We start from the raw sequence: 288358 nt of genomic DNA on the forward strand, positions 1-288358 counted from the left end.
TTACATCCACTGGAGAAGGAAGACAAAAACAGCACCTCTGACAGTGCAGCACCCCCTCAGTACTTCACTGGAGTTCCTGTTTACACTATGCGTTCGAACCTCTGAAGTGGGACTTAAACCTACAGCCTTCAGGTTCAGAGGTGAGAGTACTACCAACTGAGTCTTGGCTGACTCTTACATGGACTCTGTTATCACATTTGTCCAGACCTGGCGATTTCTGCACAATCACCCACACAACAATAGATTACACTATTGTAATGAAGCATTAAAAAATAAATGCACTTAGATGGAATCAGACAGATCTTTATCCGTCGAGTTTTGCATTCAGTCCTCTGTTGTTTCCTGGGGGTTTTGTGAATCCTCAGCTTCCCAACTACAGGGATATTGCATCAAAGGGAGGAGTTTTAACCTCTAAAAACGGGTGGTTTTGTATCTGGTGGAGGTTAAAATGTTAAAAACTTGAATTCAGAAACAAGCCCATCTCCATCCTGCCTAGTTCCAGTTTTAACAGAGATGAACAGTGGGGCGGCGGGGCGGGGTGATGGGGCTGGGTGGGTGGTGGGGGTGGGGGGGGCGGGGGGTGGGGGGTGGGTGGCAGTGGTGTTGGTTGGGGGTCAACCAACCCACTCTAATGAAATGAATTGGCACTTTTATAAAGCATCTACAAGCCTCATGGTTATTCCCTACCAAGTCTCCAATTCCTCTTCCCTCCCAGGCTTCTGATCACCCTAGGCCTCTGATTTCCCACCACCAGGCCCCTGCCTCTGACCCCACCATGGAATCCAAGGATTGCTCCCCACCATCCCTCCCAACCCTGCACATTCCAGGATTGCAACTCCTGATTTTCCCCGCCCCATGGTTGGAAAAGCTTCCCTCCCGGGAGTATCTCCACCAGATGTCTCCCACTGGATCGAACCCTCAGATCAACCTCCACCCTCTAAAATTGCCTCCCCAACCTCAAGGGGTGCGGGCAAGTCCTGTTCCCTGCTTAACTGGAAGCCAAGCCTGTCAATCTGGCTAACTTCTAGCTAGAGAACTGATGTTATCACACGTAGACTGTGACGTTAAAATTCCACCGCTTACTCACCAGCTCTTACTTCTGGGTTCCCCGCACCTTATCAACCCTTCCACATCTGGCAGGTCAGGTAAGTTAAAATCCAGACCAATGTATCTGGGTTATTTGCCTTGAAGGTATTGACAATTGCTTGTGTTAGACTACAGAGTCCCATGCTGATTTCTTTTTGGCGAACATGCTGTGAACACTTAAACCATCTTAATGCTTCCTGTTGCTGAAGAAACCAACAGCAGTTTGATTTGCTGTATGTGTACACAGTGGAACAGGGTCAACATTAATTTAATCTTTCACAGTCATTTACAAAGACGTTTTAAGCATAGCCAAATGCCCGCAAGGATGCTAGTGTGGTGCAATCCTCTGAAGCACATAGAGTTCCAGAGGTACTATTGTTAAACATTCACACCATCTGTAATAATTGGTGAGTTTGCACTGCTGTAGAGATAACTCAGGTTTTCCTATGGAGGCATTTTTGTCCAGTGGACGGTCAGGGTGTAGCACTTAAAGCAACAGAGGGCAGGGGTACTGTAGGCCTGTAACAGATGGTGTTTAATCATTCATCCATTGGGGATTGAAAATCAAGTAGCCTTGTTATCTATCCTCTTTATACTGCAGCCAGATGCCCATGATATTTCTGCACATTCCTTTTAAGGCCAATGGATATCCTGTGGATGTATCTTATTGTAAGTCATAGGGTCTGCTGTTTTACTGGGACATGTGTCTTACACCACATAATGCGCAACGTATTATTATGCTGCTAAGGGACCTGACCTTTCAAGGTCAGTTGAAGGATTATGTTTCTTGGGGACCTCCTTAGATATTTACTGAGATATTACATAGATGTCTATGTGAGAGTTTTTTGTGGGGGGCCGATACTGAAGTGTGGTGAACATCAGTGAAACGCAAAACCTGGTGAGTGTAATTCAGATTCAGCCCTGAGACCTATCCCCCTATGTTCTTGGTAAGTGTGGTAATCTGAGGTGCAATCAGAGAATGTGAGCAGATTGACCATGTAATTGTATTACCCGTTTTCTGTGTAGCGTGGGCTACAATGTTAATGAGTAATTTAGAATAGGGTCTGGTTTGAGAAGCATACGTGTTAGTGCTCTGTTACTTGTGTTAATAAACAGCATGTGCTTCATCTGACATTGGTCTTTGCAACTGCAGTGTCTACCAACTCACTCACCAGTAGCTGGGTGTGCAACCGTGTTCACTGAGCAAAGTGACCCGATAGAAGGAACATAACTGGTGACGAGGGAAAACATGGCCAGTCGATGACACCTGAGAAAGCCATGGACATTCATCAGAAGTAAATCAGCCATACTGTGTAAGGCAATTATAAGCACAGCCTTCCTCATAGTCGTCGAAGTTATCTCGTTCCAGTATGCCATAGTTTGGCCGTATTGAACCGTTTGATCAGACCACCAATGACTGGTCACATTTTTTGCAAGCCTCCTGTTCTTCTTTTTGGCCAATAACTTCAGGGGAGAAGAAGAGGCGAGCGATCCTCTTATTGACATGTGGCAGTAAAACATACAGCCTAATTTGTAGTCTAATGGCATCCAACACCCCAGATTCCAAGAGCTTTGATGAGTTGGTAAATCTTGTGAAAAAACACTTTCAGCCGAAACCCTTGGTAACAATGCAGTGTTTTAAATTTAATTTGAGGTGTCATGCCCCTGGAGAGACAGTTGCTTGCTATGTAGCAGCCTTAAGACAACTGATAGAGCACTGTGAGTTTGGGACATTAATTAATAGCATGTTAAGAGACTGATTAGTATGTGGTATTAATGAAGATGCCAGTCAAAAAATATTGTTGTCAGAAACGAATTTAGACTTAAGCAAGGTGCTGGAATTGGCGCTCAGAATGGAGAGTATAGTCAGATTCAGAAGCAATCAAGAGAGCACAAAATGGCGTCATCCTTCGCCTCGGGAAGGAAACGCTGGTTAGAAATGGCACGAAAGCACTGAGCTCTGCGGAAAGGTGGGAAACAGCCACCATGAACAGACCAGCAAAAAGCAATGGTTTAACAGAGAAAACCCACAATAATAATGGCAGAAATGGAACCAGATAGCCTGCAAGAATGGCAATTTAAAGGAGTCAACTGTTTCTACTGCCATCATAATGGGCACATTATGTGACATTGTAAGACAGATTAAGACAAAACTTTAAGCAAAACGGTAGAAATTGTGAAATCCACATAATAGAGGAACCAGAAGAAACAGAGTCAGATGTTTACTCACTACACAACTTAAAAAATCAGTAAAACAGCTAATCTACATGACAGTAAAAGTCAACAGGAAACCCACCCGAATGGAGGTGGATACAGAGGCATCCACGACAGTTATAGCGGAACATACGTTCAAATATCTGACTGAAGGAGACTACTCATTAAATCTGGAAAATTCAAATGCTAGATTAAAGACATATACTGGTGAAGACATACCAGTAAGAGGTGTATACATGGTTCCAGTACAGAATAGAAATCAGTCTGTTAATCTACCCCTAATAGTGATAGCAGGCAGAGGATCGAGTCTCCTTGGAAAGAACTGGTTAAGAGAGATTAATCTTGAGAGACTACTGAGATCTCAATCAGAAGCAGGAAATGTTACTGTTTGGAAAAATGAGTATGCAAAGACTCAACAAAAGGAACTCATAGAGATGATGCTTCAGGACAGAGTTCGAGTTGAAGTCAGTAACCTCCAAAAAGAAAAAGAAAACCTGCTGAAGGACTTTCACATATTGCAAGATTCCCTCAGATCCCAATTTGTACCACTAAAAAGGTATGAAGAACAACAGGAAGAATTCCGCATATCTCTGGCCGAGATGAAGAATAAATTTGCCAAGAAAACACAACAATGCTTAATTCTGCAGGAAACAACTAACAAATATTAAAAAGAAATGGAAGAGCTGAAGAATCAGCCATGTGAAAGCCAAAAAGCTTTAAAAATAGACACCCCTGCGTTTTCAAAGGACTGCCAGATGAGGAAATGCTGGAAGACTCCACCACTGAGTTCACTCAAATTGAGCTCATACCTGAGCCTAGTCTGGCCAATAAGGAAGTTGAAGAGAAAGCAGAGATTAAAGTCAGCGCTGCCAAGAAGAAAACCCATCAAAAGAAGACACATAGGAAGAAAAAGCAGAATTACTAACAAGGCCCCAAATTTTTCTTTTATTTTTACACAACAGGAAACTGATCATACCATGTTGAATTTAGCCTTTTCCAACATCCTGATTTTGAGAACCTCCCTGACAGTTGACCTTCATATTGTTGAACCTGGAGGGGTGGGGCAGCAGAAGTGCATGCAATTGGTCTAAAAGAGGGTGAAAGCATTCCCCCTGGAGTCTGCACCACATGTTTGGAAGTTCCTGTAGGATCCGTTGAACCTGAGAGAGTCAAAGAGACACACTTAACAGGTTCCTACTGGAGAGTCTAGTGGACAGATGACTCCTGAGATGGAGGCCTTGGATAAACCATCTGAAGTCGTAGAATTGTGACGTTTGACACGTTTGAAGAAGCCTCCAGAGAGGATGAATTTGTAAATAACTTATTTATGTAAACAGTTGATATATTGTAAAGATTGTAAATTGTACTTTCGAGTAAACGGGGAGGGATGTGATAATCTGAGGTGCAATGCACCTTTAAGAGATTGTGAGCAGCTTGATCACGTGACTGTATTACCCAATTGCATTGTAGCGCAGAGCAGTTTGAGAAGCACACGTGTTAGTGCACAGTTACTTGTGTTAATAAACACATGTGCTTCATCTGACATTGGTCTCTCGAGCGTCTGCAGTATATTGTTTACCAGATCACTCACCAGTAGATAGGTGTGCAACCATGTTCACTGAGCAAAGCGACCCGATAGAAGGAACATAACAGCTTTCAAAGATATTGGCCAGGAAAAAATGGGTACCTGATCAACATTCCCATTTACAATCAGTTAGTTAGAGCTATTACACAACAGTTCTCTTCTACTCACCTTGCTTCCAAACAGTGCACATAAATGGTATGACATAAATGCAAGTTTTTTTGTTTATTACCGAAGACTTAGGAGCAGACTAGGGACCAATAAAGATGAAGAAATAAATCATCACTGGCCCACAGAACAGCAGCACTGCATTTCAAAAGTAATTCATGGGATGAAGCACTCTGAGACTTTCTGACACAATAATGCACTGTATAAAGTGTTATTAAAGACGACTAAGTTTAATGGGGGTGAGGGGCAGAAAGATGAGATTGACAGCTAAGAAACTGTGGAATAATTGGATCAGTCAATCAGATAGTAAAGAACCATAAATCATTTTGAATGAATTTCCATTTCTCCTCAAGCAAGATATGTACAGTGTTTTCATGCAAATACTTATTCAACAACCATGAGTAGCCCAGCAGTGTCAAATAAGGATCTAGGTGGTGGTGGAGGTCTCTTTCACTCATTCTGCTTGTGTTTAAAAGCAGTCACAATTGTAATCATTTTACTGAGAAAAGAATTGCATTTTTACAGTCAATAATGATCTGGTGACCTGCTGAGCTTGGCACATAATTTATGCGATAGAGCACTGCATGTGTTTCGTCTGCTTGAAGCCCAGGCTTTCGTACAATTTGCATAATCCCACACTTTGGTGTATGAGCTGACAGGAACAGTGGAGTATTGTTGGTTATGTTTATTTTCCTCATTAAACATTCATCTAATTTGTTGTCCAAGGTAGAGATACTGCAAGAACTAGTTGATTTTCAAGGGAGGCGCTGAGGGTGGCAACTGAAGCAGCCAGAAGACAATATAATTCCCGATGGCCAGATCCACACAGACTGTCCATACTACATTGGCTTGGTTAAAGTCAGCATTCTTAGCAGGTCTGACAGTGAGAAGAAAACCTACTTCTGTCGAGGAGTCAGACTACAATGCTTTGGATGCTGGTAATAAGGTCTAAACCTATTTCAAGAAGAGCTCTATGAATATTGTAATTTTTTTTTAAATACAGAAAAAAAGCAATTTGCATTCACATAGTTCCAAAGTGACAGGTTTAGTGAAGGATTTTTTTTCTCCCATTTGTAGAGTAGGCGGAGGGGATGAAACAAATCACTTTAGCATTTGAACTCTTTGGCACATGAATTGGTGCTATATCCACTGCTGCTTTGCTAAAATGCTGCTCACCTGCCAGACTATCTTGGCAGGTAAATGTTTCTGACACTACTGTCATTTTGGTGTCTTTGATGTGATTTATTTTTATCATTAGCTGTTTTTAGTGGCTTTGGTTGCAGCCCCGTTATTTAGTTGGTTGGTTGATGGAATCAGAATTTTTCCCAATTGGATTTGTAGGTGTTCAGAAAAGCCAATTTTCCAATAGTGACTTCTACAGCTCTTGTCCGTCGCTCACCAGAATGGCAAGAAATGCCAAGCAGGCCTGATGGAATTTCAATACTAATGCACCACTGGGGGTATTGCAAACCTGAAATATAAAATAAAATCTTGGAAAAACATGGTGGATGTCCACAAGTATCTTAAGATTGATCATCTTAGTTTAGCAATCATTCTAAAGGCCAGCATTGCCCCCACACTGTTTCAAGAATGCAACTAAATGGGAGAGACATAGTTACCTCTCCTGTCACCTGGCCTCCTGTGCCAAAATTCCTGGAAAGCTCAACAACATATAAAATTCTGGGTTTCCATTTCTGCTCTTGGATGCGAGGAACCTTCTCTGGTTCTTTGAATAGTATGTTAATTGGGTCTGAACCGTCCATGGTGGTGCTTGATTGGACTGCAGTCTGATTTCAAAGTAAAAGGGAGACAAAAGATGGCTTTTAATAGATAAGAATATTTTTTTAAAAAACTGGCATGGAAGAGCATGGGAAACTACTTTTTGGTCTGTTTTTAATTCTTAAAAAATATTGAGTTCGTGCATCTGAAACGTGAGCAGCATCATCTGAAACTGGTCCAAAATGGTTGCTGTATTACAAATAGTAAGCAAGCGTGTAAAACTGCACAATTCAGGATAAGAAACACACAACAACACAACCAGAGTAAAAAGTCAAGACTACTGATCATCTTTGGAGCTGAGGAAAGAGCAGGGGAATGAGCAAGAGAGCAATGGGTCACCGGATCATTGTGAAGTCACCGTGAGAAACAACACAGTATTTTGTGTTTAAAACAATTTCAAATGAAATGAAAAGTGGCAACAAATAACAGTGAAGTTTAAGTTGAGGAAGCTGCTAAATAAAACCTACATCTTTGACCAAGCTTTTGATCACCTTTGCTGATGCCTCTTTTGGTAGCTTGGCATCAAATTATGCCTGATATAGCTCCTCTAAGTGCTTTGGTATGTTTTCACTACGCTAAAGGTGCTATGTAAATGCAAGTTGTTGTTGTACTAAAATGACTTCTGTTTGGGAAAACATGTTCCTGATGTCTTGTCTTCTTGGAGAAAATAACGGCCCAGATCTTCCGTGAGGCAGCAGTCACCATCGGACTTCTGGCCTGCTTGAACTTTTTCCATGTCTCAACACTGCTCTGCATTTCTTGCTGGGGTTTCCATGCCCGGCTTTGTCAGAAATGTAGCGCACAGACTCACTTGGAGAGATCTGTTGCAGTGTTGTAGTGTCGGGGGCAGACAGGACACGCTCCCTTTTTAGGGCATTAGCTGCTAACTGCCAAGTTTAAATTTCTAGTGTGAATGTTATTGATTGGATGAATAGCTGAAGGAGTGATTGGGTAAGGTGATAGGGTGGGTAGGTTGTTGAGGTAAGTGGATAAGGTGGGTGAGCTAAGTGGGTAGGGTGGCAGGTGGATAGGATGGCAGGTGGGTGAGCTGCTAGTTGGGTAGGGTAGCACATGGGTGAGGTGGTAGGTGAGCGAATTGGTAGTTGCGTCAGGGGCTAGTCAAGTCGGGTCAGGAGATAATTGGTGGGGCTGGAGGGTAGCTTGTTGGTCAGGTGGTGTGGGGGGAGTGGATTGGGGGTTGGGTGTGAGTGATTGGGCTGTCAGTTCTGTCGTTGCCCAGATATTAGACTCACTTTCCCTTTCCTCAGTAACCATTTAGGTAAGGCCCATGGAACTGTTCGAAGCCTCCCAGTCTAGCTCTGAGTTGGAGACATTTGTGGAGAGTTTCAGGATGCAGGGAAATTTCTCATCAGAAGTTGAACCTTCCCAGGCATTTCCTGCGGAGGTCCATGAGTCAAGACTTCTATGGGGCCCCAACTTGCACCTGGGTCATACAGCCGCTCTCCGATGATCCAGACACCGAAAGATCTGGGCAAATCTTTCAGAATGATAATTATCCTGTCTGCTGTTTTTGCGCTGTTTGCATTTTTATGATTCTCACTTCAGTCCTCTTATTGTTTACTATTTATGGTTATGTTTAGCTTGGATAATTCTGCACATTACTAGGTCTCAAATAGTCTGTTCCCTGGTTGGTTCCAAAACATATTGTTCAAAGAAATTATCCTGAACACACTCTATGAACTCAACCTCCAGGCTAATTTGACTCGTCAAATCTAAATGAAGATTAAAATCTCCCACGATTATTGCAGTAACTTTCCCCCAATCCCCATTATTTATTTTTGTAATCTCTTTCTTACAGCGTAGCTACTGATAGGAGGCCTATAAACCACTCCTCAGCAGTGACTTCCTTCCTTTACTATTTCTTATGCCCAGCCAAACTGATTGCACATTTTAACCCTCCAAACCAAGATCATTTCTCACTGCTGTACTGATCTCATCCATTGTTAACAGAGTCACCAAACCTCCTTTTCCTTTCTTCCTGTCCTTCCAAAATGTCAAAAACCCGGTCTCTTCAGGCCTCAGCAGTGGTCACTTTGCAACCATGCCTCTGTAATGGATATCATATGATACTCATGTTTTTCTATTTGTGCTTTCAGTTCATCTATCTTGCAATGAATGCTGTGTGCATTCAGATAAAAGACCTTTCATTTGTCTTTTTCCCATTTTTCCCTGTTCTGACCTATTTTGTTGATGCAGTCTTATGTTTATATGTCCTGTCACACTTTGGCTATTATTATTCGCATTGCAACCTTCCGCTATTGTCTTGTCGTTTCTCTTTAACTTTCTAAATTTCCCCTCACGTGAACAGTTCTGCCCAATCAACCCCCACCAACTATTTAGTTTAAAGCTGCCCCAACAGTCCTAGTTATACTATTTGTCAGAACACTGGTCACAGTACAGTTTCCTACGCTAATTTGCTTGCGGCTCAGGTAGTAATCCAGAGATTATTATTTTTGTGGTTCTTTTTAATTTAGTCTCTAACTGCTTATACTCCCTTAGCAGAACCTGTTCCTTAGGCCTACCTATGTCATTGGTACCCATGTGGACCACGACAACTGCATCCTTCCCCTCCCACTCCAACTTCCTCTCCAACCCTGAGGAGATGTCCTTAACCCTAACACCAAGATTACACAGGCAACAGAGTCTTCAGGACTTGTGCTCTCAGCTGCAGAGAACAGTAAGTGTCCCCCAGTAATAGCATACCCTATTACAACTACATTCATTGTTATGGTGCCGTGCACCATGGAGCCATGGTCTGTGTGATCAACCTCCCTGCAGCACCTGCACCCAATCGCTCAAGTTGCAAAAAACCTCAAACCTGTTTGACAATTGCAAGGGCTGAGCCTCCTCCATTGCTACCTTCTGGATCCCCATACCTGCCTCATTCACCGTAACACTCTCCTGCCCCTGAGCATGGATCAAATCTGACGAGCCTAGCCTAAGTGGTGTGACTGCCTCCTGGAACAAAGTTTCTACTCAACTTCCCCCTCCCTGATGCATGGCTATGTCTGTAGCTCAGACTCCAGCTCATCAACTCTGAGACAAAGTTCCTCAAGCTGCAGACACTTATTGCAGATGTGGTTGCCGTGGACCACAAAGGTGTCCACCAGCCCTACATGCTACAGCTGCGACACCTCACCTGCCCTGCCAACATTATTGTGCTTAATTTAACTAATTAGGTTTCAAGTTTAAAAATATCACTCAACTGTTGTTTGTGGTTCGGCCAAGTAGTTTAACTAATTAAGCCATAAATTTAATACAGTTCTTTTATCTCCCCAGTACCAGTCTAAATTACTGCTCAACCTTTCATCATAGGACAAGCCTCTTATTCCAGAAATCATTTTGGTGAAACTTAGCTGCACCACCTGCAAGGCAAGTTCATGCTTCCTTAGATAAGGAGACCAAAATGGTAAAGAGTACTCCATGGGCTGAATTTTCAGCTTGGCAGGGGCGTCCGATTGGCGGGCCTGGGAGCAGCCAGGAAATAGGCCCCGACCATGATTGGCCCCCAAATGCCATTTCACATGGCTGGCCAATTAAGGCTCGCCCAGTGTGAAACGCGGCTTCCCAGTGGTTGGAAAGGGCCGGGTGGGGGCCTGTTGGTCGCCATTGGACCAGACGGCCAGTTTGAAAACAGTAAAGACAGCACCTTGAAGGCTGCTGGTTAAGAAGCATACAGTCTGCATTACGGAGACGTTACTTGTGGCCTCAGGAGCGGCTGGAGATGTTAGGCAGGAGGGCAGGTTGGGTGGGCACTTGGCCCCCCACTCTTTGGACGAGTGCCTTGCAGTCCTCCTGGAGGAGACGGCCAGCAGCAATTCCCTTGTACCAAGGGACGGAGGGAGGAGGCCACCACACCTGATGAAGAAACCCTGGGAGGAGGTGGCAGCCCAGGTCAGCAGCCAAGGCATTGTGCAGCGCACATGGGTGAAGTGCCTCAAGAGGTTCAATGACTTGCTGCACTCAGGAAAGGTGAGTTCCATGTTGACATGGATCAGCGTGGTGAAGTATTAAGGGCTGGCCTTCACTCCCCATGGAGCTCAGAGGTGTTAGCGTCTGAGTGCCAGCTGTCAATGACACTGGAGCTGGCCAAGGAGGTGAGCCTTGGCTACTTGGATTGATTGCATTGTGGCTCAGGAGCCACAACTCAGCTGTGCCCTGCAAGGTGTCCCTCAGATGGGGTCAGCCAGGCTGCAATGGCACTGCAGCGAGGTAGTGGGCTAATCAATGATCCTCTGTCCTTTCTCCTGATCTCTCCAATTGGAGAGGTCGTGGACAGGTGGAGGCCCACCCAACCTGCTGCTGCTCACCAGATTCGATCTTCTTCCGATCTCGCCCCTTCAGGCATCAACCTTGCTGGGGTGGCCAGTTTTCTTGGGCAGCAGCACAGCTTTGATGTTGGGCAGGACCCCACCCTGGGCTATGGTGACTCCTCCCAGCAGCTTGTTGAGCTCCTCATCGTTGTGGAGGGCGAGTCACATGTTGCGGGGTAAATGATGCCGGTTTTCTTGTTGTCCCGGGCTACTTTGCCAGCCAGCTCGAGGATCTGGGTCATCAGGTACTCGAGGATGGCAGCCAGGTAGACGGGTGCTCTGGCCCCAACACACTCGGCATCATAACCCTTGCACAGCAGCCGGTGGTTACTGCCGACGGGGAACTGGAGACTCGCTCTGGAGGACCAAGTCTTGGCCTTGGCGTGCCCTTTGCCTCTGGTTTACTGCGACCAGACATCTTTCAGGATTAGCTCTCGTTCTGACCAGCTTCGAGCAGGACATCCTGGAGCTGGAGAGCTGGCACGCTCCCTGTGCAACTGGATGTGGAGAGGCGAGGGTGTCAGGTGAAGGTAAGAGCACAGTGCATAGAGGTGAGAGTTCCAGATTGTGCAACCATTCCAGTGTAGCCTCTTAATTGATGGGAAGCCTCAAATCTGGAGTCTCCAGTTATTATTGGAAGACGATGGCACCGTGATGCAGATCTCCATTGTCTCACATTGCTGCCTGGCATGCACAGTGAAAATGTGATGACTTTAATTAATGACATGACCTCGTTCTCCCTTTAAGATTCGCCAGCATGCGCTCATTCTCAGGACTCAGAAGGGCCACCCATGATGCCAGAGACTGCCAGGCTGCATCTGCACCTGCTTCACACCCGCACTCTGAACCAGGCACCAGTGCAGATACCAGCACCTCAGTGGGGATTAGATCATTGGCTACATTGTCGGTGCACATTGGTGAGGGCACTTCACACTCACTTGAGGTGGAGATGGAGGCAGAGAGTGCCCAAGGTGCTGGCAGTCGGAGGACTGCTGGAGCCCTGGACGATACTGGGTTGAAGGCAGATGATGAGCCTCTGGAGTCATCCATTAGGCGGCAGATGCTGGATGTCCAGTAGGATGTGCAGGAGGATCTGGCGGAGATTCATGAGGGTATGCATGCCATGGTCTCTGTTGGGAAGGGGTCCATGTGAAGCATAAGCACTGTGTTGACCCTCATGGCTGAGCGCACTGCCTCTCCATTGAAAAAGTGGCGACTCTCATGGAGAGGCTGCTCCAGGGACAGAATGAGGGGTTACTGGGGTTGCACTCGGACTTGCAAGCCCTCATGCAGGCAATGGCTTCAGGTGGTCAGTGCCACTGTGGGAGATGGAAAAGGTACCTAGTATCCCAGCTAGTTGCCCGTCCATCTATGGTGAGCAGGGAGGCCTAGAGCGACCTCATGTTAGATGACCTGCCTGTCATCTCTGTGGGCTCTCAGGGCACTCCGGATGACGGCAGCAGCTCCTCCGTCCCTCTATGAGCCATCGTGGCATCTATTGATGCTGAGAAGACTGGGGAGATGCCAGCTGTGGCACTGGCTGCTCCCTCCCAGGCGGGGCCAGCGTAGGCTCCACTGGTCAGAGGACGACTGTCAAGATCATCAAGGCCAACAAGGCACCAGAGTCAGCAGGCTGTCTCAAATATCACTGCCAGCGAGGCGGGGGGTTGGGTGGCACCAAGACACAGCACTTGCAAACATAGGTTTAAGGCACAATGAGCACAAGATGGGCTATTCATGGGTGATCTTCTGCTCAGTTTGGTTTATATGTTTACTGGTGTGGACATCAACACCAGTAATGGTCGTGTCAATGTGATTTGAATGTGACAATAACATTAAATTTGCTTTTGTTGTGATGGGCCGAGTATGCTTCACCTTTTAATTTTGGTGCAGGGTATGCCAGTATGTAATGTTGGGCGTGAGTGGCTCTAAACGTTATCGCACAGGCACTGAGTGGAATTCCGGTTCATATGACAGAGCCATTTCGGACATTCTGGTTGGAGGCGACAGCCCTGGCATGAGGTGGGAGCGGTTATTTGGCAGCTTAGTTAAAGGGGGGTTGGATCAAGGCATCCCTGGTGTCCCTGCCTTCCTGGAGGTTACCGAGTTCTGCCTCCACACCCTCAGCGTTCTCCTCACCGTGCTCCTCTTCTGACTCACTACTGGATTCATCTTCTGTGACCTATGCAGCTGCCTCAAGATCCTCTTCCTCCAGTGGGTCCCCCCTTAACAGACCCAGATTGTGGAGAGTGCAGCATGCAATCACGATCAGTGATACTTGTGCTGGGGGTTATTATAATGCTCCTCTTGAACAATCCAGGCATTGGAAGTGTATTTTGTGAAGACCTATGGCCTTCTCCATCACTGCCCTTGTGAAGGCATGACTCCTATTATAATGCTGCTTTGCCTCTGTTCTTGGATGGCAGAGAGACATCATAAGCCATCTTTTCAATGGATAGCCCTTGTCACCCAGCAGTCATCAATCTAACTGAGCTGGAGCACTCAACAACCTTGGCACCTGAGAGTGTCTGAGGATGTAAGTGTCATGGGAACTGCCAGGGTGCCTTGCACAGACTTGCAGAAGATTCGCCTTGTGGTCACAAGCTATCAAGTGGAATCCCTTCCTGTTGACAAAAGCACCCGGCTCACCCGCTAGTGCCCTGATGGCCACATGATGGCAGTCGATTGCACTTTGGATGCGGAAGAACCCAGTAATCACTGCAAACCCTCTGGCTCGCTTAGCTTAGCTTGGCTGACTTCGTCCGTTCGGTAAAGAAAAAAGGCCAGTACTTGAACAGAACTTCTGTCACCAGCTTAACGCAATGGTGGACAGCTGATTAGGAGACTCCACACAGATCCCCTGCTGACCCCTGGAAAGAGCCGGAGGCATAGAAGTTGAGGGCCATTGTGATCTTCAGAGCTACTGGCATGGGGTGTCCACCCACACAATCAGAGCTGATCTCAGGCACAGTCATCTGGCAAATGGAGGTCACTGTCTCCCCAGGGAGGCAGAGCCGCCTTCGGCATTGCACCCCGGGTATGTTGATGTAACTACATTGCCGTCTGTAAACCCTCACAGCAGGATAGTGGTGTCTTCTACAGCCCCTTCCGCCTTGGACTACCTGCTGGCCTTGCACCCCTTGGCCCTGTGCTTCTCCTCCCACAGATCCCTCCCCTGGAAGCTGCATTGGGACACCTGACCTCCTCTCCCTTCTGCTCCTCTCTTTGTCCTCAGAGGAGATGCCACCAGCAGAGACCACAATCCCCATTACCAGGGTAAAAGAAGGCTGTCTGATACCTGGAAGGGTCCAGGCGGTTAAAGTCCTCCGGGGGTCCGGGGGTTTCATCAATGAGTCTCACATGCAGCCTGGAAATGCTAACGATGAAGCCCCAAACAGGGATGAAGCTGCCAAGTACCAATAAGCAACCATCAGCAAACTATCTCCAAAATTCCTCACTACTCAATGGCGATGCTGCAGACCCTTTTTATGCTGCTTTTGAATGAGGCTTTGCAAAATGTTGGCTGGTCTTCTGCCCATTTTGCCTATGCAATGAGCATGAAATTGCATGGGCAATGTGAAAACTTGGTGAATTGCTTTTTTAATGGCATTAACTGACCTTTTAATTGATGGTGGGCGCGGGTCCAACACCTGCACGCGCCTGCCAACCGAAATATCTCGCGAGTACAGGATGATGTCGAGACGCACGATGTCATCTTGCGCGATTTCACGCCTGCCCAATCAGCATAAAATTCAGCCCCATGTGTAGTCTCACCAAAGCCATGTGCAATTGTAGCAAGATTTCCTTACTTTTGTATTCCAGCCCCCATGCAGTGTCAGCCAGCATGACATATGCCTTCCTATTTGCTTGCTGTTCCTGCATGGTAACTTTCCTTTTCTCTTATACAAGGGCACCCAATTGTTTCTGAATATCAACATTTAAAATGTTATCACTGTTTAAAAAATCCTGCTTTTCTATTCTTCCTACCAAGGTGAATAATTCTACATTTCTTCATGTTATACCTCACCTGACAAGTTCTTGCCACTCATTTAGCCTGTTAATAACCCTGTGCAACCTCATTGTGTCCCCACAACTTACTGTCTCACCTAACTTTGTAATGGCAGCAAATTTGGATATGTTACTCTCCATACCTTCATCTTTGTTATTAATGTAGATTCTACATTGTTGAGGCCCCAACAATGAACCTTATGACACCCCATTTGTTACAGCCTGCCAGCTTGAAAATGCCCAGTTTACCCCCATACTATTTTCTGTCCATTTAACCAATCTTGAGCCCTTATCTTGTGCAATAATTCTTCTTGTGGCACTTTGTTCAATGCCTTTTGGAAATTCCAGTGCACTATATTTATCCGTTCCCCTTTACTCCACTGATATTTACATTCTCAAAAAACTCTAATAAACGAATGCTATTGATCATTTTTTTTTAAACTTCGACATTTATTTATTCACTAGTAATGAAAATACCACATTTAAGTCTGGTTGCTGCTGTGTTTTATTTACTGAAGTGGTTAAGGGTTGGGAATTGATTCTACAGGCTATATTGACTCGACAGACATTCAGTTATTAAGTTACTATTTAGATAAAATAGGCTGGAGCAACAAACAAGAAGATATTCATTTGCTTGTAATTTTACATGACAGAAATTGAAATTCAAGTAAAGGTAAATTTCACAGAACTTACTTTTCAACAGCAAATCCTTCTCAAGCAATAAATTAGTATCTTGAAACATTTGCTTTCAGCAGTGATGATCTGCAACAATTCTAAATTACAAAGTTAGCAACACCACATATACAATCGAAAGAATGGGCTTCACCTACTGTGGTATTATTCTTGGTCAGAATGGAAGTGAATAGGTAATTCCGCTATCAATCACCACTGGAGACCGCACTGTTGTAACTTACAGAATTAATTTTACTTACATGTTATATAATTATACCCCACTCTGTGTTTTGCTGGAAAATCAGTGTATATTTATTGGGAGAAGCAGCTGCAATTTTAGTGACAAGTTCAGTTTGTGATATTTCATAAAAACTTTCTAAGTAGACTCTGTAGACTGATGCAGTGCACTGGAAAAACGGCCTCTGTTTGTTGAGTAAATAGATTTTGAATCCTGCCACAAGTTGTACCCCCCACCCCACCTCCCCCCAACCCTCAATCCAACTCTGGCTGACACTGGGCAACTCAAAGTGTGATCCAGTGGTGGCACTGGACATTCTGCAGATCAGGCAGCATTTGTGGAGGGAGAAACAAAGTTAATGTTTCAGGTCAATGACCTCTCATAAAAACATAATCAAGTTAGTTTTAAGAAAGTACAGAGGCAAGGAAATGGAGGAAAAACAAAATGGAAAGTTTGTGATAAAGTAGAAGGTAGGAGAGATAAAAAAAAAGACTTACATTTATATAGTGCATTTCATGACCATGGACATCTCAAAGCACTTTCCAGCCAATGAAGCAATTTTGGAAGTGTAGCCATTCTTGTAATGTAAGAAGCACGGCAGCCAATTTGTGCACAGCAAACACCAACAAACAGCAGTGTGATAATGATGATACAAAAACAAAAATAGCTGGAAAAACTCAGTAAGTCTAACAGCATCTGCAGAGAGGAATACAATTAAACTTTCGAGTCCGTATGACTCTTCATCACAATTAAGGAAAAATACAAATGAGATGAAATATAAGCTGGTTGAAGGGGGTGGGGCAGGTAGAGCTGTATAGAGGGCCAGTGATAGGTAGAAGCAAAGAAGAGATTGCCAAACATGTCATAGACAAAAGGACAAAGGGGTGTTGACAGTGGTGATATTAGCTAAGGAATGTGCTAATGGTGACATTAAGGGTAGAAAGCAGGACGAGCAAGTGACAGGGAGCCCTAGTGGGGGTGGGGTGGGGGGGAAGGGATCAAAATAGGCTAAAAGGTGGAGATAAAGCAATGGATGGAAATAAATCCTCTATCCTCTATCCAGCTCCACCTGTCCCACCACCCCGCCCACCCCCCTTAACCAGTTTATATTTCACCTCATTTCAATTTTTCCTTAGTTCTGATGAAGAGTCATACGGACTCAAAACGTTAACTGTATTGCTGTCCACAGATGTTGTCAGACCTGCTGAGTTTTTCCATCTAATTTTGCTTTTGTTTCAGATTTCCAGCGTCTGCAGCATTTTGCTTTTATCTTACTGTTTTTTGTGATGTTGATTCATGAATAAATATTAGCCAGGACACCACGGATAATACCCCTGCTCTTCTTCAAAATAGTGTCATGTGATCTTTCACATCCACCTGAGGGGGCAAACAGAACTTCAATTTAATGTCACATTTGAAAGACAGCACCTCCAACAGTGCAGCATGCCCTTAGAATTGCATTGGATTGTCAGCCTTAGTTTTTATGCTCAAAAGTGGGGCCTGAACTCACAACTTTCTGGTTCAAGAGTGACAGTGCTACCTATAGAGCCATGGCTGACACAAATGATAAAGGAGCTGATGGTGCAAGGCAAAAAATGATGGAACTGGGACAAGCAAAGACTGAAAAGATGGGCCTAGTGAAAGGTGTAAGTGGCAATATCACAATCATTATCAACAGCTGTTGTACAAGAAAATGGGAGCAGTGGTTAAGATCAATATTGAGTCCAGAAAGCTGTAAAATGCCTAGTGGAAACATGAAGCCCTGTTCCTCTAGCTTGCGTTTAGCTTCATTGGAACAGTGTAGGACACCAAAGACAGAAAGGTCAGAATGGAAGCTTGGGAGTTGGGCCGGGAATTAAAATGATAGGCAATTGGAGGCTCAGGACCATGTTTGTGGACTGAATAGAGGTGTTCCGCAAAGAGATTACCCAATCTACGCTTGGTCTCCCCAGTGCAGAGGAGATCATGTCATAGGACAGGAGAGTTGAGGAAGGTTAGGGAATAGTCAAAGGTGGACCATGTGAAGGAAAGGGGTAAGTTTGATTGGAAGCAAAGTTGATTCAAATTTTCCAGTTTGGGGCAAGAGCAGGAAATTACACCCACATCATCAATATGTCAAATGACGAGGTGAAGGAGGGAACGTGATTGAACTGGAACGCCATGTTCTACATATCCCACAAAAAAACAGACATGTCCAGAACCCATATGAGTTCCCATAGCCACACCTTTCATTTGGAGGAAGTGAGTGGAGTCAAAGGATAAGTTGTTCTAACATGTGAACAAGCTGAACCAGGTGGAGGAGATAGTGTTAGATGGGGACAGATCAGACCTCCATTCAAGGCAGAAGTGGAGGGTTCTCAGGCTGTCAGGGTGGGGATGGGGGTGTAGTGGGATTGGACATCTATGGTGTCAAGAAAATTCACTGGTTCACTATTCCTGTCTGTCTCATGTTCACTTGATGTGACTGATTCTTAATACCCAGTAAAATGGCCCAGCAACCCACTTCAATAGCCATCAAGACCAATAGTAGCCATTTGGTTCTCAGACAGAAAGTTGTGCATTCAAGTCCCACTCCAGAACTAAAGCATGTTTTTCTCAAGTTGACATTCAAGTTCATGTTATGTTGTCAGAGGTGACATCTTTCAGTTGAGGTGTTATACCAAGTCCCCATCTGTTGGTTAAGATGAATGTAAAATATCCTCTTACATTACTTAAAGAAGAACTGGAAACTTTATGCATGTCCTATCTAACTTATTGGTCAGTCAACAACACCAAAAACCAATGCATATAATATAATCAGGTAAGTTTATTCGCAAATTATGCACAACAGAAGTATTTTGGACAATCACTTGGATAATCACACAGGTTAATTTTACCATTACTGATTAGATTAAATCTCTGCTTTGTTTTAATAATTTCTTGAACTAATTTAGCTAGAAGCAAATGATGTCTTTGTACACATATGCCAACAACCAATAGCACAGCTGAACAATTGGAAACATCACTTTTAAATTGTTCAAGTTGCTGAGAGACCTCAGCTTCACTCCACAGTTAATTACTCACGATAAATTCAGTCATTTTTTTTCAGCGTTGTTAGTTCAGGCTTATATTTCAATGGAAACTCTTTTTCTTCAATAGTTTCTCATTCATTTTTCAAAATTATTATTGTCAATTTTGTTTTATCTTTACATTATATTTTTAGACATAAATGCGCTTCATCATTTTCTTGTCATAGAAGTGATATGGAGGTGTGTATAAATGGATAGCATAATCAGGCTCTATTGACTTGCACTGAAAATCACAGCTCTTTACAAGTCGCTTCTTGAGTTGTTTATTCAGCTTTCCGGTTAGCAAACATCTCTTCTTACCAAATACGGCCTTATCCGATTGCAATCCTTCTTCTTATTTCTTTGTTGCACCTTCCATCTGCAGATATTATGCTTCCTAAATACTTACATTTTTGCACCTGTTCTAGTTCTCTTCCTTCTATGAATATTTGAATATTTAGTCACATGGCAGTACAGAACTTGAGTATAGTTGAAAAAAGCTACATGCTATCGAAGCTTTTCACCTTGCATTCATTAGGACAGATGCAAGAATGCCAAATTTCAAAGGGGTCAACAATTTGTGCTGCATGAGAAAGGGTGCTGGCTGGTTGGCAATTCGATTCTGATTGGTTGAGCCATTGCCGTGGCAAATGCACCAGGGAACTATTGACCCTCAAGCTTTTGATTAATTCAAAAAAGGTGCAATGCCTGGACATGTCCTTTCAGCACAGAGAGGACAGGTCCCTGTGTATGAAAATATGTAGCTTCTAGCAAGTGTAAGTGAGCTACATTGCGAGCTGACTTCTAATCTTAAATTATTTGTTTTCTCATGAAGTATAAATTGTGCTCCCTTTGAATTTTGGTATTTTTGTGTTTAGCCTGGTGAGTGCAAGAGGAAAAGCTTCAATAGCAAGTCTCTTTTATCAATAAAATGAATATTTCTTGGTGATTTTGAGATATGCATCACTTTGTTTTTGCCAATGTGCACTTTCATTCCAAAGTTCATTACTGTTTTTATAGTCTATCTATTAGTTAACAATGCTTCTTCTGTGCTTGCTACAAGTGCTTCATCAAGTGCAAACCTAACAACTCAAGAAGCAACTTGTACAGAGCTTGATTTGGTGTGTTTTGTCTGGATGTGTGACAGGGACCTTATGGAAGAGGAGACCAATTTGCTAAATCGCTTTGAAATATGGGTTTGGAGGAGAATGGGAAGGGTCAGCTGGCCGGAAAAAGTAACAAATGAAATGTTGCGGAGAGTGAATGAACAAAGACGTTTTCTGAACAAATTTGGAACAGAGTCTGGGTAGGGCATATCTTAAGGGGAAATGGTCTTGTGAGAGAAGTTATTGAGGGAAAGTTTCAAGGAAAAAGAGGAAGGAAAAGAATATCAATGCTGGATGGCTTGAAAATTGAAGGAAGTTACTGGCAACCAAAAAGACTGGCATAGGATCAAGAGACATGGAAAGACTACTATGAGCAAAGAAGCTGCCTTCAGACAGAGCGCACATGATGATGATGAACAATCACAGCCAAGTGTACATGATGCATTTGGTAGTGATTTTATTTTATTTCCTGGTTCATTCTGAACAGCTGGGAAATGGAAAAGGACCATTGAAGCAGGGATGAATCTTTTTATTCTTAGTCCCCTGTGATGAACATTCAATTGAAAAAGATACTTGGGTATCCATTATCAAAACCATTTTGAGTTTCATATCAACTGCAAGAATGTGGTCCAATTTACACTGCTGTGTATTTAATGTGCCCATTGCATATCAAAACCAAAGCTGTGCCAGTCAAGAGAGACATGATAAACCCAACAATACCCACCCCTGCTGCACCCACCCCAACCTATTCCAAGATTTCTTCAGCCGTGGCACAGGATGGTCAAAGTATAGTGAGGCATGCTATCTATTTGTCTGAATGTTAAAGATTTTTCATTACTTCCGCAACACAGAAACATGGCATTCAAATTAATTTCACTCCAAATCTCTTGCATTTGATTGGGAGAAAATACTTTCTCACTCTTTTGGGTTTGATTTAAAGCCAAGTTTCAGAAGTGAAAGGGCAATCTTCCAACCCATTGTGCATCACATTTTCCTACATTACCCATTCTGAATTCTGGCGAAGTTCTAGTTTGTAATTTTCTGCTGATTTTCTTATAGTGTTATTTTAAAAAAATTATTCACAGGATGTGGACTTCACCGGCTGGGCCCGCATTTGTTGCCCTACCCTAGTTGCCCTTGAGAAGGTGGTGGTGAGCTGCCTTCTTGAACCGCTGCAGTCCATGTGGTATAGATACACCCGTAATTCTGTCAGGGCTAAAAGGGTTAAATTATGAGGCTAGATTGCATAAGCTAGACTAGTATACTCTTGAAGAATAAACAATGTTTTTTTTATTTGTTCATGGGAAGTGGGCATTGCTGGCAAGGCAAGCATTTATTGCCATCATTAATTACCTTTGAGAAGGTGGTGGTGAGCTGCCTTCTTGAACTGTTGCAGACCTTGTGGTGTAGGTATACCCACTATACTGTTAGGAAGGGAGTTCCAGGACTTTGACCCAGCAACAGTGAAGGAACAGTGATATAGTTCCAAGTCAGAATGGTAAGTGACTTGGAGGGGAACTTGCACGTGGTGGTGTTACCATGCCTCTGCTGCCCTTATCCTTCTAGATGGTAGAGGCCAATGAGTTTGGAAGGTGCTGTCAAAGGAGCCTTAGTGAGTTGCTGCAGTGCATCTTATAGATGACACTGCTGCTACTGTGCATCGGTGTTAGAGGAAGTAAATTATTAAGCTGGTGAATGGAGTGCCATGAAGTGGGCTGCTTTGTCCTGGATGGGAGTCCAATTTCTTGAGTGTTGTTGGAGCTGCACTCATCCAGGCAAGTAGAGAGTATTCCATCACACCCTTGGCTTGTAGGTGGAGGACAGGCTTTGAGGAGTCAGGAAGTGAGGTATTCTCTGCAGAATTCCTCACCTCTGACCTACTCATGTAGCCACAGTATTTATATGGCTGGTCCAGTTTAGTTTCTGAACAATGAAAGCCCCCAGGGTGTTGATAGCGGGGGACTCAGCAAAGGTAATGCCACTGAATGTCAGGGGAAGATGGTTAGATTCTCTCTTGTTGGAGCTGGTCATTGCTTGGCACTTCTATGGCGTGAATCTGATTTGCCACTTATCAGCCCAAGCCTGAATATTGTCCAGGTCTTGCTGCATATGGACATGGGCTGTTTTAGTATCTGAGGATTTGTGAATGGTGCTGAACATTGTGTAATCAATCACAAACATCCCCATTTCTGCCCTTATTATGGAGGGAAGGTCATTGAGGAAACAGCTGAAGGCGGTTTGGCCTAGGACACTACCCTGAGGATCTCCTGCAGCGATGTCCCGGGACTGAGATGATTGACCTCCAACAACCGCAATCATCTTCCTTTGTGCTAAATATGACTCCAACCAGTGGTGATTCCCCCCACCCCCCGATTCCTGTTGACTTCAGTTTATCAAGGGCTCCTTAATGCCACACTCAGTCAAATGTTGCCTTGATGTCAAAGGCAGTCACTCTCACCTCACCTTTTAAGTTCAGTTCTTTTGTCCATATTTAGACCAAGGCTGTAATGAGGTCAGGAGCTGAGTGCCACTGGTGGAACCCAAGCTAAGCATCAGTGAATATATTATTGCTGAGTGAGTGCCACTTTATAGCACTGTAACTCTTTCGAGTACAAACACGTTTCCATCTGTTCCTATTCAGATGAAGTTACATTGTTTCATAGTTTGCCATGGTGAGATTTGAATTCTTGATCTTGGGGTTACAAGCCCAGTACCATAACCACTTGGCTATTTAGGCCAAGCCTTGATAGCACTGTAAACAACACTTTCCATCACTTTGCTAATAATCAAGAGTAGACTGATGGAGTGCTAATTGGCTAGGTTGGATTTGTCCTGCTTTTTGTATACAGGACATACCTGGGCAATTTTCCACATTGTTGGGTGTACACCAGTGTTATAGCTGTACTGGAACAGCTTAGCTAGGATGCGGCTAGTTCTGGAGCACAAATCTTCAGTGCTGTTGCCGGAATGTTGTCAGGGCCCATAGCTTTTGCAGTAATCAGTGCCTTCAGCTGTTTCTTGATATCATGAGGACCGAATCAAATTGGCTGAAGAATGTCATTTGTGATGCTGGAGACCTCTGGAGGAGGTCAAGATTGATCATTGATTCAGCACTTCTGGCTGAAGATTGCTGAAAATGCTTCAGCCTTATCTTTTGCACTGATGTGCTGGGCTCCCACCCCCATCATTGAGGGTGGGATATTTCTGGAGCTCCTGCTCCAATGGGCTTTTTAATTATCCATCACCATTCACGACTGGATGTGGCAGGACTGCAAAGCTTAAATCTGATTCATTGGTTCTGGGATCGCTTAGCTCTGTCTATCAATTACTGCTTATACTGTTTGGCATGCAATTAGTCCTGGGTTATAGCTTTACCAAGTTGACACCTCATTTTTAGGTATGCCTGGTGCTTCTCTTGGCATGCCCTCTTGCACTCTTCATTGAAAGAGTGTTAATACCCCCCTTGATGGTAATGGTAGAGTGGGGGATATGCCGGACCATGAGTTACAGATTGTGTTTGTATACAATTCTGCTGCTGCTGATGGCTCACAGCACCTCGTGAACGTCCAGCTTTTAGTTGCTGGATCTGTTTGAAATCTATCCAATTTAGCACGGTAGTAGTGCTGCATAACACAATTTAGGGTATCCTCAATGTGAAGAGCGGACTTTGCTTCCACAAGGACTGTGCAGTGGTCGCTCCTACTTACACGGTCGTGGATATGTGACAGGTAGTGATGAGAACAAGGTCAAGTAGGTTTTTCCCTCTTGTTGGTTCCCTCACCACCTGCTGCAGACTCAGTCTAGCAGCTATGTCATTTAGGGCTTGGCCAGCTTGGTCTGTAGTGGTGATGGATGTTGAAATCGCCCACCCAGAGCACATTCTGTGCCCTAGTCACCCTCAGTGCTTCTTCCAAGTGGCATTCAAAATGGAGCATTATTGATTCATCAGCTGCGGGGTAGGGGTGGTGGTGGTGGTGGTGGGGAGTGGTAGGTGGTAATTAGCAGGAGGTGTCCTTGCCCATATTTTCCTTGCCAATCTGAAGCCATGAGACTTCATAGGGTCGATGTTGAGGAATCCCAGGGCAACTCCCTCCTGACTGTATACCACTATGTTGCCATCTCTGTTGAGTCTGTCCTATTGGTGTAACAGGACATACTCAGGGATGATGATGGTGGTGTCTGGGTGAGTGTGACTATGTTGGGATGTTGCTTGACTAGTCTGTGGGGCAGCTTTACCACTTTTGATATAAACCCCCAGATGTTAGTAAAGACGAAATTACAAGGTCTACAGGGCTGGCTGTGCCATAGTTGTTTCTGGTGCCTAGGTTTATCCATCTGTTTCCTTTCCTTTTAGACTTTCTAGTGGTTTGATACAGCTGAATGTATTGTTAGGTGATTTCAGAGGGTATTTAAGAGTCAACCATATTGCTGAGAGTTTGGAGTCACATGTGGGCCAGACCAGGTAAAGACAGCAGATTTCTTTCCCTATAGGGCATTAGTGAATAACATGGGTTTTATGACACTGGTTTCATGGTCAACATTAGATCATTATTTAACTCCAGGTTTATTAATTGAATTTAAATCCCACCTTCTGCTGTGGTGGGATCTGAACCTGTGTTGCCAAAGCATTAGCTTGCACCTCTGGATTGCACCTCCCTGCTCGGTAGAAGAGTCATACGGACTTGAAGCATTAACTCTTTTTTTCTCCTCAGATACTGGTAGACCTGCTGAGTTTTTCCAGCATTTTCTATTTTTACCTCTGGATTACTAGCCCAGTAACATTATCACTACCACACTGCCTCCCCAATTGACATTGAATCTCAAAGGGAGAAGGTTTGATTTTCTCTTGTTGGAGATAGTCATTGCCTGCCACTTGTGTGGCACAAGTGTTACTTCTGCTTATCAGTCCAAGCCTGAGAATTGTCCATGTCTTGCCACAAATGGACCTGGACTGCTTCAGTATCTGAAGAGTTACAGATTGTGCTGAACATTGTGCAATCATCAGTGAACATGCCCACTTCTGACCTTATGATGGGTGGAATGCTATTGATGAAGGATGAAGCAGCTGAAATGGTTGGGCATTACACCTTGGTTGGGATTAACACCTAATTAAGTGTTGCAAATGATTAAAGGATGGAAAGAAACTATTTTGCCTGGTGGGTGGCCATTACCATGGAGTCAGCATTATCTCCTGTACAGTAGTTGGAACATGCAGGCACACCTATCGCTCTCCAGTTAGCTTCTGCTGCTGCATCTGGTTGTGTTCCATCTTCTTCTGTAGGAGAGAGGAAAGTGGGTATTGTACAAAGTAAGTGGATGATGTGGCAGTCATGGTAGAATAGCTGTTTGTGCAAGTTGTGAGAAACAGGCGTGAGGTTTGTAACAGTGCCTAAGTATGTGAGAGTGAAGCGAAGCAGATAAATGTCAGGTATGAGCCCTGATTGATAAAAAATGCTTGTGAACGATGGGGGTGTGGTCAACTGAACAATGGTTGAGGCTAGTGGTGCAATTGGTAGGATATGGCATTTAAAGATACATTCACTGCCTTGACCATCTGTGTGAGGTCATTGTTCTTCCTGCAGTGTATCCATGTACTTGGAACTACGATCCTGGCATTGCCCTCCTCCATTCTATCTTGTCACTGGCCTGTGAGCAGGCATCTGGAGGGCTACCAGCCCCTCTGAGGGTAGCGGGGTGATCTATTTTCCATTCCACATCTTCAAACAGGATTATTAAACAAGTGCAGCATCTGAAACCCTTGGTGCCTGCACTCCTCTCTAGTTGGCACACTCTGTCATTTCCAGCAACCACTCTTTAAGAGATGCAGGCTAGCTTTAAGTTGTGCTATGCAGTAACGACATTGGGCCCCTGCTGATGCATGCAGCCATTGAAAAGTGAATAGTGTGAAGAGTACTGGCTGCACATAGAAATCATTACCATGAGCAGGCAGCATATAATTGGCTCGCTGCTTGCATTACACTGAATGGGTGTTGGTTAATCGGGCATCTCAATCTCCATGCCTGTTTTTGGGTAATTAACCAATTGAACTCCCTATGTGTTTTAAGCTAACAACATTATAAGCTCTGTAATATCCAACTGGCATTTTCATTTATTATTCTATCTATGTCTACCCTTACAGTACATGTATTTGGCCCTAAAATTCACCCTCACTCATGTGTTCAGCATCATTGAAGGGAAAAGGCAGGATTTAACAGCAAGCACTATTAACTAGCTCTGCTATGTTAGCTGTTTTGTCCTTGTTCCATATTAAAATATTGTGAAAACATACCTACATTCTTGCAAAATCAACCTGATCACCCTCAATTTTTGCTGAAAAGTGCACATTTGCGAATCTTGGACAGAGGGCACAGTCAGCAACTTTGTGATATTTTCCGCAGGGGGATAGCCTATCAATAGTCACTGTCACAAGACATCTGGAAGACTTGGACACCTGCACCATTGTATCCAAGCAGGAATCAGTGACTTGAGGTGACGGGAAGTCAAAGATGTAGGAATAGATTTCGAAATAGGAACAGAGCCTGGGGCTCAGGTAGCAAAACACTATCACAATGCCAGTGAAATGTGAGAGAAAAACTCACAGGCTTCCATGCAAAAAAAAATTGCACATATCTCTGAAACTAAAAATAGCTGAATGCATTCAAAAAAAATTTCCTGGCAAGTCAAGTACTACTGCTACTTGTGACATGATATGTATCCCTTTCAAGGGGCTTTTTCCTTAAATTACAATCACTGATGTAGTTTCCTATTTTAGTCTCTAAAAAGGACTTATTGATATCTTGATTGGTGTGAGATGGTTACTACTGGTACATGACGAATGCAGCTTTCATTTCCTGCATTTAACAATGCTGTTTAGCTGTGACAGGACTTGATATTACTGTTGTTACATCACACTATGAACAAGGAATAAACATGGGCACAGAGTGTGGAAGCCACAAGCTCTAGGCCTGAATTGTGCCAAGTTGGCGGGCCCAGAAGCGGACGCAAAATGTACTTCCGCCTGTGATCGACCGCTGAACGCGTGCTGAGAAAGCCTCAGCGCTGTCAAAGGCCGTGGGTGGGAAGAGGCTGGGTGTTGACAAAAATGAGGGTGCAGCTTGGCGCTTCTAGCGAGCCCCCTGAAGGTAGACAGCTGCTGCGGAGCTGCCTCAGGGAGTTGCAGACCTGGACAGATTCAATGACGAAAAAAATGCGCCAAACTGTGTCTGTGCAGCACATTCAAGCACCTGACTGCAGAATTCAAAACACATCAGTGCACAGATAGCTTCTTTTATTATATTTCACCCTGGACATTTCATCCGGCCCTCAGTTGCATTCTCGTAAAAAACTGGCTGTCTGCCTACCTGTTTTGCCTGTGCAATGAGCGTGAAATTGCACGGGCAATGTAAAATCATAGACAATTGGGTTTTTAATGGCCTTAATTGGCCCTTTAATTGTCAATGGGCGTGGCTCTGACCCCTGCACATGCCCGCCAAGCTCAATATTGCGCACATGCATGATGACATCGGGACACACGCCCAACGTCATTCCACACAATTGACATAGGATTCTGACCCTAGTAAACTGGGTATCAGGAAGAAACATCCACAGTGGTTGCACAAAGGAAGCTCTTCGTGGTAGATTGAGACTAATCATTGCAGGCCCAAAAGGCCACTGCAGGAATTCCTCAGGGCAGTGGTAGGTTGGACTGTAAACAAGGGATGGAAAGCCTGAAGGTTAGGCAGCCCCTTGGTATTCCTGATCGCTGTGCCTAAGCACAGCACCAACAGGACTGAAAAAGCAGATCCTTTTTACTGAGGCATTATAAATTGTAGGAGCACAACAGTAAAAAATTAATTCAAAATATTTGAAATTGCCTCTGTGCAACCCTATCGCTGAAGTGGACTAGGAAACGTCGGAGTCCAGCACAAAAAACGTGCAAATTGACTACATTATTTTATCAGTCCCTTTGTGTTCTGTCTGGTTTTCCATTTTAATTCAGCAGTCTGATTTCAAATAATGTAGTTTGTTGGATATATAATATTTGACCACAATACCTGATCATTTATTCAGGATACTGTTGCCAGCTCCAGTGATCAGGTTATTTACTTTTACCCACAGTTAACTTCTAAAGATGTGAGTCAAAATGGCCAATTGATATCCTGCCACCTCTGTTCCCTTAAGAAAGATAGAGAGGGCTACGTGAAACACATCTGAGCATTGCTACGTTCTTTCTTGGTCCTTCCGAGACCCATTAAAAGTTTAAGGTTAATATGGCCCAACGTGCTGAATAAGAGAAAATAGTAACAATTTTTACAACAAGTATTTTGTCCAACAAAGCAAAGGGCTAATAAGACTGACCCTTATTTTCTGTATAATGGGTATCTTCAGGTCAATTGTTTCTAGATTTGTTGTTCTGACTCTACACTGTTATTTGAAAGTTCATGAGAAATGGTGGTGTTGAGAAATTATGTGCAAACGTGTTTCTCTATAAAATAGGGGCCTGGATGTTCTGCTCGGTTGCAATATTTGTTTTGTGCAATTTTGCCCAAAACTGGTGTATTCAGCACAAAAAGAATCATAAGATTTTAAGTGCAAATTTCATTCAATGCAACTTGAGTGTCCGTAACCTATTATGTGTCATGAAACTAACATTTTTTTCACAACATTTTTCTGGTTTATTGTGAAGTAGGTTAATGGATCTAAGTATAGTTGTGATTTAATTACATTTTATAGTCAAGCAGATGGCAAGCTTTAAATCATCAATGAGGCTAGGTGCTTGACACGCTAATGAATGCTGGCTTAGCATGTAAGGTGTGAAGGGAATTTGCATTTTTAGGTAAATGAAGGGATATTTAGATTTTAAAGGTTTACAACTAGCCAGACAAGCGAGGCTAAGGAATGTGTTTATTTTTCCCAAAGGTTACTGACAATATATAGTGGCAACATGAAAGTTTTTATATTATGAGGAAGATTCAGTGTCTCAGCCCAGGGCCTCTTTCCTGTGCTCTCTGCAGTCTTCAAACCACAGTAATGGTCCAATCTCGCACTCCCTGGAAACATTACTGATGCCTGCACCACGGCGATGCTGGTCATTGCTGCCAGAATGTAGTGGGCAGCTGCCACAGAGTTCTTTCATGCTGTGTGCTCTCAGCACCTTTAAGGTGGGGCTGGCCCCCATCACACCAGCATCCGTGACCAGTGATGCTGTGCACCAGCTTCTGAAGGGCTGAGGTGCTGAAGGCAGACACAGAACAGGTGCGTCTAAAATTTCATGGCTGTATCTCTGAGATCGCTCTGATAGTGGAGTGCAAGCAAGCTGCCCTTAGCCAGACAGGGGTCAGACATTCTCAGAGTCTGTGTGAGGATCCTCACTGCATGTTGTCATCATCCTTCTGCGATTGAGCGACTGTTAGGGCCTCCACTGCATCTCCATGACAGGAGCATTCTCACAGAGGGTATTGGCGCAACGATAAGTCAGACTGGAGTCAAACGTTCACAACTGCAATTTAAGGATCTACAAGGACATCTTACTGCATGTTGTCATCATCCTCCACAAATCTGACAGCTATGAGGGCCTCTCGAGTGTGCCTACCTCATCTAACCAGTGCGAGAGCCTCGTCCCCATCGTCATACCACCGAGGACCCCCCTCACCCTCATCAAATCATCAGAGGAGAATGCAGTTCCTCCATCTCCTCCTCTGCCAGCTCCTCTCCCCATTGCAGCATCAGGTTGTAAAGTGTGCAGCAGATGACGATGATGCGTGACACCCTCTGTGGACTGTATTGCAGAGCTCCACCAGACCTGTCCAGTCACCATCAGCATCCCAATGGTCTGCTCCACCAAGTTGCGAGCTGCTGCATGAGCCTCGTTATACCTTCGCTCTGCTGCAGTCTGAGGCCGCCGCACGGGTGTCATCAGCCATGGCCTCTGTGGGTAGCCCTTGTCCCCAAAAAGCCAACCCTACAGCCTCTGTGGACCCTGGAAGACTGCAGGGATCTTAGGATGTAGGCATTGTACACACTCCCTAGAAACCCGTGTGCATACCTGCAGGATGCATTTCTGATGATCGCATACCAGCTGCACATTCAGTGAGTGGAAGCCCTTGCGGTTGATGAAGGCCACCAATTGTAACGATAGCGACCTGAGTGCCACATGAGTGCAGTCAAATGCATCCTGCACCTGTGGGAATCCCAAGACCAGGGTAAAACCAATGGCCCTTACATCCTGGCTGTCCGAGTCCCAGGCAAAATGCACAAAGTTTTGTGCTATGGAGAAGATGGCATCCATGACCTCATGGATGCATTTGTGGTTGGCAGATTGTGAAATCCCACAGGGGTCAGTTGTGGAGCCCTAAAAGAAGCCACTGGCATAGAAATTGAGCGCCACGGTCACTTTCACAGCCACTGACAGTGGATGCTCTCCATGTTCCCTTGGTCCAAGTCCTGCAGTAAATGGCAGATGTGAGCCAGCAGGTCCCTAGACATGTGCAGTCGTCAGCGACACTGGTTCTCAGTCATCTGCATGAATGGCAGGCGGCATCTATAGACCCTGGATGTTGCCAGGCACCAAGCAACCATGGCTCACTGTCACTACTGAGCAGTGTGTGCAGGAGCCCCTGCTGCCCCTTCTTCATGAGGCTGCTGCTCCTGCCTTTGTGCGGCCAGGAGCCTCAGTTGCTTTCTCCTCCATCTTCTACGGTCTCTGTAGGCCATCAGGCATACAGCTAGGTCACCAAGATCCATGACCCTGATGTGGTCCTCCTGCAGCACGAAAATGAGAGAGACATGTTTATCATGGCTGTACTTAGCACATTCTCTGGTCCTATGTGACTGCTCCTTAATGCTTCCCGGAGAGTGCTGGTCACCCCTTGGCTGGTCAGAGATGAGTGCGCTGCATGGCTGCCCTGTCAATCTGCGAGATGGTTCAAGCCAGGATGCTGAGATTGCAAGGGTCTGTCAGCTCCTCCAGCAGTGACTGTTACATGGCCAGCGTTGGCGAGGAGATTGTACAACATGTGCAGTCCAACTGCTCTGCGGTGCAATAAAGTGGTGGCAGACTCGAAGTCTGTGCCGGGGGGTGTGCGGGGGTGGGTAAGGTGTGGAGCGCTTGGTGGCCCTTTGGTGCCTCCATGTTTCTTCCATGGGTGGGCAGGCTAGGAGCCCGACCCCAATCATATCACTGTGGCTGCACCTGATCTGTCTCAGTTGCTGAGGCATGGTCAGTTTATATAGGTGAACCTAATGCATGGCCACTTACCTCACTTACCCTGCCCCCGACCTGTGCACAGGATGCAACACCAGGGCAGCACTTGACACAGCCCCCCCACTGCTCACCTCAACAGTCACCTCTGAGGCTTGCCAGCACTTGCCCCTGGACACCCCCATCCCTCAGCAATGGCCTGCGGGGCCAGGCATCAGTTCCACCACCCCCCCAGCACTCCTGAGGCCTGTAAACAACGGGCAAGCTGTGGAGAACACTGCTACTCACTTACCTCAGTTCCCCCAAAGTGAAGGCTGCCAAGTGCACATTGCCTGCATGCTGTTGTGAAACACATCTGTGTGCTTTCCCGCCAACGTGGACGGACGGTACTGTGGGTTTCAAGAGCCTGGCGGGATGGCCTTTTAATTATATGCTAATGTATCACAATTAGCTCCCCACCAACTGATGGTGGGAAACGCGGCCCGGCATTGGCAGGCTGAGCAGAAGATTGCAACCTGCCTTCATGCCCTATTTCTCACCATATTTTCCGCGCACGCCAACTATTATGCCCGCCACCAGCGGGCTCAGAAAATTCCGCCCTGTGTTTAAAAATGTTTATTTTTTGCGATAAGCCCATTTTCAGCTGCATTAATAAAATTGCACCAGGTTATCACTCTTAAATAAATAAAATGATATTTTTAAAAAACCTACATTTTTATAAAGTGACATTTTAAAATGCCCCTCATTTGCACTGGTTCACGTTTACATTTGGTGATTTGCAAATAAGTTTGAGCAGTTAAGTCAAGAAAAAAAGACACCTGTCAAAACTAACATAATTTTGGCTTTATTGATGCCCAATGCAGAAAATCTATCCCAGGACACAACTGACCCGCATTGTTCTATATTTGTCCAGTTTTTTTCAAAATATGTTCAGAAAAATCTTCCTTTGAAGAAATAGTCTTGGTTGTTGCTGTCAGTTACTCCACAAGTGAAATGACAAGAGGATAAGTTGGTATCTTCGACTGTGAATGTGCAACAGAAAAAAACTGATCTTTTACCAGAAAAGGGGAGCAGATCTATCCTGTGGTGTCTTGGGTCTTGAATCAAACAGTTCCACTGTTTGGATTGAACTTGCGGACAACTTGTTAAAAGAGTTATTTATCCACAGCACAAAACCATGGTACAATGCAGGACCATATTTAACAGTGACGCAAGTGACCAGCCTGGTTTAAACTGGCCAATTATATCACAGTTGATTGAGAGAAAGGAACACAACTTTACGCTCAAATTCATGCATGGATATTTGCTTAGTGACTTAATTGCCAGTAAACATTCTAATAATTGATGGCACCGCGCACTCTTTCTCTGTTAAGTTTCTGGAAGTAAAGGGTGTAGCACAAAAAGCCAGCAGTTTAGAACTGTCCCTGATGAATTACTGACGGGGGGTCTATTTCTTGCACATGTTGCTGCAATGTGGGATTTGCCTCTCATCCTGCAGTTCTTGCACCGTGGCTCTGAAAGCTCACTACATTACACTACAGTTTGCTAATGTTACATCTGTTCTTTATCTACTCAAATTGGTCAGATTAAACTGTTATAAAGCTATTTAATGATTCTAAAGGTTAGCCTGTGACCAACACATTCAAGTAAGTCCATGTTACCTTGAAGAGCTAAGCAATAGAAGCTGATCTTGACTTTAGTTTGCATTTGACACTCCTTCAAATTCACCATGAACATTTATTTGTATTGATTCGATGTCCTGTTCAAGAGGAAGACATAACGACAGAGTCGATCAGAGGACTGCCGTTTCATATTCGCTGATCTTCTGTTCTTCGGATTGTGGCAGACCGGATGTATGACCCAAGATGTAGAAGTCCCAGTGCGCTGACTCTCTGGGAACTGTCCAGGAAGTTTGAACTTCCGATGGGCAATTCTCCCAGAGACCCCCTGCAAAAGTCCCTGACTCTGAGGTGGAGTCAGAGACCTTGGACAGTCACAATTTACTTGCCTGAACAGTTACCGAGGAAATATTAGACAGAAAAATCCTAATCTAACTCCTGGGTAACTTCAAATTGATCCCCAATCATTCACACTGATCCAGCCAGCCATCCCCCCTGACCCCCTGACTACACTCACTGATCCCCTGATTACCCATTGAATGCTTGTTCAATGTTCTGACCCAACCCGACTACTACTTCTCCTGACCATGCTAACCCCCGACCAACCAACTAGCCCCTCTGACCAGACCTGACTATTCCCCACCACCTCACTGCCACCCCAACCCAACCTGACTAGCCCCCAACCTAATTACCCCTCCTGGCCTGATCTGACTAACCAGCGACCCACCTACCCATCTGCCATCCACCTATCCATCTCACACACCAAGCAGTCTACCACCTGCCATCCTACCCACCTACAACCCTACATGTGTAGCACCCTACCCAACTTACCCATTCAACCTCCCTCAGATACCTGCAACCCTACCCACTTACCTCACCCACCTACCCACCCTACTACCCTGCCCATTCACTCATTCATCCTTTCACCCATTCACTGATATTTACGCTTGACCTTTAAACTTACTTTAGGGCAGCTAGCGCTGTAAAAAAGGGGAAGTGGCTTGTCTTACCCCTGAAGCTCCAGCGCTGTGGTGCAATTCTTCGTGGAACTGTATACTATGCATTTCTGGAGAAGCCGTGCTCAGAAGACTTAGCCAGAAATGTGGAGCAGAGTCTGAGGTCAGAAAAGAATGAGCAGAGCAGCAATCTGACGGTGATTGCTGTTTTGCGGAAGATCTGGGCTATTGTTGTTCAATTCCAGTTTACCCAAGAGTAAATGTCTCCTTTAACTGCTAGTTTCCAGAATTCTACAACAACAGTGACAAGTTTGATCATGAAATGCGGATCTACGTGAAATGGGAGGGCAAAACACCATAAATCATGGAATGGATTTTACCCCACATGGTAGAGCCAGTCAACATATTGACAAAATACTTGATATGATGGATTTTCCGGAGGTTCATCAAGGTAGATAAAAGTGCAGAAATGGAGAGGTTTAGGTTGACAATTCCAGGGGATGGGACTGAGATGGCGAGAAGTTCTGCTATTAATGGTGGGATAGAGTGAAGAGGTAGATAAGAAGTTATGACTAAAGGGTGCAGTGAGACATAAGGCTAGAGACGTTTGTCTGAATATGATTCCACAGTCATGCGTGAGCCTCAGATATCTAGTTCAAGGAGCTAGTTCTTCCTTGTGTGACACCCTGACAGCAAGGCCAGAATTTTTGTGGAGATGGAAAGCTCCGCACCTTCACCAAAATGGTACCGGAGCCCAAAATCCAGAATTCCTGGCCCCGTATCCAGCTCCCACTATTTACGCCAGGGGCAGGGGGTAAAGGGCGCAGTATATATTTTGTACATGTGTCGTTCATGGAGGAAACACACATATAAAAGTGCAGCCGCCTTCGCTCTGAGGCAACCTTCATTAGTGCAATTTCTGAAGCACAACTCCTGGAACTTACAATTTAGAGGTAAAGGTTTAAACCTACCTGAGTTATTTGGAGAGATCAGGTACCTTTTTGCAGAGGTCAAGCACCTTTTTGGAGAGGTCAGGTACCTTTTTGGAGAGGGCCGGTACTTTTTTGGAGGTCAGGCACCTTTGTGGAGAGGTCAGATATCTGTTTGGAAAGGTCACGTAGTTGTTTGCAGACCTTCAAAAATTTTCATGAATTGCCACAGAATGTCACCAAGGGAGTTGGAGGGTGGGGCTATGGCCTTTGAAGGTCAGCTATTTTTGGCCCTCCTGACTTGGACATTCAGGTGAGAGGAAGAAGATTGTGCCAGATAAGGAGAAGACTGTGCGTAGTGCCAAAGATGCTGTAAAATGGGGATGGCAGCTTTGCACATTCGTGCCATAGAGGCACATTAGCGGGAGCAATGTGCGACTAGAATGATGGGACAAAGCCAGGAGTTGGAGACAGCACACCAGGCAGCAGGAGAAGGAGAACACCCAGGATTTACCCTGAGGTTAGGGCCTGCCAACTGCAGAAATCATATCTGGATATGACAGAGAACCATTGTAGAAAAAAGCCTTGATTAACCTGGGAATTGATCACCGACATTTGTGTCATGGTGCAACAAGATCTGCCACCGCAGCCTGCTGATCCGCATGCCCTGCCAGTGGCACTCAAGGTCACTGTGGCTCGGAATTTTTATGCTGCCAGCTCTTTCCAGGGGTCAGCTGCAGACCCCAGTGGCATCTCATGGTCAGCCACATCAAGGTAGTCACAGATGCTCTCTCTTCTCAGTTGAGGGAGCAGATAAACTTCCTGATGGATGTGGCGTTGCAGACACACAAGGCCGACGGGGTTTGCCGAATTAGCAGGCTTCCTTCCGGTACAACTTTGCCCACTTCACCATCATAAGGTCGCCAAGTCATTAAGCGGACACCTTCATAAACAGGGCATTCTTCCACTCCCTGAATGTACAGGTGGCGTGTGACCACACCAAGGTGTTTCTGCACGTATGTGCATGGTATCCTGGAAACTGCCACGATTCCTAGACTTTTGAAATGATCATCCTCAACAAGAGAGAAAACCAACAGCATGTACTAAAAGTCAGTGCCCTCAAATTGGCCTAAACTATGACCATCATATCCCTTGGCCTCAGCATTGTGCACAAATGTGCCTTGAGAAGGTAAATAGATTTTTGATAGACAAGGGAGTCAAGGGGGCAAACATGGTGGGGCAGGCTCTAATGCTGAATGGCCAACTCCTGCTCCTAAGTCCTATGTTCCTGTAAGTCCCACACAACCTGGGCCATTCACATATCTGTTGGAGGCTGTTAATGAGCCGGAGAAAATACCACCCAGTGCCGATTCAAACCATGCCCACTATACCCAGAGTGCCAGTAGGAAGCATGACTTTACTTCCGCGAACTTCAGGTAAGATTGTATGTGCTAACAATACTGCAACGAATGCACATTGTGCTGGCTGATGTCATGCGTGTGTTGGATCAACTCCTTCTACTGCCTTCCACATTATCCATCCACCACCAGCATCCCGTTTCAGGAGTGTGCAATAGCTGCAACACTCAATATTGCCAAAACACCTTGGCTCCCTGTGACTGCACCACCTGGAAGACAAAGGCCTCAAATATAGTGAAGAAATCAAATAAGTGTGCTTCCCGGGAGCATGCATGGCATCTTGACATGCAGGAAATCTACTTAAGTGACAGTGTAACCATTATGTGTTGATGACTGCCCTCAATACAGCACTCATGTTTAAACTCTTTCAAGTACAAACCCATTTTCCATCTGTTTCAGATGAAGTTACATTGTTTCATAATTTGCCATTGTGAGATTTGAACTCTTGATCTTGGGGTTACAAACCCAGTACCATAACCACTTGGCTATTTAGGCCAAGCATAGCACTCATATTTAACTCTTTCGAGTACAAACCCGTTTCCATCTGTTTCAGATGAAGTTACATTGTTTCATAGTTAGCCATTGTGAGATTTGAACTCTTGCTAATCTTGTAATGAAAACCAAATCAACAAAATTGGGATAAATCAGGCACAGCCCCTAATTCAGGTCAGCTGTAAAACCAAGGACAAAAATTTAAAGGAACCTTACAAACTTTAAATCAAAATGTGATTAAAGGGGTCAACAAAACACCCCAGTCCCCGCGGTGCCCACCGAGCACAGAAGGCCTCGAGGGTGCCAGCAGACACCGCGTGCTCCCTCTCCAGGGACATCCGGCAGCGAACGTATTGAACTCTTGATCCTATTCAGATGAAATTACATTGTTTCATAGTTTGCCATTGTGAGATTTGAACTCTTGATCTTGGGGTTACAAACCCAGTACCATAACCACTTGGCTATTTAGGCCAAGCTTAAAAATTACATTGTTTCATAGTTTGCCATTGTGAGATTTGAACTCTTGATACTCTTTTTGAGTAAACCTGTTTCCATCTGTTTCAGATGAAGTTACATTGTTTCATAGTTTGCCATTGTGAGATTTGAACTCTTGATCTGGGGGTTACAAACCCAGTACCATAACCACTTGGCTATTTAGGCCAAGCTACCATTGTGAGATTTGAACTCTTGATACTCTTTTTGAGTAAACCTGTTTCCATCTGTTTCAGATGAAGTTATATTGTTTCATAGTTTGCCATTGTGAGATTTGAACTCTTGAGTCTTGGGGTTACAAACCCAGTACCATAACCACTTGGCTATTTAGGCCAAGCTAAACATATTTCCATCCGTCATTTTCAGATGAAGTTACATTGTTTCATAGTTTGCCATTGTGAGATTTGAAATCTTGATCTCAGGGTTACAAACCCAGTACCATAACCACTTGGCTATTTAGGCCAAGTATAGCACTCATGTTTAAAGTGCACCTGATAAACTGAATTGATCATTGAGTCTGATCATTGATCCTCTCTTAAAGACAATCATTGATTGACAAGCAATGCTGCAAGGAGTATCTCAATCCGCAACCCTTTGGTGTACTACTACCTTATCTGAAGGTCCAGAGAAGGAAACAGTCTTCCATCCTTGGACATGCATGGGCACACCCTTGCTCCTGATGGCATCAATGCAACATGGGCTTCAGCATGCAGTCTTCAGTGCTCCTGTAAAGAACCATCTTCATTCTGAAACATTCTCATTGAGTATATTAGCGTACCAAAGCAGATGGAAACATTTTTGGCAATAGTGATCTGTATTTACAATATTTTACTTAATTGTCATATTTACAGAATGATATGAAATTAAACTGCAGTGAAACCATCAATGATCGAGGTGACAAGACGCTTCACGCTCACGAGTAGTTGTACGCAGTGCCCTCCATGTTGCCTTGGAGAAGGCGAAGGCAGACTGCTCAGCTCTCAAGTTATATGGCATTGAGGAGCCTGGCAGCCAGCCTCATCATGCAGGTACTCAAGGGGACGTACTTCAGACTGCAGGGGCAGCAGTCGTCACTGGGACAAACAGAGTGCAACCGACCATCTGAATGAAGACTTGGAGTTTGGTGAGAGGGGAGTTTTAAGTTTTAATTTTATTCTTAAATGTTCCTCTTAAAATCTAATCTAGTCTGAAATTAGCAGTAACTGAAAAGTACTGTGTAAACTGTCTAAGTCCTTTCTTTCTTGCAGTTTACACAGGGTAAACTCACTATTAGCTGTAGAAGCAGAGTAGTTAATTAGCTAACTGGTTGAATCTGGTTAGTGTAACCCCAGTTTAGTTTACTATAAATTCAAGGTTCTTTAGTACAGTCGACTAACTGAGTGAAGACTTGGGGTTTGGTGACAGGAGAGTTGGGGGAAAGAGTTGTTCATTTCCTTTTTCTATCTTTCTCACCCCATAAAAATTGGTTCTTGATTTACTACACAGAAAGGAGCTGGCTGTTTGATGAGTATGTGGTATGTGGTTAAGTTCTATTCTAGCCCTAAGGTTTAAAATACTGCACAAATTGGTGGTAGAGTAAACAAAATATTTAAGAAAGCAACATAAATAAGTGATTAATATAACTAAGTAATTAATTAAAACACATTAAGGATGGCAGGACAGGTGATATGTCAATGCTGCAGCATGTGGGAGCTCTTGGATAACGTGATACAGGACAAAAACGCGTCTGCTTTAAGTGTGGCTTGAGGAGCTTTGGCTCAGAGTCATTGAGCTGGAGGCTGAGCTGCCAACTCTGCGACACATCAGGGAGGGGAAAAGCTACCTGGCTGCTTTCTACCAAGAGGCAGTCACACCACTTACGATAGGGTCTTCTGATTTGGTCAGTGGCCAGGAACAGGATCGTGTGACTGTGTGAGGCAGGTAAGGGACCCAGAGGGCAGGAATGCTGCAGTATGAGCCTCTGCAATTGTCCAACAGGTTTGATGTTCTCTCAGCTTGTCTGAGTGAGAGTGGAGGCTTCAGGGTGGATGAGCAAAATGACCATGGCACCGTGGTACAGGAAGCCATCCAAGTGGGGGGAGCAAAAAGAAATATAGTGGTAGTAGGGAACAGTATAGAAAGAAGGATTGACACTGTTCTCTATAGCAAAGAGCGAGAGTTCAGATGGCTTTGCCTGCCTGGTGCCAGGGTTTGGGACATCTGTTCAGGGCTGGAGAGGAACTTGCAGTCGGTGGAGGATGATCCAGTAGTCGTGGCCCATGTAAGTACCAATGACATAGTCAGGATGAGGAAGGAGGTTCTGCATAGGCGTATGACGAGCTAGGTGCCAAATTAAGCAGAACCTCAAAGGTAACAATGTCTGCATTATTACCTGATCCATGTGCAGTTTGGCATAGAACAAATAAGATTAGAGAAATTAATGCATAGCTCAAAGACTGGTGTGGGAGAAGTGGGTTTCGGTTTGTGGGGCCCTGGCACCAGTATTGGGGAAAGCGGTATCTGTACCATTTGGAAGGTCTATACCTGAACTATGCTGGGGCTGGTGTTCTCGCAAGCTGCCTAACTAGGGAAGTAGAGGGGTTTTAACCTGAATAGTGGGGACAAGGGATCAAATTTGGGAAGATGTGTTAAACCAAAGAGTAGACACAAGGCAAGAGAAACAGCTATTAATATGGGAAATGATAAACAGATGGTGACAAGAAGGGGGAGAGAGAGTTCAAATGAAAGAGTAAATCAGATAAGGCTAGACCCTACAAAAATAATAAAAGGACAAAACTAAAGGCTCTGTATCTAAACGCACATAGCATTCGAAACAAAACAGATGAACTGATAGCACAAATAGAAATAAGTAAGTATGATCTGATAGCCATTACAGAGACATGGCTACAGGATGACATAGATTGGGATCTGAATATTGAAGGGTATGTGACATTTAGGAAGGACAAAAAATTAGGAAAAGGTGGAGGGGTGGCTCTGTGTTGGATCCCAGTGCCCTTGTTTGTTGAGGTTAAAGGATCTAGGTTGCATGCTTGTTTCGGGGTGACCAAGTTGGTACCCAGACAGAGAAGATCAGTAGACCGTTCTTAGAAGAAAAACATTCTGTTTATTTACTAAAGAAACTCAGCAGCTACACTTGTGTGCTCACAACTCAAAACTCTGTCTTTCCTCTTCAGACTCTAACTCAAATCTACCCTACAGAGGTAGCCTGCGCTACTGTAATATTGGGAACCAAGATCATGTGATTTTACGTTACAACATTTGTCTTAAAGGTATATTACAATGAGATTACTACATTCTGTTAATTTATAATGGTATTAGCATCATTAGCATAGAGAGGGATGACCTAAGTTCAGGAAACCAGAATGTAGAAGCGGTTTGGGTTGAGATGAGGAATGATAAAAGCAGGAAGTCACTTGTGGGAGTGGTGAAAAGGCTCCCTAATTGTAACTACCCAGTAGGACAGAGTATAAAAAAAAGAATTACCTGGACAAACTCAGCAGGTCTGGCAGCATCAGCGGAGAAGAAAAGAGTTGATGTTTCGAGTCTTCATGACCCTTCAACAGCAGTTCTGTGGAAGGGTCATGGGGACTCGAAATGTCAACTCTTTTCTTCTCCGCTGATGCTGTCAGACCTGCTGAGTTTGTCCAGGTAATTCTGTTTTTGTTTTGGATTTCCAGCATCCGCAGTTTTTTGTTTTTATATTTTTATAAAAAAAAGATAACGGGAGCTTGCCAGAAAGGTACAGCAATAATCATAGGGAATTTTAATCTGGATATAGACTGAGAAAATCAGATAGACAAAGTTAGTGTAGATGAAGAGTTCATAGAATGTTTTTGGGATAGTTTTTCAGAACAGCACATTTTGAAGCCAACCAGAGAGCAGGCTACGCTAGACCTGGTATTGTACAACGAGATAGGATTAATTGATGACATCCTAGTGAAGACCCCTGGATAGCAGCGATCATAATATGATTGAATTTTACGTTCATTTTGAGGGAGAAATGGGTGCATCCAAGACTAGTATTTTAAACTTAAATAAAGGCAATTATGAGGGTATGAAAGCAGAACTAGCAAACGAGGATAAGGAATATGTCAATAGAAGCTCAGTGGCAGACATTCAAAGCACTATTTCAGAATATATACATTTCCATGAGAAAGAAAAATAGGGGTCATTGTTTAAAAATAAAGGGTTACTTATTTAAGACAGACAAGGGGAAATTTTTACTCTCAGGATTGTGAGTACTTGTAACTCTCTTCCTCAAAAGGCAGTGGAAGCAGAGTCTTTGAATACTTCTAAGGAAGAGCTAAATAGATTATTGATTAACAAGAGGCTGAAAGATTATCTGGGGTAGGCAAGAATATGGGGTTGAGGTTACAATCAGATCAGCCATGATGTTATTGAATGGCGGAGCAGGCTCGAGGGGCTGAGTGGCCTACAGATGCTCTGAATTCGTATGTTCGTGTAACACATAGCACAGATGAGGGCTCTGGCTGAGGGGCTGGGGAATTAGAAGAAGATGAGGGTGCCGAGGTGCTCTCAGAGCCTTCATGCTCCTCACTAACCTCCACAGCCCTAGGTTGGCCTTCAGGTGGGTGAACTGGGGCTGGCTGCTGGGGTGCAATCCAGCAACCGTTGTGCCACCAGTGCAAAAGTCCTGTAAAGGGAACACAGTTCCTCATATATTCCATGGATGTCAAAGCTCATACTCTGAGCGGACTGCTCCAGGCTACTGAGTGAGTTTTCTGCTCTTTGCAGGGAGTAATGCTACTTTTGCATCCACTCCGAGTGATGCTGCATATGTCTTTCCATGAGATTGGCCATTCTCTCATGCTTTGAGCTCATGCGGCTGAGCCCCTGAGACAAGATGGAGCTCATGACCACCATGGACTGCTGCACTCTTAGTGCACGAGCTTGCATTACCCTAGGGAACTCTGCCAGATGTCCACACACCTGTTGCTCATGCTCCAAATAGTATAAGGTCAATCCTGAGATGCTGCTCACTGGAGCATCGTGACTTTGCTCCCTCCTCCGAGGGAGACTGTGTACCTCCCCCTGCACTCTGGCGCAGTGCCCTTCACCATGTGTCACTGACTCTACAAATGTGCTACACCCTCCAATATGTCAGTCTCTACGTTGACGGAGAGTGAGCTAGTCTGATGTGAGCCTGTCTCCTCTGGCAGCTCTTCCCCCCCTCTCAATGCCCAAGGTGAGGTGTTCTGGGGGAAAACAAGTGACACTGGGACAAAAACAAAGATACCTGGAAAAACTCAGCAGGTCTGACAGCATTGTGCAGAGAGGAATACAGTTGACGTTTCGAGTCCGTATGACCCTTCATCACATTCCTAAGTGACACTGGGACTTGTGTGAGACAAAAAAGGTGGTAATGAGATGTAGCACTTTACAGTGTGAGATCATGTCCTGATACATACCATTGCCTTTAACTTCTAACCACAATTAGAGTGTTCTTATCATGCAACCCAACCTTTACACTCCCTCTCATACTAACATCCCTTGTGAACTCACAACATCACCTCCACATTACCATCATGTTCCAAAGTGCCTCTACCACCACCTTAGTACCTGCTATGGACAATTCTCCGTCTCCAACAACCCGTTGTACAGGCACCCTGGCTACCCCCATGTCTGTCTCCTTCACATTCCTGGTCGCCTGTAGCCTCGTAGCCCCTTTCCAGTCCGGGCTATCTCCCTGCCATAATGAGCTCTTTTGTCCTACAGATACAGAATTAAGAGTGATGTTAGCCTAATTTATAGTGCCACCAGGGACAAATAGCTATAAGAGAAGTATGTGCCAGGTCTCCCACCATAGGTGCAGCATTCAGGTGTGAACCATCACTTGGACCTCTGTGTGCTTGTGCCAAACAAATCACCTTTACGAGCCTCTTCCTATGTTGAATCCAAAATTGGCCCCCTACATGGTTCCCTACTCCGCTAATAGTGGAGGCTATCACTTGCGATGCCATCTTGGTCACTATGGGTGAGTTCTGCTGGCCACTATAATGCAATATGCTGCGCTGTCTCTGGACCACCTCAACCAGGACCTGGAAGTCCTGGTCACTGAGGTAGGGCACAGCCCCTCCTGTTTCATCCCTACTTTCCCGCCTTTTTGACATCTTGGCATGACAAATGGAGAAAGAAAAGGCACGGAAGGCTTCCAGCTTCAAATGGTCATAAAGATATATGCCTGCTTACATACACAAACCATCTTCTCTATCTTGTCAATGCCGAATGCTGGGGGGGGGTGGCGGTGGTGGGGTTGAGGAACTGGGGCTGGATGAATGCAGGATGGTCTGGCTTTTGTTCCTGTCACTCCCAGATGACATGCTGTGCTCAGAAACACAAACTGCCCAGCTGGCCTACTCCCTTTGAGTCACAATGATCTGCCAATATTGACAGTGTGCAGCTATGAGGGTCTTGGCCATGGCTCAATTGCATGGCTGCACCCAGACAGATGGGTGGGAAGAGGGTAGGTGGAAGGGCAAAGGATCGCGGCAAAATTGGTGCGCATCAGTCATCCCCGAGGCATTACAGCAACCTGAGTCAATACAGAATATTGTACGCAGCTGCTGGTCTCAAGTTGCTGCCATCTCAGTGGTTATGTTTTCTGAAGCTTTTCCAGCCTTAACTTGGCAGAGTGTGCTCCTTCACTACAAAGTGAATAGGGAGCAGCAATGACTATATTTTTTTGTGGAAAGCCTGTGATCGGCCATCGCTTCCATGTCAGCAACCAGTTGGACAATTAGTACAGTTAATACTTGAGGGAAGGCAATAGAGTATTGGTATTGGTGCTAGACCAGAAACCCAGGGAAATTTTCCAGGGACCTGGTTCAAATCCTGTCATGGCAGATGGTGGAATTTGAGTTCAATTTTTTAAAAATCCATCTGGTTCACTAATCCCCTTTTGGGGAGGAAATCTGCTGTCCTTACCTGGTCTGGCCTACATGTGACTCCAGGCCCACAGCAATGTGGTTGACTCTCAAATGCCCTCTGAACAAGGGCAATTTGAGATGGGCAATAAATGCTGGCTTAGCCATTGATGCCCACATCCAAAGAATAAAATAAACAGACAAACTAACCAATTGCATCCACTTACTGCTTCTCAGCAGGCACTTCTTACTGGCCCTCCTTTGAAACCCCAACTGAGCTGCATAACCTACGCTGAGCCTTCCTCTGCATAGGTACTGCTTTCAGGATCGGCAGGCCTGACTCCCGGCCCCCACCTGCTTCAGAGTGAAAATCTGGTGGTATGAAGCAGTTTCTCCCAAGTTGGGTTCAGGGAGTCGAAATTTCCCGACTCAGGAGTGAAAATCCAGGCCCAGGCATCAGCACTATTCAACAGTGGGAGGCATTGCAGCTAAACCAGGTTATGTCAACAGGCAGAACCAATCCATGTATTGTTAGCAGGAAACCCAGGCTGATTATTTCACCCCCTGGAGGGCTTGTTACTACCAGTAGGAAACCAAACAAACCTCTGCACAGACCACAACTTGAACCTGGAAGTTGCTTGAGCACAAGGACTCATCATATTTTGTAATATTCTGCTGTTCTTGAAAGAGATAAAGTGATGAACGTATCCACGCATGAAAGTCTTCAAGGTCTTCCTCAAAATGGCAGGAGTATAAAAGATTGATCATTAAATTCAAGGTAAACTCTCAGTTCTGCCTGAAGCATTTTAATACAGTCAAGGTCTTCCATCAAAGTCTCATTAAATCTCGAGTATCATGATTCTAATAGTCTTGGTTATTAACTCAACCATCAGGATTGGAGCATGATCTGAAAGCATCAATAGCCAATGTAAGAGATTTGTTTCCAGGAACAGAGAAAAAAGAAATTGGTGATAAATATCATCAGGCAAACACATATCATGTATCTCTCTCCTTTTAACAAACAAATCACCTGTTTGAAGTCTGGTCACTTTTTTTTGCATTTCTCAGGATATCACTAATTGCCCTTGAGCCACTTTCTTGAAATGTTGCGTCCATGTAGCATAGGTACACCCAAGTGCCTGTAGAGGTTTGATTCAACTGAGTGGCTTGCTAGGTCATTGGAGGGCAGTTATGAGTCAACCAAATTGTTGTTGGTCAGAAGTTACATCGCCTGGTAAGGATGGCAGATTTCTTTCCTGAAGGTCATTAGTGAACCAGATGGGTTTTTACAGCAATCCGATAGTTTCATGATCATTATTAATGAGACTAGCATTTTATTCCAGATTTATTTACTAATTGCATTTAAGTTCTACCTCGCTGGCCTGCTGGGATTTGAATTCACATTTTCAGAGTCAGTCCAGGTTTCTGGATTACTAGTCCAGTAACATCATGCATCTGATGTCACATTTTCCCTGCAAACCACTCAAACTATTCGATGTCTTAAATAGCAGACAACCAAGCTGTCACTGAAATGCTTCCTCCAGTTCCCACCATTTTAAATAAAGACAGTAGTGGGGAGCAGCCTCCTGGGGCATTAATTCCAGGGCAGAAACCAATGCTTGCTGCTGTAATTTGCAATCTTGACGGGAATCCAGCATCCTAGGATTGGGGCGTAAGTTTGCCCATGGGGTGGTCACTCCCTGTGTTATGGCACAGCCGATGGTAAGTACTGAGTTGTTCAAATCCCAGAGGGAAACCTGAAACAACTGCCACAACTATTTTTTCAATTTCTATGTATCGAGATGTGGGCATTGAATTCAGCAGTAATCAGACCACAGAGTCTAATGGGGGTTTACAAATCTAGATTAAACATTTATTCACAAGGAAATAATTTTCAAGCACATACATATGTCTACAAATTACTACTATAATAACTTCTAAATCCCCTAATTAATCTGACTCCTAGATACACCTCCGTTAAGGCAACAGTAAGACACATAGGGCAGAATTTTCTGCCTGTCGGGCGGGTGGGCCTGACCCAATCCCTGGTGGGTGGGGAGCCAATCGCCGCCAGCGAAGCGGGCCGCACCACCATTTTACGTGGGCCGGCCAATTAAGGCCCGCCCAGCGTGACGTCCACCAGGAAGCGCCATGCCCTGAAATCGAGAGTGCGCTCTTTAACGCATGCGCACGAAAGAGCGCGCATCTACCTGAGGTTAAGTGCAGTCTCAGGGAGATCGCCTGGACTTTTAAAAATATTAAAAATAGAAAAAAAAAATTCCCTTACATGTCCCCTCATGTGAGTTGGGACATGTTCATAATTTACAGAACAACTTTATTACAATTTTTAAAACCCTACATGAAACCTCATCCCGCCGGGTGGGTGAGGTTTCATGTTTTTTTTTATTTGCTGCTGGGGTTTCCGGCCAACCCGCCAACCTTGAGGTTGGACGGGCAGGTCCTGTAATTGTTTAAATGATCCTGTCAATGGCCTCAAGTGGCTGTTGACAGCTCGGCGGGCCCGCAGCTAATTTTGTTGCGCCCCCGCCTTCCTGAAAATTTAAATGGGGAGGGGTGACATCGGAGGTTCCGCCCAATTTCATCCCGTGTCATTTTATGCCCTGCCCTGGGGCCCTGCCCCAGCTCACCGACAGCAAAATTCTAATTTTAAAAGACCCAGGCAAAAAAAACATGATACTCTGAACAATGCAATTCAAAGTGAGTTTCCTTAACTTCAGTTCTTTGTAGACATCATGAAGCATAGAAGCTGAAGGCTTTTCACACTTGTTAGATTTTAGAATGCCTACCCTTACACACATCCTTTGCTCCTTTATGAGACCACACCTAGGGCAGAATTTTGCTCTTGATGGGCGGGTGGGCCCCACCGGCTCGGTGGCGAGCCGGCAGCTGATTGCCACTGCCGAAACAGGCCCCACTGCCATTTTGAGTGGGCGGGCCTTAATTGGCCACCTGATGGAAAGCGCTATGCTCTTCATGTGCCGGGGGTGGGGGGTGTGGGGAGGGATTCCCCAACTGTCAAGGTGTGCTCTTTCGCGCATGCATGCGAAAGAGCACATACCTCCCTGAGACTAAGTGCTGCTTCAGGGAGAGCACTGAAAGTGTTATAAACTTAAAAAACAGAAAAATAAAAAATTATTAACACGTCTCCCTCATTTGACAATGTCACACAAGATGGGACATGTTAGTAAATATCACATAATGTTTATTCAAGTTTTTTAAAACAGACATGAAACCTCATCCTGCCGGTGGATGGGGTTTCATGCTTTTTCAGAAGCCCGCTGGGGCTCCTGGCCTGCCCGCCAGCCTTAAGGTTAGAAGGGCAGGGCCTTTAATTGGCTTAATTATCCTGTCAGTGGCCTCAATTGGCCATTGACAGGTCGATGGGTGGACAGCTGATTTCGCTGTCTGCCCGCCTTCCTGAATATTTGTATGAGGCGGGATGACATAGGGGGTTCCTCCCAACGTCATCCCGCATCATTTTTATGTCGGCGAGTGGGCTCCGCCACAACTCACCTACGGAAAAATTCGGGCCCTAGAGTAATGAACAGTTTGGGGATAAGACAGTTTAAGTCAACAGCTTATTATCCTGAGTCACAAGGGGCTTTGGAAAGATGGCATCAAATTCCAAAAACTATGATGAGAGCGTATAGTCAGAATTATCCACAGAATTGAGATGGGGAATTCTATTCTTATTATTTGCTCTGAGGGACCCTCTTAATGCATTGGCTGGTTTCAGTCCTTTTGAACTAGTTTATGGTCATGAGGTAAGGGGACCACTGAAATTGATTTATGAGAAATTGGTGGGTCAAAATTCAGAAACCACACTGTTGGATTACATATCAAATCTCAGACAGAGATTAGACAGAGCATGTGATTTGTCTAGGGAACATTTAAAAGGTATCACAGCAAGTGATGAAAGTGAAGGTAGACAGGAAAGCTACAGCTTGCAGTTCCTTTAATACTCTGGGATGTAGGGAGATCTGTGTGCTGTTTCGTGCACGGCTGAGGGCATCCCCCCCCCCCCACCACAACCTGCACAGGGAACACATAGTGCTTCCTGGTGAATGTCATGCTGGGCGGGCCTTAATTGACCCGCCCATGTAAAATGGTGGCACCCACCCCCTCCCAACCGGGGGCGCCGATCAGAAGGCTGACCACCAGCATCCGCCCCCACAATTCCAACCCCCCCCCGCCCCCAACGGGGGGGGAAAATGTTCACCATGATTTAGTTTTAATACTGACTTAGTGTCAACTTGGCTCAGCAGCACTATTATCTCCTCAATCAGAAGGTTGTGGGCGTAAACGGGAATTTCCACTCCAGTCAGATATTGTTGGTGAGTTACATTGTCAGAGATGCTAACCTTAAGATGAAACATGAAACCGGAGGTGGATGTAAAGAGCCCCCAGTAACGACGTTTGAAATAAAATAGTGTCCCACGTATCCTGAATAACATTCTCCCTCAAGCAATGGAACCAAAAACAGATTACCTAGTCATTCATTCATTCCCTGTTTGTGGAATACTATTGTGTGTAAATTGGCTGCTGCATTAGTATGATTACACTTACAGTGATTGCATTAAATTTATCAGCTCTAATGCACTTCAGAAAGCTATATAAATGCAAATTCTTTCTTACCTTGAAGTAATTTCTTATAAATATAGAGAGCCCCTGCATTAACGAGAAATGGAAAAAAACACTAGTAGCACTTGGTTTGAACTACAATTAAATATAGATTTTTCTCCGGAGGCTGCATTTATACTGTTACTTTTTAGTCAGTGCAAATCACATAATGGTATAAATGGCAGTATAACTCAGAGAGTAGTCAGGACCTAGAGGTGGGAGACTTACTTCAGGTGACCACCATGACCTGATCTGTACTCTTAAAACATGCAGTATAAAATTCCAACTTGGAGGTTAGCTTTGTAAAGCTAATACAACCAGAAAAGAAAGGATGCTAATCGGTGTGTGTACGGCTAAAACCCTTCACGCTGATTGCAACAAAATTAATTTCAGATTTAGAATTACTCGTAAAATGTAGTTATCTCCCATTACTTACACAAACTTGCACAGTTAAGGAACCTCTAAGGAAACTGCAAGAAGCTGCTGTCCTTTAGTATGAAGATGTGTGTTCTGGCCCACTTAACTACTCCACCCCTACCCCCACCACCACCATTTTCTGCCTCAAGCAATGGAACCAAAGACAGATTATCTAGTCATTCATTCATCCGACTCCAAAGAATTTAGTAAAAATCTACGCTGAAACTCCAGCGCAGTACTGAGGGAATGCTGCACTGTCAGAGTTGCCTTTTTTTTTGATGAAACCTTAAACCTAGGACCTGGCTGCCCCCTCGGGTGAAAAGGAGAGTTCTCCCTGTTGTCCTGGCCAATATTTAGCGCTCAGCTCATTTCCTTTTTTTAAAAAAAAGATTGTTTGGTTATGCTCTCATTGCTGTTTGTGGGACTTGGCTGTGCACAAATTGGTGGCCTTGTTTCCTCCATTGCAACTGTGGCTACACCTCAAAAGTATTCCATTGGCTATAAAGTGCTTTATCAATGTTCTGAGGTTGTGAAAGGTGTTATTTAAACACAAGTTCTCTGTCTCTTTCTGCTTCATGGACAAACCTACATAATGAATGTTGTCGGGCAATTTGACCACAGAGGGCAACAAAGCACTGTCAGTTCCTGCACTCACCAGGTGTTCACCCATTAACAACCTCTGGTTATTGATCAGATAAAGGAAACCTGGCTGGCTTTTGCCTACTTAATGGTGGTGTGGTCGCCAATTTCCATTCGGGTTGAGATCAGCGAACTCTGCACACAACAGGGATGGAACCTGGGCATGGTCTGAGAGTGAGCACTGTACCAAGCTATGTGACCACATGCTGAACCATCGGGGGAACTCTATTTGTGCTGCTATTCCTAAAAACAATTTAAGGAAGCAGCTGATGGTCATGATCTGTAAAGTGCGGTCATTCTCAGTTGACTTATTTATGCTTTTTTCATCTTAGGAAACATTATTTTCAACTGTCTCCTCTGCATTCAAGACGGGTGATACTGGGCGTATAAGTTTATCATGGTGCTGGATTATGTTCTCAGAAGAAACTCAAAGTGGTTCACAATAGATAACACAGCTGGACTCAAGTAGTTTATGTAGGCAAATGCAGCAGTCAGTCTCTAACATAACGAGGCTTCACGATGACCAGTTAATTCATGTTTGTAACTGTTGGCTTGAAGGTCATTGGAATAGGCGAGTAGAAATGGAAAGCCCAGCTAGCGGTGAAGAAGGCCCAGAGAAAACTGAGGTGAATCCTGCACCTTCTCAGCCCTCTGTCTTCCTCAGCAGAAAGTGTGGCAGAGACTGCCATGCCAGAGTGGGGCTCCAGAGCCACATCAGCCGATGCTTAATGCAGAGGTGACCACCACAGTGTAAATCATTGTCTCTCAAAACAGAAGGGTGCCATTGAATGTTGCTATCAGCTGGAGTGCCTCAGATTTACATCAGAAATAATGGGGGAAGTGTTAGGACTGAGAGAGAACACAATTTATTAATTAATGTGCATATTTGAAAGGAAGCATTATCATTGGGTTTGCTTTATTTGAATTTAACATATTTCTCCCAGAAACATGATGGAGGCTTGATGAGATGCTGTGCCTTTTAAATTATTTTTAAAAATATACAAATTGCGTTGTGTCCCATTCTAAAAGGTTTGTTGAATTGATAAATTGTAATGATAATTTCCCCATTCAGCAGTCCATGCAAGCACTGTAAGGTGAACAAAATCACCTTGAAACAACAAATAATAATTCTTCTGACTAATCCTTCCCTGATTCCCATCTGGTGCTGCACTCATCAAATGATAATAAATCACATCAGACACCAATTGTAAAAAAACGCCTCTTTGAAGAACAATCAATTAATACTTCATCATTTAACGCAAAGCTTGGCACTGCAGCCACATCACAAAGTCTACAATTGGAGATTAGAAGATTCTCCAAGGAAATTCCACTTCAACATGTTTGCTTTACTTCTGTCGAGGAAATCTTCCTGAATTTTGACTTTGCTGTTCAACTGTGATACAGGTTCTGGTGAAGATGAGGGGCAATGGATTGCAGCTACCTTGGGGTAGAATTTTCATGGGATTTTGCTCCCAATCCCCTATCAGGAAGAGATCAGCAGAGAGCCTGGACAAGTGCGTTTGACCATTTAAATAATTTCTTCGGGATTGTCACCAAAATTGCAGTGGAAAATGAAGAGACCCCTCACAGGGATTCTACTCCAGGGAATTGAGTTTTTAGCTGGTCTGTTTAGCTGTCCATTCCTCAATCAGCCTATAACCCTGATTACTATAGGATCACCATGCCACGTGTCAAGTGGTGGCTGCCGGTACTTGATTGTCATTCTTAGCATTAGCTGGCATGAGATATATGGCTCTATTTTATTATCCATCTAAAGGGCAACAGATTCTCAAATCACAGATTCTCAAAATGTTCAGAAATGTCCTGCACTGGTTTGTGAGAGTTTAAATAGTAATTTTTCCTCAATTTATTTCTAGAGTGTTTAAAGCAGCATTAAGGGAAATTAGCTCCTATAGATTATTGGATTCTGTTAAAAAGGTTGGTATGTAACCAACAGTTTCTATTTATGGCATTTTGATAAATAGCAAGTCAAATCAGAAATATAACGTTAACTGGCATAGGTTCTTGATTTTCAGTTTCAATATTGCAGATAAAACCCAGCAGCAAATTCTTTACAAATACTCTTCACTGTTCATAAATGTTTTATAATGTGAATTCATTTTTATATCCATGACTCTTATGTGCTTTGCTTTGCCTGCTTCCATGCAAATTCAATTAGCTGCAAGTTTTTTTTCCTTAGGCTCTAAGTATTTGTTGATCAGCATGTTTACTGTGTCGAAGGTTAATGTGATCCTTTCAGCAGTCAATAAAAAAAGTCATGAAGTCTTTATTTGTTAGGATGCAGTACTGGCAAACAGTGCATTGTGAATGCCAGATTCATTCCTCAATATACAAAGAAAGATTTGCTTTTATATTGCACCTTTCATGACTTCAGGATGCCCAAAGCTCTTTAGAACCAATTAAGCACTTTTGAAATGTAGTTACTGTTTTAATGTAGGGAACACAACAGCCAATTTGTGCAAAACAAACAGCAATGAATCGGTTTTAGTGATATTGACTGAGGGATAAATTTTGGCTAGGATGTATGGGAGCTTGTAAGTCTACCTAAGAGGGCACCGCCAACAGTGCAGTACTCCCTCAGTGCTGCACTGAAGTGGCAGCCTAGACTTTGTGCTCATGTCTCTGGAGTGTGTTTGAATTCACAATCTCCTGTTGGAGAGGCAAGAGAGCTACCACTGAGCCACAAATATCACTTAAAGGGAAACTCAGAAACCTAGCAAAAACTCTACAGTACGCCTGCTGACCAAACTATCGTACGACTGCACGTTGACATCGGCACGCTCGGCCGTTGTCATCGCATATCATTTCATGCTCGGCCAGGTCAGGTGTGCACCCACCCACCGAGCTAAAAATCCTGCCATATGTAATCGGAGAAGGCCTCAAGTCTGCTCCGCCAATCAGTAAGGTCATGGCGAAACTCCACTTTCCCGTCCTTTCTTGCAGGTTTTCTGAATGAGACTGCAACCAATTAGGAAAGCTAATAGTATTTTATTATTTATTTATGAGGAAAGGTTGAGTGGACTAGGCTTGTATCGCGGGAGTTTAGAAGAGTAAGGTGACTTGATGGTAAGAGGGGGAAAAAGCATCCATGGCTAAGCAAGGAAGTTAAAGATAACTTAAAGGCAAAAACTAAGGCATACCAAATTGCAAAGGTCAGTGGCAGGCTGGAAGATTGGGAAACTTTTAATGATCAACAAAAGGTTACTAAAAAAAAATAAAAAGAGCAAAGGTAAATTATGAAAGAAAATTAGCGCAAAATATAAAAACTGATAGCGAAAACTTCTACATGTATATAAAAGAAATGAGAGTAGCTAAATTGAATATTGGTCCCTTGGAGAAGGAGACTGGGGAATTAATAGTGGGGAACGCAGAAATGGCAGAGATGCTTAATCAATATTTTGCCTCAGTTTTCACAGTGGAGGACACTAGTACCACACCAATGGTAACAGGTAGTGCAGAGGATATAGAGAAGGAGGAACAATCACCATCATTAGAGAAAAAGTACTGAGCAAACTATTAAGGGTGACAAGTCCCCAGGACCTGATGGCCTACATCCCTGGGTCTTAAAGGAAGTGGCCGCAGAGATAGTGGATGCATTGGCTATAATATTCCAAAATTCCCTAGATTCTGGAAAGGTTCCAGTGGATTGGAAAAATGCTAATATAACACCCTTATTCAAAAAGGAGGGGAGGCAGAAAGTAGGAAACTATAGATCAGTTAGTTTAACATCAGTCATTGGGAAATTGTTGGAATCCATTATTAAGGAAGTAGTAATGGGAAAGTCAAAATGCAATCCATCAGATTCAGCATGGTTTTATGAAGAGTAAATTGTGTTTGACTAATTTGCTAGTGTTCTTTGAAGATGTGACAAGCTAAGTGGATAATGGGGATCCTGTGGATGTAGTATATCTGGACTTCCAGAAGGCCTTTGATAAGATGCCGCACAAAAGATTAATACACAAGATAAGATCACACGGAGTTAGGGGGTAATATATTAGCTTGGATAGAGGATTGGCTAACCAACAGAAAGCAGAGATCCGGGATAAATGGGTCTTTTTCTGGATGGCAAGCTGTAACTAGTGGGGTGCCACAGGGTTCGGTCCTTAGGCCCCAACTATTTAGAATCTATATTAATGACTTGGATTCAGGGATAGAAGGTACTATAGCTATATTTGCAGATGACAGCAAAATAGGTGGGAAAGTAAGCTGCAATGAAGAAATAAGAAATTTACAAATTAATATGGACAGGTTAGGTGAATGGGCCAAAATTTGGCAGATTGAGTTTAATGTGGATAAGTGTGAGGTTATCCATTTTGGTCAGAAGAATAAAAAGGCTACTTATTATTTAAATGGGGAGAAACTTCAGAATGCTTCAGTGCAGAGGGATCTGGGCGTCCTCGTGCATGAATCGCTGAAAGCTAGTATGCAGGTACAGCAGGTAATAAGGAAGGCAAATGGAATTTTGTCATTTATTGCTAAAGGAATAGGGTATAAAAATAGGGAAGTGTTGTTGCAAGGCATTGGTGAGACCGCACCTGGAGTACTGTGTACAGTTTTAATCCCCTTACTTGAGGAAGGATGTAGTTGCATTGGAGGTGGTTCAGAGGAGGTTCACTAGATTGATTCCAGAGATGCAGGGCTTGTCTTATGAGGAGAGATTGAGCAGTTTAGGGCTATACTTGCTAGAGTTTAGAAGAATGAGAGGTGATCTAGTTGAGGTATATAAGATGCTAAAGGGGATAGACAAAGTAGGCGTGGAGCGGATGTTTCCCCTTCTGGGGCGTTCTAGAACGAGAGGCTAAGGAGTGGTAGATTTAAATCAGAGGTGAGGAGGAATTACTTTTCTCAAAGTTTCATGAATCTGTGGAATTCACTACCTCAGAGTGCAGTGGATGCCGGGATGCTGAATAAATTTAAGGAGGAGATAGACAGATTTTTAATTGGTAATAGGTTGAAAGGTTATGGGGAGAGGGTGGGAAATTGGAGTTGAGGCCAAAATGAGATCAGCCATGATCGTAATGAATGGTGGGGCAGGCTCGAAGGGTTGAATTGCCTACTCCTGCTCCTAGTTCTTATGTTCTTATGATTGAAATACATAAGATCCTCTATGTGGAGAGGATTGTGGGAGAATCCAGAATTAGGTCTCATTGTTTAAAAATAAGGCGTCACCCATTTAAAACAGATGAGGTGAATTCTTTTCACTCAGAGAGCCGTGGATCTACGCAACTCTCTTCCTGAAAAGGCAGTGGAAGCAGAGTCTTTGAATATTTTGAAGGCGGAGGTGGATAGATTATTGGTAAGCAAGGGGGTGATAGGTTATTGGGGGGTAGGCGGGATGCAGGTTTCAGCCTACTATCAGAAGAGCCATGACCTTATTAAATAGCAGAGCAGGCTCAAGGGGCTGAATGGTCTACACTTGCTCCTTCTTCGTATGGTGGTATGGTTACTTTTAGGAGCAGTTTCTTCCTGTATGTCCACGTCAACTGGCTTTCTGGATTGTGAAAGCTCCAATTTGTTTCATATTAGAACCTTGTAGCCAGAAATCAAAGCACACGTTCATCTTATCAGTTTGGTCACAGCGTGAAAGCTGAAGATGTAAACCAGCTGAAGATGACTCAGGCTGTGCCAAAAAAAAATGCTACAGCTTTTGGACATGTGTGTTGGACTGATCGTAGAGTTACTTTAAGTGGGGCCTGCAGCAATGAGAGCGAGTTAAAACTGCTGTATGCCAGAAACTTCATGAATAGTTTTTAAACAACTATTATAATAGTGTTATGCAAGGAAAGTAATAACAAGGCAGAAGCTATTGCATCGTAATGGCATTTTAAAAAAAACTTCTTGTCAGCTGACTTTTTTATAGATCTTAAAACATAATAAAATGATGCCATGCAACAAAGATAAATTAGACAGGCTTAGTGACACAATTGATTGCTCAAAGTAAATTACAGACAGTTAAAGTGAAATAAGGTCCATCATAGCCAGTTAAAAGTAAATTTAAAATCTGTATGCATCATAAATAATTTAAAACATATTTGGAATTCTACTGAAGATTCCATCAGTGTTTAAAAAATAACGCAAACCCCTGGAGGGACAGATGAGCGTGTAATTCACTCTTAGCCACCTTCTTAACTTATTTCAACTAATAAATATTCTGATACCAATAAGAAAGGTTAGGGACATAGAAATGTACCTGACAAGGATACAGGTTGTCAACCTTCAGTGTTGTCCTGGAGTCTCCAGGAATTAAATCCCCTTTAATCTCCTGGATACTGGTGCAAGCAAACCCAGGAGAAGAATAATAGTGTATTTAAAAACAAAAATTCGATCCTTTCATTTTCTTTGAGCAGTTAAGTTAATTGGAGATGAAGGAAGAAATGTTTTTTTGACTGGGTGTGATGCTTGGAGGTGGAAGGTCATGTGATAAAGCCTCTGGGAATATGTCCAACCGGAGTTGGCAACATTACAAGGAGTGACTATGACAGTCCCATGCCTTGCATTGCTCTATCAAATACACCTTGCAACATCTTCCCCTGCCAGCGGTTTCTCCTGTTCGCTGCTGATATATTTTTTTTGACTATCTGGCTCCATTGACCCTTCCTGAGACAGTCTGTCCATATGTTGACTGCCCTCCATCCAACATCACTCTGGTGAGCAGAAATTACATAACTCAAGATAATATTTGGAATTATTTTAAAGCAAAAGGCAAAGCTTTGGACATGAACTCCTTTCTCTTTATTAATAGGTAACTTCCCCAACCTCAGGGGCAGCCGTTTAATCGACTCAAAATGTATTCAATGGGCAGGATTTTCGGGTCATCGGGCAGGAGTGGTATGCGGGCCCAGGAGTGGTTGAGAAATGACCCGCTGCCCGCGATCGGCCCCTGACCGTGATTTCACACGGGCTGGCCAATTAACAGGCAGCCAGTGTGAAATGCAAGCTGAGAAACTCAGCGCAACTGGGGTTGGGGGGAATGGCGGGAAGAGGGTGAGCACTGGCATCAGTGCAGGCGCAGGGGAGCATGCAGCGAAAACTCCCTGAAGGCAGAGATCTGCACCGGAGCTGAAGAATTTTAAAAGCAAAAATAAAGATCATGGCTAGGATTTTCCTTTTGTTGGATGGGTGTGGCAGGTGGGCCCAGGAGTGGCCAAGAAACGGACCACTGCCCGCAATCGGGCCTCAACCGCAATTTCACGCTCGCTGGCCAGTTAAGACCCGCCCTGCGTGAACGTGGCTCCACGCAGGCCCGGGACGTGCCAAGGTGGGGCAGGGGCCTGTCGGCCCACCGGTCCAATGGCGATCCAGCGGCCGATTTAAAAGCGGCCCAGTCAACCCCTGGAAGGCTGCCGTAGAGGACGTTCCCTGAGCCAGCATTATGGACCAAGTGCAGCTGGACAAGGCAGGCTGGTGGGCAGATCGGATGGGCACTCAGTCCCCCTCTTCTCTAATGAGTGCCTTGCCGTCCTCCTGGAGGAGGTGGCTGCCAGGAGGGACACCATTGTCCCCAGGGGAGGGAGGAGGAGGCCACCGCACCTCACCAAGGGGGCATGGGAGGAGTTGACAGTGCTGGTCAGCAGCCATCACGTGGTGTGGTACCCCTGGGTGCAGTGCCAGAAGCACTTCAATGACCTGCTGTGCTCAGGAAGGGTGAGTACCGTGTTGGCATGGGTCAGTGTGCAGAAGTGTTAGGGTGGCAGCCCCTTCATGGACCTCAGGGGTGCGAGAATCTGAGTGTCAACTGTCAATGACACCGAAGCTGGCCAAGGAGGTGAGCAATGGCTGCTCAGGCTGACTGCCTTGCGGCTCGAGGGCCACGACTCGGCTGTGCCCTGCCAAGTGCTTGTCAGCTGGGGTTGGCCAGGCTGCAGTGGCGCTGCAGGTACAGAGTGGACTAATTAATGTTCCTCTGTTGTTTCAGGAGAAGACGGCCCACAACAAAATAGAAAAGTCACGGACTGACAGAGGCCCCTCTAGCCTCCTACTCCTTCCAGATAGGAACAAGACACCCTGGAGCTCGAGAGCCAGCATGCCCCAAATGCAACCGGGCATGGAGACGTGGGGGTGCCAGACGGAGGTAAGAATGCAGTGCACAGAGGAGAGAGGTTTGGCTTGTGCAACCATTCTAGTGTAGTCTTTTCATTGATATGAGCCTCGAAACTGGAATCCCCATGGATCATTGAAAGACGATGGCACCATGATGCAGATCTCTGTTGTCTCACCAGGGTGCTTGGCATGCACACTGACAGTGTGATGACTTTAACTAATGACATGTCCTTCTTCTCCCTTTTAGATTCGCAAGCAGGCCACCCCCTACCCCGGAGGACCACCGGGCTTCATTTGTACCTGGAGCACACCCGCTCTCTGAAGCAGGCACCAACACAGACACCAGCTCCTCGTTGGGCATTAGAACAGAGGATAGTATCTTGGTGCACATTGGTGAGGTCGCTTCATAATCATTTGAGGTGCAGGCAGAGAGTTCCCCAGGGTGCCTGCAGTCAGAGGACTGCTGGACACCAGGACGATGCTCAGTCAAAGGCTGATGATGAGCCTCTGGAGTTGTCCATTAGGCAGCAGATGCTGGATGTCCAGCGAAATGTGGGGAGGATCTGACAGAGACCATGAAGGTTTACGTGCCATGGTCTCCGTGATGGAGGAGTGCATGCAGATCGTGAGCAGAGCGTTGACCGTCATGGCCGAGCACACTGCTTCCTCCACTGAGAGACTGGTGACTCTCATAGAGAGGCAGCTCCAGGCATAGAATGAGGGGTTCCTTGGGTTGCACTCGGACCTGCAAGCCCTCACACAGGCAATTACCTCAGGTGGTCAGTGTCAGTGTGGGAGATCGATGAGGCACCCAGTATCCCAGCTAGGTGACTGTCCATCAGTGGTGTGCAGGGAGGTCCAGAGCAACATCAAGTTGGCACATGAGCTGCCTGTCATCTCTGCGGGCTCCTCTCAGGGCGCTCTGAATGAAAGCAGCAGCTCCTCCTCCCCTCCATCAGTGACCATGGCATCTGATGGGACTGCGGCAACTGGGGAGATGCCAGCTGTGGCACTGGCTGCTCCCTCCCAGACCTTTGTCGTCATGGCCTGAATATTCTTCATCTTTTTTATTTTATTAGGGCAGGATATGCCAGGATGTAATGCTGGGTATATGTGGTTCTGAACTTTATTGCACAGGTACTGAGTGTTCTTTGTGTTCAAATGAAAGGGCCCTTTCAGGTATCCAGGATGGAGGTGACAGCCCTGGCATGCGTTGGAAGCTGAGCTTTGGTAGCCTAACTGAAGGAGAATTGGATCAAGACGTCCCTGGTGTCCCTGCCTCCTTGCAGGTTACGGAGGTCTGGTTCCATGCCCTCAGCATCCTCCTCATCGTGCTTCTCTTCTGACTCACTACTGGACTCATCCTCTGTGGTCTGTGCAGCTGCGTCAAGATTTTCCCCCAGTCGGTCCCCCCTTGTCAGTGCCAGATTGTAGAGAGCGCAGTATGCAACCATGATAAGTGACACCTGTTCTGCGGGGTATTGTAGTGCTTCCCCTGAACAGTCCATGTAATAGAAATGGAAACTCATCTTCAGAAGATCTATGGTCCTCTCCACCACCGCCCTTGTGGAGACATGACTCGTATTGTAACACTTCACTGTCTTTTTTCTTGGGTGGTGGAGAGGTGTCATGAGTCATCTCTTCAACAGATAGCCCTTATCACCCAGCAGCCATCCATCCAGTCGGGCTGGAGCACTGAAGAGCCTCGGCACCTGGGAATGTCTGAGTATGTAAGTGTCATGGGTGCTGCCTGGTACCTTGCATAGACTTGCAGAATCTGAATCCTGTGGTCACACACCACATGCACGTTCATGGAATGGAATCCTTTCCTGCTGATGAAGGCATCTGGCTGACCCGCTGGCCACATGTGTGAAGTCAATTGCACCCTGGACACAGGACACAGCAATTGCAGCAAAGTCTCTGGCTCACTCAGCCTGGCTGGCCTCCTTTGTGCAGTAAAGACTGAAGGTCAGTGCCCACCTGAACAGAACTCCTATCACCAACTTGATGCAATTGTGGACAGTTGATTGGGAGACTCTACACAGATCCCTCACTGAGCCCAGGAAAGAGCCAGAAGAATAGAAGTTAAAGGCCACTGTGACCTTCAGAGCCACTGGCATGGAGTGTCCACCCACACACTCGGAGCTGATCTCAGGCCCAGTCATCTGGCAAATGGAGGTCACACACTCAGTTGAGAGGCGGAGCTTCCTTCAGCCTTGCATCTCAGACACATTGAGGTGTGCATCACCTGCCTGTAAACCCTGACAGCAGGATAATGGCGTCTTCTGTAGCCCCTTTCTCCTTGGACGACCTGCTGGCCCTGCACCCCTTGTGCAAGCACCTTTCCTCCCAAAGGTCCTTCCCCTGGAAGTTGCACAGGGACATATGGCCTCCTCTCCCTTCTGACATGTGGCCTCCTCTCCTCTCTTCCTGAAAGGACGTGCCTCCAGCAGAGACCATAATCCACATTACCAGGGTAAGCGAAGGCTGTCTGATACCTGGAAGGGTTCGCATTATCTGAATCCTCTGGGGACCTGGCAGACAGCAATGTCCTGAAATGAAGCCTGGAAATGCTAAGAAAGAAGCCCTGAACAGAGGTGAAGCTGCCAAGTACCAGTAAGCAACCAGCTGCAAACTATCTCCAAAACTCCTCACTACTCCCACTGGCAATGCTGCTGACTCTTTTTATCCCGCCCTTGGATGAGATTTGTGAAAATGTTGGCTGGCCACCTGCCCATTTTGCACGTGCAACGAGCAGAAAATCGCACAGCCAACGAAAAATCACAGTCAGTTGGACTGTTAAGGGCCTTAAGTGGTTGATTAATTCATGACGGGTGCCCTCTGGCACCTGCGTGGGCTTGCTGAGTGAAATATTGCGCGAGTGTGCGATAACATTTTATTTTACTCCCGTTCGGGTAGGGCGCTCGGCCGTCCGCAGGATGAAAAATTCTGCCCTATGAAATTCTGAAAAAAATGTCCCCACATAGGACTTACTTAACTGAACATATAGATAATTAAAATCCTGTCAAAACATTTTTTTTAATTAATTTCGGAAACCTCATCCTGCCCCGTAGATGAGGTTTCCTCAAAAGTTCAAAAGCCGTTTGGCCATAAGGTTGGACGGGCAGCGAAAACTCGTTCTTAATTAACACTTTAATGGCCTTAATAGGCCTCTTAGTTGTCAGCGGGTGCGCTACTGACTTTTGCATGCACCCGCTGACTGAAATATTGCGCAATGACGTTGGGAAGCTTGCTCGATATCGCCCGCTATTTTACACCTGATCAGGTCGGGCGCGCTCCTGCCCGCGGGACATAAAATTCTGCCCTATGATTTGCATCAGTGATGTTTCCTTGACTGGCAGGAGAATGAATGCTTTCAAACCAATTCTAAAAGTCAAAACTTTTAAGATAACTTGGACGTTTGAGATTTTAAAAATATACCTTTATGTGACTCTACAATTTTCAAATCTATGATTATTTTTAGAAAGTATACTGCGGTATTTATGTTTGAGTCAATTGTGGTATGGAACGACAGGACATTTAGCATCAAAATTTAGTCAAAGCAGTTAATACTAGTAGAGCAAAGAAATTACTTTAATTGGGATTTAGGTGGTTGAAGCTTCAAGTCAGGGTTGTGAAGGCCAAGAATATGAGATGATAAAGGTCAGGCAGTCAGCACAATTTGTGCAAATGTTATCAGTTCTAAATCCCTAAAGAATTGTGGTAGGTGCTGAAAGACAAACTGTCTTCAAAGGTTACACAAAATGCAGTGTTTTCCTTTCTTCATCCATCCTCAGCTTATTTTCAATGTTGTTAGTAACTGTGAGTTTATTTTTTTCTCGTGCTGTCATTTTGAAAGCTCTTTGCTGTTACCTCATCAAAATCTTTGCTCCTCTCTCCAGGAAATCAGATTGGTCCTTTTTGTTGCTTCCATTACTTTAGCCAGCTGAGCTTGTAAGCTTTCCTAAGGGTAAATTGTGTGAGACAGAAGATATATAATCTACAAGACTACATCTGTATACTAGTGTGCATTGCCGCTGGGTCAACAAGCTATAGGAGAAAACCTCTCGTATTTTTAGCAGAGTACCCTGTGATTTGACTGTAAGTTTTTAAAAATCACCTTATTCTCATAAGGGCGACTGATCCTTTCCCATAGTCTTTGTAACAATATTTATTGATCATTTTTTGATTCTCCTTTGCTTTAGCAAATGTCAATGTTTCATTAATTTGAGCCCGTAATTTAGATCTATTTCCTCGACAATGTATCTCTGATAATATGTAACTTAAGCAAGTGGTGTCCAGTTGGTAAAATTCTGAAAGTTCAAAGCCAGGGCTTAGCTGCTCAATGAGGCCAGATATAAAGGTGTTTCTGATTTGATTCATTCTTGGATTGCAGTGACCTCTAAAATATAAGGGCCTTGATTTGAATCACAGTCGGAACCCATGAAGTTTTATGGCATCAGATCAAATATGGGCAAGGAAACCTCCTGCTGATTACCACATACTGCACCCCACTTCCCTCAGCTGCTGAGTCAATACTCCTCCATGTTGAACATCACTTGGAGGAAGCACTGAGGGTGGCAAGGGCATAGAATGTAATCTGGGTGGGGGACTTGAAGGTCCATCATCAAGAGTGACTCGGTAGCACCACTACTGACCGAGCTGGCCGAGTCCTAAAGGGCATAGCTGCTAGACTGGCAGGTGTGATGGAACCTAAAAGAGGGAAAAACATACTTGACCTCATCCTCACTAATCTACCTGCTGTAGATGCAACTGTCCATGACAGTATCATTAGGAGTGACCACCGCACAGTCCTTGTGGCGACAAAGTCCTGTCTTCACACTGAGCATACCCTCCACCATGTTGAGCGGCATGATCCCTGTGCTAAGTGGGATAGGTTTTGAACAGATATAGCAACTCGAGACTGGGCATCCATGAAGCACTGAGGGCCATCAGCAGCAGCAGAACTGTACTCAACCACAATCTGTAACCTCATGGCCTGTCATACCCCCCACTCTACTATTACCACCAAGCCAAGGGATCAACCCTGGTTCAATGAAGAGTGCAGGAAGGCATGCCAGGAGCAGCACCAGGCATACCTAAAAATGAGATGTCAACCTGGTGAAACTACAGCACAGGACTACTTGCGCGCCAAACAGCATAAGCAGCATGAAATAGACAGAGCTAAGCAATTCCATAACCAATGGATCAGATCTAAGCTCTGCAGTCCTGCCACATCCAGTCATGAATGGTGGTAAACAATTAAATAACTTACTGGAGGAGGAGTCTCCACAAATATCCCCATCCTCAATGATGGGGGAGCCCAGCACGTCAGTGCAAAAGATAAGGCTGAAGCATTTACAATAGTCTTCAGCCAAAAGTGACGAGTGGATGCTCCATCTCGGCCTCTTCCGGAGGTCCCCAGCATCACACTTGCCAGTCTTCAGCCAATTCGATTCACTCCACATGATATCAAGAAATGGCTGAAGGCACTGGATACTGTAAAGGCTATGGGCCCTGACAATATTCTGGCAGTAGTACTGAAGATATGTGCTCTAGATCTTGCTGCACCCCTAGCCAAGTTGTTCCATTACAGCTACAACATTGGATCTACCCGGCAATATAGAAATTGCCCAGGTATGTCCAGTCCACAAAAATCAGGATGGCCAATTATCACCCCATCACTCTACTCTTGATCATCAGTAAAGTGAAGGAAGATGTTATCAACAGTATTATCAAGCGACACTTGCAAGAAGTAACCTGCTCACTGACACTCAGTTTGTGTTCCGCCAGGTTCACTCAGCTTCTGACCTCATTACACCCTTGGTTCAAACATGGGCAAAAGAGCTGAACTCCAGAGGTGAGGTGAGAATGACAGCTCTTGACAACATCAAAGAGCCCTAGCAAAACTGGGGTCAATGGAAATCAAGGGGAAAGCTCTCCGCTGGATTGGAGTTATACCTAGCAGAAAGGAAGTTGGCTGTGTTTTTGGAGGTTAGTCATCTCAGTTCCAGGACATCACTGCATGAGTTCTTCAGGGTAGTGTCCTCGGCCCAACTATCTTAAGCTGCTTTATCAATGATCTTCCATCATAAGGTGAGAAGTGAAGATGTCTGTTGATGATTACAAATTGCTCACCATTCACGACTTCTCAAATACTGAAACAGTCCATGTTCAAATGCAGCAAGACCTGGACAACATCCAGGCTTAAAATGACAAGTGGCAAGTAACATTTGTCCCACACAAGTGCCAGGCAATGACTATCTCCAGTAAGTATCTAACCATTGCCCCTTGACATTCAATAGCATTACCATCACAGGATCCCCCACTACCAACATCCTGGGGGTTACCATTGACCAGAAACTGAACTGGACTAGCCATATAAATACTGTGGCTACAAGAGCAGGTCATAGGCTAGGAATCCTTCAGTGAGTAACTCGCCTCCTGACTCCCCAAAGCCTGTTCACTATCTACAAGGCATAAGTCCATAGTGTGTGGACTACTCTCCATTTGTCTTGATGAATGTTTCTCCAACAACACTCAAGAAGCTTGACACCATCCAGGACAAAGCAACCCATTTGATTGGCACCCGATCCACAAATATTCAGTCCCTCCACCTCCGATGCATAGTAGCAGCTGTGTGTACCATTTGCAAGATGCATCGCAGGAACTCACCAAGACTCCTTAGACAGCACCTTCCAAAAGTACGACCGCATCCATCGAGAAGGACAAGGGCAGCAGATACATGTGAATGCCACCACCTGGAAGTTCCCCTCAAAACCACACACCATTCTGACTTGAAAATATATTTCTGTCTCTTCACTGTCGCTGGGTCAAAATCATGGAATTCCCTTCCTCTCAGCAGTATGGGTGAGACAGGAAACACAGAAATGGAGTAGCCCATTTAGCCCAGCGAGTCTGTTCCACCATTCAATGAGATTGTGGCTGATTTGCGACTTACCTCCATTAACCTTCCTTAGTACCTTTTGTTGTAATTTGCAGCATGCCATTGCTTGGAGGGAAGTGTGTCATGTGGTCCAGCCTCAGTTTCACTTCGGCCTGGAGCTGAACATAGACACATAGCTCTGAAGCACTGATGTCTTCAAGCTTTCTGTCCATGTATATTTGCTCACATGTGCTTAGAATGAATAAATTGACGCACATCATATTTACACAATCTCTTACGAGTGATTGGTGCCTTTATATAATCACAACACACACAAAACCTTTGGTTGACAAAAGTCTTTGAATCTCAGTTTTAAAATTAGCAATTGATTTTGCATTAATTGCTGTTTACAGAAGAGAGTTCTAAACTTCTACTACCCTTTGCATGTAGAAGTGTTTCCTAATTTCACTCCTGAATGGATTGGCTCTAGTTTTCAGGCTATATGCCTCAGTCCTGGACTCCCAATCAGCTGAAATAGTTTCTCTATGTCCACTCTATATGTTCCACTTAATATCACAAAAACTTCAATCAAATCACACCTTCACCTTCTAAATTACAGGGAAAGTTTGTGTAATCTCTTCACAAATCATAATGCTTGGAGTCTCAGTATAATTTTGGTAAACCTATGTTGCCCTCCCTTATTATAAGATATGGTGCCCAGAACTACTCGCAGTACTCCTGATGTAGTCTAACCAGCTCTAATCAGCTGACACATGATGTCTACCCCCTTGTATTCTTGTCCTCTAGATATAAAGGCCAGCATTCCATTAGCCTTTATGACTATTTTCTGTACCTGTTCATGATATTTTGATGATCGTTGCACTTGGACACGGACAAATTTCTTTGGACCTCCGCTGTTAAGCCATTTAGAAAATATTCCATTGGACTCTCAGTGATAGAAGTTACAGCAAAGTAGGACGCCACTGGGCCACTGTGCCTATAATGGTGGTGTCTCTTGTAGAACCCCATTCCTCCAAATCCTTTCCTATTTCTCGTTATTGCATTTCCTTTTAAATGATGGACTAGTCTATCTCAATAGCCACTTGGAATGAAACATCTCATGGTCTAATAGCCCTCAATGCAAAGCTTCCTTCTCCATTGGTTATTCTGGTGAAAATGCTTGGTCTTCATCTCATAGTTTCCGCTGCTGGGCAAATGGGGCACAATCTGCCACTGCAATGGCCTCTGGTTCCATTCAATTTACTGTCTGCTGCAACATTACTACCACTCACCATGTGGCTGCTGCTGTTCCTGGCTCTACATCTATGCCCACCCCTGCCTCTCTCTCCGTCTCACCTGAGCCCCAATCTTCCGACATCCCCAGTCCATAATCTCCCTTCCTCCTCCTGCCCAAGCACCAATCTTCTAGCCTTCGACTTCTACCTGGGCTCCAATTCCCTGGTCCCATTCACAAGTCTCCCTCTCTGCCCCAACTCCCCATTTCCCTACCTCACTCTTTCCTTCTGAGGCCCCATCCACTGCTCAGTATCAGATGAGATAGCTCATACGGAAAGTAAATGAACCAATGAAGAATCTTCCAATTGTTGTCCCCTTAATAGACCCAGCTTTCTTAAATATGATTAGAAGTGTATGCATTATTTAACCCTGTCATTCAAATGGGAGAAAAAATATCCTTCTGGAGGATTTTGCTTTTTGGACTTTTATTTAGGGTTGTACAACCTAAAATAATGTTGTCCCAACTTCCTCTATATAATCATTCACAGGCAGCCTGTGAAATGGGATGATTCTTCAAGACAGAATTATGGCCCGATAAGCCCACTAACAATCAAAATGGTTTCCTTGGTTTCCTTGGTCAGGTAGCTACAAAATCATTACAGAAGTAAGGGCCATTCAGCCCATTCTAGCCATCCCATTCAAAATAGTTCCTTTTCACAACATCCAACTGTTTCTTTGAGTAAGAGCATTTTGCTTCCACAACTTTACTCCACTTGCTGATCTTCTTTGTTTGTGGAGAATACAATTGAAATTAGTTTAAGATTATCTTATAAAATACGTGAGGTGAAATCTGGCATTGCTGTGCTCCTAGAATGAGCACTAGATAGGCGAATAAAAGAATGTTATTTCTGACTTCCATCTCATGAGGCCACACTCCATTCAAGCTTCTTCAAATATTCTGTGTAGAATAATACATATATCAAGAAATGATTACCAAGTAGAAATCTGGTTTGAGAAATATCATAAGCTGAGAGTGAACTGTGAACAGCTTTGACTGTCACTTATAGTCACTACAATGTATACGTTCATTACAGTGCTTTTGGTTGAATTCGTGCAGAGTTTCCTATTGTTTTGCTACTTTTTTCTTTAACTGGTAGCAGATTTTATACCTTTTATCAAGGCAAGGCACTCCATGTAGCAGAGATGTAATGATCTTAACCGAAGAATTAATGGGTTTTGACGTATTTATTGCAGATTTGACAGGTGGTAGCCATAAGTTGATTAGGACACAATAATATTGTCAGTCTCGATTATCATTTTAATTAGTAAATGGTTGGCATAATCACTATCAGCAGCTCTACTTTTACTCATTAATTAATCCCTTTTCAAAATGTTGAAGACAACAACGTGCTGCACACAATCCTCTTCTCTTCCATGCCTAATGGCGCACGACGCAAACCATTTCTTCCATTGCTTTACATCCAGCAGATGGTGCTCTGAGCTGTTTCCATAATAAAGACCTTTAGCCTAACTCACAGCTCTATATAAGGAGTACTGGCCAGATGGTGATGGACATCATAAATACAAGGCAGTTACTAATGAACCCAATAGGGAAATAAGTCAAGATTGCTTCACTCAGATTGGTTAGAATGCGGAATTTACTAACCCTGAAAGTAGTTAAGACAAATAACGAAAGGAAAACTAGACAAGTAAATGAGAGAAAAGGGAATAGAAATATATGCTGAAAGACTAAGGTCAGATAGATAGAATGGGAGGGGACTCAAGTGGACTAAAAACACCAGCACAGACTAATTTGGTTGAATGATCTGTTTCAGTGCTGCATGAATTTTCTGCTCTTCTTTGATACTGTGTTCAATATCAATCTAAGGGGCCTGACGATTTCTTAGTTTAACATCTCGTTTGCAAGGCAGCACATCCAACAATGCAGCACTCCCTCAGCACACGTAGGAGAATCAGCCTAGATTTTCTTTGTGCCTATGGGTGGCATTTTCCATGCCATTGGCGGAGGGTATCATGGCAGGTGTGAGCAAACAGTATGACGAGAAGGCCAAAAATCAGTTTCAAACCATAGTGAAGCTGATTCTCAATCATCTGCTCCACCTGTCAATGGCGGGCCACATTTCCCACTGCCGCACATCGGGAACTGCATTTTAATACATCTCAATATCATTCCGGCCTGCTCACCAGAATCATCCCCCCCATGCTGGTTCATCCGGGCACATTGGCATGATTGCGCACTGACATGATTCACAACAGCAATTAAAAGGTGTGCACCTGCCAAGCTGCATTTCGAAGGGAACTTGAGGGTGAGTGCACAGTAACGTTGCTATGTGTGTGTGTCTGTGTGTCTGTGCGCACATGCATGTGTGTGCGTATGTGTGCGTTAATTAAGCTGGGCAGGAGGTTGATAGGATGTTGATATTTGTCTGGGGGTTTAAACCATGAAAAGGATGGAGGTAATAAAAACAGAAAACACTGGAAAAGCTCAGCAGGTCTGACAGCATCAGTGGAGAGAGAAACAAAGTTAACGTTTCGAGTCTGTATGACCCTTCTTCTGAAGACTTGAAAATTTAACTCTGTTTCTCTCTCCACAGTTGCTGTCAGACCTGCTGAGTTTTTCCAGTATTTTTCATTTTTATTTCGGATTTCCAGCATCTGCAGTATTTTGCTTTAAACCAAAAGGATGAAGGTGTTAGTTTGAGGTACAAGTAAATAGCTCAGATGCGGTATTTGCATTTTTAGATAAGTTGAGAGTTTTCTTGAATATCAACGGAGAATCAGAGATAACAAGAAACATGTTTGCATTTTGCAGGAATTCCATAGGTAAACAGAAGTGGGTATGTTTTATTTTATTTTATTGACTGAAAGCAAAGACAAGCTAGAGTCATAAAAGATTTTATATTTGGAAGGATTTGAGTTTCAAAGAGGTGTGAGAATAATAGAACCGGAGATGAAAGTGGAGAAAAGATATTTTACAGTTACTGTGGAGAGCTTAGATTGAGATAGCTGGGAGCTGTTGGCTCTGGGCTGGGAGGAGGTGTAGTTTTAATCAACCATCCAGTCAAGCCAGAAAAGTCTTGGGCTGCAACAAATAGTTTTATTTCAAAGTGGATTCCACCACAGAGTGGAAGAGGGTAGAGGTCATGTGGTATGTCTTTAGTAAAGCTACAGCACTTTGTCTTGTGCAATGTTACTGGATTTCATACTTAAACGTCTATAGGGGAGTGTTGCCTGTAAGTTGTTTACTTGTGGGTTTGACCAGGTAGAGCTTTTTTGGGTAATGTTTTGTAAGACGAACCTTAATTGTGTAACTATAATCCTGTGTGCTTAAGCTTTCTTTTATTTTAGTGACTAAAACTTTCACTTTTAATTTTTAAAAATCCGTAAGTGTTACTGGACCTCTTACTGCTGAGATCGGTATGTCGTCTTCTCATTTTCAGAATACAAAAAAAGGGAATGGCCCATAAGCGAGGTTTCCCAATGGGATTTGGTTTGCACAGCGATTAACAGTGGTTGTGGTCATAACAAATCTTTACAGGTTCATTAAAATTCCTTGACTTGGTTGGTGTTTGTGAATCCAAGGGATACAAGTATGAGAAGATCGCTGAACTCAGGAGTTTTGTGTTGAGGGATTTGAAAATGGTTAGACTGCAAAATGGCTTTGGCAACTGCTACTACTTTTCTGGGAGTGGAAAATGTGACTGGGGTATTTGAAATCTCTGACTAAAACTCAGTTGGAAGAATTAGCAGAGAAACTGCAGGTAGAGATAAAAGCAGAATTTTGTAAGGCTGATATGCTTAAAGTATTTACCCAGCATTTAAATTTGGAGGAAGGGATACCTGAAACTAAAGTGTCAGAGCTGGAGGTAGTAAGACATCAGTTGCAAATGGAGCAGCTTGATATAGAAAGAGATATGGAAAGATAAAAGCTTGAATTGGAAGGAAGTGAAATGAAAAAAAAAATCAAGTTAGAAAGAAAAGAGAAGGAAAAATAAAAAGACAGGTGAAAAGAAATATAAATAAAAAAGCTTCAATGGGAAAAGGAAGAGTAGGAAAAGGAAAGATGACAAGAGGTAGAAATGCAAAAGATTGAACTTGAACTTCAGAGAGAGAAGTTAGCAACTGAGGAAAACTAGAGAGAAAGAGATAGAGGACTTCAGAGAAAGAAAGAAGCCAGACAGTATGAATTGTCTGAAGTGAATCTTAGAATGAAGGAAGAAAGGAGAGATAGTGATTCAGATGGTGATTTTGATTCCTTTGAAGAATTTGATTTAACTAAAATTCTTCACTTGGTGCCTAAAATAACAGAGGATGGATTTGAAAGGTATTTTACCTCATTTGAAAAGATAGCTATGAAATTGAATTGGCTAAAAGCTTCTTGTCTATTGTGTTAGAGTGGTTTTTTTTCAGATACAGCAGTGACTGTGTATGTAAGCTTATCAGAGGAGCAGTGTGCAGATTACGAGACAGTGAAGAAGGCAGTATTAACTGCTTATAAGATTGCCCCTGGAACAGTTGAAGTTTAGAACTTTAAGGAAAAGACCCCATCAGACATTTGTGGAGTTTGCAAGAGAAAAAGAAATTATCTGGGATCAGTGGCTCAGGGAATTAAAATTAGGTAAGATTTTTGAAAATGTAAGCAAGGCTATGATTATGGAAGAATATAGAAATAGCATTCCAGTAAACATTAAGACATATTTAGATGAAAGACAAAGCAAAAAGATCAGGGAAGCTGCTGTTTTAGCTGATATGTATGATATTTCACATAATAGTTAACTGTAGGAAAGGGGTCATATGGAAATCAGCAAGGAAGTTGGAGATTTAGAAAACCTAGTGTTGGTAAAAATGTTAGCAAGAACAATCAAACTGATAGATGCCAGTCTATTAAAGATGGAAAGGTGGAAAGTAGAGTTGAAGGGAGGAAATTGCAATGTTACCATGGTATTAAGGCCGGACAAACGAGATCAAGTTGTTAGGGGTTAAACAGGAAACCGATTGCTGTAATTTGAACTCAGAAAAGTTCTGGAAGTAAGAGTACTTTGGGCTGTGAGATCCAGAGGCAAGATAAACCAGCGGTTTTTGAACAGGTGGAGCAGCAAGAATCATTGGTAGCTAGAGAAGTAGAAATGTGTTCACAACTTACCCAAGGGAATTCTGAAGGGCAGGATGTTTAAAGACTTTATATGCAAAGGAAAAAGATATCCATGTGTACAAGGAAGAGCAGGAAAGGATGTCAAAGATTTTAAGAGCTACTGGGGCTAGACAGTCCTTAATGTTATGGGATAGTGTTATTTGTTGTCCAGAAGCAGGACATAATATTAATTAAGGGAATCCATGAAGAATTCAACCCTATTTCACTGTGTAAGATAAACTTAGAAAGTGATTTGAAAACAGGAGAGGTGATTGTTAAGGTAGTAAAGAAGTTACCCATACAGGGGTTCGGTTTATTCTAGGGAATGATATAGCTGGGTCACAGGTATTGACTATGCCTACTGTAGTAGAGCAGCTGTTGAGGCACACAATCAACAGAGGGTTTACAGAAGGAGCAGATTCCTCTTCTCAGGTGTCTTCGGGGATTAAGTCGAGGACATGGGTCGTGGACTCCATCAGTTTTCCCAGGTGTGTCTGTGAAAGCAAGGGGAGATAATTAGTGCATGACAGTGGCCTGTGAAACAGGACACGTCACTCACAGCATGGTTGTCTGCTGGATCCTCACTTGGTTGAGCACCACCGACCTCACCGTCAGCACAGGACTGGCCCAGGTCATCACCGGCCGGTTGGATAACTCTATTTTCAAAGTCTGTGAGGGCCTTGATTTCAGGCATTACTCCATTAGTCTGTGACCTCTCCCTTTTGCTGTGTGCTTGTCCTGCATGAAAAGAGATAGAGAGAGTGTAAGCCGGACGCCTGCCAGGCTAGACGATAAGGATGCCTGGCATGTGTGGGTGGTGAGTGGTCCCATGGACAGGATGAGGATAATGTAGGTGTGTGTGAGAGAAAATGAATGGTGATGTCCCTTGCAGTGGCAGTGAGTGAGATCCCTGTGAATGTGTGATAGGTTAGTTGAGAGTAATGAGAAGAGTGACTTGCCCTGGCGGAATGGAAGAGATTATTCATCCATTACAGCACTGGATGGTTGTCCTCTTTTGCATGGTGTTGGCACTGACCACCTTTGCCACTGCATCGCATGCTGGATTGGTGACTTTGTTTGCTGGCCTTCGCCCAGAGCGGGGGTGGAGGACATTGCGGCGGGCTTCCACTATGTCCAGTAGGTGCTCGAGGGAGCAGTCTCTAAATCTGGGGGCAGCATGTTTCCTCCTTTTGGCTGCCATCAGTTTGCAGCAGCTTTCTATCCCTTGAAGAGCACCAGAGGGAAACTTAGCTTACGGGCCATTCCCTTTTTGTATTCTGAAAAAGAGAAAAAGACATACCAATCTCAGCAGCAAGCAGTCCATTAACACTTTTGGGGTTTTAAAAATTAAAAGTAAAGGTTTTATTAACAAGAATAAAAGAAAACTTAGGCACACAAGACACCTCCATCCTATTCATGTTTTATCCTTCCGTAAAACCTGACTCCTATCAATCTCTTGTCCAGCTTAATTAAATCATACGCACACACACACCCAGCCTTCTTTACAGAATCACACAATAATTCCCAAAAACATTAAAAAAACAGCCATTCTCACATCTCCTTCCTTAGCAAAAAATGAACTATCATAATTCCAAAAAGATGGTTTAATTTTTCAACCCATTTCTTATTCCTTACTACACGTAACTATACAAACAAAACTATTCCACTATAGTATACATGCATTAACCATGAAAACATATACACAGGTCTTTTGTAAACAGAGTTCATTCCAGCCTATTCTCCATTTGCCAAAATCCAAGTCCTTCTGAAGTTTAAACTTTTGGCAACACATTTGCAATCAAATTTTCTTGTCCAGCCACATGTATAATTTGTAAATTGAATGGTTGCAATAATAAACCCCACCGAAACAGCCTTGCCTTTCTGTTATTAAACATTTCCAAGAAGTTCAAGGTATTGTGGTCAGTATATATATAACTGTCTCTGAAGAATTGTTAGCAACATACACTTCAAAATGCTGCAAAGCTAATTCCAAACTTAAAGTCTCTTTCTCTATCGTTGAATAATTCTTCTGGTGTACATTCAACCTCCGTGAGAAATATCCTACCGGCTTCTCAATTCCTAGTTCATCTGCTTTAAGCTATACGGCACCAACACTGGCATCGATAGCCAATATAAACTGCTTTGTATAATCAGATGTTGATAGAACATGTGTAGTTGTCGGTACAGCTTTCAAGCTGTCAAATACATTCTGACACTCCCTGTGTCCATTGGAATTTTCTATTTTTTTTAACAGTCCAGTTTGCGACAAATTTCTGATAAAATCTGCTCATACCTAGAAATCTCAAAATTTCCATTTTTCTTTAGGCACTGGGAATTCCACAATAACTTCTACTTTTGCATTTCATGGGGCCACTTGAATATATCTAACTGTGTGGCCTAAATTTGTAACTTACACTTTCGCAAATTCACTTTTAGCTAAATTTACAACCAAATTGGCTTCCTGCAGTCAATCAAATAGTTCCTTTAAATGTTGTAAATGTTCCTCCCACATTTGACTAAATACTATTAAGTCCTCAATAAACACAGCACAATTGTTCAGAGTCCCAATCACTTTGTTAGTCTCTGAAATGTTGTTGGTGCATTTTTCATACCAAGGTGCATTACTCTGCATTGATATAAACCATCTGGTGTCACAAAAGCTGATATCTCTTTTGCACTTTCCGAAAAGGGTACTTGCCAATATCCTCACAGCAAGTCATTTTTGTGCTAAATGTTGACTGTCCCACTTTCTTAATATAATTCTCCAATCATGGGGCAGAATTTTGCCTTTGGCAAGCAGGGGGCGGGGCCCACTTGCCTACGTGTAAAATGACTTGGGATGATGTCGGGTGGAACCCCCGACGTTATCCCGGCCTATTTAAATTTTCAGTAAGGCAGGCCCGCCGACCTGCCAGTGGCCAACTGAGGCCTTTGACAGGATCAATTATACAATTAAATGACCTGCCCGTCCAACCTTAAGGTTGGCGGACAGGCCAGAAGCCCCGGCGGCAAATAGATAAAACATGAAACCTCATCCACCGGTGGGATGAGGTTTCATGTACGATGTTAAAAAGTTTAATAAAGTTATAATGTAAATTATGAACATGTCCCATCTCATGTAACATTGTCATATGAGGGGGACTTGTTAGGGAATTTTTTTTCTATTTTTAATATTTTTAGAAGTGTCAGCGATCTCCCTGAGGCAGCACATAGCCTCAGGGAGATGTGCGCTGTTTCATGCGCATGCGCAAAAGAGCGCACTCTCGCTTTTGGGGAATCTCCCCCCCCCCCCCTGCCCGCACAGGAAGCGAATAGCACTTCCCACCGGACGTCACGTTGGGTGGGCCTTAATTGGCCCACCCACGTAAAATAGCGGTGGGGCCCGCTTCTCCGGCAGGGATCGGCTCTCCGCCCGCTGGAGATTGGGTCCGGCCTGCCCGCCCAACAGGCAGAAAATTCTGCCCATGGAAAAGTGTATGAATCCGTTTTGCAGCAGCAGCCTTTAGATATGGCGCCCAGTTTCCTGAAGGCCTGAGGTAATGGCAAGATGGGCAAATGAAAGGCCGCCCCTCCAGCGACCTGATGTGTTTCCTGGGGGTATGCATGATTAATGATGTGGGTTTGGGATGATATGGCGTAAAAAGCCACCATTGCGCCAGCAGCTATTTACCGCCCGCCACCATGCTTAGTGCAAATCTGGGATGATTCCGCCCTGTATCTTGGGGGTAAGATTTAAATCCACACTTTCTGACTCAGAAGTAAGAGTGTTAACACTAAATCCAGGCTGACTCTTTAGTTCCATTTTGGGTTGAATTTCGTATCATAGAGTTTCTGGAAATTGAGTTGAGATGGTCTGTAATCATGTTATACTGGAAACATTTATCTGACAAAAAGTGGGGAGGCATCAGTCATATTGGCCTGGTTTAGATTCAAACTCAGAAGAGCTGAAAAATCAGTGAGTCACCCAGCCTTATGTATTGCTATATTTACAGTAAATTATTTAAATGAAAATTGATTAGAATGTATACCAGCCACTAATTACATGAAATAGTTTGAAAGGGTTACTCCAGGGGTAGAGAACATATACTTGAATATATTCCTTCTAACATCAACAACAATAACTACTTGCATTTCTACAGCACATTTAATTCAGTAAAACACCTCAGGGTACTTCAAAGGAGAGTCACAGATCAAAATTTGACACTAATCTGTGTAAGAAGAGATGAGGGCAGATAACTAAAAGCTTCATTCTTTCACAGGGTGTGGGTGTTGCTGGCTAGGCCTGCATTTATTGCCCATCCCTAATTGCCCTTGAGAAGGTGGTGGTGAGCCGCATTCTTGAACCACTGCAGGCCATGTGGCGCAGACACACCAGTAGCGTTTTTCAGAAGGGAGTTTCAGGTTTTTGACGCAGAAACAGGAGTGATGATATAGTTCCAATTAGTCAGGATAGTGAGTGATTCGAAGGGGAACTTGCAGGTGGTGATGTTCACACCTATCTGCTGCCCTTGTCCTCGGTGGTAGAGTTGCAAGTTTGGAAGATGCTGTCAAAGGAGCCTTGGTGAGTTGCTGCAGTGTGTTTTGTACATGGTACAAACTGTTGCCACTATGCATCAGTGGTGGAGGGAGCGAATTTTTAAGGTGGTGGATGGGGTGCCAATCAGGTGTGTTGCTTTGTCCAGGATGGTGTCGAGCTTATTCAGTGTCGTTGGAGCTGCACTCATCCAGGCAAGCGGGTTGTATCCCATCACATTCCTGACCTGTGCCTTGTATATGTTGGACAGGTTTTGGGGAGTCAGGAGGTGACTTGCCCCAGAATTCCTAGCCTCTGACCTGCTCTTGTAGCCACAGTATTTATATGACTGACCAGAAACTGAACTGGACCAATGATGTCAAAAGTTTGGTTAAAGAGGTAAGCTTTAAGGAGAGTCTTAGAGAGGTGCAGAGATTTAATGAGCAAATTCCAGACTTTAGGGCCTTGGCAGCTGAAGGAGTGATTAAAATTGGAGATGTTCTATAGACTAGAATTAAAGGAGAACAAATATTGCATAGGGTTGTGGGGTTGTTGGAGATTACAAAGGTAGGGAGGGATGAGGCCATGGAAGCATTTGAGACAAGGATGAGAATTCTGAAATGGAGGCATTGCTTAACCGGGAGCCCTTGCCGGTCAGCAAGCACAGGTGATGGATGAACAGAACTTGGTGAGAGTTAGGACACAGGCAGCACAATTTTGGATGACTCAAGTTTATGGAGGGCGGAATGTGGGAGGCTGCCCAGGAGAGCATTGGAATTGTTAAGTTTGGAGGTAATAAGAGCATGGACACGTGTTTCAGGAAAAGATGAGCTGAGGTAGAGATGGATTAGTGGAATGTTATGAACGTGGGAATTGGGACTGTTAGTGATGGTGTGGATATGTGGTCGTTTGAGAGTCAAATACGGCACCGATTTTGTGAACAGTCGGGTTCAGATTCAGGCATTTGCTCGGGAGAGCGATGGAGTCATTAGCTAGGGAATGAGGTTTGTGGTGAGAATCAAGGAGAATGGCTTTGGTCTTCCCAATATTTAATTAGAGGACATCTCAGTACTGAATCAGTAGCCTGACAAGTTAGTAATGGTGGAGGGTTCATGAGTTCTGGAGGTTAAGTGGAGTTGGGGTGTCATCAGTGTGCATATAGAAACTGATGCTATGTTTTTGTATAATGTCGTCGAAGGGGGGCAGTATATTGATGAGAAATAAGAGCAATCAAGGACTGATCCTTGGAGACACTCAAGAGGTAAGTAGGCAGGAGCAGGAAGTGAAACCAGTGCAGGTGGTTCTTTGACCACAAATAGATAAGAATGGAACCAGGAGAGCATTGTCCTACCCAGCTAGTCGATGTTAGAAAGGAGCTGGAGGAGAACGCTGTGTATTAAAGGCTGCAGACAGGTTGAGAAGGTTGCAGAGGGGTAGCTTACCTTTGTCACAGTTAACTAGGATGTCATTTGCGACTTTGATTAGACCCATATTCTAAAAATTCATCACCAAGTAAATCCCAGCATACTTAATTATTTCTCAACTGTATGAATATATGGAGTGTTTAAATTTAAAAAAAATGATTGGAAGCCAGTCAAAAACTCTTGTCTTCTTTTATTTTTAAGCATTTTAAAATAGTCTTTGAAACTGTGCATTCCTGAACAAGTCTGTTCGTAAGAGATGCTTCATTGACTTCCAATGAGCTAAATTGCGACTTAAGGGTAGATATTCTGAGTCCACACACATCAGAAGATCCTGGGCAGCTCACCACAGTGGGTGAGGTACCACACTTGGAACTCTACCCTGTAAATTCTGCTTTAAACTGTGCTTTCAGCTGTTGCAGAGAGAAGTTCTAAATTCCCCAAGAGCTGCTGGGTGTCTAAGAATTGCAATTGATTTTTTTGTTTGATGCCTCAGAAACCTGACTGAACATCTAGCTCCTTCTAATCCTTACCGGCGAGTGCAAGATACTGGGTTTTTAAAAAAAAATCCTATTCTTTAAAATTGATATCCATCACTTGCTGAATGCCAAGCTTCCAGATTCTAATAATTTAAAGATGTCACATTTTGGCCCAAGTCTTCAGTGATCTGGAGACTGGACGTGTGACCAAAGATGCACATCTGGACACTTCAGATGCCCTGACGTGCTGACCTATGCACAGGTGCCTGGGGGGGGGGTTCCACCTCCTGATGGGCAAATCCCCTGCTCCCAAGGACCTCCCCGCGAATGTCTCCATCTCTGAGTTAGAGTCGGCAATTTCGGACCAATCGGTGGGACTTACCTGGGTTGTTACACAGGAAATGTTAGGCATGTTAAAACCCAGGGCGTAATTTTCCATGCCCTTTGGTGACAGGTGTGAGCAGACAATATGGCGAGAAGGCCAACAATCCCGCCGTCAGACATCAGGAACTTCATTGTAATATACCTGCATATCATTATTAGCCCAGCTTTCCAGAATCATCCCCCCTCCACAGTGGATCATCCAAGCGTGTTGGCATAATTGCACCCCAATGTGTTTCACAACTGTTCATAAGCGATGTGCACCTAGTAAGCTGCACTTGGTTTGGGACTTCAAATTTCTTTGCCTACCTTGCTTCGGGCAGCACTCGAGGTCATCAGTGCCAGGCTTCACAGACAGCACCACATCACTTTTAGGGGGGGTTTATGGACAGGCCCCAATCTAACAGACCAGCCATAAGGCAGGGGTGGCTTTTCAACAGCTGCAGGGCTATGGCTTGCTTGAGGAAGCAGGAGAAGCATCAGGCAGGGGAAGAGGCTACAGAGCAAGGGCTGTTCTGGGGAAGGAGGGTATTTCAGGGTGTGTGTGGGGACACAAGTTGAGCTGTGCAAGTGGCCTCAAGGTGACAGCTGAGGAGGCAGTGTCCAGAGGAGATGAGGCCAGATGGAGATGTGAGGGTGTGTGTGACAGAGAGTGGTGATGCCTCTTGAGCTGGAAGTCAGTGAGATGCCAGTGATTGTGTGATGGGCTTGAGAGTATGTGAGTTTAGAGTGATAAGATGGATGCCCTAACGCTGGTGGCATGGATGAAATCCTTCATCCTCTTTCTGCAACCTCTTCTGTGCAGCATTGCTACTGACCACCACTGCCATCGCCCACCACGCCGGAGTAGTGAGATTGCTGTCCCTCCTGTAGCCAGAGCCCAGGCACCCACCTACCCACTTGCCCACCTCACCCATCTACCCCCTACCCACTTACCCAACTACCCACACCGCCCACCTCACCTACCTATCCACCTCACCCACATACCCACATCATCTACCTACCCCCTACCCAAAACATCCATTTATCCACCTATCCCTACCCACTTTACCCACCTACGCATTGACTGACTCACCTATTCATCCACTCATCCAACATTCAAACTGGATATTTAAACTTACTACACAGCTGCTAGTCTTCCCTTGACCCCACTCCGCTCTAATGGAATTCCTTGATGGACACTGTGCTGTGCATTTCTGTGACAGCCGGGCTTGGAGGACCCCAGTAGAAATGTGCCACAGCATTGGGTTGGGGGAATTTTCATCGCAGCAGCAATCCCACTACTTTTGCTGCTCCTCGGATGACCCGGGCTACTATTATAGAATGCTACAGCACAGAGGGAGATCATTCAACCCATTATGCCTGTGTGGCTTTTGGAAAGAGCTTTCAAATTCTTCCCATTCCTTTCTTCTTTTCCCATAGTTCTGCATTTTTTTTCGATTTCAAGTATATGTATTCAATTGTCTTTGGAAGGTTACTATTGAATTTTCCTCCCAGGTAGTGAATTCCACCTCATAACGTCTCACTGCATAATTTGTTTTCCTCCCCTCCCCTCTGGTTCATTTACTCAGACAAGGGGGGTTTTCCATTGTAGTTAACTTATAGTTTTTAAAAAAATACTCTGGCAGTAAAACTCACCCTCTGAATCGCATCTTACCATCAAAAGCATTCCCGAGGTCTGAATAGAAGCATCCAAGAAATCAAAATGCGCATCGTGGAAAGGTCAAATTTGGCCGTGTATCAGTGAGCGTCTGTTCTGTCTTGTAATCCATTACTCAGCTGTTCAACATTAACCCAACATAAAATGTCTTTTGATAAAAGGCTTTAATCACAAAATGCATCTGGACACACTGTGTACCCTAGCGTGGCTTCACACTCTTGTAGCAATTTTATTTTCTGAGGACATACAGCGGCACAGTAATTGAGTCACTTGGTGTTCATTACAACAGAACACTTTTATGCAGGACTGCTTGACTTGCCAATATCGATCACATAATAGCACTGTGTTTTCTAAAAGGTAGGATCACACAGAAGACAGTTGCTAGCTGCCCCGCCAAAATATAGCAACAAGGTGGCAAAGTTGCATTAAAATAGTTCATGAGGAGATCGTGTATGAACTGCATTTTTCAATTGATCTGCTTCAAGTCGGTGGAAAGAATCAATGCCTTTTCATCAAATATTAGATGAAGAGAAGTGATCAGTCTGCAGAGCACCAACCCTCATAGAGCTGTTTACTGTATTACAATTAACTTTAAACATAAGCTGCACAAAATGGAAAAAAAATACTAGCATTAGTTCAACAATTGAAGGTTGTCCAATATGAAAGTAATCAGCAATGTTGATTCTGACAACATGTTTACTGTGGTGAAGGGTTCAAAATCCCAGGTTAAAATGCTGTTGAAAGTTTAAAACGTCTGGCAGAAGTGTTTCACCCATAGGGAACTTATGAAATAAGATATCAAAACAGTGTGCAATGTAAATGTGGTGAAGAGGCAATGGATTTTTCTGATTGAGGGAAGAGATTCAGAGACCTAGCAAAAGTTGGGTCGGGGTTGATTAGTGAGAAAGGGACCTAGTTGTTAGGTCTAATCTCTTTTTTACCTCTGAGAATTCTTACCTTCCTATCTAGTTCATGCACATCGCAAATGTATTGTAATTGTTTTGCTTATCATTTATACAGGAGACACACATGGCTGACCTGGCAAATGAACAGTGAGAGTTTACATGTATTGAGTTGAAATTAAGCTGCTACTCACTCATGCTACACTGTGTGTTTCTGTGTTGTACAGCACTATGCATGACTGAGAAACCGAGAGCATGAGAGAAAGAAAGAAATTGCATTTATATACCGCCTTTCACAATCTCAAAATGTCCCAAAGCACTTAACAGGCAACAAGGTACTTTTGAAGTGGTGGCACCATATATATTTAATTAAAATTTTACCTTTACAGAATGAGATTACAGATAAGTTGTAAAGGCATTGGTAATTGTACAGCAGAGCTCCCCAAAAATCAATATCTATTTGCTGGGTAACAAGAGATCATAAGGTACTGATAGTAATTAGAAAAGTTCACACACTACTTCACTCAATATTGATTTTCTCCCTCTGGACCTACCTTTACAAAGGCTTCATCTGGCTTTCTGGCCTATTTTTCAAAACTAAGCCTTGCTTTTGCAACTACAGCTTATTGTGTGATATCAATTAACAGTATAGTCCAAGGTGGCATAATTTTAAAATTAGAGCTAGGCCATTTAGGATTAGTGGAAAACTAGGATTCTCTTCATGAAAATGCTATAGATGCTGGTTCAACTAAAACCTCCCAGATTGAAATTGTTAGATTTTTGTTGAGTAGCGGTGTCAAGGCTATGAAGCAATGGCGGGTAAATAGAGTTTAGGTACTGATCAGCTTTGAAATCTGTTTGAATGGCAGAGCAAGTTTGAGGGACGACGTTGCTATGGACAGTACTATTCTTGCCACTAGGACTTGCAGTTTATTTAGTAACTCTGGATATTGAGGTATCCTTTTGCCTCTACTGAACAGCATGGATAAAGTTTATTTATCACTCACTAGAAAAAAGAAGGACTTACAATATAGTTTAAAAGATCAACTTAGAAAGGGATCTTAGAAAGATGATGGCAGAAAATGTTCTGGATTAAATTAGAAAGGGCTGTGGGGGATGAAGGTAGAAAGGATTCTGGTTGAATGGGAAAACGGTTCCCGATGAATCCAGTATATAGGAAGAATATTTAGTTGAGGATTTGATTGTGGTTCATTTAGGGGATAACTTCATTCCCTGCCCGAAAGCATGTTAGATTGATACGAAGCCTGGCTGAGTGGTGCTTAAGAAAGAGATTTCAACACATTATTGGGTGGGTCATTTTAAGTTGATTTCCAATTATCAGAATTTGTAATATCCCATTCCTTTTTTTAAAAAAAAACCTATTCTACATTGAACTTAATTCTCCCTCCTTATACTTTCTACATTGGAATAGTGACTACACTTCAAAATTTATTCATTAGCTGCAAGCCACATGGGGACATCCTGTGGTTCTGAAAAGCACTATATAAATGCCATTTATTTTCTTCTTTTTCTCTCTCCTCTATTTTTCAATTTTACTGTAAGATCAGAATTCAATATTCTTTGTCAAGAAGTCAACAGCTAAGAGTGAAGGGAAGAAGGCAGTTTATTTTTTCACAACCAGATGATTCGAGTACAGGAACAGGGATGTTTTGCTGCAATTGTACAGGGCCTTGGTGATACTACACCTGAAATATTGTGTGCAGTTTTGGTCTCCTTATCTGAGGAAGAATGTACTTGCTTTAGAGGGAGTGCAGTGAAGGTTTACCTGACTGATTCCTGGGATAGCGGGACTGACATATGTGGAGAGATTGAGTCAGTTAGGATTATATTTGCTGGAGTTCAGAAGAATTGAGGGGGATCTCGTAGAAACCTATATTCCTTTGTTGGTTAGTTCTTTTCTCAGAAACGGTCCTCTATCAATCCTTCCATTCTAATAATATTGTCATGCTAGATGCAGGTCCTGTCTCTGATGTTCTCTTGGGTGGGTATGTGTCCTACTCCTTGTGATGGATTGGTATCTGATTTCTAATTGTCCAGCAACGGATACATAGAAGACAAATTTGAGAAATCGTGTCTGCAGCCAGATAAGATGACCTCACATAATAATGCAAAGTCAGCCAACTTAAATATTTCTGTGTGCTCCCAGCATTCTAGGCTGGGAGCTTCACAAGGCCAGAATGTTGCGCCAGTAAAGGACAGTTGACTACCTGTGAATCATTGCCTTTTTAAAAAATATCATGACAATCTAGTTTTCCTTTCCGGAATTGGCCAATAGAAGACAGGAATGTGAGCGTACAATCACTCAGTGATACTATTAGGACAGAATCTCCCAGGGGAATGACATTCTCTTAAGCAACTATTGATAACCCGATCAGATTAAGGAGAGGGCTCCAGTATAAATAAAACATCTGGGCTGAATTAACCTTGCACGCTGATAGTGGGCAGGTCCCATGCAACCTTGGCACCTCCTGCCTGCATTTGAATGCAAAGAGTGTATTATATGTGGATAAGCTCCTGTACCTAATAATACGAGACCTGAGAGCATTTGTCATGACATTATCGGTCCTATTGAGCTTACCTAGAATTGAACTTTAAAGATTATAAAAGGCAGCCCTTGGAACACCAAAATAAACATATATTCGACAGTTAGCTGCCAGTGATCAAATATCAGATAACTCCCGCTAACTTTCTTATTGTGGCTCAAGATACAGGTGCAGTAATGGCAGCATCAGCCACTAGAACCTGGGACAATGACAAATTAATGGAAAAAAGTATATCAAAAAGTGTTGTGATTAAATCAGTTTTTTGTCTGGGTACTTTTATAAATTAGCACCTGTGGGAGTGACCCTTAGTTGACTGGCGAGTGTAACATTTAAGGCACAGAATCTACCAAGGGTTAATACATTTGATCCTGCCTGGGAAGAGGGACAGAACCCTGTTGGGAGTTATCACAGGTCACAGGTCATTTCAAGGGCCAGTGAACAGCAGTTAGGGAACATAGAGTAGGGAGCAGCTGAAGAAGAGAGTCAGCTCCATGCAGCTGAAGTGCTGCCATTAATTCCATGCTGCTAAGAGTTGGGGCTCAGGAAAGCCTAGAAGCAGTGTTGAGCAGCAGAGTGCCTATGTTTAGATGCTAGAGAGAGGAGATTGACCAACATAGCAAGGGCACAATCTTGGTAGGAGATCAGCTCAGCTGGAAAAGAAGGCTGGACCAGGGAGCAGAGGTGAGAGGAATCTGCAATAGTGTGCCTTTTGGGTTAAGATTGTATCCATGGAACTTGGGTAGAGTAGATCTGTTGTCAGCTGGGGATCAGACTAGCTCTTTGAAAAAGAGGAGCTAAAAATTCCTTGTGAGGAAGACAGAGTTTGATGAATTTTTGTGAATCAAAGTGAAGCCTGACATCTGGATGGATTTCTGAGAAATTCAGTGGACCTGTTTTGGTTGTGTCTACCATTTAATGTGCAGTGTTTGCTGTGTTCAAACACAGTTTACCTGTTAGTTCATTTTACCTCATGTTAATTCTGGATGTTAAAGTATAACTTAGATGGTATTGGCCATTTACTTTGTTAACTCATATATAGTAACATTTCTGCTCTTTGTTTAAAACAGTGGAATCTTGTGACTTTATTCTCTTAGTAAGTAACCGGGATTTCAAGTTTGTCTACTTTTAACAAAAAAAATTGTTCTCCAATTGGTTTGTAACTAAATTTGGGGGACTCGTCTGGGATCGTAACAGTATATTATAGACCTCTGTTCTCTCGTTGTTTTGGGGGAGTGGGTGCAGAATAGGAGGACAATTTTTTTGAGTTTGAGCTGTTGGCAGGGAGCTGTATCCATGGACCCTGGATAAACACAGATTACAGGCATGACATGCTGCCAACATGATTCTATCCTGTAAAATTAGTTTCCCTATGCCATAAGGCATTGTGTGACAAGCACAAATTCCAAACATCAGAACTTGCGATGATCGAGAGAAATTTGCAGACTAAGCTTGATTGTGAGCTTAGATTGAGATTCAGGAGATTTATTTTTGAAGTAGGTAATTTCATGTACAAATCTGAAGTCTCCAGCTACTTGAAGGTCCCTTATTTACCATGCACTGTGTTCTACATGGAAAACTTCCTTTTCTCCAGTGCTGTTACAGCATTGTACAGTGCTTTGAGACTGAGGGCAGATTGCAGATTTATATGCAAGATGCTTCTGTGATTTACTAAGGTCCCAAAACAATTTATATAGCATAATATTTTAATAACCTTTCAGTTTATTTGCCACATTGAATGCAGGGCATTTGTGCAAACTTAACGTATACTCAATTTGAATTTAAAAGGAATGCTTTGTTCTTGAGATGCTGCAAAGGGTTTGGCTTGAATGCAAAACAGTGAGAATTCAAAAATGAAAATAGAAAAGATAACCATCTAGGGATAGGTGGAGCTTTCCTGATCTTGTTTACTTTTTTTTTGTTTGTTACTGTGATTCGGCAGGGATATTTAAAAGTAATTTGCAAAATACCATGATCTATAGTTACAGGCAAATACATATTTAGGCTGTATTCTATCTTAAAAATGTTTATGTAATTATCTCCCAGTACATTTAAGAAGCCACATCAGTGTAAATTATGGATTAGCACTGCTCATTGTTTGAGCACTATGGATAGCATTTGATGTTTACAATGACACCCGTGGTGCTGCATACTTCTGCAGTGAGTGTTGCCGGATGACATAACAGTTCAGGGAGTTAGTATGTGTGCAGTGAACGGCCACTGGAAATATTTAGAGTAGTCAGATCATGGAGTCAATTGGTGTGTAATGCTGATTTGATGCCAGCACTGCCACCTTGGAGCTCTATCAACATCCCTCTCTAAACATCACACAGTCGAACCTGCATTCAACAGCAGGAAGAACTCCCACCAATGCTTTTTAAAGGAATCATCAACTACATGCTGATAAGTTGTTAACTTGATTTCTTATGGCTGTTGCTTCGATTCCATGATGCTTTCTTACAGTGATCAGGGAGCGGTGTTGCAGAAAGCACTTTTGCTGACTTCAAGGCTGCTGTTCGTGCACTCAGACATGGGTGCACTAATAAACGATCCCTTGAAATACGGCATGAATTGGAAATTGAACAGAGGTCGCGCAAAGCAGGACAAGCTGTTGCAAGACAGCGGAGGAGGAAGGGGAAGAGAAATAATGTGTCAGATATCATTACTTCAGCAAGGAGGTCCTCATTGAAATTTGCTGCCTGCTGCAGCCACGACTGCAACTTCAGAGCCACATTATCAGTGGCTATGAAAGTGACCGTGGTGATGAGGTTTTATGCAACTGCCTCCTTCAAAGCTGGAGTTGGAGGTATTTGGAGCATCATGCAGTTTGTGGCCCACTTTTGCATGAGGGAAGTTACTGATGCTTTCTATTCATTGAGAGCTAACTACATTTCATTCCAGAGACGAGCAGCTGAAGTGAGCAAGCCTTTTATTTTGAAGATTGCAGGCCTTCCCATGGTGCAGGGTGCCATTGACTGCACGCAAATTGTTTTGCAGGCACCATATATCGACTCTGCACTCTACTCCAACCACAAGTGATTCCACTCACTTAACATCCAGCTAATGTCTGACCGTACACACATAAACATGCAGGTCAATGCTCGGTGTCCTGGCAGCAGATGTGATGCCTTCATTTTGTGGCAGTCCACTGAGCCACCATGGCACACCAAAGGATGGTTGCTGGGTGAAAAGGGGTATCTGCTGACACTTGGCTGATGACTCTGATGGAGTACAGATTGATGGACTGTGGTGACACCCTGAAAGTTCCTTTGTGCAGGAAATCCACAGTCATGACGACCACAGTCTGAGTTTGAATGGTGGCAAGCTGAACTTGCATGACTTCAATCTGAGCTTCTACTGCACCATTCGGACTTCTGGTGGAAGCTGCTTGTGCTGCAGTGGAAGCTGAGACATCAATCATCAGATGCTGCATCTTGGTTGGGAGCGCAAGTGTGCTGATCATGAAGGTGAGACAGGATGTGAGAAAAAGAATTAGATGTGAGGATATTGTCATTGCCTCTGGTTTCAGCATCGCTGCTGGTGTCAGAAATGAGCATCGCAGTAACAGCCTGCACCATCCCCTCAGGGAGGTCAGGCTGTGCAGGTGGTGACTGTTCGCCTCTGGTTATAGCTCCTGCTGCCACCGGTCTTCTCGTTTGAGAGAAAAGGAATTGTGTCAGTGAGTGTCGTGCAATCTGTTTGTCTGATGTGACTGTAATGGTTGAATGGCTAGTAGTGTGTGCAAGATGTGTGTTGTGGGTTTGAGGGTTGCAGCAGTGCTAAATGTGTGAGGGGCTGGTGTAGCACATGAATGCCAGGCCTTAGTCCTGATTATTAGAGATTATAAGTAGGCGAGCGATGAGGGTGTGGGGAATTGAGCAATGTCTGAGTCTAATGGTGCAGTTGGTATGGCATTTGAAGATTCATTCATTGAACTTGATCCCTGGCTGGTTGAACCATTGAACCTCTTGCCAGTTTCTTGTGGCCTGATTTCTGGTTGTCTATTTCTACTGCTTTTGACCAGGTGTCTGGAGAGCTTCCTAGTTTACTGCTGATACAGGACAGCTTTCCTCCTACGACAAACTTACAGAACAATGTCTGAATACCTTGGAGCCCACAATCCCCCATTTTGTGCCATTCTTCGGTCTTTTCCAAGTCAGATTCAGCTGTCACAGAACAACCAGTGCCTAATTCAGCCAGAATACACCTCTGCTTTAATAGCTAGCCTTAAGTAGTGCAGGCCAGATGTCCTTTCCCACCCCTCCCCATCCACCCACTTAGGTGCCCAGCCAATCAACAGGTGAGCAGGCAAAGTCATTTGAAACAACTGTTATGAACCCTGTAGAGACCAATAAGTTTTTAAAAGAAAAGCATCTCCATAAAGCCAATGAAAAGAAAACCAATGGACAAGATTTCACTTATTAAAACTTTAAACACATCATCTCCCACATCATAACAGGGCTCTGGAAACACTCAGACAGCTACAGTGGGGTTTGTCCAATCCACAATCCTTTGCCCTTCCTGTCTCTATCTCTGTATTCTTTCCGACTGTATAACACACACAGTAACCTAATATTTGCTCTATTTTCAGAGACCTGCTTCAACATCAGGATCTGCTTGAAGACTGCCAAAGAGAAAACTGTTCCAATCAGAGAGAACCTTGCTTGTTTCCTCTTTGCACACATTGTGTGTGTGTTCTGAACTGCCAAACAGAAAGAAAGGCTGACATCCCTCTCCCAAAATTAGCTTTCTGTTTACCCTTTGCCTCTTTGCTGTTCATCCCCCTGGCAACCTCAGGTCACATGGGCATTCCTTAGAACCTAATTATGTCATACCAGGAAACCAGGTACCCCTTTTTCAGAATACTTCCTAGTTCACCCTGGTCTTAAAGCAGAAATTGCACAAAAAGAAAATATAGGTTTTCCAAAAACAGGCAGCATAAAGTTTGCCTGCTACCTGCATAGCTGTGAACAAGTGCCTGTACGTGGTTTTTAGGGCTATCGCATGTAGCACCCTAAACTTTGATTTTACTGATGATTTTGTTGTTCACCTAATTGCCTAAGCATAAACATTCAAGCACAATCATTTCTTTTGAAACCTGTGCAGGTTGCGTCTACCTTCTTTCTTTTTATTCAGATTTGGGGAAATTTCCTCCCTAAATAACAGATTCAGATTTTTGCTATTGTAGACGTTAATTTAATTGGAGGTCAGAATGGAACATTTTGCAGCTCAGTAGGTAGTGCCTCTGCCTCCGAGCCAGAAGCTCCGAGTTTAAGTCCCAGTACAGAACTTGTTAGCAACAGGAAAAGCATTCATGACGCGTTTCAAGCAGCTTGATAATCAGCCTGCTAATCCTTCTGATGCTTCTTCACAATTCCCCAATGGGGCAAAAAGTGTTTGTGAAGATACGAAACAACCAAACAATTACCTGAATTTGTTCTGTCTCATTTAAAAAAAAATGTGTACTGCATTAGGCCACTGCCTAGCCATTCATCTACATTCAGCCCTGAGATATAGGCTGAATTTTAAGTAGGTGCCAAGCCACACTTACCAATGGCAAAATGGCTCAGTGATTTATTGCAGGTACCCTCCTAACTAGTGGACTAGCCAGCGGGCTCCTGCTGCTGCTGCTGGCCCAATCAGAGAGCCAGCAGCTCTAAAACCTCAGTAATAAAAGGGAGAGATAGGCACTGGTGAGCCAGGCAGAAGAGCTGGAGTTCAGTAAATTAAAAATGACAATTTCAGGGAACTGTGGTTCGGAGGGGAAACTGCTCCTGTTGAGGGGGTGGGGGGGGGGGAGTGAATCACTGAGGTCGCAGGGACTGTCTTTGCTTCCCGTGGCCCCACCTTTGAGGCAAGGAGACCCAGTTTCAATGGCCCCCTTGGCTGCCACTGGAATGCTGCTCCCATGTAGTTGACAACCTCCCCATTCGCAGGGTGGGAAGGGGGGGACACCATGCCATAGGCAACACTTTAGACATCCCCCTAAAATAGCCCTTAACAGGGTCTTCAATACTGCCAATTAGCTGCCCTCCTCCTTGGAGCGGGCCATCCATTCACCTCGCAGGCCACCACTGGGAATCTTTCCCAGTGGGTGCGATTGCATCAGGGACCTACCCTGACCGGCTTGGCGCTATTTTACTAGATCCCCACGTCTCAGTCCTTTACCTGGGGTCCAGTAAAATTCTATCCTTCATTTCTAGATGCATGGCAATTTCCTCCCTCAAAGTGCTAGGATTTTTCCCATACCGCAAAAGGAAACCCAATCAAGATGTAATTATAACAGAAGCCTTAACGCAGTCATGTCTTTCAACAGCATCATATTTCAAACCATTTAACACAACCTGCTTGAGTGACACAGTCTTGACAGATGCTCATAACTGGACATACCCTCTTTGTATAATGTTCAATTGTTCTGTGATCAATTATGAAAGTCTGGTAACTGATCTACCGCTCACTGTGCTTGATTGGTTAAGCCTGAGTGTTGACTTAGAGGGGAAAGTAACCAGACACCACAAAAAAGCTACTAAAAGCTAGAGCTGGGACATTTTGTGATTGCAGACATTCTTTAGGGCAAATAAACCTGTTGCATACTTAAAAATTAGTGTCAACTCTGCATTGCTCTGAGGCAAATCAAATATACAAAATACACAACACTCCTTAGACTTTCAATTCTACTTTTCTGTTTTGATAAGGTGGCACGTGAGTGACACAATCTCAATATGAAGTAAGGCTTCTGTGCTGAAATATAACTGGCAAAGATCCATTCCCTCAAGCAGCCCTAGTGAGTGAGACCTGTAGGCTGACAGACTTGGTGTCAGTGGGCTATGTTTGCCACCTGATGTGTAGGTGTGAGTTTCTTTGATGATTCCACTGCAATACCTTTTTCCAAATTCCCTTGGGGCAGGAGCAACATTCATCACTGTCTTCCCCCAGGCTGATCAAGGGGTGAATTTTCCTGTTTTCATGTCTTCTCACAGATATGACAACTCAACTAAGGAGCTGAATGTTTATAATGCATGAGGTTGTGATTTACTTATTCACTAGAAGACAAAGGACACCATCATGATAGATCTTCAAAAGATATCAGACTATTTGTTTCCTTTATTAATTCACAGGATGTGAGCATCACTGGCAAGGCCAGCAGTTGTTGACCATCCATAATTGCCCTTGAAATCGAGTTGTTTGCTAGGCTATTTCAGGCAGTTAAGAGTCAACCACATTGCTGTGGGTCTGGAGTCACATGTCAGCCCAGAGCAGGTGAGGGTAGCAGATTTTCTTCCCTAAAAGGCATTAGTGAACCAGATGGGATTTTACAATAGTCACCATTACTGACACTAGCTTTATATTCCAGGTGTATAAATTGTGTTCAAGTTTAAATTCCACCAGCTGCAGTACTGGAATTTGAACTCATGTCCTGGAGCATGTAGTCTGGACCTTTGGATTACAAGTCCAGTGACAACACCACTACACTGCCATCTCCTCCCAATATCCAATGTTACCTAACAATTTAATTCTGGCAGTCTCTGTCCACAGTGATTCAGTCATCATTTGCCTTTTCAAACAGAATTCACCAACCTGTGGATGATGCTTCCAATCAACGGAAGCAGCATTTTTACTTCTATCCATTTTAGATCATGAAAAGATGAAAAACTATTTGGCTTTATTCACTGAGAAGACCACTGTGGTTATATGAGATAAATTCCCATTTATTACAGCCTAATCTATTTTATTCTGCTGAAACCATTGACTTGTTCAGCATCTCACTAAAAATGTCACCTAGATGCGAGCATCTCAGGGAAGCCGGGACGGTAACTATAAAATATGTATAGATCGTATATAGTGGCTTGACTTTAACTTCACCCAGAGAAGGATCCTTTAACAAGAGTAACAGTCATGGTATCATAGTGGCACAAAATATAAAAGTGCATCCTGAGGTGAGTTCAGAAAGGCAGTGGATGACATCTCGCTGAATGAGTCAGCTGCTATGACAGCATGCAAATTGTAGTCAGGAGCTATGGATAGTACTCGTCAAGGCTCTAATGTTCTTTCCTTCACATGGCTGATCAGGAGTTTCTCCCACTCTTACCACCTGCCATATATCAGAAGGATTTACAGGTTGTACTCAACCTGTTTGGCCACATTATGAATCAACCTTCCTTTGTCATAAAATCCTGGGGCGGAACTTGAATCCAGGGTTTCTGGCTCAAAGGCAGGGATGCTACCTGCTGTACCACAAGACCTCCTCAGTTCAAAAAAAAGGAACTAAGTCTCAATGTTGTCATTAAAAGGAGCCCATGCTAATGTTCCTTCGATCTGAAACACCCATGGACCTCAACCACATCCTTTTCTAATCTTGCAGCTCGAAGTGGCTGCAAACAGTGTGTATCTGCTGTTCTTTTTTTATTAAGGAAAGTGCCCTTTTATTTCTGCAATTTGAGCCTTGATTCAGCTCAGGCATCTGTTTTAAAGGCTTCCTCTGTGTAATTGGTTGATGAGCAACTTAAGTGAAATGCATTTAGGCAGCTTTCATCCATCTCCCAGTAAACAGCAGCCTACAGCAGAAAGCTGTTATCATAATTGGCTCTAATTGGCACAAAATAACATCAGAAGAATAAAATGAATGTGATTTTAAAGGTTATGCATGCTAGCTCACAGCAATTTAACATTTTGAAGGCGGTAACAGTGATTTTATTCATTGTTTATATAAAACACAAGAGGCTCATTTAAAAAAAAACAGAATTAAGCTACGCTAGCCTCTTGCAAGGTTTTTGTAAAATTGCGAACACTTGACTTTGCAGATATTATTTTGGAAATCAAAGTCAAGTCATAGTAAAATATTGTAACCAGGCCCCTTATCATTTTGTACTGTGAGAATGTGATTTTGGATTAGTTGAACTTCCATTTGGGATTTAGAGTCCCTGAAATTGAGATAATTTTCCACATTCTCAAGAAAAGTTGTCAGAGTAACCTTAATTAAGGGTGACAGTTCTTGGGACCAAGAATGTACACAAGCATATGCTTACGTATGGAAGTTCAGGAGTACAACCTGTAAGATCATTGAAATGATTAACTGTGTCCCCTCTGCTATAAAATGAACTCATATATTCTGCTTTACCCAAAGTGAGATGGGATCCATATCATCTTTTTTGTCAGTTGAGCTACAACATTTACTAACTGGTCTCAGTTGCAAAGGGTCAACTGTGCACAACCACATAAAGTGTTTGAGACAGGAAGCAGGTTTCGTATGATAGCTACCAGTCTTACATTATTCATCAGAATCAAGGGATAATAATGAATCATAAAGAGATACATTTAAAATGGTGGAAAGTGTGATGGAACACTTTCTTGTCTTAATAAGGACAAAGCATTTTAATCATCTGACCTTGGTCAAAATTTGAATTCCAGTTTGCTTGAAGCTCCTCCTTTCACTGCCACACTACCCTCCGTGCCAGTGAGTGTCTTGTGATGCAAGAAAAATATATACCTGTAATTTATGCACTTTGCAGGAAGGAAACTATTTCAGAACTTGAGCATACAATCTGGGCTGACCCACTAATGCTGTTGTGAGATGAAAGCTGGACTGCTAGAGGTACTGTCTTTTAGATCAGACTGCGGGTCTAATAGCCCCATCAGGTGGATATAACAAATCCCATGCTACTGATACAAAGAAGATTAGGAGAGTGCTCCTCATTGACCTGACCAATATTTATCCATCAACCAACACCACAAAACATAATCTGGTCATCTATGCCAGTCCAGTTATAAGAACTTGATGTGCACAAATTGGCTGGTGGGTTTTCTTACATTAAACAGTGTCTAAACTTCATAAGTACTTTATTGGTTGTGAAGCTAGATTGCAAAATACAAGTTAATTTTTTATTTGAGCATTAAGATTCTTTCGAAATTTCAGTAGATATAAAAATAATCTGGGGTAAAGACTGCAAATTTTGCAAATATTGCAATTGTGTGTGATGAATTCGCCATCGAGGAAATTCTCTGCCTTACTTTGGGAAGAGATGACAAAACCAGTACACATAACACTTTGCTGGAAGGAAGCCATTTCAGAACTTGAGCACACAGGTGTTGATAGCGTGCCATTTATATAGTTGTTTTGGAGCGTTTCTAAAGTATAACTGGGACGCTTGTGGTAAGAGTGCTGCACAGTTTTCTCTTTCTACAGGTTACTGCTGATAGCCAAATATCTAGTCTTTCATCGCAATATTGGCAATGTTTCTGCTAGTTCTTCAGTTAATGAACAAAGTAAACAACAACTTGGATATTTTTTTCAATTTGGTATAGTTTGAGACTAGCCCACATCTAGTACTGGTTTGGAAACATATAATGACTTCATGGAGCAGACAGGTTTCAACAAGAAGCAGACAAACTAATTACACTGAGCTTTTCAGTTGCTATGTGCTCGATCAAGACTCTCATCAGGAAGCCCCACCCCCCAGATTGCCCACATTTAAGGCTCATTGGTCGGTGCCTCCCAGAACATCACATGACTCCTGATAGACAGCAGGAGAGGCTATACCCTCAGCTACTACATTGCCTCCCCATTTAATTTTTTTTACAATTTATTTTTACAGGGGATCATTTGAATCGCCAACAAGATATACATATAGATAAAAGCAAAATACTACAGATGCTGGAAACCTGAAACAAAAGCAGAAATTCTGGAAAAACTCAGCAGGTCTGACAGCATCTGTGGAAAGAGAAACAGAGTTAACATTTCGAGTCAGGAGGTGCTCTCCTTATATAGCTAGAGTGGCGTAGCTCTACCACTTAAGGCTCCTCAACAGGATTGACAGGATCTGGAACTACAGCATGAGACACATCATTAGAAACTGGTAGTTCTGAGTTTGGAAACTCTACAGAGCCATCGGGCATGACTATTCTAGGTTGATCTGTCACCTCAGGAATTGATGGTTCAATGTTAATCACAGGTGAATAGTTGGTTGTTTGAATGTCTGTCTAGCACGAATGTGATCTATGTGATTATGGATGATTCTATCTTGTACTTGTACTTGGAAAGATAATGGATCAGTCTCTGAGACAATGGTTCTAGGAACACAGCAAGGTCCACTTCAAAAATTTCACTCAAATACCATGTCACCTACACTGGAATGTGCAAGTTTTGCTGTGTATATCATGATTCAATTTTTGATTATTCTGATTCCACTCTAACTTCCCCCCTAAATTTGGAAACACCAGGCTTAACTGTGTACATAGGTGGTGTTTCATCAATAATTCAGACAGTGTTGAACCTGTAGTCGAATGTGACATTTTACAATAACAGAGAAGAAAGCGGGAAAGTCGAAATTCTAGAGTACCTTCTGATAACCTTTTCATACCAGACTTGAAAGTTTGTACAGCTCTCTTGGCTAAACCATTCGATGAGGGATGGTAAGGGGCTGTTTTAATATGTCTGATTCCATTCAGATTCATGAATTTCTGAAACTCTGCACTGTAAAGGTGTACCGTTATCAGAAACAATGATTTCAGGTAGGCCATGTATACTAAAACAGTGATGCAGCTTCTCGATAGTTGCGCTTGATGTTGGCAATTTGACTTCCTATACATCCATCCATTTAGAATATGATTCTGCAATCAATAAAAACATGGTACCTAAGAATTGTTCTACATTTTCGGATATGTAGTCTAACCCAGGGTCAACCAGGGCACTCCCAGAGATGCAGGGGAGCTGAAACAGGCAACTTCTGTCGTTGCTGATAATGGAGACAGTGCTTGACCATGGTTTCAATGTCACTATCTATGCCTGGCCACCAGACATAGCTTTGCACAAGCATCTTTATCTTCAATATGCCTGGATACACACTATAAACCTCTGTCAAGGGTGATTCTTTATCTTGTGATGGGACAACAACTCTTGACCCCCACAACAAAAATCTATCTTGACAGCTTAATACTTAGTTCTGGTATAGAACAGTTTCAAATCTTCAGATAACAGGTGAATTTGACCATATTTGCAAAACAAAGTCTCTGATTTTCGACAATATTGGATCTCTGTTCATCCAATTTCTAATTTGCTTCACATACAGACGCAAAGAATCCAAGAAATTCAGTAATAGCACAACTTCTTCTGGAACAGGAGCTTGTAATGAGAGATGACTGAGTGCATCCACATTTTCAATGTGTAAGCCAGGACAGTAGGTAACAGTACACTCATATGTAGATAATACCAAGGCCCAATGTTGTATCTTTACTGAGGCTACTGGTGGAATGGCTTTATCTTCACAGAGTAAACCCATTAATGGTTTATGGTCTGACACAATGGTGAAACGTCATCCATGTAGGTACTGGTGGAATTTCTTCATTCCAAATATTACCGATACACCCTCCTTTTCTACCTGGAATAACCCTTCTCGGCTGTGGAGAGCTGATGTGCCTTTCTGATCCATTTTCCATTCTATATGATAACACGGCTCCTATACCAGAAGGAGACGCCTCACATGTTAATAACAACTCTTTCGATGAGTTGTAGTGTACCAATAAACACAACAAATGCAACAGTTTCTTCAGTTTCACAAAGGCTTCATCTTCTTGTGAATTCCACGATCGACGGTGATTCTTTTTTAATAACGAGTGTAATGGTGCCAACACAGTCGATAATTTAGACAAGAGGCGGCTATAGTAGTTGATCATACCCAGGAAGGACTTGAGTTTAGTTACATTGGATGGTGAGGGTGCATCTTTTATTGCCCCGAACTTTATCTTCTACCAGATGCAAACCCATGGCATCCAGCCTATGACCAGGTAAGTAACTTCTGGTGCTTGAAATGTACATCTTTCCTTCTTTGACTGTATGCTGGCTTCCATGAATCTTTTTAGCACCTCTTCCAGGTTGCCCAAGTGTTCGCTCTCAGTTGACTTTGTGATCAGAACATCATCTAGGTATACTACCACTCTAGGAAGTCCATGCAAAAGACTCTCCTTTGCTCTCTGAAAGATAGTGCATGCAGACGCTACTCCAAAGGATATGCGAGTTTACTGATAAAGACCCTTAATAGTCACAAATTATCTCGACACGCTATCCAGTTCTAATTGTTGGTAGGCGTGGCTCATATCCAATTTTGTATAGGACTTGCCTCCGTTAGATTTGCATATAAGTTGTCTATCTTGGGAATGGGATACTTGTCTAGTTTTGCTGCTTTATTTACGGTCAATTTATAGTCCCCACAAATCCGTATGGTCAGACTTATCCACTGATATGATGGCTCCGAAAATTGGACAGGTTAGATGATGCCCAGCTTTCCTAACTGGCACAGTTCTACTTCTTCAATGCATTAGGCACAGTTCTGGCCGTAAAGAAACATGGTGTCACCTGAGGATCCACATATATCTTGGCCTGCAAACCTTTTAACTTCCCTAATTCATCCTGAAATACCGTGTTATATTTCCTTAGCAGTTCATAACCTCCTGTTTTCAGGTGAAATATCTCAGAACAGTCAAGCTTGATCTTCTGTAAATAGTCTTGGCCTAAATGACTGGGTCCTTCTCCTTTCACTATTATCCTGGAAGCCCTGGACTGTCTTGTTGCCTATAAGACACTGGTCCTGCCCTTTACCTGAATAGATTCTCCAGTGTATGTATTTAATTTAGTAGTTGTCCGCTCCAGGTTTATTGGCTGTCTACCTTCATTAAGGTACTGAAAGTGTGCTTTCCCACCACTGTAGTTGAGGCACCCATATCTACCTCCATTATTAGTGGCATCTCATTAAATTGAATTGTGACAGTGATAGGTTCGTTTTTTACAATGGTTGCTGTACAGGGAATAAATGTTGGTGTCGGCAGCTTCAGGTTCTGCTGTATTCTTTAACTCAATCATTGATTGGCTGCTTTATGGATTGTTTCGATTTTGCCCTGCATTGCCTCACTACATGACCTTTCTTATGGCAGTAATGGCATTCTGCCTCCTTGAATTTACAGGTGTCCAGTCCGTGATCACCTCCACATCTGTAACAACTTAATCTTGGAGTAGCTGCTGAAGTGTTTCTACTAGGCCTTTTCATGTTCCTAACAGTGGACATTGCCTCTTGCTTTGATGCTGTGGGCCTGGTTTTCACTCCATGCTTGGCAGTAGGTTCCTATCCCACATGAAGAATGGCGTCATGTTGTATGTGTTGCAAAGCCTGCGAGTTTATTGCAGCACTTTCCATGGCGAGGGATACTTCTAGGATGTGCTTAAAGTTGATGTCGACCTCAGCGAATAAACAGCGGTGTACACATCGTCCTGAACTCCACAAATTAATCGGTCCTGCACTATCTCATTTAATGTGTCCCCAAAGTCGCAGTGTTTTCTCAACTGCTTTATGTTCACTACATAGCGATGGACTCTCCCAGGGCCCTAACACTGGAATTAAATTTAAAACGCTGCATTATTATGGATGGCTTCAGCTGGAAGTGCATTTTCACGAGGTCCACTAATTGGTTATAGGACTTAGAATTGGGCGCACTTGGAGCTGTTAGGTTGTGAATTAGATTGTATATCTTACTGCCACATACACTTAAAAGGGTTGCTTTCTGCTTTTCTTCTGCAGTAATTTCGTTCACCACGAAATAAAATCCGAGGCGCTCTACATACTGGCTCCAGTCTTCCATAGTCGCATCATAAGGATCGATTCTGCCAAAGAGTGGCATGACTGGTGAGTAGTCTTTTCTTTTTCTTAAGATTCTATGTACTCATGGTGATGTAACAAGGCGAGGTGCAGCGTCTGAGCTATTTTACAGTTGTCGCCAAGTGTAATGACTCTGCAGAGCAGACAGGTTTCAACAAGAAGCAGGTAACTTTATTACAGAGAGCTTTTCACATTCTACATGCTCGGTCAGGACTCTCACCAGGAAGCCCCACCCCCCGGATGGCCTGTGCTCATTGGTCGGAACCTTCTGGAACATCACATGACCCCTGATAGGCAGCAGGAGAAACTATACCTTTGATTACTGCAACACATTTGGTATTTTTCCGTAATTCCTTGACCTGAAAGACGCATAATCACAGGCACTGCAACAGCTGATGTCTACTTTAAACAGCCTGCTATATTATCTCCAACTCTAAGGTCATGAAATGTGCAACTTTCCTTTTTGGGAGTGAGTCGCCTTTTTAAATATCAATTTAAATGCCTGGGTTGTGACCAGAGATGAAGGATGAAAATGACACACACAAATGAAGCACATTTAATGCTGCACTTGCACAGATGGCAACTGTGGAGGCAAGATTGCTCTGATATGGTGGGCATGTTTTCCATTTCAGTTGGCATCCAGAAGGATGATCATGTCACTTGTACATCCTGAAGCGCAAGTTTCTACAGCTCACAGTTACAATAGATGTCATTAAAATGAACTTGTACAACACTAAAAACCATTTTATTTCATAACCTGTGGTAAAAGTGAAAGACAGGAGGAAAATTTCCCAGCACAAGGAGCTAAAATTGAAGATGATCTCAGCCTGCCATAATTGTGGAGATGTTTAGCATGTGTTATGACTGTCCATTGCAGATTCTTACCACAATTTGTAGAATACCGTTTAAGCATTCATTATAAATTAGGTCAGTGCTTTTCATTTCCTATACTCAAACTAAATGTGATGTGGAGGTTGAAACTTGATATTCAGTGACTTATGTCTCAAGAGCGGTGATGTCACGCAAATTGTTCATCCCACATACTCTAAATGGAAGAGCTAGCAACACACATTGAGCATCTTCGTGATTTTTAGTTACATTTCCTTTTCAAATATGCAGCAGCTGCTGCCATGAGAAAGGCATTGCTGAATTATTTTCAGGATTTGCTTGCAAATTGCCCTGATAGTGATTTTATTTTTCATGTGCTCCAGGAAGGCCATTTGCAAAGCAGTGCAACACTGAAACGTCCCGCCCTTACCATACAGTTCCTCAAAAATATATTTTAATCACATTGCGACATTATTGCTCATACGCTGGTGATAACTAGTGTACATCAGTACACTTTGCATGGATGTTTATTACAGGCAATAAGTGCCAAGATTTTATCCCTGTGACAGCAACCCAGTGGAGTATGTGTCTGTTAGTGTTGCAGAAATCATTATGATTATGAATTCTGCCTTCGATAATGAAGCTTAGATCTGCTTCTCCACCACACTGGAGCGAGTAGACACTTCAAATTACAGGACAGCTCATTGTTTACATTGTCGGACGTCTCTGCTAAGGAACCCTGTTTGCATTTGTGAATGTGGCATGGTTGTCCATAACAGAGCAAGTCCCACAAATGTGTATTGAAACAAAAATAAATCCAGGGAGCGTTTATATTTTATTGCCATTCCACCCCAACGTGTTAGGATTAAAAATGGCTTCTTTCTGTTTGCTGCATTTGACAATAAAATGGCACTGCTCAATAACATTCATTGTTGTTTGGAATTCAAAGGGGTGCAGGATTTATTAGGCTCAGTAAAAAGCCATGCATATTGTTTTCTGGTTAAAGTGAAGAACAGGCAATGTTGCTGTGTGACAATCAAGGCAGATGCTGAAATATAAACAGATATAAAAACAAAAAAACTGCGGATGCTGGAAATCCAAAACAAAAACAGAATTACCTGGAAAAACTCAGCAGGTCTGGCAGCATTGGTGGAGAAGAAAAGAGTTGACGTTTCGAGTCCTCATGACCCTTCGACAGAACTTGCGTTCGAGTCCAAGAAAGAGTTGAAATATAAGCTGGTTTAAGGTGTGTGTGTGGGGGGCGGAGAGATAGAGAGACAGAGAGGTGGAGGGGGGGGTGGGGGTGTGTGGTTGTAGGGACAAACAAGCAGTGATAGAAGCAGCTCATCAAAAGATGTCAACGACAATAGTACAATAGAACACATAGGTGTTAAAATTAAAGTTGGTGACATTATCTAAACGAATGTGCTAATTAAGAATGGATGGTAGGGCACTCAAGGTATAGCTCTAGTGGTTTTTTTTTATATATATAATGGAAATAGGTGGGAAAAGGAAAATCTTTATAATTTATTGGAAAAAAAAAGGGGAAGGGGGAAACAGAAAGGGGGTGGGGATGGGGGAGGGAGCTTACGACCTAAAGTTGTTGAATTCAATATTCAGTCCAGAAGGCTGTGAAGTCCCTAGTCGGAAGATGAGGTGTTGTTCCTCCAGTTTGCGTTGGGCTTCACTGGAACAATGTAGCAAGCCAAGGACAGACATGTGGGCAAGAGAGCAGGGTGGAGTGTTGAAATGGCAAGCGACAGGGAGGTTTGGGTCATTCTTGCGGACAGACCGCAGGTGTTCTGCAAAGCGGTCGCCCAGTTTACGTTTGGTCTCTCCAATGTAGAGGAGACCACATTGGGAGCAACGGATGCAGTAGACTAAGTTGGGGGAAATGCAAGTGAAATGCTGCTTCACTTGAAAGGAGTGTTTGGGTCCTTGGACGGTGAGGAGAGAGGAAGTGAAGGGGCAGGTATTGCATTTTTTGCGTGGGCATGGGGTGGTGCCATAGGAGGGGGTTGAGGAGTAGGGGGTGATGGAGGAGTGGACCAGGGTGTCCCGGAGGGAGCGATCCCTACAGAATGCCGATAAGGGGGGTGAAGGGAAGATGTGTTTGGTGGTGGCATCATGCTGGAGTTGGCGGAAATGGCGGAGGATGATCCTTTGAATGCGGAGGCTGGTGGGGTGATAAGTGAGGACAAGGGGGACCCTATCATGTTTCTGGGAGGGAGGAGAAGGCGTGAGGGCGGATGCGCGGGAGATGGGCCGGACACGGTTGAGGGCCCTGTCAACGACCGTGGGTGGAAAACCTCGGTTAAGGAAGAAGGAGGACATGTCAGAGGAACTGTTTTTGAATGTAGCATCATCGGAACAGATGCGACGGAGGCGAAGGAATTGAGAGAATGGGATGGAGTCCTTACAGGAAGCAGGGTGTGAGGAGCTGTAGTCGAGATAGCTGTGGGAGTCGGTGGGTTTGTAATGGATATTGGTGGACAGTCTATCACCAGAGATTGAGACAGAGAGGTCAAGGAAGGGAAGGGAAGTGTCAGAGATGGACCACGTGAAAATGATGGAGGGGTGGAGATTGGAGGCAAAATTAATAAATTTTTCCAAGTCCTGACGAGAGCATGAAGCGGCACCGAAGTAATCATCGATGTACCGGAGAAAGAGTTGTGGAAGGGGGCCGGAGTAGGACTGCAACAAGGAATGTTCCACATACCCCATAAAGAGACAGGCATAGCTGGGGCCCATGCGGGTACCCATAGCCACACCTTTTATTTGGAGGAAGTGAGAGGAGTTGAAGGAGAAATTGTTCAGTGTGAGAACAAGTTCAGCCAGACGGAGGAGAGTAGTGGTGGATGGGGATTGTTCGGGCCTCTGTTCGAGGAAAAAGCTAAGGGCCCTCAGACCATCCTGGTGGGGGATGGAGGTGTAGAGGGATTGGACATCCATGGTGAAGAGTAAGCGGTTGGGGCCAGGGAACTGGAAATTGTTGATGTGACGTAAGGTGTCAGAGGAATCACGGATGTAGGTGGGAAGGGACTGGACAAGGGGAGAGAGAAGGGAGTCAAGATAACGAGAAATGAGTTCTGTGGGGCAGGAGCAAGCTGAGACGATCGGTCTACCGGGGCAGTTCTGTTTGTGGATTTTGGGTAGGAGATAGAAGCGGGCCGTCCGAGGTTGGGCGACTATCAGGTTGGAAGCTGTGGGAGGGAGATTCCCAGAGGAGATGAGGTCAGTGACAGTCCTGGAGACAATGGCTTGATGTTCAGTGGTGGGGTCATGGTCCAGGGAGAGGTAGGAGGAAGTGTCTGCGAGTTGACGCTCAGCCTCCGCGAGGTAGAGGTCAATGCGCCAGACAACAACAGCACCACCCTTGTCAGCGGGTTTGATGACAATGTCAGGGTTGGACCTGAGAGAATGGAGTGCAGTAAGTTCAGAGAGAGACAGGTTAGAATGGGTGAGAGGAGCAGAGAAATTGAGACGACTAATGTCGCGCCGACGGTTCTCAATGAAAAGATCGAGAGAAGGTAAGAATCCAGAGGGAGGGGTCCAGGTGGAGGGAGAATATTGGAGATGGGTAAAAGGATCCGTTGAACTGGGAGAGGACTCCTGCCCAAAGAAGTGAGCCCGGAGACGAAGACGGCGGAAGAAGAGTTCAGTATCATGCCGAGCCCAAAATTCATTGAGGTGAGGGCGTAAGGGTATGAAACTAAGTCCTTTGCTGAGCACTGAACGTTCAGCATCGGAGAGGGGAAGGTCAGGGGGTATAGTGAATACACGGCTGGGGTTGGGATTGGAAGAAAGGGTGGGGACGGAGGAACAGGCAGGGGTGGGGGGTCCTAGATGGGTGTTGGTGTCGATGAGTTGTTGTAGCTTGCGTTCCTTAGCACTTGAGAGAAAGAGAAAAAGTTTCTTGTTGAGGCGTCGGATGAGCCGAAGGATAAAATGAAACTGGGGGCACGCGCAGCTTTGAAAAAGGGTACGGCGGTGCTGCTGGAGGGAGAGGTCGAGTGTGTTCATATGGCGGCGCATGGCACTGAGTGTGGATTTCAGAATGTGACGGGAACAGCAGTCCGAGAAACGTTTTATGTCCCGGAGATACCTGTAATCCTGGGTGGGTTCGAAACATGAGGGGTGGAATTTCAGTTGAAATCCACGTGGGGTAAGTCGGAGACGGAGACAGTCACTGAGAAAGGAGATATGGCTGTGAAAGCGGGTTTTAGTAAACACCTTGTCAAACACTAGGAGGGAAATGGAAAGCAAAGAAGGTGAGCAAGACAACAGAGAGATACGGAAATCTTGTCGCAGAGAGGAACAGAACTTCTTCAAGGAGGTAGGCATTTCTTGAAGAGCAGTGGCAGTCAATTAAACACAGAGATAAAAACAAAAAAACTGCGGATGCTGGAAATCCAAAACAAAAACAGAATTACCTGGAAAAACTCAGCAGGTCTGGCAGCATCGGTGGAGAAGAAAAGAGTTGACGTTTCGAGTCCTCATGACCCTTCGACAGAACTTGCGTTCGCATCCAAGAAAGAGTTGAAATATAAGCTGGTTTAAGGTGTGTGTGTGGGGGGCGGAGAGATAGAGAGACAAAGAGGTGGAGGGGGGGGGTGGGTGGGGGTGTGTGGTTGTAGGGACAAACAAGCAGTGATAGAAGCAGATCATCAAAAGATGTCAACGACAATAGTACAATAGAACACATAGGTGTTAAAATTAAAGTTGGTGACATTATCTAAACGAATGTGCTAATTAAGAATGGATGGTAGGGCACTCAAGGTATAGCTCTAGTGGGTTTTTTTTTTATATATATATAATGGAAACAGGTGGGAAAAGGAAAATCTTTATAATTTATTGAAAAAAAAAGGGGAAGGGGGAAACAGAAAGGGGGTGGGGATGGGGGAGGGAGCTTACGACCTAAAGTTGTTGAATTCAATATTCAGTCCAGAAGGCTGTAAAGTCCCTAGTCGGAAGATGAGGTGTTGTTCCTCCAGTTTGCGTTGGGCTTCACTGGAACAATGCAGCAAGCCAAGGACAGACGTGGGCAAGAGAGCAGGGTGGAGTGTTGAAATGGCAAGCGACAGGGAGGTTTGGGTCATTCTTGCGGACAGACCGCAGGTGTTCTGCAAAGCGGTCGCCCAGTTTACGTTTGGTCTCTCCAATGTAGAGGAGACCACATTGGGAGCAACGGATGCAGTAGACTAAGTTGGGGGAAATGCAAGTGAAATGCTGCTTCACTTGAAAGGAGTGTTTGGGTCCTTGGACGGTGAGGAGAGAGGAAGTGAAGGGGCAGGTATTGCATTTTTTGCGTGGGCATGGGGTGGTGCCATAGGAGGGGTTGAGGAGTAGGGGGTGATGGAGGAGTGGACCAGGGTGTCCCGGAGGGAGCGATCCCTACGGAATGCCGATAAGGGGGGTGAAGGGAAGATGTGTTTGGTGGTGGCATCATGCTGGAGTTGGCGGAAATGGCGGAGGATGATCCTTTGAATGCGGAGGCTGGTGGGGTGATAAGTGAGGACAAGGGGGACCCTATCATGTTTCTGGGAGGGAGGAGAAGGCGTGAGGGCGGATGCGCGGGAGATGGGCCGGACACGGTTGAGGGCCCTGTCAACGACCGTGGGTGGAAAACCTCGGTTAAGGAAGAAGGAGGACATGTCAGAGGAACTGTTTTTGAATGTAGCATCATCGGAACAGATGCGACGGAGGCGAAGGAATTGAGAGAATGGGATGGAGTCCTTACAGGAAGCAGGGTGTGAGGAGCTGTAGTCGAGATAGCTGTGGGAGTCGGTGGGTTTGTAATGGATATTGGTGGACAGTCTATCACCAGAGATTGAGACAGAGAGGTCAAGGAAGGGAAGGGAAGTGTCAGAGATGGACCACGTGAAAATGATGGAGGGGTGGAGATTGGAGGCAAAATTAATAAATTTTTCCAAGTCCTGACGAGAGCATGAAGCGGCACCAAAGTAATCATCGATGTACCGGAGAAAGAGTTGTGGAAGGGGGCCGGAGTAGGACTGCAACAAGGAATGTTCCACATACCCCATAAAGAGACAGGCATAGCTGGGGCCCATGCGGGTACCCATAGCCACACCTTTTATTTGGAGGAAGTGAGAGGAGTTGAAGGAGAAATTGTTCAGTGTGAGAACAAGTTCAGCCAGACGGAGGAGAGTAGTGGTGGATGGGGATTGTTCGGGCCTCTGTTCGAGGAAAAAGCTAAGGGCCCTCAGACCATCCTGGTGGGGGATGGAGGTGTAGAGGGATTGGACATCCATGGTGAAGAGTAAGCGGTTGGGGCCAGGGAACTGGAAATTGTTGATGTGACGTAAGGTGTCAGAGGAATCACGGATGTAGGTGGGAAGGGACTGGACAAGGGGAGAGAGAAGGGAGTCAAGATAACGAGAAATGAGTTCTGTGGGGCAGGAGCAAGCTGAGACGATCGGTCTACCGGGGCAGTTCTGTTTGTGGATTTTGGGTAGGAGATAGAAGCGGGCCGTCCGAGGTTGGGCGACTATCAGGTTGGAAGCTGTGGGAGGGAGATCCCAGAGGAGATGAGGTCAGTGACAGTCCTGGAGACAATGGCTTGATGTTCAGTGGTGGGGTCATGGTCCAGGGAGAGGTAGGAGGAAGTGTCTGCGAGTTGACGCTCAGCCTCCGCGAGGTAGAGGTCAATGCGCCAGACAACAACAGCACCACCCTTGTCAGCGGGTTTGATGACAATGTCAGGGTTGGACCTGAGAGAATGGAGTGCAGTAAGTTCAGAGAGAGACAGGTTAGAATGGGTGAGAGGAGCAGAGAAATTGAGACGACTAATGTCGCGCCGACGGTTCTCAATGAAAAGATCGAGAGAAGGTAAGAATCCAGAGGGAGGGGTCCAGGTGGAGGGAGAATATTGGAGATGGGTAAAAGGATCCGTTGAACTGGGAGAGGACTCCTGCCCAAAGAAGTGAGCCCGGAGACGAAGACGGCGGAAGAAGAGTTCAGTATCATGCCGAGCCCAAAATTCATTGAGGTGAGGGCGTAAGGGTATGAAACTAAGTCCTTTGCTGAGCACTGAACGTTCAGCATCGGAGAGGGGAAGGTCAGGGGGTATAGTGAATACACGGCTGGGGTTGGGATTGGAAGAAAGGGTGGGGACGGAGGAACAGGCAGGGGTGGGGGGTCCTAGATGGGTGTTGGTGTCGATGAGTTGTTGTAGCTTGCGTTCCTTAGCACTTGAGAGAAAGAGAAAAAGTTTCTTGTTGAGGCGTCGGATGAGCCGAAGGATAAAATGAAACTGGGGGCACGCGCAGCTTTGAAAAAGGGTACGGCGGTGCTGCTGGAGGGAGAGGTCGAGTGTGTTCATATGGCGGCGCATGGCACTGAGTGTGGATTTCAGAATGTGACGGGAACAGCAGTCCGAGAAACGTTTTATGTCCCGGAGATACCTGTAATCCTGGGTGGGTTCGAAACATGAGGGGTGGAATTTCAGTTGAAATCCACGTGGGGTAAGTCGGAGACGGAGACAGTCACTGAGAAAGGAGATATGGCTGTGAAAGCGGGTTTTAGTAAACACCTTGTCAAACACTAGGAGGGAAATGGAAAGCAAAGAAGGTGAGCAAGACAACAGAGAGATACGGAAATCTTGTCGCAGAGAGGAACAGAACTTCTTCAAGGAGGTAGGCATTTCTTGAAGAGCAGTGGCAGTCAATTAAACACAGAGATAAAAACAAAAAAACTGCGGATGCTGAAATATGACCATTTGGTATGGCTAGCAAAGAGATATGTGATCTTTTTCTCAGTATCACAAAATGATGGAGGCCATTAGCTTGTTATCGAGAGAAAAAGGGCTGGAGAAGTTCTAACTTATTTTTGTCCCATAGTATGGTGCAGAAATTATACATTTTTAATTAACCCCCATCTTAATGGCATCACAATGCAAATAACATAATGTAAATGTTTGCTTATTGATATGAATCTTTTGGGGCAGCATTATCCCTTAAATATTGACTTGAACAAGATCATTGTGCAATGATCAATTGTTTAAGTGTCCAGTGTTTGATTATGAATGTCGTTTTACTCTTCTATGTTCTGTGTACTGTTCGTCAAACCTGGGTGTGATTACAGAAAAACTGAAACTAAACTGGATAAGAAGCTGTAAGCATGAGAGCAGACATTTTAAAAGCACTGAAAAAACTCCTGTTGCTCAAGTCAGCATACAGTATCATCTCTGAATATCTCAGAGGCATAAAACAAAAAACATAACACAGATGAATATCACTTGCTACCTGTTTTGGTAGCTTGGGCTTCATGTTGGGGCTTGAGCTACCTGCCTTTGTCATACTTCTGTGTTTATTTGGAGTATATTTCTTGTACATGACTCTCTCTTGTGGAGATAAGCTCTTAAGTCAGACTTCTAGATAGATTTTGTATAGACATTGCTGTTCTTCCACCCTCTTGTAAAGGACCTTTTGACCTTGGATGAATTTCCACCATCTTTTGTGACAATGTGACACTGAAGGTTGTTGATAGCTTTACATATCCATGCCGTACAAGCACCAGCAGTCTGTCACTTGATGCTGAAATCAACACGTGCATTGCTGCAGCTGTTATGTCCAAGCTGAGTGAGACAGTGTGGAACAAAAGCAACCTGACTGAGAGCACAAAACTGCAAGTCTACCAAGTCTGCATCCTCAGTGCACTCCTTTATAGTAATGGCAGCTGGACAGTATATAATAGACAGAGAAAAGGCTGAACAGTTTCCACCTTCGCTGTCTCAGACCTATCCTCTGCATCTCTTGGCCAAACAAGGTCACCAATTTAGAAGTCCTGGAGAGTGCTAATTCCATCAGCATACATTTATTGCTAAGCCAATGACAGTCTGTTCTGGCTTGGCCACATTCATTGAATGGATGACAGCGTACACCCACACAACCCATGAGAGGTTCCTGGAAAAGATTCTAGGAAGCATTCATTGATGGCTCCTTCAGTTCCCCTTCAAAACACATTTCCTTCTTTGTGTTGTCAAGATAGAGTATTGGCCAGACGAAACAAAAACAGAAAATGCTGGAAAAACTCAGCAGGTCTAACAGCATCTGTGGAGGGAGAAACAGAGTTAACGTTTCAGGTGAATTGGAGCCCTCAAGAAAAGTAGAACTAGAGACCATGCATGAAATTTCCAATCTCAGCCATGACTTTCTGAGTGATTTGAGTGAAGAATCATCCTGATTGCTAGAGGTAAAAGAGGCAAAGGAGGTAAAAGAGGCAAAGGATTGGGTAAAGGCAAAGTAAAGTGGTACCACAAAGTGCTTTGTCATAATATCCATGGCATCACCAAACCAGCAATCCGCCCGCCGCCTGGTTGCTATTGCGGTGTCAAGCAGACCTCGGGTTTGATCTATGAGGAGACTCGCAGGGTGCTGAAGGTTACCTGGAGAATGTAATCAGGGATGCGGTCACCTACATTGAACACGCCAAGTGCAAGACGATCACTGCCATGGATGTGATGTACACTCTGAAATGGCAGGGCTATCCTTGCTATGGATTCAGTTGCTGAACAATTCGACCCTTCCAACCAAACACAGAGCAAAGGCATTTCTAAGAGCCACCCACCGCCTCACAGAGAGAGCAGTGACCTGGGAACGGGAGCTGGGATAAATTGTGATTGGGAATGTTAGTAACTATTTTGTTCCAGGCGAATGTGCTTCGAATGTCAAAATTTAATAATTAATTATTAATCCAATTGGCTGCTAACATAAAAGGGAATCATAAAATATTTTATAAGCATATAAATAGCGAAAGTGTGGTATAAGGAGGAGTAGGGCCAGTTAGGGACCAAAAAGACAATTTCCAATGGAGGCAGAGGACATGGCTGGGGTATTAAATTTGTAAACTTTGTACCTATCTTTGCTAAGGAAGCAGACACTACAGAGACCATGATGAAAGAAGAGGAAATTTAGGCACTGAAAGGGTTTAAAATTGTTAAGGAGGTGGTATTGGATAGGCTGTCCGTACTTAAATATGCATAAGGCACCAGGACCGGGTGAGATGCATCCAAAGATACTGAGGGAAGTGAGAGTGGAAATTGTAGTGTGGGTTCAGTCTGGGTCTTTACAGCATTTACCCAGGAGTTAGAAGAGGTTTTAATTTTTCTAACTTTTTCTGAGTAACTATTGGTATAACCCCGGCAGAACCAAAATTAACAGTTTAAACTGCATTTTTGGATGGTTCCCAGCGCAGTGCAATTGTCCAGAGGAAGTGTACAAATTCTTACCTGGGAGCTTTCCAGAGGGATTCCCCAGCACATCCTTGGAGTACCCTCCAAATCCAATGCTGGGGAGCACGGAAGTTTCAGGCCGTTGTTTCTGGCTGCCCCTTTTGTCTTTAATCTGATGACATGATCTTTGAAACTTAGAGTGTGAGTTAATGTTACTCTAAGGTAAATTAGCTTCAATATAATAAAAGCAAAAAACTGTGGATGCTGGAAATCGAAAACAAAAACAAAAATACCTGGAAAAACTCAGCAGGTCTGGCAGCATCTGTGGAATGGAGCACGGTTAATGTTTCGAGTCCGCAAGACTCTTCAACAAAACTAAGGATCACCCCTTTTCTATTTTTCCTTAGTTCTGTTGAAGAGTCATGCGGACTCGAAACGTTAACCATGCTCCCTTCCACAGATGCTGCCAGACCTGCTGAGTTTTTCCAGGTATTTTAATTAGCTTCAAGTTGTGCGTCAGTGTTCTCCCATGTTAGTATGTGTCTCACTTTGAATCTCTATTCATAAAATAAGAAACGTGGTTTCCCAATACAGGTCCAGAGCTTGCTTTGTATATCTAATTAAAGCTGACTCCAGAACATTTTGTAGAATTAATCAATATGTATCATAAGTGAGTGTAAAGTTCCAGCATACCAGTCCCAAGACCCCAGTTTCCAGCAGGGATAGGTGGACAAGTATCTGTTGTAGACAGTGAATGAGCTAGTTGGGAAGAGGCGGTGGTTGGCGTGTGGCTGGGAGTTATGACAAGCAGGGAAGGGGAGGCATCAGAGAATATTGAAACTTGTGACTTTGATTTTGAACTTGAAAAGGCCCATCAGTTTCTCACATTTAAAGTTTGAAAATGGGGATGGAGGATGTACTGCAAGTAGATCAGAGGAGGTAAGCCATGATCATATTGAATAGCTGTTTTTAAGGATGGTCATTTTCATGCCAGATCTGGTGATGAGGAGCCAGACTAGTCACACAGCAAATACATTGAAACGGGTAGTCGATGCATTTGAAGTTATAGAGATGACTATTGCATTGTGGATGCAATGGAAATGGGAGATGAACCAGGAGCTGATGAGAAGGGCATTGTTAAAAGGAGAGGTGAGACAATATGCAAAAGATCAGAGGGGTAGTCAGTGTTTCACTGAGTTCTAGGTCATAGGATAGGGAGGTGGGAATATGAGGAGGTCCTTAGGAGGGAGTTGAGAGATTTATATCCAGCGATGGAAAGTGAAAGTGGCGGTCTATGAGGTGGTCAGGCAAGTTTTGCAAGCAGTGGAGACTTTAGTGATTGTAAGGCCATTGGTTATAAAGAGGCTGAGGGATTGGCTACATTGTCAAAAAGGTGAGGCAAATGTTAAGCAAGGTGATAAGGGCAAGACAAGGGAAAACAAGTTCAAGTGGAGATTGAAGTTGCCCAGGATAAGAAGAAGGTCCAAACAGAAGAATAGAAAGATTTTGGTGTAGAAGGTACTTTGAATCAATGCTGAGAGTGATTAAGGATATTTTGAAGAAGGTGTGATAAAAGGTGCAATAGTTGAACGTCGAGTAATAATATTAAACAGGCATCCAGGTTTTTCGCACCTGACTATCACAACTCTGTTCCAGACCATCTGCAAGCAACACCACAGGAGGTCAGATAGATTTTCTTTCAAATCAAAAAAATGCTAGTAACACAAAGCAGGTCAGCAAGCATCTGAGAAAAATAAAAGATAGATCAACATTTCGCATGGGGACCTTTCGACAACACCTTCCATCAACCAAGTGTTAGAATTTCTCTTTAATTATAGAACTAGAGGAAAAACACATAATACAATGTTTGTCATGCACACAATTGCGCAAATTGTGGAAATGAAATAAAAACAGAAAATGGTGGATATACTCAGTAAGTCTGGCAGTATTGATGAAGAGAGAAACAGGCCAGTGACCCTTCGTCAGAACGAGAAATGATAATTTTATGAAATCAGTTGATGAAAAAAAATCAGAATGATATGACCAATGTGATAAGGTAAAACCCTTTCAATTCTTGTTTTTGGGTTACAGATATGCAGCCATGAAAGTTATGCAGTTATTTGTGTAGAGCGCATCTCGTAGTTAGTTCATGATGCAAAAAAAATCTTCATCTGGAGGACTGCACCTCACACCTGTCTTTGTAAATGATCGTTGTAAAGTGAAGAATTTCCATTCTTTAGGATTTTTTTTCTGTTTACATCAATCCAATTGGTCATTTTTTAATGTCTATGGTATAATTTCTACTGTGATATTTTTCTTTCATGTGTATGAAGATGAAAACCATTTTACTTCTGTGTGCTGGAGAACAAAGGATTGTCTTGAGAGCCCCATAGCCAGCAATGAATGCACAACACACTGGGGCTACATCCAGGCATCTGCTATATTGGAACCCCTCCAAGTACTGAATTATTTCTAAATCTTCAATAATATTTTAAAGCCTTATTAATGTTTATAATTACTTCCAGAAAACATATCAGATTTTAATTTGTTTCAATACTTGTCCAGTGCCATCATATCAGATGGTGCTGTCTATTGCACTGAGAAAAACTCACTGGCTGGGATTTTCTGGCCCCAACCCACCACTGGGATCTTCCTGTTCCACCAAAAGTCAGTGGGCTTTTGGCTGGCCACAGTAGGGCCGGAAAATCCTGGCCATTACGTGGATTCACAGCAGGCAGCCATTATTGCACTGAACATTATTTGCACCTCCCCAAAAGAGAGGCCAGCAGAGAGGGCAATATAACAAAATTCTTAAATTTGGGAATATAATACACTCCCTTCCTACTTGAAAGAAACAGCTTATACATTAAAATGTAAATTGATACATATATATAAATTCCCAGAATAAAAATGACTAAACCAACAGCAACAATACGTGAAAATTTATCAGGTTGGATTGCATAGTTGTTTTTACTGTAATCACAACTAAAGCACGCATGATGAATACTTCCAGAGCAATTTACATGTTAAAAAAAAGTTTTTCCTTAACACCAGTATGTGTTTAACAAAAAATATAATTTGATGAGAAATAATGGAAAGTACAACTGTTTTCTTCTTCTTTCCCACAAACTTTCAATTAATTTTCAGGCTTCCTTCTGTTTCTGTCTGGTATCTCCTTCCATTTCCATTGTCTGAATCTGCTCTCTCAACATCTCTGAATGTGTCAAATTTGAACTTTGACTTTGATTACCAACTCCATTTAATGGTTAGGACTGTGCCATTGATTGTTACCCCTGTGGATTCTGTATTTTTTTTTCTTTTATTCATTCATGAGATGTGGACATCACTGGCTAGGCCAGCATTTATTGCCCATCCCTAATTGCCCTTGAGAAGGTAGTAGAGAGCTGCCTCCTTGAACCGCTGATGTCCATGTGGTGTAGGTACACCCACAGTGCTGTCAGGGAGGGAGTTCCAGGATTTTGACCCAGTGACAGTGAAGTAACAGCGGCATATTTCCAAGCCAGATTTTGAGTGGCTTTGAGGGGAACTTCCAGGTGGTGCAGTTCCCATGTGCCTGCTGTCCTGGTCCTTCTAGATGGTAGTGGTCGTGAGTTTGGGAGGTGCTGTCTAAGGAGCTCTGGTGCAATTCTGCAGTGGATCTTGTAGATGGTACACACTGCTGCCATAGGGTATTGGTGGTGGAGTGAGTGGATGTTTGTGGAATGGGTGTCAATCAAGTGGACTGCTTTGTCTTGGATGGTATCAAGCTTCTTGAGTGTTGTTGGAGCTGCACTCATCCACCCAAGTGGAGAGTGTTCTATCACACTCCTGGCTTATGCCCTTTAGATGGTGGACAGGATTTGGGGAGTCAGGAGATGAGTTACTCGCCGCGGAATCCCAGCATCTGACCTGCTCTTGTAGCCACAGCATTTATATGGCTGATCCAGCTCAGTTTCAGGTCAATGGTAACACCCAGAATGTTGATAGTGGGGGATTCAGTGATGATCAATGCCGTTGAATGTCAATGGGCGATGGTTGGATTCTCTCTTGTTGGAGATGGTCATTGCCTGATACTCGTGTGGCGCGAATGTTACTTGCCAATTGTCAGCCTGGATATTGTTCAGGTCTTGCAGCATTTGGACATGGACTGCTTCAGTATCTGAGGAGTCGTGAATGGTACTGAACATTGTGCAACCATCAGTGAACATCCCCACTTCTGACCTTATGATGGAAGGAAGGTCTTTGATGAAGCAATGGAAGATGGTTGGGCCTAGGACACAACCCTCAGGAACTCCTGCAGTGATGTCTTGGGACCGAGATGATTGACTCCAAGGGAGAGTGTTCCCCCTGATTCTCATTGTCTCCAGTTCTGCTAGGTCTCCTTGATGCCATACTTGGTCAAATGCTGCCTTGATGTCAAGGTCAGTCACTCGCACCTCACCTCTGGAGTTCATCCCTTTTGTTCATGTTTGAACCGAGACTCTATTGAGGTCAAGAGCTGAGTAGCTCTAGAATGAGCATTAGTGAGAGGTTATTGCTAAGTAAGTACTGCTTGATAGCACTGTTGATGACCCCTTCCATCTGATGATCGAGAGTAGACTGATGGGGCGGTAATTGGATGGGTTAGATTGTCCTGTTTTTTTGTGCACAGCACAAACCTGGGAAATTTTCCACCTAGCTGGATAGATGCCAGTATTTTACCTGTACTGGAACAGTTTGGCTAGAGCTGTAGCATGTTCTAGAGCATAAATCTTCATTACTACTGCCAGAATATTGTCAGGGCCCATAGCCTTTGCAATATCCAGTACCTACAGCCATTTCTTGATATCACGAGGACTGACTTGAATTGACTGAAGACTGGCATCTGTTTTTCCTGGGACGTCCAGAGGAGGCCAAGATGGATCTTCCACTCGGCACTTCTGGCAGAAGATTGTTGCGAATGCTTCAGCCTTATCTTTTGCACTGATGTGCTGGACTTCCCCTATCATTGAGGGGATATTTGTTGAGCTGTTTGAATGTTGTTGGAGCTGCACTCATCCAGGCAAGTGGAGAGTAGTCCATCACACTCCCGACAAACTTTCAGTTTCTTTTTGACTTTCAGTTTGTTTCTGACTTTCAGTTTGGGCTGTTGGTGGAATTTGGACTATAGGAGGTTTCTCATGCTCTCCCTTTCTCAGGTTTCCTCTTTCAAGCAAATGACCAAATGACACTGATGGAGTCTCTCTCCAATCTTCACCCAGCCAACTTCAATCACCTGCTTCTCTTTATCACCATATTGCAAAAGCTATGGGCCTTTATCACCGTGACCTACTGACCAGCACTGAACTCTCTAAGCTCCATGCCTTGTGCACCATAACCCATCTTACTTTGCTATTGACGTCTGGCTTAAGCAAGCAAAACCTATTCCTAGGAATATGTTTAAACACTAGCTTGTAAGGTGAGCAACCTGCTGCAGACTGTAGGGTTATTCTATAATAGAACAGAAAATTCTCTAGCATGTGTCAAAGAGAAACATAGAAATTACTCCCTAGCTTATTATCTAACAAATATTTTTGCAAAGATGTTTCCTCAATCTCTACACTTCTTTCTGTAGCACAATTTGGTGCTGGATGATTTTTTAAAAATTCAATTTTGCATTATTTTGTGTACAGAAATTCATTTTAGGGACATTGCTCATTTGTTTAAAAATTACATATGACAACAATAAAATAAAGAAAATTACCCTATCACAGAGATCTAACTTTAACTAAAATATGCATGAAAAGAAACTATTGCAACGCTTTAAAATAATCAGTCAGTGAGTCGCACTCTGAGTGCATACCCTCTTCCATACATCAAACTCCTGTTAAAAGTTCTCAAACAGAAGGGCATAAACAAGTTCAGGAATTGGTTTGCCCTGCATCTGAGGAATTGTAGCCTTTATAATGTAAAGATTGCAACACAACCAGCAGTAGTACTGAAACAAGGGATGATTTTCATTGTTCATGACACTTTATTTTTGTCAAAATCTTTCTAGAACAGGCTTCATAAAGAAGGAGCAGCCCATACAATACCCTTCCAGCCTGGTTCATTAATCTCTGTACCATTAAAGAGTCTACTTTCCTAAGACAACAGTGCCAGGCTAGCAAAAAGGATAGCACTCTCAACTACAGCCATGTAGAAGAGTTTCATGGTTGGAGGATCAACTCGAAACGATTTTATTTTTCTGAGGTTGTATAACTGTGTATGTTCCGTGGCTACCATATCTGTGCACTGTCCCCTCCAATTCAACTTATCGTCCACTTTGACACCTAGATACTTGTTGTCAGTAACTATTTCAATGTCCACATCATGAATCTTTACAGGAACAATATCATCAGCTGGCTTTTTCCTAAAGTCTATAACTAGTTGTTTGGTCTTGTTTTTGTTGAGTTTAAGAGAATTGTTATCGCATCATTTTAAACTTCTCCACTACGTTCCTACTTCTCTATCTAGTTCATTATTCCTGATGAGACCCCCATGTACTGTATCATCAGCATACTTCAGGATCGTTATGTCGTCGTACTCTGATTGACAGTCAGTTGTATAGAGCCACTCCGAGTAAATCCTGGAAACTAACACCCATTGGGTCCTGGTGTGAAGGAATTTTCTGATCCAAAGTAGGAGAGTTGGGTTGACATCAAGGTTTTTCAATTTTTCAATTGGCTTGAATGTTTGCATGGTGTTAGAAGTTGAAGCGAAATCAACAATCTATTGCGAGCATCGTTTCCTAATCTATCAGTGTGCTGTTAAATCAGATGGACCAAGATCGGAACAGCATTATCCATTGACTTATGAGGTTGGGAGGCAAACGGCCACTGATCAATATGTGGAGGAACTAAAAGACACTTTGACACAATGCGCTCAAACACTTTGTGACTATGGATGTAGGAGCAACTGGTCTGTAATAATTCAGCTCAGCAGGATGCGACTACTTAGCAACTGGGATGATAATGGCTGATTTCCAACAGTAAGGAACATTATGCACGTCAAATGATTTTTGAAAGACGAGAGAGAAAGGAACTGCCAAATGATGAGCACACGCCTTAAGAATGTTTCTACTGATATGGTCTGGGCTGGATGCTTTCTGTGGATTTGGCCACTTGAATTGCTTCCCTACCTCTCATTGTTGACACTAACAGGAAATCCTTCTAGTTCATGAAGTGAAGACTGCAGAATCACATGCTCCTCAAATTGATCATATTCAAATCAGTTAAACAATTTGTTAAATTCCTTTGCAACATCACGAGGATTATCTACAGATCAAAAGGGGTCATTTCTTATTTTTCCAAACAGAAGCCTGACATTTTTTTGTCTGAAAAATGTTTTGCAACCTAACCAAACGTATGATTTGCATTTTGAATTTCCTTTTGCATTTTGATTTTTTATTTGTCAAGGATGTCTTGGTCCCTTATACAAAATGCAATTTGTTTTCCCTTCATGATTGCTTTCAATCTTAATCACTTTAGTTTGGACATGAAGGTATTACAGAAGATGATGTAATTTATGATATCTGTACTCCTATTTATGTCTTCATCTTCCATAAAAATATCCCAATTCATGTTATGAATGTAAATTTGCAGATTCCGAATGGACATATTATCCCAGACATTAACCATCTTCCTGCCAGGCTTTACTGTTTTCAGTTTTTGTCAATACTTAAGGAGGAGATGCACAACATTATGATCTGAATCTCCAATCCCTGGTTGAATCAAAGACTTGTAAGAGTCAAGAATAGAGCAAAAACATTGATCCACTGTCTTCTCTTCACAAGTTGGTTTATCAACGTACCTACTGGACCTATAGAATGTCCCTCAGGGCCAAGTCACAGTGACTGATATCACCAAGGGTGATTTTTGATGAATGTGGAGAAGGAACAGCCATTTCTTGGACTAGTTCATTAATAAATCCTGCCCATCCTCCACACTGGCACCCATATGCAAAAATAATGTGTAAGTAATTGAATTCACAGGACAGATAGAAGTGTCTAAAATCCGTGCATAGCAACTCAATGTTAGTGAAGCAGATACACTTCTTAACCTGAAAATGTTGGCACCAACGTTTATTTACAGACATACTTATATCCTCTTCTTAGGATTTATTTGCAGCAGTAGCGGATCTATCCTGGCGCAGTAGGTTTCAGTGAAACAGAGCACACTCGACTCTTTATGTTCTGACATGGTGTACTAGAGTATGATTGACTCCATTCTTACTCAGAAATATTTCAAACCCTTCTGACTTAAACGGTAGGCCATTATCTGATATCAGCACCTCTGGCAACCCATAAATTACAAACCACCTTCTCAAAAGTTCAATAGTTTTCGCACTTGTGCTATTGCAGAGCCAACATTTATCCACTTGCTATAGCTATTGACCAAAACAGTGCACTCTTCCTCTTCAACTTTAAAGCAATCTACATGTGCTCATTCCTACTGTTTTCATGAAAGGAACCTTGGTTGGATATTTCTCATTCTGAGACACACCATAACTTTTCACCAACTCTTCAATATTTCTATTTATCTTTGGATATCAAAAAAATAGCTTCTTGCTGCTGGTTTCTTATGGACTATATCTGTGTGCTTTTAATGAAGTTCCTCTAACAATCTCTCTCTGAACCTTGATAGAATAATGACTCTTAAACCCCATAGGAGACAGCTTTGAACCTATACCCAGTTCATTTCAACATGTGAAATCCTGTTGCAATTTTCATCATCACTCTCTTTAGGCCAGCCATTTATGATATATCATAAATCGCTGTGTATAAGTTGACCCAACATATAAGATGCCCCTATTTTTCCAGCCCCAATAATCATGTTTTTATTTGTACTCAGCATATAAGTTGGCTGTCCTTTTCAGCCATGACACTTGCATTTGTAAGCGGTCTTAATTTTTCACCCTACAATTGCATATTTTACTTACCGGTATCATAACTGTGCACAAGGAATCAAGCAGGTGACACAGGCTGTGTGAAAAAGCATAGGGTTCCATCCCAACATCTTTCTGTTGCATATTGCACTGAGAAGAATTCACCAGGCAGCCATTATTGAACAATTTAGTTACATCTCCCCAATAGAGAGGGCAGCAGAGAGGAAAATGTAACAAAATGCTCAGCACTTGCAATGTACAACAGTTGGCGCCCGCCATATGTTGTCCATTCATATTGGACCTATCTGTTTGGAAACGTAAACTCATATTTTTCCGCTGGATATGTTCCCTCTTTGTCCACTCCTCATTTGACCGCAACAGGGTTTTTACAAAAAGAATATGCTTGCCAATTCATTGAGTGTTTAACTGTTCACATGCTGTGACTATAACAGACACATTCAGACAGGTTTCCTTCTAAGTTTTTAAAAAGAAAAGAGAATAATATTTATTGTGCTTAACACCCGGTCTAAGTAAAATAATAAAAGCATTCTGAATTTCACTCGCACATGCACTCAAGGGATGGGACTTCACTGGCTCTCCTGCTGGCAGGATTTTCCTGTCCCGCCAAAGTCAATGAACATTTGAATGGTTCGCCGGCAGCGGGCAGGGCTAGGAATCCCGGCAGACTCAACCAGTTGTTTCAACCCAATAATTACATAAAGTAATTTTCAATATAAATAAGAACATAAGAAATGGGAGCAGGAGTAGGTAATTCGGCTCTTCAAGCCTGCCCACCATTCAATAAGATCATAGCTGACCTGCCCCAGGCCTCAACTCCTCTTTCATGCCAGCTCCTCATAGCCCTCAACTCCCCAATACCTCCTACCTCCTCTTTAAATACTTTCAGTGCTCTAGCCTCCACAACTCTCTGGGGTAGAGAATTCCAGACATTCACTACCCGCTGAGAGAAGAAATTACTTCACAACTCAGTTTTAAATGAGTTTCCCCTTATTCTGTAACTATGTCCCCTAGTTTGAGATTCCCCCACTAGTGAAAACATCTCAACATTTACCCTGTCAAGCCCCCTCAGAATCTTGTATCTTTCAATAAGATCACCCCTCATTCTTTTAAACTCTGATGAATAAAGGCCATTCTTGATAAGTCAACCCCTTCATCCCAGGAATCAGCCTAGTGAATCTCTTTTGAATTGCCTCCAATGCCAGTATATCCTTTCTTAAATATGGGGACCAAAACTGAACACAGTACTCCAGGTGCGTCCTCACCAACACCCTGTACAATTGTAACAAGACTTCCCTATTTTTAAACTCCAACCCACTAGCAATTTAGGCCTAAATTCCATTTGCCTTCTTAATTAATTGCTGCACCTTCATGCTAACTTTTTGTGTTTCATGCACAAGAACACCCAGATCTCTCTGTGCTGCACTTTTTTGGAGTCTCTCTCCATTTAAATAATAGTCTGCCTTTTGATTCTTCCTACCAAAGTGCATGACCTCTCACTTTCCTACATTAAACTTGATCTGCCAAGTTTTTGCGCACTCACTCAACATGTCCATATCCCCTCGAGGATGCCTTATGTCCTCATCACAACATGCCCTCCCACCTATTTTTATGTCATGCGAAAATTTGTATGGATTACAATCTGCCGCCTCCTCCAAGTCATTACTATAGAAAGTAAATAATTGAGGCCCTAGGAATGATCTTTGTGGCACTCCACTAGTTACGTCTTTCCAACCTGAAAAAGACCCATTAATACCATGAGACCATAAGACATAGGAGCAGAAATTAGGCCATTCGGCCCATCGAGTCTGCTCCGCCATTCAATCATGGTTCATAAGTTTCTCAACCCCATTCTCCCGCCTTTCCCCATAATCTTTGATCCCCTTAACAGTCAAGAACCTATCTATCTCGGTCTTAAATACACTCAAATGACCTGGCCTCCACAGCCCTCTGTGGCAATGAATTCCATAGATTCACCACTCTCTGGCTAAAGAAGTTTCTCCTCATCTCTATTCTAAAAGGCCTTCCCTTTACTCTGAGACTGTGCCCTCGGGTCCTAGTCTCTCCTACTAATGGAAACATCTTCCCCACGTCCACTCTATCCAGGCCTTTCAGTATTCTGTAAGTTTCAATCAGATCCCCCCTCATCCTTCTAAACTCCATCGAGTATTGACCCAGAGTCCTCAAACGTTCCTCAAATGTTAAGTCTTCCATTCCTGGGATCGTTCTCGTGAACCTCCTCTGGACCCTCTCCAGGGCCAGAACATCCTTCCTGAGATACAGGGCCCAAAATTGCTCACAATATTCTGATGTGGTCTGACCAGAGCCTTATAAAGCCTCAGCAGCACATCCCTGCTTTTATTTTCTAGTCCTCTCGAAATAAATGCCAATATTGCATTTGCCTTCCAAACTACCAACTCAACCTGCAAGTTAACCTTAAGAGAATCCTGGACTAGGACTCCCAAGTCCCTTTGCACTCCAGATTTCTGAATTCTCTCCCCATTTAGAAAATAGTCTATGCCTCTATTCTTCCGACCACTTTCCCACATTGTATTCCATCTGCCACTTCTTTGCCCATTCTCCTAAACTGTCCAAATCCTTCTGCAGCCTCCCCGCCTACTCAATACTACCTGTCCCTCCACCTATCTTTGTATCATCTGCAAACTTAGCCAGGATGCCCTCAGTTCCTTCATCTATATCATTAATATATAAAGTGAAAAGTTGTGGTCCCAAAACTGACCCCTGCAGAACTCCACTAGTCACCAGCCGCCATCCTGAGAAGGACCCCCTTATCCCCACTCTCCGTCTCCTGTCAGGTAGCCAATCTTCTATCCATGCTAGTATCTTGCCTCTAACACCATGGGCTCTTATCTTACTGAGCAGCCTCCTGTGCGGCACCTTGTCAAAGGCCTTCTGGAAGTCAAAGTAGATAACATCCATTGGCTCTCCTTCGTCTAACCTACTCGTTACCTCCTCAAAGAATTCTAACAGATTTGTCAGGCATGACCTCCCCTTGATGAAACCATGCTGACTTTGCCCTATTTCACCATGCACTTCCGAGTATTCTGAAATCTCATCCTTAATAATAATCTCTAAAATCTTATCAACGACCGAGGTCAGGCTAATCAGCCTGTAATTTCCCGTCTTTTGCTTCACTCCCTTCTTAGACCGGGGGGTTACATTAGCGATTTTCCAGTCCTCTGGGACCCTCCCTGACTCTAGTCATTCCTGAAAGATCACCACTAATGCCTCCACTATTTCTTCAGCTAGCTCCTTCAGAACTCTGGTGTGTAATCATTTGGTCCAGGTGATTTATCCACCTTCAGATCTGTCAGTTTTCCTAGCACCTTCTCCTTGGTAATGGCCACCATACTCACCTCTGCCCCACCGACTCTCTTGAACTTTGGGCATGTCACTCATGTCTTCCACCGTGAAGACTGATGCAAAGTACCTATTCAGTTCCTCCGCCATTTCTTTGTTCCCCACTACTACTTCTCCAGCGTCATTTTCCAGTGGCCCAATGTCCACTTTTTCCTCATTCTTACCCTTTATATATCTAAAAAAAACTCTTGCAATCTTCTTTTATATTACTGGCTAGTTTACCTTCATATTTAATCTTCTCCCTCCTTATTTCTTTTTTAGTTGTCCTCTGTTGGTCTTTGTAGGCTTCCCAATCCCCTGGTTTCCCACTGCTCTTCGCCGCATTGTATGTTTTCTCTTTAGCTTTTATGCTGTCCCTGACTTCCCTTGTTAGCCATGGTTGCCTCGTCCTCCCTTTAGTATGCTTCTTCTTCCTAGGGATGCAATTTTGCTGTATCTCCCAAATTACTCCCAGAAACTCCTGCCATTGCTGTTCCACTGTCTTTCCTGCTAGGCTCATCTTGCAGTCAATTCTGGCCTGCTCCTCCCTCATGCCTCTGTAGTTGCCTTTATTCAACTGTAATACCATTACATCTGATTTCAGCTTTTTCCTCTTAAATTGCAGGGTAAATTCTATCATATTATGGTCACTTCCTCCTAAGAGTTCCTTCACCTTAAGCTCCCTTATCAAATCTGCCTCATGACACATCACTAAATCTAGAATTGCCTGTTCCCTAGTGGGCTCCACCACAAGCTGCTCCAAAAAGCCATCTCGTAGACATTCCATAAATTCCTTTTCTTGGGATCCACTACCAACCTGGTTTTCCAGTCTACCTGCATATTGAAATCCCCCATGACACTGTAACCTTGCTTTTCTTACATGCCTTTTCTATCTCCTGGTGTATCTTGTGCCCCACATCCTGACTACTGTTCGGAGGCCTGTACGTAACTCCCATTATGGGTTTTTTTACCTTTGCGGTTCCTCAACTTTACCCACACAGATTCTACATCATCTGACCCTACGTCATTTCTTGCTATCGATTTAATTTCATTTCTTACTAACAAAGCAACCCCACCCCCTCTGCCAACCTGCCTATCTATATACATCCTATCCTTGGATATTTAGCTCCCAGTCCTGATCCCCTTGCAGCCATGTCACCGTGATGCCCACCACATCATACCTGCCAATTTCAATCTGCGCCACAAGCTCATTTACCTTATTTCGTATACTGCGTGCACTCAGATACAACACCTTCAGTCCTGTATTTCCCGATGCCTTTCTTATTGTCATTACTTTATCTGATGTGCTTGAAGTTAGATTCCTAGCCCTTTCCAAACACTCTGTCCTTTTTTGTGTTCTGGGGACTTTAATCACCTCCCCTGGGTTCTCTTTTCAGTTTTTTCATAATTTTCCATGAAGTTGAATCCAACCCCCCCACCCCCCTACACACTAACCTGCTGCTTTGTTTCCCATTAGTCACACTTCTTGGAGTTTTACCCTCCCCCGCACTTTCTAGTTTAAAGTCCTGTTGACCACCCTATTTACCCTTTTCGCTAGAACATTGGTCCCAGATTGGTTCAGGTGGAGACCGTTCCAACGGTACAGATCCCTCCTGTTCCAATACTGAAGCTAGGGCCCCACGAAATGGAACCCCTCTTTCCCGCACCGCTCCTTTAGCCACGTGTTTACTTCCCTTATTCTCGCATCCCTATGCCAATTTCCACGTGACTCGGGTAGTAATCCGGAGATTATAACCCTTGAGGACCAGTTCTTTAATTTAGTTCCTAGTTCCTGATAATCCCCAAACATGTCCTCTTTCCTAGTCTTACCTATGTTATTTGTCTCGACGTGGAACACAACTGGAGCCTCCGCCTCCCTCTTCAATATCCTTTCAAGCCGGTCAGAGATATCCCTCACCCTGGCACCAGGCAGGCAACATACCTTGTGGGTTCTCGATCCTGCTTACAAAGGATGCTATCAATTTCCCTAATTATAGAATCCCCTACAACTACCACTTGTCTTTTTGCTCCCCTGTCTCGAATGGCCTCCTGTGCCACGGTGCCATGGTCAGCTGGCTCATCATCTCTACAGCCCTCTTCCTCATCCACACAGGGAGCAAGTGCCTCGTACCAGTTGGACAAGGTCAAGAGCTGAGGCTCCTTTGTTCCTGAACACAGGATCCCTCTACCTGCCTCACTTACAGTCACACCCTGCTGACCCTGACCGCTGACCGAACTTGAGGTACTTAATTTACTGGGTGTGACCGCCTCCTGAAACAAAGCATCCAAGTAACTCTCCCTCTCCCGGATGTGCCGGAGCATCCAGAGCTCGGACTCCAGCTTATGAATTCTGAGCTGGAGTTCCTCCAGCACCCAACACATGCTGCAGGTGTCACTGCGGCTTGCAATAGGATCTGCCAGCTCCTACATCATACAGCTACAGCACATCACCTGCCCAGCTTGACTTAGATAATTAATTTATTAATTAGCTTTGCGGTGTTTTTTTTCAAATTTGGTGCAGATTTCCTACCAACCAATCAAGTCACAGCTTTCCTGTGATGTCACTTTTTCAGTTTTGGCTTCAGTTATTATGTGCCCCGAGGTCACTGCATCTGTGCTCCTCCCTCCAAATCTGCTCCCTGGAGACAAGGCTGCAAATCCCAGAGGTAAGCTAGACTTAGACTCACCACTCTGGTGCTCCTCCCTCTGAGTCGGCTCCCAGGATTTACTCAGCAATCAGCTGCTTTTTCTTTAAAATCCACTTTTAGAAGAGTGTCCCTCGCAGGTCTGGTGTACTCCTGAAGGCACTGCCTCTTCCTCTCTTTTTTTTAGGTTTGAGGAGGAGGGAGGGATGGAAACACTACAGCAATGTAATGTTTGGGGCTATTCCATTCTTTGACAGTGGGTCCTCCTCAATTCCCTCCTGAGTCGCGGTGTCTGCGGTGACTTCTCCCAGAACGCTTCAGTCACTTCTCACCAGCACCCTCTGTTGGACCAATTCTCTGTCTTCTGTGCGTTAACCAATCCTCAATCCATGCTAATACACTACCCCCAATACCGAGAGCTCTTAAGCAATACCTTTTATGTGACACTTTATCAAATGCCTTCTGGAAATCCAAATACACTGCATCTACCGGTTCCCATTTATCAACTCTGCTTGTTATATCCTTAAAGAACTCTAGCAAATTTGTCAAACATGGTTTCCCTTTCACAAAACCATGTTGGCTCTTTGTTTGCATTAAGCTTTCCTAAATGTCTTGCTATTTCTTCCTTAATAATGGACTCTAGCATTTTCCCAACGGTAGATGTTAGGCTGGCTGGCCTATAGTTTCCTACTTTTTGATTCCCTCCCTTCTTGAACAGGGGCATCACATTAGTGGTTTTCCAATCCACTGGGACACTCCCGGAATCGAGTGAGTTTTGGAATATTTTGACCAATGCCTCCACTATTTCTGCAGCCTCTCCCTTTAAAACCCTTGGATGCAGGCAACAGGTCCTGGTGATTTGTCTGTCTTTAGTCCCATTAGTTTTTCAAATACTTTGTCCCTCATGTTGGAGACTGTGACAAGATCTTTCCTCCCATTAGTTCCTTGCTTATCTCACAACTTTGGAATATTTATAGTGTCCTTCACTGTGAAGACCGATGAAAAATATTGATTTAAATTATTATCCCTGTTCCTTGTTATCAATTCTTCAGTCACACCATCCAAGGGTCCCACGCTCACTTTAGCTACTCTCTTTTTATAAACCCATAGAAGCTCTTGTGTGTTTTTATATTTCTTGCCAAATTACTTTTGAAATCAATTTTCTCCTTTTTTATTAGCTTTTTAGTCATCCGCTGCTAGTTCCTAAAAAAATCCCAATCCTTTGGCCTACCACTAATTTTTGCTGCTTTGTATGCCTTAGGTTTTGATTAGAAACTCTCCTTGACCGCCTTTGTTAACCATAGGTGGTTCATCCTTTTCAAGTCCTTCTTTTAGATCAGGATAAATTTTTGCTGAATGTTATGAAATATCTGCTTAAATGTCCGCCACTGCCCATCTACTGACCTTCCCCTTAGTCTATTTTCCCAGCCCGCTTAGACAACTCTTTCTTCATGTCTCTGTAATTTCCCTTATTTAAGTTGAGGACACCAGTTTGAGACCCGAGTTGTTTGCCTTCAAACTGAATTTGAAATTCTACCATGTTGTGATCGCTACCCCCCTAGAGGATCCTTAACTACGAAATCTCTTACTAATCCTAACTCATTACATGTCACTGGATCTAAAATTGCCTGTTCGCGGGTAGGTTCTGCAACGTATTGCTCTAAGAAACAATCCCTGATGCACTCTACAAATCGTCTTCCATGTTACCCCTGCCAATCTGATTTGTCCAGATCTTTTACCCTTCTTGCACACCTCCATTATTTCCCAATTTATACTTAAATGACAGTGTTATAACCTGAATAAATAAGGGTTCTCAAAAGATTATAAAATGAATATTTTTATTTTCTTCTAAGAATCTGACTCTAATTAACTAGTTTGATTGTTTGATTCGATCAAGCAATTAGAGCATCTGTAATTAATCTGTCTCTCAAAGCCACAGACTGACATGACATAGATTTTCACCTACACTATCTCACAAACTTTTACTTCTCAATTACATTGTTTGAAATTTTCTCCGCAAAAGGGCGAGGGGAGATCTGTCTAGGGCACTGGTCAGTTAGTGACCAGCTCAGAGTAGTGTGGACAGCGGTCTAAGAGCAAGATTTTCACCAAATACTCAATAGCGCTTATCTTGTCATCAGGGAGACAAACGAAAAAGAGACAAATGCACCTTTTAAAAATAAGGGAATTGTATTTTCAAGATAAAACAGAAAGCATACACATAGAGCATGAACTTTGCTACAGCCTTTGGTCACATTAACTTTAATTCTTTTGTTCTTTGTGGGAATACCCGACTTGATGATGTTTGGGGGCATTTCATTAGGAAGGACATACTGGATTTATGGGAATTAACCTCAAAGACAACCCATCCTATAACTATTAAAACCATTGGTGCCACTTCAAAGCCAGATGTGACATCGATTGTTTGTATTGCAGAGGGCCACTGAGCATAGAATGGATAAATAGGGATTTTTTGCTTTAAAGGTGATTTCAAAATTCTAGCTTTTAAAAAAAATTCAAACCATGATTTATGTTCTCAGGCATATACCCTGACTTTATAAAGTGGCTGTTGTTTATCACACACAGCTGCAGTCTTTTCAAATTGAATCCATCATATTTCCAACAGGCCGTGGATCAATGCACAAAATGTAAAACAAAAGACAGGAAATGGTGGTAATTAGACAATAATATATCACTGGTCACATACCATCAAGCATCAAGATCTGTATTTATTTCTCTGTGGGAATAGCTAGTCTAGGATAGATTTTTTTTTTCACACTGGTGTGCCAGCAATTGAGTTCCATATGTATTTAGTATGGTCCTCAGGAGTTCCTACTCAATAGAAATTTACATTGTCATTGGCAAGACCAACATCTAATGTCCATCCCTCATTGCTCTTAGGATGGTGGTGGTGAACCACTTTCTTAAATTACTGCAGTTCATGTAGAGCAGGTATACCCACAGTGCTGTTAGGGAGTGACTGGTCTGTTGGATATCTCTCCCAATTTTGTCACAAGTACCCAGATGTTAGCGAGGAGGAGATTGGTCTGATGCTTAGGTCAATGTATGGTGCTCTGTCCGGTTTTATTATAAAACCTCCTTGTAATGGTTTGACCGAACTGAGTGGCATGCTTAGCCACTTCCGAGGGTAGTAACCAGTCAAGCATATTGGTATGAACCTGTGCTTTCCTTCCCTAAAGGACAGTAGTGAACCAAATTGTATTTTATGACAATTTGTTGTTTCATGGTCACCGTAACTAAGATGAGCTTTTTATTCCAAATTTATTTAATTAATTGAATTTAAATTCTCCAGCTGCTGTGGTGGGATTTGAACTTAAGGTCTTCAGGTCATAAGTAAAAGCCCCTGGACTGTTGGTGCAATAACACAACCACAATGTTATTCCCAGCATGCTTAGAGAAAAAAAGAAATAATCACTTCCATTTATTGAGCAGGGAAGCCCAGATATGCCTAAACACATTACAAGCATTGGATTATTTTTGAAGTTCAAATATGGCAACAAATTGACGGAGGGAGCACATGTTGACCAAATACCTGGAGAAGTTCTTGGTCTTCTTCAAGTAGTGCCATGACATCTTTGATGGCCTCCTGAACAGAGAGAACTTTGATTTAACTTTTCATCTGTTACAGGAAGACCACGCTTATCCAAGATATTTAATGTGATATTCAGAGAGATAGCTCATGATTAAGTATGATTTTAAAGCATATAATTGAATGCATTGTTTATTCCTAGAGTTTCTGACACAGGAAAGAAAGCACAGCAACTCCCTATATGCTGCTTTCCACCAGGAACATTAAATACCAGTTAAAAGTTTAAATTGCAGGATTGTCGTATGAGGAGAGATTGGGCCCACTAGGCCTGTATTCACTGCAGCTTAAAAGAATGAGAGGGGATCTCATTGAAACATTTAAAATTCTGATGGGGTTGGACAGACTGGGTGCAGGGAAGATGTTTCCTCTGGCTGGGGTGGGGTCGAGAACAAGGGGTCGCAGTCTCAGGATACGGAGTAGCCCATTTTGGATTGAGATGAGGAGAAACTTCTTCACTCAGAGGGTGGTGAACCTATGGAATTCTCTACCACAGAGGGCTGTGTAGACCAAGTCACTGAATATATTTAAGAAGTAAAAGATAGGTTTATAGGGCAGAATTTTCTGGCTGACATGCAGTTGGCAGCGCTTAAAATGTCGCGTGCGTTTCCCGATATCAGCACGCAGCATCGCAATATTTAGATGGACGGGCACGCTATGCAGTGGGACGTGCACCCGCCATTAATTAAAGGCCTTGTTAAGGCCCTTAACTCGGCAATTGAAGCCGATTTTGAGGAGCCCATGTGAACTTCGGCTCAGCGCACAGGCCCAATGGGCGGGTGGGTAAATGATTTTTCAACAAACCTCATCCACGGGTGGGATATGTGGGCTCAGAGGGGTTGTTCGTGTTTTTTTCTGAAGTATTTAATGCAGAAAGTGTTTTAAACTTGCCTGTGTGATTGTTAGCAGTTCAGATTGATTTCCATTAGCTTTCTGTACACTTTGAAGCTTCAGCTCAGCACTCTGCAGACAGAATCTTCTTCGGGCCTGCAGCTTTCCGGAGGCCTCCATTTAGCCTGGGTATAGGTTCTGACATCTCCACTGGAGGCAGCTCCTCTGAGGAGGAAGGGAGGGATAGAATAAGGAGGAGGCCAGGAGTGGACAATCAGTCTCCAGGGGAGCCACCTTTGGGAGGGCAGGTGCAGGCACAAGGGGCGCAGGGCCAAGAGGTTGTCCAAGGTGGAAGGGGCCGCAGAAGACGCCACTATCCTGCTGCCAGGGTATACAGGCTACCTCAATATGACTGAGGTGCAGTGCTGAAGCAGGCTCCGTCTGTCAAAGGAAACTCAACTATATCTGTCAGATGATTGGCCCTGAGATTCCCCCTAACTGTGTGGGTGGACACCCCATGCCTGCAGCTCTGAAGGTCACAGTTGCCCTCCACTTCTATGCATCTGGCTCCTTCCAGGGCTCGGTGGGTGATCTGTACACACACGTGACAAACAGGTTACAGATGCTCTGTTCAGACGGGCATTGACCCTCATCCACTTCTGCTCCGACCAGGCAAGTCAGGCACAGCGAGTCAGAGGCTTTGCATTGCTGGCTTCCCCCGCGACCAGGGTGCTATAGGCTGCACACATGTGGCCAGCAAGGCGCCAGCAGGTGAGCCCAGTGACTTTGTCAATAGGAAGGGCTTCCATTCCATGAACGTGCAGATAGTGTGTGATCACAGGATGCAGATTCTGCAAGTTTGTGCAAGGTACCCAGGCAGCTCCCACATTGCCTACATCCTCAGGCACTCCCAGGTGTCAGGGCTCTTCAGTGCTCTGGCTCGGCTAGATGTTGGCTGCTGGGTGACAAGGGCTGTCCCCTCAGAAGGTGGCTCTTGAATCCACACCGCCATCCAAGAACAGAAGCTGAGGAGCGCTGCAATAGGAGCCACGGCACCACAAAGGGCTGTGTTGGAGAGAGCCATCGGTCTTCTCAAGATGCGTTTCCATTGCTTGGACCGCTCAGGGGGCGCACTCCAATATCCCCAGATCGCATCTCTCTGATAGTGGTAGCATGCTATGCTCTGCACAATCTTGCGCTGGAAAGTGGGGATGCAGTTGATGATGAAGACCTTGACACACTGGATGAGGCTCCACACGATGAATCAAGCAGTGGCTCAGAGGATGAGGAAGCACAGGGCGATGATAAGGGGCAGCACACCAACCCGCTATTACACCAAGGAGGCAGGGACACCCGGGACAATTTAATCCAGTGAACCTTCAGCTAGCTCCACACACATCGATCAGCAGGACCAGCACTTAGGTGCTACACCTTCCACCTCATCAGCTGCAACTAAGGGCTTAGTACAAAACATTAATGTCCACTCAAACACTCATGAGATGTCTGTGAAACAGACAAATTCAGCACAAAGTAAACATCCTCAGCCATGGTCAGAAAAGTGGACTTTATTCAGTCCAAAATAAAACACAAACGTCGCTCAGATGTACATAAGTATTTTTTCCCTAATCTAAGGCCAACACAAAATCATCAGTGACATACCCATGGAGTGCCTAACTTGCCTTATGCTTTCGTTTCCAAGTGCTAGGTCTAGGTGCCACCCCATCGCTCGGAGTGGCTTGTAAGACAGCCTGCTGACTCTGCTGTCTTGTTGGCGTCGATGACCTTGGTGGGCGTCCTCTGGCCCGTGGAGCCAGTGATGGCCTCACCTGGGAAGGAGCGGCCAGTTCCAGAACTGGCACCTCCCTAGTTGTCGCAGCCTCAACAGATGCAACGGTCACTGGCAGAGGGACGGAGGAGCTGCTGCCCTCATCCGGAGCGCCCTGAGAGGAGCTCGCAGCAACGACAGACAGCTGCTGCACTGACGTGAGGTCACATTGGACCGCCCTGCTCACCGCAGATAGATGGGCACTGAGCGGCCAGACTTGGTGCCCAGAACATCTCCCACATTGGGAATGACCACCTGTGGCCATTAACGCAGTGAGGGCTTGCAGGTCAGAGCATAACCTAATCAGATGATTCTCAATCTGTTGGAAGCCCCTCTCCATGAGAGCTGCCAATCTCTCAGTGGAGGAAGCCTGAAGCTCTGTCCTGAGGTTCATGCCTTCACTGACACTGCCTGGACTTCTCCACCACAGAGACCAACTGAAGCACACCCTCATGCACCCCTGCTAGATGCTCCCACGCATCCTGCCGCTTGTCTTGCGGCTGTTGTATTGGTGACATCTCCAGAGGCACATCATCACTGCCCGACTCAGCATGTGCCTGGTCCCCTGCAGTCCTCTGGCTGCTGGCGCCATTGGCACACTCTGTCTGTGCCATCTCCTGTGAATGTGAAGTGCCCTTTCCACTGTGCCCCGGGATACTAGCCAAGGTTATATTCCCCACCGAAGTGTTTGTCGCAGCGCTGGCTGCGCTGAAATGATGTTCTGCAAGTTGCAATTCATGGCCCTCAGGTGTGGAGGGGGGGCTCTGGATGTGTTGGGGTGGCCATGCAGTGCTGATGCTGAATTTAACAAGGACAGTGCATCAGTTAGCGTTCAGTCAGTAACACCTTTCATCCCTTTCCCCCACCCCAGCCTCATAAGTCACTTACCCTTCAAGAACCTAAGGAGACGAACATTGGTGGTGTGGTAAAGAGTCAAGAAGAGGCCCAAACATTAGACACGCATACAGACAGGCTGGTCAGATGGCCTCAGGGATGCCACACGGAATGTTATGTAGATAAGTGTTCGGTTAAGCACTTGGGCAAGACAAGCAAGGTATGGGAATACATGAGTAATGATAGGACCGTGGGAAGTCACGACGATTACAGAGACCTTCCTGGGCAGACCTGTTAAGGGAGCAGAACAGGAACATAAGGCGTTTAACAGGGTAAAAGCCAGACTTGCCTTCATTAGCCGAGGAATAGAATGTAGGAAAAGGGAGGTCATGTTGCAACTGCAGAAAATGCTGTCGAGGCCACATCTGCACTTCTGCGTCCAGTTGTGACCTGCGCTTCATGGGAGAAATGGCATTGGAGTGGGGAGAGTGCAGAGGTTCCTGACCTGGATGCATGTTGGCCTGGAGAGTTGGAGTTATGAGGAAACATTGCATACACTTGCGACATTTGCCGTGGTGCACAGGAGATTGATTGGTCACATTATTGACCTTCATACTGTTATGAGGGGCATAGACCGGTTGGATAGAAGGCAATATTTCCCCTTGGTGCATGGATGACTAACGTGATGGCATTTATTTAAGTTGAGTGCTATGAGGTTGACAGGTGAGGTGCTGAGGACCTTTTGGACAGAGTAATGTGGGACACACTGGCTGAAAGGGTGGTGGAGGTACAAACCCCCCTAAGATGCAATAAGTCTTTGGATGTGCAGCAGCGATGCCATAGCATGTCAGGCCATGGGGATAGTGGTCACAAATGGGATAAGGTGACTTTGGAAGGTGCTAGAGACGCACATCCTCAAGGGGCTGAGGGACCTTTGTGTATGACTCACACGTCTGACTGTATCAGTCTGTGAATGAGCAGTGTTGCAGCATTAACGATTGCAGCAACCATCAGTGCTTTGGATGGTGGGCAGACAGAGTGGATGGGATTGTGGATCTCAAATACCTGGCCGCTGCACCCCAGCCTCGCTGACACCTGCCACCCTGGCCACGAGCCTCCTCCCCAGCTCCATGGCCTGCTTCTCATAGATGTTGAGGCACTGCAGCACGGCGTGCCCACCACTAGTCTGCTGGCGCTCCCTCATATTGTGCTCAGTTTTTGCCTGCAGAACAGAGAAGACCATTTATTGGAGCTAATTGCTCATGTACTCTGCACGCACTCCAACCACAGTGGCCCATCTGAGGGCTCCAGCGGCTCCTGTCCACACTACTGGTGATAAGTCCCCAGAAGATAGTACGGCTGGTTCCAACCCCATCCCCCAACTGACACCTGGGACACATTCAGCGTCCATCACTTTGAATAACACACGGGTCTTAGCACCCATGGCAAGGAGGCGCAACTAGGTGTGGCGCCAAGGCCAGCAGATGTCTCTTGGCCACAAAGCCTTGATGCTCCCCTTCCACAATCTCATCACCATCAATATGACATGTGTTGGAGTTCTGAGTATGTGTCTAGCTGCCTACCCTGCAGGTTTCCCCCAGACTACACAAAAGCAACAAACACCAACATATGCTGCAGGGAGAACCCATCTTCTCCTCAACCACTAAGGCTGATGTAAGCATGGTCACTATCTGTTTGCCCACCCAGCGTGCCAAATGGCCAATGCAGTAACAACACTAAGACGCGGGGGGGGGGGGGGGGGGGGGGGGGGGGGGGGGGGGGGGGGGGGGGGGGGGGTGGGGGGGGGGTGGTGGGGGTGGGGGGGGTGGCCTCAAAGGCGAAGGCTACCTGCTGGGTCAAGTGGCTAAGGCTGGCATGGTACTCACCCTTCCAGAGCACAACAAATCATTGAAGCACTTGCAGCACTGTGTTCTGGTGCGCTGCACATCATCATGGGAGCTCACAGCCACCACCACCTCCTGCCACGCCAGCCTGGTGACGTGGGAGGCCCTCTTCCTCCCATCCTCTGGATGCAAAATATCCCAACGGTTGGAAACCTCTTCGAGGAGGACAGCAAGGTAGGCATCTAAGAAACAAGGGGCACAGTGGCCCCCCGCTGGCCTATCCTGCAGCCTGCCCCCCTCCTCCTCCTCTGCCCTGAAACCATGTCCTTCCCTATGAGTGGCCATAGTGAACTTCCTCAAGGAGGCTGCCTGGCCACTCTTTATACAGACTGCCAGTTCCCCATTGGAACTGGCTGTCTGAACACGCCTGCTGCCAATTTGATTTTCCTGTTGTACACAGGAGTCGCAAACCCACTGGGCGGGCCTTAATTGGGCCGCCCGCGCAAAATGGCGGCACGGTCCATTTCGGCGATAGCAATCGGCGATCAGCTGCCCACCCGCCGCTGAGTCAGTTGGGCTCGCCCGCCCGTCAAGAGCAAAATTCAGCCCATAGACTCTAAAGGCATCAAGGGGTTTGGGGAGAGAGTGGGAGTGTGGCATTGAGATAGAGGATCAGCATGATCATACTGCATGGCAGAACAAGCTTGAAGGGCCAGATGACCTACTCCTGCTTCTACTTTTCTATGTTTCTCTGAATTATCACATTTTTGACATTCCTATTCTTCTGTTCAATGCTATTTGAAGTCAATGATCTTGCATTACATTTACAAATGGGAGTTAAAGTCAAATCCTCTTTTTATAGACAATATCCATTTGTAATTCAGAAGCCAAAACATTTAAACTGAGTAGGCTTGTCCAAAACTGTGTAATTTTGAATGTCCTGTTGAATATCAATTCAGAGACTGTAAGCTTTCACTAAGTAATGAACAAAATGTACCATCACCGGTCAACCTCAGTAAATTGTCTGCTCTCGGACATAAATAGAAACTTTCATCCTTGCATAAATTCTGCTTTGCTTTGTGAGGTATCACTTCATATTTCAAGTTCACATCTAAATGTCAGGTATGTAAGCTGAATTTTCAGAAGTCTTTTAACTTGAAGAAAATATAATCAAGGTCTTTTTTTTGGCTCATCAAGGCAAAGGATGGCAAGGCCAGTGCTGGTGAGTCGTATTCAGAATAAATCTCTCTTCACTGTCCCAACAAAATGTTTTCATTCCTACTTCAAAACACTCTTACCTACCTTGATACCACACTAGGCAACCTTATAGCCTCTGTAAGTGCCTGCTTTCAGATCCACTTGTTCAGAGTTATTGCTGTGATTTTTAAGAACCTAGCCCAAAATAATAATGTGGTTTCGTTGTTTCAGTCTGTATTGGAGCCAGGATCAGCTCCCTGAGGTATAAAGAAAATGCTTCACCCATTACATCACCAGCTTTCTCATGGTCCTCAGTTTTGAATTACATTGTTCACCATTTGAAGAAAGTGGCATCTGACCTTCCCAAGTTTCCCCTGGCTGTATTTTGTTCTTCCTACCTTGGTTCCATTTGCTGATTGTGACAAACAGGCGCCTGCCTGTGCCTGCAAATTGTGTTGTAAAGGTGTGCAAATAATTGAAAACAAATCACGTTGACAGAACTGTCATGGGAGCCATCATTGACAATGGGACTGTTTCACTCCACCCAGCAAGACTGATTCATACATTGTGCCTGTGTTAAGGCATGGTGACTCAGTCTAAACATGTTATCATAACTTCCTCCCTGTAGTCAAGTTTGAAATTGAGGTATTTCAGATCATTTCCCCAGTTAGAGAAGTCTATGGCTGCACTGTGTTGTCATTCCATTATAAATATGTTTCCCTTAACCTCTGTTCATCTCCAACTGCACTGTATTGAAAATAATTGATCTAATTCCCAGGATCTCGAAAACCATTATCCCTTCAAAAGAAAGTCTCATATGTGTGAATACATTTAGGCTTCTTATTGAATGACTTGCTGCTTGTATTCCAAGCCGCACAGGGATTATCTGGCTAAAGAGAGAAAGCAAGAGTGAGAGATTCCAGACACTGCTTAATTTCATGCAAATGCACTTGTTCCTAATGTATATTGTGAACTGGGAATTAAGCTGCCAACTAAAGGAAAATACAGTCTCAATTAAAAATATGTCCCTGAAGTAGAGAATAAATCTGCGTTGTTTTAATTTACTCATGGCTGTCACCCACTTTCCATCTGGTGTATTTACTTTAAAATGTGTAGTCTGTTCTGAATTCAAAGTTGTGTATTTCAAAATAATCTGATAATTCACTTCTTTAGCACTTTGTTCTGTTACTTATGCTGCTCATCTCAAAGATTAGATAATTGAATTTTTTTTCAAGTCAAAAATGGCATTGAATTACTAGTAGTCTGCATTTTCAGAAATAATTCCTCTTTTTTAAAATGACACAAGCTAAAATATGGGTCAAATTCAAAATTAACAGTGAGTTTGACATGGGTGGTAACTCCCCTGTCAATGTCTCTGCTCTCTTGGCTAGTCCAGCTACCGAACATGAGATGCAATTGAAACATGGGCCAGAACTTTTCCCTTGTCGGGCAGCTCGGCAGGGCAGGCGGGAGATGGTCGGGAAGCCGATCACTACCTGCGATCAGCTCCGCAATGCGATTTCATACAGGCCCCCCCTGCGAAGATCGCGAGCGGCAGCGCTAAACAGTGCCTGTGCGGGAGGAGGGAGAGCCGGGTCCAGCGCATTGTTGGTGCATGCGCGTGAGAGAGCACTTCAGTCTCCCGGAGGCACAGAGCTGCCTCAGGGAGATTGAGGCGCTTTTATAAAAAATTAATAAAGTCAGTAAAAATTTAATAAAAAATGTCCCTTCACTCTGTCACGTGAGATGGGACTTGTTTTTAATTCCAAAATAAAGTTTTTATTTAATGCTTATTTGCTTTAGGAAACCTCATCCCGCTCGTGGATGAGGTTTCCTGAAAAAGGTAAAGGCCGCTTGGCCTTTTTGCCTGCCCGTAAACTATAAGGTTGGATGGGCAGCGTAGGATTGAATTTAATTAGTTTGTTAATGGCCTTAATAGGCCTTTTAATTATCAGCGGGAGCCCAGCCTATTCCGGTGCACACCCACCGAACGAAATATCGTGCAAGTGCACAATAACGTCAAGACACATGCCCAATGTCATCATCCATCATTTTACGCTTGGGCGCATGGCTGCATGCTAAGTGTACAGTTCTGCCCATGGAGGACCAATTGATGCTGCGATCCACTGTCGGTGTACCAATTTAACCTTTGATTAATTAAGATGATTCTCAATGCCACACCGATTGCTAAAAGCAATGGTAGATTTGTGACAACTTGATTTAAATCCTCCCATGCCTCATTTTTTGATAGAGAACCAAAATGGCCTTCTTATTATGTCTGTGTTACCTGTAGATTTGCTTCTGTAAGAAAGCAAGGATGTTAATTGGAACAAAGCAAATCCCATTGTTGCAGGTTATGTAAAAATTCCCTGAACCAATAATGTCAGGATATTTGTGCTTGAGGTGCAAATCGACTTGCATAGAATGGTTGTGGCACCTACCTCGCAGTCATTGTGAACAACGACTGTTAAAATCAGGTGTAGAGCAAATGCGAGTGCGCAATTCAGTTGAAACCAGAGCCCATAAAACGGCAATAAAATACAGATATATTGCTGTCTGCAGATATATCAGACCCATCTCATCCGTCAATTACCTAAGAGCATAATAACACATTTAAACTTGTTCTGACTCCCAAAGAATCTTCAATAAACACTTGACATACAGATAATCTAACTGACTCTGATCGTGTTTAAACAGAAAATAAACTTAAGCTGACTGTAGGCTACACGCGCCAATTTATTCAGAACTGAATGGCTGGCAATATAATTGGTTTCAAATGCAAGAATTGTAATAATTTACATGCACATTTAGCAGGGCAGCAAATGGCCTGGACGCTTCCTTTTAAATAATGACTATTTCAATTAGAAATAATTGTCACCATATCAGGAGGTCATGACCATTTTATAAGCTGCCTATTCCATTTGTTTCCCAATTCCTGCTGCACACAGGTATCAGGGTCACCAGGTCATTCTTCAAATTATATTGGCAGTTAATTTTGGCAGATTAATTATTGGGGGCTGGGGGGTGAGGTGATGGGTAACCTCTCCATGCCTAATACTATCTTCACTCACCTATATATTTTCCAACTGAGGTGACAAGAAAAAAATCCTTTTTGTTTCTCCTCCTGTGTCTCCTCATAATGCGGGAAAATGTAAAATCATCCATTTTGGCAGGAAGAATAAAAAATAAGCATATTATCTAAATGGTGAGAGATTGCAAAGCTCTGAGATTCAGAGGGATCTGAGTGTCCTACTGTATAAATCGCAAAAGGCTCGTATGCAGGTACAGCAACTAATTAGGAAAGCTAATAGGATGTTGTCATTTATTGTGGGGGGAATTGAATACAAAAGTAGGGAGGTTATCCTTCAGTTGTACAGGCCACTGGCGAAACCACATCTGGCGTACTGTGAACAGTATTGGTCTCCTTATTTAAGGAAAGCTATAAATGCGTTACAAGCCATTCAGAAAAGGTTTACTAGACCAATACCAGGAAGGGCAGGTTGTCTTATGAGGAAAGGTTGGACAGGTTAGCCTTGTATCCGCTGGAGTTTAGAAGAGTAAGAGGTGATTTGATCGAAATCTTTAAGATCCTAAGGAGTCTTGGAGAGAATGTTTCCTCTTGTGCGAGAATCTAGAACTAGTGGTCATGGTTTAAAAAATAAGGGGTTGCTCATTTAAGACAGAGATGAGGAGAATATTTTTCTTTCAGCGGGCCATGAGGCTTTAGAACTCTCTTCCTCAAAAGGCATTGGAAACAGAGTCTTTGAATATTTCTAAGGCAGAGCTGGATAGATTCTTGATTAACAAGGGGGTGAAAGATTATTGGGGGTAGATGGGAGGTTACAATCAGATCAGCCATGATCTTCCTTAATGGTGGAGCAGGCTTGAAGGGCCAAGTGGCCTACTCCTGCTCCTAGTTTGTATTTTCTTAAAAACTCTTGAGAACAATTGAAGTATCATCACCCTGCTCAACTGAAACCCATTAACTCAAGATGGACTGACACTGGAGCTTCACTGGACACTTTTCTATCAAATAATGCAAAGGAGTTGTGGGTCTGTATCGAGTCTTGAAGTGATATTTTAACCTGGGGTCCCACTTTAACACAATGCGCTAAGGGCAGGTGGCGTGAAGCCCGTTTCGAGACGCCTTCTCAGAATATTCCAGGTTTGTTTTGCTCACAAGACAACACAAGTCTCATGCAAATCAGCATTTAAATGTTTCTGAGGTGGTCCAAAACTACAGGCAAGTGCATGCCCATGGTTTTGTGTCTCAGCTATTTTTAGACAAACAACTTCATCATGCAACTTGATGCTTTCACCTAGAAAAGTCATTAGTATCTGGCCCTCACAGCTAATGAAACATTGGTATGAGGAGAGCAAGTTCTGCCATGTACCCACTCCCAATTGAGAAGATGATAGAGGGAAAGCAATCCAGCTCCATTTGGCCCTACAAAAATAAATTTGGACCTTGTCTTAACTATCAGGTTCACTTCGCCCAGTTGGGGCACATGGCCAGTTGGTCCTCAAAATTGAATTGAATTCTTATTTACATTATTTGCATGGACTAATGAGTTTTCCAGTTGGTTCAGACCAGCAGGAGATCTGAATTAAAATGTTAGGTTGACTCCCTTGATATTAACTGGGCTTAGAGGCCAGGATTTTCCAGTCGGTGTGTGGGGGCGGGCTCGACACTCTGACGTTTAAAATGGCGCACGATGACGTCGGGCGTGCATCCCGATGTCATCGCGCTGTCTCACGATGTCTCGTTCGGCAGGCGGGCGCACGCTGGAGTCGGCTGCACGCCCGCCGATAATTACAAGGTTTATTAAGGCCATTAAGGAACTAATTAATTTCAAACTTACACTGACCATCCAACTTAACAATTGGCAAGCAGGCATAAAGGCCAATGGTTTTGGCCTTTATGGGCGGAATATTGAGTTCGGCGAGCGGGGGGCAGGGCCCATTCGCCAACATGTAAAATGACCCGGGGTGATGTCGGGCAGAACTCCCGACGTCACCCCGCATCATTTAAATTTTCAGGTCGGTGGGGGCACAGCTGAATCAGCCTGCCGACCTGTCAATGGCCAATTGAAGCCATTTAAAAACTAATTGAAGTAGTTAAAAGAACTGCCCGTCCAACCTGAAGGTTGCCAGGCAGGCCGGGAGCCGTGGCCGGCTTCAGAAAAAGGATGAAACCTCATCCATGGGTGGAATGAGGTTTCATGTAGGTTTCTAAAAATTTAATAGAAGTTGAATTAAAAATGATGGACATGTCCCAACTCATGTGACAGTGTCACATGAGGGGACATGTCAGGGAAATTTTATTTGTCTATATGTCACATTTTTAAATTTGGTGCCAATCTCCCTGAGGCAGCGCTTAGCCTCAGGAAGATGAGTGCGCTCTTTCACACGCATCCGAGAAAGAGCGCACTCTCGGCTTAGGGAGTCACCCCACCCCACCTCCCCCCCCCCCCCCCCAACGCCTGCACAGGGAGCACATAGCACCTCCTGGCGGACGTCATGCTGGGCGAGCCTTAATTGGCCTGCCCACTTAAAATGGCAATGCGCCCCCCCAAATGCGCCGATCGGAGGCGCGCCTGCACACAGCCGCTCCTGACCTTCCCCCCCGACAGGGGGAAAATTGTTCCCTCTGTTTTTTAGGAAACCTCATCCATGAATGGGATGAGTTTTCCTAAAGCTTTAACAAATTGAATTTAAAGAAATTCTGAAGTATAAAAACATGTCCCATCTCATGTGGCACAGTCACATGAGGGGACATGTTTCATTAAATTTTCATTCTATTTACTTATTTCAAAAGCACTTCAGTCTCTCTGAGGCACAGAGCTGCCTCAGGGAGATTGAAGCGCTCTGGCCCCGACTCTCCCTCCTCCCACTGCCCGCACAGGTAGCGCTACCGCTCGCATATTATACTGGGCAGGCCTAAGTTGACCCTCAATTGTAAAATGGCGGTGCGGAGCCGATTGTGGGCAGCAGTCAGCTCTGCAACTGCCCCCACCCGCTCCAGCCAAGCCCGCCTGATGCGGGAAAAATTCAGGCCAGAGATTTGTAGCCACATCTTAGATTCATATTCATACCATATTTTTCTGAAATCATAAAATGATAGAATAGCTGCAGCACAGAAGGAGGCCATTCAGCCAGCTGTGTCCATGCTGCCTGACGTCTGCAACAGCAGTTTAGCTAGTCCCACACCTCTGCCCTTTCCTAGTAGACCTGCATTTTTTTTTCTCTTCAGGTGCTTATCTAATTCCCTTTTGAAAGCTATGATCGAATCTGCCTCCACCACACTGTCAGGCAGTGCATTCCAGATCTTAACCACTTGTTGCATAAAGGTGTTTTTCCTCATGTCACCATTGGTTCTTCTGCCAAACACCTTAAACCTGTTTCATCTGGTTCTTGACCCTTCTGCCAATGGGAACTGTCTCTCTACCCACACATGATTTTGAACTCCTCTATCCAATCTCCTTTCAAGCTCTTTTTTAAGGAGAAGAATCCCACATTCTCCAATCCATTCACATTACTGAAGCCCCTCATCCCTGGAACCATTGTCATAAATCTGTTTTGTAACCTCTGAGAAGTCTTCATGTCCTTCCTAAACTGCAGGGCCCAGCATTGGATACAATACTCCAGTTGAGGTTGAACCAGTGTTTTATAAAGGTTCATCATAACTTTCTTCCTTTTGTAATCTATACATCTCAAGCCATATGCCCTTTTAACCCCTTTCTCAACCTGCCCTGTCACCTTTAGCAACTTGTGCACATATACCCCCAAATCCCACTGCTCCTCCACCCCCTTTAGAATTGTATCTTTTATCTTATATTGTCTCTCCTCATTCATCCTACCAAAATGTATCACATTACGCTTATCTACATGAAATTTCATCTGCGTCACATCTGCCCTTGCCACCAGCCTGCCTTTGTCCTCTTGAGGTCAACCTTTATCCTCTCACAGCTCATAATACTCCTGAGATGCCCACCACCATCTCGATTGATGTCCTGGAACAGAGTGCGCCATGAAGGAAAGGATGGTGCCGAGGAGGAGTCTGGTCTAATGGGGAACTGCCTTGCATCAACATTTTAATTGGCTGCTGACCAAGTGACCAAGGTTTGTGTGAGAGCAGTGCCGCAGAAAGCTCTTAGCTTGAAAGGGCAAAAACCTAGGCCAGGATTTTTCATATGGCGGGCAGGGGCGCGAATGGGCGAGGGCGAGCACAGAGCTGAGCACCACCCGCAATCGGCTCCATGCTGCCATTTTATGCGGGTGGGCCAATTAAGGCCCACCCAGCGTAATACAGGGCTAGTAGCGCTCAGTGCTACCTGTGCGGGCGGGGGTAGGATGGAGAGTTGGGGCCTGTACTCTATCACATATGTGCGTGAGAGAGCACTTCAATCTCCATGAGGCATGGAGAATCGAGGTTTAAAAAATAAATGAAAGATTTAAAAATTTATTTAAACACGCCCCCTCATGTGACTGTGTCACATGAGTGGGCACATGTTTTTATATTCATGAAAATTTATTTATTTAATAAAAGCTTCAGGAAACCTCATCCCGCTCATGGATGAGGTTTCCTGAAAAACGCGAAGGCTGCTTGGGCTTTCTACCTGCTCGCCAACCTTAAGGTTGGACAGGTAGCGTTCTCAAGTGGCTCAGTTGATTACTTAATGGCCTTAATAGACCATTTACATTTTGGCGGATGTGCAGCGGAGTCTGGCACACTCCCACCGAACAATCGCGCGTCATTTTACGTGTCAGCATGTTGGGTCTGCCCCCGCATATTGACTGGAAAATTCTGTCCCTAAAACTTCTCCCTCTCCTGTGTGTGTAAGGTTCCAGTAATTCCACAATAATAGCTAGCAGTTTTTTTCTCCTCATGCCTCTATAACCTGCTCTCCCTCTCTCTCTCTCTCTCTCTGAAAACCTCTGTCAAGAGGCAAAGGGGAAAATCACCGCTAGAGACATTGAAAGGCAAGTGCTCAACCAGTGAACTAAAGAGTGAAAGTGCTGGAAGACTGCCTTGTGTCATCAACAAAGAACTGAAAGGAATTTGGAAGATATCGATCAAAATCAACCCATAGAATCCTGTTCTCCGGAATTGGTGCTATTGAACTGTTTTATTCCACCCTTAAAATCCATGTTTTTGTGCATCTTAAGTATCTTATATGTGTGTGTACAGGGATTTGAAAAGGGGTAGAGTTTAGTTTATAGAATTAGAAGTTAGCAGTTCATATTTCTTTTGCCACTGCTTAAAGACAATTTGTTTAATAAACCGTTACTTATTGGCCTGAATTTTCCGCGTGTCAGGCTCTGTGGGAGTGGGCAGGGGCGGTTGCAGAGCCGACCGCTGCTGGCGATCAGCTCCATACCGCCATTTTACGCGGGCAGGCCAATTAAGGCCCGCCCAGTGTAATATGCGAGCGGTAGCACTGGGTGCTACCTGTGCAGGCAGAGGGGGGGAGGGAGTCAAGTCCAGCGCTCTTTCGTGTGGATAGAGTTGCCTAAGGGAGATTGAAGTGCTTTTGAAAAAATAATTAAATGCAATAAAAATGTAACAAAACATATCCCCTCACCTGACTGTGTCACATGCGATGGGACATGTTTTTAATTTTCATAAAAAGTTTTTATTCTATTTGTAAAAGCTCGTGAATGAGGTTTCCTAAAAAACGTAAAGGCCGCGTGTCCTTTCGCCTGCCCGCCAACCGTTAGGTTGGATGGCAGTGTAAATTTGAAATTAATTAGTTCCTTAATGGTCTTAATAGGCCTTTTCATTACTGGTGGACGCACAACCGCCACCGGCACGCCCACTGAATGAAATATCGTGAGACAGCGCGATGACACCTGGATGCACGCCCGACGTCATCGCGCGTCATTTTACGTGCCAGCGTGTTGGGCCCGCCTTCACATGCCAATTGTAAAATCCTGGCCATTAAGTTTACAAATCTGGTGCTTGTAAACTGTTAACCTAAATTAAACAATTGGGTAGGTTCATCAAACTTTTTCACATTTGTCGTGGCTCGGGGGGCAGTGGAGCTTGATATTGCAGCACACTACCCCCAGTGAGTCATGACAAAGTTTGGGAACTCGACTGAGATGTTTTAGAATAAAAGACAATGACAATTTGGGTGTAGATTTAGTAAGTAATAAAAGCTAAAAAGAAACATCAGGTTTGTACTACCAAAAATAAGATGGCACTGGAAACTGCTAAAGCTTTGCTGTAAGTGAAAGAGATGCCCCCGACAATTTTACAAGGGATCCCAAAAACCAGATTAATCGAATTGGCAAGTAAATTAAGAGTAGGATTGCCTGCCAAAGCTAGGAAGGCAGAGATAATCGGAGAGATGGCACAGCATTTAAAACTGGAAGGAATTCCTGAGTAAGTTTACCAAGCATTGGTTCATTGGAATGGGCTCAAATTCAGTTGTAAATAAAAACAATTGGAACTAGAGGCAATTGAAAAGGGGCAGAGAAAGAAAAAGAAATGGAAAGGGAAAGAGTATTCCAAAGGGACAGGCAGAAAGGGCAGAGAAGGAGAAAGAAAAGGAAAGCGAGAGAACGTTTCAAAGGGAGTTAGAAATGGCGAAGTTGGAAAAGGAGAAAAGAGAAAAAGAGAGACCTCCAGCATTAAATGCTAGCAGTTAACAAAGGGACACCAGTAGGTGTGGCAGGACTTATTTCCAGATCAGAACCTAGTGGAAAGATGTTTAAACAGAAAAATAAACAGAGGGAGCTGAGGGGAGATTTAATTGAGCTTTATAAAATTATAATAGAGTGCATAGAAAGGATCTATTTCCTTTAGCAAAGAGGTCAATAACCAAAGGGCATATATTTAAAATAATTGACAGGATTAGAGGGGAGTTGTGGATAAATTTCTGGAGAATGAGAGATCTCAATGAAACATCTAAGTTTCTGAATGGGCTTACAGGGTAGAAAATGAGGCATTATTTCACCTGTCTGGAGAATCTAGAACACGGGGGCACAGTCTCAGGATAAGGGGCCAATCACTCAGGACTGGGATGAGGAAAAGTCTCTTCACTCAGAGAGTTTTGAATCTTTAAAATTCTCTCGTCCAGAGTGTTGTGGATGTTCCATTGCTGAATATATTCAAGACCGAGATTGACAGATTTTTGGTCTCTCAGGAAATCTAGGAATTTGGGGAGCATGTGGTAGAGTTGAAGCCAAAGGTTTGTCATGATCATATTGAATGGTGGAGCAGGCTTGAGGAGCCATATGGCCTGCTCCAGCACTGTTTCTTATGTTGTTATCTGCTTTTGTGCCACACAGGGCAATGTGAACAGGAGTATTTTCTAAATCTAATCCCTCAAAGAGAGGTCCAAAAATTCCATCTTTTGGTCCTTGGGGGAGTATATCTCAGGTGAGCTTTCATTATGACATTGCTGCAGTTTGGGGCATGTCTGGGGATATTCCTAGACAAGCTGGGGAATTCTGCCCAGTTCGCCCTTGAAAGCAGGAGTGGGTTCTATGCTGTACATTAAGTCAGACCCATTAAAGTTTACAGCAATACCGCAATAGAGTCCGGTCTTGGGCTTCCAAACAAATGGTAACATGCATACTGCGTTATTCCCAGATGGGATCATCTACAACAAAGAAAGGGGACACCATCTTCCTCTGACCTTCAAAAAACATCAGCGAGTCCCTCAACACCACCATCGGAAAGTTATGACATAATTTGAGCCACTGCAATTTTTCCACTAGTTAAAAAAACTAAACCAACCATCAGTTTGTGCCTACTCCAGGCCTTTTCAAAGAGTAGATTGGGACCATTCATCTGATGGTCACAATTCCTAAGAAGCCTTGCTGCTTGTTTCATTGTGCCTTGCTCATTACTCACCTCCTCCCTCTCCATTCAGCAGTGCATATACATACAAGCCCACCCAAGGTGTACACGAGCAGAGAACCATTGCATCAGTTTATCATTCAACTCAGATTTTTCTCTGTAAATATAATTATTGTGGTTTGCCATATGTATGATGGATTGGTGTGCAGTCAGGGTTATTTTCAGACACTCCTTCTCAGAGCATTAAGATATTTGTTTAGCTGTCAACTGTGAGGAGCTGTGAGTTTATAATTCCCAAGTAATGGGAGTTGGTGGTTGGTACATGGTGAGTAATTGTTCTGTCACTGGCAGCACTTTGATCTGCAATCAACTGGGTAGTTCCTGAAGCCCATTTGTGTGCTTAATGTTTGAACAGTTGAATTGTAGATTTGGAAATAATTCAGAACAAGAGAGGAATGTTAGTCATACTTGGTTATAGCTGAACATGAATACATTATCAAAATAAAACACAAATGAAGGAGCTTCCATGAACTGTCATGTGTTATATTCATCATTTATTAATTGGGAGAAGTTGAACCACGATTACATGGACTCACAGCAAGGCTGCAGAGAGATGAATGTTGAATCCACGTCTATTATGTAGTTGGACATGGCTAATAGTAAATCAGTTTTGTCCACCAGCGGCCAGACTTTGACAAATATCTCCATTCCTTTATCTGGGCGGAGTCAAACTCCTGGAACTCCCTACCTAACAGCACTGTGGGAGTAGCTTTAGCACATGTGCTGCAGCGGTTCATGAAGAAGGTATTCCATCACCTTCTAGAGGCAGCTGATGCTGGGCAATAAATACTGCTGCCTTTACCAGCAACACCTACAGGCAGAGAATGAATGGAAAAAAATCAGCAGGATCCAAATGCAGTTTGACTAATTCACATGAAATTTAGAAGCATATTTTATATGGCTAGAGATGAGATTTTTCTTTTGATTTCAATGGTTCAGACATTTCTTGATCATTGATATATATCCTAGCATACAAACATGCGAACAAGAAGCAGGAGTAGGCCATTTGATCCCTTGAGCCTGCTCCGCCAGTTAATAAGATCATGGCTGATCTGGTAGTAACCTCAAATCTGCATTCCATCACCAATCACCCCCTTGCTTGCCAAGAATCTATCCACCTCTGCCTTAAAAATATTCAAAGGCTTTGCTTCCACCATCTTTTCATGAGCCTCAGAGGGAAAAAAAATTCACCTCATCTCAGTTTTAAATGGATGACCCCTTATTTTTAAACAATGACACTTAGCTCTAGATTCTCCCACAAGAGGAAACATCCTCTCCACATTCACCCTGTCAGGACCCCTTAGGATCTTAAATGTTTCAATTGAATCACCTCTTACTCTTCTAAACTCCAGTGGATACAAGCCTAGCCTGTCCAACCTTTCCCTATAAGACAACCCGCCCATTCCAGGTACTAAGCTAGTAAACCCTCTCTGAACTGCTTCCAATGCATTTGCATTCTGGTATGTATGTTGTGCTTTTAATTTTATGAGGAACTCATCTTTTTATCTTTTTCATAACTTTAACTGTTAAGTTCTTTAGATGAACACTTATACGTATATATTTTATGGAGATAAAAAATTCTTACATTTCACATTTTTTTAAAAAGTGGGTGGCTGGCACAGTCACATTTTTATTGTTCCTCTTGCTGTGAAAGTGGTGATGGGCCTTCTCCTTCAATCACTGTATCCTTTGTATTGTCGTTAGCCCCATGATAACCTTAGGAAGAGATCCAGTATGTGCTCATCATATCAGGCATTAATGGGCCAGAATTTGTTGGATCACAGCAGCTCCCAGTGAATACGTTGAGTTATTTTTTTTGACTCACCTTTCAGCTTCAATTAATTTTTGTGTTAAACTTGCGAAAAGCACAAGCTGATAACAATGCAGCAAGGTTAACAAGACACCTGAGATCTCAACGAGTGACTAGACCAACAGTGAGGAATGACAGAAAAGGACATAGGGTGAATTAAAGTCAAATTAGGGACAGAAAGAGAAGTGAAGAGAGAAAATGGGATGAAGGAGTAAAGAAAGAGACAGGAAGGAAAAGTTCAAATTAATTAAAAGGAATGAGAGTGCAGAGTTTCAGTTGTTCCTCTTCTGAGCCCTCCGGAGGTCCCCAGATGCCAGTCTTCAGCCAATTTGATTCACTCCACATGATATCAAGAAATGGCTGAAGGTACTGGATACTGCAAAGGCTATGGGCACTGACAACATTCCGGCAATAGTACTGAAGACTTGTGCTCCAGAACTTGCCTGGTTCCTAGTCAAGCTGTTCCAGTACAGCTACAACACTGGCATCTACTCAGCAGTGTGGAAAATTGCCCAAGTATGTCCTGTACACAAAAAGCAGGACAAATTTAAACCAGCCAATTTGCACCCCATCAGTCTACTCTCGATCATCAGCAAAGTAATGGAAGGGATCATCAAAAGTGCTGTCAAGCAGCTCTTGCTCATCAGCTCACTGAGGTTCAGTTTGGGTTCCGCCAGGGCCACTCAGCTCCTGACCTCATTTCAGCCTTGGTCCAAACATGGACAAAAGAGCTGAACTCCCTCGGTGGGATGAGAGTGACTGCCCTTGACATTAAGGCAGAATTTGATCGAGTGTGGCATCAAGGAGCCCTAGCAAAACAGGAGTCAAGGGAATCAGGGGGAAATTTCTTTGCTGGTTGGAGTCATACCTAGCACAAAGGAAGATGGTTGTGGTTGTTGGAGGTTGATCATCTCAGTTCTAGGGTATCACTGCAGGAGTTCCTCGGGGTAGTGTCCTAGGCCTAACCATTTTCAGCTGTTTCATCAATGATCTTCCTTCCATCATAAGATCAGAAGTGGGGATGTTTGCTGATAATTGCACAATGTTCAGCACCATTCATGAATCCTCAGATACTGAAACAGTCCATGTCCAAATGCAGCTAAATCTGTACAATGTCCAGGCTTGGACTGACAACTGTCAAGTAGCATCTCAGCACACAAGTGCCAGGCAATGACCATCTCCAATAAGTGGGAATCTAACCATCGCCCCTTGACATTCAATTGCATTACCATCGCTGCATCCCCCACTATCAACATCCTGGGTGTTACCATTGACCAGAAACTGAACTGGTCTAGCCATATAAATACTGTAGCTACAGCACCAGCTCAGAGGCTAGGAATTCTGCAGTGAGTAAGTTACCTTCTGACTCTCCAAAGCCTGTTCACCATCTACAAGGCACAAGTCAGAAGTATGATGGAATACTCTCCACTTGCTTGGATGAGTGCAGCTCCCACAACCCTCAAGAAGCTTGACACCACCCAGGACAAAGCAGTCCGCTTGATTGCCACCCCTTCCACAAATATTCACTCCCTCCACCGCCAATGCATTGTGGCAGTAGTGTGTACCATCTACAAGATGCACTGCAGGAACTCACCGAGGCTCCTTAGGCAGCAACTTCCAAACCCACATCCATTACCATCTAGAAGGACAAGGGCAGCAGACACCTGGGAACACCATCACCTGGAAGTTGCCCTCCAAGCCACTCACCATCCTGATTTGGAAATAAATTGCCATTCCGTCACTGTTGCTGGGTCAAATTCCTGAAACTCCCTCCCTAACAGCACTGTAGGCGTAGCTACACCACAGACGTTCAAGAAGGCAGCTCACTACCTCCTTCTCGTGGGAAATTAGGGATTGGCAGTAAAAATGCTGGCCTAGTCAGCGATGCCCACACCCAGTAAATGAATAAAAAAAAACATAAATCTCCCCATTCAAAGACTCCTTGCTCTGTGAAATAGCAGGCCTAACTTTCTGCCATGAGTTTAATTTATTTTTTCATTGCAAACACCGCAATTCCATGATAGTCAGAGAGGGTGATGGACATCTGCTTTTGCATGGTTAATGAGCAAATCATTCAGCAACTTGTGCTGAGTCTCAACCCAGGCATGCCTTTGCCTCATCACAAATTGCTGGATTTTCTACACTCTGGTAATGGTGTGTGCCTTTAATGAATTGTTATTTTGCCAGCAAATTCTGGCCCAATATTTCAAATGCAAAACATTCAAAAACATAAATAAACACTGACCCCGAGTTCAAAATCTATAAGCAATTCAGTGACCCTGAGTGATCTTAATGACAAGTACCTAGGTTTTCACTGCTACAATGGAGCTGTCATCTTCAAGGAATAGGCAGGGTTACCAGCTAAACGTGGTCCAGAACTCAAATTGCCTGTGTGGGATTCCACAGGGATTCTATGGATAATACAAAATATAAAGTGGAATGATTTGACGGGGCGGGGAGTGGGAGGTGGAAACAGAACAATATGTTGATATACACAAGGCAACAATACAAGAAAGTACAGCTTCGTGATTAAAGGATCTCATTAACGCCTAACTATAACATCCAAAATGGACTCCATAAAATCAAAGTTCTCAATGCTGATGCTCAGTGACAAAGTCACAGGGAACCTGTTCCGTTTCACAATCCTTGTGATGTGCCATCATTAAAATTATCGTTATTAGGATATCTGGACATACGTGTAATGACTATCACTTTAAGATCAGTTCGACTGAGTAGGGGGTCACATGAATGTTCAACCAATGTGTAGCTAGTGGGGGGGAATAAATTCCAGGGGAGGAGTTTCCTAGGAAATGTTTGTATGAGGGGTTGGCTAAATAGAAGCAGCCATAGAAGCTCTTGTGCAAATAAAGTTTGTTTTGTTTGGCTTAAGAAGCCTCCCACAGCGTGTTTCTACAATAAGATAAATCAAGGATGAGAAACGATTATTTGGCACATCCCTTTGGAATCTAACACTCCTACCAGTCTCCTGTTGAGAATATCTAGTTTTATATTTCATATGTTCTTGTCTAGGATTGGAATTTTTTGTACATGTAGATAAATGGATAAATAGATAATAAGAAATTGGTAAACACAACCCCGATGTAAGTGCATATCAAACTAGCCTGAGTTAATTGCAGTTAAAAGGGAACCTGTGTTTATTCAATGAAGTCAGCGCTGATAGTGAGAAACTATCAAAGATAACCTTCCTTTGAGCTTTTGGTAGAGCCAGGGAGTCTGGAATGAGGACAATTATATCCCTTAGAGGTATACAGTATAGGCTTCAGAATCAAAGGGTAGACGCAAGTTGTGTTATAGAAAACAAAAACAAAAATACCTGGAAAAACTCAGCAGGTCTGACAGCATCTGTGGAGGGGAGCACAGTTAATGTTTCGAGTCCACTTGACTCTTCAACAGAACTAAGGAAAAATAGAAAAGGAGTGAAATATAAGCTGGTTTAAGCGGGGAGGTGGGGGGGGGGGGTTTGTTGGTGGGGGACAAGAAGAGCTGGATAGAGGTCCAGTGATGGGTGGAGATAACCAAAAGATGTCACAGACAAAAGGACAAAGAGGTGTTGAAGGTGGTGATATTATCTAAAGGAATGTGCTAATTAAGGGCAGAAAGCAGGACGAGCAAGGTACAGATAGCCCTAGTGGGGGTGGGGTGGGCTGAAGGAATCAAAAAAGGCTAAAAGGTAGAGATAAAACAATGAATGGCAATACATTTAAAAATAATGGAAATAGGTGGGAAAAGAAAAATCTATATAAATTATTGGAAAAAACAAAAAGGAGGGGGAAAATCGGAAAGTGGGTGGGGATGGAGGAGAGAGTTCATGATCTAATATTGTTGAACTCAATATTCAGTCCGGAAGGCTGTAAAGTGCCTAGTCGGAAAATGAGGTGCTGTTCCTCCAGTTTGCATTGAGCTTCACTGGAACAGTGCAGCAAGCCAAGGACGGACATGTGGGCATGAGAGCAGGGTGGAGTGTTGAAATGGCAAGCGACAGGGAGGTCTGGGTAATGCTTGCGCACAGACCGAAGGTGTTCTGCAAAGCAGTCACCCAGTCTGCGTTTGTGTTATAGAAAGAAAGGTTACAGATATTTACATTATAGGGCAGTCAAAGCTGTTGCTGTGTCCACAATTGAAAGATTTTAAGTTTCCTGAAACCCACAAAGATTGTAAATAATCCGGCTGAAGCCTGCCCCATTGTTTCTAAGATGAAAGACTGAAGGGGTCAGAGATAGCTAATTAACATTTCTTCTTGGAAACAGGGCTAATTGCCATGGAGAAGGGGACAGAGGAAGCCATTTGGGGATCAAGGCACAGGCTTTCCTAAAAACTCAGGAATATCACAGACAGGGGTAGTAGCAGATTTGGTCTTGTGTAGTTTGCAACTCACTTGGAGTTTGCGAAGAGAGGATAGACTGGAAGATTTGCCTAGCTTGGAGCTAGAGGGAAAAATCTACAGTAACGCTCATAGTTTGTGAGGGGAAAAGAGGCTGGAAGATTTGCAGTTAGAAGAATAAATCTAGAGAACTCTCACAGTGAAAGGTGGTTAGGCTTGTTGCAGTTGGAGCTCCAAAAGCAATCAGATTGGAACAGGCAGAGAGAAAAAATCTGCCTGGAGCTGTGAACCAGCTGTGAGACTAGGAACATAGAGACCATTAAGAATTAGGTGTGGTTCCTGATTTTTAAGAAGTCAATAACAAAGAAAATAGTGAAGCCCGTGTTTGAACTGAATAATACAGTCATAAGGTCTTAAAGGAAAGTTGGAGGGTTGCATAGTCAAATGGTAATGGAAGAATCCGCATAAAATCTTATACTTCAGAGAATAGCTGGAGGACTGAGGAGAATTAAAGTGAATTCCTGAAAGCTGTAGCACACCTTTGGGTTGGTCCCAGAAGAAGTGAATGAATGTCAAGATATTGTAAAGTATAATTCCTGGGGAAGTAAAATGTAGAACTGAATTTTAACTTTTTATATACAGTAAAGATTGCATTTATCTAAAAGTGTGAAATCTTGTTGTATAGTTCTTTTAGTTAATAACCAGGTGTTCAAATTTCTTTCTAAATATTAACGGTGCCTACTGGGATTATAACATACCATTTGGATTTTGAACCTGCCTCATGATTTTGTTACCTATTTCTTCTCAATTTGCTTTTACTTTTGCTCAGTTCATGGATGCTCATTGTGTAATTTTCTTTCTATTAAGTCAGATAATTTTCCTAATGAAATATGGGACTCACTTTGGATTTCTGAATTCCTGGGATGCAAAACAACATATTTCAGAGCAACTGATCAAAGGTGGTGATGTACCAGTATTGGTAAGATTGCAGCCAGCCAATATTTGAAGTGTTATTAGGCACAAGGATAGAAGATTTAACTCTCTGTGAGACAAACCTATCCACAGGTGCAACCATCTGGTCTGTAGCATCCAGTAATTGACTTCCAATTTCAACCACTATAATTTATCATTCTGGTGGCCCAATGAAATAGATGAGCTTGAGTGCTAGCTAAGCAGAGACAGTCAAAATGTCATTTTGTACAATAAATTCCCAGATTTTTTTGTCTAGTGAATCATGAAAGTAAAAAAAAAAATGTCCTATTTTTATTTTTTAGGGAAAAAACCCTCCAAATTTATCATTATTTTCTTGACCCAAAGTCAGGTCTGGAACTACACACAACTGAATTGGTGTTAGAAGCCTACATGCAGTATGCTTTAAGTGTCATGCTGAGGTCATTGTGATGTGCGGGTATTTTGGATGTGATTTTTAATCAGGAAAATAAATGAAAGCTGTACTTTTTTGAATTGTTTAATGAGATATGGGTGTCATTTGTTGCCCATCCCCAAGTGATCTTGAGGAGATGGTAGTGAGCCACATTCTTAAACCGCTGCCATCCACCTGTTAGGAAGGGAGTTCTAGGATTTTGATCCAGTGACAGTGAAGGAACGATGATATAGTTCCAACTTAGGATGGTATGTGTCTTAGAGGGGAACTTGCAGGTGGTGGTGTTCCCATGCATCTGCTGCTCTTGTCCTTCTAGGCAGTAGAGGCCATGGGTTTGGAAGGTGCTTTCAAAGGAACCTTGGTGAGTTGCTTGAGTACATCATCTGTAAAGTGCACACTGCTGTCACTGTGAATTTGTGGTGGAGAAAATGAATATTTAAGTTGGTAGGAGGGGTACCGATCAAGCGAACTGCTTTGCCTTGGATGATGTTGAGTTTCTTGAGTGTTTTTGGAACAGGCAAATGGGGAGCATTCCATCACACTCCTGATTTGTGCCTTGTAGGTGATGGACAGGCATTGGGGAGTAAGGGAGTAAACTGCCTCAGAATTCCCAGTCTCTGTCCTCCTCTTATAGCTACAGTATTTATATGGCTGGTCCAACTCAGTTTCTGGTCAATGGTAACCCCCAGGATGTTGACAGTGGGGGATTCAGCGATGGTAATGCTGTTGAATGTCAAATAAGAATGTGCTTGTGAACCATGTTCAACAAGTAGTGTTCATACTCATTTGCATTCCAGTAAGCCTCACTGGATAGCAAGCAGGAGTGTGACACCTGGCCAATTTTATTTTTTCTTTCCCAGCCCAAGATGCTGACACTACTTATTGTAACATGGATTAGGGGTTAAGATCTCAGCCCCTTCTGTGCGGCTTAATGATTTATAGGATGGTGTTACAAGTGATTCAGAGGAACTAGTTGCAACGTTATATGCTACTGAAACTAACTGAGCCTAAAGAAAATGGCGGACCTAAATGCGACAACCGAGGAAAACACTCAAAGTAAAGAAACCATATTGCACACATTCATTTCTTATTGTTGGACTATTTTAATTAAATTAGAGCACTGATCCATTTCCTTCTCAAAGATTAAAAAATGTGGCTCCCTCTTTGTTAATTTTACTTCATCAATGCAGATTTTAACTAAAATAATGAATAAATGAATGATGAGCTGTGTTGTCTCATTTGTGATTTTGTGAAACTGAACAGGACATTTTCAATTTGCATTTTACCATCTATGTTGACGTTCCTTATTACAAATTACTTAAGTCTTTCTGGAACACTCTGTCATACATTCAATCCCAAAATAAGTGGATGATTGATTCCACTACATTACTGCAATATGAATAACTCATAACAGTGTTAGAAATACTAATTTCAAGTTCCAAACTAACTGGATAATATCTAAATAGAAGTTGAAGAAAAAATAATTCTGCCCCATCGTTGACAAATGCTAGAAATAATTGATTCATAATTTATCCAATTTAGCCAAATTGCAGACCTCCCATAGACTCATAGAATAGTACAGCACTAAAGGAGGCCATCAGTGCATCAAGTTTGCTGTGGCTCTTTCAGAGAGAAGCTCAGTTAGTCCCACTCTTTCCATAAATTCCTTCAAAGTCACTCATCATCCTAACATGAAATATATCGCCATTCCTTCATTGTCGCTGGATCAAAATTATGGAACTCCCTCCCTAACAGCACTACACCACAGGGACTGCAGCGGTTCAAGAAGGCAGCTTATCACCACCTTCTCAAGGGCAATTAGGAATGGACAATAAATGCTGGCCTAGCCAGCGATGCCCACATCCCATGAATGAATAGTAAAAAAAAATAACAAAAATACCGTATTCAGGACTCCAGATGTGGACTCACCAGTGCCCTGTACAACTGAAGCATTACTTCCCTTCTTTTGTAATCAATTCCCCTTACAATATACGATAAAATGCTATTAGTTCTACTAATTACATGATATACCTGCATACTAGCCGCTTGTGATTCATGTACTAGGACACCCAGATTTGTCTGAATATCAGAGCTCTGCAATCTCTCACCATTTAGACAATATGCTTCATTTTTATTCTTCCTACTGAAATGGACAATTTCACCTCTTTGCATTAAACTCCATTTGCTAGATCTTTGCCTACTCACTTAACCTATCTAAGTCCCTTTGTAATCTCCTTATGTTCTCTTTGTAACTGACTTTCCTACCTATCTTTGTGTCATCAGCAAACTTAGCGGCCATACCTTTGATCGCTTTGTCCAAGTAATTTATATAAATTGTAAGAAGTTAAAGCCCCAGCACTGATCCCTGTGACACACCACTCGTTACATCCTGCCTACCAGAAAAAAGACCAATTTATGCAAACTCTCTGTTTCCTGTTAGCTAGTCAATCTTCTTTTAATGCCATTTTGTTACCCCCTACACCATAGAGCTTTTTTTCTGCAATTGTCTTTGATGTGTGCCTTATCAAATGCCTTTTGGAAATCCAAGTCAGTACATCCAGAGGTTCCCCTTCATCCACAGCATATGTGACTCCTTCAAAGAAACCCAATACATTTGTTAAATATGATTTCCTTTTCACAAAACCATGTTGACTCTGCCTGATTGTCTTGAATCTTTCTAAGTGCCCTCCTATAATATCTTTAATAATAGCTTCTAACATTTTCCCTATGACAGATGTTAAGCTAACTCACCTACAGCTTTCTGTCTCCTTCTCCATTTGAATAATTTGCTATTTTCCAATCCAATGGTACTTTCCCCAAATCTAGGGAATTTTGGAAAAATTAAAACCAACACATCAACTATCTCACTAACCACTTCTTTCAAGACCCTAAGATGAAGTCCATCAGGACCCGAAAACTTGTCAGCCAAAAGCTCCAACAACTTGCTCAATACCGCTTCCCTGGTGATTGTAATTTTCCTGAGTTCTTCCCTCCCTTCCATTTCCTGATTTACAGCTATCTCTGGGATGTTACTTGTATGCTCTATAGTGAAGATTGATGCAAAATACCTGTTTAACTCATCTGCCATCTCCTTATTTTCCATTATTAATTCCCCAGACTTACTATAGGACCAATGTTCACTTTGTTAACTCTTTTCTTATTTAAATATCTGTAGAACCTCTTACAATCTCTCTTTATATTTCTAGCTAGCTTTCTCTCATACTCTATTTTATCCCACCTTATTAATCTTTTTGTCATTCTTTGCTGTTCTTTATATTCTGTCCAATCTTCTGACCTGCCATTCGTTTTTGCACAATTATATGCTTTCCCTTTAAGTTTGATACTGCCTTTAACTTTGTTAAATAACTGAGTGGTGGATCCTCCCCTTGAAATTTTTCTTTCTCATTGGAATGTATCTATTCCATGTATTCTGATATACCGCTTTAAATGTCTGCCAATGCATCTCTATTGTCCTATCCCTTCACTTCATTTGCCAGTTCACTTCAGCTGGCTCTGCTTTCATGTCCTCATAATTGCCCTTATATAAGTTTCAAATGCTAGCCTTGGACCCATTCTTCTCCCCCTCAAACTGAATGTAAAATTCAATTCTATTTTGATTGCTGTTCCAAGGGGGTGCCTTCACCATGAGATTATTAATTGATCCTACCTCATTGCGCAAAACCAGGTCTAGTATAGCCAGCTGTCAGGATGGCTCCAGGATGTTCTGTTCTAAGGAGCTATCCTGAAAACATTGTGAATTCTTCATCTACTCTACCTTTGCTCATCTGATTTTTCCAGTCTATATGTAGGTTAAAATCCCCCATGACTATTGCTGTACCTTTCTAACAAGATCCCATTATCCCTTCCTTTACACTCTGTCCTACTGTGTAGTTAATATTGTGGGAGTGGTGTAGAGACCCCCTAAGTGACTTCTTGCCTTATCATTTCTCATTTCAAGTCAAACCACTTCTACATCCTGGTTTCCTGAACTTAGGCCTTCCCTCTCTAATGTGCTAATACCATCATTAATTAACAGAGCCACCCCATCCACCTTTTCTTAACTTCCTGTTCTTCCTAAGTGTCATGTATCCTTCAATATTCAGGTCCCAATCTATGTCATCCTGTAGAGATGTCTTTAATGTCTATCAGATCATACTTATTTATTTCTATTTGCTATATCTGCTTTGTTTCAAATGATAAGTGCATTTAGATAGAGATTTTGGTTTCATCCTTTTATTATTTTTTTGTAGTGTCTACCCTTATCTGCTGATTTACTCTTAGATTTGTATTCCCTGTCCCATCCTGTTATGGTCTGTTTATCATTTCCCATATTAATACCCTTTTCTCTTGCCTTGTCTCTACTTTTTGGTTTACCATATGTTTCCAAATTTGATCTCTTGTCCTCACTATTTAGTTTAAAACCCTCTCTACTTCCCTAGCTATGTGGTTCACTAGAACACTAGCCCCAGCACGGTTCAGGTGTAGACCGTCTCAATGGTACAGCCCCCAATTTCCCTAGTACTGGTGTCATCACCCCATGAACTGGAACCCACTTTGCTCACACCAGTCTTTGAGCCATGCATTCATTTCTCTAATCTTATTTGTCCTATGCCAATTTGCATGTGGCTTGGGTCATAATCCAGAGATTATTACCTTTGAGGTTCCATGTCTTAATTTGGTGCCTAGCTCCTTATACTAACCAAGCAGAATCTCCTTCCTCATCCTGCCTTTGTCGTTGGTACCTACGTAGACCACGAAGACTGGGTCCTCCCCCTCCTAGTGTAAGTTCCTCTCCAGTGCCGAGCAGATGTCCTGGACCCTAGCACTTGGCAGGCAACACAGGCATCTGAATTCTCACTCTTTGCTGCGAGAACAGTGTCAATCCCCTTACTATACTGTCACCTGCTGTCACTACATTCCTTTTTGTACCCCCCCCCGGCACCTTGCAGCCCCCACTCATCCAAAAAAGCTGAAAGAATCTCAAACCTTTGGACAATTGCAGTGGCTGACACTCCTGCGCTCCTGCCCTCAGGGTCCTCTAACCTGCCTCAGCTGCAGCCACACCCTCCTGTCTCTGACTACCTTCCAAATCAAAAGAACCTATCCTAATGGGTGTGGTCGCCTCCTGGTACAAAGCTTCCAGGTTATTTTCCACCTCTCTGATGTGTTGCATTGTCCACAGTTCAGCCTCCAGCTCAATGGCTCTGAGCTGGATCTCCTCAAGCTGCAGACACTTACTGCAGATGTTTGTCCTGGATCACACGTGTATGCTGGAAGCCCCACATGCTTAAGCCACAACACATCATCTGTCCTGCCATCCTTATGTGCAATTAATCAATTAATTATTTTATTCAATGATTTATTTTCTTTAATGTATTTTACGAATCTTAACGCAAATTCCTGTACTATTTTAAACATTAGGAACTGAATAGACCTTAACCACTTACTGGATACTCACCAGCTTCACACTAAACAGCCCACTTATCCCCTTGTAGTAGAGCAAGAACCAATTCCTATAGGGTGATAAAGTTAGAAAAAGCAAAGGAGTATCTCCATCCCCATCTCACCGAACTCCCCCAACACACCAAACTCTCACACTCCATTGAGGATGTACTCCAGGCAATTTCACACTGACACTGTCTGGGTTTATATGTTCTGAAACAAAGGAACTAGCTGAACCCAGGCACAGAAAAAAAAACTGTTCAAGTTAATTTCTTTGATTAACTATTTCAACTGCTGCCAGTAGATATCTTCCATCTCCCTGATTCAACCCCTGGCTGAGACTTAGAATTTAAACAATACTTTCAGTTAAATGTTAAATACAAACAATATTAGATTTTGAGAAAAATATTTAAGGTTCCCCCAACTCACCAAACTCTCACACTCCATTGAGGTCACACTCCAGTGGTTCAAATGTTCAGTAGTTTCTGCTTGTACTGAAAATGTAAGCTGAGATGTGAACCATCAGACACTGCATCATGGTTGGTTCTGCAAGAATGCAAATGGGATTGGCCACCAATTCCATGCTGGAAAGGGTGAGCTCCAAGCATGCCACAAAGCCCTGTGCCAAATTGGTGCTAGATCCCTTCAGGATCCTGGATATTGCACCAAGGCTTTCAGGCAGGCTGCCCAATGCACCAGGCATTTCATTGTGCATGTCCTTCAGCCTTTTTCTGTATCTTGGTGCATTGAAGTGTTCATTTGAGACCTCTGAAGCAGATGTCATATGTGATCTTGGCCTCCTATGAGCTGGCACCAATGCTATCTTTGCTCCCTGCGCTGGGTGCTGCACACCCAAACGCGCCCAGTATCTCACCATATGCAGATGTGCCACTATGCTACCCTAAAAATGATGTGAAGTGTCAGTAGCTGAGCCGGTGGCTGAGAGTGTGAAGTCACACGAGGGTGCATCTTCATCTTCACCAACTTCCTGCTCTTCCCCCACTGCCTGGGCAGGTTGTACTTCCTGGGTGTCTGAAATGAAAAAGGGACAAGGGTTGTGTTGTGATGAAGAGAAAGAAGAAAGCAAGAAGTGCATGTTTACACCATTGGCATCTGGTGAATCCTGTGTGATGAGTGGCCATGGGATATGAGAAGAAGGATTGTGTGTGACAATACTGCCATATTCAATGGCTTCAGCCACTAGTCAGGTGGCCACAGCTTCAGCATTGGCCATTCCAACAATGGCCAGCACCGTCTCCTCCATGGGAGTTAGAACATGCATAAGAATTCATGCCCCTCTGGTCAGTTCCTGCTGTTTCTAGTTATACGTCATCTTCTTCTACAAGAGAGGGAGATGTGTGTCAATGAGTTGTGCAGTTTCCTTGGCTGATATAGAAGGGAATGTGTGCAAACTGTAAGATGTAGGTATGAGGCTTGCAACGGTGCCAATTGAGGGGTATGCGAAACATATGAGGCCGTAACTTGAGAGCTCCAGGTCAGTGGAACTGGGGGCTATCCGAAAGATGCACTGAGAAGCCCCCCGCCCCCACCACGCCTCTCACACCCCCAACCCCAGAGGTTCCCAGGTAAGGACTGCAATTGCCTGGGAAGTGCAAACTTTCAATGGGCAATTGTCCTGCATTGGGAACCATTTGGAAATGCAATTTAAATCTCAAAATTTGGATGTTTCCTACTTTGTTACATCATTAGTCACCCAGAAAGAGTTAGAAGGATTAAAACCATTTCTAAATTCTGGGTAAGTCACCCCACGCACCCAAACCCCCAGCGGACTCACACGACACACCAATGAACACCCACGGGATTCCCCCACCACCCCTTGACTACCCCACCCACAGGACTCCCTCACCCCCTGCTGATCACTCCCCAAGGGGCTAATCCCCAAACTCCCACTCACCACATGATTACCTCAACCCCACAGAACTCACCCCCGACCTCATGAGGCCTTTTTGTACCCCCCAAGGTCCGACTCCTGACTCTTACCTCCACCCGAGGTCCAACCCGACCACTGCCCCCTGCTGGAGGCTCTAGCCAACACCCCCCTACCCCAAGGCCCGACCCTGCCTGTCCCCCCTCCCCCAAATCCTGACCGGATCCACACAGCCCCCCCGAGGCCTGACCCACCCCCCCACCCCAAGGCCCAACCCGAACCGACACCCTCCCCCATCCCACCCAAAATCTACCCACTTACCTTCTCCCTGGCCTGTCAAATATCTTTAAACTTTGCTGGACCTTTAACTTACCTGGCTTACGGCAGCTAGTGCCACAAAAAAGGAGGCATGGCCTCCTTACATCTGACTCTGCAGCGCTCAACTGAAGACATCAGGAGCGCACTGAATTGCAGCGATCTCGTGGAGCCTGAGTCGGAAGGTCAGGCAGGATAGGATCACAAAAAATCTCTGGTAAGAAAGTCAGAGCGGAGTGGCAATTCACTGTGCGGAAGATCAGGCTCATTAATGTTAAGTATGAATCTTGAATGATAGTCATTGCTAGGTGCAGGGGAGGTGATGGTGTAGTGGCATTGTCACTGGACTAGTAATCCAGAGACCCAGGGTAATTCTCTGGGGACCTGAGTTTGAATCCCACCACGGCAGTTGGTGGAATTTGAATTCAATTAAAAAGTCCAGTGCTGACCATGAAACCATTGTTGATTGCCATAAAAACTCATCTGGTTCACTAATGTTCTTTAAGAAAGGAAATCTATTGTCCTTATCTGGCCTGGCCTACATGTGACTCCAGACCCACCCATAGCAATGTGGTTCACTCTTAAATGCCCTATTGCCTAGCAAGCCATTCAGTTGTAACAAACAGACACAAAAAAGGAATAAAACCAGACAGACCACCCAGCATCAACCTAGGCAGAAATGACAATGCAATCACAGCCCTGTCGACACTCCAAAGTCCTCCTTACTAACATCTGGGGGCGGGTGCCAAAATTGGGAGAGCTGTCTCACAGACTAGTCAAGCAACAGCTTGACATAGTCATCGTCATGGAATCATACGTTACAAATAATGTCCCAGACTCCACCATCACCATCCCTAGATGTGTCCTGTCCCATCGCAGGACAGACCCAACAGAGATGGCGGCACAGTGGTATACAGTCGGGCGGGAGTTGCCATGGGAGTCCTCAGCATCAACTCCGGACCCCATGAAGTCTCATGACATCAGGTAAAACATGGGCAGGGAAACCTCCTGATTACCACCTACTGCCCTCCCTCAGCTAATGAATCAGCGCTCCATGTTGAACATCACTTGGAAGAAGCACTGAGGTTGTCAAGAATGTACTCTGAATGGGGGACTTCAATCTCCTTCACCAAGAGTGGCTCGGTAGCACCTTTACTGACTGAGCTGGCCGAGTCCTAAATGACATAGCTGTTCAACTGGGTCTGCGGCAGGTGGTGAGGGAACCAACAAGAGGGAAAAATATACTTGACCTCATCCTCACTAATTTGCCTGCCACAGGTGTATCTGTCCATGACAGTATCAGTAGGAGTGACCACTGCACAGTCATTGCGGAGACAAAGTCCTGCCTTCACATTGAGGATATCCTCCATCATGTTGTGTGGCACTACCACTGTGCTAAATGGTATAGGTTTTGAACAGATCTAGCAACTCAAGACTGGGCATCCATGAGACACTGTGGGCCATCAGCAGCAGCAGAATTGTACTCAAACACAATCTGTAAGCTCATGGCCCAGCATATCCCCCACTCTACCATTACCTTCAAGCCAGGGAATCAACTCTGGTTCAATGAAGAGTGCAGGAGGGCATGCCAGGAACAGCACCAGGCATATCTAAAAATGAGGTGTCAACCTGGTGAAGCTATAAAACAGGACTACTTGTGTACCAAACAGCATAAGCAGCAAGTGATAGAGCTAAGCGATTCCACAACCAACGGATCAGATCTAAGCTCTGCAGACCTGCTGCATCCTGTTGTGAATGGTGATGGACAATTAAACAACTCACTGGAGGAGGAGGCTCCACAAATATCCCCATCCTCAATGATGGAGGAGCCCAGCACAGCGATGCAAAAGATAAGGCTGAAGCATTCGCAACAATCTTCAGCCAGAAGTTCTGAGTGCTGATCCATCTCGGCCTCCTCCGGAGGTCCCCAGCATCACAGTTGCCAGTCTTCAGCCAATTCGACTCACTCCACGTGATATCATGAAATGGCTTAAGGCACTGGATACTGCAAAGGCTATGGGTCCTGACAATATTCTGGCAATTGTACTAAAGACTTGTGCTCCAGAACTTGCCGCGCCCCTAGCCGAGCTGTTCCAGTACAGCTATGACACTGCCATCTACCCAGCTATGTGGAAAATTGCCCAAGCATATCCTGTACACAAAGCAGGTCAAATCCAACCTGACCAATTACCGCCCTATCAGCCTACTCTCGATCATCAGTATAGTAATGGAAGGGGTCATCAACAGTGCTGTCAAGCAGCACTTGCTTAGCAGTAACCTGCTTACTGATGCCCAGTTTGGGCTCTGCCAGGGCTACTCAGTTCCCGACCTCATTACAGCCTTGCTTCAAACATGGACAAAACAGCTGAACTCCCGAGGTGAGGTGAGAGTGACTGCCCTTGACATCAAGGCAGCATTTGACCGAGTGTGGCATCAAAGAGCCCAGGCGAAACTGGAATCAATGAGGATCGGGGGGAAAACTCTCCATTGGTTGGAATCATACCTAGCACAAAGGAAGTTGGTTGCGATTGTTGGAGATCAGTCATCTCAGCTCCAGGACATCACTGCAGGAGTTCCTCAGGGTAGTGTCCAAGGCCCAACCATCTTCACCTGCTTCATCAATGATCTTTCTTCCATCATAAAGTCAGAAGTGGGGATATTCGCTGATGATTTCACAATGTTCAGCACCATTTGCGACTCCTCAGATAGTGAAGCAGTCCATGTCCAAATGCTGCAAGACCTGGACAATATCCAGGCTTGGGCTGACAACTGGTAAGTAACATTCGCATCACACAAGTTTGAGGTAATGACCATCTCCAACAAGAGAGAATCCAACCATCGCCCCTTGATGTGCAATGGCATTACCATCACTGAATCCCACACTATCAACATTCTGGGGGTTACTATTGACCAGAAACTGAACTGGACTAGCCATGTAAATACTGTGGCTACAAGAGCAGGTCAGAGGCTAGGAATTGTGCTACAAGTAATTCACCTCCTGACTCCTCAAACCCTGTCCACCATCTACAAGGCACAAATCAGGAGTGTGATGGAATACTCCCCACTCGCCTGGATGAGTGCAGCTCTTACAACACTGAAGAAGCTGGACACCATCCAGGACAAAGCAGTCTGCTTGATTGGCACCACATCCACAAACATTCACTCCCTCCACCACTGATGCAAAGTAGCAGCAGCGTGTACCATCTACAAGATGCACTGCAGGAATTCACCAAGGCACCTTCCAAACCCACAACCACTACCACCTAGAAGAACAAGGACAGCAGGTAAATGGGAACACCACCACCTGGAAGTTCTCCTCCGAGTCACTCACCATCCTGACTTGGAAATATATCACCGTTGCTTCACTGCTGCTGGGTCAAAATCCCGGAACTCCTTCCCTAATAGCAGCACGTGTGTGCCTACACCATGTGGACTACAGCGGTTCAAGGAGGCAGCTCACCACCACCTTCTCAAGGGCAACTAGAGATGGGCAATAAATGCTGGCACAGCCAGCGAAGCCCATATCCCATGAATGGAAAAAAAGAATAAATAAAAGCTTAGTGATGGGGATGTGGTGATTTCAGTAGTGTTTGAGGCTAGTACTGCAATGGGTAGGATTGCGGCATTTGAAGATATATTCACTGACCTTGACCACTCATGTGAGGTCCTCAAACATTTTTACATCATCCCATTCAGGTTCTTGGACACTTACTTCTGGAATTGACCTCTGCAGCTTTCTGGTCCTTTTCATCCTCTGTTGAAGCTCTCCAGTCCCCCTCAGGATACAGAACATCTCTTCCGTCCTTTCCATCTCCTCTACTAACACCTCCAGTGCAGCATCTAAAAACATCGGGGCCCATTCTCTCCCATGGTCTGCCATTCTGCAGTCTTTCCCAGGTCAGATACATTTCTATAATTGTTACCATTGTCTCCTCCAGTCACAGTGCACTTCTGTTTAAGAGCTGCAGGCTAGCTTTAAGTAATGCAAGTTACTAATTTTATTGTGCTCCTTGCTGATGCATGCAGTGAATGAATAATGCAACTATTAATGGCTGAACATAGCAATCATTATAATAAGGTGATGTGCTGCCTACATTGCACTGAGTGGGCATGGAGTTATCACTCATTATGATCCTCATGCTCGTTCTTGGGGACTATCTAGTTTAACCACAATCATATTTAGATTAGACTTCAAACCAAGTTTGCCATGTTAAGTCCAAGATCACTGCTTGAAGAAGAGCACAAAATTTTTCTCAGTGTCTTGGCTAATATTTTCCTTTCTGCAACACCACCAAAAAACAGGCTTGAAGTATTTGCCTCTTTGTTGTGACAAAGATCTTGCTGTATAAATAACGACTGCCACGTATACCTACAGAAAACTAGTCATGCTTTGTGGTACTTTGCATTTTCAACTTTTCAAACACAGCTACTGTTTTGTTCAAAATCATTTTATACAACATAAAACACCATGGGAAAGCAAGAGTTATTTTTTCCCACAACATTAATAGTAATCCTGGAGAAACACAATAGATGACCATTTTTAACTGTTTCTACACTACTTTCCAGGGACTGCAACAATCTTCAAAGATTAAGAGAACCCCCAAGAGAATTCTAGTTAAATGAGGCAAGGTAGAATGTTGGGGCAGAATTTTCCCAAGTTTGCACTAAGTGCGGTAGCGGGTGGGTAAACAACGGTTTACCCGCCGGCCACGATGGCAGATCTTCACGCCGTATCGTCTCAAACCCGCCTCATTATTTATGCATTCCCGGGAAACAGGACATTTCCATGGCAGGTGGGCTCTCATTTGCCTGCCGGCCATCACCCCGCTGCTGCATCACGTCGGGCGCCATGTTTAAAGTCCAGCTGCAAGCACAGCACTCATTGCTTCCAGCTCACCACCGCTGCACAGAAGACAGCAAAGGAAAAAAGACTGCAGCTCCCCCGCTTCGAGTGACTGCTGGATGCCTTGGAGGCCCACCGGGATGTCCTGTAGCCCCGCTCTGGCCGCAAGATGGGCAGCAATGTGACCGATCCAGCTTGGGAGACGGTGGTCAGCGCCAACGCCCTTTAGAAGAGGACAGTGCCGGAGGAGGATGAATGACTTCTTCCCTTCCACAAGGGTAAGTCATCACTCAACTCACACACTCACAAACCCATCACACATCCACAGGGATCTCAGTCACTGCCAGTTCAGGGACATCACATTCACTCTCCCACACGCACTATCATTGTCCTCACCCCGTCCATGGGACCACTAACCATCCACACAGGCCAGGCATACTTATCATCTGGCCTGGCAGGCGTCTTCCTTACTCTTTCTCCATCGCTATCCATGTAAGACAAGTTGGCACACAACAAGACAGAGAGATCACAGACCGGTGGCAGAATGCCAAAACCGAGGCCCTCATGGATTTTGAAAACAGAGCCATCCAGCTGGCCGGCAAGGATCTGGACCATTCCTGTGCTGACGGTCAGCTCAGCGCTGCTCTACCAAGTGAGGATCGAGCAGTGCAACATCCATCAGATAACCATGCTGTGAGTGATGTGTCCTGTTTTACAGGCCACTGCAATGCACTAATTATCTTCCCTTGATTTCACAGGCACATCTGCCAAACAGCCGACAGAGTCCATGACCCAGGGCCTCTAACCAAGCCCCAGAGAAAGCTTTGGAGAGGAATCTGGAGTCCCGCTCACCCACACCCTCCACCAGCGCAGAGACACACACCTTGGTGGGACCTAGATTTAGAGTAGCCCAGGGATCACAATCTGAAGAACACATCGCACTGTCTGACCCATGACAGGCAGCGATAGGGAGGCAGCGATAGGGACTTCCCAAAAAAAAAAAGTGTCTGGCACTTAGAGGACTGCTGAAAGCCAGAATGCTGCTGAATCCAAGTCAGATGGCAAACCTCTGGATTCGGTCATGTCACAGTTCTGGAGCTGCAAAGGCAAGTTCAGAAACAGCAGAAGGAATGTCCGCTGCACTCCTTAGATTGCAAGGCACGATGGAGGAGTCAGTCTGCCTTCACTCTAAGGTGATAGCGCCGGCAGGCCAATACACTGAGATCAACACTGGTAGGCTAGCGACCGTCATGGAGACCTTGGTCTAGGACTTTGCTCTTGCACAGCTGCGTGGGCTGAAATCCATCACTGATGCCATAGTTGGCCTCCAACAGTGTATGTGCAAGAGGGGTGCCTGGCAAATCGATCGCACTCCAGCTACCCCTGCTCCTCAAGGAGTCAGCCTGGGGGCACCGGGCACCCATAGAGGGGAGGATCAGCAGGTGCACACTCCGGGCCCATCCGTCCAGGTGACTCTGAGGGTGTCCAACTAACGTACCACCTCTCTTCTTGTGACCTCAGCAGCTCCAGCTCCACAGGCTGAGGAGGGTGCCACTGCCACACAGCGTGACCCCGAAAGCAGTCCGAGGCCCTCCAGAGGACAGCCGCTAAAGTCATCACAGGCAGGGCATTGCAGTCAGCAGGCTGCCTCCACCTCCGCTGTGGATGTCCAGAGAGCAACAATACATAGCAGCAGGGTTAGGACAGTTAAGGAGAATTAACTGCTTTGGGGTCAACCAATTAAACTAAATTAACAAAATGAAGGACAAAATAAGCATAGCACCTTAAGTAAGGGGGACTGCAAAACCAAAGACAAAATTTAAAGGAAACTTACAAACATCAAATCAAAATGTGATTAAAAGGATCAATAAAGCACCCCAGTCCCCACGGTGCCCACCGAGCACAGAAGGCTTGATGGTGTCAGCAGACAGCTCATGTTCCCTCTCCAGGGACACCCGTCCATGAACGTAGCTGTGGAAGAGGGGCAGACAGTCGGGTCGGACGACCCCATCGATCGCCCGCTGCCTGGACCTGTTAATGGTCAACTTGGCCAGGCCCAGGAGCAGGTTCACGAGGAGGTCCTCCTCCTTCCTGGCCCCCCTCTGCACCAGGTGCTCATAGATCAGGAGAGTGGGGCTGGAGAATTAGTTGCACAGCTGGGCATGGGTGGTAATCACTTGTATATTCAGTTCGCTGTTATCAATAAACTCCCAAGAATGTCTCCCTGCCTGTGGCTCCTTGTCCTGATGAGCAGTGTTCGTGTCAGATGTCCAGGGCCTCTTCCCTGTGCAGCGTTCAGACCAAAGTGGTGGTCCGGCCTCACACTCCCTGGAAACAATTCTGATGCCTGCATCTCAGCAATGCTGGTCATTGCTGCCACAATGTAGTGGGCAGGCACCACAGAGTTCTCTCATTCTCTCTATATGCTCTCAGCACCTTCTAGGTAGGGCTGGCCCCCATCTCTTCAGCATCTGTCACTGCTGATGCTGTGCACCAGCTCCTAAAGGGCTCAGGTGCTGAAGGCGGACTACACGTCAGAACTTCTAAAGTTTCATGGCTGTGTCTCTATGATATGAGCCTGTTAACGGAGTGCAAGCAAGCTGCCCTCGGTCAGACATTCTCAGAGGCTGTGTGTAGTTTTATGGAGTGTCCTTATTGCATGTTGTCCTCATCCTCCTGAAACCAAACCACTATTAAGGCCTCCACTACATTTCCATGACAGGAGCATTCTCACAGAGGGTATTCACGCTGCCATAAGCCAGACTGAGTCGAATTTTCACAGGTGCAATGTTTTAAGGTTGATGGGGCCACCTCACTGCACGTTGTCATCCTCCTCAAATCTAGCAGCAATAAGGGCTTCCTGAGCACACCTGCCTCGTTTAGCAGCGCAAGGGCATCAAACCCATCATCATCGCCTCCGAGGACCTCCTCAGCCTCATCCCTGTTGACATCCTAGTCATCGGAGGAGACATACAGCTTCTCCATCTCTTCCTCAGCCAGCTCGTCTCCCCATTGCAGCACCAGGTTGTAAACCCTGCAGCCTCTGTGGACCCTGGAAGACCCCAGGGATCTGCAAGCGACAAAGGATGTAGGTGTTGTACACAATCCCTGGAAACCGTACGCATTCCTACAGGATGCATTTCTGATGGTTGCATACCAGCTTCATGTTCAGTGAGTGAAAGCCCTTGTGGTTGATGAAGTCCACCAAGTGTAGAGATGGAGACCTGAGTGCCCCATGAGTGCAGTCAATCGCACCCTACACCTGTGGGAATCCCAAGACCTGGAGAATCCTGGGCGAAATGCACAAAGTTGTGTGCCCTCAAGAAGATGGTATCCGTGACCTCAGGGATGCATTTGTGGGTGGCTGCTTGTGATATCCCAAAGAGGTCACCTGTGGAGCCTTGAAAGGAGCCACTGGCATATAAATTGCGCACTGTAGTCACTTTCACAGCCACTGGCAGTGGATGCGTTCCATGTCCCCTTGGCACCAAATCCTGCAGTAAGTGGCAGATATGTCCCTAGACCTCAGTCATTGGCACCACTGGTTCTCGGTCATCTGTAGGATTGACAAGCAGTGTCTATAGACCCTGGGTGTCACTATGCGCCAATCAGCCACCTCTCGCTGTCGCTGCTGGGCAGGAGCTCCTGCTGCCCCTTCTTCCTGAGGTTGCTGCTCCTACCTTTGCACATCCAGGAGCCTCAGCTGCCCTCTCCTCCATCTTCTCTGTTCTCCATAGGCCATCAGGCATACAGCTAGGCCACCAGGCTTCATGCTCCTGATGTGGTCCTCTTGCGGCATGAGAGAGAGAGAGAGAGACGTGGTTAGCATGGGTGTACTTAGCACCTCTTCTGGCCCTGTGTGACTGTCCCTTAACGCTTCCCGGAGAGTGCTGGCCACCGTCGGATGGCCATAGATGAGTGTGCTGCGTGGCTGCCCTGTCAACCTGCAACATCGGGGAGACAGCTCTTAACCAGGATGCTGAGGTTACAAGGGGCTGTGAGCACCTCCAGCAGTGACTGCTACATTTCCAGCATTAGCGAGGAGGTTTTACAATGCGTGCAGTCCAACTGCCCCATGGTCTAGTAAAGTGGTTGTGGACTCGCAGTCTGTGCCAGGGCGGGGCAGGGGTGGTAAGGGATGGGGTTAAGGTCTGGAGCGCTTAGTGGCCCTTGCTGCCTCCACGTGCTTGCGTGGGCGGACAGTCTAGGAGCCCAACCCCAATCATAGCTGTGGCTGCACCTGAACTGTCTCAGTTACAGAGGAATGGTCAGTTTATGCAGGTGTCCCTACTGTGTGGCCATTTCCCTCGGCTACCCTGCCCCCAACCTCGATTTCTTGTGTGCTGGATCCAACGCTAGGACAGCAGTTGCCTCCCACCCCCAACAACAGTGGCCTCTGAGGCTGGACAGCAGTTGCCCCCGGACACCCCACCACCGACAACAGTAGCATCCGAGGCAAGGCAGCAGTTCACCCCAGCCCCCTCAGAGCCCCTGAAGCTTGCAAAGCAACAGGCGACCCTGGTGAGCTCTGCAGAACGTTGCTGTTCACTCACACCCACTTCTCCAAAAGTGAAGGCCGCTGGGTGCACGTCACTTGCATGCTGCTGTGAAACACGTCAGCGTGCTTTCCCATCGGTATGGGCAGATGATCCGCCAGGGGCTCCAAGAGCCTGACAGGATGGCCTTTTAATTATATGCTAATGTTTTAAAATGTGATCCAGACGACCCATTGGCAGGTAACGCAGAGCGCCAGTGGGCTGACCGGACGATCGCAGCCTGTCTTCCCGGAGTTGTGAAACTGATCGCACATATTGTCCACGCATGCCACCTATCACGCCCGCTACCAGGGTGCATGGAAAATTCCACAGTTAAATGGCCTGAAGTTGCAGTAGTTCAAATAAGAACAGATGTCAGATCATATCCAAGGACTGGGTTAGAGAGGTAAGTACTTAGTGTTCAAACCTTGACCATTCAATCCTATTGGCCTAAATCATTAAGGCTTTTTTTTAAACAAGAGAAATGGATTCCCATATTACTCTGAGTTTCCCAGCTTTTCTTAGCCACATTCACAAGAATTGCCAAACCTGGGAGACTGGAAGTGTATTTTCTGTCTTCAAGTTTTTTTTAGGGTTTGCACAATTTTGATTTGGATCTAAATTAATTCAAAGCATTCACTTTTCATTGCATATTGAGGATATTATGGTGGGGGGAGGCGGGGAGTGCGGGGTGAACACAAGATCTGTGAGGCCTATGCTGTGCAGTGGGAAAAAAATGGGTATTCAGTCCCAACCAAATATGCAAAACTCAGTTGGTTCATTCATTGCTACAGGAATCTTATTGCACCACGTGCAGAGGCAAGATTTAGGTCATACATCTGCAATTAGCCAATGACCTTAATTATAGTCAATTTTACACATCCCCAGTTACTTCAAAATCAACCGCTCCATGATTCATGTAAAGCAACTGGATATCTATAGGAGTAAATTAAATGGGTGTCAGGTGTCCTACTGTTAAGGGAATCCCTATCACTTCAGATTAAATACACACTGCCTGTATGCAATGTCGTAAATCCCACTGCTTATAAAAATGACAGCAAGTAATTTAGTCTTATGAATTTTATTACAAAGACCCCTTAGAATCTGAAATTTTTGACAATAGAAATTCAGCCCTTGTGCATGCCAAACCATGAGTTTCCCTCTGTTCAAATGAAAGGCCAGGAATTTGTAGATTGGCAAATCAAACAAAAGGAAGACTTGCATTTCTAACATGCCTTTTGTGACCACAGAACATCCCAAAGTACTTCCCCGTCAATGAAGTACTTTTGAACTGTAGCCACTGTTGTTGCAGAGGAAGCACGACAGCCAAGTTTCAACACTGCAAGCTCCCACAAACAGCAATGTGACAATGGCCAGATAATCTGTTTTTGTGAACTAAAAGCAGAAAATGCAAGAAATGCTCGCCAGGTCTTACAGCACCTGTAAGAAAGAAACATAGTTAACTTTTTAGTTCTGGTGAAAGGTCATCCTCAGAGATTTTGACGCTGTTGTTCTCTCCAGAGATGCTGCCTTCCTGGGAATTTCCAGCATTTCCTAATGTCATCAGAGTTGTATTGCCTCGACTTTTCTTTAGATTCTTTAGAATGATGGCCGTTTGTCAGAACCCGGAGGGCTTAAGAGATATAACTGTTTTTAAAGCCAAACTGGGGGTTTCGCTGGGGGAGGAAAGCAGACGGATTAAATTTTAAAAAATAGTGCAAAGCAAAGGAGATGGCAACGGCACAAGAAACAAATGATATGCCGAGTTGAGGTGTAAATGGGATTAGCAGAATCACCATCACAGCTGCTGTTTATAACGTAGGGCAGACATAATGATCTGAAATTGTTGAACATAGTGTTGAGCTGAAAGATGACGTGCTATTTCTTGAGTTTGCAAGGATTTCCCCAACCCTCCCCATCACCTCCACCCCATCAGGATCCTCGACAGTTCTGTCGAAGGGTCATGAGGACTCGAAACGTCAACTCTTTTCTTCTCCGCCGATGCTGGCAGACCTGCTGCGTTTTTCCAGGTAATTCTGTTTTTGTTTTGGATTTCCAGCATCCGCAGTTTTTTTGTTTTTATCCTCGACTGTGTCTGTTTCCTTTCCCTCATTTCTGCTTTCACACTTCTCCCCACCTCCCAGAATCACAACACGATTCCCCTTGTCCACACCCACTACCCCATCAGCCTCTGCATTCAGCAGGTCATCTGTTGATCAACACTACCTAGCACATCTTCTCCTCTGCTCCATTTTCAGCATTCCAAAGTGACTGTTCCCTCCATGATTTTCTCGTTCATTCCTCAGTCTTACAGCAACTTTCCATAAGGGAGACAAAGGCCCTTCACCTTTTCCCTTCCCACTATCCAAGGTCCAAACATTCCTTTCAGGTTAAACAGTGATTTACTTGCACTTATATCCATTTAATAGGCTATATTCACTTCACATGATGCCGTCTCCATTACAGTGGGGAGACCAAATGCAGATTGGGTGATGGTTTTTGCCGAACACTTTGATTCAATCAACAAGCGTGACCCCCTAATTTCCAGCCACTATTATTTTACCTCTCTGCTCCTTTCTGCTGGCCTCTGACCTTGTTCTGATGAAGCTTGGAGTATGCTCCAAGAACAAGATCTCACCTTACAGCTAGGTACTTTGCAGCCTTCTGGACTCAACATTGAATTCAACAATTTCAGGTCATAACCTCATCCCATTTTTTGGGATAGCAAGTGTTACATCATAAAGCACTCCCAGTTCTGATGAAGAGTTACTGATCTGAAATATTAATGCTCTTTCTCTCTCCACAGATGCTGTCAGTCCTGCTGAGGATTTCAAGCATTTTCTTTTTGATTTGTTTTCCAACATCAGCAGTACTTTTCTCTTGTGTCATGAAGCTATTAATGTGTTTAATATTTTGGCAACTATTTTTATTTTAAAATAGAGGTTTAGTCTGCATGGATTAAAGTCAGCTAGTCTGGATGCTTTGATATATACTGGTTTGAGATGTAAAGAGAGAGGTAGAGTGTATTTGCATTTTTTGAATAGCGCATTCAAAAAGTGGGCTAAAAACTTGATGCCCATCTAGCAGATACCAAGCCTTACGTTTCGATTACTAATAAAATTGGTATTATGAAAGGGATTTTGTTGTTAAAAGGTGAAGTTCAAAGAGGCTGGTGAGACAATGAGAATTTGAATTGAATCAGTGGTGGTAGGGTATTAGTTCAGTTTTTGGGTGTGCAGAGCAGAGGCAATGTGAGATCAAAAGGCAGCTATAAGCCTGCAACTGGCTCCACAGTGAAAAGAACCTCATTCTGAATTTGTAAGGTGAAAATGCTTTGCCTGGTGTTTAGTTAAGTCTATGGGTTGCTGTTGCCTTAATAGAAATTAGTTTGGGAATTTGTTAAAAGTTATGATAGTAGTACTTTGTAGCCATGTGTATATATTTTAACCTGTGTAGATTACATTAAACTAATTGAAACATTTTATTAAAGCCTCAAGAACTGGTGGTCTGATTCCTGAATTTAGAGTCGCATCTCAAACATAGCACTTAAAATCATACGTTATATAGTTGTTTAAAGATTCCCTCTGGTTTTTTTAAACACTCAGCTTTACCAACTGCATCAGTCATAACACTTGAAATTTGTTTTTGTGATACTGGCGGGGCAAATATTGGCCAGGATACTGGGAATCCCTTGCTTTTCCTTAAATAATGCCATGGAATCTTTTATGTCCACCTGAAAGGACAGATGGGACCTTGGTTTAACATCTCATTTGAAAGTCAGCTTCTCCAGCAGTGCAGAATTTCCTCAGTACAGTATTGGCAGTGCCAGCCTAGATTTTTGTGCGCAAATCTCTGGAGTCATATTTGAACCTATGACCTTCCGGCTCAGAAATAAGATGCTAATTACCTACTGAGCCAGCAGCTGATAATTTTTCAGGCCAAGTTTCTGTGCTTTGATGGTAAGTATAAAAGAGGAACATGTCAGGATCAATCTTCAGAAGAAAAATTAGATTTTTCCCAGTAAAGACTAATTTGGATTTTTTTTGTCAGTTATTTTTCAGGCTTTGGTCATCTCAAACCAATCTCCTGGCCCAAAAGGGAAGGGAAGGCAAGAGTTGCCCAGGCCTCTCTGTAACTGGTTATAGGTATGAGGTTGCGGTAAAGTGGAGGGTTATGTACCTTTAAGAGAATGTAATTAATTGACCACGTGATTGTATTGGCCAATCGCTATACAGCGCAGGTTACTTTTGGTAACTGTATGTCTAGAGCTGGAGGTGATTGAAGAAGCATACATTGTGTTAGTGTTCTGCCCGTAGTTCCAATAAACCACCAGTGTTTGTCCAGTCAGTCTTCTCTGCTTATATAGTTTCAAACACTAAACTAATCTGTTAGTATCAAGGGCGCAGCTTGCGTTCGCTGGACAAAGCAAACCTGATAAACAAAAACATAAAACTGGCAACGAGGATAAACTGGATCAATTGACAGCAATCAAGAAAGCTGTGGTAAGCCAGCTACGTTACTTCGCCACTACCTTGGAAGCTATTTGAAAGCGCAGTCTCCTTAGTCATCGAGTATGCCACAATTTGGGCATCTTGAACCATTTGACCTGTTTCCGATGACTGGTCTCATTACGTCAAACGCTTAGTGTACTACTTTACCGCTAACGACATCACGGGGAGGATAAGAAGAGGGCGATTCTTTTGTCCACATACAGCAGCAAAATGTACAGGCTGATCCGCAGCCTTGTGTCACCTCACATCCCCAATATGAAGACTTTCGATGTGTTAGTAAATATTGTCAGGAACCAGCAGAAGCCAAAGCCCTCAGTCACTATGCAGCGTTTTAAATTCATTTCGAGGAATAGAGTTCCTGGAGAGACAATCACTGGCTATGTAGCTGCTTTGAAGGAATTAACGGAATATTTTGAGTTCTGAACTTCAATTAATGACATGTTGAGAGACCGACTGATATGCGGAATCGGGGATGTTGCTATTCAAAAGCGGTTGCTATCTGAAACTAATCTACACTTCAGTAAGGCATTCGAATTGGCAACAGCCATTAAGAGCACTGTTAGATACTCGGAGGCAATAAAAGGTACACAAAATGGCACCGTCCATCTTGTAGGGCGGGAGGGACCAGTAACAAAAGGCTCAAAATCGTTGGACTCCACAGAAAGGCAGGAAATGCCCCCTATGTACAGGCCATTGAAGAACAATAATACTACAGTGAAAACCCACAACATTAATGAGAGAAATGCATCCAGGCAGTCTGCAGGCAATTGACATTTTAGTAATATCGAATGCTTTTTCTGCCACTGCAATGGTCACATAATGCAGCACTGTAAAAATAGGCTGAGACAGCATTTTAAAAACAAAGACAGAAATCACGAAATCTGTCTTGTTGAAGAACCAGAGGAAGCAGAATCTGACATCTATTCATTATACAACCTAAAGGTGGGTAGAACTGAGCCAATCTGGGTAGTCATTAAAGTCAATGAACAACCCATCAAGATGGAGGTCGATACAGTCACGCAGTCAGCTAACTACATTCTCTTAAAAGGTACATAGTACTTTACCTCAGAGGTCAAAGCAGCATTGGATTGCATAGCCTGTTCCCTCTCTTTATGAATCCTCCTTTTAGTAGTTTTCTAGCTGGGGAATCAGGAGTATCCCAATGCGAGAAATTTGGGAGGACTACATGCAGCCTATCATTCGGTGACACACAATGCTACCTGTCTGACCTTTTTAAAAATAGTCATATGTTCACACATGGAAACACTTTGCTATAATATGTTACGTTAAATATTTGACTGTTTATTATGCATGTTACTCCAAGAAAACTCAGACCAAGTTGCAGGTTGTTTGTCTGTTTTGTTAACTGTTTTGGAGCAAGTTGACTGAGTTTGTGCTTGTCCTATTCTTGTAGAATTTGATGGTGGAAGGGTTACAGCTAAGTGTCTGATAGTGCCTTAGAAAGATGCTTTAAATTATATCTACGATAGTTTGATTAATTAAGAATCAACCAACTGGAAAACCGAGTCAGGTGATGTAAAGCTTCAATTAGTGAATAAGTTGTAATGAAGGCTAAAAGTAATATTTAAAGAGAATTGATTAAAACAGAAGAAATGCTTAATTTAAAATGAAAAACTATCAATTCAACTGTAGATTTTATTGACTTCAATATGCCATTAGGAATAAAAGAGAATGTAAATTTTAAAAATACATTTAAAGTAACTTATTGCATTTTCAATGTCCTATCTCACAGCATGGTTTATGCTCTAGTACAGTTGAAACATCTGTGTACAGTTTGTTTTGATAGAGACTTCCTTTATTTCAATCCCTATTGGCTCATAAGATTTACCACAAAGATATAAAGTAGAACAGCTTCAATTGCGAATTATGCTCTGCCATGATAATCAGTTAATCAGAAAGTGATGTGTGACAGAGTTGCATTGATGCTGGTTAGGTACACCCTTCATGCCCTATCTTGTTACTGTTGGGTTGTGCATGCTGAGACGCCCCTGTCCCGCGTTTGGAGTTGAACTCAACATGTCTCCTCAGATAGTCAAACTCATAAGGATCCTTGCGGTCTGTCTGATTCCATCTACTAAAAGAATGCCTGAAGCTACAATAAAAATGGCAGAGTAATTAATGGATTCTGCTGCCAAACCCACATTGCCCCTTCCAACATGAAAGCCTTTGTCTCAAGAACGAGTTTATTATTTGCCTCGAGGAGTATTTCCATGAGAAATTTCTTCTCCTTCTGAAGAAGCTACCTAATTCAGCCATGAGATAGGGTCCTTATTTACGAATCTGAGTAAGTGGTAATCACACCCCTCATCAAGTTTACTGCCATAATATAAACCTTTAACCTTCTGAGATCTTTCCAGAATTCTTCAGTGCATATCTGTCACAGCAGGTAATCTTTTTTTAAAGGATCCATTGTTAATTTTTATTTGAAAGAACATTCCCTTGCAGCATTATTCATCAATTGCAAAACATGTACAATGTGTTTATTTACAATGATTGCACCCCCACCCCCCCACCTCTGCCGTCCCCCCACCTCCCATTTCACCACAGTTGATTTCCATTAATAACATAATATAAATAGGTTCATGGTTTCTATGAAAGGCCTTTCCCCAGTTTCCCCATGTGCCTATTGTTTTTTTCAAGTTAAATTGCCACAGTTCCCTGTTCTTATTCACCCGAGGAATCAAGAAGACTCCTCACCCCATGGACCTGTCAATGATCATCAATTGTGATTTTATTATCAGGGAAATCATGGAGAAGGACTGAGTCCCATTATACTGGACACCACTAAGGTGGCAACAAGTAAACAAACAGGCTGGATAAATTGGAAGAAATGACTGGGTAACACTGCAAGGATTTATATCCTTGAAGATTGGAGGAGTAATAAGATTAAGGGTGGCAGGAGCTTTATAGTTTGTAGAATACTGGATAAGAATCACATAGTTAGGAACATTGGGAGGAAGAAGAATAGATAGGACAAAATGTAGAGCTTAGAAGAAAAAGAGGAGAAATATCCCAATGAGCACTGACCATATTCTTCTTCTCTTGAATACCATAGAGTACTTATACGAACATGTGTATTAGGAGCAGGAGTAGGCCACTTGGCCCCTCAAGCCTGCTCCCCCATTCAATAAGATCATGGCTGATCTGAATGTAACTTCAACCCCACATTCCTGCCTACCTCCAATAAACCCTTCACCTCCTTGTTAATCAAGAATCTATCTTGGTCTGCCTTAAAAATATTCAAAGACTCTGCTTCTACCGCCTTTTGAGGAAGAGACATCCAAAGATTCACAACCCTCTGTGAGAAAAAATTCTCCTTGTCTCTGTCTTAAATGATTGACCCCTTATTTTTAAACAGTGACCCTTAGTTCTAAATTCTCCCACAAGAGGAAACATCCCCTCCACATCAACCTGTCAAGACCCCTCAGGATCTTAAAGGTTTTAATTAAGTCTCCTCATATTCTTCTAAATTCCAGTGAATACAAGCCTAACCTGTCCAGCCTTTCCTCATAAGAAAACCTGCCCATTTCTGGTATTAGTCTAGTAAACTTTCCCTGAACTGCTTCCAACGCATTTACATATTTCTTTAAATAAGGAGACCAGTACTGTACACAGTTCTCCAGATGTGGTCTCACCAATGCCCTGTACAACTGAAGCATAACCTCCCTACTTCTGTAATCAGTTCCTCTTACAATAAATGATAACATTCTATTAGTTCTCCTAATTACCTGCAGTACCTGCATATTAACCTTTTGTGATTCATGCACTAGAACCCAGGCCCCCTTGAATCTCAGAGCTCTGCAATCTCTCACCATTTAGATAATAAGCTTTTTTTATTCTTCTTGCCAGAATGAACCATTTCACATTTGTGTATTGTCTGGGCTTTCAGCTAAGTATGCAAAATGAGGCTTGGCTGAGAGCCCACTAAACCATTACTCTTGTTGAAACAGCTGAACCCCAGAGAAACATTATTTGACTGACAGCTCAGGCGCTCTGATCTCTACTGTTAATTTTGCAATCTTTGTTTACACCAGTTAAGTGATTTTAAGGGTTTGTGGGTTTTGTTGTTGATACTTTAATGGATGATTGACGCTTAATAACTTGTAGCAAAATGACTTTTTTTCAAATATAGGAGAAAGTTATGAATAAATTACTTATTTCAAAGCTAATTTTACACATGCTACTGTGCTTATAGGGTCTATTGGTTATAGATAGTGTATGGTCAATGGGCATGCAAGTTCCATAGCTTGGCATGGGGGATGTGAGCGTCCATAAGGGTTGGGTAGAAGGGAAGAGCTTGGCATGGCATGAGGAGGATCTTTTGAACTTACCTTTTAAAAGGTCCCCCAGGCACTCCTAAGAGACTCCATAATCCATGACTCTGTAAAATTCGGGCCTAACTCCAGGAAAATCACAGAGGAGTAGTATATGCCTATATCCCCAATGGAGCCAACCAGGGTGGGGTTGCTAGATGCAGCCTTTTGACAGGAACCAGCCAGCAAATCTTAAAGGCACACCCAAAAAAATCAGACAGACAAGGAATGGAGTCAGGAATCTCAGAATTGGGACCCATATGCCCTTTTTAAAAGGCTCCTGAGTCATCCTGTCTCAGGGAAAATCCAGGCCTATGGGTGAAGTCGTCCCAGAAATCGACAAAGTCCTAAATTGGGCGGGGAAAGCGGCGTTTGCCCTGGCAATGGCAATGGCATCTTTTCCTACCATATTATGCAGCACTTTGTTTCAAAAACGCAGAGGCACTGGTTTCACATCAGATCACTGGTGGGGCTGCTCCTGGTTCACCTGCCCCGCTGTGACATCAGTCCTTCAATAATCTGGGTGCCATATTTAAAGGGTGCCCTTGCATAGCGCTGGCACTCTATAAGGGATCTAAAGCTGCTGGAAAGCCAAGGCTGCCAAAGGGAGGAAAATGCTGCCCCCAAATTTAGTGATACCTCCCTTGAGCGTCTACTGGATGCAGTGGAGTCCTGCTGCAAAGTCCTGTATCTCCACTGTGGGTGAGGACCAGCAAACCAGGTCACCAATCTAGCATGGGAGGTGGCGGCATTGGTGGTCAGCACCAATGACTTGCAAAGACAACAGCCACTCAGTGCTGAAAGAGGATGAATGATTTCCTGCATTCCACTAGGGGAAGTCACCCTTCTCACCACTCTCAACTCATATACTCATGAACACATCACACGTCCACAGGGATCTCACTCACTGCCAGTTCAAGGGACATCACCATTCAGTCTCTCACACACACCTTCATCTGCCCTGCGGAACGTGTCCTCATCCCATCCATGGCATCACTCATCACCCACACATGCCAGGCATCTTTCTCATCTGGCCTGACAGACGTTCTTCTTACACTCTCGCCACCTGTTTCATGCAGGACAAGCTGGCACACAAAAGGGAGAGGTCAGAGACTGGTGAAGGAATGCCCGGCATCAAAGTCCTCATAGACTTTGAAAAACAGAGCCATCCAGTTGGCCGGTGAGGATTTGGACCATTCCTGTGCTGACAGTGAGGTCGCCTTCACTCAATCAAGTGAGGATCCAGCAGTGCAACATCCATCAGACAACCATGCTGTGAGTGAATTCCCCTGTTCCACAGTCCCCTGCCATGCACTAATTATCTCTCCTTGATTTTGCAGGCACATCTCGGAAGCAGCTGAGGAGGTCCACGAGCTAGGTCCTCGAATCAAGCCCCAAAGATACCTCGGAAGAAGTATCTGATGACACCCTAATTGAAGACCCGTCACAGCGCTCACAGACACCCTCCACCAGCAAAGAGACACACACCTCGATGAGACCTAGCTCTAGAGTAGCCATGGGGTCACAATCTGATGAGCGCATTGCACTGTCTGATCCACAGCAAGCAGAGGAAAGGTCTTCTCAGGTTTCTGGCACTCATACGTTGCTGGAGGTCAGAAATCAGCTGAGTCTGAGTCACATGGCAAACTGCTGGACTAGGTAATACCTCAGTTGCTGGAGCTACAAAGGCAAGCTCAGGAACACCAGGAAGGGATGTCCAGTGCACTCCTCAGATTGCAAGGCACAATGGAAGAGTCTGTCCACCTTCAGTCTGAGGTGATAGCACCGGCATGCCAACGCATTGAGGTCAACACTGGTAGGTTGGCGGTCGCCATGGAGACCTTGGTCCGGGACATCGGTCCTGTATTGCTGGAGGAGCTGCACCCAATAGCTGAGGCACTTGCAGACATCCATCAGTATCAACATGAAAGGGGGGCAGGAATCATGAACTCAGCCCAGCTGCCCCTTCCTCTCAGGGAGTCAGCCAGGGCCCTCGGGCACTCATAGGGAGGAGGATTAGCAGATGCATACCCTAGGGCCATTCGCTTAGATAACTCCGGGCGTTTTCCGGCCCATCCAAAACCACTCTTCCTGCGACGCCTGCAGCTCCAGCTCCACAGGCCAGAGAGGGTGCCACTGCCACACAGCAGGACCCCAAAAGCAAGCTGGGGCCCTCGAGGTATTGGCCCTTCAATAATGGGACACCCACCAATGTCATCACAGACAGGGCATAGCAGCCAGCAGGCTGCCTCCACCTCTGCTGTTCAGAGCATGTCAGAGCATCTGTTCTGAAGAAGAGTCATACGGACTCAAAACGTTAACTCCGTTTTTCTCTCCACTGATGCTGTTAGATTTGCTGAGTTTTTCCAGCATTTCCTATTTTGGTTTCAGATTTCCAGCATCTGCAGTACTTTGCTTTTATCTAGGTGAAGGTGTGGTGTTGAAAGGAACAGGTGATGAAGCCTGTCAAAGGATCAAGTTGCCTTAAAGTCCATGTGGCCACTGTTTCTCAATAGCATCTCAAAGAAATGAGCCTCTTCAGAGTATGTGCACTGCCCTCAGCCAGACAGATGTCAGATGTTCTCAGATGCAATGTGAAGATCTCAGTAGAGTCCTCACTGCATCTCATCATCATCCTCCTGGAATCTCGTGGCAATGAGGGCCTCACGACTACGCCTGCCTCATCTGGCCAGTGCAGTGGCCTCATTACTTGCACCCTGACCTTCCAGCACCTCATCACCCTCATTCCCTTCGACTTCCTCATCAGAGATGTGCAGCTCTTGCATATCCTCATCATTCAGGCCCTCCCCCTTTGAATCCTTGGCTTTTGTTGTGCACAGCAAGTCACAATGATGCACAAAATCCTCTGGGGAGTGTACTGCAGTGCTCCACCAGATCAATCCAGACATTTTCAGGATGCCAGTGGTGTGCTCAACCAAACTCTGGGTTGCAGCATGAGCTCTTTTGTACCTCATCTCACCAGGAATCTGAGGCTGCCCCATGGGCATCATCAGCCATGTCCTTTGTGGATAGCCCTTGTCCCCGCAGGGCCCACCCAGCATCCTATGTGATCCCTGGAAGATGTCAGTGATCTGAGACCTGCTGAGGATGTATGAGCCATGGATGCTTCAGGGGTATCTTGCACACATCTGCATGATCTGTTTATCATGGTCGCAGGTCAGCTGAACATTGAGAGCGAGTGGAAGCCTTTGCAATTCACATACTGGACTTTTTGTTGCCAGGGAGATTTAAGAGCCATGTGGGTGCAGTTGTAGGCACCCTACACCTGTGGAAATCTGAAAATCTCAGCAAATCTCAGCGCTCTTGCTTCCTGGTTTGCCTGAACCCTGTCAAAATTGACAAAGGTGTGTGCCTTGGCAAAGAAGGTGTCCATGACCTCCTGGATACATTTGAGGGTGAAGACTTGTGAGATCCCGCAAAGATCCCCATGGAGCCCTGGAAGGAGCCACTGCCATAGAAATTGAGTGCGGCAGCAAATTTAACTGCCAATGGCAGTGGATGCCCCCTCAGTCCCCATGGTGCCAAAACCTGCAAAAGGTGACACATGTCATGACCAGTTCCCTTGACATGCACAGGCATTGGCGACACTGGTTCTTGCTCATCTGCAGGTAACACATGTGCTGTCTGTAGACCCTGGGCCCAGCAACGTGCCTACGAATGACAGCTCTGTGGGCTTTGTCCTCTGCATGCGGAGAAGACCGTGCTGCTCCTTGGTCTTCAGGGTTCTGCTCCTCCCTTTGGTGAGCCAGGCGCCTCCGTCACATTCTTTTCCATCCTCTCTCCTGCCTATTAGCAATGAGGCAGACAGCGAGATCGCCAGAATACATGTTCCTGATGGTCTCCTCACTGCAGTATCAACGAGAGAGGCGCAACAGTCAGCAATTGTCTCCTAAGGACCACTCTTGGTCAAGTCATCACCTGCAGCTGCCTCTCAGGACCCCTTAATGCATGCCAGAGAATCCAGGCCATCACAAGAATGCCCAGTATTTAGTGCACATGATGGGTCACCATGCCTACACCCAGCAATGCTTGTCTCCATCGTGTTCATTAACCCAACCCTTGCCACACAGCCCACGTCCAGTTGAAGTGCAAGTCTGTGAAAGCGGAGGACTGCATGAGTACCACAGCCTCGTGACAATGAAAGCAATGAGAAGGAGCAGTTCAACCCTCCAGGTCCAAAGAGTAGCGTTCATTGCAACAAGACTGGCACAGCGCTATACAGATATGTTCCATCACCTCGCAGTTACCAGCGAACTGAGACTCGATTTGTGCACGCCACCCTTTTTCAAACGGGTTTGATGCTGACAGAATTTCCCACTGGCATGATGGAAATTGGATGACATGGCAAGGTTCTGGTGAGCAGCCGTTTTAGTGAGCATTCATGACATGCTAATGAATGCAAATAGCATTCGCGTCACTAGTCAGTAACCGACCCACCATGAACACATCATCGGGAGAATTGCGACTTCTTGTTACAGCAGCAGATTTGCGACTTTTTGCCTGCCACTAGATTCTCCGCTCCCACCCTCCACGAAACCCGCCACAGGGGGGAGATGGGAAAATTCTGGCCAATGCTTCAGATCAATAACCTTTCTGATCAAACATCATCCTCCAGAGCAGTCCAGGCCCTGAAGCATTAAGCATGCCAAGGAATTTCATGTGGCACCATGGCTTTTGTTATATGCATGCTGCCCACCTGGGCATGGATTGCACACCAGAGCCATGAAGCAAGTGGTCAGCAGACAGCTCTTGACACCCCCCATACTTTAATTTGTCATAGTGGTTCAAATTTGGAACATACAGCAGACTGCCATAGAATGAACGAATCATGACTACTGCCAGGCTATTGTGGATTGACCTACATAATACAGTAAGTATGGTAGCACATCAGCTGGGCATTGAGGGAGTGGAATCCTTTCAGGTTGTGGTACATCCCTGAATTTACATGCTGCATCCACAAGTGACATGTGTGCAGTCAATGGCACCCTGCACCTTGGAGAAGCCTGCAAGAGAGCTTTAAGAAACTCAAGCTTATCAAGCTTCAATTTTAAAAAAAAAAAAAAATCAATTTTTCTGTGTCTTGGCAGAGAAGAACAAGCGTGCAGAAAAGGTAAAAAATTTAAACATCAAATCCCATGAGCTGTAATTTTGTGCGGCTTGTTGTCAAATGCCATTTTGAAAATCCAAATGCACTGTATCCACGAGTTCCCCTTTATCAATCCTGTTAACTACATCTTTGAAAATTCAAAAGACTTGTAAAAACACTATTTACCTTTTATAAATCCATGTTAAACCTGTCTGATCATATTATGCTTTTCTAAGTAGCCTGTAGCTTGCCACCATGTCCCTAAATATAGAATTTTCCATCCTCCTGATGTCAGGCTAACTGACCTATAGTTCCTATAGTTTTTCCTCTTTCCTTTCTTGAACATTGGGGTTACATCTGCTACCTTCCAAACCATGCTCTAGAAGTGAGGGAATTCTGGAAATCTTCTGTTCCTATGTACAGAGTTTCAACTTCTTGGATGCTTTGGTGGTATCTGGGCCATGATATTTAATTCACCAAAGCATTTAAGAGCACAGTTCCAGAGTAGGAGGGTCCTGGACAGAGTAGATTGGGAGAAAGTCTTCTTATTGGTGAAAGATTTGAGAACCAGAGGGCACTGATTTAAAGTGATTGGTAAAAGAGCAATGATGACATGAGGAATTTTTTTTTCATGCAGCAAGTTGTTAGGATCTGGAATGCACTGCCTGAGAGTTTGGTGGAGGCAGATTCAATCGTGGCTTTCAAAAGAGAATCAGATCATTATCTGAAGAGGCAAGGTTAGCAGGGTTACAGGGAAAAGCCACCAGGTGAATTGATCTTGCCTAGAGTCGCACAGACATGACAAGCTGAACAGCTTCCTTCCATGCTGTAACTATTCTATGATTTTATGTCTGGGAGCAAGTGGTCTGAGCAGACCTCTTGAAATCATAACCAAGGTCTTTATCATGTGTCACTCCCTGTAGACTTAAGCAAATTTAAATAGCAGTACAAATCACCAAATACTTACTCAAACTCAGCTACAGGCAGTTTAAATCAATCAACAAATAACTTGAAAGTTGATTTCTTTCAGTAATGTTGGTGGGGTGGGGTCTTTCCTGCTGCTGAAAGCAAATTCAGAGAGGGAATTAGTTTGAATGATCAGTGACATTAAATCAGCATTACATGCTGCCTAAAATCACAATCTGCCCATCCTGCATATTTCTGGCATACACTCACTCTACCTGCACTAAGGCCCTTATCAGAATGGCACCTGGTGTGGCTAACACCAGACTTGTACTCATGCAGCATAGACCCTTATCTTGGACCTGAAAAGATAGCCGTAGTGTTGAAAATGTAGGTGCTTTACTATCGAATTTTGCAGCATTACGCGGTGAGGGTAATTGAAATATCTACATGCAGGCAGACCTTCTCCATACAGTCTTTACCTGTCAATTAAATGAAGGACTCAATTGTCATGAAATTTCCTTGCCCACAACGTGGGACCCAGTAGAACAGTGCTTCCCAAATTATTTTTCAATGCAACCCCATTTTAATACTTGAAAACTAATGTGATCTTCAACATCAACAAAAACAAGAGTAATAAAGCTGAATAGTAACATTCAGTATATAATTATTAAAGTTAACCTCATAGATCAACATGTCATAATTATGTCATATAAATATGAAAACTTGTGTTTTTAATGTATTTTGTAAAAATGTTATTATTTTATGTACTCACCAGTCCATTACTTCATCTGAGATGCTCCAGTTCATGAACCTTGGCCAGAAAGGAGTGGAAGCACAGGTTGAGGGTCTTGAGGTGGCTGATGTGGAGCCCAGGTTGTTCCACAGCAATAGGGTGATGGTTGGGGTTAGACAGGCCATAGTTCAGCAGCAGAGGCATTGCCGCCAAGTTCATAGTCAGGGCTGGGCTTCGAGATTCAGTGGAAGCAGCCATTGTCAGGAACCCATTGCTTGGAGAGAGACAGAGAAATCAGCAGAGCAAGGGCATGGCTGGATGTCATCTGGGCCATGGTGCTGGGATCATAACCTATACAGTTTCTTTCACCAATATTTTTTCCTGTTTTCCATTCTCTGTTAAAGACTATAGCTGGGATTTCCAGTCTCGCTGTGGTGGGAACCACTGTGCTGGATGCGGTGGCCCAGCCAAAAGTCCATTGACTTTTGGCAGGAATTGACGATCCCAGAGATGGGCAGGGCAGAAAATCACGTTCTATGGTGTGCTGTTGGGACCATTGGTAAAATCAACTTGTGAAAGTTGCACAGAATGACATCTGTGTGCTAATCCCTGTCATTTCTTTCGATTACTCCTAGTGGAAACTGGAAAGATTTACAAAAGATTATCCTTCCGGAGGTTTGCCTGCCTTTGGGCTCATCCCTCAGCTTGTCGTTTTCCTACAATTTTCCCTAGAGCTTATTTGAGGTAACAGAAGGTAGACTGATTAACATTCTGGCGAGTTGCAAAGTGAATGCAGCTTCCATGGCTGTAACCATCTTTACAGCAACCAATAGGGTGGTTAATCATGTATGAAGGAAGGGAGGGTTTTATTTGCTACTACAAGCCACAATGAGGTGGGCACTCACAGCCACCCTCACTGCATGCCAGAACCAATTCTCCAGGTGCTACTCAACAGGATTCTCTGGATTGGGTTTAAACACTACCTTCTGACTTGGGCAGGAATTATCAGTTCACTTCCCTGGACAAATTGGGGAAAAAGTTTGTTTTTGCTGGAAAACCGGGCAGTGGTTTTTTGGAAGGAATGGGCTGCTGAGCTGAATGCACTTTCTGTTTCTCCAGTTTTGTTTTACATTGCTTCAGATCTTGTTTCATGTATCAGTATCACAGTCAAAATGCATGTCTAGACAGGGGGTGGAGGGGGAAAACATAGGTATATACTTGGATGTAGATAGTTCTTATCTATTTGTGAAGTCACCCCAGTGAAGTATCTGATTCATTTGTTGGTTGTGCCTTTGGAAGTTTTGCTATTAGATTACCCCCTAAAAACCAAGTAACTAAGGGTAAAATCAAATCTTCAAGTCCAGAATGTGAGTAATTTATTTGTGTAAGCACAGATGATTTGGTTGTATTTCTAAGATAAATCTTTGTTCACAATTGTTCATTCTCATCATTTCTTATTTGTTTTTAGCCTTCAAAACTCCTCTTGCTTCTGTTTTTCTCTTTTAGTAACGACATGATGTGTTCTGTGTACAATGTAAATGTTGGTACCACTGACACATGCTGTGAGAGCAATCAGGAGGTCAAGCTATTTTCAAATTGCTTTTGTATTCTTGACAAGACTGCGTTACAGTCGTTAATTTTTCTCTGAAGATAACTACCATGTCTCAGAACTGAGATTTGAACTGGTCTCAAATTACTCACTGAAACAGGCCAAGTCTATTTTATTCACTGCTCCCCTGCCATGCTTTCTGTTTCAGCCATGGGGCGTGAGTGGTTCATGAACTTCTGGTACTCAGCAGGGGGGTCGGTGAATTAAGTTAATGCAAGGGGATGTGTTAACAAGCACCACTGTAAACATTAATTCAAGTCAAACTAGTACAATGCTTTGAAATCAGCAGAGATGTAGGGTGAGCATTTTAATTGTAAGCTTTTTGGTGAAAATGAAACACCATTTTCACAGGAATATTTATATTGAAACAAGAAATACAGCTGCACAATACTTCAGAATTGGTCCTCACCTCCATTGAATCCAGATCAAATACATTGCATAAAATAGGCTCCACATGTTCAATTCTTCGGGTTCTTGAATAAAATCCTTAAATTCCACACCATATTGAGACAAGAATACCTGCCATCTTCACAACCCCCATAAATACATGCCAAAAAGGTTAACAAAGTTGACCAACCAAAAATGGTGACGACCCCAGAATAACAGCAGATGGTATGTCAAAACAAGAAGTCACAGTAACAGCCTGCTAGACTCCAGATTCCAAGAGCAGTTTGTTGCAAGGCTGAGAAAGGTATACCGGCTGGAAGAGAGGGGATTTGTGGATTGGATAATATCTATTTGCTGATGCTGAAGTGGTGCCAAAGCCCACCAGACCATTTTCAATTGTCTCCAGTATTTCCTGCTAATTTAATCCTCTGACACCAGGTGTCACTCACAAGATTATTCATTGTACTATCCCCTGGACTGAATGCTTGATTTTTCAGTGACTAGAAAGTACAGCTTGACCAAACACTATGGGCGTTAGCAGCAAGACATACTACAACTTAGAAAGCGTTAAGGCATTAGTTGTTGAACGTTTTCAATGAATTTACATCAGCAACAAAGCGAGCCTCAGAACACATTGGGGGAATGTTTAGCTAACCCATGAGAGGTGAGAGAGGTGTGGTGAGATGAAATTGGAAAAAAAATATGAAACCAAATCCCAACCAACTATGAACACACTTAATTCTGATTTAATCATATTGGGTTTGAGCGTGTCTGAGTAACTTGCTCTGGCAAGGCAAGCCAGAGATTACAATACGTTAATGAGGCTCAATTCCTCAGAATTTGAATGGCCAACCAGCTTTCCCAGTGCTCAGCAATCCATCAGCTAAAACAGAACTGAACTGAATCAGCCTGATCTAGTAGCCGCTTGCAGAACACCTGTGGTCTGTCCGCAAGAATGACCCAAACCTCCCTGTCGCTTGCCATTTTAACATTCCATCCTGCTCTCTTGCCCACATGTCTGTCCTTGGCTTGCTGCATTGGTCCAGTGAAGCCCAACACAAACTGGAGGAACAGCACCTCATCTTCCGACTAGGTACTTTACAGCCTTCCAGACTGAATATTGAATTCAGCAACTTTAGATCTTGAACTCCCTCCTCCATCCCCACCCCCTTTCAGTTTCTTCCCCTTCCTTTTGTTTTTTCCAATAATTTATATAGATTTTTCTTTTCCCACCTATTTCCATTATTTTTAAAATCTTTTATGCCCTGCCAGTCTTTCCACCCCACCCCCACTAGAGCTGTACCTTGAGTGCCCTACCATCCATTCTTAATTAGCACATTCATTTAGATAATATCACTACCTTCAACACCTCTGTGTTCTTTTGTCTGTGACATCTTTTGATTATCTGCTCCTATCACTGCTTGCTTGTCCCTACAACCACACCACCACCTCCCCCCCCACTTCTTTCCCTTCTCTCCCCCCGCCCCCCCCCACCTTAAACCAGCTTATATTTCATCCCTCTCCTTATAGTCACTCAGTTCTGTGGAAGGGTCATGAGGATTCGAAACGTCAACTCTTTTCTTCTCCGCCGATGCTGCCAGACCTGCTGAGTTTTTTCTAGGTAATTCTGTTTTTGTTTTGATCTAGTAGGTAACTGCTTTCTATAGTATTGCATGTGGGCCAGGACAAGCAAGAGTGCTTCCCCTCCATGTCTCCCTCCCCACCCCACCCATTTAACAAACAAGTCCCCTGATGTAATCAACCAACTGCAACCCCTCCAGCCCTGCAGTCTCTTTTGCACCCACCCCCCCCATCTAATTGCTGGCCGACTCAACCCGCAGCACCAACACCATCACAATACAATGCCGGCGACCATCCTCAACTACCCGTCTGGCAGCTGATGGGTGGGAATCGGAATTAATAAAAAATGATGTCGACATCCTGCTTTTAAATTGGTCTGGACTTCCATGTTCCCAGCATTTCTCTGCTTCTCCCCCTGCAAACACAGGTCCCCCATTCCTTCCCTATGTGCCTGTAAATGTCAGGGCCACCATCTCACTACAAACCCTGGCACACACATGCCTGTCCCCATCTGTTGTTGCACTCTGCATGCTGTTACAGTTCAGACTTCTTTCTAACCTTCAATCACTATTATTCTTTATGCTCAGGGCTACTCGGCAATCCCTATAAATAGATTGAGTTTATAATGAATCAAATTTTGCATTTGTTTCAGGTATGGGATACAGCACCCATATTTAATCATTAACCATATTGTTCACTGGACAATATGTCAGATATCCATCATATTGTCCCAACCTACTAAACGACTGTTAACAGGTTAAAATTACTTGGTCAGGTTTATTTGCACGTTAGTTAACATGAAGACGCAAAGAGATTTAACCAGATTGACAACAGCACAATTCGTTGAGAAGTCTAAAACCAGAATCAGTCCACAAAGGGTTAATATAACCTTTTTAAGATGGTATTACAGAATATGGCAAATGAATACTTTGATGAAGCAGTCAAGTCACTTGAAAGAGCTGGAAAATGAGACGTTGGACATAAATGGTACAATTCCCAGTTCAGTCACAGAGTTAAGATATCTTTTCTAGAGCTAAAATTTGGTGAGTTGTGATTGAAGCAGTAAAGTGCCTTTCATGTTACAGTCATTAGTTTTGAAGTAAACAAACTGAGTCACCACATCTTGCACCTTGCGAGCTGTATATCCTGCACGTACAATCCCTGGACATATATTTGCTCCTGTAATGAGTACCCTTATAACTCAGTATCCACAGAGACTAGAATCATGTGGGGCAAAATATGATAGCCCCAAAAATGGGCATACAGATCGTGAAGGACAATTAAACTGCATGCACTGCTTCCAATGCAGGCAGCATGCCAACTTCACAATGCCTGCTAACATTAGTGATTGCTGCACATAGTCAGCGTTAAATGCCCCGTTGAGTGACTGCATGCCCCATGTTTGTGTGAGGTAACATCACTTAAATCAAATCAGCACAAATTAAAGCCAACCTGCACCACTTAAAAGTTCATTCTTGCTGGAGCAGGTGCTGGAAATCCTTTTGGAGTCTAAGCAGGAAGAGCAAATTATGGTGCAATATTGCAGAGAGCATGCTGCAATATTCCCTGCATGGGACATCTTGGTGGAGGAGATAGAGAAGAGGGGAGATGTGAACTAACCACAGGTGGCCCAGAAGCCATTCAAACAAATTTTGCAAAGGCATGAGGAATCAAATCATCATGGTGGTAAATGCCAGGGGTCAAACCATGATACTGGCACTGCATGTAGTTTGAAGGAAAACAAAGAGGAGGGAACTGCATGTGGCGAGACACTAGGCACAGGCCTGCAGCCTGAGGACAAAGATAGTGCAGGCATCAGCTCGCCAGAGGGTGAGTTCACAAAGGAGTTCTATCACAGAGGACCCAGATGAACACTTAGATGGAGTGGGCTACAGAAGGCGGCTAATACGTATGCTCAATGAAATACTTAGTGCATTGGCAGGTCTCCTAGGAAACATGCGTGCAATCTCAAGGAGTATGGAGAAATCCAGCACCAATGTTGCATAGGGCTTTGTTGTAATGCTTGATACCCATCCTTTCCAAGAAGTGGTGACCAACTCAATTAACACACTTGCAAATCCAACCACGTTGCATGGCTTCTCATTCAGCTTCCATTGCAACACAAACAGATGCTTGATGATCCCTTTAAATAGCAATGCTGGGGGAGGGGATGCTTCCTGATGCCGAAAGCCTATTCAGTTGTGCGAGGTTAAGAGAGGCTGTTAGCTAGTGCTTTGAGCTCCGAAGTGCCAAAAATGGAGTCATGTCAGTGTTAAAAATGCTGATTGATGTCATGATGGGTCTACTCTGCATACTTCTGCCCAACAGTCCTTGCGAGCATACTAATGCCTTCACCAAAATGGTGTTTGACACAGCTTGCACCAGTAAGTTTGCACACATGCTGTGGGTGCCATTTTGGAGATAGGTCTGCACTCGTAGTGCCAAGAAAATATGGCATTAAGGTGCCAAAATTTTTAACCATCAACTCTACGATCTATCAATCTGCATATACTTTCTGAACAAAGTCATTGGCTACTTCGCCATATTCACAAAATCCTTGTTCCTCCATTTCAAACCTGGGAGTGGGAAGGCAGCTTCCATTTTAACTACTTTGGGGACTGCATGAAACTAGGGCAGAAATTTCACCATTTCTCACAGCTTCCCTACAGTAACCCTCCCTGTCTAGTTTTAGACTTAGGAAAAAGACTGTTCCACCGCGATTTAAGGTTTGCTTATGCAAATTGGATTTTTATCGTTCATTTGATAAGGAAAAAGTCAAATTGTAAAATGCAAGTTCAGATGCCTTTTAATTAAAAACATTTTTGCAACTCTGTTTTTCAAATGTGCTTTATATTATTTTAGTTAGAAAGCATAGTAATTTTTTTTGGACAATATTCTCCTTCCTCTCCTGTAGATAGTGCTTATAGGGTTTGTTTCCATGGGCACAAATCACCTCTTTTTCCATTTCCCCCACTCTGAGCACCTCACACAAAAGGATCATATTCATGGTTATCCTTAACAGTGAAATTCCACAAGTTTTGGGGATCATTGAGCGGCTTTTCAGCTGAATACAATGCTGTCTTCACACAGTGAACAGACGCAATTTTGCCAAATAATTGACAGTAGCTCAAGCAAACAGAGATCATAGACTGATTGATTTGGATTTACATAACCGGTCCAAAATTGACAAGTAGATTATTAGGAAAAAACACAGCTGCATAATTTATATACTTTGTAAATAAATGCTAAAAAATCAAATATTGTTCAATATGCTGAATGAATGCAAACTACACAAATTATATTCAGAGAGCATTAAGACTTTTCAACTGTAACTTGTTTACTCTGTGCCACAACGAGGCAGGAACACATGGTAAATATTCAAAAGGTTAAGTCAATGCTCTCAGTTAGCCTGATTTCCCCTTCATTTGCTGGTCGTTTGACAGGAAAGCAACGTGATAAGGATCCTTTGGGAAATTTACATAAAGTTATTATTCTATTGCTTCCCTGAAGGTTCAGTGAAATTATTCTGAGTAGCTCAGACTCACAAACCTTAGTTTTTTTTTCAATTCAATCCCCAGTTAATTGGCATTTGAGGACGTATCATTGGACCATTCCCCATTAGCTGGAGAATAGGAGAGAGCTCCAGCAGGAGGCAACCATGTTCCAGACTTTCATCGGTTCCTGGGATAAGACGGGCAACTCCCGCTAGGAGGCATGGAGACCTCCCAGGTCTGTAAACAGAAGCTGTGTGTCGTAACTGAGACCATGCACTTGGTGGAAGAGAGTTGTCACCTGGATGTGAAGATCCAACAGCACCTGACCACCCTTTATAAGTGAGAGTCAAACACCTCAGCAGAGATCCAGTGCATCCTTTTCTCCCAGAAGTTGATGAGCTTCCTCTATATTTTTGTGCTCAAGTAATCATCCAATCAATGCCCTCCACCTGTATGTACTTAACCTCCATTGATACAATTAACAGTACGTACCAACTGTAATCTCAACAAAGAGCAAAGTCAAACACTTTAGGGTTGACAGATTTAAGGAAGAAAAAGCTTTGCCCCAATAATGTCCTCTGCTGCACGAATGTGATTGTTGGATTTCAAACATTCACCATCTTCTAGCCTAATTTTGTTTGATTTCCAGTCCATGATTATCTGGGCACGTGTATCAGTTATCAGTATTTCAAGCTGCCAGCATTTTTATCTGAGTACCAGTTTGTCAATGTCCGAGAAGAAGAACCCACTTTTCACTGGGATTAGAGGTTGACCATCATCCCATCAGAGAAATTGAAGGTCAGGACTGAAGGCTGTTAAAATCAGTAAACATGATTCGAAGGTGAAACAAGAGTCTGACTGAAGAACCAATCAGACAGGTTGTAGAGTGTCATGACACATGTCATGTTCCAGTTTATTATGGACTTTCAGTCAATACTTTATATTTTAAAAAAACACAAAAGGCTACAAAAAGATGGCCATCCAGGATCACTTGACCTCTCTTGTGGATTGAAACTACTTCCTATCTCAAAACAAAGGAACTTTTCAGACTGATACATACTTGATACCTGTTTGTTTCCAGCTTTTATAACAGCAAGAAGCTGTTCTGCAGACAGGAAAACAATCAGATCCTCCAAAAGCCATCAAGCAGCTGCAAGATATCCAAGCAGCTAAGGTAATATACAGCAATACCTTGAAAGTGGGAGATTCCTAACAAAGAGAGGGACTTCCCTCAATCTGTTCCAACTTTGAGTTCACCTGAGAACCAACTTCCTGGAATTCAACCACAAGAAACCTTGCAGCTTACTGAGAATACTTTGCCTTACAAGACCTTCACTTCAACCAAAGCATCTAGGAAACTACAGGCCTGCCACAAAAGAGACAGAGACAATAATAAATTGTAATTGTATTTTTTTTCCTCATCAGTGTCTAATATTTGTGAGTGATAATGTGAGTGACTTGAGTGAGTGAGACATTGCATTCTTAAACCTCTGGGGCAAGTGTGTGATAATAAATAATCTTCCTTACTTTTCAATTCACAAAACCTTGCTGCTGGATTTTATTGCATTGGGACAATCACTGAAGGTAAGAAAACACACACTCCTCACATATAAAACACACTGATCTCAGGCAGTAAGAAAGCTTATAACATTAGTCCGTGACACAGGAAAGTGGAACTGAAGGTTGCCAGAAACTATCAGAATGTTTGAAGGGTGTGGCTGGAGTCAAGGATCAAAGACAGTTAGGATCAATCATATTAGTCGGAGGGTGGAAATGAAGGCCAGAAGAAGCATTAAGTTGGACATTATTTCTGTTGTTTGCTGCATGCAGGCACAGTTGAGGTTGTTGCTTTGTTGTCCCTCAGGATTGAGGATGACTTGCTTCCACTCTGGTTCTATGCATTTGAAGTTAACTAGCATGATTCACAGACTCTACCACCTGTAGGGCAGGTGGTGTATGAAGGATCAGGTAAATGAGTTTCTTGGTGGGGGCTGCGCACTCCTTCCTCTGGCTGTACTTGGCCTCCGCCTGTGTCCGTCAGAGACTCTCGCCCTGCTTGGAGCCTTCCTGAAAGCACCTTCTGCACTTTCAGCATTTGTGAGCTAAGGGGTCCTATGAACTGGTTGGGATATTGGATCTCTTCAGGGATGATTTGAGAACTTCCCTAATGCATTTCTCCTGACCTCTTTGGAGTGTTTTGCTGCGTCGGAGTTTGGAGTAGATCAGTTTCGGGTACCTGGTTTCAGGCATGCGAGCAACATGACTTGCCCAGTGTAGCTTGTTTAAGTGATTATCACCTCAATACTGGGAGTGTTGGCTTTTCAGAGGATACAATGATGGGCTGGCTATCCTGGCTATACGTTTGTCACTAAATATTTGTAATAAGGTGGGTAAAATGCAATATTTTCAAGCTTCCTGGAGCATGTCCAGTTGTTGTCTTAGGTGAAAGTTTATATACTTCAAGACTGGTTGCAGCAACCTATTTAAGTCAAAGGAGATAATTCTAGGTGTGAATGGTTTGACTGGCTTTACTTGTCCCTTCCTGCCACCACAAAGAATGAGGCTAGGTGGTGATGAGTTCAACTTACTTTTTTTTTAAATAAGTACAGAAGATATTCCAGCATCTGTTATTGACTTAAATCCCTGCAGCAAACTCTTTCCCCTCGCCATCAACCTCATGCCTCTCCTTGGCAACTGTCTTGAATTTGAATCAGACAGTTCACCATCTTGGTGTCACATTTGACCCTCAAATATGCTTCCAACCCCATATCCACACCATTTCTCAGCCTCCACAGCATTGCTTGACTGTCTCAATTCATCTGCTACTAAAACCATCATCCTTGCCTTTTTTTTTTAAAACCTTGAGACTTGACAATTCAAATGGACTCCTAGCCAGTTTCCCACAGTCAACCCTTTTTTAACTATTGCTGAAAAAAGAGACGTCTAAGCTTTTTGACTTGCACTCATCAGGACACTCACAAGAATACCAATAAGGGGGAAAAAGAAGAATTTATACTATGTGAAGAGAGCGGTGTTGCCATTGAGAATACACCACTGGTGGTGACTGACAGTTAACTGCCAAGCATTGCTGGAAATTTAAACCAAGCAGCTTAACCCTGATTGATCAAGACATTGCCCTGAGGCATGAATCAGCAACTGACTGTCAGGCACTGTGTGTACTTGTTCTTTCTGTCTGCAAAGAGCAGGGTCCTGTGTACTAATGTACGTAGCTTCCAGTAAACAAATGCACCATGCTGCGAGCCCGGCTGACAATCTTAAATTGGTTGTCAGTGTAATTTTTAGCAGAGAGAAGATTATTTAGCAGTTTTTGAATATTTCACTACATTTCAGGATAATGGCTCCATGGACCTTCAGTTTGCAGATGATTGCTGCATGATGGCTCACTCTTTATAAGACGTGCAAAGGATGCTTGTCCTCTTCAATACCTTGTATAAGAGGCTTGGTCTGTCCTTAAAGATCGCCAAACTTCCCTGGGCCAGTTGAGTTTCCCCTGCATCATCCACACAGATGGGGTGGCTCTTGAGTATGTGCAGCACTTCCCTTATCTCGGCAGCCACCTTTCCAAAGGGACTGTTATCGATGAGGAAGTCCAATACCCAATGATATGCCAGCGCTGCCTTCTTCAAGCTGTGCCAACATGTCTTTGACAACAGGGACCTTTGCAAGGGTTCTAGTTTGTAAGGCCGTTGTGTTGACCAGCCTCCTCTACTGCAAAACATGGACTGTCTATCGATGCCACATTAACATTTTTGAGAGCATTCATCAGTGGTGCTGGCATTGAATCCCGGAGATGAAATAGGATGACCGCCAGACTAACGTGAGCTCCCTCCATGAAGCTATGTCTACTAGCATTGTAGTCCTGCTGAACCAACTCTGATGGATGGGCCATTGCGTCCAGATGGCCGAAAACCACCTCCCTCGGCAGGTTCTCCTCACGGCTCTCCATTGGCCAACGCTCAAAGGGCGGCCAAAGGAAAAGGTATAAAGATTTGATCAAGGATGCCCTACAGCACAGAGGCATTAACACCACTGACTGGGAGGATAGTGCAGCCGATTGCTCAGCATGGCACCACCTGGTCCTTCATGGCACAAACCACTTCAAGGCTCATCGACTTGACAGAGAGACAGAACAGCGATGGCAGAGGAAGGAGTAGGAAGCCAACGAGAGGCTGTGATTTCCACTCCCCTTCGCAACTATGTGCCCCCTCTGTGGAAGAACATGTGGATCCAGAATTGGGCTCCATAGTCATTTGAAGTCTCACCAAGTTTGACGGACGTCATCCTCGATTCCGAGGGACCACCAATGACGACAGCTACCCTGATCAGATCATTTTGCGCAGTATATCACACAGACTCATGAACGGGCCTAAGGCCATCACTTTTGACCCTGAAAAGTGCCTAGTCTACCTCAGATTACCATGCAAGGGCAAGATATCTCAAAAATCTCAGCAACAGGTGAAGCTAGCTAGCTATCTCACGCTGCTACTATGCAGTAGAAACACAAGTGGTCTTCGCCGCTAACAGGTTGCTGCCGTCAAGCCAAAATTATATTCTGCCTATCATACAAATGAGTAATGTAGTATATGAATTTCAGTGCCAGTGTGATGCGAAGTATGTAGGCCGTACATCCCAAAGACTGGTGGATTGTATCAAACAGCATATCATTTCCGCTGTTCGCACTGGGCAGTGTACAGACCGTACCTAACCAGCCCAATTCATTGGGTGTTGGACTTCCTCATTGATAGTAGTCCCTTGGGAGAGGTGGCTGCCGAGATAAGGGAAGTGCTGCACATACTCAAGAGCCACCCCATCTGTGTGGATGATGCAGGGGAAACTCAACTGGCCCAGGGAAGTCTGACGATGTTTAAGGACAGGCCAAATCTCAAAAGTGTCCAATATTAGATGTGATTCTGCTAAATAATCCTCAATGTGTGAAGAATTATGCTGACAACTAATTTAAGACTGTCAATCAGGCTCGCAATGCAGTGCATTTACGTGTTCTGAAGTTACATATATTAATAAACAGGGCCCCGTTCTTTGTAGACAAAAGAATATGTACACACGCTGAGTGGAATTTTCTGTGCCTGCTGGCATGATAGCTGGCTTGGGTGGACAATATGGTGCAATTGGTTTCACGACGGCAGAAGACAGGTCGTGATTGTCCGCTCAAACCACCAACGGCAGGCCGCGTTTGCCGCCATTGGTCATCAGGAACCTCATGGCAATACATCAGCATATCATTATCAGGCCATTCCCCCCAGGCTCTTGCACCCCCACTGGATCGCCCGTCCACATCAGCTGGGAAGCACGCCGATGTGTCTCACAACAACACAGAGGCAATGTGTACTTGGTGGTTTGAACTTTGAGTGAACTGGAGGCGAGTGTACAACAACACTGCAGAGCTAGCCAAGGTCGCCTGTTGCTTTTTGGGCTTCAGAGGTGCTGGGGGGTCAGAGGGCAAGTGCAGCCCTGCCTCTGAGGCGACTTTTGAGAGTGATGGGGAGCGCTGTGATGGGACTTCAGGGAGAGTGCATCCAGATTCCTCTTCAGAGGTTTCTTCGGGATTTGATTGGAGGCCCTGGGTCATTGACTCTGTCGGCTGTTTGGCACATGTGCCTGTGAAAGCAAGGAAAGATAATTAGCGCATGGAGAAGCCTTTGAAACAGGACACATCATTCACGGCATGGTTGTCTGTTGGATGTTGCACTGCTGGGTCTTCACTTGGCAGAGCAACGCTGACCTCACCATCAGCACAGGAATGATTCAGATCTTCGCCGGACAGCTGGATGGCTCTGCTTTGAAAGTCTGTGACAACTTTGATTTCGGGCATTCCGCGACTGGCCTGTGACCTCTTTCTCTTGTTGTGAGCCAGCTTGTCCTGCATGGATAGAGATGGGGAAAGTGTAAGCAGGACATCTGCTGGGCCAGATGATAAGTATGCCTGGCCTGTGTGAGTGGTGAGTGGTCCCATGGATGGGATGAGGACAATGACAGTGAATGTGAGAGAATAAATGGTGATGTCCCTTGAACCGGCAGTAAGTATGGGCCCTGTGGATGTGTGATGGGTTTGAGAGTGTGAGAGTTGAGTGACTTACCCTGACAGAACGGAGAAGATCATTCATCCTCTTGCGGCACTGGGTGGCTGTCATCTTTTGCAGAACTTTGGCACTGACCACCGCTGCCACACCTCCCAAGCCAGGTTAGTGCTGTTTCTGCCCATCCTGCCGCCAGAGTGGGGGTAGAGGGCATCCTGGTGGGCCTCCGTGGCTTCCAAAGGTCACTCAAGAGAAGCGTCGCTGAACCTAGGGGCTGCAGTCTTCTTCAGTTTCAGGGCCATGTCTTCCATGCAGCGGTGGTGAGCTGGAGGCACTGAGATGTGGACTTTAAACTTGGCACCTGGCGTGATGCAGCAGCGGGATGATGGCGAATGAGAACCCACGGCTTGTTTCCTGGGAGTGCATAGATAATGATCGGGGTTCAGGATGATATGGCGTGAAACCCCGCCTTCGTGGCCGATGGGTAAAATGTAGTTTTACCCACCCACTACCGCACTTAATGCAAATTTGGGAAAACTCCATCCGTTGCGTCTGTTTCAGCTATACAAAATAAGTGAAAGCCATTTGCTGACTCTTATCAGGGGCAATGCCTTGACCAATCAAGGTCAAGCTGCCTGGTTTAAATTTCAAACAATGCTTGACAGTTAAATGTCAGTCACTATCAGTGGTGTATTCTCCATGGTAATACCATTTGACAACCAATCAGCACTCTCTTCACATACAATATAAATTGTTGCTTTCCCCCTTGTATTGGTATTTTTATGAGTGTCCTGATGAGTACAAGATGAAAAGCTTAGATATGTCTCTTTTATCAGCAACATTCAAGTTCTGTACTACCAAATGTTTGTTTTAACTTTAAGTCCTCTAAAACTCTGCTGCCTGTGTCCATATTCCTTTACCCACCATCTCCATGCTTTTTTGTCAATTTCCAGCATCCACAGTAGTTTACATTTGTATCTTTGTACTCATTGATCTACACTGGTTCTCGAGTAAGCAATGCCTCAATTTTAAAATTCCCATCTTTAGTTTCAAATGCTTCTATGACCTCAATGGTCCACCCCAGACTCAGTGCCTGCAAGCCTGAAACCTAACCAAGAGAGGTTTGAAACAAGATTATCACAAGCAGGTGTGAACAGCTGCCATTCATTCCCCAACACAAAAACAGAATTACCTGGAAAAACTCAGCAGGTCTGGCAGCATCAGCGGAGAAGAAAAGAGTTGACGTTTCGAGTCCTCATGACACTTCGACAGAACTTGAGTGAGTCCAAGAAAGGGGTGAAATATAAGCTGGTTTAAGGTGTGTGTGTGTGTGTGTGTGGGGGGGGGGGGGGGGGGGGGGGGGGGTGGGGTTTGGGTGGGGGGGAGAGAGAGAGAGAAGTGGAGGGGGTTGGTGTGGTTGTAGGGACAAACAAGCAGTAATAGAAGCAGATCATCAAAAGATGTCACAAACAACAGAACAAAAGAACACATAGGTGTTAAAGTTGGTGATATTATCTAAACGAATATGCTAATTAAGAATAGATGGTAGGGCACTCAAGGTATAGCTCTAGTGGGGGTGGGGAGAGCATAAAAGATTTTAAAATATTTAAAAATAATGGAAATAGGTGGGAAAAGAAAAATCCATATAATTTATTGGAAAAAACAAAAGGAAGGGGGAAACAGAAAGGGGGTGGAGATGGAGGAGGGAGCTCAAGACCTAAAATTGTTGAATTCGATATTCAGTCCAGAAGGCTGTAAAGTGCCTAGTCGGAAGATGAGGTGTTGTTCCTCCAGTTTGCGTTGGGCTTCACTGGAACAATGCAGCAAGCCAAGGACAGACATGTGGGCAAGAGAGCAGGGTGGAGTGTTAAAATGGCAAGCGACAGGGAGGTTTGGGTCATTCTTGCGGACAGACCGCAGGTGTTCTGCAAAGCGGTCGCCCAGTTTATGTTTGGTCTCTCCATTTATTCCCCATTGTGTAGCAATGCCTTCTAACTTTGAATCATTCATGTGGACAATGGGAGCATTGGTTCTATGATCACATGAGTGAAACCTGGCTTGAGGCAGCAGATCTTATTGCTGCAAGGATAGTCCAGAGACAGGTCAGTCTGGAACAAACACAGGAAGAATAGAACCCTGCCTAAGCAACCAGTCAACCCAGGCAGTGTGATGGGACTAATTTGTTTTACCTGCAAAAGTGTACCTCTTTTCTAAAGAAGCTTAGCTACAACTTTGTCTGAAAACTTCCAACTTCCAGTCACCTTCAAAGAACCATGAGAGAAGATGCCACCCAGGCATGCAATGATTTAATCTTAAAGGACTAATAAACATATAATTTGTGTCCTTATAATTCCATTAATAATCTAAGTGCAGGCGTTACCGGAAAACTCATCTTACGTGTATGTGCCTGTGTTTGAGGAGTGAATGTTTCATTACATTTACATTCTGGGTGTTGTGTGAATAAACATTTACCTTTTAGCTTGATTTAAACTTAGCATGAAGCCTGTTTCGCATTCATCCTTTAATATTGCTGAAAAAAGATTTTTTTGGCGAAGATTTTTATCTTGCACTCATCAGGACAATGTGCAAAAATACCTAATGCAAAGGGAACAACAATTTATACTACATGAAAAGAGAGTGCTGATTTGTTGGCAAGTGGACTCAGATTGGTAGAGATGTTGCCATGGAAAATGCACTAATTTATGTTGACTGACCAAGCGTTGTTTAAAATTTAAACCAGGCAGCTTGACTCTGATTGGTCAAGGTATTACTCTGAGGAATGAACCAACAATCAAACAATTATTTTATTCTTTAAAGTCATAACACTAAGGGCTTAAAACATTCTCTCTCAAAATATAGATCTTGTTGCAGACAACCAAGAACTGAGGAAAAAGGGGAAAAGTTACCCACTACCTCTCCTTGTCTGTAACACTGTGCTTTATGTAAAAACTTTATTCTCCAGGAAACAGTCTGAAGCTATTCTTAGTTCCTTTTTCCTTTTCCAACCAGATAACTTCTACCCCCCAAACTGACTTTCACCGTGCGCGACAAATTGGAGATCCCTCCCTCTAGGCAGAGATAGGTGAATCTTTTGGTTTTGTTTAAACCCTCATGAACTTGGTCTCTTCAAACTGAGCTTGAGCTCCCATCTGCATTGTGCGTGGTGAACAATAGAGACCTGCTGCCTCTATCCCTCTGTTCTTTGTCTCTCTCTGCAATCTGATCCTACAATGGCTTCCTATGGACTTTTCTCCTCTCAAAGCCCATCTCTGTGTCAATATGAACCACATGGGCCTTGTATCCATATAGAAATGCTAATTAGCTACCTCTAGACCCCCACTTAATTCTTTTGTGAAAGTAAATAGCTGGTTTAAAATATAACTGTTTACAAGACCTGACATTCCTAATGTCTGCCTGGGATTTGGAGACCAATAGTCTATCCACTGTTAACACAGCTGCTCTTGTTATTGTTTATATCTTGCATTTCTTGCACCTGCGTCCCAATAAAACATCCGGCGTCCCTCTTAACCTCTTACAACCAAGCCACCCAGGCTTGTTGTCAGGCAGAATTAATAACAAGTTGCATGACCCCTTTCATTCCTCCATTTTTGCCTTAAATTATAAATACATTCCAAAAACATAACAATCTCACAAACTTTATATTTGAAACAGATGTAAAATATCCCATTGCATTATTTCGAAGGAGAATAGGAGAGTTCTGCCAATATTTATCCCTTAACCAATATCAGTAAAAATTTTTTTAAAAAACTTGTTTTATTATATATCTCATTGCTGGTTTTGGGACCCTGTTGTGCATATATTTACTAACATGTTTCCTATAACACAACACTGACTACACTTCAAAAAATATTTAATTGGCTGTCAAGAGTTTGGGATGTTTCGAGATTGTAAAAAGTGCTATATTAATGTAAGATTTTTTTCTGTGTGTGGGTAGATAATGTCAGTGGTTACCTGCCTTCTGTTTCTCAATATTAAAATCCCCACAATTCTATTTAGAGCAAAAGCCTTTGAAAGTGTGTTCACTATGTGGTGCAGAAGACTTCTCCTGCACAAATGTGTGCACAGTTGGTGGCTTTCCTTGATACAAATCTTCTAACCTACCTTGCTTGGGCATTACTGTGGATCCAATTTATCTTTCAGTGGCCTTTCCATCAGAACCGGGCCCTCTGTGGATCCAGTCCGCCTGCAGGCAACTGGTGGCAGGCTTCCTGTGTAAAAATGAACACAAGGGCTGCTGCCTTTTGGTGTCACCTCCCGAGACTTGGAATACTCTGAGGCGCAACGTCAAGCTAGTGTTCTGGCCTCAACCTTGATGCAGTTGAGCTGAATGCTAAGTGTGAAGGAGCAAAAACACCTCCAGCAATTGGGCAGATAACATGCATGAATGTTCAGGATTTTAAAAAGAGAATGTTTACACCGTGAATCTTGCTGCACAGTCGAATCATCAGTTGCAATGAAAAAAGGTGCACTGCAGCAGATTAAGCTTCCACATCAATGAAGCACAACCCCAACACCCCCTTCAGTTGCTCAGGCCACTCCCTCGACACATCTATTTTGAGAGACTGTCATGATCTGCATTTCGACAGTGATGAAAGTCCTCAACACGAGGCAGTGACACTTTAGGTATTGCATTCTGTTGAATTATTCCAATTTGCCCAGGCATGTCATAAAGCTCAGTCACAGAGCTAGGCAAATGCAGGATAATTACATACAAATTGCAGAACTTCTGGCCAGCATTGTTATCTCTGCTCTCAAACAGAAATTTGCCTGCAGGGCTAGCTTCTGATGTTGCTGAATTCAGAAGGTCAAACAGAGAGGAAAATGCAATTTATAAAGCACTCAGGATTCTTTAAGAGGTGGAAAATTGCAGGCATTATGAAGTGCAGTAGTAAACAATTGAGCTGTAGAGGACATTTGGTTCTGTTTAATTGCGTATCTGATAATTACCCAGTTATTTTCGTGTATTTGCATAGCCACCATACAATTTTTCAGCAATTTGCCCCAGGCCCTGTGTGGATTTTATTTTCATTATGCATTTGTTTAAGAGTTCCACAATATGAGTTTCATTCAGTCTTAATACATTGAAAGATGTCTATCTGCTAACAAGGCTCAATCAAACAGCCTCCTTTGGAACTGCTGCCAAAAGCAAGATCACAACCAAGTCTAAACTCTGAGAGCCACCTAACTCTCTCTCCTATTTCATGGAGAAAACCTCAGCTCAACTTTTGAGTTTCCACTTTCTATTCAAAAGCTTATGCAAACCAAGTTCAATTTATAGTGCATTAGACACTGGCCAAGTTTGGATAAGATCACCCCTTAGACCCTGAATTTCAGTCATCTCTATTGTAATGTTAAAGGACAGTAAATAGATATTCACAGCATCACGGCTATACAGCGCACAATTGACCCTCTTCTGAATCTTCTTTAAGAGAAAATGGATATGCCTATTAGTTTCTGCAGAAGTGAAGATTTACTTAACAATCTCTGTCAGTGAACTTCAGAGTATTGCTGTGGCAGGTGGTTTCTGTGCTTTGTGGCTATTTAAGGTACAGATTTCCTTTAACATGCTATGTTTATCAGTTCCAGAGTGTTTAGAATAAAACATAATAACTCAGCTATTAGTGAGAATTATGCTCATTATTTTTTATATTGGGATAGTTGAATTTTATGAAGTGCAGAGTAAATATCACTGCCACAGAACACTGAGTTTAATCAGCAATTAATATATCAATTGCAGCAATTTCATGAAAATTAAGTTTAAGTGAGATTAAGTACAAGATAAAGCATAGTGCTAGATGCTGTTTTTGAAAAGCTAATGGCAGAGAGGCAAAATCAACCAGCGACTGATGACGATTCACCACTCATGGACTCTCCATTCCCACAAGTTGCTAGTGGATTTGCACATTAATAACAGCATGTGTTGTTCAGACTCCATTATTTTTTTCAGCAAAGGCTGCCCCATTAAGTTCGTGAAGGTAAGAGCCTTCCAGTCTGAGATTGTATTCATCCATACAATCAACACAATCAATTCTTACGTATTCTACTACAGTGCACAAGGGAGTCAAGAGTTAGAGGGCTACATTTTCCTAAGTGAGGATCGGTAAGCTGGACTAGGTATGGTTCTGCATGGCTTTCAATTTTATCCACCTTCCCCAGTTGAGTTTAGCTTAATCCTAACCAGGGCCATTGAACATGTCAATCTAAAAATGCGTTGTAGTTTGTTAGCCTAAGCCTGAGGTAGATAAATGACTGCCTCAGGATTTGTCAGTAATTGTTTGGAATTCTGCACAAATACTTTTTAACTATTTACATCCTTCAATAAATCCTGGGTTATTTTTGAACTGGAAACCCACACGTGCACATCTGAAGCATTTCTTTCCAAGTCATCAGCAATAGGTTTTGGCTTTTCACACATTGGATCACAGAATCACAGAATTGTTACAGCAGAGATGGAGGCCACTTGGCCCATTATGTCTGCACCGGCTCTCCAAATGAGCAACTCATCTAGTTACATTCTCCCGCTTTCTCCACATAACCCTGCACCTTTCTCTTTTCAAATAACTGTCGACTTCCCTTCTGAATGCTTCAATTAAACCTGCCTCCGCCACACTTCCGGCAGAGCATCCCAAACCTTAACCACCCACTGCGTGTAAAAGTTTTTCTTCATAACGCTATTGCTTTTACTAATTTCTTCAAGTCTGTGCCCTCTCATTCTCAATCCTTTCATGAGTGGGAAGAGTTTCTCCCTATCTTCTCTATCAAGCCCCCTCAAGATTTTGAACACCTTTGTCAAATCTCCTTTCAGTCCTCTTTTCCGTCTCAACTTCTCCATTCTATCCTCATAACTGAAGTTCCTCATCCCAAGAATTTTCTTCTCGTGAATCTCTTCTGCACTCCCTCCAATGCCTTCACATCCTTGTTAAAGTGGGGCTCCCAGAACTGGGTACAATATTCCAGCTGAGATGAACTGGTGACTTATACAAGCTCAATATAACCTCGTTGCTCTTCTACTCTATGCCCCTATTAATAAAGCCCAGGATATCGTATGCTTTATTAACCATTCCCTCAATCTGACCTGTCACCTTCAATGACTTATGCAAATATAGGGTCCTCTCGGGCCTGCACTGCCTTTAGAGTTCTATCCTTTTTTTTTAATCATTCATGGGATGTGGGTGTCACTGGCTGGGCCAGCATTTATTGCTCATCCCTAATTACCCTTGAGAAGGTGGTGGTGAGCTGCCTTCTTGAACCGCTGCAGTCCATGTGATGTAAATACATCCACAGTGCTGTTAGGGAGGGAGTTCCAGAATTTTGACCCAATGACACTGAAGGAATGGTGATATATTTCCAAATCAGGATGGTGAGTGGTTTGGAGGAGAACTTCCAGGTGGTGGTATTCCCACGTGTTTGCTGAGATTGTTCTTCTATATGGTAATGGTCATGAGTTTGGAAGATGCTGTCCAAGGCAGCTTGGTGAGTTTCTACAGTGCAGCTTTTAGCTTGTACATACTGCTGCCACTGTGTGTTGGTGGTGGAGGGAATGAATAGGAATGGATGCCAATCAAGCAGGCTGCTTATTTTGTATTGTCTCTCCAAAATGAATCACTTCACATTTCTTTGCATTGAACTTCATCTGCCACCTGTCTTGCCATTTCACCAGCTTGCCTACATCCCTTTGAAGTTCTACATATCCTCCTCACAGTTCACAATGCTTCTGAGTTTTGTATTATCTGCAAACTTTGAAACTGTGGCCTGTATAATTGGCACAGTAAGGCAGAACACACCATATAACAAATACTGGCCTAATTTTGTGGTTAATGGCGAAGTAAGGGTGCTCACTAACGATCATGTAATAAGTCTCAGAAATCTAGCAGTCTCTGGCATAGGAAATTCAGCTGTATCATTATGCAGCTGTGCTACCACTGTTCTACCAGTAACATGGTGGTGGGAAATTTGAAATTCTCACAAATTTCAATGATTTCTGACCCTGTGGTGGTGGCAGTGAGGGGGGATGGTAGTTGACAGCACAGTCTGTGTTGGAGCCCTGAGGGACAGATCGAATTTGCTTATGCCCAACATCCTGAAATCAGTTTTAGAGGGTAATGGCGGCATTCAAACCCTGTCAATCCATTTTCTGCAAAACACAGGCCAAAATCACTTCAAGAATTGAACATTTCCACTGTTTTCCTCCCCTCTCCTGAAACGCTGATTACTACAACATTGTTTTTGTACGGCGTCCTTAATATCATAAAATGTACCAAGGCACTTCACAGATGCAATATAAAACAAAATATGACACCAAGCCACATGAAGAGGACCTTGGTCAAAGAAAGAGGTTTTAAGGAAGTGTCTTAGAGGAAAAAAAGTGAGGTAGTGAGGCAGAGAGCTTTAAGAGTGGGAATTCCAGAGCTTAGGACCTATGCAGTGGAAAGCATGGCCACAAATGGTGGAGTGATTAAAACTGGGGATACTTAAAAGGCTGAAATTCAAGACGTGTGAATATCTCTGGGGGGTGTAGGACTGGATGAGATTACGTGGATAGAGTGTGGCCAGGCGATGGAGGGATTTGAAAATAAAGGCAAGAATTTTAAAAGTAACACATTATTTGACCAAGATGCAATGTAGGTCAGGGAGCACAGGGGTGATAAGTGAATCAGATTTGGCATGAATTAGGACATGTGGAGCAGAGTGTTGGATAACTTCAAGTTTATGGAGGCTAGAATGCAGGAGGCCGACCTGGAGAATGCTGGAATTGTCTAGTCTAGAGGTAAGCAAGGTATAGGTGAGGGTTTCAGCAGCAAAAGCCTTTGCTGTCAATACTCTCTGAAACAGGAGTGGAGTCTCAAAGTTCCAGTGATGGAAATAAGTGGTCTAATTAATTGACAGTGCATATGGTTGAAAGATCATCTCAAGGTCAAGAATGACACCGAGGTTGTGAACAGGCTGTTCAGACTAAGACTGTGGTCTGGGAGAGGGATGAAGTTGGTGGCAAGGGAATAGACTTGGGAGTGGTTTCTAAACATAATGGTTTCAGTCTCCCCAATACTTAATTGGAGGAAATTTCTGCTAACCCATTGCTGGATTTTGGACAAGTAAATTTGACCATTTTGAGACAGTGGAAAGCTCAAGAGGAGTGGTAGTGAGGTGAATCTTGGTGTACTCTGCATACATGTGGAAACTGACATGTTTCTGGATGATATGTAAATGAGAAATAAGAGGGGGTCCAAGGATAGACCCTTAGGTGGGCACCATTGTTAAGGGTGCGGGTGCAGGAAGAGAAGACATTGATAGTGATTCTCTGGCTGCAATTAGATAAATAAGACTGGAAACTGGTGAGTCCCCTCAACTGTACAACAGTACAAAGGCATTGGAAGAGGATGGTGAAATCAACTCTGTCAAATGTTACAGGCAGTTTGAGAAGGACAAGCAGGAAAAGTTTGCCTTCCTCAAGAGTCACATTGGATATCATTTGTGATTTTGGTAAGAACTATTTCAGTGGTATGGTAGAGGCAGGTGCCTAACTGGAGGGACTCCAACATGGAATTCCAAGACAATGGGTACAAATTTGGGAAGCTGTTGGTACATCCCATGTCCTATGTACATTACCAGATAGGAAGTGATGTAAGGTACCATATGATAGTCTGCAGTGTGTAGACATCCAAGTAAGATACATTGTCAAGAGCTCTCCCAGGTTGTACATGTGCTATTTAATCTTCATGCGTAAAGAACCCACATTTGAGTTTGCCACTCCCATTTAGGTGGACGGTCCAGTTGTGTTCAGCAATAAGAAAAGGCAGGAGCAACAACGCCTTCAAGGACTTTGTAGAGGAAAGGGAATTTGTTGACGGGGTGGGGGGGGCAGTATTTTGACAGGACAGCGGGATCCAGGGTTTGTTTATGAGGGGTGGCAGATTTGGAGGAGAGAAAAACAGAACTCGAGGAGATAGAAGCAAAATACTGAGGATGCTGGAAATCTGAAACAAAAACAGAAAATGCTGGAAAAAAACCCAGCAAGTTCAGCAGCATCTTTGGGGACAAAAACAGAGTTAACATTTTGAGTCAGTACAATCCTCCTTCAGAGCTGAGGAGAAGTGGAAATGTGATGAAGTTTATTCTGTTTGAGGGTGGTGGAGCAGGTGAAGCTGGATAGAAGGTCAGCAATAGGTGGGGACAAAGGAGAGATTGACAAAGATGTCATGAACTAAAGATGAGGAGAGATAAGATAGGAAAGAAAAGGATGTTGCATGATAAATTATTGGAAATAGGGTCCAGAGACCAGGTGGGTCGCACAGATACGATAAGGTTATTTAAGGCATGAGGGGAGGTAGGAGAGAAACCCATGAAAGGTACAAGCTCAGGGCTAGGGCAAATGGGGGGGCGTCTTAGAGGAAGGTTGGCCTGGTGAGCTAGGGGAGGAATGTGAAAAGTAGCTGATCAGATTTTCGCAATCTTAGTAAAAATGACACCCGTGAGCTTTCAAACTGGTTGGAGGTGAAGGTGGAGGAGATAGGAGAGAGGGTTTAAGAAAATGACTTGCAGTGGAGAAAAGAAGCCAGGACTTACTTTTGCATTCTTCATAGGTGGCCCCACACCGAGGGTATCAGCAGCCTGCTTAAATGTGAAGGGGGCACAATACATGAGGCTGATCTGATCCTCGTAACTAGCTTTTGCTGTTTTGTTGACAAGGGACAAGAATTATGGCAGCTTTTGCCTATTCCCTTTAACCCAAAAGACTTCAGCCAATAGCAAGGAGACTCTAATGCAGAGAGCAACTCATGCAGCACTGTCAGCGAGTAGAACCTGTGACTCCCCAAGTCTCCATCTAGGATTGGTTGTTCATTGTTTTAACCAAGTGAGCCATTCTGAGTTAATAGTTTTCTGCTTTCCAGAAAGTTTGCAAATCATCATATAACTCTGTTCGATCCTTAACTTAGTCATTAAGTAAACAACCTCTCTGTTCCCTGCACCCTATGGATATTCGTTCTTGCCTCAGAGAGAAGCAGTGTTTTAAAATCCTTGATGTTGCTGTTCCCTGTGGCTCCAGTAACCTGAAACAAATTATTCTTGCGGGGTGGGAGTGACTGTGTCAAAGGTGTTACCAAGCTTTTTGCTCTGAGGGAGCTGATTTTATATCAGTGCAAGAACAGTCATTAACACCATGGTGCTGCAACTGTCAGGTCATTCTGACTGTTATTTTAATGAATCTCCTTAGTGCTGTGGCACTGAAAACAGCCTCTGGCCCATTTCTCCCAATTATCTTAACAGCGGTCCATACTCTGTGAGGATTCAACCACAGGACAGAAAGAAAAAAATAAAGTTGTTCTTCACTTTTTTTTCCAGAATTCTTTCTAGATTGTTTTTGAAGCAAGATGTACTTCTTAAGGTTGTTGGGAATGGGTGTTATGTTTTTGGACTAGTAATAGAGACTGCATTAACAATAATTGTTAATGCAGGATGACAATTCAGGATGATGAATATTCAGGTTGCAGTCTTCAAGGGTACATGACATTTTGGAAGTACAGGAAGCTGGGAATAGGTGGAGGGGTAGTTCTTTTAAATAAGGATAACATTGGTACAATAGAGAGAGATGACCTTACTTCTGGAAATGGAGATCTAGAATTAGTTTGAGTTGAGATGAGAAATAGTAAAGTTAAGAAGTTACCTGGGGGAGTGGTTCATAGGCCCCCTAACAGTAACCACACAGTAGGACAGGGTATGGGAAGGAATAATGCAGGCTTGTGAGAAAGGTAGAGTGATAGTAATGGGTGATTTTAATCCACATATAGATTGGACAAATCAGATTGACAAAAGTAGCCTGGTTGATGAGTTCATAGAGTACATTGTGGGACAGTTTCTTAAGCAGCATATTCTAGCCCCAACCAGAGAGCAGGCTATACTAGATCTGGTAATGTTCAATGAGACAGGATTAATTAATGACCTCACAGTGAAGGCCCTAGGCTACCTAAGCCCCTAGGTAGCAGTGATCATAATACGATTGAATTTCACATTCAGTTTGAGCGAGATAAGAATGGATCTAAGACTAGTGTTTTAAACTTAAATAAGGGCAACTGAATTAAACAGATATTTTGTGTCTACCTTCACTGTATAGGATACAAACAACATCCCATAAATAATTGTGAACCAGGGAATGAAAGGGAGTGAGGAAATTAAAACAATTACCATCACCAGGGAAAATATACTAAGAAAATTATTAAAACTAAAAGCCAACAAGTTCCCAAGTTCTGATGGCCTTCATTCTAGGATCTTAAATAAAGTGGCTTCTGAGATAATAAATGTTCCAAAATTTCCTAAGTTCTGGAAAGGTCCCATTGGATTGGAAAATAGCAAATTTTACTTCTCTATTCAAGAAAAGGAGACAGAAAGTGGGAAATTACAGGCCAGTTAGATTAACATCTGTCATAGGGAAATTGTTGGAATCTATTACTAAGGAGGTTATAGCTGGGCACTTAGAAAACTTCGATGCAATCAAGCAGAGTAAACATGAGTTTATGAAAAAATAATGTTTGACTAATTTATTGGATAAAGGGGGACGTGTGGATGTGGTGTACTTAGGTTTCCAGAAGGCATTTGACAAGGTGCAACATCAAAAGTTACTATGCAAAATAAAAATTCATGGTGTAGGGGGTAACACATCAGCATGGAAAAAGGATTGGTTTGCTAACAGGAAACAGACAGTAGGCATAAATGGGTCATTTTCAGGTTGGCAAAAAGTGACGACTAGAGTGTCACAGCATTCAGTGCTGGGGCCTCAACTATTTTCAATTGATATCAATGACTTGGATGAAGGGACCAAATATATGGTTGTTAAATTTGCTGATGACATAAAGATAGGTAGAAAAGTAAGTTGTGAAGAAGGCAAAGGGAGTCTGCAAAGGGACATCGATAGATGAAGTGGGCAAATATTTGGCAGATGGAGTATAATGTGGGAAAATGTGAGCTTGGCCACTTTGGTAGGAAGAATAGAGAAGCAGCATATTACTTAAATGGAGAGCAATGAGGTACAGAGGGATCTGGGTGTCCTGGTACACAAATCACAAAACATCGGTATGCAGGCACAGCAAGTGATTAGGAAGGCAAATGGAATGTTGTTGTTTATTGCAAGGGGAATGAAATATAAAAGTAGGGATATTTTTCTACAGCTGCACAGGGTGCTGGTAAGACCACATCTGGAATACTGTACAGAGTTTTGGTCTCCTTATTTAGGAAAGGATACAAATGCTTTAGAAGTAGTTCAAAGAAGGTTCACTCAATTAATACCTGGGATGGAGAGGGGGTGTGGAATTATCTTATGAGGAAAGGCTGGACAGGTATCAATTTGAGTTTGGAAGAATGAGAGTTGATCTTATTGAAACATAAGAACCTGAGGAGGCTTGACAGGGTGGATGCTGAAAGGATGTTTCCCTCATGGGAGAGACTAGAACTAGGGGGAACAGTTTAAAAATAAGGGGTCTCCCAGTTAAGACGGAGATGAGAAGAACTATTTTCTGCCAGAGGACTGTGAGTCTTTGGAACTCTCTTTCCCGGTGAGCAGTAGAGGCAGGGTCATTGAATATTTTTATGGCAGAGGCAGATAGATTCTTGACTAACACGAAGTCAAAGGGTATCAGGGATAGTTGAAATGTGAGTTGAGGCCACAATCGGATCAGCTGTGATCTTATTGATTGGCGGAACAGGCTCGAGGGGCCAAATGGCCTGCTCCTGATTCATATGTATTTATGAACACTCATAATTCAAAATGTGAGTAGAGATCCCACAGTGGCAGTTTGAATATTTGAATTCAGCTTTACTTTAGAAATCTGAAAATAAAAACTGGTATCAGTAAAAGAGATCATGAGGCTTTCAGACTGTCATAAAAACCCCTACTATTTCATAAATGCTCTTTCAGGTAAAAAACATGATGTTGTTATGATCAGATGAGGAGGGGTAGGATGGCTCTCTTCTTTTCCCACTCATTGTTTGGCTACAACAGTTTTTTTTTAAATTCAGTGAGTGTTTAATTGTTTATATGACTGTAAAAGGCACAGATAAGTTTCTTTGAGTTTTTTTTTTAAAGTAAAGAGGATGCTTTTTATCATGCGCAACCTAATTCAGTAAAATAATAAGAACGCTCCAACTTTCATACACATATGCATCTAGATTCAAACACACAAAATAGATTGCAATGTGGGAGGATGGATTAAGGGATGTTTTAAAGACCACTAAAGATTAAAGTTAAACAGATCTCACGGTTTGATGACTTTGGTACATCCAGTCTGAGTTCTATGGTCCCTCAGGATTCAGCATTAAGGCTGTTTAAAGATGCTGGTGGTCAATTTACCTTTTCTTCCAGAGGCAGAAGCTGCTGGGTTGATTTAAAAAAAAACATCTCTGCCTGTGGTACATGGATAGACCAACAACAGACAGAGCTCAAACTTGCAAATTGGATGGGGAAGGGAAGCTCACACAGGGATCTTGCCATCTTTTCTGCTTCTGTCTGTGGCCTGGAGAAAACAGTTTCTTCAAACATAAAAGAGGGCTAGCTCGCTTGTCACTTGATCCTCTCTTTCTAACTGACCAATGACCCAAATATGGTTATGGCTCATGGCTTCCAGGTGTAGCTTGATTGGATTATGGTTGGGTGAATTCCTCTCTCAGCCAGAGTTCTAATCAAGTGATTATGTCTAAAGCTTGATCTCCACCCACTTGAGTCTGGATGTCCTGCGGTTGGCTCAAGAGATATAGCACATTCTCATTCTTTTCAGGTGATTATCCCTGATGAATTCCTGCAGTGATGTTGGTTCCATTAATGGCCTTTGAGTTTGTAATGTACACTGATGCAAATGTTAAGCCATCTGAGAAATGGTGGTTTAAGTCACTGGAATGTTACCTCAGTATCTTTAAAATTCAATCAATGGTTTTCAGGTGGTAAATACATAAAGTCAATTTCGATATACAGCATGGCTTCACAACAGTGATCTTGGCTGGTTTGGCCTATAGTCACGCACTGTCATGGTTGGCTCTGAATTTCCCTTCAAAGTGGTACTCAATTGTATCAAAATTTCTCTGGGCGTTCAGGGATGGGCAATAAACACCAGGCTTGCCAATGATGCCCGTGTGTCATGACTCAATACATTCAAAAGTATTAAGTATTATGGCCTGTATTTGGAAACAGCTAAATCTTCCATGTATAATACCTCCTCCCTGTACTATTACAACTACAACTTATTTTTATAAAGTGCCTTGAACATCACGAGACTTTTCACAAGGTTTATCCAAGTCACTTAAAGGGATATTTGGACAGTTCAACAAAATTTGGTTGAAGGAGTAAATCTTAAGAAGCATCTTAGAGGAGGACAGGCTTAGGAAGGAAAGTCTAGACCTTAGGGCATAGGCAGCTGAAGACAGAGCTGCCAGTGAATGGTTAAATTCAGGATTGTGTTAGAGGCCACTATTGGAGAAAGGCCTCAGATGGTTGTGGGGCTGGAGTAGGTTACAGAGATAAAACCAAGAAAAAAACTGCATATTAACTCCATCAGCAAGACTGCCCATTTCCATCTCTGTAACATCACCCAAGCGATTGCCTCTGCCTCAGCATGAGCATGGAGGGACTTTTAAAAAAAGGATGTGGATTTGAAAAATGACGCTTTGCTAAACCAGTAACTGATGGGTGAATGGGACTTGCAGATGGGAGGCTAAACAAGAGAGCATTGGAATAGTTGAGTCCAGAGTTAACAAATTAGCTTGGTCAAAAAACATTTCCGTAACTAGGTTAAAGAAAGCAAGAAAGATTTGCATTTATACAGCACCTTTTGTGGCCATTGGATGTCTCAAACTCATTTACACCCAATAAAGTACTTTATAGGCATAATCACTTTTGTAATGTAGGAAACAGCAGCCAATTTTCAAACAGCATGTTTCCACTAATAGCAATGTGATAATGACCAAATAATCAATATTTTTGTAATGTTTATTGAGAGCTAATTATTGGCCAGGGTATTGAAGAGAACTCCCCTGCTCTATTTCAAAATAGTGCCACGGGATCTTTTAGGTCTGCCTGAGAGGGCAGATGGGGCCCGGTTTTCACATCTCATCTGAAAAATGGCATCTCTGACAGTTCTGCACTGGAGTATCAGCCTTGATTTTTGTGCTCAAGTCCTGGAGTGTGTTCACACAACCTTTTGACTTACAGATAAGGGTGCAACCAACTGAGCTACAACTGACATAGAGCTTGTTTAAAGAATTTGCATGCAGCAAAGTCCCACAAACAACAGTAGCAAAGTAAGTAAATAGTTGATCTGTTTTGGATGTTGTTGCTTGATGGATAAGTATTGATTGGACTCCTGAAAAATTACTAATCTTCAAAAAGTATTATGGGAGTTTTTACATCCTCATTGAACAGGCAGCAGGGACCTTAGTTTAATAGCTCATCTGAAAGGCAGAACACCTAACAGTGCAGTTCTCCCTCAGTGCTACACTAGAATGTGATCCTAGATTGTGTGCTCAAGTTCTTGCTTAAGGTTCCTACTCATTCACTGACACCAAGGTGAGAATGTAACCACTGAGCTAAGCTGACATTTGATTATCCTGGATTTCTGTTTTATCTTCGTATCTTCCCAAACAAATGAAGGACATTGCACAATGACAACGCTGCTTGCCTTTAAGTGCAGAGTTAAGTTGAACAAGATCCCTTTTGGCCCGACAAACCATATTTTCCCTATTTCAACTCTTTCTTGGACTCGAACGCAAGTTCTGTCGAAGGGTCATGAGGACTCGAAACGTCAACTCTTTTCTTCTCCGCCGATGCTGCCAGACCTGCTGAGTTTTTCCAGGTAATTCTGTTTTTGTTTTTCATATTTTCCCTGAATTTGAATGATGGGACCAATCTCTATGAACAGTTTGCAACCTGCAGAAATGAGACCCCTGTTTCAATTGTTTGCTTTCTGGGCTGGATAAGTTGAGTGGCATTGCAGAGAAGTAAATCTCATCATCAAAGTGCCCCTTTAAATATCTCTTTTAAATACCAGCCCTAACTTTATGCAGTGGGTTTAATTCATATTTAATATGCAAATGCAAGAATTTCTTGAAGCTCCAAGAAGGTCATTGCCACCTTCACAGGGCCAATGGCAGAGCAGCGCAAATCAACCAGCAACTTTGGGATTCACAACTCACAGGATATCTCTTCCTCCCCACAAGTTGCTGGCTGATTGGCACATTAAAAGTGGTGTATCCATTAACTCTTTGTTATTTTGCCAGCAACTTTCAGCCCACCATCACATCAAAGTGTATTATAACTGGCATCACAAGACCTATGATTTAAAAAGCCCGATTTCTTATTAGGTAATTAGAGGGTCTGAGAACTGTACCAGCTGCATTCCAATCCACATAGGGTGTTTATTTTGTGGCAATTGTGTTAGACATGTCAAAGTACAGGAACTGACAATGCGATGACACCAATATAATAAAAGCCTTAACCACTGACCCACCATTTCAGTGGGATCAGGAAATTGCTTTCAATTTCACAAAAAAATCTTACCAAAAGCCTTTTTTAAAAGATGTGAAAACCTTTATTAATTAAATCCCAGGATAATAATTCAGTTTGCTTGGAAAACGTAAGACGTTCTTGTACCATTACACATCATTCCCAATTCCCTGTTATAAGATTAGGCATTACATTTTCACAAATGTCACTTCTGCAGATTTTGGCTGACAGGAAAGCTGCTTGAGCTGTGCAACATGAGAGAAAAATCAGTACTCCATGCATTAAGGTAACTTTAAACCCATTATGGTGCCATGGCGACCACAATAGAGAAACAAACAGCAGTTTGGGCACGTTGTTACCCCATATGTGGAGCTGGAAGAAAAGTACGAAAAGCTTGAATTGTTTCATTTCAGACTGTTTTTATTCACTCATGGGATGTGGGCATTGCTGGGTAGGCCAGCTATTTATTGCCCATCCCTAATCACCCTTAAGAAGGTGGAGGTGAACTGCCTTATTGAACTGCTGCAGTCCATGTGATGTAGGTACACCCACAGTGCTGTTAGGAAGGGAGTTCCAGGATTTACACCCAGCGACAGTGAAGGAACGACAATAGTTTTCCTAGTCAGGATGGTGAAATAATATATTAATAATATAAATGGACAGAACCTTTCTGTTTGAAAAAAATGATTCCACATTGAGGCCTGCAAACAGATGCTGAATCGAACAAGGTTGTTGTGCATGTTTGGAAAAAGGCAATAATTTCACTGGGTCAAAATCCTGGAACTCTCTCCTAACAGCACTGTGGGTGTACCTACATCACATGGACTGCAGCAGTTCAAGAAGGCAGCTCATAACCATCTTCTCAAGGGCAATTAAAGATGGGCAATTATAATAATGTATATTAATAATATCCAAAACAGTCTCTGACATGCCTTTCTTTATTCTTAAACAATGGTTCATCCCCACTATGGTTGACAGGGTCCTCAACTGTGTCCGACCATCGCCCACACTTCTGCCCTCATCCCTTTGCCTCCCTCCCAGAACCATGATAAGGTCCCCCTTGTCCTCACTTTTCACCCCTACGCATTCAAAGGATTATCCTATGCAATTTCCGCCAACTCCAGCATGATACCACACCAAACACATCTTCTCCTCATTCCCATCCATCAGCATTCTGTAGGGACCATTTCCTCTGTGACATCCTGGTCCACTCCTCCAACACCCCCAATTCCTCATCCCCCTCCCACAACACCTTCCCAATGCACTCACAGAAGGTGCAACACCTGCCCCTTTACCTCCTCCCTCCTCACCATCCAAGGTCCCAAACACTCCTTTCAGGTGAAGCAGTGCTTCACTTGCACCTCCTTCAATTTGTTCTATTATATTCACTGCTCCCAATGCAGTCTCCTCTACACTGGGGAGACTAAACGTAGATTGGGTGACTGATTTGTGGAACATCTTCGCTCAGTCCGCAAGCATGACCCAGACCTTCCTGCTACTTGCCATTTCAACATACAATCCTGTTCTCATGCCCACATGTCAGTCCTTGGCCTGCTGCAATGTTCCAGTGAAGCACAATGCAAACTGGAAGAACAGCACCTCATCTTCCAATTAGGCACTTCCCAGCCTTCTGGACTTAACATTGAGTTCAACAACTTCAGAACTTTTTCCTTCATCTCAACTTTTTTAAATCCAATTTTTTAATTTCAATTTTAATTCCTATTTTTATTTTTACTTATTTTCATTTTTTATTTATGTTTGATTTAGTTTTATTTATTAATTTTTTAATCCTTCTTCCCCAACATATCCCCTCCCCCCACCCCGGCCCATCCCCACAGGGTCATCTGTCACTTGTTTCTATGATGTGCTTTCACAGAGCACTCACCCTTGTTCTGCTATTAACACATTCTGCCACTATCAGCACATTCTTTAGTGTTTAACATTACCATTAACACCCTCTTTGTCTTGTGTCCATGACATATTTGTCAATCTGTCCATAGCTCCCACCCATCCCTGACCTTCTCTCTTGCTTCACCTGTTCCATCCTCTTTTAAACAGTATAAAATCCATCACATTTCTACTTCTCTTTAGTTCTGATGAAGAGTTTTCTGGACTTGAAATGTTAACTCTGCCTCTCTCTCCACAGATGCTGCCAGACTTGTTGAGATTTTCTAGCATGTTATGTTTTTATTTTAGGTTTCCAGCATCTGCAGTAATTTTCTTTTATGCTCTTTGATCTACCCCTTTCACCAATGAATAAATCATCTGGCCTTACGAATCACTTTGGATTTGGATGCTGATATGGTTGATTACCATTCAAAACAGCGGTCAAGAAAGAATCAAAAGATAATGAGACATTACCATCAAATCCATCGGCAAAACGTTATGAGGTTCTGTTAGTGGAGAGGTCAATGCATCCCAGGCTTCTGCCAATGACCTAATGGCCAGGACGTTCCAGCCCCATCGCGGGTTGGACCCGCCGTGGCTGAGCCAGCGCCCCAAGCAGAAGTCCATTGACTTGAGGTGGGACCAGAAGATCGCGGTGGCAGGCAGGTGTGGAAAATCCTGCTGAATGTAAGGGACTATATTGAGATTGCTAGTGAATGTGGTATAATACCTGTCTACTCTTTCTCTCCCCAATTTTCTTTTATATGGAAATGCTCTCCCCTTTGCCTGGTGTTTATCCTCATCAGTACACTTCAGATGGCAAATTCACCATTTTAGTTATTATTTATTCTCAATCTAGGCATTGTTGACAAGGCTGGCATTTATTGTCCACCCCTGGTTGCCCTGAAAAAGTGGTGGAGGGCCTTCTTTGTAGTAGTTTTATGCAATTCACCAATTCAGAGAACAGCTGAGTATCATTATGCAAATGTGGCACTTGCGATATGGAAGATATGGTTTCCTTCTCTAAAGGACATGAGTGAACCAGTTGGATTTCCATGACAACCCAACAGCTTCATAGTCCATCTTCCTGGTACCAGATTTTTATTAAAAAGTTATTTTCAACTGAATTCAAATTCTGAAATCGCCATAGTGGAATTTAAACTAATGTTCTCTGAATTATTAAACCCAGCATCCATATTATTAGATGATAAGTATATAATTTTATTGAGGTAAAATGTGTAAAAATAATGAACTTATTAAAACCAATTCTTCATGTGTAGGGAGTTGCAAAGATTTAAATCTCTCTCCCCATACATGGTACAACATATTGGTTTTACAATACAGTCCCACACTGATTGGTTGCTGAATATCTAAGCCAATGTATTACAGAAATATTGTAACCTTTTGTGATGATCTGAGAGATTATTAAAGGAAAGCATTAGGCAGAGAATGGACTTGTCTACAGTATGAAGACCATTGACCCCGCTATCTTCATTTGGCACTCATATTTTGATAGATCAAACAATTACCAGTAAATTTTGTCAAATGAAAAACAAGAAACATCAGAGAAGCTAGGCCATACATGTGCTAAAAGTGATGCTCAGAATAAATGAGCAACCCTGAGGTGAACTTGATTCATTGTTGCTGCCATTTTGATTCATGGCACTGTCCAATGAAAGCATTTCAGCCTAACTCAGAAGTCCAAATACTTTCTATACTGTATTATATCTTGCACAATTTATAGCTGTGCAAGTCATAAAATATGGCATACCCCTTGAGGAACTGGACAGCAGAGATAACAGAAGAGCTTCTTGAGATTACCAAATGTGTGTTTCACAATTCAATTGAATAGCTGGTTGCAAACCACTTCATGCAGAACTGTGACAATATGAAAGTAAGATGTACGCACCTGACAGCTGGGCTAGTAAGCTATCATCATGCATCAATTATACCTACGACCCAAGACAATCGTGGTATTAATCCCCAAACTCTGTTGTTGTTCATTGGTCTCAGAAAGCTTCTGACTGTCTCCCTCAGTGATGTATCTGTTACCTGGCTCACACAATTAGACACAGAGGAATTTGTGAGGTCCAAAGAGGCCTGAAAGATCCTAGAAGCATAAAGGTCTCTGTCGACCATGCCTAGTGTGGAAAAGATTGTGTTCACCGTGCAACACGTTTCTAAATCAAGTCAGTCTTTCTGACTGAAGTCAAGGCTATATGCTTTGACACAAGGATGTTCTCTGTGTATTCAGGTCAAGATCACATTAATGCAATCAACTTAGAAATGGTTTCCCGAGTAGCATTTACACATATCTGTCATTAGGTTATTAGCCTGATTTGTCAATCAGTGAAAAGTATTGTGAGTGAGAGAACTTAAATGGAGAGGGGTGAGGCAGGGGGAATTGGGGAAGCAGTGGTAGGCTGTGAATAGAAGAAAGACAGCATATTCTGGGGAACTTCAGTGAACAGTAATGAATTCTGTTGTTAATTTGCCCTCTGTATAATCATCAACTGTACACCTTAGATAAAAGTTTGTTTTCTCCATTAATGCTGACATTACAAATCTAGGTCCTGGCTGGAGTGGAGGTGGATTTTATCGTGCCAATTGCGGAGGTATTATTTTCTCTCGTGGTAGCCACAACACATGCTGATGTCAAATTATTTTTATGAAAGAAGAGTTAGATGGTGGGGGAGTTATGACTTAGTGACTTTTTTTGGTGAGAATGAGGGTCCATCATTCTATGGTAATTTCTCTGCTTCAACATTCTTGCTTCTGCCCACATTATGTACCATCTGTAGGCCTACCAGAGAATACACTCGAGAAACCAGCTCACATTCTTCTGCCCATCTTCAGTTCAAAGTTAGCTGCTTGATAGTAAGTAAGATTAGCTTCAGCCCCTGATTTTCTCCATCCTTCCCTGGGGAAAGAACCTGTATTGACATATGCAATGACATGACTAATATCAGAGACTTGGACGATTGTGCACCCATGCCATTTCCTACTATTTCATGGCTTTGAGTAGCATTGGTGCAGAAATATGCCAACCTCCACTGAGTCATTGCCAAAAAAAAAATCAGGATTGAACTTTTTAATATGAAACAGATCCTCACACATGAGTACCTGATGCATTGTTTCCTTCCTACAAAATGGTTGCCAACCAACAACACCTCATTGAAAATATTAATATATTGCTCATTGACACATGACTTATTCCTGTCCTGATAGTTCTGATAACTAATATTATCTGGACAGAAAAAAATGGAGTGAAATTCCTGCTGTAATTAACTTTGATTTAAAAAATGTTGCCATTGGTGAAATTCTATAATGCAGTGATGTAAGCTTCTTAGGCTTAATTTATTGACAAAAGGTATCCCATCACACCTCTTTGTCCCATGTAGCTCATAGGGTTAATTTTGTAATCCTGCAATCCATGATTGAAAGGAGACCATGTCAGAGATACTGTCTAATACTGAATGCCAATTCTCAAACCCATGAATCCTGTGAGTTTGGAGCCCTATCCAGAACAGAGGATTAGAACATTTAGAGAACAGGGAGAAATAAATTAATTTGGAATCTCATGAATAGCCCAAAAACTCCTGAATGTATTGACCTGCTAAGTGAGAAACTTAAACCTGCCCAATTATATGTTAGGGATAAATTTATCACCTAAACCGCAGCTGAAGTTTTGCACATCTTGTGCTGTTGATTGACTGAGTGATTCATATCACAAATTGGTAGACAAGTTGCCTTGCTGTTCAAAGAGATATAAATGGCATTTTGTTGTCATGATGCCAAATTTTTATCATACTTTCTGGTTAGTAAAAAGATCTGTTTGGACAAGCATATTAAACAAATACTTATCTAGAGGGCATCTAATTGCAAAAAGTGAGTCTTGTGAATTTATCAAGAGTTCACTGTCTCAGAAATATTATTTCACCTGAATAGATTTGCCAATGTTTTCAGTTTTGATTATCTATCCAAAAACAATTTAAATTGACCTCGCTCCCTGTACCTTTTTCAGGGACAAACCAAGCTAAGTATAAATTTCCATAATAGTGCAGTGGTCTCAGAAGCAGTCTTTGTCTGGGCAGATTCTGAAAAGATATACTGGGAATTGCTGTTCTGAATCAACATTCGGTGAAATTGAATCAGTGCATTAGCACTGTGACTATCCTTGTTAAAATGGAATGGCTGGCTAACATACATTGAACAAGAACAAGATATCAATATGATGCTTCATAATTTATACTAGACTTTTCTTGATGGTTTACCTGAATGGTTCCTAGTCTTAGCTACAGTAAAATAACTTAATCTAATAATTCTAGTCCAAAAGAATTCAGTAATACTTTGCAACAAAAGTGATCTCTAATACTGCTGTTTTCAGGAGGACATTTGTTGGCATTTAAGAGGTATTCCACCTAAAGGGTTTTTTAAATTGAATAGTATGAGTACTTAGCAACAACTCATGATGTAAGAAACAAAATTGTAGATTAGATGTTTCACAATGTTAGCTTTTACCTGGCCAATTCAGTGAGATCTGAAGGAAGTAGTGAGGTGATGCCAAAATTATATTTAAAAGCGTGAAGGTTGTAAGAAGTAGGAATTACTGACAGAGGCAATGAACTCTCAGTGAACATGAGTGCAATGGTCCTTGATTCCAGCACACGGTGGGTGGTGAGGAAGAAAGTGCAGAGTAGCACATTTAGAGTTTACACTTTAGAGGAATATTCAATACATTAGTATCGGCAGGATAGGACAGACAGGAAAAGTTGTGACGTAGAGAAAAATGAGAGTTCCACCAGAGATCAGGGAGGTAATCAGGTCAAGCATGTCAATAGGTTTTCATTGGTTCACAGAAGAACATGGAGGAGGTTAGATTATAAATTATATAGATCAATTGAGTTCAATATTTAACCCAGCAGTAATTCACAACACGCACTAAATCTACCACAACCTTAAGAAAACATTTAAAATCATCCCTTAAGCGGAAGGCATGGATGCTAAGTGCCCCAACCAAATTATAGTGACAAAAACATGCTTCCACCAACAATCTCCCAGTTATTTACCACAGTTGCCTCCCTTCCCTGCATCTAATGGCAATCGGCAAATCTCTGATCACATTGCTACTAGGGTATAAACTTTGAGCAAAATATTCTTGATTTAAAGACTGAATCTTGTTTAGATAGAGGAAATGGAAAGTCTCTGCCCTGATGCTGGTTGTGTCTTTAATGGTTCCCTGGAATGTAACTCTTTTGAGTACAAAGCTGTTTCCATCTGTTCCTATTCAGATGAAGTTACATTGTTTTATAGCTTGCCATTGTGAGATTTGAACTCTTGATGTTGTTTCATAGTTTGCCATTGTAAGATTTGAACTCTTGATCTTGGGGTTACAAACCCAGTACCATAACCACTTGGCTATTTAGGCCAAGCCTTTCCCTGGAATGTAAATTGACAGACCCTAATTCACAGCTAATTAGCACTGATTGGATAATGTGATTGAGGCCTTGGTTAAAGGACAGAATAGCAATTTGTATTGGTTAATCATTTCTTTGACTGGAGGGAGAGGGACAGTGCTGCCCCCTAGTGTTGACATCCCTTTCTCTTCAAAATATATGAATGATTCATGTTTGACCACAGAGGATACAGGGTCAAAAATTGTCACTGATACAGTAGGGAATGTGATTAACAGTGGACGGTATCTGTGAGTGAATTCAAAAGAACATAAAATTAAGTAGATTGAGCAAATAATTTGTGATGGAATACAATTCAGAGAAATGTGATGTCATACATTAGGGGGTTGGGGGGAGGGTGTGGATAGACTAAGAAGAAACCTACCATAGACCAGACCAGAGCCAAACAGCACAGAAGGCTGCCATTTGGTCCAAGTGCATTTGCCTGCTCTTAGTCCTGCACTCCCCTGATCTTCTTTTATTCTTTCATGGCAAGATTGGCATTTATTGCCCATCCCTACTTTGCTCTTGAGAAGGCAGTGGTGAGCTGCCTTCTTTAATCACTGCCATCCATCTGGTGTTAGGAAGGCAGTTCTAGGATTTGATCCTGCGACATTTAAGGAAGGGTGATACAGTTCCAAGTCAGGATGGTGTGTGGCTTGAATGGGAACTTGCAGGTGGTGTCTGCTGCCTTTGACCTTCTAGGTAGTTGCTACAGTGCTTCTTGTATATAGTACACACTGTTGCCACTGTATGTCAATGATGGAGGGAGTGAATATTTCAGTTGGTGGATGGGGTCATAGTCCAGCAGACAGCTTTGTTCTGGATGGTGCTGAACTTCTTGACCGTTGTTGGAGCCATACTCATTCAGGCAAGTGAAGAGTATTAGATCACACACCCAACTTGTGCCTTGTAGATAGTGGACAGGCTTTGGAGAGTCTGGAGGTGAATTACATGCCTCAGAATTCCCAGCTTCTGACTTGCTGTTGTAGCCACATTATTTATGTGGCTAGTCCAGTTCAAATTATAGTCAATGGTGACCCCCAGGATATTGATAGTGGGGGATTCAGTGATGGTAATGCTATTGAATGCCAAGGGAAGATGTTTGGATTCTCTCTTGTTGGAGATGATCATTGGCCAGTGCTTGTGTGGCACAAATTTTATTTGCCACTTAACAGTCCTGGGAATGAGATGATTGGCCTCCAAGAACCACAACCACCTCCCTTTGTGCTAGGTATGACTTCAACAAGTAGAGGGTTCTCTTCTTGATTCCAATTGCCTTCAATTTTGCCAGGGCTCCTTAATACCACACTCAAGTCAAATGTTGCCTTGATGTCAAGGGCAGTGACTCTCACCTCATCTCTTGAGTTCAGCTCTTTTATTCATGTTTGGAATGAGGCTGTAATGAGGTCAGGAGCTGAATGGCCCAGACAGAGCCCAAACCAAGCAGCAGTGAACAGGTCATTGCTGTGTAAGTGCCACCTGATAGCATTGTCGACAGCACCTTCCAACACTTTGCTGATGATCAAGAGGGGGCTAACTAGATGGCAAGTGACCAGATTAAATTTGTCCTGCTTTTTGTGGAGACGGCTGCGCAATTTTTCACGTTGTTACATAAGTGCCAATATTTTAGCTGTAGTGGAACCGCTTAGTTAGGGGCATGACTAGTTCTGGAGCACCAGTCTTCAACACATATTGCCAGGATGTTATCAGGGCCCAAAGCCATTGCAGCATCCAGTGCCTTCAGCTTTTTCTTGATATCACATGGAATTAATCAATTTGCCTGAAGATTGGCATCTGTGATGCTGAGGTCCTCAGGAAGAGGCCGAAATATCCACTTGGCACTTCTGATTGATGATAGTTGCAAATGCTTCAGCCTTGCTTTTTGCACTGATTGTGCTGGGCTGCCCATCATTGAGGATGGGGATATTTGTGTAGCCTACTCCTCCGGTTAGTTGTTTAATTGTCCACCACCACTCACGACGGGATGTGGCAGGACTGCAGAGCTTAGATCTGATCCATTAATTAAGGGATCACTTGGCTCTGTCTATCACTTGCTGCTTTCACTATTTGGCATGCAAGTAGTCCTGTGTTGTAGCTTCAGCACGTTGACACCTCATTTTTAGGTATATCTGGTGCTGCTCCTGGCATGCCCTCCTGTACTCTTCATTGAACCAGGGCTGATCCCTTGGCTTAATGGTAATGATAGAGTAGGGGATATGCCGGGCCATGAGTTACAGATTGTGGTGGAATACAATACTGCTGTTGTTGAAGGCCACAGTGCCTCGTGGATGCCCAGCTTTGAGCAGCTAGATCTGTCCTGAATCTATCGCATTTAGCATGGTGGTAGTGCCACACAACAAGGTGGAGAGTATGCCCAGTGTGAAGTTGGGATTTACTCATAGACCTGCAATGCTTTTCCTTTTTCATTCCTTTTTGAAAATTACTTTTGAACCTGCTTCCATCATTCTTTCAGGCAGTGCATTCCAAATCATAACAATTCGCTTATTTTCCTCTCTGGTGGTCTTGCCTGTTATCTTAAATCTTGTGTCCTCTGGTTACCAATTCCAATTCTCTTGTTACTGGAAATAATTTGTTGTCACTTGGGCAAAGAGATCAGAAGTGCTGTGTATCTCAATACTTTTATTCTTCATTTTAAGGAGCTCAGAAGAGGTTGCTTAATTATATGTACACATCTAAAATTCAAGTCTAGAAAATGCTGTAATTGCAAAAGACCGCACACTGAATACAATAATCATCTGAGATTTTAAAAGATGGTGAGATGAGAAATAATTCTGTTGGGGTTTTAAAATAATTAACAGAAGTTACCATCCGCTTTATTAATGATAACCAACAAAGCTAATACATAGCTGGGGCGTGTACTAGCTCAAATGCTCCGAATGAATTAAGCCATCCAGTTTTTCAAATATGGTTAGTAGGCAATAGATTTTCTTTGTCCCTTTGAGTGCAACTAGTCTCTTCTTGGTGTCAGCCTAGTCTCAGAGGTAGTACACGCGCCTCAAGTCCCACTCCAGAAATTTAAGCACATAATCTAGGCTGGCACACTAATGCAATGCAGAGGAAGTACTGTGCTGTCAGAGAAGCTGTCTTTCAGGTGAACTCAGGTGTTCCATGTGTCCACTCACATGAGTGTAAAGGATCCATTGGCACCAACCGAAGACATACAGGCGGGTTCCCTTGTGTTCTGGCCAACATTTACCCCTCAGCCATCACTACCAAAAACAGATTATCTGCTAATCTAACTACTTGTTGTTTATGGGACCTCGTAGCTTGGCTGTCATACTTCCTACACTGCAACAGTGGCTACACTTCAAAAGTAATCCCTTGCACTTTGCGACACCCTGGGGTCATGAAAGGGACCATATAAATGCAATTTCTTGTATTCTTTTGTGAATCCAGATGATAATTTCACCAAGATAAATGGCTCAATGTGTTGGGGAGCTATTGGCATTGACCCCTATACTGAACGGGCATTAGTGGTCTCATTTAAACTTAGTTCAGTATTTTTTGGAGCTCAGGAACCTGGGCACCAGTTTTGTTTCAATTGAAGCAAATTCTTTTTTAAGTGGGAAGTGGCTAAACCTTTCATCTTCTAAATCTGTTGTTACCTTGTAGGTGTTGAGTAAACCTAAAAGATGACACCCAATGACAAGAATATCTGGAATTCTAATTGCATCCTCGAAATACTTAATCCAATGATTTAAGAAAAAAATATTTTAAATGTTTATTTCTATAGATTATTTTTAAATATAAGAAACATGTTAATGAAACATCACACCTGACTGCTGACCAATTGATTTTTGGATCTTCATCAATCAGCTTTTAATGGACAGTTATTGTTATCTAAATATAGTCTGTAAAAGATTGATTGTTGCAACGTATCTTTATTTTATTAGTACCTTGAATTCTCTACACCACATACTTGTGAAATTCTGTTTTGGCTTCAGATAAAAGCACTGAATTGCAAATGTCCTGTTTGAGTTGGTTGTTATAATTGCACCTTACATATCCTGAGATGGAGCTGGCAACATTTTAAATGTCAAATAATCAGATTAGGTAATCTTTTTAAGATATTGAAAACGAGAAGCAACATTGTTTTATCTCCAGCTGTATAGCAAGTAGACCAGCTGCTTTTAAGATTCCGTCTGCCATTCCGTTCTTCGATCAGTCTATCTACCCGTAATTCCCCAGTGCCTTTATATTGGCTTAGATATTACTGTTTAATTATCATATCTGCTTGAAACATGTCAGAGATCCAACCAGGGGAATGACTAGTCAATGACAAATTGTCAGTGGAGATAAATGTTTTTAGTTATTGTCAGTTTGTTAAGAGCTTATTAAGCTAAACAGCAGTCTGGCCTGGGAATAACTAGATTTATGCTCAAGTGAAATTGCTATTAAGTTTAAAGCTCATAACCAACACCAAATTATACTACGTAAACAAAAATGACCTGAAACTGTTCTTTGAAAAAAAGATGATTGATTCACCTGTTGACTGTAATTATCTTTAACACTGGGCTCTGGTTTCACACTATGTGAATCAGGTGTTTTAACAGTATTATAAAGTTGTTCTATTTCTCAGCCTCAGCAACACATCTCCTGACGTCTTCCCCAGACTTAGAATAGATTCATTTAGATTCCCAGAGGTTATAGTAACAGGATTCTAGGTTACATCAAGCAGAAAAAAAAGCTAAAAACACAGGAATAGGTGAATAAATCTCACAGGTTGACTTGCGCATAGTAACAGACAATTTTGTGCGGCATAAATGTAAAATATGTGACAGTGAATAAAAGCTAACAGTAGATAAATTTATCTACTGTTTTGCATTTATCTTTTTTACCTTGTCATAATTGGTTATCTGAAAGGGCCACTTGTTTAGATAGACCTAAGAAAGGGACCACATGTATAGAAACCACCTGCCTACAATGACCACCTATCAATAAATCCAGCAATAAATTCATGATTCCAATGATCCTGTACAAGGACACAGCCTTAAGCTGGAACCAAGGGGCTTGCAATCTACATTGACAGCTGTTCAACTGTGCCTTGTAGCCATGTACATTTTCATTGTCCTATCATCATCACAGGGCCCCTATATCCAGCTGAACAATTCAAATATTGAGTATTAAGGGTGCATAAAACCAAAAGCAATTTTTTCCTTTGTTGAGTTTAAAGTTTCAATTAGGGATCTTAGAAGATATATTGTGCTTTTCTTGCAGTTATGATTTGAACTAAATGTTGCATTGTATGATTTTTTTTGAGGTAAAAACATTTGATACAAACCAACAAACGAGCTACTGACTTGTAAACTACAGCAGAATAATAGCCTTCAAACCGCCATAAAGCATCTATTTAGAACTGAAATTCTGTTTGTGGTGGTACCAGCCAGTACATAAAACCTCCCAGTCCAAGAAACCCTCCTTTGTTGAACTGAATTGCAATGTATGAGTACTTTTCTCTTGCTCTTCCTTGATGAGTAATGTACTGTTACTTTTGCTCAATGTGTTTGAGGCTTTTTGGTGTTTATCAGACCCTTAAGCAATTAGTGAACTCATTTTTGGGGGGAAATAAGTGTTTCCAATGATTATAAATGATGGCTAAAGAACTAGGCCTTGTTTGTTCTTTATCTGCAGCATAAATGGAGCTGTTGTTGGGGAATAGATAGTAGACAGAATGAGGAGAAGCAGCTGCAGGCAGGTTTCATCCTGTCATTGAAATTGTTGCACTATTTTTCCTCTCCTCAACTAAACGATGAACGAAAAAGTGAATGAATTAATGAGTGAAGTTGTCCATATCAGTAAACAGCAGTTTCATTAAGAAGCTGTAGCCAACAGCAACTCATTGTCAAACCCATTTTATCAGTCAGTTTTGCTCAGGAAGTGAAAACAATTGAAGCTCTGCTGGAATTGAGGTGGATGTGAGTTGATTGCAGCCAATTTAAAGGAAAGAAAATGTAAGCAGGGCAGATGAAGTCAATTCAGAGGGAATCAGAATAAATAAAAATAGTGTGGGAGACTATGGTGGTGGGTTAATGTAAAACTGATTCTAGAAATCCTTTGGATCAAATCAGTGCTGAGGTTTGTCATGTCTGTTTGTTTCAAATACACTTGTGACTTGGTTCCAACATCATTTATAGAATATTTCTACTACATTAAGCGGAGTTTTAACAGTAAAGAGAGTGGATTTGGGTTCAAGAGTGTCATTAAAATCCAAAATGTCAACTTTCGAGTGTAAGTCAGGCATATTTCAATGTTTAAGTAAGAGGTGGGTTACTACTCGTAATTTTTAAATGGAGCAGTTTTCAATGAAATTTAAATTTAACATGACATGCATGGGTTTCTGGGGACTTGCTATTGAAGCGTAGATGAAGGGAGTGAAAGGCAAGTCATGGGACTCAATAAATACTCGGTGTTCACAGCTGCTTTCTTATGTCCCCCATGGAAAGAAGGACTTGCATTTATATAGCTTCTGTTATGGTGTCATGGCATCCCAAAGCCTTTTACAGATGGTGATGTAGTTTTGAAGCAATTTTCACATCTTAATGTCCACAAACTGGAATGTAATAATGGTCAGATAATCTGAGTGCAATTTTATGGCAGGGGCAAGGCCATAAAACGCAATGATCAGTTCAAAAGTCCATTGACTTCAGCAGGACCATAAAATTCTGCCCTATGTTTTAGTGACGTTGATTGAGGAATAAATATTGGCCGGGACAGATGGGAAAACTCACCTGACCTTCTTCAAAATAGTGTCATGGGATCCGTTACATCCACCAGAGAGGGCATTCATTTATTACCTCATCCAAAAGGCAGAACTTCCAACAGTGCAACCTTCCCTCAGTACTGCACTAATGTGTCATCCTAAATTTTTGTGCTCAAATCTCTGCAAGGGGACTTGAACCCATAACTTTCTAACTCCAAGCATAGTTAGGTATCAACTGAGGCCACAGTTGGGGAAGTTTATATTTTGACATGACTTAAGATAGTTTGTACACATTGAAGGTATTGAAGCTCAACATCCAGATGAGTGGTTGTATTACATTGGACCTTGGATTAAGGCCAAGACGGCCACCAGCAGTGACAACAGCCTGCAGTGGATAGACCTGCAGGTGGTCAGCAGAGAGGTCAAGGTCACAAGAGGCATGACTGGCATAACAATGTACATGCAAAGACTCAGCTTCCATGATGTCTTGGAAGAACAGTGCTCCTGAAGGCTCACATTGTCACGCTAGATATAGGCTGAAGTTTTCAGCCTCCTTGAAGAAGACCCACTCTTTGCTGGACTTAGTGGGCATGCAGTATTAGTGGCTGTGAAAGCAATCACTGCCCTCAAATTCTTTTGTTCCCACATGCTTCCAGGTAGGGGATACTGGAGATATATCCTGGATCTCCCAATTACCATAATTGCATAAGGGCAGGTCACAAATGGATTCTTTGCCAGGACTGGCAATTATATCAACTTTGTCTGTGCTGACTCACGACTTAATGAGCAGGCAGTGGGTTTACATCTCTGGCCGATCTCCCGTAGGTCATTGAATGTGCACACATCTAATTCTGCGTACCCCAAAATCAACCAGGAGTATTCATCAACCAGAAAGGATACCAAATGTTCAGCTCGCATGCAGGTGTGAAGAGGTTAATGCAGGTGTGTGTCAGATCGATGGGAGTTTCTAACCTAATCTAGGGAGGCTGGTTGCAGCTATAAATATGATAATAAGGCTTGCAGCCACATTTACTACTGTTGTGCTCAGAGATCGGCTCGGAGCCTGGTGCTGCTACCGTTGCCAGGTATCGACTCTCCCCCCCAACTGAAGGCCAACTGTCAATCAAGCTGGTCCTCTGGGTTAGGCATTGATTACTGACATTACCGACACAGTGGGAAATTAAAACTCTGCAGTGTGTTGGGGGGAGCGGGGAGGGTGCTAGGGGGTGAATGAGGGCGAGAGAAGGAGGGAGGGCAGGGAAGGAAGAGGGAGGTCCAGAGGCCACCAAACCTTAAGGAGGGGGCACCTGACTTCAGAAGGGGTCTTCAGATGGAGGCCTACCCCCACGTTAGTTCAATCCTCCCGCCAACCTACAAAATTGAGACTGGGCAGGAAAAGGCCCTTTGTGGCCAATAATTGCCTGAAACCCACCAATGAGGGAATGTAAAATTCTGGCCACTAGTTCAACTCCAGTTGGAGCACTGCATCCAATTCTGGGCACTGCATTTTAAGAAGGATGATATGGCTTCAAAGAGGGTGTATTTACTAGAATGGTATGAGGAATAAAACAGTTTAATTACATGGAGAAACTAGAAAATCTGGGGATGTTATCCTTAGAACAGAGGAGACTAAGGGGAGATTGGTTAGAGCTGTTCAAAATCATGTGACTAATTAGTTAGGTCTATCAAAGGGGAAATGGGAAGAATGGCCTACTGTGCTGTATCATTCTATGATTCAATGATTATAGAAACATAAAGGATTTGACAGAGTAAATAAAGAGAAACTATTTCGACTGACAGAAGGATTGGGAACCACATGTTGTATGTTTAAGGTAATTAGTACATGGACCAGAGGGGGTATGACGACTAAAGAAATGATGTCTTGCTATGATCCGGAATGCACTGCCTGAAAGGGTGATGGAAAAAGATTCAAAATTAAATTTGAGAAGAGGATTGGATATATCCGTCTAAAGGAAAGAAAATGCATGGCCCTTGATGCAGAAAAGAGAATGTGACTAATTGGTTAAGTCTTTTGAAGAGTGGGCACAGGAGCAATGGGCAGAATGGCCTCCTTCTGTTTTGTTCTACTCTATGATTCAGTCGTCCTGGAGAAACCATTAGGTATGTCAACAAGTTTCACCAGTCAAAGATATGATGTTTGATCCTTGTCCATGCTGAGTTAGTGACCAGGGACGAGAACTGGCTTTCTAACCCCTTGATAGGGCCGAGGAAAATCAGCCCAACATCCTCCCACTGCTGTTGGCTGTTTAGGGACTGGTGTGGATTAATTCCATGGCTAGATCTTGGAGAGCTTCCAGTAGCTGGAGAACTGTGCTTGGGGAGGAGAAAGTCACTTCACTTGAGGAAAGGAAACAAATTGGTGAACATTAGACTAATTAGTCTCAAGCTTAGTGGAATTATTTTAGTTGCTGTTGAAAGATGTTGGTAAAGTATCAAGCAGATCTATTGTATTCATTATCTTGGCTTATCTGTAGAACCACTGGCATTACTTTGTTCTTATTCATTCATGGGATGTGGTCTTCACTGGCTAGGCCAGCATTTATTACCTAAACCTAAATCCCCAATTGCCCCTCCTAGTAATCTTGTAAAAACTGATGGAATAGGAAGGAGCTAACACCAACCCTGTTGAAAAATGGAACACAAATCTCAGTTCGAGTGTTCTTTATCCCAGTTAGCTGCTTGGCAATTTTGGCTCTGTTTCAGGAGTTCAAAAGGAAGCATCTTGAGGTGAATTTCTTAGGTAGGGGAACAGGGAAAGCAATGAGGCACAATAGAGAAGAGGGCGGCTTTCTGAGCAACAAGAAATAAACCTGCTATTTCGTCAGGATTCATTGATATGAATTTCAAAGGTGACAGATGTAAAGAGATGTAGACCTCAGTCTGCCCCTCCCACCACCATCCACTCCTCAACCCCAACCCCAACAACATTAACACAATAATTTCCAAGTGTTACATTTGATTGGGAAACCTTGGCCTATTTGGTGTTGAGCATGTATGTATATTGGTGATGGCCTGTGTGGACTGTGTCCAGTTGTAGATTAATGGACTTGGAGTAACTTCCAACAAAAAGTTGGCAGAGTTTAAAATCGTTGTGAGCATTCTGATCACATGCCTTTTAGACTTAGAAATGAAGTGCAGAGGCTATGAAAGAAGGGAAATAAGTAGTACTTTATGAGTCAGATAGACTCTGTAGGTCCCAGGGTTAAGCCACATTCTGTGCCAAGTTAGCTGATCTCATCTGCTGTGCAAATTGGTAAATTTCAACTGGATTAGGGAGGGGAAAATACACCAAAGTTCACTGTCCTGATAAATCTTCAGTGGTTCCTATTGAAAATGTTCGGATAGCAATCAGGTAAGAACAAAAATTTGGCTTGGTTTTGAAGACACCTGTCCACCTGTCCCATTTGATGAACGCCAACTTCCTTAATTTCCTTTGTTGACCTTCTGCTGCAGACAGATAATGTGCTGACCCTCATTAGCTTGGCTTAGAGTTGTACAAGGTACTGGAAGGACTGCTAACCCTTATGGAACCTTACTGGAACAGGACCCAGGACTTCATGTAAGGAAAGGCTGGGGGAAAAATGGATAACAGCACTATTCATTTGGACCAAAATTGCATTTCATGACCACCAGATAGCTCAAAGTGCTCTAAAACAAAATGTAGTCATTACTTTAAAGCAAGAAATGTGGCAATCAATTTGCACTAGGCAAACTTACACAAACAGCAATGTGATAGTGATCAGATAATCTGTTTTTTGTGATGTTGATTGAGAGATAGATATTGGCCAGGATACCAGGGATAACACAAATGATAAGAGAAAATGCTGGAAAAACTCAGCAGGTCTGGCAGCATCTGTGGAGAGAGAAAAACAGAGTTAATGTTTTGAGTCTGTATGACTGTTCTGCAGACATGAAGAAAAGGGTAGAAATGTGATGGATTTTATGATGTTGAAAAGGGGGTAGAGCAAAATAGAAGGTCAGGGATAGGTTGGAGGTCAGGAGAGATTAACTGACGAAGATGTCATGGACACAAGACCAAGGAAGTGATATCAAGGCCGCATTTGACTGAGTGTGGCTTCAAGGAGCCCTAACAAAACTGCAGTCAAGGGAATAAGGGGGAGAATTCTCCACTGGTTGGAGTCATACCTAGCATAAAGGAAGATGATTGTGGTTGTTGGAAGTCAGTCATCTCAGCTCCAGGACATCACTGCAGGAGTTCCTTAGGGTGGTGTCCGAGGCCCAAACATCTTCAGCTGTTTCATAAATGATCTTCCCTCCATCATAAGATCAGAAGTGGGGATGTTCGCTGATGTTTGCACAACGTTCAGCGCCATTCTCAACTCCTCAGATACTGAAGCAGTCAATGTCCAAATGCAGCAAGGCCTGGACAACATTCAGGCTTGGGCTGACAGGTGGTAAGTAACATTCGCACCACACAAGTATCAGGCAATGACCATCTCCAACAAGAGAAAATCCAATCATCACCCTTGACATTCAATGGTATTACCATCACTGAATCCTCACTATCAACATCCTGGGGGTTACCATTGACCAAAAACTGACCTGGACTTGCCATATAAATACTGTGGCTACAAGAGGTCAGAGGCTAGGAGTCGTGCGACGAGTAACTCACCTCCTGACTCCCCAGAGCCTGTCCACCATCTACAAGGCACAAGTCAGGAATGTGATGGAATACTCTTCACTTGCCTGGATGTGTACAGCTCCTACAACACTCAAGGACCTTGACACCATCGAGTACAAAGCTGCCCGCTTAATTGGAAGCCCATGCACAAACATTAACCCCATCCACCACCAACGCACAATAGCAGTGTGTTGCATCTACAAGGTGCACTGCAGAAACTCACCAAAGCCCCTTCCAAACCCATGAGCACTACCATCTAGAAGGACAAGGGCAGCAGATACATGGGAGCACCACCACCTGGAAGTTCCCCACAAAACCAAAGTCAGCATCCTGACCTGGAAATATATTGCCATTCCTTCACTGTCGCTGCATCAAAATCCTGGAACTCCCTCCCTAACAACACTCTGGGTGTACCTACACCACATGGACTGCAGCGGTTCAAGAAGACAGCTCACCACCACCTTCTCAAGGGCAATTAGGGATGGGCAATAAATGCTGACCTAGCCAGCAATGCCTACATCCCATGGACAAGTAAAAAAAACAATAGTGTTAAAGGCTAAAGCAGAGGCATTAGTCGAGGCATAAAGGTCAGCCCTGTCTGAAAGCAAGACAGCAGAATGTGTTAATAGCAGAACAAGGGTCAACGCTTTCTGAAAGCAAAACATAAGGACATGATACAGACTGGCACTTTTGTGGGGAGGGTGGTGGGAACAAAAATCAAAATGGAGATCAGAGTTCATGGTCTGAAATTGTTAGACTCAATATTAAGCCCAGAAGGCTGTAATGTGTCTAACTGGAAAAAGAGCTGTTGTTCCTTCAGTTTGCATTGGGCTGCACTGGATAATTGTAGCAGGCCAAGGACAGAAACGTGATCAAGGATAACTTTCCTGCTTGTCTTTGAAATAGTGCCATGGGATGTTTCACATCCACCCAAGCAGGCAGATGGGGGCTCATTTTAATGTCTCATCTGAAAAATGGTCCCTCCAACAATGCTGCACTTGAGTGTCAGCCTTGCTTTTCATGCTGTGACAAAAGTATAATAATTTTCTTAAACATTTTTCTGAATATTATTTTGAATTAGATGTATGGGTATGATTATAATTGGGTCTGTCTGTGTGATTTAATTACGTTTGCTGTCAAATAGACTGCAAGCTTGAAATCATCAAAAGATGCTAGGTATAGGAATGTGCTTGACATGCTAATGAGTAAAAAATGGATGCGGGCTTAGCATGTAAGGTGTGAAGGGATTTTGCATTTTTAGATAAATAAAGGAATTGTTGGATTTCAAAGGGAACTTAGTCTTTTTGCAACTAGTCAGATAAGCAAGGCTAAGGAATTTGTTTATTTTTACCAAAGGCTACAGACAACATTCTGGTCTTTTATTTTGTTAATAAATATTTTAATTTAACTTTAAAAAAATCTCTTAAGGTCTTGATAGACTCATTACTTCTGGATTCAGTGCACACATTCTCATAATAAATATAAATTGCAAAACCATTGTAATAGCATGACCAGGTTTCCTGTGTGGATTTGGTTCACCTGGCACACATCATAACAATGCTCAAGCCCTGGAGTGAGACTTGAACCTGGAACCTTGTGATTCAGAGGCAAGCCATGCTACTATCTGAGCTACAGTCAACACTTTTTGAAGTGTGAAATGTTTTGAATTTATTTTCAATCATTATTTTATCTATCAAAATTGAATCTTGGAATTTCCAATTTGTATCCTTGCCTTTTGGGAGTATTGGATGGGATGGGATTGGTGGGGAAGGTAAGTGAGGATTGCTGGAATCTTGTGCAAATTTCTGACAAGATAGTTCTCAGAGTAGATAATAATGTCTGCCCTTGACAATGAAATTCATCAGTAACAGCAAATAAACCTGGGGTATTATAAGATTTACACAATGAGAAAAACCAACATTTAAGCAATGAACTTGTTCATTTGGCCCAGGTCTTGCCTCATGGGTACAGAGCACTGTTTATGCTATGATTTCCTTTCGTACTAAGTAATTTGTTTTTAATTACGACCTTGGTTTGTTCTGCTTGTGAAATGCCCTGAGGATTGGACACCACTTTGTGAATGAAAGATTCCAAATGAAGGCATTGAACATGATGGCACATGCAGGGCAGAAATGTTAAAAGGTATGCATCAGCCAACTATATTGAAGTGGCAATTAATGCAGCATCTGTAGGTTCATGCAAATTCAGATAAGTTATTGATTCAAATACATGACTTGATACCTTACTGCTTTTCCCACAAAGGAAGTGATACACATTTAACACAATATTATTGGATAAAAGAATAGAAGTATTAACAAACATCACCTTTCCAGAACAAAATCCAATGACAATTAAAATATGACTGTTTGGTTCAATATGAATGCCATTTGAACATCAAGATTAGATTACACCTTTCAACTCAGTCCTGCCTATCTGTTTCTCTTTACAATATGTGTGAATCTATAGAATAAAGTGTTATCTATAGTGTGCACTTATTGGAAGTGTTTCATTGTCACACTTTGTGGATACATCTGTTGGGTTGTATAACAATATATCCCTAACACGCCATGATCAATGCCAGAAAGATCTGGTGGAAAACAGCGAGAAGATTTCTGTCATTATGTGTTATTGTTTCTGGGTGTATTCTTCAAGGTTTGATGTGAGGTAATGAAACTTTTGATGCTTAGATGATGGTGACCAGAGAGCATCCCTTTGTACATGTAAACTCTTGAGGTGACCTAAGTAATTTATGCTTGTCCTCCACTTCTGATGTACCAGTTTGAATTTGTTGTTGGGGAGTGGAGGTGGTGGGAGTGTGATAAATTTAGGGCAGAGCAGTGTAAAAAAGCTGTATAATTAGTGTGATTAATGATTCTTTCAGCATAGTTCTTGATTGTGAAGGGAAGAAGAAACAAATCTCCTTTCACTTCGTTTAGTCCTTGGCCATAATTTTTTTGTTTCTGAGAGCTACAGGATATCCTGCTTCCCTTTTACACTGAGGAACAGTTTACATTTTAATAAGTAGCCTCTGCCTTGATGCCTGCAAATATCCCACAAAAATCAAAATTACCATGAGCTGTCTCTTAGCATAGTTTGAGCTTAGGTTCAGGTTTGGACATAGCGGTGAAGCAAGTCAAGTGTCGGCCTTAACTCAATGGTAACACTCATGTCTCTTAGTCAGAAGGTTCAAGTGCCATTTCAGAGACTTGAATACAGACTGAAGCTGGCATATTTGTGCAGTACTAAGGAAATACTAAAGTGTCAGTGGTGCTGTTTTTCAAATGAGCTGTGGAGCCAAAAACTGACCTCAATTGTTGTTACAAAAGATTCCATGCAACTAATCAGACATGAGCACAAGATTTCTCTAAGTACAAAAACAGAATTACCTGGAAAAACTCAGCATGTCTGGCAGCATCGGCGGAGAAGAACAAAGTTGACATTTCGAGTCCTCATGACCCTTCAACAAAACTGTTGGCCAACCTTTAGTCCTCAACCAACAAAGGCAGATGATCTGGTTTAATTGTTTCCAGTGAGATTTTTCTGTGTGTAAATTAGCCGCCAAAATTTCTGCACCACTGCAGTGACTGCATTTCAAAAGCATTTTGTTGGCTATGAAGTGCTTTGGGGTGTCCAGATGTTGTGAAACACTCATGTTTGTTTTTTAATATGCATTCAAAAAAATGAGCTCTGATACTTGTGCCCATGGGGGAGATTTCAAATTTATAGGTGTAGTTGCTTCAAATTTTAATTGACGAAACAGTCTGGCGCAGACCTGATGGGCCAAATGACCTCCTTCTGTGCTGTAACAATCCTGTGATTCTGTATGAAAACAAATAATGGGAAACTGATAATAAGCATATTTGCTTCTGATGGCTAATATATGCTTGAGCTTTCATTCCTGACGAGTGTCTGAAGACAGCTGATGGATGTACTTGCAGATTCTACTTAAATTAATGAGAACAAAGAGAAACTGTAGTTCAATAGCTCTTTCCTTTAAAAACTTCTCTGGATTAGTTTTCTTTCTCCTGCTGTTTTTCACCATTCTTCTCCAGAAGACATTGATTCCTTATTGAGGTATGTTTCAATGGGTGTTGAGTGCTGAAGTAGCCATTGTTTCCATATGATCCTTGTCAGTTATTTCTTCAACATGACAAGCATGGTCATATTCTCAATTGACATCTGCTCACTTTCTTCTCCAGCTAAATTTGTTAGGTCACACTCGTCTTCGAACTCAAAAGCCTGAAACCCATTCCTGCATCTGAAATCTGCCTCAACCAAACAGTTGTTTATGTTTGAAAGATGTAACACACCCCATCAATCTCTGCTGCTCTGTGACTGCATCTAATCATTTTGCATAGAATGATGAATTTTGGCCCATCCTGCCTTTGCCAAATCTTTCAAAGAGCTATTCGTTTAACCCCACTCCAAAGCCCTATAAATGTTTTCCCCTGCAAGTCCTTATCCAATTCTCTTTTGAAAGCCACTATTGAATCTGCTTCCAACATTCTTTCAGGAAGTACATTCCAGATCACAACATGCATGTCATTATGTATCTTTGTATCTACATGAGTCTCTTCACAAAACCTAACAGCACATGATGGATAAGCTCTGACATAGGCCTCATTACAATATAGCCACTTGTCCACTCCTGGGAGTATAATGTAAAGAGACTTGTTTGGAGTAAATGGATTAATGTTATTAGAAGAGAAAGGATTGTAACAAAATCAAAGAGCATTTATTGCAGGGTGAAAATAGCTTCACTTCCAATGATGTGATAATTACTGAATCAAAAAAAAAATTCAGTGCAGCAAACCTGATGTCCATGTACTGTTCAAATAACAAACATTTATAAAATTACTTAAAAGTCTAATTTTCAAATTGATTCCTATTATTTCAATTTTCTTTCTTTGGTTGAGTGGGTTCTACCACTCTTTGCTTGGATGCTGAGGGACTGAAGGTTATCCAAAATAGAGACGTTCATACCTCCTCACATTCAACTAACTAGTATTGACAAAAAAAACCATCTCCATTCTCGTTGCTATAAGGGATTACATAATTCCAGGCAGTGAAACAAGCGAAAGGAAAAAAAAACAATTTGTTAAACAAAATGATGATAATTTGTTTGTGATAGGAACAGATTATTGATAGATGTCGAAGAACGAATCTCAGACTGAAGGGCCAAACAAAGTCAAGTCTTACAAGGTTTATTTGTAGTGTTGAAACTCTGAGTCAATAATGCCTTATTATTTTGAGAGGCGTTTCAATTTCATATTGGTTGTTTTTTTTTATTCACAGTTGTGTGATAGCAGAAGATTTTTCATTTGTTAAATAGTCAGATTGCAAATTGGTACGTTGCTGTGCTATTGAAAGCAATGGGAGTGTCGATGTGCTAGTGAATGCCCAATTTACGAGTGTTAATGTCAGAGGATGAGTGTGAGGGGATATTATAAAAAAATGTCCCGGCTTTTTTTCTTTTGATGGAATAACAGAATTAATTATAGTGCAAGACACAGTGCAGGCTAGCTTTGGCCTAACTTTCTCCCACACCACACATTCAAATATTCATTCATGTATATTGCCACTTTCAGGTATACAGCCTTTCACCAACCAATGAGATCAATTATTTTCTAACTTTTTATTAGCTTTTCATGGGGTGTGAGTGATGCTGTAAGGTGGCATTCATTAACCATCCCTAGCTGACCTGAAAACATGTTGGTGGACCTTCTCCTTTAACACTGCATTCCTTGCACGGATGGTGCTCCCACAGTGTAGGGAATTCCAATATGTTCACCCAGCAAAGGTGAAGAAATGGTGATCCTTGCCCAAGTCAGGATGGTGCATAAGATGCAAGGGAACTTGGTGCTTTCGTGCCGATGGTTTCCATGCCACTGCATATCTTGTGGTTCTCGGAGCTAGATGTTTCTAGAAAGAGTAAGAAATGCACAGTCAGTGAGGGGAGACTTTGGCCTGAATGAAAAAGAGACCGAGTGGGTATATTTGGGAACTTGGTCCAATTTGGAAATTCGGTGCATGGGGGAAGGAAGGTGATGCTTTCAGTAAGGTTTACTGCAAGAAGTAAAGGGTGCTGAGTGGGGAGTTCAGTGAAGATTGGGGAGGACGTGCTTTTCTTCTGCTCTTTTTCAGCCTCCAATATTTGATTTCCACTTTGGTGCAGCAGAACAGGTAGGTAAACCAGAAACTGGTATTATTAGTTTTATCAGTATTCTAAGCACTGTATTGTTTTATCAGTATTGTAAAGTTTACGGGCAATGCTGAAACCTACTGGGAAGTGTGGGCCTTATTAATTATGATTAATTCATTAACAATTATTAATTAATTAACACATTGGAAATGGCAGGGCAGGTGATGTGCTACGATTGCAGGATGTGGGAGCTTCTGGATACTGGTGTGATCCAGGGCAAACACATCTGCAGTAAGTGTTTGTGGCTGCTGGAACTTCAGCTCTGAGTTATTGGACAGGACGCTGAGCTGCAGACACTGCGGCATAACAGGGAGGGGGAAAGTTACCTGGACACTTTATTCCAGGGGACGGTCACACCCTTAGGGTAGAGTCTTCTGATTTGGTCAGTGGTCAGTGACAGGAGGGTGTGACTGCAAGTGAGGCAGGTAAGGGGACACGGAGGGCAAGAGTGAACGAGCCTCAGCTTTTGCAATTGTGCAACAGGTTTGAAGTTTTTCCGGCTTGTTTGGTTGAGAGTGGGGGCTGCAGGGTGGATGAGCTAACTGGCCATAGCACCGTGGTACAGGAAGCCATTCAAGTGGGAGGAGTTGCAAAGAATTTAGTGGTAGTAGGGGATAGTATAGTTAGTGGGATTGACACTATTCTCTGCAGCAAAGAGCGTGAGTCCAGGCAGCTGTGTTGCCAGCCTGGTGCCAGGGTTGAGAACCTCTGTTCGGGGCCAGAGAGGAACTTGTAGTGGGATCGGGAGGGCCCAGTCGTTGTGGTCTATGTTGGTATCAATGACATAGGCAGGACAAAGGTGGTTCTGCATACTTAGTATGAGAAGTTTGGCACCAAATTAAGAAGCAGAATCTCAAAGGTCATAATCTCTGAATTATTACCTGAGCCATGTGCAAATTGGCATAGGACAAGTCAGATGGGGAAGATGAATGCATGGCTGAAAGCCTGGTGTGGGAGAAGTGGGTTCTGGTTCATGGGGCACTGGCACTAATACTGGGGAAAGTGGGATCTGTACCACTGGAACAGTCTACACCTGGACTGTGCTGGGACTGGTATTCTTGTGAGCTGCATAACAGGGAAGTAGAGAGGATTTTAAACTAAGTAGTGGGGGCAAGGGTACAAATTTGGGAACATGGTAAATCAAAGTGTAGAGACAAGGAAAAAGAGAAAAGGTATTATTATAGGAAATAAAAAACAGACAGTGACAGAAAGTACAAATCTAACAGTATAACAACAGATGAGACTAGCGGTTATAAAAAGAATAAAAGGATAAAACTAAAGGCTCTGTGTCTGAATGCACAAAGCTTTAAGCAAAACAGATGAACTGAGAGTGTACATCGAAATAAATAAGTACAATTTGATAGCCATTACGGAGACTTGGCTGCAGGAGGACATGGATTGGGACCTGAATATTAAAGGGCATAGGACACTTAGGAAGGACAGGAAACAAAGAAAAGGTTGAGAGGTGGCGCTGTTAGTTAATGATGGTATTAGCACAATAGAGTGGGATGACCTAAGTTCAAGAAACCAGGATGTGGAAATGGTTTGGGTAGAGATGAGAAATGGTAAAGACAATAAGTCACGTGTACAGGCCCCCTAATAGTAACCATGTGGTAGGATGGATCATAAAAGGAAGAAATAATCGGAGCTTGTCAGAAATACACAGCAATAATCATGGGAGATTTTAATCTACATATAGACTGGAAAAGTCAGATGGGCAAAGGTAGCATGGATGAAGAGTTCATAGATATATTTCCAGGATAGTTTCTGAGAACAGCATGTTCTGGAGCCAACCAGAGAGCAGACTATATGAGACCTGATATTGTGCAATGAGATGGGATTAATTAATGATCTCATAGTGAAGGTGCCCCTTGGTAGCAGTGACCATCATATGATTGAATTTTACGTTCAGTCTGAGGGAGAGAAGAGTGGTCTGAGACTATGGGCAGAATCTGCTGCCTGTCGGGCGGGCCAGTCAGGAGTGGGCATAGAGCAGATCGGCGTCCGTGATCGGCTGTGTGCTGCCATTTTACGTGGGCGGGCCAATTAACGCCCACCCAGCGTGACTTAAAGAAAGTTAAAAATCATTTACACATATCCCCTCATGTGACAGTGTCACATGAGTTGAGATATGTTTACGAAATGAGCAAAATTTATTTATTAATTTAATAAAACCTTCATGAAACCTCATCCCACCTATGGATGAGGTTTCATGAAATTCGCGAAAGCCGCTTGGGCCCTTCGCCTGCCCACCAACTTTAAGGTTGGAAAGGCGGTGTTGATAATTAGTTTAATTGGTTTATTAATGGCCTTAACAGGTCTTTGACAAATCGGTGGGCGTGCAGCCACCTCTGCCGAATGGAAGATCTGAATGATGTGCAGTGACGTCAGGACGCATGCCCGACGTCACTGCATGTCATTTTACACGTCAGCTTGTGGGTCCCGCCCCCACATGCTGACGTGAAAATTCTCCCCTATGCTAAATTAGGGCAACTATGAGGGCATGAAAGCAGCGCTGGCTAAAGTGAATTGGCAAATTAGGTTAAGGGATAAATTAATAGAAATACAGTGGCAAACATTTAAGGGGATATTTCAGAATACACAGAATAGATACATTCCAATGAGTAAGAAAAAGTTCAAGGGACAGACACACCATCTGTGGTTAAATAGAAAGGTTATAGATAATAAAGGTTAAAGCGAAAGTATGTAATTGTGCAAAGGTAGGTGGAAGGCCAAAAGATTGGACAGAATGCAAGGAACATCAAAGGATGACGAAAAGATTAATAAGGAGGGAAAAATTAGAGTATGAGAAAAAGCTAGCCAAAAATATAAAGACAGTTTCTATAAGAGTTTTTAAATATTTTATAATTAAAAACAAGTTATCAAAGTGAGCATTGGTCCTATAGAAAGAGTCTGGAGAATTGATAATGGAAAACAAGGAAATGGCAGATGAATTAAACATGTATTTTGCATTAGTCTTCACTGTAGAGGGTAAAAATAAAATACCAGAAGCAGCTCTAAATCAGGAAATGGAAGAGAGGGAGGAACTCAGGAAAATTAAAATAACCAGAGAAGTGGTACTGAGTAAATTGTTGGAACTGTGGGCTGACAAGTGATGTCTTTAAATGAGTGGCTAGTGTGATAGTTGATGTATTGTTTTTAATTTTCTGAAACTCATTTGATTGGAAGATAGCAAATGTAGCTCCATTATTCAAGAAGGAAGGGAGACAAAGCGGAAACCTACAGACCAGTTAGCTTAACATCTGTCATAGGGAAAATGTTAGAAGCTATTATTAAAAAAGCTATAGCAGGGCACTTGAATAGTAATCAGGCAGATTCAACATGGTTTAGTGAAAGGGAAATCATGTTTAACCAAATTATTGGAGCTCTTTGAGGAAGTAAAATGTGCTGTGGATAAAGGGAAACTGGTGGATGTACTGTACTTAGATTTCCAGAAGGCATTTGGTAAAGCACCACATCAAAAGTTAATGTGGAAAATAAAAGCTCATGGTACAGGTGGTAATATATGGCATGAATAGAAGATTGATTGGCTAACAGGAAGCAGAAAGTAGGCATAAATGGATCTTTTTCAGCTTGGCAAGATGCAATGAGTGGTGTGCCACAGGGATCAGTGCTGGGACCGCAACTGTTTACAATTTACATAAATGTTTTGGATGAAGGGCTTGAAGGAATGGTTGCCAAATTTGCTGATGACACAAAAATAGGTAGGAAAGTAAGTTGTGCAGAGGAAATGAGGAAGCTACAAAAAAGATATGGATTGGTTAAGTGAGAGGGCAAAGATCTGGAAAATGGAGTACAATGTGGGAATATGTAAGGTTGGCCATTTTGGCAGGATGAATAAGAGAGAAGCATATTACCTAAATGGTGAGAGATTGCAGAGCTCTGAGATGCAGAGGGATCTGGGTGTCTTAGCGCATGAATCACAAAAGGTTAGTATGCAGGTACAGCAAGTAATTAGGAAAGCTAATAGAATGTTATCATTTGTGTAGGGAATTGAATACAAAAGTATGGAGGTTATGTTTCAGTTGTACAGGGCACTAGTGAGACCACATCTGGAGTATTGTGAACAGTATTGGCCACCTTATTTAAGGAAGGATGTAAATGCATTGGAAGCAGTTCAGAGAAGGTTTAAGAGACTAATACCTAGAATGGGCGGGTAGTCTTATGAGGAGAGGTTGGACAGGTTAGGCTTGTATCCACCAGAGTTTAGAAAGATAAGTGGCAACTTGATTGAAACATTTAAGATCCTGAGGGGTCTTGACAGGGTGTATGTGGAGAGGATGTTTCCTTTTTTGGGAGAATCTAAAACTAGGGGTCATTGTTTAAAAATAAGGGGCTGTGCATTTAAAACAGAGATAAGTCAAAATTTTATCTCTCAGAGAGTCATGAGTCTTTGGAACTCTCTTCCTGAAAAGGCGATGGAAGCAAAGTCTTTGATTATTTTTAAGGCAGAGGTGGATAGATTTTTGGTGAGCAAGGGGGTGATAGGTTATCGGGGGTTGGCAGGATGAGGTTACTATCAGATCAGCCATGGTCTTACTAAATGGTGGAGCAGGCTTGAGGGGCTGAATGGCCTACTCCTGCACCTTGTTTGTATGTTCATATGTTAATGTGATCCTGATGATTTTCTGCAGTGTTTCCTAAAGATCATGCATACTGCAAGCACTGTTCTCTGCTAGTGGAGGAGGTGTGATGTTGAGTTCAGTGGCAGCGTATACCAAGCAAGCAAACTGCTCAGTCCTTGATTAACCAAGAGTGGATTTCATTCACAACAGCTGCAGCAGCTTTAAAAATGACTTGTATCTACAACATGATCTATGGGTCATTTCTCACTTGATGTTACTTTGTATTTGGACTAACAATGGAAATATATATCCAACACCAGTAAAAACAAAATGACAGTATCAAACCATTGAAGAAAGGCAGATCAAACATAAAGGATATACATGAGATAAGAATCACAAAATCAACAGTTTGAGTTCATAAAATAAGACACAAAAACTAAGATTTCTGAGACTGAAAGACAACAAACAGGAAAAATACAGGCAGCATGGATCTGGAAAGTTCAGTGAAATGGCAATGCTTATTTTTATTTTATTGTATTTTTGCAAATTCAGCATGTACTTCTGGAGCAGATTTTGTGCACATAGAAGGATAACTAGTTATGTATGAGTATGCTATCTTAAAATGATTTTGCGTAGTGGTGCATAGCACTAGCTTCCCAATGATATGCTCCAACTGAGCCCAATTATTCCGATTTTTATTCAGATTTTCTCTATTTGTCATCCCTACATGTATCCATTCCTTGGTGAGTGGCACTTATCATTCATCATAAAGGAACCAACTTCTCAAGACCAATCAGTTTCCCTCATGTTCAAATGTCATTGGACTAGAAACTTGTCTCTTAGTTAGGATTCAGGGCAGTTAGACAATTTCAAAGATGATTTGAAGCTTCCTCTCATTCTGCTTTGCCTGTGATGCTTAGAAAGGAAATGTTTTGTCTCAGTCCTGCCTAGTAATGTTCCCCCATTCCTACTTCTTCATGCTGATCAGCCTGAAGTTTAAGTACGGCATTTCTGATCTACGTACTCTGCCTTTTCCTTATTCTTTATCTTCCTTTTCCTGCTTCCCAGAACATATTCTTTCCTCCACTGCTGAGCCAATTCACACCTTGTCTTGGCTTCTAACTTTGCTGCTAAAATTCTTTTGATCCATGGTTGATATTTATCTCTGATGCCACAAGCTGTAATGGTTTGGGTCTTGTCTTGGTGATCATGGCACAAAGTCAGCTTCTATGAACAAACCAATGTTTAATGGAGGTGATGGGTGTCTTGTCTGTAGCCTGGACACCTGGCGAGAGCCTTTCATTGCCTCTTTTCAGGAAGACCTGTCAAATTAAGTGTCAATCAGGTATTTAACTGGGGAGCATCAAGCCTTCCCCAGGATCAAGGACCCAGAGTGGGGGCTTGGCGGGGGGGGAGGTGGGCGGAAATCCCACCCACCGAGAGCTGTTGGCTAATTCATTACTTGGAAGCACCAATGGGGAGCGCGATGGCTGCTGTCAGTGCAACACCCACCCGAGGCTGAGGATCACCCATGGACCCAGGCACAGGTGAATGATGGTAGGGGTAGAGGAGTCGGGGGGTGGGGGAACTGTGAGTCTCCATGGGCCCCCCGATTGATGCCAGGTCCCTCAATCAGACACTAAGTGCCTTTTCACAAGGGACTGCCCAATCTCCCTCCCACCCATGATCCCCTGCCACGGCCCACCCCCACCCTAGGAGTCTACAAGTCTCCAGTCTCCCCACATGGTGACTCACCTGCCCACTGCTGGGTGAACACCAGTAGTAACAGGATGAAGCCCTAAAGTGGGTATTAATTGCCCACTTATGGTCCTTAATTGGCAGCAGCATGGGAAGGTCATCAAAGGCCTTCTTGACACGAACCTAACTGGGGCAGTGGCGGGAAGGCGGCGGACTCTCCACATGCCACCCTCCCGCCTCATTAAATTCCCGCCAGTCACCACGCTTGCTATGGGGTAGGGCATTAAATTTAGCCCCAAGTCTCTTAGAAACTGATATCCACACGCATATCGTGTATCAAATAGCATCTCCATGAATAACAAATTTGCCCCTAAATGGGGCCCTTATAAAGAAAAAATTCTCTTGACTTTATTGGAAGGTGAAAAATACCATCCTATTCATTTTATCTGGCATTTGCAGGTCTAATAGGTTCGGATTTAGGTTGAGCAATACTGTGGCTTTCTCCTGAAAGTACGATGATTAAAAATAATAAGTGAAGTAAGTCCATGAAGGGTAAAATTACCCTATTTAGAATGTATTTACATAGCTTGATAAATGACACAGATGAAACAGCCTTTTCTATACCTTTACACAATGGGATATTCCATGTGGAACATTGTGAATTTCTAGTCTAGTCAGTTTCAGATTTCTAGGTAGACCCAAAGAAGTGAGTAATCTGAATTTTAATTTATGCCATTGCCAATTCTCAAAATTATTTATTTGAGGTCAACAAATAAACTGAGAGTATAACAGATCTCACATTTGTGGGGTGAGGTATGAAGATTGAAATATTACCATCATCCAGCTTCCAGCATTTGTTCCATTCTGGGTTTCCAAACAATTTACAATATACCTTCTAGGGGAGAGAGGTCCAGATTTCCTCAAAACTTTGTGAAGAAAACATCTTTCTTGTTTTCACTCCGAAACAGTCAAACTCTATTTTTAACGTGTCCCCCTTATTCTGGATTCCCCAACCAGAAGAAATCATGTTGCATCATTATCATTTTTAAGACACCCTTCAACCTTTTAAACTAAAGAGAATACAAACTAATTTGATGAAAGTTTTCATTATAATTTAACCCTTTTATTTCCAATTTGGGTAACTATTATTTAATTGAAACTGTTTTGTTTAAAATTCTCAATAACAGGTGTTGGATTTACTGTTAGGTTGGGAATTATGATGGCACAGTCTGCAGACTTAAGAAAGAGGTATAATCACCTACAGAGGTAAGAGTGGCACCAACTGAGACATCACCAACACAAAATAGGGAATTAAACTGTGGCTGCAGTACAAATTTCGAGGAAATGGTGATGTTAAAAAGTATTCGCTCTGAAACATGTTATTTTCCCAATTACAGACAACAGACATGTGCCATCTCCAAGACATAATGCATCAAGCCTCCTTCGACACCAACTTCCAAAACTGTGACCTCTACCACCAAGAAGAACAAAGGCAGCAGACAGATGGGAACACATCAAGTGCAAGAGCCCCTCTAAGCCAGACACTATCCTGATTTGAAACTATATCGCCGTTCTTTTGCTGTCGCTGGGTCAAAATCCTGAAACTCTTTCTATCAGATAGACTGCGGTGGTTCAAATAGACAGCTCACCATCACCTTCTCAGAAGCAATTAAGAATGGGGAACAAATGCTCACATCCCAGGAATATCTTAAAAAATGGTCAACGAGATGTGAAATAAGTAGCTTAATGGCCTATTAATTGACAACAATTAGGATAGACAATTCTATCCCTGTGATTGAATTTGATTCAAAAGTTGACTAGGCCTTTGTCTGTAGCAGCCAGGACAGTTTCCCGATGTACCACTCGAATATTAAAATTATATATATATCTTGGGACAAAACTCCTTATTTACAGCACATCACCGTCCCCTTGCATATATCCAAGAAATTAGTTTAAGAGAAGGATTTCTAGAGCTCTGGAAGTTGATTGCATTTTGTGTTTAAATAAAGAACTTGTATTTAGAAAGAGGCATTCATGTGCTCAAGATGTCCCAAAGAACTTTATAGACAAAGAAGTACTTTTGCAGTTTTAATCACTGTTATAATCTAGGAAATGCAATAGTCAAAAGCTAACATTGACAGCCAAGTAACATGTGTGCTACACCAGTGCTAGACAATGACTATCTCCAACAAAAGAGAATCTGAACATCTTACCTTGACATACATCAGCATTACCATCGCTCAATCCTCCAGTATCAACAACCTTGGGTGGGGAGGGTAGGGTGGTCACCATGGACCAGAAGATTAACTGGAACAGCCACATATATAATGTGGCGACAAGAGCAGGTCAGAGACTGGGAATCCTGCAGTGATTAACTCACTCCCTGACTCCCAAAGCCTGTCTACCATTAACAAGACACAAGCCAGAGGTATGGTGAAATATTCTGCACTTGTCTGGATGATTGCAGCTCCACCAACACACAAGATGATTGATACCATCCAGGACAAAGTAACCCATTTGGTTGGCACCCCATCCACCACCTTTAACATTTACTCCCTCCAACTGCGGCATGCAGCCAGACCACGAGTGATTCTGGAGGGAGAAGTGTGTATGTGTCAGGGCCTGTCGGAGACACGTGCAAGCATTCTCCCACACACACAGAGCCTTCATCCTCACATGCATCTTACTGTCCTGAGCATTTTCAATGCTGTCTGCTGGTGCTCTCTTTCAGTTGTCTGTCTGAGCTGACCTGTATCTCTGCCTAGCCACTGATCACACTCCCATGCAGCACCTGTGCCTGTCTAACACAAGGCTCCGCTCACTTTCGATTTCTGAGAAATGGTGGTTGTCAAGTTTAGCGTTAGTGCCCCCATCCTTTCCTCTCCCCAGTCACCCATGTCCTTTCCCCCATCACTGTGAACATCCCTAGCAATGTCTTCCGCCTCCCCACCATCATCTACCACCCAAACCCTTATCATCCCAGGATATCCAGGTGAACATGCACATTCCCTCCTTTCCTGAAAATCCCACACCACATTTGCCTCCCCGATACCTTCCTTCCCACCCCCAGTGTATGTGTCTGCCTCCGTGTTCCCACAAACCACCCTCGCCATCCTTTCTACCATTATCGAAGCACTACCACCCTCTCACCCTACCAGGTCCCTCTGTCCCTCACACTCACCGGTCCCTCCTACCACAACCAACTTTAATTTGCTCCCCAGGAGGCAGTCAGTGACTCCACAGACCCCTCCCTTGCACATTCACCTGTACATCCCCACCTTACTCCCTCCTCCACCCAGACACCTCCCCCCCCCACACCAACACCTTCCTCCTCTCCCGACCCCCCCCCACCCCATACACAGACACCTTCACACAGTCATCCGTAAAAGTCCACGGCCAAGACCATGGTGTTTTGAAGCAGACCCAAAGTATCAACGGAGACCTCTCACCTTCTGTGAGCTGCTTTGCGGCAGAGCCATGTCCATGAGAATCCACTCAGCATGAGATGCATGTTTTTCTCCTGGGTTCGGTAGCTGTAGGGCTCCAGCATCTTCTGCTCCTCAGACGTCCACGATCTGAGGCAAGATCGTAAAGGTAAGTCCTGGCTTCTGCACGTTTCACTTGTCCAAACGTGTTCTGGGCCAGCATGTTTTCCCGCCAGCATAACAGTAAATTGGGCATGTGGGACAACTCTGGTCAGGCTTTACTTTGCACCCCATTACCGGGATGCAAATCCGGGTCACACTGGCCTCCAGCGGGATTCACGTTCCGCCATGGTGGACACCATCGGATGATCGCACTGTGATTTCACGCCAGCATGAAACCGATTTCTGCCCCTCACACTGAATTGTCCTTTGCTGCTCGCCATGATGCCCGCAACTAACGGTACCAAAATGTTCACCCTTAGTCACGCTGGACTTGCAACGTTAACTGTTTCCCTCTGCACAGGTGCTGCCAGACTCATTTTTTCCAGCAGTTTGTTTTTATTTCAGATCTCTAGCGTCAACAGTATTTTGCTTTTATTTTATAATGCTCATGGAAGTTATTTATATGGATTTCCAGAAAGCATTTGATAAAGACACTAAAATTGAAAGTCATAGAATTGAGGGTAAATTATTGACCTGGGTAGAAAATTGGTTGAATAGCAGGACGCAGAGCTTAAGGATAATGTGCAGGTACTCTAATGCAGGTAGGATGTGATGAGTGGTGTCCCACAAGGATCAGTGATGGGACCTCATGTATACACCATATTTATTAATGATTTAGATGATGGACTAGAAAGCCACATATCAAAATTTGACAATGATGTCAAAATAGACAACACTATCAGCTGTCTATATGAAAGAAAAGAACTTCAAAAGAGGAGCTGGAGGAAATAATTTGGCCCTCCAAATCTGCTCCACCATTCAACAATGGCTGATCTTTGACCTCAACTCCACCTTCCCTCACTATTCCAAAGTCCCTAATCCCCTTAGTATCCAAAAATCTCTCAACTTCTGTTTTGAATATACTCAACAACTGAGCATTTTCAGCTCTCGGCAGGAGAGAATTCCAAAGATCACAATCCTTAGAGTAAAGAAATTTCTCATTTCAGCATAAATGTTAAACTTCTGGCAGCAAGCTGGTTAAGGAGGTCAGAAATCAATCTTCACCCAGCTTTAGATTTATTCGCAAAGAGAAGCCATACATTTGTAATGTTTCAAACACCGCAACCCCACACCAGTGTCAATAAGTGTCTCTTTACACTCTTTGAGTACCCATTATGAATGAACTAACTAAATAAATAATCAACCACTTTTGAATGGATATTTTCAGGTTATTGTCACAAAATACTTAAGGGAACTTGTCAATTTTACTTTGATAACAGACTGTGCTGTTTTGAGCAAACAACAAATTAATAAACTAGTTGACAACTTCTTAAAAGGGCCACTAACAAAAAATCAAAACTTTAACAGAAACTTGACAAATTGAATTAAAGTGTAATTCCCAGGGTTGATACTACACTTCAGACCATGCGGCACCCACCAGTCACAAAAGACCTCAAGTGTACAGGTGGACACTGTTTCTTCTCCAGGAACACCCGAGCACAACCTTAACCATGGAAGAGGGACAGGCAGCCAGGTCAAACGACCCACTCAACCATCTGCTACCTGGGTCTCCTCTACATTGGAGAGGCCAAATGCAAACTGGGTGACCGCATTGCGGAACACCTTCAGTCTGTCCGCAAGCATGACCCAGACCTCCCTGTCGCTTGCCATTTTAACACACCACCCTGCTCTCATGTCCACATGCCATCCTTGGCCTGCTGCAATGTTCCAGTGAATCTCAATGCAAACTGGAGGAACAGCGCCTCATCTTCAGAATAGGCACTTTACAGTCTTCTGGATTTAATATTGAGTTCAACAATTTCAGATCATGAACTCTCTCCTCCATCCCCACCCCCTTTCCGATCCTCCTTTTTCCAATAATTTATCATTTTTTTACAAATATATTTTTCTTTTCCCACCTATTTTTAAAATTTATTTTGATCTATTGTTTCATCTCCACCTTTTAGCCCATTTCTATCCCTTCCCCCCACCCCACCCCGACTAGGGCCATCTACCACTAGCTTGTCCTGCTTGCTATCCTTAATGTCCCCATTAGCACATTCTTTAAATAATATCACCATCATCAACACCCCTTGTCATTTTGCCTATGACATCTTTGGCAGTCTCTTCTTGGCCTCCACCTATCACTGACCCCCTATTGAGCCCTACCTGTCCCAGCCCAGCTTATATTTCATCGCATTTCTTTATTTCTTAGTTCTGATGAAGGGTCATACAGACTCGAAACGTCAACTGTATCCCTCTCCGCTGACCTGCTGAGTTTCTCCACGGTATTTTTGTTTTCATCTGCTACTTGGGCCTGTCAATGGCCATTTTGGCCAGGCCCTGATTTATTCACAAAGAGAAGCAACACATTTGTAATGTTCCAAACCCCACAGCCCACACCAGTGTCAATAAGGTAATTGTCTCTTTATACTCTTCAGTATATAAAACAAACTAATTAACTAAAGAACACACCTCTTGAAAGGGCACTATAACAAAAAAAAACAAACAGAAACTTATAAAATTAAATTAAAATATTATTTCTAGGACTATTGATGCACTCCAGCCCCTGTGGTGCCCAGTGGTAATGAAAGGCCTCAAGTGTATCAGCAGACACCACATGCTCCCTCTCCAGTGACACCTGGGGATGGATATAACTATGGAAGAGGAGCAGGCTGACAGGTGAAACATCACCTAATGACCTGTTACTCAGACCTGTTAATGACCAAAAATAATGTCACTGGATCTTTCACACCCATTCAAGCAAGCAGATCAAACCTCAATTTAACATCGTACCTGAAAAACAGTACTTCTGACAGGGCAACACTCCCTCAGCACTGCACTCATGTGTCTTAAATCCATGAGCTTGTGATTAGAAGCAAAAGTATTACCTGCCGAGCAACAGCTGCTGCTAGTGCCTATTTAAACTCTTTTGAGTGAGGCTACAAATAAAGTAAACAAATTAACAAATAATCAAATTCATTATCAGCCTCTTAAAAGGGAAATTTTCTCTTCACACACTTTGGATTGAAAAAAAATAGAAAAATTAGCTAATTAACAGGCCCTTAAAGGGACACTGTAACAAAAATCAAAAGCTTTAGCAGAAACTTATTAAATTGAAATAAAATTCCTGGAGCTGATGATGCTCTCCAGTATGCCTCTTTGTATTCCAAAACAAATGGTCAAAAGAAAATAAACTAGATGACAGGAGTGACAGTCCCTGGTGGAACAAGAGTGCCTCTTTATATGTGCTCAAGTGATTGTTCAACGAATTCCACCCACCTGTATACAATTAACCTTAATTTATACAATTAACACTAACTATTCTGTTAAATGATGACAGAATATTTCTTATTATGAGACCAATACCACCCCTGTTCCAGAATCCTGAGCCAGAGAAAATAATAAAACACAAGGATAAAAATAGATTAAATGAATGGGCAAAACTGTAGAAAATGGACTTCAGCGTTGGCAAATATGAGGTCATTCATTCTTTTGGACCTCAAAAGGAAAGATTGGAGTACTTTTTAAGTCTTAAAAAGTTAAAAGCAGTGAAGGTCTAAAGACACAGGGCAGTACAAAAAAAAACATAGGTGTCGAAAAGGATGATTGCCTTTATATCCAGAGGACTAGAAAACAAGTGAGCAGAAGTTATGCTCATGCTATTCAAAGCACTGGTTGACCACACCTGGAGAACTGTGAGAAGTTCTAGGCACCATGCCTAAGGAGGGATTGCAAAATAGATTTATTAGTATTAGATTGGATTCCAAAGATTAGACTATGAAGAGAGATTACACAAGCTAAGATTGTATTCTCCAGAATTTAGAAGATCAAGGGGTGATTTGCTGGAAGTTCTCAAGATATTAAGGGCAACTGATAAGGTAGAAAGGGAGATTTATTTTATTGTTGACTGGGGAACCCAGGACTAGGTGTCAATTGCCTCAAAATTAGTACTGGGGCTTCTGGGAAGGAAGTTAGGAAATACTTGTATGTACAAAAAAGAGTAGTAGATGTTTGGAACTCTCTTCCACAAACAGTAATTGATGTAGGACCACTCAATTGTGAATTTTAAAACTGAAATTGATAGACTCCTGTTAATCAAATGTTTTAGAGGATATGGGTCAAAGGCCTATTTGAAGGTAGGTTGCAGGTCAACCATGATCTCACTGAATGGCAGAAAAGGTCGCAGAGCTAAATGGTCTCCTCCTGTTCCTATGTATTGAACCATGTAAACTTTTTCATCCACTGAAATTGGTAGGGGGAAGCTCATTATAAAGTCTTAAACCAAGAGTGGCACTGCCAACAATGTAGCACTCTCTTGATACTGCACCAGCGAGTCAACAATGCCAATGAATTAAGTCCTGGTGAGGAAGAATTTCACTGGAAAAGAGGGTAGGAAGAGAAGAATAGGGAAAGGAGCTCAGTATTCTATTTTATTTGTGCTTTAATTGTGTCGAACCTTATAGCTAAGGCAGCCAAGACTTTATTAATGAAACAATATGGAAGCTTTTTGGAGCTTTTCTTTCTGATTTCAATATCAACATTAATTATGCCAAATGAAGAGCATCATCAATTGCAACACTTCAAATTAGTTTTATGATTGCCTATCTGTGCTTGTTTTCCTATCCACTTCAACTCTCAATGCTATTTTTACTGAGCAGTTAATCGCAATTAGCAATTAACATATCAATTAATTCTCTATTACATTAAAGATCAGTTTGGACCGGGTTAAAAAATAGCTTTGCCAGAGAACGTGTACGTTCTTTTGAACACAGAAGTAAAGCTTTACAAGTTCATTACTTTTTGTGTGCGTGAGAGAATATAAATCAATACTCTAAGCCATTGGTTCCTGTTTCTTTTGTCTTCCTGAATGGCATTTGCCAACTGCAGCTTGAGTGGTGAACAAAGTAAGGAACATATCTTTTTATTTCTATTGGACTGTTGTAAAGAACATATATTTTTGTTTTCTGTTGCATTGTGGATTGGGATTGTAGTGTCTGTGGTTTGAAGGGCATGTCCACTGGAACAGGATGAGAGATATATACAATGTTGCAGTTCTGGAATAGAGTGTGCCATGAAAGACAGGATGATGCCAGGAAGGAGTCCTGGACCAAGGGAGCTGCCTGGCAACAACATTTTAATTGGCTCCTGACCAGGTGACCAGGTTTCGTGTGAGAAATAGTGCAGAGAAAGCTCCTGGTTTGCAAAGAGGAAACATCTAAAATATCTTTTCCTCATATCTCTATAACCTGCTCCCTCTCTAAGAAAACCCCTGTAAAAAGGCAAAGGGAAAAAACCACTGTTAGAGACATTGAAAAGCAAGTTCTCAACCAGTGAACTAAATACTGAAAGTGCTGGAAGGCCACTTCGTGTCATCAACAAGACCTGAAAGGAATTTGGAAAACATTGATCAAAATCAACCCATCGAATTCTATACTGCGGATTGGTGCTATTGAGCTGTTTTATCCCACCCTTAAAATTCATGTTTCGTGTGTCTTGTATGTGTGTTGTGTGTGTATAGGGATTTAAGAAGGGGGTAGAGTTTAAGTTATAGAGTTAAAAGTTAGCAGTTCATATTTCTTTCTTTTGCCGCTGGTTAAAGAAAATTTGTTCAATAAACTGTCATTTCCTTATTAAGTTTACAAACCTGGTGCTCCTATTCTGTTAACCTAAATTAAACATCTAGGTAGAATTGGGGCAATCTCTGGTGGTTTGGTCAAATTTTTCACATTTGTCATGGCTCGGGGAACAGTGGGGCTTGATATTACAGCATACTACCTCAGTGAGTCATGACAGCAAGTCAATTGGTACCTATTGAGACTTGTCCACTGGCTTTGCCCTTCATTCCATCCCAAAAGTACCGAGCCTACAATCAGCATAACTCCACAGCAATATCTCGGGGATATAAAATTCAGTGATGGAGAAAAGCACAGGCAGTAGTAGGGAGGTGGTGGCATAGTGGTAGTGTCACTGGACTGGTAATCCCAATGCCTACATTAATGCTGTCAGGACATGGATTCATATCCCGCCATAGAAGCTGGTAGAATTTGAATTCAATTAATAAAATCTGTAGTTAAAAAGTTGGTCTCAGTAATAGTGACTATGAAACCATTGTTTATTGTTGGAAAAACCCATTTGGTTCACTAAAGTCCTTTAAGGAAGGATATCTGCCATCCTTCCCTGGGCTGGCCTACATGTGACTCCAGGCCCACAGCAATGTGGTTGACTCTTAACTGCCCTCTGAAATGGTCTAGCAAGCCACTCAGTTCAAGAGCAATTAGTGAAGGTGACATATGCAGGCCTTGCCAATGATGTCCACATTCCACAAAAGAATAAATGAACAATAACCTTGGTCCCATGCATTAGTTGCATCATGAATGTCCTATTGCCGTAGCTGATATTTTGTCAGTAGTTCAGTTTTGACAAGGTTCTAAACCTCATATCAAAGCTAATGGTGTGTTTTGCAGTTAACTTATAATAAATAGAGTTATCTCTCATTAAGATGTTGTCATCAGTCAACCACAAGAGAGGGTTGAATTCATATAGTGTCTTTAAAGAGAGTAACGCATTTATATAGGACCTTTCACAATTTCAAATATCCCAAAGCACCTTACAGCTGATGAAATGCTTTTTGAACTGCAATCACTGTTAAAATGCTGAAAACACAGCAAAGTTACACAGAGTAAGATCCCACAAACTACAATATGACAATGATTCGATAATCTGTTTTTTGTGTTGTTGGTTGAGAGCTAAATATTGGTCAGGGCACCAAGGAAAATTCCTCTGCTCATCTTTGTAATAGTGCCATGGGCACTCTTACATCCACCTGAGAGGGCAGGCAGGGTTTAAAGCCTCATTGAAAAGATGACATCTCTGAGAGTGCAGTATTTCCTCAGTATTGCGCTGGAATGTCAGCGTAGGTTATGAATTTAAGCTTCAGGGACTCTCAACTTCAAGTATAAAAGTTCTCGGTGTGATGCACAATTAACCTATTGAAAAAGACATTTGATTTAGACGCGGTCAGATTATCTTGAATTCATATAGTATCTTTAAGATGGAAATTACTTCATAATGCTTCACACAAGCAATGTTGGGCAGGGAAGGTGTGATTAAAATGATACAGCAGAGAAAGAGGCCATTAGTCCCATCATGCCTGTACCAGATCTTTGAAAACACTATCCAATTAGTCCCAATCCTCTGCTCTCCCCACACCCCAGCAAATTATTCCTTTTCAAATAGTCCTCTAAGAGTTATTATTGAATCTGATTTTTAACCATTGGACAGTACATTCCAGGTCATGTACCATAGAAAAGTTACAGCACAGAAGGAGGCTATTCAGCCCATCTTGTCCATGCCAGCCCGAGGACACCCAGGTGCCCTTTCTAATCCCACCTTCCTGCACCCGGCCTATAGCCTTGCAGCTTACAGCACTTAAGGTGCAGATCCAAGTACTTTTTAAAAGAGTTTAAAATTTCTGCCTCTACCAACAACTTGGGCAGCGAATTCCAGACACTCACTACCCTCTGTGTAAAAAAGTTCTTCCTCATGTCCCCCCTACACCTTCTGCCACTTATCTTGAATCTATGTCCCCTGGTTCTGGAATTCTCCATCAAGGGAAACAATTTTATCCTGTCCACTCTATTTATTCCTCTCATAATTTTATACACCTCAATCAAGTCACCTCTCAGCCTTCTTTGTTCTAAGGAAAATAACCCCAACCTATCCAATCTCTCCTCGTAGCTACTCTTTTCTAACCCTGGCAACATTCTTGTAAACCTCTTCTGCACTCTCTCCAGAGCTATTACGTCCTTCCTGTAATGTGGTGACCAGAACTGCACACAATACTACTGTTGTGGCCTCACCAATGTTTTATACAATTCCAACATATATCCTTACTTTTATATTCTATACCTCTGCCAATGAAGGAGAGCATTCCATATGCCTTCTTTACAACCTTGTCTACTTGAACTGCTGCCTTCAGGGATCTGTGTACTTGTACGCCAAGATCTCTCACTTCATCTACCCGTCTTAGTATATTCCCATTTATTTTGTAATCCCTGTAACTATTTGACCTCCCTAAATGTATGACCTCACACTTCTCTATGTTAAAATCCATCTACCACTTTACCGCCCACTCCACCAACCCATCTATATCATTTTGGAGATTATGGCTATCCTCTACACTATCCACTACCCGGCCAATCTTTGTGCCATCTGCAAATTTCCCAATCGTGCCTCCCACGTTCACATCCAAATCATTAATATATAACAAAAACAGCAAGGGTCCCAACACCGAGCCCCGTGGAACATCACTTGAGACAAATTTCCATTCGCAAGGGAATCCATCGACCAGGAGGAAGAACATTATCTTCATTTGTATTTTGGGGTTCTACTTGGCAAAAAGGAGGTTACTTGGAGCATTGAAAGGCAAATGGGAGTTTCAAAAACACAAACTGCCATGCGTTGAGGGAATGCAATGCCTGAGATTGAATGACTCAGTCTCAATTTGGGGCACCTAGAGTCAAATCCAGTCCACACATTTTCCATTGAGACTACTTTTCTGTGCTTCACAACATGAGGAAATCTGTATCTTCCACTGATTTAGTTTGAGGGCGAGCAACTCGGGCCTCAAACCAGTGCCCTCAACTTAAATAAGGTTAATTACAGAGGTATGAAGAAAGAGTTGTCTAAAGCGGACTGGGAAAATAGACTAAGGGGAAGGTCAGTGGATGAGCAGTGACAGACATTTAAGCAGATATTTCATAATGCTGAGCAAAAATTTATTCCGAAGAGAAGGATGAGCCACCCGTTGTTAACAAAGGTGGTCAAGGAAAGTATCCAATCAAAAACTAAGGCATACAAAGCGGCGAAAACTAGTGGTGGACCGGAGGATTGGGAATTTTTTTTTTAGGAACCAGCAGCGGATGACTAAAAAACTAATAAAGAGGGAGAAAATTTATTATGAAAGTAAATTGGCAAGAAATATAAAAACAGCAAAATCTTCTGCTGGAATATGAAAAGAAAGAGTGGCTAAAGTGGGAGGATGCACCTGGAGAATTGAAAGTGGGGAACAGGGAAACGGCAAATAATTTAAATGGATATTCTGCATTGGTGTCCATGGTGGGGGACACTATGAACATTCCAAAGGAGATAAGCAAGGAGTTAATAAGAGGAAAGATCTTGTAACACTTTCTATCACGAGGGACAAAGTATTTGACAAACTAATGGGACTGAAGGTAGACAAGTTGCCAGGACCTGATGGCCTGCATGCAAGGGTTTTTAAAGGAAGTGGTTGCAGAGAAAGTGGAGGCATTGGTAGAAATATCCCAGGACTCACTAGATTCCAAGAGGGTCCCAGTGGATTGGAAAATTGCTAATGTGATGCCCCTGTTCAAGAAGGGAGGGAAACAAAAATCAGGAAATTATAGGCCAGTCAGCCTAATATCTCTTGTTGGGAAAATGCTAGAGTCCATTATTAAGGAAGAAATAGGACATTTTGAAAGGCTTAACTCAATCGAACAGAGCCAACATGGTTTTGTGAAAGGGAAGTCATGTTTGACAAATTTGCTAGAGTTCTTTGAGGATGTAACAAGCAGAGTTGATAAAGGGGAACCGGTAGATGTAGTGTATTTGGATTTCCAGAAAGCATTCGATAAGGTGCCACATAAAAGGTTATCGCACAAGATAGGAGCTCACGGTATTGGGGGTAATGTATTAGCATGGATTGAGGTTTGGTCAACACACAGAAAACAGAGTCAGAATGCATGGGAAATGCTAGAAAAACTCAGCAGAGCTCTAAGATGAGTCATATGGACTCGAAAGGTTAACTCTGTCTTTCTTTCCACGGATGCTGTTAGACTTGCTGTGCTTTTCCAGCATTTTCTTTTTGTTTCATATTTCCAGCATCAGCAGTATTTTATTGGAATTAATGGGTCTTTTTCAGATTGGAAAGATGTAACTAGTGGGGTGCCACAAAGATCAGTCCTAGGGCCTTAATTATTTACTATCTATATTAATGACCTGGAGGAGGGGGTAGAGTGTAATGTATCCAAATTTGTTGATGATACAAAAATATGTGGGAGAGCATGTGATGAGGACATAAGGAATCTGCAAGGGGATATAGGCAGGTTGAGTGAGTGGGCAAAAACTTGGCAGGTGGAGTTTAATGTAGGAAAGCGTGAGGTCATGCACTTGGTAGGAAGAATCAAAAGGCAGACTATTAATTAAATGGACAGAGACTCCAAAAAAGTTCAGCACAGAGGGATCTGGGTGTTCTTGTGCATGAAATACAAAAGGTTAGCATGCAGGTGCAGCAAGTAATTAAAAAGGCAAATGGAATTTTGGCCTTTATTGCTAGGGGTTTGGAGTTTAAAAATAGGGAAGTCTTGTTACAACTGTACAGGGTGTTGGCGAGGCCACACCTGGAGTACTATGTACTGTTTCGGTCCCCATATTTAAGAAAGGATTTGAGGAGAGATTGGATAGACTGGAGTTATTTTCCCTGGAGCAGGGGAGATTGAGGGGGGTACATGATTGAGGTGTATAAAATTATGAGGGGCATAGATAGGGTAGACAGGAAGAAACTTTTCCACTTGGTGGAGGGATCATTAATCAGGGGGCATAAATTTAAGGTAAGGGGCAGGAGGTTTGGCAGGGATGTGAGGAAGAATATTTTCACCCAGGGGTGGTGTGAATCTGAAACTCACTGCCTGAAAGGATGGTAGAGGCAGAAACCCTCAAAACACTTAAGTAATATTTGGATGTGCACTTGCGATGCCATGGTAAGCAAGGCTATGGGCCTAGTGCTGGAAAATGGAATTAGAATAATTAGGTACTTGTTTGACTGGCACAGACTCGATGGGCTGAAGGGCCTTTTTCCATGCTGTAGACCTCTATGACTATGGCATTGGAGCAATTCAAAAGAGATTCACTAAGCTGATTACTGTTATGAAGGGTTTGACGGAGCAAGAACTGCTACACGGGTTAGGCCTTTATTTATTAAGAGTTTAGAAGAATGAGGGGTGATCTTATCAAAACATACAAGATTCTGAGGGGGCTCGACAGGGTAGATGTTGAGATGATGTTTCCACTAGTGGGGGAATCTTGAACTAGGGGACATAGTTACAAAATAAGGGGACACGCGTTTAAAACTGAGATGCGAAGGAATTTCTTCTCCCAGAAGGTAGTGAATGACTGGACTTCACTACCCCAGAGAGTTGTGGAGGCTAGATCACTGAAAGTGTTTGAAGAGGAGATAGACAGATTTTTGAAATATCGGGGAGTTGAGGGCTATGAGGAACTGGCACGAAAGAGGATTTGAGGCCTGGGGCAGATCAGCCATGATCTTATTGAACAGCGGGGCAGGCTTGAGCGGTTGAATGGCCTACGCCTGCTCCTATTTCTTATGTTTGTAAGATTTTATATCCAGTTCTGGGTATTCCATAACAAAAACTCTTTTTAAGCGGACAGGTCATTAAACCAGATACACTACATACAATTGTTTTCCTCAAATCACTTCTAGCTGTTTTGCCAATTACCTTCTATCTGTGTTCTTTGATTACTGACCTGTCTCTCACTGGAAATAGTTTCTCCTTATTTCCTTGATCAAAACCATTCAAGATTTTGATCACCTCTATTAAATCTCCCTTTAACTTTCTCTGATCTAAGGAGCACAGCCCCAATTTTTCTAGTCTCGCCACATGACTGAAGTCCCTTGCCACCATTCTAGTAAATCTCCTCTGCACCCTCTTTAAAATGTGGTACCCAGAATTGAACACAATACTCCAGAGACCTAAGAAGATTTTAGGAAGGTTCAGTATAATTTCTTTGTTTTTGTACCCTACGCATTTATTTATAAAGCCAAAGATCTCATATGTCTTTTTAACAGCCTCTTGACTTGTTTTATTGCCTTCAAAGATGGTTGCCAGGTCTCTGCATCTGCAGCCCTCCAAAACTATGCCCTTTAATTTATATTGCCTCTCTGAACTCATCCGACCAAAATATATCACTTTTCACTTTTGAATTCAATTTCATCCACAATTTGCAATCCTCGAGTCCCCTGGTACCACTCTCATAGCTAAGGAGCATTGGAAGATTGTAGCCAGATTATCTGCAAGTTCCACCCTTGCTTCCCTCAGAAACCTCAGATGCATCCCATCTGGAGGGGGTGACCGGTCTACTTTAGGTGCTGCCAACCTTTTCAGTACTTCCTCTTTATCCATTTTTTTATACAATCCAATTTCCCTACTAACTCATCCTAACTCATTTGGGGCAGGTGTGACATAATGGTATTGTCACTGGACTAGTAATCCAGAGACCCAGGGTAATACTCTGGGGACCTTGGTTTGAATTCCACCACGGCAGATGGTGAAATTTGAATTTGATAAAAATCTGGAATTAAAAGCCTAATGACCATGAAACTATTGCTGATTGTTGTAAAATATCATCTGGTTCACTGATGTCCTTTGGGGAAGGAAATCTGCTGTCCTTACCTGGTCTGGCTTCCACGTGACTCCAGACCCACAGCAATGTGGCTGACTCTTAAAAATACCTCCTAAACAAGGGCAAGTAGGGATGGGCGATAAATCCTGGCCTAGCTGGTGACACCCACATCACATGAACAAATATTTTAAAAATCCTTTAATGTAACATTGACAGATTGCTTCCCTTTAGTGAAGGCAGGTGCAAAGTACTCATCTAATATCTCAGTCAAGCCCTGTGCCTTCATCAAAAGATGATCTTGGTCCCTAATTGGCTTCTTTTGACTACTGCTTTACTATTTATACTTTTATAAAAGACTTTTAGGTTCCTTTTATGTTACTCACTATTCTTGTACACTCTCTTTGGCCCTTGGTTTCTTTTTCAGTCTCCACTGTGATTTTTTGCATTCAGCTTGCTTCCTTACTGAATTACAAACCAGAAATTTATCAAAGGTTTCCTTTTTCTGTTCCATTCTAATTTCCATATCATTGGTCATCAGGGACCTCTAGATTTGGATGCCCTTCCTTTCCCCCTCATGGGAATGTGTATCTAGCCTGCACCCAAACTCTCACCTCTTTGAAGGCCTCTCATTGCTCATTTACTGTTTGACCTGTCAATCTTTTAATCCAATCCACTTGGGACAGATTGAAAGGATGAGAGAAATGTATACAGCTAGCATAGATGACTGAAAACTGTTGAAAAATACAATATTTTGTTAAGATTTGAAAAGCTGAAAAACAAAGTGGAGAGGCACAGGGACTTTGGGAGAATTTTGCGAGTCAGTCTTCCAAAATTAATGACCACCAAGTTGACAAATCATGCTTAGAACAAGTGATACCAATGATGAGTACCAATTCCCTCTCTTGTCAAATCTCTATTTGCTTTATTTTTTTAAAATAAATTAATTTTAAAATCTGATTCCCAGAAGCAATACCTTTGCAAGCAAAACAAATTTAATCATGTCAAAACAAACCTCTGACAATATGCTGTGCTTCAGTGCATAATGTGTTGCATTCATCATGCTAAATAGCAAAGCATTGTACAAATGGACACAGACAAATAAAAAATTGTTTAAAACATAAATAAAGGGCTTCACAAGGATATAAACTGTAAGTTCCATTATTGCCAAATCAAATCTTGATTAAAGGGACAAGAACATTGGGCAATAAATTGGGCTCATTAATGACCTTTTTTGAGTGCTACATGGTCCCTCAGAGCTCCAAAATGGTTTCTGTGGTGTGTAGCCACAGTCATGGGACAAATTGCGCCCAACATCACTGACTGAAGTATAGAGAGCATGTGGTCAATCAGTATGCAACACTGGTTTGAAACAAGGCTGCTATTTTAGAGTTCAGTACTCCCACCAACACCCTGTCCTAAGCTTGTCTGCCGAACACATATTCAGCAGTGGGAAAGAGCCCCACCAGTGTTATTTGAAGCGATCAGCAACTATTTACAAATTAGTTGCCAATTGATTTATTTATTCTGTTGCTATAATTTTACAAGTGCTTGGCACCTTCTATAGTTGTTTCAAGTTGCAAAAGTCTACATGGAGTGGTTTGGCAGGTGCTGAAGGACGTTTTGCTCATGTCAAACAGTTACTTCTAGACGTGGATGCATTAGTAGGAATTCCCTCAGAATGCAGCATGACTTACTGAATGACCAGATGCCACACTGAGCAGGATAAGCTGTTGGAGAAGGAAGGAGGCCTACAAGCAGAAGCCATATCGATTCAAGGTGTTCACGGGGCAATTCTCCAATTTGTACCTCAGCGAGGAACAATGTGTGTGATGTCTGTGCTTCAGTAAGGATGGCCTGACTGAAATCTGCCACCTATTGCAGCCACAACTGCAATCTCAGAGCGCAACAAGAACCCCACATTGTGGCTGTGAAAGTGACCATAATGATGAGTTTTCATGCATCTCATTCCTTCCAGCCTGGAGCTGGACCCATTTGCAACATCTTGTAGTTTGCTCTCCACAGTTGGTTAAGGAAAATCTCTAGGCCTCTCTATCCAATGAGAGATAACCACAATTCATTCACTCTTTCCATAGGCAAGCAGGCAGAGCAAGCACAGCCATCTCTCGGATTGCAAGCTTCCTATGATGCAGGGTGACAGTGACTGCATGTCCATCACTGGGCGAGCGCCACGTATCAATTCTGTCCTACACTGGAAACTGAAAAGAATTCTACTCCCTCAGAATCTAGCTGGTGTGTGACCACAGGCTGCACATCATAGGAAGATAGAAACAGAAATGGGTCATATAGCCCCTCGAGCCTGTTCCACCATTTGATGATATTATGGTTGATCTGCGACCTAACCCCATATATCCCACTTTGCTCCACAACCCTTGATACCTTTGGCTAGCAAAAATCTATTGATCACAGATTTAAAATTTACAACTGATATGGCATGAATTGGTATTTGTGGAAAAAGGTTCCAAATGTCTACCACCATCTGCTCAAACAGATATTTCCTAATTTCACTCCTGAAAGGCCTGGGTCTAATTTTTTGGCTATGCTCCCTAGTCCTAGACTGTCCGACTAGCAGAAATAGTTTCTCCCTGCCTATCCTATCTGTTCCCCTTAACATTTTGAATAATTAAATCAAATCATCCTGTAATCTTCTCCCGGAACTGCTCGTAACACTGAAGGCATGGTCTAACCCAGGCTTTGTATAACTGAAGGCAGACTGCTACCCACTTGTATTCTATTCCTTGTGATTTAAAGACCAGCCTTCTCTAGGATTGCAAGCTTCCTATGATGCAGGATGCCAGTAGCTGCACATCCATCACTTGGCAAGCACCACTTATCAATTCTGTCCTACACTGGAAGCTTATTTTCTGTACGTGACTATGACATTTTAATGATCTGTGTACCTGGGCCTCAAGTCTCTTTGGACCTCCATTGTTTATAGCTTTGATATGAGGATATAAGAAATAGGAGTTGGAGTGGGTCAGTTGGCTCTTCAAGTCTGCTCCACCATTCAACAAGAGCAAGGCTAATCTTCTACATCAGCTCCACCTTCCTGTACTATCCCATATCCCATAATTCCTTTAATAACCAAAAATCCATCTTGAATATATTCCAAGACTGAGGATCCACAGCTCACTGAAATAGAGAACTTCAAAGATTCAGAATCCTTTGAGTGAATATTTTTTTTTCCTTATTCTGAGATTGTGTCCCCGTGTTCTAGATTCCCCAGCCCAGGGAAACATTTTCTCAGCATTTACTCTGTCAAGCCCCTTAAGAATGTTATTTGTGTCGTTGGGATCACCACTGATTCTTTTAACTCAAGGGAATATAGGCCTAGTCTACTCAATCTCTCTTCATAGGACAATCTCATCATCCCAGGAAGCAGGTAAATCTTTGTTCCACTTCCTTTAGAGCAAAATGACACCAAAACTGCATACTCCAGGTATGCTCTCACCAATGCCCTGCACAATTGTAGTAAGACTTCTTTACTCTTTTTTTTATTTTTTAAAATTGATTCATTCATCGGGCATGGGTATCCCTGGCTAGGCCAGCATTTATTGCACATCCCTAATTGCCCTTGAGAAGGTGGTGGTGAGCTGTCTTCTTGAACCGTGGCAGTCAGTGTAAGTAATTATAACCACAGTGCTGTTAGGGAGGGAGTTCCAGGAGTTTGAACCAGAGACATTGAAGGAACCGCAATATATTTCTAACTCAGGATGGTTAGTGACTTGGAGGGGAACTTGCTGGTGGTGGTGTTTCTCATGTATCTGCTGCCCCTGTCCTCCTAGATGGTAGAGGCCATGGTTTGGAAGGTGCTGTGGAAGGAGCCTTGGTGAGTTTTGTTGGTAGTGCATCTCGTAGATGGTGGTGAGGGATTGAATCTTTAAGGTGGTGGATGGTGTGCCAGTCCAGTGGGTTACTTTATCTTGGATGATGTCAAGCTTCTTGGGTGCTGCCGGAGCCATACTCATCCAGGCAATCCGAGAATATTGCATCACATCCTGACTTGAACCTTGTAGATGGTGGACAGGCTTTGGGAAGTCAGAAGATGAATTACTCGCTGCTGAATTCCCAGCCTCTGACCTGCCACAGTATTTATTTCCCCAGCCTCTTATAGCCACAGTATTTATATGTCTTGTCCAGTTCAGTTTCTAGTCAATGGTAACCCCGAAATGTTGATAGAGGGAGGTTCAGTGATGGTAATGCCATTGAATGTCAGAGGGAGATGGTGAGATTCCATCTTGTTGGAATCCCCTTGTGATAAAGATTAAAATACTATTTGCCTTCCTCATTGCTTGCCGTACCTGCATATTAACTTTCTGTGCTTCATGTACAATGACACCTAAGTTCTTCTGAATATATACATTTCCCAATTTCTCACTATTCAATAATTTTTTTTGCTATTTTATTTCTACCAAAATGAATAACTTCACACTTTGCTGCATTGTATTCCATAACCCATCTACTTGCCGGTCATGTTCTTCTATTTGACGTAGGTGTACCAATTATATGACAAGGATTGGTAGAACAATCATGTGGGCTCTTTAATAGAAAATAAGACTACATACATACAATGTTAACTGGGAGGCTGTGAGGCACGTCTGCCTTGGAGTGCTGCTACTGTACACTGATATAGATTAATGGGACTACTATATCACACCCTGTCTTGGTGGTAGTGATTGACAGCAGTTTAAGATACACCTCCTTAAGGATATATGTCCATCATACCACAACATTGCCCACCCACCCAAACTGTCCAAAGCCTTCTGCAGCTTTGTTGCATTCCCTACACTATTTACTTTCCCTCCAAACTTTGTATCATCAGCAAACCTGGATATGTTACACACAGTAACTAGCCATATCCTTATCTAGCCATTTATATAGTTCCTCTTTTTGTCTGTGATATTGCGAATCTGATGGAAAGATTAACACATTTTTTATTTCCAAAGGTTCCAAGAGAATAATTATAATTTTACTGGAAATAGTGATGAGAGAAATTATTTCCCCAATATTTATTTCTTAGCCTTCACTTGGCTGCGTTGCACTGTCAGTACCTCCTGGACTCACTAAACTTAAAACAGTTCACAGATTTATTTTGGTTATCCAAAACTGTTGCTTAAATGTTGTAAAAATGAAGTTGTATTTGAAGACAGTACTATAAAGTGAGTTAGTCAGAAATCATTTTTGCTTTTTGGAGGATTCTGGCCCTTGCCTGTAATTCTGTACATTGTCAGCTTCTTAATCTAGATTGCCAAGGAGAGATCAGTATCAATAGAAGTAAAATCAGAACTGGCATTAAGCTGAGCTATTCCTTTTAGAACGATCGAGGAGCTGATTGCAGAGCTACAGCTGCCAAAGATTCAAAGGCAACTCTCCTGGACTCCTATTCAGTCAGCAAAGGCATCTGCCATATGCTTCTCCAGGGTACCTTTTACATTCTGTAGATTCCTGGTAGCCACTGTAGCATATATCCTTGAACTGGCTCCTCATGACCCTCCCTATTGGTTTGGCTGTACTGGCTTTCTCTACCAGCACCACTGAAACAGATTTTTTTTGTCAATAGTTAAAACTGAAGTGACAGTTTCCTGCAAAGATGGATCATCATATTCGAAGCTCAACATAGAACAACCACAGCTTCTCACATTAAAACTTTCCTTGCATGTGGCATCTCCAGATGGTATGTGGGAGGCTAATAATTATAGTGCAGCACCACAACACATCAGCTTGCATTTGCTATTCCAAGTCCTGGTACAATGCAGCCTTTTCCTGCTTTGGTAATATTTGTAGTTTGCTGAGGGAAGGGATCAGGGCCAAATTTGTTTTTATCTATTCTAATGCATTCTTGGCTTTTTTTATGTATTGCACTCAATATGGAATATGTTTTATGAGCAATAGGGTGGATGACTGGTAACAGACCTAACAGTTGACTGTGTGAATGTAAGCAATGTAATTCGATGTAAAATGGTTCCAAGAATCAATGCCCTTGATTCTCTTACATTAAAAAAAAACAGGACTTGAGTACAAAAAACAAGACTTACAATCCAGTGCAGTACTGAGGGAGTGCTGCACTGTCATGTTCCAGATGAGACATTAAATCAAGGTCCCATCTACCTGCTCAGGTGGATGTAAGAGATATCATTCTACTATTTTGATAAAGAGCAGTGGAGTTACCCCCAGCGTCCTGGCCAATATTTATCCCTCAATCAAAATTACCAAAACAGATTATCTGGTCATCACATCACCGTTTGTGGGAGCTTGCTGCGCTCATATTGGCTGCCATGTTTCCTACATTACAACAGTGATTGCACTTCTAAAAGCACTTCATTGGCTGTAAAGTGAGTTGAGACATCTGGTCATCATGAAAAGTGCGAAATAATGTAAGTCTTTCCTTTTATCTTCTTTCTTGCTTTTTGCACTGTCAAATGGAGAACAGGCAAAGAAATTAAAGAAGCAATAAGTTGATAGATAAATCCCTTATTTCTCACTTTTGTCCCTTAAATTTCCATCTGTTTCAGTGGTAGAGCCTCTGCCTTTGACTCAGAAGGTTCTGGTTTTCGGCCCTTCCCTATAATTTGAGCACAGAAACTCAATTGATACTTTAATGCAGTCTTTTGGTTGAGACATTAATTGGAGGCCAAGTCTGCCTTCTCAGCTGGACATAAAAGGTTCTATCACCACTATTCAGGAAAGAGCAGGTCAGTTTTCTGGGCCTCCCAGCCAACATTTACAGCAACAGCACAAAAGCCGATTAGCTGCACAGTGATTACAACGCTGATGTGGAACCTTGCTGAATGCAAATTGACTTCTTTATTTGCTTACAAATCAATAATGACTGCATTTCTAAAAGTAACTCATTGGCTGTGAATCACTTTGGGAATTCAAGAGGACATAAGAGTTGATATATAAATGCAAGTTATTTCTTCCTTTGTTTTGTTCTTTTGTTCATCTTCTTATGATTTATGTGGGAGACAGGGAGGTGCTGTTCTTGGATGTTTGCCATCCTTTGGCATTTTGCTCAAATTGCTGCTCTTCCAGAAAGAGAATCATTATCACAGAATTAGCTTCAAAATCAATAGTTTGTTTTATGTAAAATTGTGCTACTGAAACAGAAAAACGGTTTTGAATTAGCATTTCATTTCTGTCGAGTAAGTTTTTAATTGGCTTTTTTTGACTTTCAAAGAGTAACGTTGTCAATACACTTTGTACATTGTTGAGGGGTGGCAGAGCATTGTAAGGGGGAGGGCGAAAGGGAGGGTAATGTAAATAGATAACCATGACCTTAAATTACAAATATCAAAGTTAATTAATTTATGTAATTAGCATATTGTTACAAGATGCCATCCTCATTAGAACATGGAAATTGTCTTTGGGAATAGGTGATGAACACTGTAGATTTCATATTGGTGAGCAGGACAAGCCCTGCAGCACAAACCCACCTGTGAATATCTAACAAGTATTCATTAAGCACTCTAATTGGACTGTTTGTGAGCTTCAGAGTTATGTTCCTCATCAGTTATTATATGTCAAATTAAGGGGGCTTACATGTGCCAACACATGTAACTAAAGGTGGGAGCTGGCAAAAGTCACACAAGCATATATTTGAAGGTATGCTAAGTAGCCTTTAGCTGCTGATGACATTTATTTTATTGCATTAGAAGGATTGGGGAAATAGTTCATTGTTCTTAGTTGGTCAAGGATTGCAGCAAGTTGTTTCTGAATTGAGTTGGTGAAGGAATTTGCAATGATGTCATTTATGGCGACTAATTTTAGCACCCAAACCAAACATTCTACCTAAGAATACTTAACAAAAAGAATTGAAATACAGCCATAATGTACAGGAAAAGACCCACTGGTTTTTCTATGCTGTCCTACACGACTGCAATACCTGGTGCAGCACAATGTATACACTTCCTACCAGGGCCAGTGGGAAAAATCATGGGCTCTGGTGCTTCTCCTGTTTCCAGGCCCTTTAGCTCCACCAGCACCCACCTATCCCCTTTAACTCACCCCCACCCTCATATCCTTCACACGTTCAGAATTGGGAACCATAGTCACAGTGGGGTTGAACTGTTTCATATAGCTTTAAAAAAAGTCTTCGTTTTTGTACTCTATTTATAAAGCCCATTAAAAGCTAAGGTTTAAGCATGATACACTTTAAAACCATGGCTTTGTCAGATAATTGCACACAACATGGTCATTCATATTGTGCAACCGGTTCCACTTGTTTGAACCTGGCTCTAAGCAATATCTGGACAGCAACATCCAAAAGACTTGAACTTCACAAGCACCTCAAACAACTCCATGTACAATCTATTGGCACATGACTCCTTGTTTCACTTTCCAATTTAAAAATGGCAAAATCTTGCAGTAAATTAACACCAACCAATTGACCTGCAATAATGTGCTATCCACACAAGTTGACTTTATTAACAGAAGAATTACACTTTGCATTGAGTGATAAATATTTTCTAATTTTAAATTGAAACCAACCACACTTACAAGTGTCCAGCATGGAGCATATAATAGGAGAGCAAAGTACTGCAGATGCTTAAAATCTGAAATATAAACAGAAAATGCTGGAAATACCCAACAGGCTAGGCAGCTTCGGTAGAGAAAGAGTCAATGCTTCAGGTCTACAATCAGCAATAGTTCTGATGAAGGATCACTGGCTTCTGTTTCTTTCTGCACATATGCTACCAGATGTGCTGAAGATTTCCACCACTTGTTTCTACTGAAGCAAAAGTAACTTCTTTTGTCGGCCCTCCAAAAAACAATCAAACTTCCTGTGAGCCTCTCATTCCCCTCAGCAAGAAACCCAGCACAGCAGCTGCCCAAATCCTGGCTTTGGCACAACATTAAACATGAATTTCAAAAAATAAGTGAATGTATGAAGAAAGCATAAACAACTTGCTGAGCAAAAAAAAATTAATGTCAAAGCGATAAATTGATCATTTAAAAATAATAATTAATAAAAATTACCATTAAAAAGTGGCAAGCAGCACAGCTAACTAATAAAACCTTCTTTGTCTTTTCACTTAAGAAGCAGAGCTAGAGAGAGACAGACAGGGCCCCAAGTCCTGGTCACCAGGGAAGGGGGAGGGGACCTGGGCAAAGATAAGGAGTTCAGTTTAACTAACACCGACCTTGTGTTTGCCTCTAATGGTGCACACTCCGAGCTGGCCTTGGCAGAGTTCTTACGAAAGTGGGTGTCAGAAGTGGGTTGCCTTTCAATCTGGGTTTTCCTCCTCCCGCAGCTCAGCGTGTGAGCAAGTTTTTAGCGACAGAGGAGGAGGAGGTAGAGGGTGTGTGTGTGTGTGTGTGTGTGTGTGTCCAGCTCAGTCCCAGATTTAGGGTCCACACATACTTACACACTTACTCACTCGCGCTCACACACACTCAGTTGCTCGCTCTCACACACACTCACTCAATAGCAGCTGTGATTCCCCCCCTCCACCATGATTTTGCAGTGAGCCAACTTGTCAGCTGGAATTGTGCCATGTGGAAATGGTGGACAATTTGGAAGGGGAAGGGGAGGGCCATGGACCACCCTGGGCCCTTTCGCGCCCAACCTCTTCTCTAAGTCCGGATGTCCTCTCCCAGTCTAGTCCCTCGACAATGGTGTATGTGGCCCAGGGGCCTTCCTCTTGGAGGGGACTAGACTGGGGAAGTAGTCAGGACTCAGAGAAGACACTGGGAGGGAAGGGCCTTCACAGAGGAGGTAGAGGCATGTACCTTGCGCTCTAGCAGCCTCCAAGCTTCAGACAGGGATGAAAGCAGTTCATGAGTCTGACAACACCCAAGCAGAAGTCCATGAGGAGGTAGGCAAGAAAAGAAGGACCAGGGATTCTGGCCTGCCTTCCTGGGCCAATGATTGCTGTTGTTCAGAATTACTCAGCCAATTAGCCCGTGTCCCCCTCGAGCGTAAGCCTCAGTGAATAGAATCGTCTACACCCCTCTCCCGAGCCCTGCTTCCCACCCAATCAAAAAGCCTGTGATCTCCGAACAGAAGGAAATAAAAGGATAGGAATCCTGGCCAATTGGGGAAAACAATCTGGAAAATATCTGTTTAAAACTAGTTCAGGAGATCACTTGTGTCCTGATTAATATCATTCTGTATCTACCTCTTGGGCCAGGTGATCTTCTCCCTAGCTAGGAGCAGGTTCAGCTCTCACTTGAAGGAATTTAGAGAATTGATGTTCAAAGCACAAGTGGGAGATTGTTCCACAGGTCCACTATTCTCTGGAAAACTTCCAGATCCAAATAGTTCAGATCCAAATTGGAAGTTTATATTCCAATTAAGTTGCTAACAGATCCTAAAGTACCAATTTTAATAGATCAGTTTGAAAGAATAGGGTGATAGGGGATTGAAATTTGGAACAAGTTAAAATTCAAGCAGCAGAATTTTGGATAAGATCAAGGTTATGGAGGGTGGAATGTAGGAGGCTGCTTTGGACAATATTGGAATGGTCAAATCCAGAGTTAACAAAGGCATGGAAGAGGCTGTCAGCAACAGATAAACTGAGGCAGGGGTGGAGTCGGGTAAAGTTATGCTGTTGAAAGTAGGCGGCCCAGGTGATGGTGAAGGTATGTGGTTGGGAGTTAAGCTCTGAGTCAAATGGTGCAGTAAAGTTATGAATGGCCTGGTTCAGCCTCAGATGGCATGGCAGGAAGAGGGATGGAGTCAGTGGTTAGTGAATGGAGCTTGCGGCAAGGATCGAAAACAATGGCTTTGATCTTCCAAATATTTAGATTAAGTAAATTTATGCTCACCCAATACTTGACACTGGACAAGCAGCTGGAGAAATCAGAGTTTTGAGGTGAGGAGGGGAGGGTGGGGCTGGCTGGAGGTGCTGGTTATGCAAAGCTGGATGTTGTAGCATGGATGTGGAACCTGATGTTGTATCTTTAAATGAAGGTGCCGAGGGGCAACATGTAGATGAGAAGTATGAAGTGAAACAGTCCAAAAATGTTGCAGATTTTAACAGGAGCCGCTCCTACAGCTGTTTCATTAAACCTGCCAAATGCTGTGTCTTTGATCTGTATTTATCTTTGAGCTGTAAAGTTTGGAAAATGCTTTCAAATGAATGTTGAAATGAATTAATCAAAATTAATTTCAATTTTCAATATCAAAGTGTCTACTTAGATATCTGGATTAAATATGTGATTATGAAATTTAAATGTTGGTTTATTGATAATTAGCACACTGTTAATATTTCAGAGCTGTATAAATTATTCAAGTAGCACCTGTGTTTGAATTTAGAATTTAAATTTTGTGAGGATTTCAAATGTCCAAATTCAGACTTAGGAAATTTTTTTTTTTATAATACAGCATCAGGGTTTTTTATGTATTCGATTTGAAGGAGACTTGCTTCAATTACATAATAGAGAATGTCACTGTTCAATCAAAATGTCACTGTTCAATCAAATATTTTAATTCTGAATGTATTAATTCTTGAGCCGTCCTAATGCATATCTCGGGAAGTAACTGCAGTATCTGATAGAAAGGGCAGTCTAGAGGTGGGACACTCTTTCAGAGCCACTTTTTCTGCTTTAATTCAGATATCATTATGATCCCAGCTGATGTTTATACTGGACAAGTCAGATCATAGAGTAAATCCTGGACTGATAGATCCTAACTTTGTTTTTTTATAGAAAACTGTGGAGGTCAGTTACTGAACACATTCACAACAGTCTGCCAGTGCACTGTTAACACAAAGAATAAAATGTTTATTAAACAAGAAAAAAATGAACTATATTACAGTGGACAAAAATGTAGGAAAGATTTCAATCCAGATACCAGAAGATGATTAAAATTCACACTATTCCTTTTATCCCAGCAACCTTTGCAAACACAATCCCTCAGTAAAGATTTACCACTGCCTCAACACCAAGGTTTCTTGCTTAGTTTCAGTTTTCTTCCAGCTGACCTCTGAGCATTCACTCAATGCTTTTCTTCAGCTGGTATCCCTTCCGGAGGCACCCAAAAACCACAATCTAAACTCACTATTACTTCAACTTCAGAGCAAACACAGGAGTTTCCTAGTTCCCCAGCAGGCTTGCAGGATTTTTTATTAGGGAGATTAGACTTTCTGCCTGCGCTCTCTGGTGAACACACACTAACTGACCGCCCTTCTGTGCTTCTCTGTCCCCCTGTGTGTCTCTGGAATCCTGTTGCTGGGCAACAGCACAGTTTTTTTCTACTTTATGATTTTTTTAATTTAATTAAACCACTAACCCCTTGGTAACCCATTGCTTCACTTCAAGAGTTGTAAAACCTCATTCAAAATGCATGTACACAAACAGGGCCGCAGACTTCCCAGCACCAAGCTCATAAAAACCACCAAATGAAACTATAGCCAAATTTCACCTTCCTTAACACCCAAATACAAGAGATAAATTAAACTTAAAGCTGTACATTGTTCCTAATAATATGTGGTACTTACAATTTTTCCAAGCTCCAATTACTTTGTTCTTTTGCACATAAACACACGTCCATCCTGAGCCCATGTTTACTATGATAACTTACACTATCAGCCTAGCTGAGATAAGGTAAAGCAGCACAAACTAGAGATCAAAGGAGGGAGCTTCCTGCTTCTGTGTGATGGAGTTCTGTGTTGATCACGAATGTCAGATTGCCAATTTCAGCTAAATGCAGTTGCTTTAATTGAGAACTGAGACTATAACACCAACTTGCATTTATATAATGCCTTTAATGCAATAAAATGTTCCATGGCACTTTAGAGGGGAGGCGGTGGCGTAGTGGTAAGGTCAATGGACTAGTAATCCAGAGGCCCAGGCTAATGTTGTAGGGACACAGGTTCAAATTTGAATTCAATTAATAAATCTAGAATTGAAAGCCAGTTTCAGTTCGAGTGACTAAGAAATTGTTGTTGTAAAAAACCCTTCTGGTTCATAAATGTTCTTAATGAAAGGAAATCTGCCATCCTTACCTGGTCTGGCCTACATGTAACTCCAGACCCACAGCAATATGGCTGACTCTTAAATGCCCTCTGAAATGGCAGAGCAACCCACTCAGTTGTGTCAAACCACGACGAAGCATAACGGAATGGTTCACCCGGTATTGACCTAGGCACCAGAAATGACAATGGCACATCCAGCCCTGATGACCTTGCAAAGTCTTCCACCTTCACAATACCTGGGTATATCTTGTCTCACTGACAGGACAGACCCACCAGAGGTGGCAGCACCGTGGTATATAGTTGGGAGTGAGTAGCCCTGGGAGTCCTCAACATTGACTCAGGGCCCCATGAAGTCCAACATGGGCAAGGAAAACTCCTGCACTTTATCACCTAATGTCATGCACCCCCCCTCCCCCACCCCACCGCCTCTGATGATGAATCACACCATGCTGAGTACCAGTTGGAAGAAGTACTGAGAGTGGCAAGGCAACAGAATATACTCTGGGTGGGGACTTTAATATCCATCACAAAGAGTGGCTCAGTAATGCCACGACCGATTGAGCTGGTCATGTTCTAAAGGACATTGCTGCTGGTCTGGGCCTGCGGCAGGTGGTGAGGGAACCAACAAGAGGGAAAAATCTACTGGACCTCATCTTCACCAATCTACCTGTCATGAGTGCACCTGTCCATGGCAGCAATGGTAGGAGTGATCACCACACAGTCCTTGTGGAGACGATACCCTCCAGCATGTTGTGTGGCACTACCACTGTGCTAAATGTGATAGATTTCAAACAACTAAAAACTGGGCATCCATGAGGCGCTGTGGGCCATCAACAGCAGCAGAATTGTATTCAACCACAATCTGTAACTTCATAGCCCAGCATAACCCCCACTCCACCAGTACCATCAAGTTGAGGGATCAGCCCTGGTTCAGTGAAATGTTCAAGGAATGCATGCTAGGAGGGCACCAAACATGCCTAAAAATGTGATGCCAACCTGGTGAAGCTGCCAAACAGCATAAGCAGCATGTAATAGGCAGAGCCAATGGACCAGATGTAAGATCTGTAATACTGCCTCATCTAGTCATGAATGGTGGTGGGCAATTGAACAACTCACTGGAGGAGGAGGTTTCACAAATATTCCCATCCTCAAAGATGGAGGAGCCTAGCATATCAGTGCAAAAGATAAGGCTGAAGCATTTGCAACAATCTTTAGCCAGAAGTGCCGAATGGATGATTCAACTCGGCTTCCTCCTGATGTCCCCAGCATCACAGTTGTCAGTCTTCAGCCAACTTGATTCATTTCACATCTTATCATGAAATGGCTGAAGGCACTGGATACTGCAAAGGCTATGGGCCCTGACAAAATTCCAGCAATCGTACAATCGTACTGAAGGCTTGTGCTCTGGAACCAGTCACACCCTTAGCCAAGCTGTTCCAGTATAGCTACAACACTGGCATCTACTCAGCAATGTGGAAAATTGTCCAGATATGTCCTGCCCATGAAAAGCAGGACCAAATCAAACCCTGCTAAATACCATTTTATCAGTCTACTCTTGATCATCAGCAAATTGATGGAAGGGGTCGTCAACAATGCTAACAAATGGCATTTACTCAGAAATAACTGGCTCACTGATGCTCGGTTTGGGTTCCACTGAGGGCACTCAGCTCCTGACCTCATTACAGCCTTGGTCTAAACATGGACAAAAGAGCTAAACTCAAGAGGTGAGGTGAGAGTAACTGTTCTTGACATCAAGGCAGCATTTGACCAAATGTGGCATCAAGAAGCCCTAGCAAAACTGGAGTCAGTGGGAATTAGGGAGAAAACTGTCCACTAGTTGGAGTCATACTTAGCACAAAGGAAGATGGTTGTGGTTGTTCGAGGTCAATCATCTCAGTCCCAGAACATTACTGCAGGAGTTCCTCACGATAGTGTCCGAGACACATCTTCAGCTGCTTCATTAAACAATCTTCTCTCCATCCTAAGGTTAGAAGTGGAGATGTTCACTGATGACTGCACAACGTTCAGCACCATTGTCCGCCACACAGATATGAAGCAGTTCATGTCCATATGTAGCAAGACCTGAACAACGTCCAGGCTTAGGCTAATAAGTGGCAAGTAACATTAGAGCCACATAAGTGCCAGGAAATGACCATCTCCAACATGAAAGAATCCAACCATCTCCCTTTGACCTTTAATGGCATTACCATTGCTGAACCCCACTATCAACATTCTGGGAGTTACCATTGACCAGAAACTGAACTGGATTAGCCATATAAATACTGTGGCGACAAAAGCAGTACAGAGGCTGGCAATTCTGCAGAGAGTTATTCACTTCCTGACTCCATAAAGCCTGTCCACCATCTACGAGGCACAAAAAAACATCTACAAGGCACTATGTCAGGAGTGTGATAGAATATTCTCCACTTGTCTGGATGAGCGCAGCTGCAAAAAAACTCAAGAAGCTTGAAACCATCCAGTTCAAAGCAGTCCACTTGATTGGAACCGCATCCACCACCTCCAACGTTCAGTCCCTTCACCACCATGGCAGCAGTGGGTACCATCTGCAAGATGCACTGCAGGACCTCACTGAGGCTCCTTTGACAGTACCTTCCAAACCTGCAGTCTCCACCACCTAGAAAGACAAGGGCAGCAGATGCACAGGAACACCACCACTTGCAAGTTCTCCTTTATTTCACTCACCATCCTGACTTGGAAATATATCACTGTTCCTTCACTGGCGCTGGGCCAAAATCTTGAAACTCCCTCCCGAACAGCACTGTAGGTGTGGCTACACCACAGGGACTGCAGTGGTTCAAGAAGGCAGCTCACCATCACCTTCTCAAGGGCAGTTAGGGATGGGCAATAAATGCTCGCCTAGTCAGAGATGCTCCCATCCCATGAAAGAATAATAAAAAAAGGAAACATTATCAAACAAAATTTGACACCGAGCTACATAAGGAAATCCTAGGCCAGATGAGCTAATGCTTGATCAAAAAGATAGGTTTTAAGAAGCAATGTAAAGAAGCAAAGAGTGGAAAAGGAGGTGGAGAGATCTGGGAGAAAATTCCAGATTTTAAGGTCTTGGCAGCTGAAGGTGCAACCACCAATGATCGAGCAATTAAAGTAAGGAATAGTTAAGATTCTCTAGAAATGTACGTTCTTTCTTAAACATGAGTATGCCAGAGAGTTTGTAATGTATTCTGCTTTTTATTTTATTTGGTTTCTCTCGAACTGTTAGAAACTCAGCACACGCTGAGGTTTGAGGCAAAAAATTGGAGAAGTCATCCATTACAATGTGCACATTACTCATATTTATTGATTTCTACCACATTGTAATTAAGACTGAATTCTGGCTAAGTCAAAAAATGGAAAACAATCAATCAATAGTGCTTTTTAGTCTGCAGGAAATTCATGTCTAACAAGGCCTCTTTCAAAAAGATATTTAATTTACGAACCAGATCCAATTGCAACTGTCTCAGGATCAATAATTGCCTGAGAATTGACAGTCCACTCTACTGGAGAGGTGTTTGTAAGCAAGGATATAAAACAAGTGGTCCTCACACAAGTATGAGTGATTTCTCTTGAGCATGAGAAGCAGATGTGGATGCATGTTATGATGAGTGCTTCATTGTTTGAACAACTGATTTGTTGCAGTTTTGGTTATCTCTCAAGTCTTCTCAGAACTCATCATCATCTCTACCTCTGGGACCTTCCGTGCAAAATGGTGGAATTCAGCCATCAGATCTCACTAAACGTTGTGACCGGGCAGTTAAGTCATGAGATCAGCACATGGTGGGTGAAGCACTGGGATGGGGTGGGGTGTTCAAAATGGAAAGTGCAGGAAGCCACATCTGCACACTTCATCTGTAATTTTGAATGCCTATCAAAATGCCTGGTGGCTTTCAAATTAATGATTAGACACCAGGGGCAGAATATTTTGTCTGTCGGGCGGGTGGGCCCGACCCAAGCTCTGGCAGGCGGGGAGATGATCCCCGCCAGAGAAGCAGGCCCCACCGCCATTTTATGTGGGCGGGCCAATTAAGGTCCGCCCAGCATCACATCTGGCGGGAAGCGCTATGCACTTCCTATGCAGACAGAGGGAATTCCTCAAAAGCGAGAGTGTGCTCTTTCGTGCATGCGCACAAAAGAGCGCACATCTCCCTGAGGCTAAGTGCTGCCTCAGGGAGATTGTTTCCACTTTTCAAAATATTAAAAATAGAAAAAAAAATCCCTAACATGTCCCCCTCATGTGACACATAATTAACATAATAACTTCATTAAAATCCTGCATGAAACCTCATCCCGCTGGTGGATGAGGTTTCATGTTTTATCTGTTTGTCGCCGGTGCTCCTGACCTGCATACCAACCTTAAGGTTGGATGGGCAGATACACTAAGTACTTTAGTTGATCTGTCAATGGCCTCAGTTGACCATTGACAGGTCAGCGGGCAAGCAGCTGATTTTGCTGCGGGACCACCTTCCTGAAAATTTAAATGGACCGGGATGACATCAGGGGTTCCGCCTGACATCATCCTGTGTCATCTTACGCTTCGGCAAGTGGGCCCTGCCCCTGCTCGCCGACAGCAAAATTCTGCCCCAGATATGCAAACATGACGAAAATCCAAAATGAACTACAATGTGAAATAAATAATACTGGGGAGGTGGGGGAGGTGGGTGGGTGAATTGTTGGTGCTATTTTAAGGACTAAGCAATTTTCATCTTGGAGAATGTGGGCGATGAGTACCCAAACTCCATTTATAAGTCGAGCTCAATGTATTAATTTATTGGGACAATAAGCCATTCAGCCCCTTGAGGATATTCTGCCATTCAAATAGATCATGGCTGATCTGTTTATTAATTCTGTCTACCCATCTTGATTTCATAAGCCTTAATACTCTTCCCTATCAAAAGTCTATCAACCTCAGTTTTGAAGTTTTCAATAGCTTTTTAGGGCGAGAGTTCCAGTCTTCTACATTGTGCGTGAAGATATGATTCCTACCATGATCCATCAAAACATAATAGCAATTAGTTCACTTTACAAGCTCATAAATCCCATGCAACCTTCTCTTCTCATTTTCTTTCCAGCGGTTCAGAAACCATCATGAAACTAGTCCTGAGGTTCAGCAACAACCAGACACTTCCATTGCCTTCATTGAGTCAGTCCTGCTTCATCATTCGTGCTTTTACCAGTCTCTTCTGTTAAGTTCCAATTTCACTTGCTCATTTTATTTTGCTACATCCTTCACCTTATCAAATGTGAACTGAATTGGTATTTGCACCTTTTGCCAAGATGTGCAAATTGCTTCAACATAAGCTTTGCTTAAAAGAATTAGGTCAGTGGTGGCATTTTCCTGCTGTCTTTCTGGTTTCATTGTCATATTGTATTATGATCTTGCTATTTTTGCACAAAGAATCCTAGGGCTGTTAAAAGTATGGTGACATATGTGATCAGCAAGGTTGGCATTGATGACAAAAAATCTGGGGCTGGGTTTATTCCAAATGACATAGCTCAGTATTTATTGCATTTTTAAACCCAAATGAGTGATTGTCGCACTTAATAAATGCCATGCGACCAGCCATCAGGAACTTGTCATCTCAAGTGCTGAGAATCATTGTACCATTTTGTCACTATATGGTAAAATCAGACTTTAGTCAATGGCCTAAGTTTTACTATTCTTCAAAATCAGCTTTTATTTACTGTAGTTTAATCTTATTCAATATTGTTCTCATTAGTGCAGTTGAGTGTGCTATAGCGGTCTTGGGATTTGTTGATATTATTGACCTAAGACCTGGTGTAAGCTTAATGCTCGTCTTGGTCCCTGGTAAAATGCCACAGTTTCAAGTTTCCACTGTGTGCTGAGGTATTAAAATCTTTCACTTGTTTTGTTCATTTGGCTCGATAGTTCCTGAAGTTCCACTTCAGTTTAAACTCACAAATCAAGCACCTGTCAGCATTGGATTCTTACATATTCCTTTCTCTCTTTGTGCACCTCCATGTAAATAACCCAAATGGAACAGAGAAACATAGGAATAGGAGTAGTCCATTTAGCCCCTTGAGCCTGTTCCATCATTCCATGAGATCATGGCTGATCTGCGACCTACTCCATGGACTGAATTTTTGCCATGGAGATGAGAAACAGGACTAGGACTTGTTTTCGGGTCCGAAATCTGCCTCCGGTGGGGAAACTGATCAATGTTCAGATTTTCACATGGGAAGCCCTTAGAAGAAAGGTTTTCGGTCCACTCACAGCCAGTGGGGACGAGAACAGAGGTGGATCAGATGAAGTATGGGACTCATTTAGACCCACTGTCACTGAGGCTGCTTGCTGGTTGTCCTGGGGAAGAAATCTGTTGATTGTGCCAAAGCCTTCCACAGCACCAGAGGGAGGCTAGTTGTCACAGGGGTGCTGGAGGTCTGGCACCCAGGCCAGGACAGATCCTTGCTTCATTGATGCTGACCTGGATCTAATATCAGAGGTTGCAGAGGGAGACAAGGCTGACCCTGTTCTTGGAATGTGGCAAGAGGCGACCACCTTGTCATGTAGCAGGGGCATCTCTCTATTCAGTGTTATCTCCCTCCAGCTCCTCTCTCACCTCCCGTCCTGCTCCTCCTTCGATAATTTGTCACTTGCAGGCCCTCATTGCCCTCAAGGTATACACCACTCTGGAAGGCTATTTAATGGAGAGCAGAGCAGACCAGTGCCATGTCCCAGATCCCTGCAGGAGAGTATTAGAGGGCACCATCTAACCGGTCCAGGTGTGAAAATCGCATCTTTAGAAGGCTGATGGCCTGCTTAATGTATGTTCTACCCCGCGCAGAGCATTGGTTGTATTCCTTCGGTGCCTCAAGCTGGAGCTCTCGTGGAGCGATCATTAGCCATCTCTTTAAGTGATCTCCCTCCTTCCCTAGGATCCATTCACTCACTGTGGGTGAAGTCTAAGGCAGCTTGGATTTATGGAGGATGCAGAAGTCATGGCAACTGTCAGGAAAGTGAACATATACATGGAGGAAGCTCTTGTTGCAGTTTCAGCCCATTTGGATGTTGAGGGTGTGGAAGCCCTTTCTGTTGATGGATCTCACTGGCTGGTCACTCAGCGTCTTGATGGCCACATGTGTGCCATCTACAAAGCCCTGAACGTGGGGGACTGCAGCAATGGATGTGAAATCCAATGCCCACTATCTTTGTGAGACTGTGTCCATCATTAAATTAATATGCTGTCCAGTTCTGGCACACCGGACATCAGTGACCAGAGAGGTGCAATGGTGTGCAGCTGTTTTTGAGATGCCACTAAGGTCCGCAGCTGATATTTGTGAGGAACCAGAAGCGAGGAAGTTCAAGGTCACAGTGACTTTGACGGCCATTAGCAGGGTAGAGCATGCAGTGCTGCCAGGCACGAGGTCTTTGGCAATGAGGGCACATATCCTTGCAACCATCTGCCTGGAGAGTTGCAGTTTCTCCTGGCACTGGTTCTTGGTCATTCCTGGTAGCTCCATTTTTGGTGGTAGATCCTATGTTAAGGGTTTGACCTTCAATGCCTTCCTGCCCTTCTTGCCGCTCACAAGTCCTCCTGATGCCCGGGTTTCTGCCCTTCCTGGAAAGTCTGTTGCCCCTCATTGTCATAGGCCCAAAATCTGACAGTTGCTGCCCCATTGCCAGCTGGAGCTCTTCTTCTGGGCAGGTGGCTGCTTAATTGTCCTTGGCTGCCTTGCCCCCTGCTCTTCTGCCTCACAATGTTAGGGGGATGCCAATCCCATTCAAATCCTGGATGCTGAATGTCCACTTTCCGCAGCATCTGTGCAGTGCCAAGGGCACATCCTTACAAAGTGCCAAATCCCCCTTTAGCCAGTGGACCCTTTTATGGGGCCAGAATGATGCTCTGGGCTAACCATGACTGACTTTCTACTTTCTACCTGCCTCCCTTCAGATGACCCTACACAGCCACTAGTGCAGAGAATTCCAAAGATTCACAGCCCCTTGAGTGAAGGAATTGATCCTCATCTCAGTCCTAAAGGGCTGACACATATCTTGAGACTATGCCCCCAGTTTGAGCCAGGGAAAACCACCATTGGCCTCTACCCTATCAAGCCTTTTCAGAATCTTATATGTTTCAATGAGATCACCTCTCACACTTCTTAACTCTGAAGAGTATAGGCCCAATTATACTCAGATTCTCCTCAGGGACAAACCCAGGAATCAATCTAGTGAACCTTCATTACACTCCCTCTAAGGTACATATATTCTCCCATAGGTATGGAGACCAAAACTATACATAGTACACTGGGTATGGTCTCACCAAAACCCTGTACAATTGCAGCAAGACTTCCTTACCCAACCCACTTGCAATTATGGTCATATAACATTTGTCTTTCTAATTGCTTGCTTACCTGCATGTTAACTTTCTGTGTGTCATGTGCAAGGATACCCAAATAAATCCTTCGGAACACCAGCCTTTAATAATTGCTCACCAGTTTAAAAAACAAACTAATTGTCCAGGTACAAAATGACTATTTGGATGAGGTATTTGAGAGCTATTGCTGTACATAATTGCATGGATCAAGAATTGGTGCCTTCAGGAAAGGAAAGAAGGCCAAATTCACATTTACACATGGATCACTGCCATATGTGTGAAACCAGATTAATTAAAATTACACACTTTTTCCTGAATTCAATCATGATCTCATGGGGCCATAACTATTGACCAGGCAGGGATGCTGCAGTTTTTTTCTTTTAAAAGGTGGACAAGCATCTGTAGAATTCAAGTGATGTTTAAAGTATAAAATAACAGTTGAGTTTATATTGCACCTTATCATATGAAGAATAAATCTCAAACAGCTTCATACACTGAGTTAAGTTTGAAATGCAGTGACTGTTATGTCAGCAGCCATTCATTTTCACATGAAGCAGAAACATTAATATCTTATGCATCAAAGGGGAAACCAATTTGGCTTTGAAAAGTTCCATGTTGAATAAAATGATATGTCTGTACAGGTATCATGAACTATTTACATAGACATCAGTTCAATGCTGCATGACCATCTTGAGCTTGTAACTAGAGATTAATCATGCATTCAGGTGGGTTGCTGCACTGCCATGTAGTTCAAAAGGGAACACAGGGAGTGTTGCTTTATAAATCCTTAACACTATTGGCATTGTATAATGATTTATTTCAGAAATATAAATTTATGTAGCAGTACGAGGATGGATGATAGCTAAATGAGAGCAATTGGTATGAAATATATGAATGCTGAAGCACTTTGGGACAATGTGTTTTTTTTTAAGTGGCTGTTGAAGCAGCTATTGCAGTTAGTTGTGGGTTTGCAGTGTGTTCCACGTAAAATCAGAGTATTGGTGGCACTCATACAGGAAGACATTGTCAATCAGGAATGGCTCAGTGGGTATTAACAAAACAATGCTTTGGTTGAACTCTTTGTTTTAATGTGTATTTAACACTAGAATCTTGCAAATGTGAAGTGCTCAGTTCCTATGTTATTACTGTAATTGGGGCAGTGGGAAATTACATTCTCCTTTTTCAGAGTCCTTTGATATTGGATAAAAAAATACAATCTGTTCTTATTTGCTTGACTGTGATTTGTGTTGTAGTTGTGATGTTGGGCTAATGGACCATTTTCCATTTTGGGCATATTCTGTCCATTTTGGGCAATCAGTGTCCATTTTGAAACCTTTGTCCAAATTAAGCACTCCCAGGTTAGATACAGAACAATTATGAACAGAACAAAGCTTGTTTACTCTTCCCCAACAATGAGCTATAGACCCAACTTCAGAAATTCATCTGCTATTGCACCAATGTGATATATTTCTATTTTCATACCAATCATCCTGCAGCTTTTCTAAGTGGGACAGGTTCTTTATACTAACACCTATGAAAGAGTGCACTGAGCTGGCATAAACAAATTTCAGTCAGCATACTTACAGCCTACATATCAAGCAGATGTTTGTTCCATTGCTCTGGGCTGGGTTATTTGAATCTAGAGATGAAAAGCTAATAGCACCAGATACATCAAAACGTCTTGGCCAAGTGCAATCTAGTTTCTTGGCTATTCTTTCATAATTGGATGGGTATGTGGAGTTCAAAGATTACTTCGGCTATGCCTGTGATATACTCTCAACTGTAACATTCGAAAGGAAATTAAATATACACAAAAAAGGAAAAATGTGAAGGTATACAGGGAAAGAGCATTGGGACTAATTTTGTAACTTTTTTAAAGAGCTAGCACATATATCATGTGCAGAGTGACCTCCTATGCTCTTAGATTCTGTACCTAAATCAGTCTTCAGGTGTGTTTCGATTAAAACAGCTGTCAGAGCTAACTGTTAGATAAGTTGAGGATTTTTTAAACCATAAGAACAGATACTGGAAGTCACTGTGGAAGCTTGAAATGTGTTTGATCATCTTCAGAGTCAGTTTTTCTATTCCTAATGTTATTTTTGCCACCCCCAGGAGTTTGCCTGGCTGACTGGTGGGGGTGAGAAGGTTGATGTGGTTTGGAATCATCGTATGACATTGTGGATCAGTTGCATAAGTCCAGCTGGTCTTTACCTGTGCCTTGTTTGTGAATCACCTGCACAATGAAGTGTTAAAACACAAAGAAAACAATATTAGTTTGAAATAAATTCAAGTAAACATAATTAAATAGGAAGGAGATTTAATGGGAAGATGGAACAGAAGGCCAGCAAAAGGTAAATAATATTAATGTTTCGCAAACAATAAACTTGTCCTTAACTCTATTTTAGTGCATCATTGTTAATATTGAGACATTAAAGCTGCTCTGTTATACTTGACAAGTTTTACTGCTGTTGTTTTAACATTTTGTGTCATTGTGTGAGATGAAAAACAAATACACCAACACAGGTAGCCTGGAACTTCCCAATATCAGTCAGAAGTCTAAAGATATGCGATAATTGGAATTTGTGATGCAGGATTTTTAACCAACTCAGCCATATTCTGTGTACCCTACTGCTAGAATCATGGTTGCACTCTTGAAAATTACAATAGCACAGAGTTTGCTGGAGTGTGGCATCCCATACTGTGACCTATAGTTGGATTTTTCCACTCATCTTTCAGCTTGAAATTATTTTGCCCTGCTTGTTGCTGCAAGTGTGAGTTGATGATGGCACAAAAAGAGCAACAAGAATCTGAGACCCTGGTGAATGGACTAATAGTGAGATCTTTAACCAATTGGAGAGTATGAGAAAGAAATAGAGGAACAACAGAGGTGGAAAGAGGATGAATTAGAGTCAAATTAGGTTCATAAAGAGAGGGAGATATTGGATTAAGAAAGATAAAGACATAAAGAGAAAGGAAACGTAAGAAAAGAATTAAAATATTTCCATTTTTAAAAATCTCTAAGAACAATTTACTACCTTTAGAAATGTGGCTGTGCTGTTTAAATTGTTCCCTTTCTGAGCCAGGGTTTAATTGGTGCCGCAGAAACAGAAATCTCCTCTTTAAAAATATACTTACTGGACTAAATAACATCTTTCTCATTCTGTGGTGAGTTTAAGTGGCAATTGATGTGCAAATGTAGTAATTCCTTGAAACTCTCAGGGATATTGAGAGCGAGCTGCCATTTTCATGTGGCTAACAGTGGAGTAATGCAAAACATCCAGCAACTTGTGGGGCAGAATTTTTAGGTTGGTGGACTGGAATGCACCCAACCCGATTGGATGTGAAACAGCACAAGATGACATCAGGCAAGTGCCTCGACCTCACCCTGTGCTCGCATGATATTTTCGTCAGTGGGCGTGCGCAAAAATCAGAAGCACACCCACCGATAATTAAGAGGCCAATTCGTGTAATTAAAGTTGCAATTGTCTCCTATTTTTCGTGGTCCGTCCAACCTTAAGGCTCGGCCAGGCGAACTTTGCATTTTTCATGAAACCTCATCCAAGTGTGGGATGAGATTTCCGGTCATCAATTTTAAAAAATCTATAGACAACATTTTTATCATGTATATATTCAGGTGACTGATTGTGATGCTTGGACATTTTTTTTCGTGATTTTAAAAGCTTTATTTAATTGTTTTCAAGTCATCAGCTCCCTGAGGCAGATCTCTGCCTTCAGGGAGCTTAAATTCAATGCTCGCCCACGCTTGCGCATATGTCAGTGTCCACCCTCTTCCTGTCCCGACCCCAGCCAGCGCTGTGCATTTCAGCGCGCACTTTATGTTGGCTGGCTGTTAATTGGCCAGCTAGCATGAAATCACGAATGGAGGCTGATCGCAGTCAGCAGGGCGTTCCCCAGCCGATCCTGGACCCGCCAATCGTGCTAGCTTGCTGACCTAAAAATTCTACCCGTGGTGATTTGTAACCAACAGGGTATTTCTTCATTGTCACAAATTGTTGCGTGACTTAGATACTAATAGCATGAAGCACAACTAAATTTGCCATTATTTTGTCAGCAAATATTAGCTCAATGTCTTGACCTTTTATCCTTAGTCTTTGTATTTCTTTCAATTTGTTTGTATCATAATTAATTTCTCTATACAAATATACTCTTTCATGGCAAGATTAAAGGACTGTAAGTGAATTCCAATGCGTTGATCTTTACAGTTACAGTCTTATCCCCTTCACAGTGCAATCCAGTTGTTACAGATGGGGAGAGATGGCATGATAACGTTGCCCCTTTTCCCTC

Source organism: Carcharodon carcharias, chromosome 8 (genome assembly GCF_017639515.1).
Source record: "Carcharodon carcharias isolate sCarCar2 chromosome 8, sCarCar2.pri, whole genome shotgun sequence".
Lineage (NCBI taxonomy): Eukaryota > Metazoa > Chordata > Chondrichthyes > Lamniformes > Lamnidae > Carcharodon > Carcharodon carcharias.